The 280,058-nt window shown below is 39.8% G+C and overlaps 13 protein-coding genes, 2 long non-coding RNA genes and 1 pseudogene across 25 annotated transcripts; 13 read left to right on the forward strand and 3 right to left on the reverse strand.

The window, feature by feature from the left end:
- Positions 1 to 6,517: 6,517 nt before the first annotated feature.
- LOC131472193 (polycomb group RING finger protein 3) lies at positions 6,518 to 50,330 on the reverse strand. The gene is made up of 10 exons (XM_058649103.1): positions 50,182 to 50,330; positions 29,514 to 29,622; positions 28,667 to 28,784; positions 25,476 to 25,572; positions 22,731 to 22,786; positions 21,819 to 21,926; positions 15,654 to 15,742; positions 11,951 to 12,088; positions 8,577 to 8,657; positions 6,518 to 7,430 (listed from the first exon to the last, which is right to left on the reverse strand). Exons 2-10 carry the CDS (start codon positions 29,526 to 29,528, stop codon positions 7,383 to 7,385), a joined length of 750 nt encoding a protein of 249 aa, XP_058505086.1. The 5' UTR covers positions 29,529 to 29,622; positions 50,182 to 50,330; the 3' UTR covers positions 6,518 to 7,382.
- A 1,847-nt stretch (positions 50,331 to 52,177) lies between these two features.
- On the forward strand, positions 52,178 to 62,803 carry slc49a3 (solute carrier family 49 member 3). Its single transcript, XM_058649087.1, has 10 exons — positions 52,178 to 52,616; positions 55,744 to 55,902; positions 56,025 to 56,241; positions 56,867 to 56,943; positions 57,749 to 57,886; positions 59,011 to 59,127; positions 59,522 to 59,674; positions 59,855 to 60,012; positions 60,498 to 60,601; positions 60,879 to 62,803. Exons 1-10 carry the CDS (start codon positions 52,431 to 52,433, stop codon positions 61,052 to 61,054), a joined length of 1,485 nt encoding a protein of 494 aa, XP_058505070.1. The 5' UTR covers positions 52,178 to 52,430; the 3' UTR covers positions 61,055 to 62,803.
- A 1,168-nt stretch (positions 62,804 to 63,971) lies between these two features.
- On the reverse strand, positions 63,972 to 76,817 carry LOC131472166 (nuclear cap-binding protein subunit 1). Its single transcript, XM_058649066.1, has 23 exons — positions 76,638 to 76,817; positions 75,031 to 75,119; positions 74,540 to 74,640; positions 74,282 to 74,438; positions 73,791 to 73,898; positions 72,762 to 72,883; positions 72,563 to 72,632; positions 71,692 to 71,907; positions 71,197 to 71,294; positions 71,035 to 71,098; positions 70,825 to 70,935; positions 69,694 to 69,758; positions 69,554 to 69,616; positions 68,975 to 69,049; positions 68,764 to 68,867; positions 67,973 to 68,095; positions 67,750 to 67,852; positions 67,029 to 67,122; positions 66,824 to 66,927; positions 66,205 to 66,322; positions 65,961 to 66,101; positions 65,048 to 65,161; positions 63,972 to 64,532 (listed from the first exon to the last, which is right to left on the reverse strand). Exons 1-23 carry the CDS (start codon positions 76,669 to 76,671, stop codon positions 64,419 to 64,421), a joined length of 2,388 nt encoding a protein of 795 aa, XP_058505049.1. The 5' UTR covers positions 76,672 to 76,817; the 3' UTR covers positions 63,972 to 64,418.
- A 49-nt stretch (positions 76,818 to 76,866) lies between these two features.
- LOC131472182 (thiosulfate sulfurtransferase/rhodanese-like domain-containing protein 2) lies at positions 76,867 to 82,153 on the forward strand. The gene is made up of 9 exons (XM_058649089.1): positions 76,867 to 77,304; positions 78,415 to 78,704; positions 78,824 to 78,932; positions 79,272 to 79,391; positions 79,922 to 80,027; positions 80,332 to 80,447; positions 80,594 to 80,752; positions 80,844 to 80,982; positions 81,621 to 82,153. The coding sequence occupies exons 1-9, from the start codon at positions 77,167 to 77,169 to the stop codon at positions 81,836 to 81,838; spliced, it is 1,395 nt and encodes a 464-aa protein (XP_058505072.1). The 5' UTR covers positions 76,867 to 77,166; the 3' UTR covers positions 81,839 to 82,153.
- A 357-nt stretch (positions 82,154 to 82,510) lies between these two features.
- LOC131472181 (zinc finger protein OZF-like) lies at positions 82,511 to 87,285 on the forward strand. Its single transcript, XM_058649088.1, has 2 exons — positions 82,511 to 83,029; positions 85,549 to 87,285. Exons 1-2 carry the CDS (start codon positions 82,780 to 82,782, stop codon positions 86,721 to 86,723), a joined length of 1,425 nt encoding a protein of 474 aa, XP_058505071.1. The 5' UTR covers positions 82,511 to 82,779; the 3' UTR covers positions 86,724 to 87,285.
- A 2,685-nt stretch (positions 87,286 to 89,970) lies between these two features.
- On the forward strand, positions 89,971 to 97,847 carry LOC131472189 (glutamic acid-rich protein-like). Of its 3 annotated transcripts, none has more exons than XM_058649097.1 (6): positions 89,971 to 90,276; positions 90,777 to 90,803; positions 90,983 to 91,291; positions 92,152 to 92,186; positions 96,745 to 97,018; positions 97,603 to 97,847. In XM_058649097.1, exons 1-6 carry the CDS (start codon positions 90,105 to 90,107, stop codon positions 97,800 to 97,802), a joined length of 1,017 nt encoding a protein of 338 aa, XP_058505080.1. In that variant the 5' UTR covers positions 89,971 to 90,104; the 3' UTR covers positions 97,803 to 97,847. The 3 variants fall into 3 exon arrangements, with proteins under 3 accessions (XP_058505080.1, XP_058505081.1, XP_058505082.1); XM_058649098.1 differs by having other exon boundaries at positions 97,630 to 97,847; XM_058649099.1 differs by having other exon boundaries at positions 97,524 to 97,734.
- Positions 97,848 to 101,105: 3,258 nt separating this feature from the next.
- LOC131472192 (zinc finger protein ZFP2-like) lies at positions 101,106 to 102,919 on the forward strand. Its single transcript, XM_058649102.1, is given in 1 exon segment — positions 101,106 to 102,919. A coding segment is annotated over 1 exon segment (1,071 nt). The 5' UTR covers positions 101,106 to 101,407; the 3' UTR covers positions 102,479 to 102,919.
- A 2,594-nt stretch (positions 102,920 to 105,513) lies between these two features.
- Positions 105,514 to 138,263, forward strand: LOC131472173 (zinc finger protein 391-like). 3 transcript variants are annotated; one of them, XM_058649078.1, is made up of 6 exons: positions 105,514 to 105,774; positions 106,279 to 106,572; positions 111,084 to 111,118; positions 118,110 to 118,368; positions 130,371 to 130,664; positions 136,032 to 138,263. In XM_058649078.1, exons 1-6 carry the CDS (start codon positions 105,603 to 105,605, stop codon positions 137,072 to 137,074), a joined length of 2,097 nt encoding a protein of 698 aa, XP_058505061.1. In that variant the 5' UTR covers positions 105,514 to 105,602; the 3' UTR covers positions 137,075 to 138,263. The 3 variants fall into 3 exon arrangements, with proteins under 3 accessions (XP_058505061.1, XP_058505062.1, XP_058505063.1); XM_058649079.1 differs by lacking the exon at positions 130,371 to 130,664; XM_058649080.1 differs by lacking the exons at positions 105,514 to 105,774; positions 106,279 to 106,572; positions 111,084 to 111,118; positions 118,110 to 118,368 and adding an exon at positions 127,657 to 127,987.
- Positions 121,191 to 122,910, forward strand: LOC131472204 (uncharacterized). The gene is made up of 2 exons (XR_009242076.1): positions 121,191 to 121,518; positions 122,012 to 122,910. It is a non-coding gene; the product is annotated as an uncharacterized LOC131472204 (long non-coding RNA).
- Positions 138,264 to 147,863: 9,600 nt separating the features above from the next.
- On the forward strand, positions 147,864 to 188,243 carry LOC131472161 (zinc finger protein 420-like). 5 transcript variants are annotated; one of them, XR_009242070.1, is made up of 7 exons: positions 147,864 to 148,161; positions 148,720 to 149,013; positions 156,622 to 156,930; positions 163,483 to 163,791; positions 174,072 to 174,380; positions 175,121 to 175,240; positions 178,061 to 178,123. XR_009242070.1 is itself a non-coding variant. In XM_058649054.1 (7 exons), exons 1-7 carry the CDS (start codon positions 147,990 to 147,992, stop codon positions 186,893 to 186,895), a joined length of 3,756 nt encoding a protein of 1,251 aa, XP_058505037.1. In that variant the 5' UTR covers positions 147,864 to 147,989; the 3' UTR covers positions 186,896 to 188,243. The 5 variants fall into 5 exon arrangements, 4 of the variants coding, with proteins under 4 accessions (XP_058505037.1, XP_058505039.1, XP_058505038.1 ...); XM_058649054.1 differs by lacking the exons at positions 175,121 to 175,240; positions 178,061 to 178,123 and adding exons at positions 183,443 to 183,751; positions 184,842 to 188,243; XM_058649056.1 differs by lacking the exon at positions 175,121 to 175,240 and adding an exon at positions 179,688 to 181,775 and having other exon boundaries at positions 178,061 to 178,472.
- A 2,815-nt stretch (positions 188,244 to 191,058) lies between these two features.
- Positions 191,059 to 198,494, forward strand: LOC131472178 (zinc finger protein OZF-like). Of its 2 annotated transcripts, none has more exons than XM_058649084.1 (4): positions 191,059 to 191,335; positions 191,685 to 191,747; positions 192,053 to 192,361; positions 195,532 to 198,494. In XM_058649084.1, exons 2-4 carry the CDS (start codon positions 191,735 to 191,737, stop codon positions 196,863 to 196,865), a joined length of 1,656 nt encoding a protein of 551 aa, XP_058505067.1. In that variant the 5' UTR covers positions 191,059 to 191,335; positions 191,685 to 191,734; the 3' UTR covers positions 196,866 to 198,494. The 2 variants fall into 2 exon arrangements, with proteins under 2 accessions (XP_058505067.1, XP_058505068.1); XM_058649085.1 differs by lacking the exon at positions 195,532 to 198,494 and adding an exon at positions 193,667 to 195,234.
- Positions 198,495 to 199,775: 1,281 nt separating this feature from the next.
- Positions 199,776 to 204,966, forward strand: LOC131472175 (zinc finger protein ZFP2-like; annotated as a pseudogene).
- Positions 204,967 to 206,426: 1,460 nt separating this feature from the next.
- On the forward strand, positions 206,427 to 213,011 carry LOC131472177 (zinc finger protein ZFP2-like). Its single transcript, XM_058649082.1, has 3 exons — positions 206,427 to 206,742; positions 207,494 to 207,829; positions 211,050 to 213,011. The coding sequence occupies exons 1-3, from the start codon at positions 206,571 to 206,573 to the stop codon at positions 212,390 to 212,392; spliced, it is 1,851 nt and encodes a 616-aa protein (XP_058505065.1). The 5' UTR covers positions 206,427 to 206,570; the 3' UTR covers positions 212,393 to 213,011.
- A 2,299-nt stretch (positions 213,012 to 215,310) lies between these two features.
- sec24b (SEC24 homolog B, COPII coat complex component) lies at positions 215,311 to 241,071 on the forward strand. 2 transcript variants are annotated; one of them, XM_058649060.1, is made up of 24 exons: positions 215,311 to 215,758; positions 217,538 to 218,191; positions 218,899 to 219,060; positions 221,356 to 221,496; positions 225,101 to 225,184; positions 225,342 to 225,505; positions 225,926 to 226,110; positions 226,582 to 226,684; positions 228,416 to 228,542; positions 228,654 to 228,763; positions 229,008 to 229,120; positions 229,932 to 230,050; positions 230,234 to 230,289; positions 230,826 to 231,032; positions 232,083 to 232,206; positions 233,058 to 233,216; positions 234,197 to 234,370; positions 234,507 to 234,617; positions 234,904 to 235,079; positions 236,163 to 236,300; positions 237,734 to 237,838; positions 238,522 to 238,614; positions 239,037 to 239,140; positions 240,903 to 241,071. In XM_058649060.1, the coding sequence occupies exons 1-24, from the start codon at positions 215,674 to 215,676 to the stop codon at positions 241,015 to 241,017; spliced, it is 3,609 nt and encodes a 1,202-aa protein (XP_058505043.1). In that variant the 5' UTR covers positions 215,311 to 215,673; the 3' UTR covers positions 241,018 to 241,071. The 2 variants fall into 2 exon arrangements, with proteins under 2 accessions (XP_058505043.1, XP_058505041.1); XM_058649058.1 differs by lacking the exon at positions 221,356 to 221,496 and having other exon boundaries at positions 215,469 to 215,758.
- An 11,632-nt stretch (positions 241,072 to 252,703) lies between these two features.
- Positions 252,704 to 259,840, forward strand: hopx (HOP homeobox). Its single transcript, XM_058649110.1, has 2 exons — positions 252,704 to 253,086; positions 259,554 to 259,840. The coding sequence occupies exons 1-2, from the start codon at positions 252,940 to 252,942 to the stop codon at positions 259,629 to 259,631; spliced, it is 225 nt and encodes a 74-aa protein (XP_058505093.1). The 5' UTR covers positions 252,704 to 252,939; the 3' UTR covers positions 259,632 to 259,840.
- A 13,443-nt stretch (positions 259,841 to 273,283) lies between these two features.
- LOC131472203 (uncharacterized) lies at positions 273,284 to 275,718 on the reverse strand. Its single transcript, XR_009242075.1, has 3 exons — positions 275,630 to 275,718; positions 273,646 to 273,991; positions 273,284 to 273,549 (listed from the first exon to the last, which is right to left on the reverse strand). It is a non-coding gene; the product is annotated as an uncharacterized LOC131472203 (long non-coding RNA).
- Between the last annotated feature and the right edge of the window lie 4,340 nt (positions 275,719 to 280,058).

Below are 280,058 nucleotides of genomic sequence, written 5' to 3' on the forward strand. Positions count from 1 at the left end.
ATCATTAAACATTGGAGTTCTAAGTTGAAACCTGGAACCATCTGAGAAGCGTATATTGCACATTTTCCTTGCAAATACAATAACAAATACGTTGCCAAATTCACACAATTTAGTCATTTTTTTAACCCTCCTTTTTTCGCGATTGACGTAGAAAAAAAAAAAAAGCATCGAGTCGACGCGGACACGCTGAGATTACAAAATCGAAACAAAGAAATTGCAAAAAATTCATAATTTAAAGTCCAGCAAAAAACATCTGAGAGCAACAAGGAGAACACATCGCTTTGTCTGAAAATGAATCAACCAAGAAACGACGGCAGAAGTCACCGACTCAGCATAAATAAATAACAATAATACAAAAGTGGACAGATTTATTCATGACATCTGTTATGGCTCGCGGGGGGAAATGTCGTTTGGGAGTCGCTGAAGTCAAGTTGCGCGTCATACCGCGTCACCACGCATGGTGGCGCTACTCAGCGTTGGGTACTTTTCAGAGATGAGCGTGTTTGGAGTGTTTTTGTCCGTGTGTGTGTGTGTGTGTCTCACAGACTGAATATAAAAATGGACGTAGATTTCCAGTTACGATACTAACTCTCGTTTGACCAGCACCATGTCGGGTTTTTTCAAAACCGGAAATTCACAGACGTCACCATCGAGAAGGTCAGGTAACGTGACGGCAAATACCGAATTACTGCGACCACAAAAAACGGACTTTTTAAATACACGTCAACACGTTAGACCGACTGGAATTGTACTAAATTGAATTTTTTCCAAGTTGGACGATTGGTAGTCGAGCTACGACTGCAGGTGGACGTTCAGTCAGACCAGAGTCGGACTCAAGCTGGCCTGGAGTGTCTGCGCGTGCGCCACAGCTGGCTAATACCCAGAAATAATAGAAGAAACATAAGAAAACTGCGACAACAACATGGTGAGATTAAGGCCGACACATTTGTTGGACTGGAGAAAAGACATATTTTACGCTGCGTTAGTTTACAAAAGCGATTGTTGTTCAGTAAACGGAGAAACTCGGAGCGATGCTGGACATGCTAACAACTAGCCACCAGCTAAACAGGAAACTGCCTAGTACTGACAAGCTGAAGGGGGACCATGTCGCCACCTAGTGTTGTGGAGGCAGACGCACTGTATTCAATAAATCAATTCCATTGCATGGAAACAACGAGGCAACAGGTAACTGACAACTTCCGTGTTCCAAGTGGCTTCTGTTTGCGTGAAAGACACATAAAGTTGGTTTGGATACAGAATAATGCAGAACTTTTGTTGATCCTGGTGGGGGTTTTCAAAAGTGGACGTAGTCTTCTGGTTGCAAAAGGAACTCCTGTTTGGAAGTCTGGAAGATTTGACCGGCACCATGTCTGTGTTTGGGGACAGACAGACAGCTGTCAATCGACTCATGTTTGCCGAGCTTTATCATCGATTTCCCTTAAAATATGATCACAATTGACAAAAACTGGCATTGTGTTCTACTGAAGAAGACGTGAAACGAGAGTTTGAGACGCTTAACTCCTCAGGAAAATGTTTACTGACGTTCCAAATGAAGGGAGGAGTAGAAGTTAATTTTCCCATAGACCTTCCATTCCAATGGCCAACCAGTGAAGTCGCCCCCTGATGGCTATTCAACATGTTTTTATTTCCACATCAGGAGAACCAGAATACTATGTTCTTGCATCCTACGACCTCGCCTTCACTTTTCCACCCAGAAGTCTCCGTCCATTTCTTACACAGTCTATGATGAAACCGTGAAACTGTGTCTCTCACACACACACACACACTGTGAGATTACTGAGCTTTGTGAGGGAGAAACAATGAGCTGAGCAGCAAAGAAAGTCCTCACACTCTCAGAGTGGAAGCACAGCAGGGTCATTTTCAAGTTGCCAGGAGTGATTCTGCTCCGGCAACCTCCAAACAAACGCCTCAGATCAACAACACCATGTCTTCACACAGTGTGTGTGTGAACCACAATCTGCCACCTCCAGCAAACAAATCTGACGGACGTTCAAGGTCAAATCTTGAAAAGCTCTGACAGATCTGCGGCCCGGACAGCGACCCACGTCTGCACCGAGGCGGCGCCGAGCCTCCTGTGAAGCCTCTGAGCCCCGACGGCAATGATGTCTCAACTCTGGCTGCCAATTTAAGGAGAAGAAGAAGAAAAGGTGAATTTCAATCCATTCCGGAGCATGAGAGGCCAAAATCTCCAAAGAGCTCAAAGGATCTTGGGTAATATTGACAAATAAATCAGCCGTGTGTGGCTCGCAGGTCCAATTAGTCATGAGGAGATTGAAGGAATCTCGGCGGAGAAGTCTCTGATGGCTGTGAGTTCTATCTCGCGCGTCCACTTCTCTCACCTCTTCTTTCTCTTTACACTCCTCACAGCTTCACAGTCTGCGGCTTGTTTGAAAAGAGAAAAGAAGCCGTCGGCAGCAAGCTGAGGCAACGGAAGCTGCCGGAGAGGCAGCACTTTTTAAATCTGCACAGAGAGATGTGAGAAGACAACAAGAGGACAAAGTTCTTGCTCCGTCTCTGACCGAACGTCTCGTGGAAACAAGACGGAGACAAAGGCGTTGTGAGTTAGCACCGGAGAAAGCACCAGAGACGCTGCTGAAGTCGGGTTTTGACAGGTTTTGAAACTCTGCGTTTCAGTCGATGGTAAAGCTGATAAATTAATAAAAAAGTGTGTTAAAGATGAAACAGACAGCTCTCGACGTCACTCATGAGAATCTGAATCCTGAAAGTTCTGAAGCCTCCAGAGTCAGTGTCAGACGTTCGGAGGCTCTTATTGGACAAGGCCAGCTGTCAATCACACCAGTCTCCACTCCTGTGCCGAGCTTTGCTGTCTTTTTAACTCTAAACGAGGACATCATTTGTAAAAAATTGTCTAAAAGTAGACAGTACAATCTCCCATAGACCTCCTTTCAGCACTCATTTTGCAGCCAGTCCAGTCCAGTCGCCCCCTGGTGGCTATTCGATTCTACATTGTTATCTTCAGGGAGAGCTTTAAGACTATAAGTCCAATTTTAACGTAAGGTCTATGGGTTTTTTGTTGTTGTAATGAGACTAAAAGACACGATAGATAAGCGGTGATCATTTAACCTTTGTGTTCTAAATCAAGCCGTTTTGTTTCAGTTAAAAACTGTTTGTTTTTTTCCTCTTTACAAATAAAAGTAACGCCCAAAATTGAGAAAAAACGTCGCAGTGTGAACGTGACCAAGTGGTTTCTCGATTTCACTGAGAAATGTAAGCAGCGGCTTGTTTTCTGGTTTCACGAGCACCTTGTTGCGTGTTTTTACGACAGCCTTTAAAACATGAAGTGAAAATGACAGAAATCTGACTCCAGGGTCCGAGACTCACGTTTAACCTCACATCGTCTTTGAAAACAGGGAGAAAACATCGCTTTAAAACACAGTTCATGGTTGTTTTTCCACAAATGATGTGACCAAACATGTAAAAGCTCATTGTTTTTGGTTTTAGAATAATTTACGTAGCATTTTAAAACAGTTTTTTGTCTTTTTGCTTTAAAACCTTGTTTATGTGGTCTATATGTCTGTATTTTGTCCGCACCAGATTTTGTTCGACGTGAAATCAGGGTCAAGCACCTGGACAAACAGGTTTTTTTCATTAGTTTAAGAACAGACTGGTGTTAAAAACCAAAAACAATGAACACTTTACACACAAAACTGGATTAACTGGAAAATAAAGACCACGAATAAACAGGGGACAGGTGTTTTTGGACGTGCTGGTTTGGTGCAGACCTCTCGAGCTCTAAAAACGCTGAGTCATAGGTCCTGGTGAAGCAGGGTTCCTACACATTGTTTTACATTTCTTTCCAAATCCCAAAAATGTCCATCAATCACGACTGACTTCCATTATTTTAATACTCTTTAGACTCTTCTCACTCTTTCACCTCAAAATCAACATAAACACAGTTTAAAGAAATCATCGTTTTTCCGGCATGAGTTTAATCTCTGCATGAATAGGAACCCTGCACGTGAAAATATACAGACAGGAACAGTTTGTCGTGGGCAGATGTGAAGGATGTGAATCTCTGACCACAGCGGTCAGTCCGGTGAGGTAATAATACTTGAGGTCTGACATGGCGTTCGTTGCAAGGATCCAGTTTTGCTTTGAATGTTTGCGGTTTAAGACGTCTTCTGTTGTTGTTGTTGTTGTTGTTGTTGTTGTTGTTGTACACAGTAAAAGAACAGCGTGTTCCCTGAGGAACAATCCTCCTCAGGGTTAGAAACAGACATTTAAAAAAGCACCAAAAATGACCCAACAGTGGTCACTTTTATTCAGAATTTCAGTATTATTAAAAAATGTCCCAAAAGAAGTGTCCCCTCGTTTGTCCCCCTCCATCCGTCCCTGTGCGAAACCTGAAATCGAGTCCAAAAAGACTCAAAAGTAAATTTGTATTGAATTCTCAGCAAATCAAACATTTCATACTGACTTTGTTGAGAAGGGAAAAACAAAACAGAAATAATCGTGTGAATTCTGAATCTGGCAGTGACAAGAAACTGAAACCGTCTGTTACGCTCTTATTTTATAAACGTCACTTCATTTCCTGTGGGCGAGGATTCTAGAAGTTTCTACGTGTGTAAAAATCATCTTTAAGGTTCACATGTAATAATCTACCCATAAGTATGTCGGTATGAGTGTATAATGACCTTAAAATAAACATTATTTAGATTTCGTAGCCTTGGAATTTAACTTTTATCAGTACTTTGGGCAGAGGCGGCCATTTTGTGCCTGTGATGTTTCCACAGTTGCCTTAAATACCAGAGCGTGTGTTTCAGGTTTTTGTTAAGCGAAAAACAACGTTCTTTCTGGTACACGAAGGCCACCGTAGTTCTGGCGTCTGCAGTCTCACCACTAGATGTTACTAATTCTTACACACTGAACCCCTAAGGTGTTTTTTTTTCCCTTACTTTAAATTCCAACAAAAGTTGAATAAAGAAAAGCTTGGTGTGACATACGGGTACAAATTAATAATATCTATGCAAATTTTTTATGTGTAAAAGAAATGTTTTGATCGTAAAAACTCTTAATGTCGATTTGCATTAAAACGGTAGTTTCACACAGGACGTCAGTGACTCAACGGCACTTAAAAGGTCCAAACTTTTCACGTTCCGTGTCCGTAGAGAGTTGCGTTCTTGTTTCCACCTCACATATAAACATTCCCGTGTTTTTACTCAAGCTTAAATAAATGAATGAATGAATGTCCACATTAATCTGGAATGCCAGACGTTTTTTTTTTTAATTGTACGTAAAAAAAAAAAGTCAGACGGATGCTGAGACTACGAAACTTTTCAACAGGGCGATTGAAACATCGCAGAAACCGAAGTTGAACGATTTGATAGAATGTGCAAAAGTCTTAGGCCAACACAAGCTGTTCAATTATGTGATTTTTCATTGTAAGTGATAGAAATGTAGTCTTTAATAGTATATCAACAAGAGTTCAGTGAATATTGGCGCTTTTCCATTATACAGTTCCAGCATGACTCGAATCGACTCTTCTTGTTTTTTCTGCTTTTCCATCAGTGATAGTATCCGGTACCTGGTGGGTTTTTCCGATCATGAGTCGAATCGCAACCCAACCTGAACGATTCTGTGAACAGATCTTTTTTAAATCAACTGATTCTAATGATTCTAATGACTCAGTTACACCCAAAACAACGTTTGTGCGTTTGTGTCGCGTAAAAAACCATGTCACGGCAGTTTCGGGTCATGATGACTCCGCCCACATTGAGGAGGGACTATGACGTCACGGAAAACGACGTGACAGATACCAAACCGAGTTGTACCTGGACTGTATAATGGAAAAGCACGATTTGTAATGCTCAACCGCGTCTTGAAATAGTAGGAACATTAATTAGAGTTTTATTCCATTTAGGTTTCAAAAGAGAGCCAGAATCCGACCTGTGGAAGCTATTTAATGCTAAGAAGTTTTTTTTCATGCTAAATACACATTTACTGTATTTTCTGGGTGTTCCAATGAAAAGTGTGTTGGCCAAAGATTTTTGCACAGCTCTCACTGAATTTTGCTTTTCTGTAGGACGTAATCACCCTCGTAATCAGAAAACTGTGAAAACATTGACTGGAAACGCGGTTAATCTTAGTGTTCGCCTGCGCCGACGCTACAAAAAACAAAGTGGAAACATGAGGACGGATAATAACAAAAATAATAATAATAATAATAATAATAATTCAATTTTGTTTTGCACAAATATCGCAGACGTGGATGTTGTGGGTGAGATAGAATCTTGTAATGCTATGAACGCAATGTAACACACACACACATTTTTACACACACACTCACACACACAAATGGCAAAGGATGTGATATCTGTCTCGTGTCTTGGTCAAGACAACATAAAGATGCTTTTCATATACTTTGATACTGATATCGAGTCTGTCACGTATAGATTTGAGCACTTCTGTGATCCATCATCATCTGTTCTCTCTCTTTTTGTTTTTTTTTTTAATAACAGTCTAAAGTCTCTCTCTCTCTCTGTGTGTACTGACACTTTATGTACAATATTGGTATATAGAACATAAATTACTACACAATTTTTTTTTTGAAGCCTATTCACAATTGACAATCATCGTTAGGAGAAAGAAAACTGGACAAAGCAAAACAAAATGAAATGAAATGAGAAGAAAAACAAAAAAAGGGGGGAATTCAGAGACAATTTACTTGATAAACAGTGTAAAAAAAAAAATGGGTGTTTCATCTTCCTCAGACTTCCTTTGCTCCCAAGTGTTTCGTCACGAGAAGTAAAAAAAAAAAAAAAAAAAAGTATAAAAAACGTCCTCTTGTCTCAATGAAATCTGCAAATCTGGTGATTCCCGACATCGTGTTTGCGTGTAAACAGAGCACCAGTAGTGTCTTGGTTCCATGTGTCTCTTCTGTACAAAAGTATAAATATATGATTTCTCTCCATTTTTTTTTTTTTTTTCTTTTTGTTTTGTTCACATATCTAGGATGTAGCGGACACACAAATAAAAAAAGAAGGAAAAGAAAGAAAAAGAGATGGTTGTTTTTGTTCCTAAAAACACACCAGTGATGCAGTTTCTGTGCTGGAAGTTGCCAGTTTAGTTTACTTTAGTTTTGATTTTCTTTGTTTCCCCCGCGTTAAATCCCCGATTTGCTGGCTTTTGCTGATCTGTTGTGTTTTTTTGTTACCGACGGGCATTTGCTTGGTGTTGATCGTTGATCGTCTTTGCATAAATTAAGAAGAAGAAGAAGAAGAAGAAGAAGAAGAAAAAAAGGATTGGGCACAGTCTGCAGCCACCTCACAAGAACAAGAACAAAAAACAAAAACAAAAATTAAAAAAGGGGAGAAAAAAAACAACTGTTGTGTCCGTTTTAGCTACAGCAGATCCATCTTAGGTCTGTAATGAAGCAGGAGAGGGGATTTCTGAAAAGAGAAGAACAAAAACAACTTCAGAAACTTTACAATAATCCTTTTAAAAACAGAAATTAACTCCAAAACTGTACTAAAATACTTTTATAAACCAAAATGAACTCCAAAACTTTACTAAAACCCTTTTATAAGCAGAAATGTACTCCAAAACCTTACTAAAATCCTTTTATAAACAGAAATTTACTCCAAAACTTTACTTAAATTATTTTATAAACAGAAATTTACTGCAAAACTTTACTAAAGTCCTTTTATAAACAGAAATTTGCTGCAAAACTTTATTAAAATCCTTTTATAAACAGAAATGTACTCAAAACTTTTACTAAAATCCTTTTATAAACAGAAATGAAGCCCAAAACTTTACTAAAAATCCTTTTTATAAACAGAAATGAAGCCCAAAAATTTACTAAAATCCTTTTATAAACAGAGATTTACTGCAAAACTTTACTAAAATGCTTTTATAAACAGAAATTTACTCCAAACTTTACTAAAATCCTTTAATAAACAGAGATTTACTGCAAAACTTTACTAAAATCCTTTTATAAACAGAAATTTACTCCAAAACTTTACTAAAATTATTTTATAAACAGAAATTTACTGCAAAACTTTACTAAAATCCTTTTATAAACAGAAATTTACTGCAAAACTTTACTAAAATCCTTTTATAAACAGAAATTTACTCCAAACTTTTACTAAAATCCTTTTATAAACAGAGATTTACTGCAAAACTTTACTAAAATCCTTTTATAAACAGAAATTTACTCAAAACTTTTACTAAAATCCTTTTATAAACAGAAATTTACTGCAAAACTTTACTAAAATCCTTTTATAAACAGAAATTTACTGAAAACTTTTACTAAAATCCTTTTATAAACAGAAATTTACTCCAAAAGTTTACTAAAATCCTTTTAGAATGATGATGTCTGTCACTTCCTGTGTGCAGCGTGGGAGTGTCGCCCGGCAACATGACATCAAAACAATGCTACAAGTGGATCCAGGATTGTTGATCACTGTTTTTATTATTCGTTAAAGTTAAACTGTATATTTTGGTCCAGGATTAGTGACTGCAACCAAGGTTGGAGGAGCTCGGTGAAGGTCACCTCCCACTTAGAGCTAGCAACAACATTATTGCACATCATTTACCTTAAATCTCCATCTTGTCACAACAACGAATTTCAAAGTGTGGTCCTTGCCCAAGATTTCCTCATTGCATAAAATGTCCAGCTGAGAATAAATAAATCACAACAAAAAGAAAGAAAGAAGAGGATAATTAATGATTAACGATGAAGCCGGAGGTGTTTTTGGAACTTCTTCTCTCGCAGCAGCAGCAGCAGCAGCAGCACGTGGTCTCCCCTCAGACCACGTAAACAGACCGACAAACTCTACGGCTCGAGGCCACTTCAAGCCTGATTACTGCAGGCTGCGTGTGAGTGTAATGATGCAGATTTAAAAGCAGCTCTGCTCTCATCTTTGAGTATAAACTGCTCAGAGGAAGCTGGAGGACAGACACAGGATTTGTTTTGACGTGGAGAAGCTCCTGCAGCAGCAGCAGCAGCAGCAGCTCGGCATCTTGGGAGAAAAAGTGGAGTTCGATACTAAGCGCGAGGGCCGCCGCGCCAAATCTACCTCCCCTCCTGTGAAGTCAACATTGATATTCTGCTGAGCAGCGCCTCACATCTGCATCTGTCAATCAATACTGAGAGAGAGAGAGAGAGAGAGAGGAGATGGAGACAAACACGGCCACAGCGCCACCTGCTGTCTGTCTGTGATTGAAAAACCTGGAGCCGAGCTGTGATCGGCACAGACACCGCCTGGGTTTTTGTGATTAGAGAGATATCAAACACAATCCACAGGGGGAAATAACTGAAAAGCCGCTTGTGATTTTTAATCCTCACAGAAAATAAAGGATTTTTGTGTCGAAATAGAACAAACTTTGGTGGAAAAACAATAATAATCACATCTGAAAAACACCTATTTTTCAATTTGTACAATTTGGTTTTAAGGGGTTTCTTCACTGTTTCCTGACATTTTAAAGCTGTAATGTACACAGGTGTTTATATTTCTACTCGTATATATCCAGGTCCAAATTTTTCTGCTCACTCTTGTACAGTATTTGCTTTTTTCCTTGATTTAATCTGCAGTTTTTGTTACTGTGATAGTATTGCACCAAAAACACCATCACAAATCCTTTGTTTCTTTATATAAAACTGATTCTAATCACATTAGGGAAGACGTGAAAGGATTATCTTCAGGACAGAAATGATTGGAAAAGGTAAATCTGAGAGATTAGAGAGATTTACATGAAAAGAAGTCAAATTTTCTCACATTTTTGAGAAAAACTACAGCTCGACCTCCACTGGAATCTTTAATTAATCAGAATGAATCAAATGAAGAAGGGAATACCAGGCTTTTTTTAGTATATGACTGAGTTTTTGTGTAAAATAACTAAATTGTTTGTGTTAAATTTAGAGATTTGTGGTTTTCACATCACAAACTGCACTAAAATCTGAAGTTATGCACCAAATTCAAGCACCTTCAAGGCACATTTTCATGCTTTTCCAGCACCTTAAAGCTGTGGTTCAGTTTATATGAATACACAAACACTACCAATGATTATTTCACTCTTTTTAAATCACGATAAAAGAGCTGGTATTATGCTACAAAGGCAAGGTTAACCTCTCCGGCTTATTTTAATCAACTCTTTAATAACTAAAGTATTCAGTATAATAAATACTACTAATTACTTTAAGCATTTTATATAAAATCAAACCTTGAAAACACAACATTAAACCTGTACGAACCTTGAAAAGTCTCACTTTAGAGGTTTAACTCATTTAACTGTGTTTTCTTTGATCCACTCCTTCATTTATTCATGTGTTCACTTCCTGCCAGGACATTTCGACGAGTGAAGGGTTAGCGCTGATGCTCGTTGTGACGCGGAACCACGACGTCTGATCGTCAATAGATTGCGAAACGAGAGTTGTCGAGGAGGACAGACGCCTGACAGCGCTGTGCTGCGATATAATGAACCTAATGAAGGCTTCCCACTCATCTCTGTGACAGCCAGTTCAAAAAATAACAGCCAGAAAATAAGGGGAGGGGGGGAAATGCCAAGTAAGCGGCTGTGATGATTATTCATAGCATCTTGAAAAAATCCATCTGTCAAACGATCGCCCACCCTCCGTCCTGCCGCTGTGAACGAGGGCGGCGAGAGAAAATAAATCGAGGGGAAAAATGACAATATCTGTTATCTGCTAAATATGACAAACAACGGGGACTCGTGTGTGTGTGAGTCAGTGTGTGCACCGGGGTTTATGTAATTTCCTGTGAGGAACTCAAAAACTTTCTGATCAAGAACAAGGCCGTCCATCGTCCACAGCTGCTGCTGCTTCACACCAGCTCACAAACAAAACACCAGGAATTCAGAGATTTCTTCAGAAATGATAGAAATCTACGTTTTTTGTCTGTTTTCAATAAGCAAGTGTCAGGGCTGACGATTGACAGCAGGACAGCAGCAAAAGTGAAGGTCTCCAAGACCTTAGTGAGGCCTGGTGGAGACAGTGGACCGGGGAAGATGCTGGAGGTGACAGCTGTAGATGCTGAGATTGGGACTGACCAAGATTAGAAATTAGAATATTCCAGGGAGGGACAGCTCAGGTAATAGAGTCAAGCTTGGTTTGGTCACGTGCAGAGGAGGGACAGTGATTCTACTGGAGAAAAGGATGTTGAAGGTGATGAAGATGAAGAAGAAGAAGCTGGAAAAAGAAGATTGTACCTACATTTTTCGCCAAGCATTTTTTGAATGTTAATGAACTAAAAACAAATCTAGAGACTTTCTGGAAGAAAAGAAAAGTTCTGATGCATTTGACCGCTTTGAGCCAGTCTGTCTGGTTTTGTTTCCTCCTCTGCCTTATTTTCTTTTTTTTTAAGATTGAGTTTCACTATTAATCTAAACACTCTTTCTTCTGTGAGAAAGAAAAATAAGAACTTTCCAACACAGCTTATAGAATAATAATCAAAAGGCACCGTTATAATGAATCTAATGAAGTCTTCCCACTCATCTCTGTGACAGCCAGTTCAAAAAATAACAGACAGAAAATAAGGGGAGGGGGGAATGCCAAGTAAGCGGCTGCGATGATTATTCATAGCATCAAAAGGCAGCGTCTAACACGGGCAATGTTCAAAATGACCTTTCCCAAACCTCAAAATGATGATGTTCCTTTGTCCACAAATCAAAATGATTCAGTTTTTTACTAATTCATTTGTTATATGAGGCAAAGAAACTGTAAAAAAAAAAACAAAAAAAAAACCACTTAATTTCTTTGGCGCTCTAATTGAAAGAGGTCATTTTGTGCCGTTAATGTAGACTGAAACTTTTTTAAAGTTTATGTAAAATGCTAATGCAGCGGTGAGAAGTGGAGCGGGTGTTATACGAGCATGTGACAGACGCACTACTGCTGCTTCTGCTGCTGCTGCTGCTGCTTTTCCGGCCTGTTGGAGCGCGTTATTGTCTGTACCTCATTAAACGATGTCAGGTTAAGCTTTTTGGCGATGAACTTCTTGAGGTGGAGGACCGTGGCTTGTGCCGAACAGCGGATCCACTTGCGCTTGAGACCTCGGAGCTTGCTGCTGTTGCACTCCAAGCAGATGCTGACCTGTCGAGGGGACACAGTTAAATACAGTTAAATACAGCAAAAATAGAGTTTCAACAGAGTTAAATCAGCCTCGTTTTTGGGGAAATGTTCTTATTTTTTTGCCTGAAAAGAGCAAGTGTGTCTTAATGAGGTCTAACAGATTACTTTACACTGTAATTAATTACCTGTACCTATGTTTACAACCACTGTGAATTAAGTTAGTGTTAAATACAGACGTAAATTCACTGTCACTCATTTGTGTGTGTAAACATAAGAAACTCCATAGTATTTCTTCTTAAATTCAGCTTCAAGTAAAGGAAGACACTTAAATACAGAATTACTTTGTGATAAGTACAAGTTTCTTAAATTTTTGCCAGTGTTTGTCTCGTTTTTGACCTGTTTTTCACGGTTTTAAAGGACATTACAGTCAAGTTTTACGTATTTTTACCCATTACCTCAGATTTTATTAATTTAATTGTATTGAAGCAGTTCTTTCAAACTATATATGTATTGTGACCTGAGACAGGATAAGAGTACATTAAGATAAGTCTTAAGATTTTGGATATCATCACATCACAATAAATTGTGTATCTGTGATGACCTTTCCTGGTTTTAAAGGCTGCTGCATTGATAATAATAATATTTATTACATTGAATACATTTGTGAAATACATTAAATATTATATTCACATAACACATCTTTCATTTTAAGCGTAATTATTTGTGTTATAGCGGTCGATGTCATTGTTTCTAGCACACGTAAATATCATTTATTTAATGTTAAAAAGCCAAATAAATAACCCAGATATTATCTGAAATTAAAAGGTAACTGTATTTCATGATATATGTATATATGGATGAGTGTTTTATCGTTTTAATGATGTTTTAAGTGCAAAAGAAAAGAACATTTTGAAGCTGCGAGTGAACGGCTGTATTCAGAGAATCATAAACGCTGCTACGTTAAAGCTTTTATTCCCGTATTTGTGGTGAAAACAGAGCTCTGAATTTACAGAAAGACAGAATGATGATGTAACTCCGGCAAGCACAGCACATCCCACTGAACCACTATTGTCTGTTTGTCTTTGGCTTATTGGCCCGTGCCCTTGTTTTCCCCCCTGAGGCGACACGGTCGGTGGTTCTGGCTGTCGACGGTTACAGGAGTCAGAAAGCATTACTGCCACCGAGCCTCTGCAGCGAGGACGGCGCTCAGATTACTCCTGGTTCTCGGCTCAAACCTGGAAATGCTCTTTTGTTCTGGGATGAGAACTGGCAGTGCTTTAATGGATCTGCTTTTTCCAGTGGAGCTGGCAATCAGGGAGGCTCATAATGTGAAATAAAAGTCTCACGGGTGACGTGGACGCCGCCGCGGCTCTGCGGCAGCTCACTCGCTTACTTACTTACCGCGCGGTACAGTAACGGCTTCGTTTACGGGGCTGCAGCTGCACACACATTCACAGCAGTGACTGATGCAACAGGGAGCCATATTAAGAAAATCATCATATAGACTGTTTGTGCCACGCAGAGACTCGTTCAGATTGTCGATGTGTTTTCTGTTCATGCGTGAGATTGGACTGCAGATAATCTGGCCTTCAGCGTTCATAAAAAAGTGATTAATAATTAAAAGCAGAGCGGGTTTCTCCAATTTCTCCATTAAGCCCGAGAACTGCCGTAGTTTATTTAATCTACACACACAGATGTTATCTGAATTTGCGTGAACGCGTCATGAAAACTAATCTGAGAAACACTCCAGCAGCTTCAGGGTTCTGCTGACGAGGTAGATTTCTCGGATTAGCTGTGTGTTGTAATATTGTATAAACAAAATATTGAATACACAAAAGTGAGTTTCTGAGAGCAAAAGTCCTTGATTTGAAATAACTGGCGGATTATTAAATAATAAACGGCTAATGCTGCTCATTAATTGTCTCCCTCTACATTTAAGAACATGAAAATCTCTTGATCATTTAGCCGGTGCTATAAATATTTGATAAAAATTAGTTTTCTTCATCACTCCGATGTGAAAATCATAAAAAAAAAAGTCCAGAGCACAACAAACCACAAAATCCCTGTGACAATTAAAATAAATCTGTCTTTGCATGATCTTTAGGTTGTTTACAAACAGAAAAACCAGATTTTCCGCAGTAAAAGCGTTTGTATTCCTCACCTCACACACACACACACACACAGTTACATTAGCGATTCTGAACACATTCTGCAGCGCTGCTGAATTTCTAAAGGTCGGGACCTTTCGGCCTCGTCGGGGCGAACTGTGAACTTCACCGCGTGACAGTGAGTGAGGAGATGCTTCTTCTTCTTCTTACGTGTCTTTAAAAAGACGTTTGTCTCGCTCCTGATAGTCTGCACAACTATCGCTCCACTGTCTCTGCATTATTGATATCATTTCTGCACAGATGGAGAATGAGCCAGAATACAAATGATTTCCATTCTGCATGCATCCACCGCGGCGGCGCTGTGGCGTCTGAGTTTATCTATACAAATGAAACATACACACGCATACAAAAAAGAGACAAAAGGAGGCCGTAATTGTAAAAGAGACTGGTGAGTCACATGGAGGCCGCGTTTCTTAAGACAATAATTGTCCCGACAATTATCACATACGGGATTTTTATTCACTCGTGCTTTTGTTCCTCGAGAACCTTTGATTATTTTATCCCTGTTTCCTTTCTTCAGGTCTTCATAAAAGACAAACTTAATTCCAGGGCCAGTTCACCTATAAAACACGCTCTCACCTACTGTACCATTAGTGTTGTCTCAGTCACGCGTGGATAATTACGCTGTGATTTACCGTGATTCTTTAATATCTTTAGATACGCAGACGATGTGATTATCTCCACATGAGGGAGGTTCATGTCTTCACTGCTCTTTGTTTGTTTGTTTTTGTGTCTCTGTCTGTTTCTGTGAGAAAGATTACACAACAACGACTAAACCACGGGGTGTCAAACGTGCGGCCCGTGGGACAGAACCGGCCCACCAGAGCGTCCAATCCGGCCTGCGGGATGAATTTGTGGAAATGTCATATTTTGCATTTTTTCAGTTGCAGATACCTGTGGCTATGTGTCAATAGCAAATTTAGGCATAATATTGTTGACATTTCAGGTTATTTTGTAAAAAAGATACTTCATTAAATGGAAAACATTGGAGTTGTTGTTGTTTATAAGTTATGATGCTATTATTTTACTGGTCTGGCCCACCTGAGATCAAATTAGCCCCTTAGTTAAATGAATTTGACACCAATGGACTAAACCAACCTTCTTTTTTACAACTATCGCCTTGAATTCTGCTCATCCTGAAAAAGTCTGACATATATTAAAGTGCTAATATTTACGGAAAGGTCGAATTTGATGCAGCTTTAACTACATTAGCAATAACAAGATGACGCTACTCCAACAAAACCTAAAAAAGCAGATCATTTAATGTTAACACAATGACCTGTCGCCCTACGTTTTCTCTTAATTGTGATGTGTTCAAGTTCTGCTCCAGAAACTGGATTATTATAGATTGAAATCGAATTGTATCTTCATGAGAGTATAAAACGTAGTCCACTTTGTCATGAAAATGTGAGGCTTACCTGCTCGTCACTGCGGTGATAGTCGTTGTCCTCCTCTGGTTTCTCCTCTCCTGCCTCCTTATTGGCCGTCTCCTCTGATTTTGCATCGCCTGTTCAGAAAGAAAATGGGTTTTTCAGTTCTCATAACGAACAAATTATGAATATTTGCTACTCGGAGGCGAGCGACAGCTCAAACATGACATGACATTTACACGTAATGGGCTAAAATATGACCACAAACATCAGTGTCTCCAACTGCTTTCACACTTTCTGTTTTTCCCTGGCATCCTTCCAGTGAATGTCTGCACTCAAGCTATTTTAATTGACTTAATTAATGACAAGACTTTTCAAACATCTCAGATGATGGGGATGGCGTGCACGTCAACAAATAAAATGTGCTTGTTGTAGTTTTCTTGGAGCGATGGATATCTAGTCAGGACGGAAGATACTGCTCTTTGGTGGTGTTACCATGTGCCATGTTGGATGTATACAAAAGCTACAAGCTATCAATTCGCTCTCGTCATTGTGTTAAGCCCCGCCTCTAGCAGGCCAGAAGAAAAACACGCCTTTTCAGGAGACTCAGTAGATGGCAAAAACGATGTTGTTCTGTGGCGTTAGCCCAGGAGTTCCATTCCCTCTACGTAACTGTTAAAAACCCCATTAACAGCTACTTCTGAACTGTCCACAGCAGGTGTATTATTTCTTTATGGATTTCCAACGTCGGCTGCGATACTGTTATTATTGAACGCTTCGTTATAAAACATAGTTATCAGGCGCTGTGACAGAATCGCTGCACACACACAGAGAGGTATTGCTTTTCTGTAACCTTTAAAAACAAAGAAATCCAGTGTGTTCTTTGTGGTTTCAATGGGTGTAATAACCTGGTGCGTGTGTGTGTGTGTGTGTGTGTGTGTGGACAGGTTACTGCTCAGACTCTAAATGTGATTGCGCTCTGTGACCGTTTTCCATTCGGGCTAACTGTCACCAATTCCACAGGGTATTTACTGGAAGAGGTCTGAGCTTGCTCTGGTGTCTCTGCGGTGATTGTCTCCAGAGTCGGGGCTCTGTTGATTGCTTGTCAGGAGGGGCTTGCACTCATTGTTGTGCCTCTCCTTCAAACAACCCCTCCACACACACACACACACACACACACCACCAGCCCAGTATCTTAGCGACTCTGGAAACAGCCATGACAGCCTGGTCGGTGTTAGAGTCTAAATCTGGTGATCCTTCACACTAAAATTAGAAGCTATGATGGTTTTGTATCGGTTTTACTTCAGTCCCTCTTTAAAGGAATCGGTAATATTGATCTAAAACCCATGGTTCTCAAACTGTGGTACGCGAGCTTCCTGTGGTGGTACTTGGAGGAAAATCAGAAATACTGTTCTACTGTGTGTACCAGGGTGTGTGATTGGAGTGGAGCAGAGGGATTAATATAATTCTAATTAAAACACCATATCTCTCGCTCCATCTTCATCTAATCTCACGATACCAGAGTTTACATGAGGAAGAGGAGGAGGATGAGAGAATAAGTCTGCCTCCTGTGAAAAGCTGTAGCTTTCAAACTTTGCTCAGTCTATTTACACCACTGTATTTTAACATTGGTGATAATGAGGTGTTATTGAGAGAGTTCAGTATTTTCTCAGGTGACACTTGGTATTAAAAGTTTTGAGAACCACTGATGTAAAAGATGAAATTAAAACATTGCGGTGTGTTTTGTGTCAGATTGTGGGAGGTAGGGTTCACTACAATATACCAGAAAATCATGAGGTACACTTTGCTGATATGCGTATAGATTTCGATGGTACTGAACTGAAATGGCAGCAAATGCTGTGATGGTAGTCTTAACACATGAATATCCCATAAGAGGCAGTGTGGAATATAGCAGGATCAAATGACATGATGCAGCACCTATTATCTCAAAAATGATTTACATTATTTTGATGTATTAAAGCAGCCGTTGTGGTAAATTATGTGTAGAAAATAGTCATTAGTCAAAATATCGCAATATGTATTGTATCATGATATGTATCATATCGTGACCAAGCCCTACTACAAATATCCATGGATATTTACATTCTAACTGCCATAAGAGAAATGTGCTCGAAATAATGCAGAAGAGTTTGCAAAAAATTGCCAAAAATAAAGACGGTGAACAGGAAAAACCCAGGGTTTTTACCCGGTGTTACTTTTTCACTGATGCCACTTGTGGCTGAAGCCGATAAACGCCATAAAATATGGATGACAATTGACAGTACCATGTGTTCGACTGGTTTTAATGTTTATTTGACAGTAAAAGTATCATCGTGTTATACCAGAGACACCACAATACGATATTATCACGATATTTAAGTCACAATTTGATCATGATGTTGTAAAATACTGCAAGCTTTGTTCACGGCGCCCTCTGCTGGACTGTGCTGTAATTATTCCACATGGTCTGATGTGCTTCTATGACTTTCAGATACTAAGTAACAGCCCTTGTAAAGGTCGTGGTAAACTTTGCCTGGAAAAACATCTGTAGCAGCAGCAGCAGCAATATAATAGTAATATGTGCAATATACGACCATAAATGCTGCAGTTTCCAGAGGGATAGTTTGTTTTATTGTATTTTATGGCTTTTTATATTATTTAATTAGAGTGATTTTATAGTTTTCTTTGTTTCCGTATCATTTATTCTGTTTCTCGCCTTTTTATTTTTTACAGTGTTAACTGGAGAAGCCTGCACAAAAACTCGAGGGCACTCGTAACCTGGAGTCTTTCATGGCAGAGTCATTTGATGTGGGAGTGACTGACAATTAAACTGATTCCCACTGGTCAAAAATTTGACCAATGGGAATGTGGAACTGGTTTTATTCGGTTTTACAATGTGATATGGGTATAAAACATAAACCTGCAGACTGACAGGTTAATGATGGATGGGACTCCTCATATTTAATCAAATCACAAAGGATTCGACAGTAACATTTTCAGACAGAAGGCTGAAAATGTCTGAACTCCAGTGCATGAGACATAGTTAGAGTCATACAGGGTTCACAGCATGGTGAACTAACATGAGCAGTTAATGAGATGCATTTAAAGACCCTGGTAAATTTCTTCACTTCTGCAGGATCTACAACAGTAGTCTCAAACTCGTTGGCCCAATCAATCTCATGTGAACCACCACAAGTTATTTATTTCTTTTTTTAACTATATATTGTTCCATATCAAAAGGAACAGTTTTGATTTTCAGACAAATGTATAATGTGATTCATTTGTTTGTTTGTTTGTTTGTTTGTTTAAAATTTATGAGGATGGATTACTCGGGACAATTTATAAATAATATATGTTTATATATATGTTTATATGTATGTATATGTTTATTCCCTCTGCAATATCCACCCTGAACAAAATACAACAGCCATCACACTGCACACTTGTATCTGTCGTTGATGCTGCGTTGTTTTCTATTTTACTGTTTTTACCTACCTACTTACCTACACACCGATCTACTGATACATCTACCTTCCTACCTACCTACCTACCTACTGATACATCTATCTACCTACCTACCTACCAACCTACCTACACACCTATCTATCTTCCTACCTACCTACCTACACACACACACACACACACACACACACACACACACACACACACACACCTACCTACCTACTTACACACCTACCTACCTACTTACACACCTACCTACCTACCTACCTACCTTACTACCAACCTACCTACCTACCTTCCTACCAACCTACCCACCTACCTACCTTCCTACCAACCTACCTACACATCTATCAACCTTCCTACCAACCTACCTACCTACCTACCTACCAACCTACCTAGCTACACGTCTATCTACCTTCCTACCAACCTACATATCCATCTACCTTCCTACCAACCTACCTACTTACCTACCAACCTACTTTCCTACCTAACTACCTAGCTACACGTCTATCTACCTTCCTACCAACCTACATATCTAACTACCTACCTACCTACACACCTACCTACCTACCTACCTACCTACCTACCTACACATCTATCTAACTTCCTACCAATCTACCTACCTACCTACACACTTACCTACCTTTCTTCCAACCTACACATCTATCCAACTTCCTACCAATCACCTACCTACCTTCCTACCAACCTACCTACACACCTACCTACACGTCTATCTACCTTCCTACCAACCTACCTACCTACATATCTTTCAACCTTCCTACCAACCTACCTACCTACACACCGACCTACCTACACATCTCTCTACCTTCCTACCAACCTACCTACTTACACACCGACCAACATACACATCTATCTACCTTCCTACCAACCTACCTACTTACACACCGACCTACCTACACATCTATCTACCTTCCTACCAACCTACCTACTTACACACGGACCTACCGACAAATCTATCTACCTTCCTACCAACCTACCTACACATCTACCCACCTACCTACCTACCAACTTACTATGCTATGAATAGCTATGAATAGTAATTGCAACATCATTAAAAGTTTAAATAAGAGTATATAGAACTGACTGTGGCCGGAAAATACACAGAAAACAGGAAACTAACACAGTCTTACTTTTCCCTCAGATGTTATTTGCTTTTAACACAATTCAAGCAAATGAAGGTGAAATGCAGTTCACCACTACCAGGGTTTCTACCACTGCTGATATCTGTGCAAATTATCTTTAAAATGTGTTTGTGTATGAACACAGATGCATGTACACACGTGTGTGTGTGTGTGTGTATATGTGGCTAAAGCAGACTTCAAGCAACGAGGCAAAGGAAGCCGGAGAGCATTTCCATTTCCATTTCCATTTGAGCCTTAATTACCAAAATCAGAGAGGGGGGATTAAGCGAGCGATTAGGCCTGCCAGCACGACAGCCCTCTGGGCACAGATTCACACCAACCCTCGCAAGCAAAGTGCTCTGGAAAAGCTGTTGTGCACAGTAAACGGGGCAGCGACTCATTGTGACTCTGACTAAACTGCTTTCATCTCCACTGCGTAACGGCAGTCACTGCTACTGTGTGGTCACGCTTCTCTTGGTAGTGATGACTTTATGTCCTTTAACATTGCAGTGACAAGAACAAGGCGATGACAGGCCGTGGTGAATGTTAGGGCTGTTACTTTTTCCCAAAATCGAGTTCAAACCTATTCCTTCAAAAATATTCAACACTATTTATTACACTTACTAGGGCTGTGCAATAAATTCAAACTGGTGTTTATATTTATATTATAAGCCCCAAAACAAACCGATTTATTCTGAAAAATAACGCTTTTAATGTTTTAACGCTGTCTGACTTCTGGTCATGCTTGTCATCTGGCAAATATAAAATTATTTCATCCGTTTGAATTAATTGTGATTATTATTTTTCCCACAATCAAGCAGAACTAACACTTATTATTAAATGAACATTGTTGTTTACACGTTACACTGCCCGTCACTGACACTGCTAGCCGGTAAACTAACAGCTAAGCTAACAGGTGAGTCATCAGATTTGTTCTTTTCTCTCTCATCTACAGCAAAAAACTTCCATACCCCACTTTTCAGACACTTAAATGTCACAACTGTCTGCTCATGAGGAACGTTTACTTGTTTCCTTTTTCCACATCAAATCTTAAGGTTAAGAATTTTACCATTTTCCAGTTCAAAAGTTCAAAACATGAACGCAAACCCCCTTGGGCTAGCCACTGTTAGCTACTGTTAGCTATATCCTTTCGAAAACAGTCTACATGCTATCTTTCGCAAACAGGTAGCATAGCATCATGTCTGCTGATAAAAATGTAGCCACACTGTGTGAACGACCGATTTAAAATACAACAAATAAGGCAGAAGTGCAATAAACTGTAAAAGTAGTCAAGTGTTTTTACTACTGACGTGAGTGGCAGCCATCTTGGAATCCTATATCGGGTTTTGTGGTATTGCTCTGACGGTATTGCTCTGACTTGGAAAAATTAGATAATAGTTCCAACTACACCACCAAGTACCACCAGAGGAAGCTCGCGTACCACTGGTGGTACACGTACCACAGTTTGAGAATGTGTTTCTCGGACTTCCAGATAAAAAGCATAAACCGCCCTTGTGAAGGTGATGGTAAACCTGGTGTGTGAGGGGAAAAACAACTATAGCAGTAGCAGCAGCAGATGAAGAGTGAGGCGTGAACACTGTGGTCGTACCATTGCGTTGATCTAGATGAGTCTTCATGTTACACAGCTCTCCTTTAATGTCTCCAGGCACCTCCATCCCTAACTTCTGATAGAACTCCCTCTGCTTCTTTATCTCCGCTGCACAGGAGGAGAGAAAAAAAATAATAAGACGCTGCCGTGTCTTTTACTCAAGGTCACTGCTGTCACCACACTTTCAAAGCTCAATGGAGTGTGTGATTGTGTGTGTGTGTGTGTGTGTGTGTGTGTATTCTGGGTTCATCCATGAATAAAAGAATATTTCCTTGCATTTTTAAAGTGATGCCTACACACACAGTGATAACAGACACATTCAAATGTTAAGTATAAGGCTATAGGATGTGGCAGTTTTCCATTATACAGTTCTAGCACTACTCGACTCGCTTTGGTATCAGTTACGCCGTTTTCCATTTCTTCATAGTCCCTCCTCAGCGTGGGCGGGGTCACCATAGCAACAGCAACACGTGACTTGTGAAGCAGTTTTTTTTGGGTGCAACTGAATCATTAGAATCAGTTGATTCAAAAGATTTGCACACAGAGTCGGTCAGTACTTCCTGCATGATCGTCTGACAGTCACTGAGATAAAATACCACTGAACGTGGTTGTAACTGGGCTCATGATCGCCGGCTTTTCAGCACTACTCAAGTTAGACATTTCCTTTGCTAAATATTGGAGATTAACACGTTTTCAGGGATTTTTAAGTCTTTTTTACTGATCTGCAGTTCGTCTTTGTTCGCTTTGATTTGAATTTTACGATGCTTCTTGAATGCATCTTGAAGCTATTCGTCTGAGCTCAACACGCTGTCGATCAGGGGTCTTAAACTGATCGACTGATTACATTAGGAATAGAAAGACACACCAGTTTACTTCTATTTATGAAACAAACAAAAAACAAGTGACACTTACCCTCTTGAAGTCCCGGTACCAGTTTGTAGACAATGTCTTGCATTGTTCTGTCATGGCTTTAAAAAAAAGTTAAAGGAAAATAATTAGTTACCGTATTAGTTTAACAGAACAAATATTATGACTTCTTTGTAAATGATTATATGAGAAATGCAAAATGAATTGTTTGTCTCATGAAAATTGCAGAAATGAAGAAGTAATTAGAATGTGCTGCACATGTGACCCAGGGTCATGTGAATCATATTTTACTATTCAAAACCTTACATTAGCACACAGAGTAGTGATTTATCTTTTTTCAACATGAACCACGTGACAACTTTAGACATCTCAAAACGGTGAAAACCTTGTGTCTTTTATGCAGAAAATATGTCAAATGTGTCATAATCTAAGCGGCTGCAGGGGAGCAGCGTATGCTCCGACACTGCCGAGAGTTAAACAGTTCCCTTTCCCTGTTTGCCAGCGCAGGTGACGCAGGTGCGCCGGGTGGACTCCAGGTCTCCCTTCACCGTGACGCCGCGTTGAGGCGACCAGCTGTGGCAGCCGGACACGGCGTGTTGACTTTGCTCCAGTGATACAGAAACAGGAAAATCGAACAGAATGTGGAGGCCAGGACCGGCTGCAGCAGTGAACTACTGACCCCTGGTGGACACAGGTGATATTACGGGTTTAATGTAATGTTTAAAGGGACGCAGTTTGTGTTGTGTTTTGACGTTTAATCACCTGTGATTGGCAGGAAATTACGAGGGAGTATTTGTGCGTTTCATGATAGATTCCTGTTGTTTGGGCGAGACCAAGGAATTCCAAGGAGTGGGTCGGGACCCACAGATGAGCCACAGGGGGGCTTTTTTTGGGTCCCCACACAAATTTGAAGAGTTCTCTGACGTTATAGTCGTGTGTAATGTGTAAATGTTTTCAATAACGTGCATAAAATGTAGTTTTCATGTTCGTTTAACAAGTCAACGTCGAGGAAAATGACTTTTACTCCACTTCATTTACTCTAACTATCTTTGTTACTCGTTACTACCAAATAAAATCAGAAGAGGAGGAGTTGATATTATGGTCTGTATTTATGTAGAGTTTAGTTTTCACCTATTCGCTTCTACATTTGGGTTAAGTGTCTTTGCTCAAGGACACATGGAAACTTAGCAGAGCCAGGAATGGAACCCACAACCTTCCCGTTGAAAGACAACTCGCCGTACCACTGAGCCACCATGGCGCCACCCTAACACCTCACTTTTTTAATACTTTTACTTAAGTAATATCAGAAAAAAAGGTCATTTTCTGGTAACATACTACAACTTTAAGATTCCAGTAGCACAAGTTTGGGAAACACTTGCTTCAGGTTTCATCTATAAGTTTCTGGCGAGGCTGAAATGTGGACAAACGAGGGTTTTTCCATATCAATTACAACTTCTGGAGAGAGGAAACGAGAAACATATGTTGGTGGTGATGGAGCGGCACCAGATTTAAATGATGCTCCTTCTGTCTGAGCTGTGTCGAGTTTCCAGTTTAACACCTATCTGATTCGTGTAGCAGACTCAGACCTGCAGGCTGACAGGGAGAACTCCGTGGATATGGAGCAGATTAAGCATCGGCTGCAGCTAACGAGGTCTAAACTGCACACGTGTTCCGTCTGTACGAGCTCGCTGAAAAGTGAACTGCCTCCACGTGATGGAACGTGAACACTCGGCAACATGAACTCTGACAGATATCACTCACACTCACACACACACACACACACTAAACTGTGTCGGAAATTGTAGTCGTTCCCTCCTGAACTGTGTTGTCACTGCTTTTGCTGGAAACGCTCCATTTAAAGCACATTAGCTCTTCATATGTGTGGAAACCGGAGCTGATGGGAAACATCATTAGGGATTTTGAAGGTTTTTAAAAACAAAACAAATGCCTAAGACACGACAGACAACTCACATCTGCTCAAAAGAAACCCTCAATCTGACACTTAATCCTGCCAATCTTAAATGGCTTTAATCTGCTGTATTTTCACATATAGACATGTAGACCCTGCTTTAAAGCAGTAGTATGTAAGTGCTTCACTTTATGTAAAACCCGACAGAAAAAAACACTTTAAAATTAAAATGTATGCCACAACTGCCAGGAAAACATTTAAAAAGAGCAAACACAACTGTCTGATAATTAATGGATTCACTCGACCACTAACCATGAGTGAAAGAAATTCATAAATTCATCATAAATTCTGCCAGGGAACGTAAACTTATGAGCATTCTCAGACATGCGAACACTCGCGTTGTCGTCTTTATCTGCAGACCAACTGAATTGTAAATGAACTGGGGTTATAAATGATGTTGTCTTCAGTTGTTTATGCATTTATGCAGCAGCAGAGTGTCCATTTTTAAACACAGAGACAAAGACCACTCCAGAGCAGCTTCTCTGAGTCTCTGAGTCTTTGTCTCCAGCAGAAAATGAAACAGAACAAAGACCTGAAGCTTTTTTACTCTGCAGTAGTTTGTTGTTGTTGTTGTTGTTACTGGCAGCGAGAGATGAAACTCCCAGAGGTGTGTGTGTGTGTGTGTGTGTGCGCGTGTTCAAACCTATCTTTGTGAGGACATTTTGGATGCTCCACACAACTTTAACATGTTTTTTATGAGGATTAAGACCTGGATTTAGGGTTAGAATAGGTTTTAGGTTGTGTGTGTGTGTGTGTGTGTGTGTGTGTGTGTGTGTGTGTGTGCGTGTGTGCGTGTGTGTGTCAGTGTTTCTCTCACTTACCCGATATACTGCAGTGGATGACTCTGATGAATAACAATCCTACACGTGGGACACGTGTTGTTTTCCTCCAGATATTTCACTAGACAGCTTCTGCAGACTGGAGACACACACACACACACACACACACACATATGGTTATGTATAAATTCAGCCTGGTTTTTACTCTGTATTGTTTTTAGACAAAGTCCGATTCAGCAGAAAAATGGGCTAAAGTTGTAAAACTGCAGATGTTCCATGTTCCTGATAATTATAGACTTTTCTGAATATTATTATCATTATTATCATTATGAGGAAATCCAACTTCCCAAAAATAAAAAGTGAACCAAACGTTGCAAAAGCCACTGAAATATAAAAGTTCTTTAAAGCTCATCATAAAATATTCTTCCACACAAACATCAGGACTGAAGCGCACGTCTGAAAACAGTTTAGGAAGCATCATTAACCAAAGTAGACTGATTATTCAGGGTCAATATTTGGCATTTTCTATACAAAGCATTGACCAGATACTGTTTATTAATCAGGCACCTATTTACTAATGACAGATTTCTGCCACCAAACGTGTCACAGAGCTTCATCAGACCGTCCTACGCACTCATATACTTTCTAATTCTTACTCAATAACTTGATAAAAATCACAATATTTTTAAATCACGGCTGACGACTAATAGACTTAAAATAGAATTTTGTCTAAAAAAAATGGAAGATTTGACCGTATTTTTGAATTCTTTTTATTATTATTTTGAATAAAATATGCAAATCCTAAAAAGTAAGTAAGAGTAAATATGCTAGAGGAGATTTAACTACTTTAATGACATGGAAAGCGATCTCTACTCATTTATTTACCCTGTAATAAGTCAGAAGTTTGGTTTTTTTACCTTATTAAACAATTCACGCTTATAAAAATCTGTCAGCTGCATCAGATTTTCAAATCCAGCCTGAAAAACGTGTTGATGAAGGTGATGGTGATGAGATTTTGTCTTTAATTCTCCTCTTTTAAGTCATTTCTCATCTCCATTTCTTTGGAGACATAATTGGTGACATTGTTAAACATTAACGTCGTCAGTAAAACGTCTTCAAATTGTTTTCGTCCGAGTCCTTGAGTTATTTTGATGTGAAACAGAAGAAAGTTCATCTTTTGCTCACAGACGTCTTGTTGATTCTAATTCATTCCTTTTTTTTCCCTATGATCATGTGACGCAGAATCAAAGCTTGTAGAAGAGCTCCCTCCAGTGGACACATGCGTTATTACACTGCCTGACTTCACCTGACTTTTATAGTTGAGTGGCATCACAATTAACCTTTAACCTGATGCATGAAGAAACATTAGAATATTGAAAATTCTAATATTAGAATAGAAACAAAACAGAACAGATGAATAAATCATCTTTATTTCATTTGCTCTTCTTCTTCTCTTAAATTATGAAATTAAAAGTACATAAGTTAAGGTTAAATAAAGAAACAACAACTTAAATAAGAGCTGACAATACATGAGCTCTTATTTGGCCAACCATCTAATTTCCTCCGTCAATATTTATGTTTAAACAACATTATCATCTTCATTTCTGAGCACACTTTGGTTATTTACACGGATTAATGACAGGATTATCAGACTGAAGAGACAGTAACTGAAAGAATCTGCGTGCAATCTTTTGTTCCAAGTGAAATTAAATTGTTGACTTTGTTAATCTGAGTTTAATTGCCACTAATTGAGATTTCTTTTTAATCGGTTGTTTGTCTTTGTAATGTGTCTTGTTTAATCATGCAGAGTTTAACCTAACCTGACTTTAAGTAGCGTTCTCTGTCAGAGATATTGAGCCACGTTCCTGTAACTCTTTGTTTTGTTCTCCGACATCGACCGCATCAATTATCCTTTCCCTAAATCACAGCAGTCAAAGTTTAATATTATTGAAACGCACGTTTATTCACTTCCAGGAGGAAAAAATAAAAAACATGCACTGTGAATAAACGTGTCGAGTTTGATTAAGACAGCGGCGATAACAAACCCCCTCAGGCAAAACAAAAAGGAATTCAGCAGCAGCAGAAGAAGAAGAAGACAATTATTATTTCACGACAACAACTAAATATCAGCTGTGAAGCATGTGACAGCATCTGTCCTCTAACAGCTGATCTCACGTGAGCCGTTAAGGTCACTTAAGGTAACAGATGCGGTAATCTGCCTCAACTCAATAACCCCCCTCCTCCTGAATCTGAATCCTGAGTGAAGAAGGTCAGCTGACAGAATAACACCATCATCTGAGGCATGAAAAGGTCGACTCCACTTAAGAGGGACATGGTGGATCAGTGGTAAAGAGAGAGAGTCGATTCCTGGCTCTGCTCTGAAAGAGTTTTCATGTTCTCCATCGTGTGTGCGTGGGTTTCCTCCCACAGTCCAAAAACATGCAGATTTGGGGGGATCAGGTCAATTGAACACTCTGGATTTACTGCCGGTGTGTGAGTGTGAGAGTGAATGACCCTGTGATGGACTGGTGACCTGTCCAGGGTGTGACCCCTGCCTATCGCCCTATGTCAACAAATCTTGTTTTAATCGTGAAAAAAGCTCTAATTGCCTCCAAATCCATAATCGGATCCAGATTAAATGTAATCTGATTGTTAGAGAGTCTGATCCTTCATACACATACACATATTAATCTGCACTACTACTTCTCATATCCTCATGAAAATAATAATAATATATACAGGGATTATTAATCCTAGTCTGGGAAAAGTTTTCTTATTAAAGCTTTTTGAAGCTGCATCACAATAAGAGCTCTAAGAATCTTCACTGAGTGTATATTTTTAAAGGAGAGAGAACTCTCTTTTAACAGGATTATCATCATCACCTGTTAAAGAAAGAGTATTTTATGGCGTTATTTTCGGTGCTTTTACCTGAATACGTCCAGTAAAAATGAATAAAGCTAATTATTATTGTTCTACTGAAACACAGTGGAGAGACTCAGCTCAGACGTGAAAAAACATCCAGAAATGTCAACAATATTCACCTCTCTTCTACATTTATGTTCTTCTGTCAGTAACTAATGAGTATTTAACTTCATTTTTGATGGTTTTCTATGTTAATATTGTACTTTTCCTTGTCGTTACCGTTGTTTGTATCTTTTTCCATTTAAAAACTATTTTGCTCTATAAATATCACTGTATATAAGTTATTATAAATGATGATGAGTGAAACTCACAGGTGTGTAAGCACTCGGTGACGGTGGTGGCGTCGATCAGGTAGCCATCACACAGGCGACAGGTGATGTGAGCGTTGATGTGACACAACTTTATCTTCCTCGTCAGCATGTCGGGGTTCTGGAGGAGGAGGAAAAAAAAAATAGACACTATTTTCAAAATAAAGGTCATATATCTATGTTATACAAACTGATTTACTGTAATTTTAATGTGTATATGTATATATTCAAGATACATAAAGATTTAATGCACCGCTCTTCAAATCAGAAAATAATACAGTATTTAAGAAGGCACAATTTTAAATGATTTAAATGCCATAACTCATGTGTTTGTGTAATTGATCGGAAAAGAGGAAAAACAGCATAAAGTGCATTCTCAAAACTCATTTCACTATTTAAAATCACATTAAACGTTTGTGTTGAGCTAGAATAAGTGACCGAATGCTTTTAAATTCAATAAACGGGAGAAAAAAAACAGTTTCAGGTCTCAAGTCAGGTAACGTTTTTGTGAAAGAAATACAAGAACAATTTCAAGCACTTTATCCAAAGTTCAAGCATTTTAGAATTAAAACACATGTATTTTGCCTGCCGCTGGCTTTAAGGCTGCAACAATTAAGATTATTTATCTTAATCAATTAATCTGTTGCTTATTTTCGAGTTGTTTGGTCCCCAAAATGTCAATTAAGGCTCAGAACTCGTGCACTCCAGGTGAGAAAATGGGTTTTTCTTTGTTCACACTTCAAAACATGTCAATAATCTTATGATTTTTTGATAAAAATGAGTTAAAATGCGAGAATAATCCGTCGTACCACTTAAAGAATCATATCACAATCACAACATGTGTACTCACCCCTAAAACCGCCATGCATCGACTGGATGGTGCAGCGGCCACGTCTCTTCCTGCAGTTTGTCGGGCCGACAGTGTTAACTCCTCATCATGGAGAGACTCTCATTGGAGCCTGGAGACAAGAGACGGAGACACAGAGACGTTAATGACCAGTAAACGGGGAAAAGAGAGAAGTCTAAGAATCCGCCAAAGCAGCAGCTGCTGCGGCTGCAAAGCTCACAGGATTTCAGGTGAACTTAATGTGTCCAAAAAAATAAAAAATAAAAGGAGAAAACTTTCATATTGTTTCCAAGGCAACCACAGGAGATATTCCAGGTCCTGACAGAAAACAACCCTGATAAAGTTTGTGCAATTTCTATTTTTAAATTAAAGGCACAAGACGACATAGACCCAGATTAGCCATGAAAACATGACACTGCATCACTTCAATGATCTGTAAAACATTACAATTAAATGAATGGTGGTGGGTTCAAGGTCATTATTTGTAAAATAACAACATTTGCTGTGATTTTGATCCACAATCAGGCAACAAAGGCACATTTAAAGGGCTGGTCTGTGTATTTCAGAAACGGCTTCTTTTCTGGGAAGTTCACGCACAAAAATGTCTAGCGACGGGTCAGAGGTCAAGGGGTCAGACTGGTTTGAGAGGATCGAAAAGGCAGCAACCTCACACTTGGTGTTTAATCAAACCATTTCAGGGAGGAGACTCCAGGGATTTTGGGATCTCACAGAAACCCGTGGGATTTAACATGACTTCAGAATAAACACACACAAACGGTACATTAATCAAGTGACTGGGCATCACATCTGTTAATCCGTCAAACTACGGGATAATTTGGCCAGATAATCTGTTCAAATCATCTTTAGGACTAGGTGTAGCTAATAAAGTGGACAGCGAGAGCAGACATCACTTTTATTCAGGGCTGCTGACTAGTTTGAATGAATCAGTTTTTTTTCTTAAATCAATAAAACTATTTTAGTGCGAGTTGCAGCCCTGGTGTCACAGTTAAATCATGAGTCATGACAGGAGGACGCTTTAAATCTGCCTGGTTACAGTGACAGAGGAGAGTCGGCTCGCAACCGCCTCTGTTTGCTCATCAGACCGTGAAATTAGCCCCAGTTAGTCGACAGGGGGTGAAATGTGGGCACGCGGGGGAGACTGAGGACACGCGCTGTGCTGTGCTTACGTTATCTTGAGATGAAACATGAAAGAAGGTTCTCTGAAGAGAAAAGACATCTGTGACAGCGGTGGATTCGCGTCAGTAAGAACAAATGTGGGGATTAAAATGAGGTCAAATCATCAGTTGACACAAAAAAAAGACAGGAGTTTAGACTTAAAATTGTCCCGAGTTATAACTCACTCATTGTTGCCCGACAGATTATATCAGTGGACACAATATTTAAAGGGAACAACTCGTATTTATTGTCTTTAAACTTAAAACTCAAAGACAAAAAACAAAGTACTATATACAGACTTAATAATAAAATCGTATTATGAAACAAATGAAATGATAAACTACAAAAATCAAACAAAAAACAATATGCTAATCTGGAAAATTGCACACCAGATTATTTGATATACTGTAAAAAGAATACTATTACTATAAAGTGTGTAGACCTGTATAGAGTGTCAGTGTCAGTGTTTAAACTAATTAATAATGACCCGGCATTCGCACGTCTGCAGTGAAAACATGAAATAAAGATGTTTTAATGCTGTGAACTCGCGCTGGAAAAGGTGAGAACAAAGGTGGGGATTAAAATGAGGTGAAAACCTGTCAGAAATCATCACTCAACTAAAAAAAAAAAAAAGTTGAGAAAGAGTCTGATGTCGCCCCGTTTAAATCGATAAACTCTCCTGCAACAAATTCAACACTTGGCATAACGTAACATAATCTCGCCACGCTGTGGAATTATGAAGCGTTTTGGCAGCAGAACCTCATGAAAGTGAGTCTTGTTAATGGATTTCTGACCCGTGTTATCACTGCGGCGTCTCCTGCACAAAACTGTGGAAGGAGCCAGTTCTTTCAGGGGCTCCATTCATCAGTTAGTGCATGAAATATCTGTTAAATATGAATCAAATGGTTTTATTACAGTCATTTTTAGAAGCTGGACGCTGCAGGTTCATTGTTGGAGTCATTTTGACTCTAAAATAAACTAAATATAAAAACATGACATGCTGCAGATCATTTGGGGCTGCAATTAATGCTTATTTTCATAATCAATTTGTTGTTTGGTCCATAAAATGTCAGAAAATGTTGAAAGATGTTGAAAGATATTGATTAGCGTTTCTCAAACCTGATTTCTTTGAGACGTGGAGCAAAGAAACCAGAACATTTTCACATTTAAGTACGGTACTCGATTATCACGGCAGCCCTGAGATAATTCAATTAATTACACAGAAAAGAAAGGTTGGGACTCTTCCCTGCAGCAGCTTCTGCGGGATAAATAAACACAGACAGGATTGTTCGTGTGATACATTAAAGATGTCACACTGTGTCTGTGGTTCACTTCAGGTCAGCGCTGCTGCTGCTGCTGCTGCTGCTGCTGCTGCTCTTTTTCTTCCTCTGACGCGTCTGAAGTGATGTCTTCAAATGACTAAAATTACGATTTGTTATACGTGATATACGTATAGACTTAAAACCGTATAGAGCATGAGAACGTGATACCACCAGAAAAACTACCAACATTGATGTTTTTATAATAATGAAAAATTCTAAATAAAAACAAATTGCTTCAAACAGCAATTTTAGCCCTGTATAGAAATTATTATTATTATTGTTGTTATATATAGAAACTAGGGCTGCAACAATTAACGTGTTATTAGCGTTACTTTTTTTATAATTACAACAAGCTCTTAAAGTTTCCATCGAGTATTGCTCCAGATAACAAAACAAAAGTAAAAGTGAATTATTTTTGGTTTGTGGGCAAAACATGACATTTCAGAACATCATAATTTCAAGTTTTGGGGGGGGGGGGGGGGGGGGGAATCCAAAAATTCCCAAAGAAAATCTAAATGTTTAAAAAAAAACATTTTATTTTCAATATTTTACAAAATTGTTCAAATTTTTTTTTTTTTCTTCAAAAAATATTTAAATCAAACAAACAAATCAACATTTTTCAGACATTTAGCCGAGTCATGTTTGGGCTGTTCATTTCCTCTTTTTGGGGGAGAACAATATTTGTTACACAGTTGGAGAATTATCATGTCTTTGAATTATGACTCAGCACAAATGTGGTGTTAACCACAGTTACTTCATCTTCCTCCTCCTCCTCCCACTGAAACCTGCCCGAGCAGCAGCTACTGTTTCCCACAGACTCACTCACTCGTTCACACCACAAACACTTTCACAACAAAGTCACGTCTTTCAACCACAGACTAAAAAAGAAAGCAAAAGAACTCACGGCTCCGTCTCAGGATTTACAAACGAATAAAACGTCTTTACACGCAGCATAAATAAATAAAAAAACAATAATGATAATAATCAGATTGTGGGAAGAATAAAATTAGCATATTTATAACACCAGTTGGCTGGACAAAGTGCTTCCTCTGCAGCTCTTCAAAATAAGAAAATAAGAAAAACAAGCTAACAAAACTGCAGAACTGTGAGTTTGGGAATAGGAACAGATTTCTATCAACAGACCAGAGGCACAGTGGGTAATACTAAAACTGACGCACCACGTTTAATATTTTATCAGCTGTTGTGACAAAGGCACAAGGTCAGAGTCAGAGCGAGAGCGAGAGTGAGAGAGTGGTTTACCCGAAAACAGCCACAGATTTCACCGCATCAGCTTTTGGTTTCAGTAAACGCCGACTAAACTTTGAATATTGATTCACGACAAAGATATACTGACTCAGCTTTGTTTCGGTAAGTAATCGGATCACTACCGATTTATCAATGTGTCCGTTGTATATAACGGGAAAATAAAAACTGAAAATCAAATCAAAATTTTTTTTAAATATCGTGATAAGATGTTTTACTGTCTCAGCTAAAGCAGGATTCTGAAAAACAAACAGTTCCCCGAAGAAATGGAGCGACAAATCTCACGAGACAATCGCAGCCACGCACGATAGTCTCGCGTGACCACAGGCTATTAGCAGCTAAGCTAAAAATGGATCTGCTCAAGTGTTCGTCACTTTGCCATGTATAGCGTACAACCAGAAAGTCACTTTTCACCCTCTGCTGGACACATTGGTAATAACTTTAAAATGTCTCAAGTGTTTCTAGGCTGGATTTTTTTTTTACTTAACCAGATTCTTTAATGTCCGACGTTGAATTATCACATACGACTGCACTGTGTGGTCATATTTAATCAAAAAGTAAAGCATAGCAATTTTCTTGTGTAATCTATTAATATTTTTAATGATGCAACATGTTCGAGAGATCCAAATTTCTAATGCAGTCACCGTACGAGGCTTCAATTTTTCACACAGCACGTTTTTGCGCCATTCCCTCGAGTTGAAAGTTTTTAACTTTGAAAATTTGGCTTTATGCAATGCCTTGGAAACCAAGTACAATTGATGGAGAATGGAAGAAAAACTCTATGGAACTGGCAGTTACATTGCAACGTTGTGCGTTCAGTGTGAATGCAGCATGAGGTTTGTAAAAATCCTGTTAATAACAGAGCAAAATTGGTATGAATAAATCAAATCAAATCAAAAATCTGAACAAATTTAAGACCTTGTGTGTGAATCAGAATGGAGTAGATTCAGGACATGAGCAGAGATACCAGGTCCTTCATAACCAGACTTCACTGCTGCTGCCTCACAGTAGCATCTGAGCTCCACTAATAGAATCTGATTTCTGCCTTAAAAACACACACAGAAGTTCTCAGACTGCAGCCAAGGATGAAGATCAGCAACATTCGCAGTCGATCAACAGCTTAACAGCTGTCTCAGTGGCTGATGACTACACACAAACACACACGCACACACGCACACACACTATGACACTACAAAGAGGCCCCTGTTGACCTGCCTGTGAGGACTGGAGTGTTTGGCCTCAGTGTACGTCGACTGCCAGCTGGAGCCACGGACACTGAAGGACCGCACCAGTGGACGGAACCGGGAGGAAAAGCTTCTGCTTGTTCTGGAAACTTTGGCTTTACTTCAAAACACACACACACACACACACTCCTGGACCACACACACACACACAGAGAGAAGCAGACAAACACACACACACCACATTGTTTCCTCTTAATTCTCTTTGATGGCCTTCAATCTTCTGCCAGGATTGGGTGCCTGGGGAAATCAGTCAGACAATAGACGCTCGAAAGAGACGACACACACACACACTCTGCTGCCAAGAAGAAGAAGCAGCAGCACTTCAATAATCGAGCTGGGAGTTCAGGCGGTAGAGGCCAACAGTGCTTTTATGACGCTTTTTTTCTACTCCACAGTTCCAACACGACTCGGCTTTCTTTCTTTTCCATCAGTGAGACTAAAATGTGACGTCGACAGACCGCCGGCCACTGATTGGTCAGAGAGTGTCGTGACTGGAAGAGTCACGAGCGCGACGTCCGACACAGGAATCACAGACTAACTGCAGATCAGTTAAAAGGACTTCAAAATTGCAGAAAACATGCTCTAAAATGTCAATATTTAACACAGGAGTCTGGTGTATTTGGCAACATTCTTTTTTTAAACTGGCCAATTATTACAAAGTACGCTGAGGTCACCTGGTGTCCTGTTTCGTGTATTTAATATTGAGTTTTTACATTACTTTTATTGAAAATACTCCACGTTTCTGACATTAAGCATTTTGGTATTATTTCTATTTTATCAGATGGAAGCAAAAAAGAATACTGGCTAAATAAAGAAATCAATGCCCATATCAGTCGATATCTAACTAATGATTAACCAACCAAAAAATGTACATTAAGACACAAAAGACAAATATTGATCATCTATAATATTTGGTAGTGAACTGAATTGAAAACTACTTAAAACATCCAAGTGAGGAGTGCTAAAGACAGTCATGAATCAGTTGAGGTCAAGGATATGTGACAAAATGTTCTCCTGACATAATCACATGCTCAACAGTTAGAGGGATCAGGGAGGAGGAGGAGGAGGAGGAGGAGGACGAAGATAGGCAAAATGGTACATGGTGTTCTTCTTCTTCTTCTGTGTCAGCAAATCTCTCCCAGAGGCAGCGAGACTCAAACATCTGATCCCAACGTCAAGGCCGCAAGTTTGACCCGCCAGACAAAAAAAACAAAAACACGTCCACCTCCCTGTGTCACGTTTCCACAAATCTACTACCTCCGTCTTAAGAAAAGGAAAAAGGAAGTCGTCATTTTGAATTGAGGTTTGAATTCGGAACAGGAACTTTCACAATAAATTCCAACTCTTATATTTGACTTTCGGTTGTTTCGGTCAACAGAAAACTCGCACACCTTTCTGTGTCTCGTGAAAAGCCGTTGGACTTAGCTCTGGGTGAAGTTTAATTTGCAGCACGGTGAGTAAAGGACAGGAGTCAGTGGTTTGGCACGCGATGCTCTGCAGAAAAAGCAAAAACTACAGCGCACACCTTTCCTTCTTCTTCTTAACGAATGCAGAATCGATTCCTGAGCTCTGCAAAGCTTCCGCCTTGTTCTGCTTTTTTCTTTTTCGGTATGTGGTCATAAATTGTTGCTTTGTCACGTAACACGATAAGTTCAGGAGGATTGAAAGTGGTTACACATGAGATCTGGACCTGTGGTCATTATTTACAAACACTTGCAAAGTGAGGTTTTAGATCACCGAGTTAATGTTCGAAAGGGCGAAAACAACCGTGAATAACAAAGACAAATGGTCACCAACAGTGTTTTTCCCTAATGTGTTCCTTTTCCGGGCCAAAGATGAATGAAGATTAATCTTATTACAGTGCCTCTATTAGGACCTTACATGCTTCCAGAAAGAAAGAAAAAACAAACCAGTACAACCAGAGATTAGACGATCATAAGAGACGTCCTCTTCAAAAGCCCATTCAGAGCTTATCTCCATGTTTAAACATGTAATTACGCTTCATGAAGGAGGACAGAACACATTAGAGGAGGATTTACAGGGAGCTCTTTGTCCTTCTCATGTGTGGAGATAACGCAGAGCAGCTGAAGCCTCATTCACATGGAGACACAACTTTCCCTGTGCCGTCCTTTTTTTTTTTCCCAGACACGCATTGTTTCAACAAACGTCTTCATTTAGCAGGAAATCGATGGTGTGTCCACCTCCTCTATGCTAGATGACAATATTGATGACCCCATTACAGCCTATTACTGATTTTTCTGGTTTACCAAGAATGCCACAGATGACATCTAGATTTTGTGTCTTTCTACCTTTTTGTTATTCTTTCTTAACATGTTTCTGGGAAACACGCCATTGTTTCAAAAAAATTAATCATGGTGAATCTTAATAATCATGATAATCAAAAATGGAGAAACACCTTCATATTCTTTAAAAATGTCCTTCCATCAAGATCTATTATAATCTTATTAAAATAAGAAAAAATATCGCAATTATTTTGGTCAGGATAATCACGATGGCCGATTTTGTTTATCGTCTTTCTATCGTTTATGCTGAGTTGGCGTTTCCAGTGGTTCCCATTTTGCAAAAATAGGGCTCGTTTTAGGGCTTCCACAATACTATGGCGTCACATTGAAGTCAAAAGTCGTGGAAGGAGTGAAACATGCTCAAATCTTGCCTGTGATTGGACGGTCGTTCCGTGGGAGTCACTGAGGGCTACCGTAATGACAAGTATATGGGCGCAAAGCTCTATTTCTCTGCTTGCTGCTATCTATCCATCCATCCATCCATCTTCTACCTCCATATAAGGGTCGCGCGGGGGTGCTGTGCCAATCTCAGCTGACATAGGGCGAAAGGCGGAGGTCACACCCTGGACAGATCGCCATTTTACAGATATCACAAACGGTCTAAGGAGTTACGGTAATGAGAAGTACGAGTGTGTACGTTACATGTACGTTAACACGTCGATTGCCACACAGTACCCTACAAAACCTGTTCTCTTGTTGTACTAAATCAGCAGAATCAACACAAGAACCAGATGGCAGCATTTCAGTCACTGTTAAACACATTTACTGTCAACAGACTCTCTCTTAGGCTCACTCTCATGTGGTTTTATCACTCATATTTGTTGAAGTCATGTGCAGCACAAAAAAGGAATGAGCCAAATGGATCCTGGAGGGGAAACCTGGAAGAAAACAGCAGTATCTGTGTCAATGGTTCCCTCTGTTAACGACTCCGCACGAAGAAGACGGCGTTCCTGCTTTAAATGGTTTAAAGGAATTCCCACCAGAGCCACTCGTACAGGAGGTCATACAGTCATGACACTCTGAGGAGTTTCTGGGTAAACGCTTTGGATAAGTGGCGTAAGTTATCATGAGCGTGGCCAAGCAGGCTCGTTACGGAGCTCCGTCGAGTTATCAAACACGGAGGCGCTAAAATGGAGCGTGCCGTGTTCCTGCTGTGCAGACAGAGACACGAGCGGTGCCTTACATAAGGAGAAGACATCTAAGAGGCGGCAGACTCCGCCGTGGCCACCCCGACGGCACAGAGACAAAGGAGGCGCACGGAGGCTGGGGAGGAATCTGATTTAACAACTCCATCTGTCCTCGTCTGCTACATTATTAGGGACGAGTGTTTGATTAGTCACTCGATTGTAAAGTCAATCAGACTATTTGTAATATATATATATAAAAAGATACAATGTTTCCTTACAGGTAAAAATAAATTTGCTGTGTCGTTCTTTGGCACCCTTTCCTTGGTGTAAAATGATGCGGTATGGTAAGTAGGGGTGGGTGAAAATATCGATTTGGTGGATATAGCATCGTCCTTCCATGTGCAATACGATAATCAATACACCAGGGCAAATACCAGACGGATATCGGTATTGGCAGATACTGGAGTTTGTCCTATTTCAGTAGATCTGATCATTTAACTCCTCAAAAAAAGACATCTGTTAGAGTTAAACCTTCTGTTTAGAGTCATATTATAGCTCATTGTCTTCCTGTGCCGTTCAAAGACATCATTTAGTACCATTTCATTCAGTGGCACTGCGGCGCCTACGCTGCTCCTCTTCAAGTGTATCCCAAACAAAGACGAGTTGTTCGTGGAAACATAAAACGCATCATAACCTCAAGGCTGCTTTTTTTATTTCAATTTCAAACAACGCACTACACACAGCAGATCAAACAGCTCCCTGTTAACCTGCTACTGGCTTCAACAACGCCGTTTTACACAAAGTTGGGAAAGCGAGACGTAGAAGGAGCATTTCCCATGAATGTGAAGACTAGTGTCTTCCACATTTGACAAAGAAAGTCATTCTTTTCATAGAAAATCTGCACCTTAATTGTGAAATTATTGGATATAAAACGAGTACATCTACGAGGCACAAGGCAATAACAGGTTTTATGAAACCCCGAGAGCATAAACCGTCACTGATATTAAGGAAATAATTTGCCACTGTGCTTTTGATGTAATAATTATGATGCAGGGCAGGGAGAGAAGCTGCTGTTAATTCCCCGTGTGTTTTACAGCAGTGAGTAAAAAGTGGCTCGAATAGCAAATGAGCCCGAGTCACCTACATCATCGTCGATGACCTCCAGACAGCTGTTTGTGATGATGAGTGGATTAAAATAAAAGGCAAACCACAACAAGGCTGAGGTTGTTGTTTCCCTATTGTACTTTCAACCCAGACGTAAAGTCAAAATGCAAAGGAGCTCGTTTCCATCCCAGATTATCGTTGGGACCAGCAGCATCTGGTCAAACGGTGCTTTATTCCCGGCTACAGCTGTTGCGTTAGCAGTGAAACAAACTGGTTTGGAGAAAAAAAAGCCTCTTTGTTTACACATGCAGTGTGTACGTTAGATTCACTGGAGACGTGTGTCGCGGACAAATGAGCGAGATGCCGTTAGGACACGTGCTTGCGTCCCTGGGCGTGTCCACGTCACACCAAGATAAAGATCTCTCGACTTCTGTGCGTGCAGCCAGAGCTTTATTTTGATACTCTGGGTTAAAATGCTCTTTGTTCACTGTGAGTCCTCAAACACACACACACACACAATCAGCAGCGATCTAGCCTGTACTGATATACACTCCCTCCATCATCTCACTCTAATATCGAGTATTAAGGCCACACATGAAGAAAGAAATGATTTTTGCCAAGACAAGATTAAACTCGCCATGTCGACATTAACTCAAAAACTATGGACTGGTGATCTGACCCTATGTCATCTGTGATTATCTCTCCACAAGCTGAAACACTCGGGTGTGATCTCCCACCGACAGTCCGGTCCACACATGGAGCTTTTCCAGAATCCAGTTCTAGCACTACTCGACTCGACTCTACACGGTTTTGCAGCAGTCACGTTATTTTCCCATTATTTCATAGCACCTCCTCAACGTGGGCGGGGTTGCCGTAGCGACCATTGTTTCATATGCGACACAAACACACAACAAACTGGTGACCGCCAAAGCAGTTGTTTTGGGTGTAACTGAATCATTAGAATCAGTCGATTAAAGAGATTTGTTCACAGAATGGTTCGGTGCTTCCTGCGTGATAATCTGACACAGTCACTGAACTGAAATACCACTGAACAGGTTGTGATACACCAGACTCCTCCGTTAAATAATGAGATTTTAGACATTTCCTTTGCTAAATGTTGGAGATTAACGGACTAAAAAAAGAACACCAGGTACTATCACTGATGGAAAAGTCATACTAGAACTGTGGTGTGGAAAAGTGCCAATAGTGACAGACTGAGAAAATGATAAAAAGATAGATAGATAGATAGATACTTTATTCATCTCACAGAGAAATTCAAAAATGGACATGGATCAATAAATCTCCTGCTGCTGCACTGATTCAGAACTCCAGGCATCTCATCTCTTCATCAATGTCATCACAAAATCTAGATTGAACAGATTGAATGATGAAGCATACAGGCGTTCCGCTGCTTTACTCAGTCATCACCCCGGCTTAATATTCCGTCCTTAGAAAAGTATTAATAATTTCCTCTGAGGCCCCTTTTCTAAATTCAACATGCAGCAGAAAAATTCTGCTGGTGTACCTGGAGAACCTGGAGACAAGTGCAGACATGAAGGCCTGAAGAAAGTGATGCAGGGGAGGAGGCAGGCAGCGCGCCAGTCCCAGACATCTGCTGCTAGAATAAGCTTTATGTCAATAAACCTTGTCTGAGATCTTATTTGTGCACCACAGCAAAAAATATCAGCATCATGTGGGTTTTTGAGTAGAGAAAAAAATGCAAAAAAAAAGGAATTATAATTCACAAGATCAATCCAAGCTTTACTCTCTAGTGTCTCATCCCGACTGCTCTCCATGTTCAAAATAATCTCCATAAAAGCAGAAGTTTGGACATCAACATGCACGCGTCTGTTGGACAAGATCAACCTTTATCATTTTTACGGTTCCTAAAGAACACAACTTTATGGATTAATCCTGAATATTACAGCCATTATACTGCAGTGCCAAGTCTGGTGTTTTTACTTTCATGTCTGCTCAGAGTGGAATTATGCAAGAGCTGAAGTAGTTTCAAGTTTCAAGAGAGCACATCTAGGGCTGCATCTTGTGTATGTATATATATATATATATATATATATATATATATACACACACACACACATACAGCATTAAAGCCAGTCACATGGTGAGAAAGCTGAGGCTGATCAGTGAGAGTGAAACCTGACACTGACTCTCTTTTCATCACCTCGTTGATATAAACCACACCACCAAGACAGAAAGATCCTCAGGTCACCGAGGAGCTCTTCTGAAGCTCTTGACCTCCTGACCTCCTGACCTCCAGGATAACACCACCACAGACACTGAGGGGGAGGAGACCATAACAAATGGTTCAGTTTGGTAAAGCACGGTACATGTTTTTTTTTAGGAATACTGAACCGTACTGTACCAAACCGGACTGTACCGTGATGGAAACAAGGCTCTGGACGCACCAGTTTCAAATCAGCCATGTGGCGACATTTTGGATTCCCAGTGTACACAAATGAAACATACAAACAAGTCTAAAACAGCATGTAAATCCTGCAAGAGATAATACACAGTGAAATGGAAAGAGAACCAAGAATATCTCAGCGCTGTGAAGGACAAGTTACTACTCAACAACGGAGCACAATCATTCATCCAATGCCAGACTCCTTTAATTTGTATTTATACTGAAGACAGTGCCCTTAACGGCGCCATAAACCATTCAATTTGTGAAATTAATCTGCATATTTCATCTTCCATAAGAAGAAAAGTTGTCCTCATTGCTGGAACTAATAAATGTTTTGTATTTTTTATCCCCTGAGAGGATAAATTATCATCTGGTGTTCATATTCGAGGCTGCAGTTAATACAAGAAAGCATTATCTGTGTCTGAAAGGCATCATGAAGTCTGAGGCGGAGATGAGGCCAACTTCAACGAGGAAGTAGCAGCGAGGCGTTATGTGGCTTTGTTGGCTCGTTCCTCTCTTGCTTTCTCCAGTTTTAACCACAAACTGTGGGCTTCATGCTGCAGGCAGAGACGGCGTGAGACCCAGGGATGACAGTTATTACCCATTTACAGTAGAAGAATAGAGCAAGCAGGTAATTATTTCCTCATTTGGCCAACTGATGCTCATTTACAAAGGCTTTCAGGGCTTGTTAAAGTGACCGCGCCGCTAAATAGTGTTGTCACTTAGTGCCTCGCTGTGACGCAGACTTGCAGGAGACCTTCCCCCGACCCCTGACACATGTTTTATCAAACGGCTGACAGAGCACTAAATAAAAGCTGACCCGTCTTATTGTCCGCTTGGTTCTCCGGGGAGCGCAGCAGCTCAGCGTGAGAGCAGAAGAGACAAGAAAACTAGAGTTTCCACCGTGTACGGATGAAACTTTAATCTCCTCTGTCAGGTCTACAATGTCTCTTTCTCAAATCTAATTTTTCTGCAGCGAGGAGAAGCTGAGTGCAATTTAACTGCTTAGTAAAACAATCAGCTTCTATGGGGAAAGAGAGCAAATAAGGGATGCAAGACAAAGAGAAGCCAAGTTTTGCTTTCTTTTTTTAACTTTTCGAAAAAGTAAAAGTTTTAAGACAACTATTACAACGGGGAAAAAATCATTTGGTGTTTTATCCTGCTTAAATCCTCATAAACTCTATATTTTTCTGCTTTGAGATGCTGGTTACATTAAATCTTAGACTTTAAGAGAACTATGCTGTGTATTGTTTAATATTTTAAGACATTTTATCTGAAAAAAAATCATTAAATAAAACAATGTGCAGCAATTTAAAACATGCTTTAAATTGGAGAAACCATATTTTTAGGATAAACATGACATTAATGTTTAAAGTGATTGACGAAATTGAGTTTCTGTCATTTTGGTTTGGCAATCTCATCGTAAAAGAAAGAAAGAATGATTTGGTTGTGAAGGAAATAATGGCCCAAATATACTGTACGTATATATAATGCAAAGCAGTGGATCATGAAAGTAGGACAAAATGCTACCAGTGAAATGGGGTCAACTTTTTATCCGATACGTGTTTAACTGTTTGAGATTCAAACTGTGAAATCACACATTCAAACTCAAATGATACAGCCTAGAAGTGCATTACTAATTACCGCACAGCCTGGCCTTAAATCCATGTGGAACGTCCTCTTACTTAGAAAAATAAGAAAGTGTTTTCTTTTTGTCACAAGCTGAACGACACTAACAAGTCACTGCACTGCAAGTTTGTCTCCTAATATTTATTCAAATTAAAGCTGAAATGATCATTTTGAAAATTTTCTTATGAATCAAACAATGAATGAATTACTCAAGGAAATAATCAAAAGGTTGATCTCTTATGCAAATAATCCTTTTAATTGGATGTTTGGAAAATGGGATTGCCCTGGTCGTTGGACATGCATCTGGTTGTCGACTGCTCCACACGTGCTGCTCTGTTATCACTCAAAACCACAACGTTAAGTCACCATGTGTAACTTGGACTGTTGGGTACTCATTTTAAAAACCATTCAGCAGCTAAGTGAACACCTCTGACATGTCCAACAGCAGGAGGGTTGAAGAGGAACCACACCAGAGCTGCAGCTCCCAGCATCCGTGCACTTAATCTGCACCAGTGTCTCTTCCTGTCTTCATTAAAGTGCCCAGACTAACAGGAGAGTCTGGAAGCTGCACAGCCCCATTTGTTATCCTGCCGCTGCACCGTATTACAAATCACCAAGACAACTTGGGCTAATGTGCATGATAGTATCATCAAGGTTTAACGCGAACCCCACCGTTCCCGTCTCGTCTGAGCAAAGTGACGAGAGAAAAAAGCAGACGCGACGTCTAACATAAGACAAACGAGAAAGTCGGCAGCTGGGTTGCAAAAAGGCCGACTACCTCCACCTGAATCCTGCTCGGCTGCTGTCTGTCAGTGTGTTTTTGTCGAAGCATTTCATTTCACAAAAACCTGTTGACAACCAGTTTTCCCAAGACGTTGACAGAGAGCCGAAGCAGGAGGCGTGAATGTGATCAGGAGAGTGTCAGCAGCGCTACCTGTCAGACAGGTGTCACACATTTACTCTGACTTCATGTGTATGATTTTGTCTCATAAATGTTCAGGTGGGGCTGGGCAATAATTTCACTATCGATTAATTCACATTTGTAGTTTAAGGGGGGTTTGTTTTTAAAGAAAATAAATCAGTTTGCTCGACGCACCCTTTGGGCTCCCGTAGTTTGGATAAAATCCCTGGAAGTGGGAGATGGTTTGAAGCCCTTAGAAAGCTTTCTAAAAAAAGTTTTATATATTTTTATGTATATTTTCATCTTGTTTTTTGCTTGTATTTTGTTGTGCTTAAACCCTAAGGGAAGAGTTTGTTCAGATCCCACAAGGGAAAATAAAAATAAAAAATATGCAAAACTTGTTTTGAATAATTTCTTTGTTATTTGTAATGTAATGTAATGTATTTGAAGTTTGTTAATCAAGTTTGGAGTGAAAAAAAAATATCACCCGGGCCTACGTTTAGGTTATGCACTGCTGAACAACAGTCATACGCACTTCTAGGCTGTACATTTTGAACTCAAACTGTTTTTTAAGGCTCGAGTTACAATTAGAACCTATGACTGTACTGTAGAGATGCACTTAAACCTTAATGAATTTTGTCAATTTGTCATGTAAACCAAATTTTGTACAATTCTAAATTCTCTCATAATCAAGCTAAATTGGTATAAAAACTAAAATATGTGTAAGGGTTTCAAATCAGCATGTCAATCTTCAAGAAATTTAAGTACAGTACAATGATAAATTGTAAAAATTGGTGGCGTTGAAAGGAAATTGTATATATCGGTTGGTTCCAACCATGGAGAGCCTGTATCTCTGTCCAGAAGGTGAAGGAATAAATGAATCCAGAGGTCAATGATCACAACCGGACAGGAAAATTGTGTTAGATTAGATTTGTGCGAGTGAGAGCAGCTCTACGGTAGCGGTGGGTCAAAATATTGATTTGGTGATTATCGTGGTCCTTCCACAAATTAAAATGCTCTAAAGTAAACAGTCCCTGCCAGTTTCACTCGCCAGGCATCACTAATTCATGTCTCCTCACGGCGGCACAGCTCAGCTCAAATAAATGAGGGAAACTTGGGTGGAAGTTACCTGGCTGAAGAAGAGGGAGTTAGTGGTGGAGAAGGCCACGTTAAGAGAAGCTCCATCCACGTTTAATACATGCACTTTATGCTCTTTGTTCACCATGTTGTGAATAAATGATAAAATGAATACTTTGATTATCACACAATTGTATCGCGATATCATTGGTATCGCAGACCAAGTATTGTGTATCGTATTGTGAGGTACCCTGTGACTCCCACAGCTTACTCTACACCAATTACTTTGCTGCCTCCCATAGTCATTTTGAACAGACGGTTTTTGTTTGTAGAGCGAGGTTAAAAGAGATTGAACATAAGGTTCCAACTGACTCACTAGGAGATCTGGAAAATAAAACCATCAAGGAATTCAATCTGTGCAGAAAATTCAGTATGTGCAGTTCCTTTTTATAGATTTTTGATCAGCAACAGTCATGTTACTGCTTTCTTCAGTGCAGGATTTGTGTGGTGTCTACCTCCTGGTATGAATACGAGCTCAAAATAAAATGAAAAGTAAATGTTCCAGTCTCAGGCTTTTAAGTTGTGTGTATTGAGAACATCAATACTCTCTGTTCCGGCCTGACTCTCTTAAAACTGCTTTGATTAATTAGTTTAGTTGAATTTTCACTGATAAAAGAATTTTTCACAATTTTTCTGACATTTAATGACTCAAATAACCAAGAAAATTCAACTAATTAATTATGAAAATGATCATTAGATGCAGCCAATACTGTATTTTCCTCACTTCAAATTTTTTTTATACCAATAATGATTAATAACACATTGTATTTGTGTAGCGCTAACACTCAGAGACATTTTACGTCGATAAATTATTGAGTACTTATCAGTCGTTTTAAGAATGTGAGATGAGGAGGAGAAAGTGAGAACAGTGCCAAGAATGTGAACAGCTTCTCTGAGCTGTGAATTGATTTGTCGTCAGCTGCTCAGCAGCTTGTTTAACACGTAGCCCGAGACAATTTCCTGTCCAAGGAAACAACTAAATCTAGCACTTAAGTTCACACTAAGGATTCTTTTTTTTCATTTTGAGTCTTTGTCTTTAAAAGAGCATAACCTGCTCTCCTGGAACAACTGACACAGATAGAGACAGCATGTATTGAGGGTAACAGGTCAAAATAAATCGCCGCTGCACGGGAAATAACCGCGTAATGTTCTCATAGATGTGTTTTGTCTTGCAGGTCAGAGGTCGCTTGTGCAGGTAATTCTGGTTTGCCCTGCAAAGGCAGCAGAAACCTGACGTGAAAGCCGATGCTTGGAGAACATGTGCAGCGTTATGCAACGGCCATATCATGTGGGACCTTCCAAGTGCAGGAGAAGCAACATTCAGATGGCCCCCATCATTCACACCAGTCGCGTTTACTGAGCTGCAGTCTGTGATTTCCTGATAGTACTAGTGTCTCTTTGAGGCTTGACACATTTGTTTTTTCTGGTGTGAAGCTGAGAAAAACAAAAGCCTGAATCAGGGAAACCCAGATTGACGCAGCAAAGCATCAGAGGAGAAACACTGGAGGGAAAATGTGTCATTTTTACGCTTGACAAAAAGGACGAAAGTTGGCTCATCGGCACTAAAAGAAACGAGTGCAGCGGAAGCGGTTTCAGCGAATAAAGAGGGTTTTTGGAAATCACGTGACGGAATCGTGCCTCCTCCTGCTGCTTTCATATCTTTGCTGTAGTGGAAAAATAGCGGAGGCGGCAGATACAGCAGGCGAGAAGAGGAATGTGTGGACTGATGAGAAAACCACAATATCTATCTATAAACGCGAGGAACAACTGCCTGCCTGTCTGTCTGTCAGTCTGTCTGTTAATAACTGTCCAAGACTAAGAGGCACCAATGTGAGTGCAGTGTTGACTTTGACCGATCTTTTCATTTTACAGAAGTTCAGTAAATACACAAGAACAAAAAAAAGGACACCCCAAAGAAGGATTCCTTTCCGACTTTTAACTGGAACGCGGTGAACTTGGGAGTGACTTCCCTCCCAGAGTTCCGACGTAAATGGAACACAGCATTAATCCTTCTGTAGTGACATAGAGTTTTGCGCCACCTACTACTAAACGACTAAACTCCCAGCTAAAACCAGAACACATGATTTGAGGCGCCTGAAGCTCATAAATGCAGGGACAACACGTGCCAGGATGTGCGCGTGTGTTGCAGGAGGACACATTTCAGTCAACAACCCTGTTAGTCAGGTTATGAAGGTTCAAATTTCCCCAGTTAACTTTCATTATCACCTGCCAACATGCACATGATGGAGAATCCTAGGACAGCTTCAGAGTCAGAATACGGTACCTGCCGGAGCTTAAACTCTTTATCAAAATGACTCATAGTATTTGTTTTCCCTGCAACAAATGTCTGCTCAGCTCAGCATGAATTGTCTGCGGACGTAGAATCAATCCAAACACTGTGTTTTGTGATCAAAAAGTGCAGGCGGCATCCATTGTTTCTGTGTTTACATAGAGCGCAACATTCCAATACTAACAACACTAAGTTAATAGTATGAATAAGACACTGCTGTGTTAAGATCATTCCAAATAAGAACATACTCAATGAAGAATAATCAGATTAAGACTATGGACTACACTGACACTTAACAGAGGGCTCACCTAATAAAATCCATGCCTGCTTGCGTCTGCAATATTGCGATTGTTCTTGCCTTGAGAAAACCTTTTCTACACTGAACTTTGTGTAACCACTGCACCAAAGTCCACAGAGAAAATCAGTCCTTTTACATCACGGCACAGAGGAGCTGTCGATCCACTGCCGCCTCCATCTGTAAAGTCAAATTTTGTAACTTCGGCGTTTGAATGACCACAATTTTACCAAGACAAAGGCAGCAGTAGACCAGCAGCTCCTGGGTTTTCAGTAAGAAAACGCTGTCTTACAAAGAGACAAAGTGACAAACACATGCTGCGTCAAGTTAAAATCCTATCTTTCCCACTGGCAGCCATGTTGTCACAGAGAGCAAGCCTCAGTGCCGCTGACTTATCCATTTAAGTCACTTAAAAAACCTTTAGTGTTCATCAACACTGTTGAGAGGATGCTTTAAAAGGCAACATTAAGAAATCATAAATCAATCAAAAACATCAACAATTCAAGGATTTCGAAACCTTGATCAACCTTTTATCAACCAAACAACTTGTCGAATAATCGAGAAAATAATCGACAGATGAACAGGTAAATAAGATAATAGTTAGTTGTAACTAAACTCTAGTTTTATCCATTAATTTTGGCCAGTACTGGACATAGGAGTATTGGAATGGGTAATCACTAACTTTAACATATTTTGTCTTGTTTTGAAGGATTACTGTGCCTTGTTCGACCCTTTTGTAAAACGCCTGTTGTGTTTAAAGTGCCCCATCAGTTCATTCTGCTTGACTTTGATGTTATCTTCGTCATTGTCATCTTCCTCTTCTAGTGTTTGGAGATTGTTTAGTCTACTCACTTTATGATGCCTTTCATTTTCTTTCATTCACCCTTTCTCTACGCAGCTCCGCCTACAGTTTCATACATATTTTTACAACACCAATGTAAACATCCATCCATCGTCTACCGCTTTATCCACACTGATGTTGCCCCCCTGCCTTCCCCTCTCCTGGCCATGTGCATTTGTTTTCAGTGACCACAAGCCGTGGAGCACTGGAGACCTCCTGATTCTGAGGACTCCGGGTCGGTGGCCTGGTTCTTGCAAGGATGGTTTTCCGCTAACAGTCAGTAGGGAGCGTGGAGACGGCCCCCATTCTCCCATCAAACAATTAATTTGGGGAACTGAGTATGTGTTCTTTAACATTCAAGGTTATGGATTAAATTCCCGGCTCTACATGCCGAGTGGGGCAGTTTGGTTTAGTAACATAAACATAAACAGTAAAGTCACGACAGTCGGTTCTATCGGTGTAAATATCCCGTGGAAGTCGAGGCAGACAGTCGCAGTCTACTCTCATACGAAGCTTGACGTCTTGGTGAGACAAACGGAGCTGTCTTGCCTGTTGTGTCACTTTCAATGTAGTGTTGTCACACCTGTATGACCTCATAAACAGGGCATTATCCCCACATTGTACTGTATAGCTGCTTTGAGTGGTCATCAAGACTAGACAAGAGCTATATAAATAACAATCAACCATCACAATGACTCCAAAGCTGCTAAATTAAGGTAACACATCCCACATAGTTTCTGCTTTAATGAAAACTTTGAAGAAAACGACAAAGAAAAAGACTGTGTGGGGACATTTCCTTAACTTTTCCATGTGGACAAGGCCTTATTGATGATATTTCAGCTCAATATCTGTCTCTCTCTCTTTCTCCCCCCTTCTTAACAAACTGCAGACTTGTTGGCTGCTCTCTACATTCATGCCTCCCCCTCCTCACCTCCTCTACAATGTCACACAGTGCTGCTGCTGCTGCAGCAACAACAGTCAGGCAGTGGGTCCACATCCAGCCAGAAGAAAAGGGGGAGAAAAAAAACAAAACAATGCACCAACTTTGTGTCTTGATTTAACCCAAACCTCATGTAGATCACACACACACACACACGTAGTGAACTTTGCACTGCAGGAGGTGGGGGTTAGCTTAATCTAATGGTGGACCATGAGCACACACACACAAAAACCAAGAACATTCCAGCTCATTGGGAAAGAAGCAGTGGTTCTTCAGGAGGAACAACAGCATTTAAACATGACGAGACAGGCGCGCGCGCACGCACGCACACACACACACACACACAGGGAGAGAAGCTCCGGAGAGGCTAACCGGTTAGCTCCCTCACCCCAGAAACAACCCCCCATCCCCGGTGAGCTGTGCAGCAGCTGCGGGGCTCGAACCACCACCATTACACACAGACAACACGCTAGAAACAACACGAACAACAGCACGGAGACACGAGAGAACGAGAAATGAGAGGAGGAGGTGGTGAAGAGGAGGAGGAGGAGGAGAAACGAGGAGGAGGAGGGGGGCACCACCACCACCACCGGACACGAACCGGGACCGTAAACCAGCCACAGAGCCGCCGCGCGCGGACACATGCGGGGGGGAGTGGACTCGGGCGGGCTCACCTGTTCTGGGGCAGCACGGTCCGCTGGATATTCGGGTTCGAATCCGAGTTAAATCCACTATCAGTAAAACAAAGAGGCGAAAATGACCGAGCGGCCGCGGAACAGGCCGAAACAGCACTCCAGGAGCAGCGCGGCGCATGCGCAGTGGAGAGAGGGGGGAGGAGAGAGCGAGGGAGGGGAGGAGAGAAGGAGGGAGGAGGTGAATGAGTGCAACTAATTTTTAATATCGATCCACAACAGAGAGTGTTTTTCATTATTAATAAGGAGGAAATGAGGGGATCGATCGATGCGGGTCGTTTTCCGCTGTGTGTGTGTGTGTGTGTGTGTGTTATGATCATTTAGAAAACTTATAACTGTTGTTTTTAAGCATTTAATCCTCATCAGTACGGTTATTATCACGTTTTATTTGCTCCGCAGGTGTCAATTATGATAATACAAATAAATCCTAGTGCTTGTTTTGCTGTTCTGTATGATAGAATATATTAATAACTATAATAATAGCAAACAATTTTTTTTATTAGACTTCAATTTTACCAGGTATTGTATGTTGAAATTAAACGTTGTCAAAGCAAGAATGGAAAAATAAAGTTTCAGTGAACACGACTGATATTAATAAGTCATGATCAGGACAGTAATCGAATAATAATTGGCATTGAGATAAACAAAATAATAGTTGGGGAGAAAGCAGCAGCCTACTATCTTGTGTTCAATATCTGATAAAACTTTTTAAAGCCAATATCGTCCAATACCAATATTGTGCTGGTAATATCGCGCATCTGTATTTACAAAGAACTGCTTGCTCTGCAAGTGACAATAATGAAAGAAACGATGCTTTGTTGTGCAGTTCTGCATAATATAATATACTGGATACTGGACGTTTTGCCGATACCCGCTATATCAGGAGTGCTTTTTTATTATACAAAATGAAGATAAACAAAATAATAGGTTGATCTTGTTGTGTTTGATATGTGATAAAACATTTTAAACCCATTACCGTCTGATACTTGAGCTGATACTGCAGGTGTCGAAAATGTAAACTTTGTGTTGGTAGATATATTTAAAGCTTAAATTACAAAAAAGATAATTTAGATAAATTAGTTGTGTGTGTGTATAATACAGGTAAATTAATTATCAGTTTCTTGTCAATTGAGTTTTTCCCTGAAAAGCAAAACACAAGTAGACACACAAGGGTTTAAAGAGAGGGAGGAGTGAACTGTCAGAGATCCTGAATAATGAAGACCTCTCACTCTCAAGGGAAAAAAAGCCGTGTATACTGTATATAGTATACTGTATATTCAGTGAATCATCATTCAAGGACATTCGCATGTGCAAATGTAACTCAGCTGTGACTGATAACATAGGAATAAGAGTCAGCAACAAAGCAAAGCAACTAACTAAATAAATAACTTATAGAAACATGTATGTTTCACAGTAAATCAGTTGTACACATGATATTGTTTAATTTTTAACTCTACACATGTTTCTGCGCTGTTTTTGTGTGCAAATTACCACACAGAGCATTGTTATCGACTGGTGTTGCTAGCAATGGCTAGCATTTGTGTTTCAACTGGAACGTAGTAAACTCTGGGGTTGACGTGACTCCCAGTTCCGACTTCCAGGTTCCGATGTAAATGGAACGCAGCAAGTAACATAGTAAAAAAATATATAACATTGCTGCGGCTGCCATTTTGTAATCCCATGTCGGGGGGTTTGTGAGTGGAATACTGACTTCCGATTTGAAGACCATCAAACACCATCTTTTAATAAGTAATACATACTTTCAGCAATACAAACATGAGTAGAACAATTTCTTTTTAAAATTATTTTTTTTATTTTCCACTTCTGTCAGTAAATGTTTGTGGGGGGGGGGGGGGGGGGGGCGTCTTATTTTACGTACAAAGCTGGAGTCGTTAAGTCGTAAATTCTAGGGAGTGTACTTCCGGGGTGGCTCCTTTTTTTGCCAACCGAGTGGCTCATCTTCTCAGAGGAAGATCTTTTCTTTGACATACAGTACAACAATACTCGAACGTGAATCACGAGCCGATATCTTTCCGACTTTGTTCCAGACTTTACCGGCGTCACGTTATGACAGAACATGGTTTTAAAATCCCTGGAAGATAAGAATGGATTTACACTTTGATTTTTAAAGGACATTCCCGTGATTTTTCTAGCGTAATTCAACTCTGTGGACCCTCGGATGTTTGCACCGTAGCTCGGCAGTTTGTCAACATAAACCTCGGCAGGAACTGATGGATAATGGCGGCGGAGCCTCCTTCACCACCTCCTCCTCCTCCTCCTCTGACATTCAGACTATCAGTGCTGCCGTTTCCCCAAAACCAAACCCGGAACTGAAGAAACTACTGACTTTTAAGGTTTACAAGAGGAGGTGGTTTGTCCTGCTGGTTCTGTGTTTGTTAAACTGCTCCAACGCTACGGTGAGTCCGCAAAATAAAACGCCACCGGATATAACAACAGCGTTATACAGTGTGTATGCAGACTGCAGTTTAATATCAATAAACAAACAAACATGTAAACAAAATCCCCTCTGTAGAAAATAGTAGATGTTGGAGTGTCGGAAATATTTTATGTACGGAAGCCCGGGTGTGTCAAAAAAACAAACTAGCTTTCCATCGAGCATGTGTTTTTGAACAAAAAAAACAAAATATAAACCAGAATACAATGAAATATAAACAGAATAAAGTTAACAATATCTAAACATAAATAAATAAAATAAACATTTTATTATTTTCTATTGTATTATTATTTTATAATTTTCCATCTGACATTCAACTTCAGTTCACTTATTTTATACAACACAAAATTACACAATTATACATATTACACATATATACACATACATATATACATATATACACACACATACATACATACATATATGTATATATATACACACACACTTATATATACACATATATATACTTATACATATATGTGTGTGTGTGTATATATATATATATATAGACACACATATATATATACACTTATGTGTGTGTATATATATATATATATATATATACACACATATATACACACACACACACACACACACATACATACACATATATATATATGCCAATGGCATTCAGATGGGATTAGTTTTACATGAAGAGGTGGAGTAATGTGATTTTACTACAGGACATCTGTAATATTATAGGCCAATTTGCACAGGATAAGAAATCTAAGTAAAACTACCACAAATGGGTGCGTTCTGTCACTCTACCCAGTAACCCGGGGGAAATGAGGAGGGCCCCAAATCCGGATCCCCGACCTGGCCCTGGCTACACGCAAACAACTTCACCCAGACTTCCTGGACACCTTGTGGTGCTCGATTTATGCACCGCCATCACCTCCTGTTGTCTTGTCCGTACGCAATGCTTCTTGATATCACAAGTGAAGACAGACAGCAACATAGCGCGTCCATCCATGATCCATGCTTTAAAATCCAGGGAAAACTACTGATAAACAGGAGAGGACAGACAGGTTTACTGCTGACATTAAACATTCAGACACGACTAAAATCACTGAGAAGCTCTGGTAATAATTACTTTACCCCACCTCCTCATGTAAAACTGTATGTGCAGATAAACAGCAGATGTAGTTGTGAGAACGCAGCAGGGAGGTGACATGTGGTGCCCTCTACTGTCTGGTGAAACTTGATACGTATTCCCCGGGGCTTGTTGACATTGTTAAACAGTGTGTGTCTGGAGGCAAAGTGTGCCTCTCTCATTCATGCCAGCTGAGCCCCTCCCTCACCTATCTGCACCTCCCACGGGACTCGTCCTCTCAGTGGGAGCTGTTGTTTCCACGGTGCTGGTGTCCCCACTCACAAAAGACGCTCAGCTGTCAGGGGGTCATTCATGATGTGGTGAATTACAGCTGATGAGCCAGCGAAACGTCAATCTGTGCGGCATTAGCCGCTCCGCTGAGGGTCCAGGCTGTGACTGTGGAGGGTTGGAGATTAAATTAAATGGATTTTTTTTAGGTCCAAAGCTTCATGGTTACATTTGTAGTCGGAAATCGGAATTTACAAGGCCCTCTACACGGATTTCCAAGTGGGAAACTGGGAGCAACCTCGACCTGGGTTTCCATGATGCCATTACTGTTTGTTCTACACATTTGTATAGTTTCTACGCTGTTTGTGTGCCAAAATGACTTCCAACCTCTAAACTGGAACGCTGTGAATTCGGAGATATTGTTGCTCACATTTCCATCTTCCAAGTTCTGTTATCAATGGAATGCAGAATTAGGCCATATCCAATTGGAAACAAAACTTAAGCTATGTAATCTTTTTCTCTTTTTTTAATTCTTAAAACGATTTCCGCAAACACAGCATGATTTCAAGAAATTTCTCAACTCAAGGGTGGCTTTTTGCGATTTTTAAATCCGGGGTCCCCGTTTTCCTTAACTAGTGTTTAAGTCTCTCAAAATGCTGGTTTCTTGTGGATAAAAAGCCTAAACAATACAAAACATTTGCATTTTCATGTACGAGCCCCTATTATTATTCTCATACATTTTTACTCCCAGATTTTCAGTTTAAAAGTACATAAATCAACACATTTATAGTTTAATAATGCATTTATATTCAAATGTATAATGTAGCCTGCTCAGTAATACAGTAATGTGTAATTAATAGTGTGTATAAGCAAATTATTGTACATTTCTGCACTTATTTCACCTAGAAGCTACTTTTTTTTTTTTTCAGCTGAATACAGCTGAAAAAGTACATTTGAATCTCTCTGCTGCTCATGAGATCTTAGACATACACACATCACAACCTAAATGAAGCCGAGTTTGGAGGATTTTCTGATCTCAAAAAAGAATCTGAAACACTTGACACTTAAAATCAGTCATTTAAATGTGATCATTTCCTGTCTTTTACCCCATTAAAGGGTAACTAAACCCCCTCTTCTGAAGCAAACTCAGCCCAATGCCTGACCTGAAAAATGCCAAGAAGTGGGCTGAGAGCCATATATACCCTACATACCCATATACACTGTTAAAAAAGGTGGTTTAGTTGAGTTACACTTAAAATACCACATTCCTTCCACGCATTCATCTCACGATTGTTCGCCCAGTTTGTCCCATTAGCACAGAGACATGTCATGCATGATCTGTATGTGAACTGGTGACGTATGACATCACAGCAAGCTGCGATAATCAGCTGTTCTCTCACAAGAGCTTAAAAAAGAAAAGTTGGCACTTCCTCTTTATAAAAAAAAAAACACACACACGTTCAGATCATGTGACTTCACTCAAGACTCACTTCTTTAAATCCGAAGTTGCAGAGTTGCTTTAACATGTGCTTTCATACCAGGCTTAATGGTGGGATCGTTGCGGTGGCCATTTTGTCGTCTTCCTCTTGTCTGTTAACCCGTAGAAACATCAAAACGTTTAGCTCAATTTGGACATAAATGCTTATATTTTGCAATTTCAGACTCACGTATACAATGTTTCTTGTACATTACTTCCCTATTTGAATTATTTAGAAATGTCTGCAAAAACACAAATGTTTAAATAAAAACTCTTCATGTGCCGTCGCAGATATGGCTGACATTTGCGCCCGTGGCGGACCAGTCTGCCCATTACCTGAAGGTCACGCTGGAAGAAATCAACTGGCTGTCGCTGGTCTACATGGTGGTGGCCATACCGCTCAGCTTTGGGACCACGTGGATGCTGGACACTCTCGGGCTCAGGATCACGGTACGAACTGCAAAGTGACCTGAGAAGGGCCGCCTTCTGATTAGGCTGGGTTTATGGACGAGTGTCTACATCACATATAAAAGTCCATGCCTGACTGTGTCTCTATTATTCTGACCTTGCAGCTGATCGTAGGCTCCTGGCTGAACATGTTCGGAGCCATGCTGCGCTTCTTTGGCACGCTACCGCCTGACCGGTACGGTGTCGACTACAACATAGTGATGGCGGGTCAGACGTTTGGAGCTCTGGCTCAGCCCCTCATCATCTTCACCCCCACTAAACTGGCTGCTCTCTGGTTCCCCGACCATCAGCGGGCCACGGCGAACATGATCGCCTCCATGTGTGAGTGGTTTCTGCTTCATTTTATTCCTGAGAAGCTTTCGCAGCTTATATATGAACCCAAACCACTTTCTGATTTGATAATATTTGTGTTTTGTGAATTCTTTTACCCTCAGATTTTTTTAGCTTTAATTTGCTATGAAAGTAGTTCACAGTGCTCATGTTTCTGCACGAAAAAACTAAGCTTTTGAGAATAAATTCGTAATGTTACAACTTTTGGCAAAGACGTGTGGATACGGTTGGGAGGAGGTAACGTTATAAGAACTGAAAATGTACATGTTTTCATTGCTCAATTAAGATTAATTTTCATAGTATTACGTCTTTATTCTCGAAAGCTTTATTGTTTTTTTAAAACCACTAATAAAGGAGTGGAAAAAAAGTCGTAATATTACTTGGTTTTTCACTTTTTTAGTGGTGTTCTACTCCTCCCAGATTGTAATATTACAACTTTATTTTCGAAAGCTTGGATTATTTTCTTCAGTATGGCCCTAATACTTTGTTGTAATCAAAAAAAACATAAAATATTTTTAAATAAATGAAACTTTCCTTAAATCTGTGATAAATTACAGTAAGAAGGAGGTAAATTAAAGTGTTTTATATTGACCACTCTTCCTCTTCCTCTCCTCAGCTAATCCTCTGGGCATTCTCCTCGCTAACATCATCTCTCCTTTGATCGTTAAGACTCCTGAACAGATTCCAGCTCTGGTGAGTTAAAACTAAAACCTCTTTACCGCCGGTCAGAAACCCACCAACACCCACTGACATCTGGATTGTGTCAGAAATGGGAAGAGACACCATCGGCGTTCACTCCCAGGTCAAATGATTCTGCAGTAGACGCTGGTTTTTATTAGTTTCGCCTCAGATTGGCAGTCATGTGAACATGACACCAGGGTTAATGTGGGATTTCAAGAAGTCTGCACCGTTACCAGTGTGGTGAGCACCTGTTCAAGCAAATACAGATGCTGCTGAGTTTGAAAGAGGAACTAAAGTGAAAAATAAAGGTTTTATTTTATTTATGTAGCGCTTTCAAAATCACCATGTTTGCCAAAAGTGTTGTACAGAAACAGTTAAATCCATGAGATTATAAATTTGTTTATAACATAGTGGCTAATTCACAGCCAAATTAAAATATAATTTCATACATGTAATTTAAAAATATATACACAGAAATTTGTTTGGGACCTAAACATCTCCCCCATGACCCTCTGTGGGTCCTGACCCAGTCTTTGGAAACCACATATTTTAAAAATATAAATTTGTTGAGAGACCCAAAAAAAAATCTCCCACCACCTGTCTGTGGGTTGTGCCCCAGTCTTTGGGAACCCCTGATTTTAAATATAAACACAGAAATCTTGACCAAAAGGTTTAGAAATTTGTTTGGAAACCCCAACAAAAATCTCCCATGACACATCTGTGGGTCCCTGACCCAGTCCTTGGGAACCACAGATTTCTGCTTGGCAGAAACATTACTCACATTATCCTCCTCCTCCTCCTTCTCCTCCTCCTCCAGATGATGTCCTATGCAGTCCCGGCATGCCTCATCTGTTTCCTAGCAACAGTGGGGATACTGAGCGGCGCCCCGCCCACGCCTCCATCAGCCAGTGCAGAGTCGTCCGGATCTGAGCCGTTTGTACAGGGCATCAAACTGGTGAGGACACACACACACACACACACACACAGACTTCAAAATATACAGCCTAGAAGTGCACATAATTATTACGTGGTTGTATGCCACATGGCCATTTTAAACATGAAAGAACAAACATACTTAGTTTCTGTCACCTGCTGCACCTGCTGCACCTGCCGCTCTGCTGCAGCAGTGATGTGGTTCTCACCTGCAGCGTCTGACATTTGTAACTGGGGTCACGATGAGATGATGACATTTCAGCGAGGAGGTTCCGTGACCTTTCCGTGAAGTTTTATGTTCAAAGAAAAACTCTCCCGCTTCTGTGAGAGTGTCTAAATAATCTCTTCATTTCCTCAGCTCACTAACGACTTGTTTTCACACGTCTAAAGTGTTTCCTGGGTGAGTGTAATGTTGTCATTGTGGAGCGAAACGATGAAAACAAAACCTGAGATAGTTCAGGTTTTTTCAAGTGTGGTTGTACGAGGTAATGAAACACTATCAACACCAACCACACCTCTGTTTATATGAATTAGATCAGGGACACAAAAAACCTGTTAAAATCTTTTTTGACTTCACTTAATAAATCTACACCTGCTCAAGTCCACATTGACATTGACCGTATCTCTCCTGCACCAAAGCCCATAGAGAAAATCAGCGTTTTAGCCGGCAGGGACACAGGAGCTGCTGGTCCTCTGCTGCCTCTTGTGGTAAGTTTGTGCCACTTAGTACAATCGGATCAAAGTGTTTGAAACACTGAAGTCACCACATAACATTTTTTAACCTAGTAACAGAGACAGCAGTGGATCAACAACTCCTTAGTGCCATCATGTAAAATCACTGATTTTCTCTATGGACTTTGGTGCAGGGAGAAAATGGTTAAACCTAAGAGTTTTAAGTTGTGAAATGATGTCAAAAGGCCTTGGTTTGGTTTGCTTTTTAAGAATAATGCATTGTGGCCATCAAATAAACAGTACTACATAGTGTAGAGCATATGATGTAGTACTATTTTCATGCTTTAATCAGTAAATGTTAGTAGTTTTGGTCAAAATCGTCACCTCTCAGTGTTTTTTAGCACAAAACCTCTGACTGTATTTGATATTTTCACATTTGTCTCAACAAGCTCCGCCTCTTTGTTTCCACTGCAGTTACTAAAGAACAAACCCTACCTGGTCCTGCTGGTGTGCTTCGGCTCGGGCATCGCGGTGTTCACCTGCTTCTCCACGCTGCTGGAGCAGATCCTGTGCGTGCAGGGATACAACAACGTACGTGCGCCGCAGCCGTTTATGTCAGGAAACGTGACAAAGCAACACATGCAGGAATGATTTGATAGGAAATGTTGTTGCGGGAACATTTTGTGTTCCATTAGTAGTTGGAACTCGGAATTTCCGACGTCTTTTGACTCAGATTTACACATAGTACTGCGTTGTTATTTACTAGTATAGCTAACAATGGCTCAAAATGGTTTGCCCGAGAAAGATCAGCTTCTTTGGCGGGCAACCCTCCAGTTACTAGGCAAATTCTATTTCCACTAGGCCATGGCTAGCCCGATATCCATTTCACATTTAAAAATGGTTAAAAATGGGAAGAAAGACTAAGAAAACTGATTATTTTTGGAAAAATACTTACAGAAACACTATAACATGTCTCCCCCTGCAGGACTTCGCCGGCCTGTGCGGCGCCCTCTTCATCGTGTTCGGTATCATCGGCGCCGGCGCAGTGGGTCTCTACGTGGACAAGACCAAGAAGTTCATCGAAGCCCTGAAGATCAACATCAGCTTGTGTGCTGTAGCGTGCATCGCGTTTTCAGTGGTGAGAACAGGAAACGGCAATATTTTAAAACGTTTTTTAATTACACGGTGCATAGCTTTAAATTATTACCTGTGCTAATTTTAAAATGTGCAAAAATAAACATTTACTCCTTCCTTTGTCTCCATATTTAGCCTGTTTGTGATCGTTGAGCCTCTTCCCCTCTCTGGTTATGTCTCTCAGGTGTCTCTGATGCGTGAGCAGAAAGCCGCCGTTGCCGCCGTGTGCTCTCTCTTCGGCTTTTTCGGTTTCTCCATTTATCCCGTGGCTATGGAACTTTCTGTGGAGTGTTCGTATCCGGTGGGAGAAGCCACATCTGCCGGACTCATCTTCATATCAGGGTAACCCTCCACTCATGCCTCACTTTCCCAAGGTTAAAAAAGGTCTCCTGTCTCTGTGTGGTCTTCTTCAGTCTCCTCGCTCTCGTCTCCCTGCTCACCTGTCCCACATTAGTCTTGTCAGGCCTCCCTGCTCCTGTTTCGTCTCCTCAACCATTCAAGTTTCCTGTTATCTCCCCGCTTAATTACTCGCTTTAAAGAGCAATCAAAGTCCACTAGTTCTTGTCCCCGCCCACCCCTGTTGTAGAATAGTAACATCAACAGTTACGTACGGCATCTTTAACAATGTTCTGTTGCAGCCACTTCAGCTCATAACAAACCTCCCATGTGAGGACACGTTCCCAATGTCCCTGTAAGACGTGTTGACAAAAAAATATTCAGAAAAATGGTGAGAAGAATTTTAAAACAACAGTTGTTAACTGGACGTCACGAGTAAATAAGAGTAAATGTCACGTGACGACGGCTTTCTTTGTGATTTTTCCTTCCAGGCAGATTCAGTCTGTCCTCTACATCATCGTCCTTCAGGCTTTGACCAAAAGACTCGCCGACTCTCCTCTGTCCACCTGCGGTGACGCCGTCCTGGGCTGGAAAGGTTGGTCACATGACACATGACACATCACACAGAGACGTAACGGTCCAAGGAAGACGATTATCAGTGCGTTGCCAGAAAAAATGTCCTGAGGGACATTTGTTTTCTGCGAATTTGGTTCAATAATCAATTATTTCCACGCTTAACCTTCGTCCACCCTTTTACTTTGTTCCAAATGTGTCTGAATTTCCGATTCGTCCCGCCCAATAATTTAATAATCCCCAGTTTTTACGGCTTCACGTGAAAGTGCAATTGACGTGGTGACTGTGTTGCCCCCTAGTGTCCAACATGGTGATGGCGGGACTGTGCAGTGTGTTCGCCTGCGGCCTCGTCATCTTCTTCCACACGAGATACAGACGACTGGAGGCCGAGGAGGATGCGACCTACGGCACCAAACAACGCAAGAGCTCGGCGACGGCAGCGAGCGTTGACCGCGGCCTTAGCGTGAACTCGTGACTTGAGCACGGTCTCACGATGAGAGGGAGAGCGAGAGAGGGAATTATGGGTAAATGAAAAAATGGAGAAAGTTACATTCTTTCTTTGGTCAACTTCAGGTTTGATTGTACATGAAGGTACAATAATATGTTTTATTACCATGGGTACTAACAAATTATCTTGAAGTATATTTACGTAAAATAAACATAAATCTTTCCATTAATAAGTTGTAATTTGCTAAATAGTTGAAACAGTTAACATTCCTGGGATTTAATTTTTTTATCTAAAACTTATTTTTAATACTCAAAATAAAGCTGCTGTTGCTAAAATCTGCTATAGTACGTTCCAGGTGTCTCAGAATTGGGAATGGAACGTCCACAGAGGTTAGCTAATCCAAATTATTTGGTGGATTATGTTAGCATCAGCATCAGAGGCTAGGTTTGCTAACTAGCTAGCTACTCTAGTCCAACTGTTGAACACATGAAACCACTGTAGCAACATGTCCACAGACACCAAGAGGACACTTAAGTGTGTCTGACTTATTTGAACAAAACATGGACACAAACTTATCTTGTGTTACAGCCACCGTTAGCCACTGTTAGCAATGCTCTACGCTGTATTTTCAAAGTACAAACAGTGTAGAAAACAAATGTCCATTGATTAAGAAAAATTGTGTACGACTGATTTAATGTAAAACGAATAAGTAGCAGTAAAATTAGCAGTGTTTTACGAAACCTAACTCTGGGGTTTGTGAGGTTACTCCGACTATCTGAGTTGACCTTTTTGTTACATAAAATCCCAACTTTATAGCTAGGTTTGTTAACTAGCAAGCAATTCTAGTACAATTGTTGAACACATGACATTACTGTAACATGTCCAGACACCAGGAGGACACTTAAGTGTTTACAACTTATTTAAGTAGACACACAAAAAAGGGCCAAACAAAACAAAAAACTAGCTTTCTAGATGCTACGAGCAGCCATTTTGTGCGAGTGTACACACAGGCACCCATTAAATTTTCCGTGAGCACTGAGTGCCAAAAAATGTGCAAAATGTACTGACCTGTGAACTGTGACGTTTCTTTGCACCTGGAGAAGGACCTGGACCCAAAACATGAACTTGTCTAGCTGGTCCGTAGGACAATTTTGACTACTTACTAAAGAGGCGGTCCCCTGTCTGTGCTGTTAATAAATGCCCCGCCCCACATCAAGGATAAGTGAATGCTGTCAGGAAGTTAGCCAAAAGACAACATGGTTGACAACAGCTTAAACTTTGACCTAGCTAACAGGAGATTAAATTAAGTGTTAATTCAAACACATTTGACTCTTAATGCGTGGTTAAGAATTCCGTTAAAAACTAATAACTACATAATATTTTCTACTATGGCGTCTTTTTCAAATAACAAAACCACTTAAAAAAAAAACAGGACTATAAAACAGAAATAGCTGTTAAAGCAACTGTTCAGTAACACAACCTGTAAAATGCATAATTTTACAGGTTAATCAGGTTTTCCATTGTTTTTTCTTTGTTGTCAGTCACTTTTTTGGGGAATTAAACCAAATATTAAGGCATTACCACTAATTTTTAAACCCAGTTGTGGGTTTTGTGCAATAAAAGAAGTAAATTTGGTAAAGATTGTGTTCACTGCAGGTGATAATTCAGTAACAATATATACTGTATGTGTCTCAATATAATTGTTTTCTACTGCAAGAAAACTGGCTACGTCTGTAGGTATTACATGTACCTAATAAAGTGGCTGTTTAATGTTTATGCACTGTGGGAACACATTTTTATGAAACGTTAAGACACTAAGATGTCTATGATAATTAATGTTTTTTTTTTCTCTGGAGTAATATCTGACATTTTAATAAATAGAAATTAAAATGTTTTATTTTTTGGGCACATGATACTGAAGGTTTTCTATTCCTAATACGACCAAACCAGAATGTTCCCTTTATGCGGTTTTTACTTCATATTATGAATGTGATTTACCTTTTTTACATTTTCTTATTAAGACAAAAAAAAGAATGTACTTTTTTTATGAAGACGTTTTAACATTCAAACAAGAAACTGTTTAAGTGTCAAAGCAGTGAACTTTGTGTGTTTATTAAAAAAGAAAAAGAAAAAAAGGATTAACTACAATGCCAAAGCTGGAACACCAAGCCTTTTTTGTGTGTAATTCCTTAATTTCTCGAAGCTTAAAGCTAATAAAAGTTCTTATCTCACAGCCGTAAAATGTCAAAGTTTTGTTTGTCTGACAAATCTTTCATAAATGTGTTTTAAGATCCAGTGGTGAATACTTAAAATGTCTTAAATGTTTGAGTAAAATATCGGAGAGCTGGGAGGCTGAAAGTAGGGGATATTTTCATTTAAATAAATTATAGATTGGGATCAGGTAATATTAACCTTGTTAACCTTGTTCTCATCGGCAAATAAGATGCATCTACATTTCCAGTGGGAAAAAAGTGTACACACTGAATCTATAGCTAATTAAATAATAAATTCTATGACAAATAAAAATGTGTTCAATCTTTGTCTCTCGTGCAAAATCAAAGTCCTTTTACAGCTTTTCATCTTTGTCTTTTAGCTTTAATTTTAAAAATGGTTGCGGTTCATACGGATGGGACATTTTTGGCACTTAAGGTGCTGAGAGGGAGAAAAGACGCTACAGAAATAATTAAGCTGAAAAATCAGTGGTGTTGATAATCAATATTGCAGACTGTGTTATCCCTGACAGTATGTTAAGTTAATCATCATGTAATACGTGGAAAATACTGCATATTTAGTGTTTTATACATGTTAAAAATTGTGTATTTGTTTGAAAAAGTAGTATTTAAAGGGTTAAAATCAGGTTTTATATTTAATAGTAACTTTAAAGGAGCGTACACTTCCCAGTATTTTCAGAAACCATCAAAAAAAAGAAGAAAAAGAAACAGGCTAAAGACTCTACAGAGTTTAATTATTTCCCTCAATTGCACAAAAAACAAACAAAAGAAAAACTAAAACAAATATAAAAATTAGAGCTCTTTCGTTCTAGATTGGCGATCAACCACAAAATCAACCTGAAATCTCCCATGATCATTTTTCCAGCTCCATCTGGACGCAGACAGTCTGTTCATACACTTTTTAAAAAGACACGAGCAGGAGGTGAAATAAAGGAAAACATGTCTCTGACGACAACAAAAATAAACAAAAAGCAAACACAATAAAAAATATCACTACAGTAAATGTGTGTGTAACTCTTGATCACGACCGACACGTCGAATGACACCAAAATATGGTAAAAAAAAGAAGAAAAAAAACTACACTGAGGAGAATCTTGATGCAAGAGCTGGTTGATGCCGACATGTTTGTTTGTTTTGTTTTGTTTGTTTGTTTATGAGGTTCAGAGCTGCAGAGCACAGAACTGCTGGTAAACGGCCAGGATGTGATGATCGAGCTCAGCCGTGAACAGCAGGTTCTCCAGGGTTCCCATGTACTGCTGGATGGTCACATGGTGCTACAGAGAGAGGGACAGAGAGAAGTGATGAGTCATCATACAGTGTGAGACATCCACACATTTGATAGCATCAGAAATTCAAAGCTCCAATTTCAGTACTCTATCGCCCCCCCGAGGACATCCAGGTAGTGATGTGACAATATATAAAGTTATTGCTTGTCGTGATAAAAAAAACAACAACACTTTCTTTAAATAAGTTAATGGTGGTGAATTTTTATTATTGAGAATGAAGGAAAACACTAGTATTTCGATATTATCACGACATTTAAGTCACAAAATGATATTTGAATAAATGATACATAGAGAATACACCATGCTTAAATTTTTTTCAAAACAGCTATATTTCACTATCGATTCCTACCCTCTCCAGTATCTCACGTGAGTGACTTAAAAATCGTGTCTTACTCAACAACATGAAAATGAAAACTAGCAGTGCTGTGAATAAAGTTAACAATTAAAGTTGGGTAAAAGTGACAGAGAGTGTGTGTGTGTGTGTGTGTGTGTGTGTGTGTTACCATGAGGAAAACCTGCTGCAGTCTCTCCACACAGTTCTTGTACCACGGTGTACTGACGTCAACGCTGCCGCTCTCACAACGAACCAGATGCTCCGTCAACAACATGATGAAACGCTGAGGGAAGAACGAGAAAAACACCGGCGTTTATTAAAGGGACAGTCCAGATTTCTTTTTTCTATGTAAGGGTGCATGAAGTACTTGTGCATGGATAGCGTGTTTGAGTGATTTTTTTTTAAAGAATTAAAACAAGTTTCTCTGGGCATCTTAAATGTGAGTTTTTTGTTTTTTTTTCTTAATTAAAATGACATTTTACCAAAACAATACACTCTGATTTTAATATACTACTTCCCTTTTTCTATCCTATAATTTTTTATTCTCGAAACCTCATCTCTTTGTACTGTGCAATTACGTGTGTGGCAGAGACAAAAACAGATCTATTGTCGTCTTTCAAAGGGCTTCCTGTCGGTGCAGTAAATCACTGAAGATGTTCCAAATATAGTGTAGTTTGAGAGGAAAGAGTCGGGTATTTTTCAACACACTTTTTCCACCATCGTGTTCCGCTTCTTTGAATAAAATAAAATCAACCTCGGACTGAAAAAAAAAAAGAATGCCAAGACGAAACACATAATCGTCTGTCTAATGACCTTTAACATCATTAGAATCAGGAAGACATGAACTCTGTCTGGAATGATCTGCTCTCGGCTTCAACCTTAGACTCTGATTTGGCTTATATCTTAACGGCATGCAGCGAAAACAAGAGCTTTCTCTTGGAGCCGACCTTGAAACTAGCTCAGTCTGTACAAAAACATGTTCAAACTTAACCCTCTTATGACCATCATGATACTCAGGATTTATTTTGATTTTATGGCTGAGGAATTGTCACCTAAATACATAAATATATATATGTATATACCTGGAAGATGACAAGGAAGAGGTTCTTCTGTTCGCTCTGCGCCGACTCCACTTTCTCCTGTAGCCTCTCGATCTGCTCCTCCAGCTGATTGTCCTCGTCCTCGCTGTTCTTGTCCATTTCCTCGTCGTCACCGCTGTCCCTCTGTCAACACACAAACAATGAAATCCTGTCCTGCTTCAACGTGCCGAGTGCACCCGACTTACTGGCGAAACAACAACAAAAACAATGTTCTGGAGGAAGTCACCCTCTTATGCTGCTGTTTCTCCAGCTTGTCCTTGGCCTCCTCCAGCTCATTCTGGATCCTCTGGACGTGTTTGTTCATCTTTCGAATCGTCGAGTGCAAAATCTCCCAGATGTAAAGTCTACATCGGGTTCAAAGGTTATTATTATTATCATCATTATTATTTTAATTGACTTGCCATTTACTTTGCTTTATCTCATAGAAACTGAGGTTTTTAAGCTGCTCTCTCTCCCACACCAAAGTCCATGGAGAAAATCTGCAATTTTACATCACAGCTCACATGAGTTGTTGATCCACTGCTGCCTCCACCAAAAAGTACAAATGTTGACTTTGGTGTTTGAAATCCTTCATTCAGACTCACCTCAGTGACACAGAGTGACCACACGAGGCAGCAGTGGACCAACAGCTGTGTCGCCGTGAGCTAAAACCACTGATTTTCTCGATGGACTTTGGTGAGAGAGTAAAAAAGGTTTCCACTCAGAAAAGGCAGTCTAACAGTGAGACAACCATGGTGAGGCTTTTATTCAGCGGCTTTACATCCTTCGCACTACGTTCACACACTCAAGGATTTATTTATCAATTATTTGAATGAATGTTTACTTTTTATTTTACTGTAACTCACCTGGTGAACTCGTGAGCCATGTCCTGAGAGAAAAGCCAGTTGGCGACGGCGGCACAGTCGACAATCTGTGTCCGGATCAGTTTGTCCACCAACACCGCGATCATCTACAACAACAACAACAACAACAACACACGTCTTTGTGTAAACAAAAAAGTTTTTTCCGATGAAGCTCTAGAAAACAGAAGATAGGGGTCACTGTTGTCACCTGTGGGTGGTTCTTCCACGCGTCATAAATCACTTTGAGCGTGTGCAGCTTCCCCTCGTCGCTGTCGGCCAGAGTCTTCAGGATTTCATGAAACCTGGAGGAAGAAGAAGACGACGACAACGACGCAGGTGAGTCTGGATTCACGATTCCCACAAACACTGTGTACATTTCTAACAGTTTATTTATTCATTTTAATGCAGTTATGTCGATATAGGAATATATCAAGCTAAGATTCACTATTTACCATCGGTTAATACATAAACACTAGCTACTTGGGCTGCAACTAACGATTATTTTCATAATCGATTAAACTGACGATTATTTTCTCGATTAATCAAGTACTTGTTTGGTCTGTAAAATGTCAGACAATGTAAAAAAAAAATGTCTTAAACCTGGAAATGATGATGTTCTCAAATGTCAAAATGATTCAGTTTTAATCACTTATTTGTGAAATGAAGCAAAGAAACCAGAAAATATTCACATGTAACAAGCTGAAAAATCTTTTATTATTGAAAAAAACACTTGAATTATCAAAAGGATTTACAAAAGAGTTGATGATTAATAGAATAATTGTTGCGGGCTTACTAACTACCTTGATAACCTATTTCATTGATTCATTTTTATCTGCTACAGACCTTTTTTGTGCGTCTTTAATAAGGTTTAGTTTTAGTCTAAGACGTGAAAAGGTGGAGCGGAAGATGGAAGTAAAGGGTGAACGTACTTGGCGAGGGCGCTGAAGGAGTGGCTGAAGGATTTGGCAGCGAGGTGGAGAAGAGTCTGCAGGAAGACGTCGATCTTCAGAGGGATGAAGCTGTCGCCTTCATCTGGAAGAAGAGAAACAAAAAAAAATCGAATAAATATGAGAAAGAGGACAGAGTGGAGGTCATTTCTCCAGATTTCCAGCTGGCAGATAAAGTTTGAAAATAAGACAGAAATGAAATAACCATCGTCGTCCTCCTGGTTTGGGTTGGGCAGTTCTTTGAGGATGGTCAGGATCTCCTCGTTGGTCGCTCGGTTCTTGATGGCGTTTCCGAGAGTGATGGATAACGGGTAACCAGGTAGCGAGGCTGTGGAGCAGCAGAGACCTTTGTTAGGTTCAACTCTAAATAAATGAATAGTTCACAGTGACCAAGGCTGAACCTGCACAGCCAAATGGAAAGACTGCTTGGACTACAATAAACACAGATCGCTCCTCATGCTAGTTTTATTTTGCCAAGAACCATAAAAAGTAGATTGTTGCTTTTGTTATGATTCTATTTTATGAAAAAAAATAATAATTAAGGCTGCAAAACGATTTGAGACTTGTTTAAATAATTCAAATAAGCTCTCCAATTTTATTAGCCTCTTAAATATGAATATTTTCTGCTATTTTCTGAGCAAACAACTCAACTTATGAAAGAAAACATTAGTTGCAGCCCTAAAAAATATCCCTTAGCATACTGAAACACCCTCATCAAGGTTGCAATTTACAATTAATTTCATAATCGTGTTGATTGTTTTTTCGATTAAGTACTTAAAATATAAAAATAAAATTGTTTAAAAACGTCAATCAACGTTTCCAAAACCTCAGAAATGGCAATGTTCTAAAATGTCTTATGTGTGTCACTGGGCAGGACACTTAACCAGGCACAATAACACACCATTTACTATTTGCAAAACATGCTGCATTTTTCTGAACATGTAAAAAAAAAGAACACTTCTGATGTGTACGAATGTAAAATATGAAGTTTCTTACATGCAGCCTCGTCTAAGTACTTGTATATGAAGATGGGTTCAGCGGGGATGAGAGCTGAGAAGGTGGGAGGGACGATGTCCACGATCCGCTGATGGTACGAGAGTCTGTGAAGAAAAACAGGTGAAATTATTTGACCCACTAAAATAAATGCATGTTGAAAACGACGATAGGGAAAACATGACAGAGGTATTTGTGATAAACGATGTTATACCTCATAGACTTCTCCAGAACTTCTTTCACAAACTTGGGCTTGGGTTTGTCCAGATCCACCGCCAAACAGTCGGACCTTTACAAGACACACAAGCACATTCACCACATCTTTTCAAATCCATCTATAGTTATCTATACATTTGAAATATTCTTTGTCCATATAGCAGTGCCCAAACTCTCTATACGAAGAACCACTTTTTAAAAGATGGCAATTAAAGATGATTATTAATCAACAACTAAATTGAAAACTATTTTGAAAATCAATGAATCGGGTTGAGTTCTCTCAGCTTCTGTTTTCTGTTTTTTTTGCTACATTTAACATAGAAGTCATTAAAACTGAAATATTTTGTTTTGGGAAACCGAAATCTTGCCACAAATCACAATATCAATCATGGTAAGAGCAAATTAATGTATACTAATAATATGCATTAACATACAACTAATATATAGCTAATATTAATACTAATACTACTTTATACTAATTAACAGCCATATCTTTAACACCTAATATGATTTTGAATTGATATTCAATCCAACTCCAACAAATAGTACATAAAAGGTTATTTGGGGACCCACTCACCAGTCGTCCCAGCTCCATCGAAACTGGAAGTTGCTCAAATGATGAGAAAACCAGTTTATTAGTCTGGAAAGGAAAAGAGAAAAGGGTTAAAGTGAAGAGGCGAAAGGAGGAAATGTTAATGTGAGTTTGTTTTGACAAACCTGTCTATGCAGGTGGTGTTCATGGTGTCCAGTCTCATGTACATCATCTCTGTAGCTTGAGCCAACTAACAGCAGGTGTTAAGGTAAAGTCTGAGCATTTTGGATTCTGTGCATCACAACTGACAGGGTTCCTGGGAAATTCAAATTCCAAGATCTCGGTCTCACCAAAGACAAATTACAGAAGATTGACCACAATCTCAAAAATGACAATCACTTGTCCAGATGCAGAGCAAATCAAATAAAAGTGGACGCCATCATGGATGAAGACGCTCTTACAACCATTTACCACCACATGTTATTTATACATTGGAATGACAATTCAGTTTACTCTTTGTCCCTGCTGCACAACATTCTAATACCGAGATTTCAGAAAATGTGCGTTTAAAGCTGAAATGGACAGGTTTTAGCCATTTTTAATTAAGGTTGTGGTTCTCTGCTTTCTTGAATCAGGTTGATTCCAATCCACAAGGTCCTGATTTGATTCAATTCTCAATTAGACTTCTGTTCATTTAGAGATATTTCAGTTTAAAATACTTGGTTACGACAAAGAATTTGGATCCATCTGCCCTGCTGCATCTCTACAGTACAGTCCAAACTCTAACATAAACTGTTCTAGTTGAAGATAACACATCAAATCATTTTTAGTACTTAACTAGTTGTCCAGCAGAGGGCGCTTTGAGCTCAACTGTCCTGCTGAGCAACAATCCTGACATCAAAGACACAGTCACGTATTGTGTGATTGCATAGAAAAGCATATATTAGAAGATCAAGCTTTGGATTTTATGAAACACTATAAGATCTACAATACATTTTTTAAACTCTGTCCATGTCATTATAATGTTAAAACTAAATTGTGAGGTGTAATTGATAGAAAAGTATGTTAAAATTAATTCAGGACACCAAAGAAACTGTGATATTCAGGATTCAAAACACTGCAAAAAATAGTGTGAGCCCAACAATCTAACATTTACTACAGTATTCCCAAACATCTTCACATGTACTGAACTGTTATGAAATGAAAGCCGCTGTGTATTCTCATGTTCTTTTTTTCCCCCTTGACTTGAAAATTCCTTGATAATGAAATTTGATGCATGTCCAAAATGGCAATGAGACACAAACAATCAAGGATACGACTTGCGGCAGTGACCCTGGCTGCAGTTTGCACAGTTCGATGAGCAGCGTGGTGTACATGACGTCGAGGTGAGGCGGAGAAGGCAGCTGGAAAAGTTCCCCAAAGATCACCTGGAAAAAGAACGAGAAAAGAAGAGAGCTAAATATTTTAAATAAAGGTGTTTTGGGTTTTTTTTATGCTCAAATCCAGGTTTTGAAAATCACGTTTACCTCCACGATGTGATAGTTGAGTGGAATCTTGTTTTTCCCTGGATAACTGAGTAACTGGGCAGCACTGATTGATGTTGATGAAAGAAAAATAAGACGAGTTAAAAACACCTCTGTGCCTGTGTTTTAATGTTTTTAAACTAACTTCAAGCCTGTGTTGCTCACCATGTTTTTCTCTCTTTCCAGTGAGTCCTGATGATATTGTGCAGGTTTTCTTCAATGACAAATCTCTCCACAGAATGACTGCCGGGCATAACAGGACCCTGAGAGTGAAGAGCAGACAAACATACACTACAAACGGCTCAATCACACATTTTTATGCCCCACATCAATACCACAACCCATTATCTCTATATATTCACGTATATATACACATAACTGAGTGCATAATATATAAACGGAAAGAGACAAATAGGAAAAACAAGCACAACAAAACAGAATTACAAAAACTATCTAAAAAGATCGCAGATAAAACTGGAATTACTTCCAGAAACCAATTCTTCTTCACCACAGACTAGTAATCTGTGTTGGACGATTTAAGTACAGGTGGGTATCAAGAAGGAAACAATTAGTGCTGAACAAATTAAGGATTGATTTAGACTGTGTTCTGAACTCTAAATCATTTGTAATAACCAAAATAACGAGTATTCAGTGCATTACCTCTGGGGCATCAGTGTAGTCGAACATGCGGAAGACGACCTGAGGCATGGGGTACTGGGCGTCGGGCATGTGTCCCGGTGGAGTGAAGGGCGGCAGGTTGTGCTGCAGAGCTTCACACAGGACGCTGTCGAAGGCGATGTACGGACGAAGGATGTGACGCTCCTGCCAGCGATCTTTCTTTAGCTTCTGAATCTGAGCCCACAGACAGTCCAGATACTGGGGAGGAGGAGAAAAGAGAGAAGAGTCACCCTGGATCCTGTTTCCTATGACGATGATCAAAAACTGTGCTCATCCTAAACTTCAGTGAAGATAAACTGGAATGTGACAACGTCATTAACCAAACACACACCCATGGCTATTTACATGAAACACAGATGGAAATAACAGGAAATGGGAAAAGAGAAACAATACTGTGATTTTTCTTGCCATGTCACAGTACTTGCAGGCACAGCAGTGACAACATCTTGGACTCTCGGTGTAACATTAACACATTTTAGTTAAAAGCTGTTGGAAACTTCTGCTGTTGTAAGTGATTTCCTGCGTGTTATGAATACTATTATGAATAAAGGAACAATTATTAAAGATGTTAATAATGTAAAAAAAGTGTTGATAGTGGTGCATGTTTGCAAATTCTAGTTCCAAAAAGAACGTGTGAAAAACAAGGATGCCACTACCCATATTATCATTCTTTCAAGTCAAAATAGAAGCTTTTGGTGTTGGCTTATGCAAGTTTCATGTGTATGAAGACAATGAAACAATGCCGTGTTTATGTAAAACTTTTTTAACAAAAGAAGATGACAGTTTTGTTTCTGTGTAAATAAGCCTTAAATTAGTCAGCAGAGCTGTGAGAGGAGTGCTGTCTGTCTCTCACCTCTTCTTGAGGATGAGGCTTCTCTGCTGTCCACACCTGCAGCATTGGGACATGAGTCTTTACTCTCCTCCTGAAAATGAAGACAAAACTCAATTGACAACAGTGATTTCTTTATCAGGAAAATGTGACAAAAGAACTTAACGGAATAAAAAGCGTAAACGCAAGGAAGAAAGACAAAGCCAGAGAAGGACAGTCATACTTGAGGTAGCCTTCGACTTGGCTGAGGAGGCGGTCCATCTCAACATCCTTCTTCTCGTACAGTTCCTTACCGACCCAGGGCAAACAGGAGAGGACAACATACACGAACCAGTCTGAACGAACCTGAAGACACACACCCAAGTTTGTGTTTCTTATCTTTTAACACTAAACATTTATCTGTTAAAAAGTTATGGCTTGAATCATGACAAGACATTACAACTGTGGACACTAAAAACTTCTCAAGATGAAGATTTGAGGAAGAGAAGAAAGAAGAGCAGACTCCAGTTGTGAGGCTGCAGTACCACTGACAGAGAGGAAGAGGGAGACAGAGAGCAGGACTGTAGCTAAACCAGCTCTGTGTTTGTGTAGAATATGTCGGTGAAAATGTCGCTTCCCTACCTGTTTGTTAAACAAGTGGTTTGATACCAGAGTGTTTACATTTATATTCTATACAAACAGTGACGACCAGAGACGTTGACTGGCTTTTTTCCCCATCGACGTGAGTAGGTCAGGTTGTGTGTGACACTGCTTTTGGAGGAGAGGACAGAACGCCACCAGCTGACACTGACTCACAAAACACACTGTAGGTGCAAACGTTACTTATCTACATGTTTGTTGTACAGAAAGTTCAATAAAATGTGTTTACATTTATTTCAACAGTGACATTCGTGGACTTTGGTCCTCATTGAAGCGAGGAGACCAGGATCATTTTACATCATTTACATGACCTCAATTTTGGCACGGTGGTTAATAGTAACCCAATTTTCTGAGGAGTGACAAAGTCAGAAGAGATATTTTTGTCAAACTCAAATGACCTGGGGGTCAATAAGCATCTAGTCTGGTCAAGGGGCTGGTCTAAAGGAAAAAGGCAACTATAACATTTAATTACCAGCTCCTCCTCTTGTCTCCTTATATAAGAAACACAATGTCCAAAATAAAAACATTTTAGGATTAATGTATTCTCCCTTATTATGTTTATGTTCATTATTTAACGCATTTTACTTTTTAATTAACCTGATTTTGGACTCACCTGTGGTACGTCTTCCTCTTGGGTAACACTGACAAAGTTTTCAAACATGGCCACCATGGATGGAGCCGCAATCACGTGACAGTTGACCAAGTCAGACAAAAAACGCACCTACAAGAAGAAATGGTGTCGGGTGACAAATACAAATACACAGTGATAAACTGAGGCTTTTTAAAACTATACTGTGGTTCCTACAGTTCGATTGCTAAATTAATCGTCAACTATTTGGATGATCGATTAATCAGTTTGAAGCTTTCTTCGTGATTCAAACAAGATCTCTGATTGTTTTAGCTTCTTTCATTGAACCAAACGATGAGTCGATTAATAGAGAAAATTATATATACAGCATACAAAATACATACATGCAATCCAATTTTCCATGTGTTGTGACTGTGATCAATTTTAAAATACACCAATTAAGACCTTGTTTATATACAAAATTGAATTAAGACTATAAGGATCCAAAAGAAGCCTGTTACACAAAATTTAATTACCAGATAAACCGCTTCATTGTACAAGTTGTTTTTCAACGTCTCCTTCAGTTGTCTGATCATGGCCTCGACAAACTCGCCTCCGAAGTTGTAGTTTCTGGCGTTGAGGAGGCCGACCAGAGTCGTGTAGACAGTCAGCTTCTCAGGGAGGAGGCGGGCGCTGTCAGTGAAAGACAACTCACTCTGTCAACATGTAATGGGACTGTTTTTTCGTTTTGTTTTTAACAACAACAATGGGGGTGATAATTTGTATGTACTTACACACTACATAAAATGCGCAGGATTTTGCTTTTGTAGTTTGGAAGATCTGCCTCCAGGACGCCCGCGAGGCCTTCCAGGTTGCTCTCCAGAGACGCCGTGCTCTGTCAAGACAAATGTAGAAAGTCAGTTTCACCTAGTGTTTGTCATTATAAGAAAAGCGATGTCCCACTGATACAAAGTTTGTTGCAGAATGTTTGAATCTGTTCGTTTTGAAGCATTAAACGCAACTCCTACTTATTAGTTGGAAATGCTGAGTTATTCTGCTTTCTTCATTATTATAATATCATGATTTGCCTTTTTTTGGCTGCCATGACAACATTTTTGGCAGATTAACAGAGACACACCCACAAGTTTGTACAACTATTGGCATGTAATAAAAAAAAACAGAAAAGAAAAAAAATAATAAATCACTGAAAATGCTCAGCATTCTCAACTGCTTTTTTTTTGTTTTAAGACAACGAGAGCTTGTCGTCACTGGTCAAACTTCTTACCTTCTCCCCCACACGACATATCAGTGACTCCAGACGATCTTCAATCTCAATCGGCTCCGATGTTCTCCTTCTTTTATGAGCCTGGCCCCCTGAACATTAAAAAAGTTGTGACATAATCACAGAGTGAGTGGAAAGAAAAGTCGGTCCATTTATAATAAACGTTAGGTACATTTCCCAAAATCTCTTAAAAGACAATAAAAAAAGTTAAACTTCTTAACACATTTACACATTAGTCAAATATAAAAATATCATGCATGATTTTGGGCTGATCAATAAAATAGATATTCAATGTATATATCAACATATAGAGTTCAAGCATGATCCACGCACACTTAAACACACAAAAATAACTGAATGTTTTACCTCAGATTTGTGTTGCCTTCCAATGTTTCACTGTGTTTGAGCTTTCCTGGCCATTAGTGGTTTATCCAAGTTTCCCTCAACAGAATAATCTCTGTCTACTAGTTTTATCAGATAATTATCATTTGTTCATCTAATGTGCTGGTTGATGGGTTATTCCCCCTAATGTTTTTATAATTAATTTGGGGAGAAGTTACCTGGCTTAAGGAAAGGCAGTTAACTGCAGGATAGTGCCCGAGTACGCTACTCTAATGGCACTTTTCCACTGGTATCTGGTATTTTTTGCTCTGGTGAGGTTCCAAGCAAGCGGACCTGAAACTAAATGTGACATCAACAGACTGCCATCCACTGATTGGTCTGATTGGAGTGTGACAACCGACACAAGAATCAAACAGAAACAATGCTGAACTGCATATCAGTTAAAGAGACTTAAAAATCCTGGCGTCTGGTGTATTAAGCAACAGAACTGCCGAAAGCTGGCGATCGTGCGCCAAACAGCAACCCCATTCAACGTATTTCAGGCCAGGCCAGTGTCAGGCGCAGTCTGTGCTCATCACATCACTAGCATGGCAGTATAGTTATGGAAAACGACCCAAACCATGTAGAGTCGACCTGTATCTTTATATTCCTTTTTCTCTATGTTGTAAGTAAATAGCGACATCCTGCACTTCACAGATATATTGTTTTCTTCAGCTAGACAGTTATCGCGATGTATCGAGATATGATTGTCTTCCAATATACTGACTATCACAGAATCATTGTATTGTGATATTATTGTATCGTGAGGTACCCTGTGATCACCACCCCTAGTAAATACTGGTTATCTCATTATTGAAGTTATATTCATCAGCTTATACCTACGTGGATTACAGCAAAACTGCTAATGTCATACTCTGCATTAATGCGTCGTGAAAAACCTAACCTAATAAAAGAGATGCGTTTATTTAGTAAGGTTTTCAGGAGCTGCTGGTTACCGCCCCCATTACAACTTCACACCAGCTAACCGTAAGATACCGGGTCAATTAAATTCTTACAATTGGCGCTTTAGTCACATTTGAGGCCACATAAAGTCAACAAGAACAAGTTTGTGTCGATTATTTGGCGATTTTACGTGAGTAAGTGCGACAAAACACAAACTGCGCCTCGTAAAAACAACGCACGAATTAATGCAGCATGCTAAAGCTGAACACGCTAACATTAGCCGTTAGCGGCTAGTGTGTGGGCACACACATGTAGCTCACTCTTACCGTCATTCTCGTCGCTGTGTCGCCTCCGGGACATGTTTTCACTCCACTACGGCGTGGATACTAACACAAAAAAGACAATAATCGATGTGAAATATGAGCGTGAGCCGGATGAACGAGCTTCGGGACGCTTCAGTCTGGAAGCTAAGCTGCTACAGGAGCAGAAAAATAAAAGCGGTCCGATTCAACTGAGACACTTCCGGGGTCGACCGGAACCTGAAACAGCACTGTTTACCAAATGAAAAAAATGTTCCCCGCATAACAGAAGGTTCGATTCCCCAGGTGCTCCGCAGCAAGTGCCGAAGTGTTCTTGGGCAACGCATTGAACTTAAAATTGTTCGTCACGGCTCGTCAGAGACTAGAAATATATTTTTATACGGGGAGGGGAAGTTGGTCGAAATGAAAGCTAATCCGGCGAGTACTTGGGTTTGAACGAAACTAACTTCATATAGATTTTAATCAATGCTGTAGCTAAACCAAAGGCAGTTTAGTGGACCATTCATACATTGATACTATTATTTAAAACCAGAGAATGGAAGCAGCGGTGGATCTTCCCTCTGGCTCAGAGTTCTCGGGCTGGGAACTGGACTCGTTCACATGTGACACGTTAAAGCAGGGGAAGCAACTTCCTGCTCCACTGAGGAGATACTACAGCTTCTGCAGGAGGAAGGTGAGAGAAAACAACACTGTTAACCTTTGATTACATCACTTCATTAAACACAGATGAGCTGTCTCTTGTGTCTATGTTTTTGATATAAATAATAACAAATATAGTTAGAAGGGATTCCTCGGGTCATCTTAACACATACAAACCAAAATATCAAGAAGCATATCTTTATTAAACAAAGCCACATGGGTTCTGGATAGCAAATCATTACACATACTATACTGTTCCATAGTTTTTACCATATTTTAATTACTGTATAGACATATACATTTGTGTATATTAGTGACACTAATTTGACTGTCCCATTGGAAGAAGCTTTGATGAGGCCCATGAGAAGAAGAGCCATAGATGCCAGGACTACATCATGGAGTGCAGAGAGAAAGGGTGGCAGTCATGGCTGTTACCAGTTGAGGTGGGGTGTGGAGGGTTCCCAGCACAGTTTGTGTGGATGGTGCTCACTCGTACAGGCAACAAGCACAAGGCAGCTGTACACAGGATTGGAGAGGCAGCAGAAAGAGCCTCTTGCTGGCTATGGCACCAAAGGGACGAGGAGGCCTGGAACTGATGAGCAGGGATTTGGCCACCACTGCTGACCCACTAACTGGAGGGTGTCACGGTTAAGGGTCACTGTCTCAGGTTGAAGGCCACAGTCATTCTTAAGAGCGACTGCATGTGTGGCATCCTCGGATGTATTAAACAATGCAAATTATAGTGTTATACTCCAGGAATGTGAAAATGGGGACCAAAAATCAAACTCATCTTAGGGCCCCGTAAAGGAATGCACACGGGTAATTCATAATGTAGGTCATTTGGATTACTCTCACTCACTTTTCTTGCAGTCAAACCTATTCTATTTCACAGACATAGTAAATTCCAAACAGCACCAATCACGTTTAAAGCAAATAATAACCAATGATCACAAAATATCACATACATGTGAACAATATTCACAACATGTTTACGGATTGGGAGGTGAGGGTTATCAGTAAAGAGGGAAGAATCATTTCAAAATTAATAGAACATGTACAAACATTAAAACACTGTTTACTGTTAACCAAGTATTTAAGAATTTAATTTAAAAATAATGATTAATGAATTTTTTTTCCTTCACAGTCATTTGCTGCCTTTGTGGAATCCAAGAGGGACGGCAGTCAGGACGAAGGAAGCTCATCGTGGTGTTGTTGTGACCAAACCTTCAAGGAACACACAGCTTTTCACAAGCACGTGGCCAGAAATCACAACAGTGAAATAAAGCAGGTCACACAGGCCTCGTACGAGCGTCTGTTAAACCAGCTGCAGGAAGAACCCGAAGCTCTGCAGCCAAACCAGCTCAAAGACGAGACAGTGGACATTTCTGTGTGGATACCAGACACCAGTCACTTCTCTGAGGAGCAACTTCAGAAGTACTTTTCATTCTCACATATGGGTCAATATTATGCAGGTCTTTGTAGTGTTTTAAAGTGAATATCCAGCTTATATTTATGTGTTAATGATAAAAAATATTCATTTTTGTTTCCTGCAGAGGTCCAGGAAAGGTTATCCTTTATTATCACTATTGTAAAGTGGAGGATCCACATGTCGTCTGTGCTTGGCAGAAAGCTTTGTGTGAAAAGCTCCACTTAACCGGCAAGGTGAGCACATCCTTTTATCGTCCTTAGATAAAACCTAAGAGCCCCTTTTCATTCAACATTTCCAGGAACTTTTATTACCAGGAATTTATTTACCTGGGGAAAAGAATCCCCAGTAATCTGTGTGGGTCTTTTGTTACCACCTCCTCCTCAGTAAAAATACGCAATTTTATTTGTGTTGATGTTGGCTTTGTTTACAGGCAGAGTGAAACATTGACATGGTTGAAAAAAATGGCGCTATACATTATCCACTTGTTCTCTGTCACCTGCCAAGTTTGAGGACCGTTATTTAAAGAGATGAATTGTCATGTCATTAAACTGTGTCATGGTCGTCTTGTTCAGGTGAGGGTGGCGACCGAAGGCATCAACGGTACGGTGGGCGGCACCGACGTGGCCACCGGCATTTACATCGACGCCATGCGTTTGCATCCTCTCTTCAGGATGGACAACGAGGATTTTAAGGTACATGGAAAACATAGACGGTAAATGAAGAGACGATATTTTGCCTGTCGTCATATCTTTAACAACATGGCAGTGTCCCGGGATATGAATGAATGAAAAATGACAGGGTAACTGAAAATATAAAGTGACACACGGCCCAAAACAATAATAAGATTATTATATAAAAGTAAGCTGATCGATATGTTGTGAGAAAATCATATAGCAACACATAAAAATTAGGGATGAGCACAAATACTCTCTATCAATGATTCCAAATATTGAAAAGAATCTTTCTACTAGGCTTTTCACAGACAAGGAAACTTCTAAAATCTCTACTTTAACAAAGGGGGGTTTGGGGTATTTAACAACAGCTAAAGAATCTTTTTAGTGAACTGATCCCAAAGCTTTGGTTCACTGGTTGTTCCCATCTGATAACACATCAAAGCATGTGCCACCCACTGTGTGTGTTATGTTGCAAATATTGAAAAGTCCTTTATGTTAATTATGGTGACACAGAAATGAATATAAATGTCATTTTTTCCCCCCTGCAGACAAGTGAAGGTGGTGCGGAGTGTTTCACAGATTTAAGGGTCGGAGTCTTTAAAGAAATTGTTCCAATGGGAGTTGATCCAGACGTGGTCTCGTACCACTCAGCGGGTACAGTGGTATTATTGTATTTCTGTGAAATTGATTTGGAATTGAAATGTATTTATTTTCAATGTGTACAAAAACAAAAACGAACAAAGCAAGTGTTAAACACTTCATCTTTTAGTTTACTTGTTTGAAAAGGAGGTGTAAGAACTGCATTACTTTATTTATTTAACTGTATTCTACCTTTTACTTTTACCTTTTATCATTTAAAGCTGCAAATTCATAATAATTCTAATTGTATCAATGACAAATAAACATAGAAATGTGTGATTTTGTTGATGAGGAGTTAAAATCTCTCTCTCTCTCTCAGGAGTTCATCTGGAGCCCGAGGAGTTCCACAAAGAAGTGGAGGCTCTTTTGACTAAAAAGGATTTGTGCGACGACACCATCCTTCTGGACTGTCGCAACTTTTACGAGAGCAAGATTGTAAGTAATATGTGGCCGAGACTGACAATTATTGTCATTGTCTATCATCGCCGTAATTATTTGGAACAAGGTCCTTGCTCAGGAAAAACGGAAAGAAATGTCAGGAAAAACCTGAAAAATATTTATTTTTTTGTCTGCTACTCCAGGGTCAGTTCACTCAGTGTCTGGCTCCAAACATCCGTAAGTTCAGCTACTTTCCAGACTACATCGACCAGAACCTGGAACTGTTCAGGGACAAAAAGGTCCTCATGTACTGCACAGGAGGGATCCGCTGTGAACGTGGCTCTGCTTACCTTCGCTCAAAAGTAAGACTTGCTACTTCACTTTGTAATTAAAACTGTTCTGCATAAGGGAAAGGGAAATATTCATCCCTCCGTGTCACTCCTCTGTTTGCAGGATGTGTGTAAAGAGGTTTACCAGCTCAAAGGTGGAATCCACAAATATCTGGAGCGTTTCCCCAACGGTTTCTATCGCGGAAAACTTTTTGTCTTTGACGAGCGTTACACCATCTCCTCCAACACTGACATCATCTCAGGTTTGTGTTCAATAACATTTTTAAAAAAGGTGAAAATTGAAATTCCAGCACCAGAAAGAACATGCTAAGCTGCAAAGAAACCCTAGAGTGAAAAAAATGGAGTTTAATAATAAACACAAACAAAATGTGTTATAGCAGTGGCGTACAAAGATATTACAGGAGTCAGGGGCTCAAGTGAACTATTGACAATTATTAAATGGAAAAAAAACTTACTACTTACTGACATACATATTTATTTTATTAACCTTACACTTGTGCAAATGCTTCACAAGTTTTTGTACAAAATGACTGTACCGCTGTCAAAAATTTAAATTTGGAGGCATTATTACACACTTTCGTGGAGAATTGATGTTATGGCTCACATTAAAAAATAGAATACAAAATCAAAAAAAGAAATTAATAAAAATCTGACCTAGCTTATCTATGGTTGTTTTTGATGTTATTATTCTGCCTCTGTTTATTTTATTATTTATTTGCTGTGTCCATCTAAAAAATTAACTTCTAAAAACATTTAGTTGGTTTGGTTTTATTGCTTAGTTTAAGCTCAGCACAGAAATGTCACCGGGCGACACGACATCTAAAGAGCTGCTTTGACTTTGGGTTGAAAGAACCTTAAATAATCTTGTGTCTGTTTTCAGACTGCAGGTACTGTGGCCGTCCGTGGGACCGGTACAAGCTCTGTTCCACCCAGTTCTGCTTCCAGCTAGTTCTGTCTTGTCCCAGCTGCAGACAGGACGGACACACCGCCTGCTGCCCCGCCTGCCAGACCAAAGGACAGGCGCCCCCCGACGCTCCACATGTCAAAGAGGAGTGCGAGTGCACTGATGGACGCCCCAGAATCCCACAGGATGTGTAGAGAAACGATGGCTGTGATAGGACACTTGTCCCTGTTCTTACATTTATGAATTTCATGATCGTGTGAGTGTAGGGCACGCACAGAATTTGATATCAAATACTGACCTACACACAAAATGTTGTCCACTGGAAGAGTGTAGAAAACTGTAGGGCAGAGTTTTCTGCGCTTCACCGGTCACAGCAGACATAAAACACACACCTGTGTCAGTGGTTATGGCTCCTCAGAAGCTCTTTTTTAAATAATTAATCAGAATCAGAGCTACTACGTTATAACATATCATACATTCTTAAAAAAATAAAATCTAATAAAACATGATGACTAATTTTGTTCTTTGCATTTTCAGGATATCTGCAGTATAAACTGTATTTATAATGTGTATGTAATATTCATTATCCTTCCTAGTTCTAAAAGCTATATTTGGAATCCTCCTTTGAATTTTAGAAATAGGTAGATTATTTATATGTAGTATTATGATAATTATACATTGTCCTCTGTGTTTTTACTCGGTTAATGACTGAATTGATCCTTTGGGAAGAACAGTATCTTATCAATTTAGAGGGTTTTTTTTTTTTTAGAATTCTGGCTTTTAAATGTATTAATTTTAATTTTTCCAAACGAAATTAATTCTCTTCCGTAGTGTTGTAAGGCAAATGCAAATGTCGTCTTTGGTTATCCAAGCCGTTAGGTGGCGCTGCAGCTGGTTGAAATTTCGGTCTCCGGTACTGCAGACACGAACTATTGTCTTTTTATGATCTTTAGGGAGGTTTTACAAATTCTAAACTCATTGAATTATTGATGTAGAATATAAATACCTATACATACATATATCCTTTTCTCAAGGTGTCCTGTGAAGAGCTTTACAGACGCCTCTTTGACACGAAGCCAACCCAGCGGAAGTAAACCAACATAAATCGGAAGTAAACAAAGAGCTAGCAACATAGATGGCTAGCAACCGTAGCTTCGTACGGTGGTGTGTTTATGTGACGCAGGTAAATATTCCTGTTGTTAACGAAGGAGCGATGTCTTCGCTTCAGCATTTCAGAGATTTAATCGCCGAGCGACTAACTGTTGCTGCTGAAGAAATATTCAGACACGTCGAAAGAACCGTCGTAGAGTACGAGGAAGAGTTGGATCGTCAGCGCAAACTGTTGGAGATCGTTTGCAAACCTCGAGTAAAGTTACAGCGAATAGGTCTGTAAAACCACAATGGTTATAAACCTGTAAAGCCTGCCACATAAGAGTAGAAACATTTCGGTATAGTTCGACAGTAATTGGCAAATGTGTGGTTTGCGGTTCAATAAATCATACACACACATCATAGGCAGTTCTATCTAACCGTAGTAAAGATCGAACGCTTCCAAAATCACTCCCTATCAACATACTACACCTGCTAATTATGAAAAAGCTGAATCGGCTTATTTCTATGTATTTTTATTGGGAACCATATTCAATAGTTTCACCCTAGAGCTACTAAAAATGACTCTACAAATCTATGCACCTTACACTTCTCACAAAAGTCATGACATTTCAATGTACTTTCCTTTTCTCTTCTATTCTTTCTGACATCTAAAAATACATCAAAAATTGTTCAATATGACATAGCGATTATGATTTGTTGTTGTAGTTGGAATTGTTGTTGTGAAAATACCCAAAAATGTATTTTAAGATGTTATTTCAGTCAATAATTATTTTACCTTTGATGCTGTTGTTGAAGGCGTGATGTAAATTACCGTACAAAAATGTGACATGAATTTTCAGAGATAAAGCGCTTATATACCTGCAGTATCTCATTTGATATGATTTTACTGTTATATAATGAATATTTGTTATGTGATTATGCGTTGTTTGAACACAGACAATATTTATTTTGAAAAAGGAGTAACAATATACATGTTGTTCTTACCGTAACGTCTTGAAAATTAGCAAAGATTTTCCTGCCAAAAGTGTGTGAATGATTTAATGACGGTAGCCTTTTTGAAAAGGCCTAAAAAAACACACCTTCCACTGCCTGCAGTGAAGTCATAATCCACTAGGGGCCATAGTACAGGTATTAGATCAGGGGTGTCAAACTCGAATGACCTGGGGGCCAATGAGCGTCTATTCTGGTCAAGAGGGGGCCGGTCTTGAGAACAAAAAGTAGTAAAAAAACAACTGTTCAATAGCACAATCTTAAAATCAAAACCCAATATTGTATCATGATATCACACATATTTCGTAATACTATTTATGATGCCAAATTAATCTTTTAATATCAAAAACATACATTTTTAAAATTATGTCAATAATAATGTGGACAACTGTAATTAAAATACCAAACTAGGACTGCACACACTCATGATAGGGGCCCTCGTGTCCCCACACAAGTTGGAGATAGCAGCAGTTCCCTGACCTCATCTTTGAATCCACAAAACCCTTTGACAACTTTTCGACTTTGATATGTGCCTAACTCATTTAAGTAGGGTGCAAACCCCCAAAATCAGTCATGTCAGTCATCATCTACCGCTTTATCCTCAACCAGAGGGTCGCGGGGGGTGCTGTGCCAATCTCAGCTACATCGGGCGATAGGCGGGGTACACCCTGGACAGTTCGCCAGTCCATCGCAGGGCCACACACAAACCCCCAAAATGTACACCAAAATTCAAAAAGGCCGACTTCCTGTTGAGTTGAGGCCATGGTTAATGTCGAGTTATAGGGCACTTCCTGTTTTAAAGGACAATAAAGGAAATAATTGATGGTGTTGGTAAGATATAGGTCGCAGAAACTTGTACTAATGGTTTTGCTAACAAGTGAATGTGACTCATATTGGACTCTTTTCACTGTGTTTTCTCCATCCACAACAATAGATTCATCAATTTTACCAAAATGATGAACAATTAAGTTATTAAATGTAGACAAGGAGCTTGAGTGCCTGAGTAGAATGAAAGACGTAGAAGAACGATAGAAGCTAAAGTAGTCGGGATGCACCGGTCCAACTTTTTCGGTTATGATACTAATACCTTGGCTTTGCATATCGGCCAATACCATTGTTGAATTACAACCAAAACGTATTAGTAAACAGTCTTATATTACTCAGTGACCTGTGGTTACTGAAGCATCAATTGCACGGTTTTCTCATGAAAACGAGCATTTCCACACTGGTTCATAGTGTTGTATTTTGCGGTGTTACCACCACCTCTCTTAACATTTACCTTGCAGACATTGCAAGTACCCGTTGAACTTTTAAGTTATTTTACATTTAAATAATCGGAATTTGGGCATTTGTGAATGATTCAGAATCGTCCAAACTTCTGATTCGTGATGTATCTAACAATCAATGTCTTTTCCCACCTCAAACATTATGTTGACTCAGACAGGAAGTGTCGAAAAAACATAAAAGACTGTTTCATATGAAGTGGAGTCCTTATAGACTATACCAGTCTTGCCGTACATGAAAAATGAATAATGGTACCAAGCCCTAAATTCCTGAAATTACAACAGAAATCAAGAAATTGCATCTGATCTACTTCTCTTAGTTCAAATATTTTTTTCTCATGTAGATACAGGCCTGGATGGAAATACTCATTGAAGTTGTATTTTGTGTTTCTGCTTATAGAATTAAAATTCTGCGAGTCTGGTTCACTTTTTTTAAGACTTAATCGAGAAAGATTACTCCCTTTTTAAACTTTAAATCATTGTCAGCAAAGTTTTAACCTATTTCTTTGTGTCTGTAGAGCTTCCACAGCAGCATATCTGTAAAGAGGTGGAGGGTCTCACTGAGCAGCAGCTCTGTAACCAGGAGAGGAACTCCAGTCTGGACCAAGAGGAATCAGAGTCACTACAGATTAAAGAGGAGCAGGAGGAAACCTGCACCAGTCATGAGGAAGAACAGCTTGAAGTGAAGCAGGAGGCTGATACATTAATGTTGACTCCTGATAATGAGGAAAGTGACCACATGGAACCAGAAACAGACAGTGACCACCAGCTCCTCTCTCACAGCTCTCCTGTAGTTCCGAGTCGAGATCAGACGGGACGTCACCAAGTTGACTCTGTGTCTAATAGAAATGCAGAGTCAAAGCCACGCAAGAGACGTAACAGGAACAAAGTAGAAAACTGTCACACATCAAAGATTGAGTCTGAAACTCACACAGGTAAAAAGTCTTTTAAATGTGACACTTGTGGAAAAAGTTTTGCTTATAAGTCACAACTCGTTATACATATGAAAGTTCACACAGGAGAGAAACCATTTTCCTGTGAAACATGTGGAATGGGTTTTAAACACAGTTCGGATTTGATAAAACATGACAGAAGTCACACAGATGAGAAGCCACATTCTTGTAAAACATGTGGAAAGTGTTTTAGACACAGTTGGGATTTGATAAAACATGAAAGAACTCACACAGGAGAGAAACCCTTTTCTTGTAAAACATGTGGAAAGTGCTTTAGACACAGTTCGCATTTAGTTAATCATGAAAGTACTCACACAGGTGAGAAGCCATATTTCTGTGAAACATGTGGAAAGTGTTTTAGATTAAGTGTACAATTGGTGGTCCATAAAAGAATTCATACAGGTGAAAAACCATATTCCTGTAAAACGTGTGGAAAGTGTTTTAGTCAAAGTTCACATTTGGTAAATCATGAAAGTACTCACACAGGTGAGAAGCCATATTTCTGTGAAACATGTGGAAAGTGTTTCAGACTCAATGTACAATTGATGCTCCACAAAAGAATTCACACAGGTGAAAAGCCACATTCCTGTAAAACGTGTGGAAAGTGTTTTCGACTAAGTGCGCAATTGATGGTCCATAAAAGAACTCACACAGGTGAGAAGCCATATTCATGTAAAACATGTGGAACGTCTTATAGCCAAAGTTCGCATTTGATAAGGCACGAAAGGACTCACAGGTGAGTAGTCGTGTTCTTGTGAAAGATGTGAAAAACACCAAAACCCTTTCTTCCACCACATCGCCAACATTTTACAGGAGTTTCACCGGCTCCCAATAAAATTCTCTATCACTTTCGAAATCCTCCTATATACATTTAAGACAGTCCATCACCTCACCCCTCTGTATTTGGTCCACATTACCACCCCTTCCCATTCCCTCAGATCCTCATCTCACTGTCCGCCACCATGGGGATCACCAGCTGCTTAGCTCCGCAGCTCTCCTTACCATCTCCCACCTCTTTAAAGAAGCATACATCACCTCACCACCTGCACACTATGTAAATGTGTTTTCTTTGTACATTGGTTTAAACATGTATTTTATTGTAATGTACTGTGATCTTAATGTACTGTGTCCTTGGGTGTTTGGAAAAGTGCTTTTGAATAAAATGTATTATTGTCGTACTATATTTGGGAGAGAGGGAAAAAAAACATTGAGTCTAAACTTCACACTAAGACATAACAGTGTCTTATTTTGCATCAATGTTTGTGGGTTTTATTAAACAATTTTTTGTTATTATATGATGAATGATAGTGTTTCAAACATTTATTGTCTTCACGGTCCTAGACATACAACCTTTTATCTTTATGCCTTGCAAGTTTCTTCTGTTTTTATTAGTGCTGTCAATGTGAATTTTGGCGATTCATTTAAATAAACAACGCAGTTAATGTTTGTTTACTTCCGGTGGCGACTGACCCAGTAGAGGATGGAGGGCTGAAAGAATTCATTTGCATTGAGTCAGGAGATATATCTTATAATCTACCATTGAGAGGAACCATCGTGTCAAGAGCATGAGGATGAGAGAGCACGGCGGAGGAATATGCTCGAGCAAGCAAAGGATACCGCTCTCACAACAACCACAACTACATTTCATTGATAAAGACTGGACTCTAACTGTTTACATTATTTAAACAAACTGCTCTGCCTCAGTAACTGGCTGAAGCCAAATTGTCTCTATGGAGTGAAAAAGGTTCAATGTTTTTTATATTTGCACTGTGCATATGTGCACATTTTTGAAATGGAACTGGCACAAAGATGGAACATACTGATTTTTTGTTGTTATCATATATGTCACTAGTCCATATAAGAAATGACAACAGCAGATTTGTGTTTTTGCAGTTCTTTGATAAACTCAAAAATACTCTGCAAAGAGGACTTGACAAAGCGAAATTTCCATATGTATCCACAAGGGGGCGACAGAGGCCAGTTTACCATGAACGCTCTTTGGCCAATACAATGGATCCTTATAATAATAATAATAATGAAAACAGTACAGCTTCAGGTTCGAGATTCTATAAATGGATTTTGAACAACCTATGGTTCTTAGTTTTCTACATAAGAGCTAAATTCTAGATAAAGGTGACAGTGAAAAAAAATTGAGATGTTTACTGATGTAAAGAAACCTGGGAAAACTAAGAAATCATTTTAAATATTTACAGAAGCATATTGCATTAACAAAATAAAATAAAGGCTCTGTTTTTACAATATGTTTGCTCCCCTGTGTTTTTTTCTCGAGTGATTTTTATTTTTGGTTGAATAAACAACTATAACTTTCTCTAATATTTATTAGTATATGGGTGAAGTAAACCTTAAAAAATATAAGCAGTAAAGCAAAACGTTGTATTTGGGTGGAATAAAGCTTTAGAATGAAGTAATAAACGGTGGTAATTGTGTGGAATTACCCTTTACAACAGTGGCCGACAGCGGCAAACGCACAGCAACGAGGACACATACAGCAGCACAAACGAAAAAAAGAACAGATCTAGGAATTCAAGAAACTGCAGTAGTATTGTACGTAGGGACCTGATCATCTCAGTCGTTAGGTGGCGCTGTAGCTGTCTGCTAATACGCCGTAACACCCGAAACTGCGGTCTCTGGCACTGCGGACACATACTATTGTATTTTTATGACCTTTAAATACTTTTAAAAAAAGATTAAATTAAATTAAAAAAAATATATATATATATATATAAAGAGCTATACATACATATGTCCATGTATCGAAGTGTCCTATGAACCGTTTGACATGACTGACTATTAAGACACAGCGCTAACCCAGCGGAAGTAGACATCACAAAACGGAAGTAAACAAACAAAGAGCTAGCAGATACATCCAAGTATACACAGATGCATCAAAAAACCTATCCCAAAAAACAGGAATAGGAGTCTTCATACCAGAATTTCTAATTAAACAACAGAAACGATTAAGTGATAATGTATCAGTGTACACAGGAGAACTTACTGCTATTCTATTAGCAGAAATACAACCACTGAAAACAATCATCTGTTCAGACTCAAGTTCATCACTCATAAGTTTACAATCCAGCCATTCTGAAAGCAGACAAGACCTCATTATAGAAATACAATAAACATTATATAGAATTCAGATGATGGGACTCACAGTAATATGTTTATGGATACCAGCACACATTACAGGGGTTAAAGGGAACGAAATAGCAGACAAGGTGGTAAAAGCAGCAACAAGACATAATAATATAGATCTAGCAATAAAATTAAGCAAAACAGAAATACACAGCATCATTAAACAAAAACTAAAGGAGAGATGGCAAAAACAATGGGAGGAGGAGAGGAAAGGAGAGATGGTTTTACAGTATCCAAAGAAAAGTGGGAGTGGCTAGGCGCACAGAAAGAAGCAGTAAAAAGGGGAAAATATAATATCGAGGATCAGATTTGGCCATACGGGATTAAACAACACATTATTTCTCATCAATAAACACATTACAGACAGATGTGATCACTGTGGGCAGGAGGAATCCATTCATCATGTTATTACACAATGTCAGAAAGATCAAAGGGAGAGAGAAGTGATGATTAGAAAGCTGAGAGACATTGATGAAGAATGGGAGTTGGCAGAGGTTTTGAGCAAGAACCAGAGTGAGTGCTACAAAATATTACTGAATTTTCTTAAAACTACAAGGTTGATTGGGAGGATATAGGATGTGTGAGTGTGTATGAATAGGTGTATTTATTTATATGTATATAGGTTGTTGTTTTTTTGGGTTTTGTAGTGTGTATATCTGTATATATATAAATATACAGATAGATGGATATAATTATTAGTATTATATATTTTTGTTTATTTATTTATCTCTTGGGTTATAATAGTTCAGTTGGATTAACATTTCGATGCACACTCCATACCAGATGGTGGCGGTAATGCACCAAATCGTTGTTTGCCAACCGCCATTAAACCTCGGAAAAGAAGAAGAAAGAAGAAGAAAGAGCTAGCAGCGTTAGCGTACTCTGCATGTGGACATAACAATCGTGAAGATAGCGGTGTTTTCATGTGTCGCAGGTAAAATATTCCTGTTGATAACGAAGCAGCGATGTCTGCGCTTCAGTGTTTCAGAGATTTAATCACCGAGCGACTCACTGTTGCTGCTGAGGAAATATTACGACACGTCGAAACAACCGTCGTAGAGTACGAGGAAAAGTTGGATCGTCAGCGCAAACTGTTGGAGATCGTTTGCAAACCTCGAGTAACGTTACAGCGAATAGGTCTGTAAAACCACAATGGTCTTTTTAAATACTAACAAGTAAATGTGACTCATAATGCACTAATTACATCGCGTTTTCTACGTCCTGTAACGCTCACCCCAGTGCTGTAGGGATGGGAAGACTCTTTTTACTGACTCGGACCTTTTACTCTCGGACAGTAAATTGAACTAAGATTTTTTCAGTCATTTCGTTCATTTTTTACAGCGGGTGGCGCTGTAGCCCTCTTGTGGGCGTTGTAAATAAAGACCGCGGTTCTCAAACACTTAACACTGAAGGCAACTACGTTTGCTTCAGCTGACAAAGTATAATAAACAAAATGCCACAAGCTATTCAACCCATATGAAACCCTAGGAAAGCAAATACACACCACAATAAAAAAAAAAAAACTTGTTTAACAGCACGAGGGTGACTAGGTAGCTGTCACGTGACCTGAGGACGGACGCTCAGTTGAGTGAATCCTGAGCTAATCATTTGTTTCCTTTCCTGCTGAGCTTATGCAGCTGCCTGCCATCATGTGGCGAAGGAAGGTACTGCATTATTTATTTAATTCCATATGGATTTGAGTAAGGAGTTGACTGAATTAACCTTTTTTAATAGCTTCCATTTTGCAGTTGTTATGAATTTACCAATAACTATCCAATCTTAGGCTAACTTCCTTCTAAATTTACTTCAATGTCAATTGTAATCTATTCCTTTGTGTCTGTAGAGCTTCCACAGCAGCATGTCTGTCAAGAGGAGGAGGTTCTCACTGAGCAGCAGCTCTGTAACCAGGAGAGGAACTCCAGTCTAGACCAAGAGGAACCAGAGTCACTACAGATTAAAGAGGAGCAGGCGGTAATCTGCACCAGTCATGAGGGAGAGCAGCTTGAAGTGAAGCAGGAGGCTGATACATTAATGTTGACTCCTGAAAATGAGGAAAGTGACCACATGGAACCAGGAAGAAATGAGGAAGATGTGGATCTTCAGCCCAGACTCCATATGAAGTGGGGCCCTGTAATAAAGTTACAGAGGACAGGTATGTACAGCCAGGATGTGGCTTCTGTTTTACTTTGATCTGAAATAGAGGACAGAGGGGAAGGAGAAGCACAAACAGAAGAGAGAGAGACCAGGACCAGATATAGTCATAAATTTAGACCAAACAGTTCTGAATCGGTTATGACATGTTTTTTTTTCAAGCATTACTACAATGTCAAGCAGCAGCAGCAGTGATTGTTGATAAAAATGTATACTGATATCAACTTTAAATATTGCATTAAAGTAATGACAATAATAATCGGTGTGAGCACAAATGGGCAACAATTCTACTACTGGGGCGCGAACATGACTAAAATGATATTCTTGTCCAAGTCAACTTCTAGTGTTGGTGACTGTATTATTTGTCACCAAATGTGTTCCGTTTTCGGTGGAAAAGAGGTTTTATTAATGATTGTTAGTTTCTCCCCCTCAAGGTGTGGTGGTGCTTGTAGTTTGTTTTTCTTGTCAGTTATTTTCCTGTGGCTTGTTTCTCCCTAGAGAGGCGTCGCTTTAGTGGTTATCCATCATTATTCCATCAGTGGAATTTAGTTTTTGACCGGTGTTCTCAGTTTGGGTTAACAGTTTCCTTTTTCCCAGGAAATATTTTGTTTTGTTTTCCTCCCCTCATCCCCTGGTTAATATACAAATAGAAACAAACTACTGCTTGTGACAATAATAAAAACATAGGAACTGAGTCTGGATCCTGAAAGATGAAAGATGAAGATTTAGGTGAGAGAGAGAAAGAGAGAGAGGAAAGAAAGGAAAGACCTATTTGAAGCAATTTACTCCTTTTTTATGTTGTGATTGTTTTATCTTTGTGTTGTCAGCAATGTTGCAACATCACTGTGTCTTTGTCTGTAGAGCTTCCACAGCAGCATGTCCCTAAAGAGGAGGAGGTTCTCAGCGAGCAGCAGCAATGGAACCAGGAGAGGAACTCCAGTCTGGACCAAGAGGAACCAGAGTCACTACAGAGTACAGAGGAGCAGGAGGCTGATACATTAATGTTGACTCCTGTTAAAGAGGAAAGTGACTACATGGAACCAGAACCAGACAGTGACCACCAGCTCCTCTCTCACAGCTCTCCTGCAGCTCAGAGTCAAGATCAGACAGAAAGTCACCATGTTGACTCTTTGTCTAATAGTCAAGTAGAGTCAAAGCCATGCATTACCAAAGTAGAAAACTGTGACACATCAAAGATAGAGTCTGAAACTTACACAGGTAAAAAGTATTTTAAATGTGATACTTGTGGAAAAAGTTTTGTTGATAAGTCTCAACTGATTATACATATGAAAGTCCACACAGGGGAGAAACCATTTTCTTGCACAACATGTGGAAAGTGTTTTATTTCGCGTAAGGACTTGATAGTCCATGGAAGAATTCACTCGGGTGAGAGGCCATATTCCTGTAAAACATGTGGAAATGGTTTTCTGCGAAGGTCTAATTTGATAATCCATGAAAGAATTCACTCTGGTGAGAAGCCCTATTCCTGTGAAACATGTGGAAAGAGTTTTATTGATGGAAAAGAATTGAAAGTCCATCAAAGAATTCACTCTGCTGAGAATCCATATTCCTGTAAAACATGTGAAAGGAGTTTTTGTCGAAGTTCGGATTTGATAAGACATGAAAGAATCCACACGGATGAGAGGCCACATTGCTGTAAAATATGTGGAAAGTGTTTTGCTCAAAGGTCGCATATGATAGTCCATGAAAGAATTCACTCTGGTGAAAAGCCTTATTCCTGTAAGACATGTGGCAATCGTTTTACGCGAAGGCCTAATTTGACAGTCCATGAAAGAATTCACTCTGGTGAGAGGCCATTTTCCTGTAAAACATGTGGAAAGCGTTTTTCACGAAGGCCTAATTTGACAGTCCATGAAAGAATTCACTCTGGTGAGAGACCATATTCCTGTAAAACATGTGGAAAGCGTTTTCTGCGAAGGCCTGATTTGATAGTCCATGAGAGAATTCACTCTGGTGAGAAGCCCTATTCCTGTAAAATATGTGGAAAGGGTTTTATTCAAAGAGGGAGTTTGGCAGAACATGAAATAATTCACACTGGTGAGAAGCCATATTCCTGTAAAACATGTGGAAAGTGTTATAGTCGAAAGATGCGTTTGACAGTCCATGAAAGAACTCATTCAGGCAAGAAGCCATAAACCTGTACAACGCGTGGGAAGTGTTTCAGTCAAGGTTTGTCTTTGGTCGAACATAAAAAAAAACTCATTTAGGTGAGAAGCCATATTTCTGAAAAACGTGGAAAGTGCTTTATTTGAAAGGAGAATTTCAAATATTCTTTTGCTTTTTGGGCCGCATGAGTATTTTTTGTTGCAGTACCACGAGTGGCCACCATGACAAAATTATCTTCAATGCAGAGGGGGCGGTGCTCTATCCAGTGCTGATAATACATCCATGCTCATGCTGAGGAGGTGAGAACTAGCTGGGTTCATAGTTCACACACTGAGTTTTTCTGTAACGGTCAGTCACTTTTGGACATATGGAAGCTGGATGTTGTCAATACTGATTATAAAATATAACGTAATTATATCAACAAGCTTTGTTAAATATCTATGTGAAATAATTGAGAAAATTAGTTCAAACCCAATTAGGCATTCATTTTCACAGATAGAATTTTTTATGCCCGTTTTTATTTCCTGTTAGTTTGTCGATGTATATCTTATTTTATACTGAGTGTGTTTTTCTACTTTTCAAGTATCACTCATTGAAATGGGAAGTTTTTTATATCTTGTGTTTCATACCTTTTGTACCCTTCTGTCATTGTATTCATCGTTTTTATTGTTTGGTCAAAAAATATGAAAACAACCCAACGTTACTGGGTTGGCAAAGTTGATGAGTTTGTATAAATGAATTAAAATAAAAACATGTCATAACATGCTACTCAATTATCTCTATTTGTAGGTGCTTCCCCCCCCTTCCGCCTCCACGAACCACATCCTCCCCCCAACCTGAAAAGCTTGTTAAGCCCCTGGTTGACACAGACGAAAGCAATCATAGTCGTACACATAAATCACACAAGTGACTAAACGATCAACAACAGGAATGGCCAGCGTGGTAAATCCTAAAGCAGCCTTCTTTAACTGCAAGTATAGCCAATACTTTTCACTACTTAAAAGGAAATAATATATATGTCAAATGCACATTATGTTCTGGGCAAAAGTGCTTCTCCACGTCGCTGTCAAGCAAAACACAAGTTTAGGTTTGTGTACACTGTTGCTGTTAGTGATATATTGTATTAAGTGTCCATTCTATTATAATATTCAGATTTACCTAAATAATTGAACATTTTAAGCTCTGTTAAAGAGGGGGTGGAGGTGGGGTCCAATTCTTTGAGCACTTAAAATGTACTTGAAGGTAACGCAATAGTTACTTTCCCCATTAACTAGTTACTTTTATCATTTGTAACTCAGTAAGTTACTTTTTGGGAGAAGTCATTAGTAACTGTAACTAAGTAACGTTTCCAACACTGCCTGCCATTCCTCCAACTACGTCTCCTTGTCGTTGCTTGACACTAACAAATGTTTGCAACCAGAGCAGCACACACACACACACACACACACACACTCTGCTGCAGCAGAGAAAGCAGCTTGGAGCGAACATTGATGAAAAGTATGTTGTGCTCGTTTTATAGTTTTTTCTTGTTGCATAAAAAGAAGGGGTTTTGGGGAAACAAACACAACCCAGCGATCCACTCGGCAGATCAACAACACTTGTTGGTGTGAAAGGCCTTTACACTCAGAAAGATGAATAGGTAACAATGGCCACATTTAAGTGTGTGCAAGTGCAGTTTGTTAGTAATACCATCATTTGTATTTGTCATGAATAAAAAAACACGTTTAAACGTACATATCTGCCTTCTGTCATTTACCTTCCTGTTCCAACAACATGAATGCATTTTTCTGTCATATTTAGAAATGTTGATTAATCGTAATTAATCTACAGCTACTCCATGATTATCACATTCAAATTTTTAATCATTTGACAGCCCTCACTTATTGTCTTTACACAGTGCCGGCCCGAGCCTTTAGGGGGCCCTAAGCAGAATTTGGTTTGACACTTGTATCCTTTAAAAATAGTCGTAAAGCAAAACTTTTTATTTGGCTGGAATAAATATTTAAACTGAAGTAGTTAAATATGGTGATTGGGTGGAATAACCCTTCACTACATAATGAACTTCCAGAAATACAGAAATACACTACAGACCCGTTAGATTTGAAACACACAAAAACTCTTCCGTAATAGTATACGTTAATAAAAAAGTTAGATGTAAATTAATATCGTCGCAGGTCATCCAAGTCGTTAGGTGTCGCTGTAGGTGTCTGCCGATACGGCCACCCGAAACTGTAGTCTCCGGTACTGCAGACACATACTTGTCTTTTTTTTGGCCATGAGGGATATTTAACAACCATGAAATTAAATCGGGGAATTAAATAAATGATTTAAATCATATAAACATCAAATGTCCGTGTCTCCAACTGTCCTGTGAACAGTTTTACAGGTCCATCTCGGACACAGCGCGAACCCAGCGGAAGTAGACATCACAAAGCGGAAGTAAACAAACAAAGAGCTAGCAGCGTTAGCTCCGTACTCTGCATGCGGACATAAAAAGCGTGAAGAGGGTGTTGTGTTCATGTGTCGCAGGTAAAATATTCCTGTTGTTAGCGAAGCAGCGATGTCTTCACTTCAGCGTTTCAGAGATTTAATCACCGAGCGACTAAATGTTGCTGCTGAAGAAATATTCAGACACGTCGAAAGAACCGTCGTAGAGTACGAGGAAGAGTTGGATCGTCAGCGCAAACTGTTGGAGATCGTTTGCAAACCTCGAGTAAAGTTAAAGCGAATAGGTAAAACCACAATGGTCTTTTGAAATACTAACAAGTGAATGTGACTCATAATGCACTAATTACAACGTGTTTTCATACACATACCAATATAATCAGTCGTTTTACTTAAATAATAGAACACAGTGTTTCGTTTTGTAGAAAATAAGCTTTAACTTCTTTTGTATCCACGAGGTTTTGACTAAAGAGACAAAAATGTAAAGTTAACATTCAGAACAATAGACTGAAATACATGGAACAATAGAAGCTAAATGTAAAGTGTTGACTGCAGAGGAAGTAAGCAGATGCTTAAACACTGTCTTATAGGTGTTTACCAACAGGGACAGAGCCTTAACATGTTCCACCTGCTGAACTATAATGGTAATTTAAACGAAGGGTCTGGTAGGTTGACGAATTTAGTACAATTCCATCTGAATTTGAGTAAGGAGTTGACTGAATGAACCTTTTTTAATAGGTTCCATTTTGCAGTTGTTATGAATTTAACAATAACTTTCCAATCTTAAGGTAACTTCCTTCTAAATGTACTTCAATGTCAATTGTAATCTATTCCTTTGTGTCTGTAGAGCTTCCACAGCAGCATGTCTGTAAAGAGGAGGAGGTTCTCACTGAGCAGCAGCTCTGGAACCAGGAGAGGAACTCCAGTCTGGACCAAGAGGAACCAGAGTCACTACAGATTAAAGAGGAGCAGGAGGAAACCCGCACCAGTCATGAGGGAGAGCAGCTTGAAGTGAAGCAGGAGGCTGATATATTAATGTTGACTCCTGAAAATGAGGAAAGTGACCACATGGAACCAGGAAGAAATGAGGAAGATGTGGATCTTCAGCACAGACTCTTTATGAAGTGGGGCCCTGTAATAAAGTTACAGAGTACAGGTATGTACAGCCAGGCTGTGGCTTCTGTTTTACTTTTATCTTCCAAATTTGTTTGTTTTTCACCATGATTAGATATGATTAAGAAAGGAATAAAAGATCCACCAATTATCTCAGCTGACATAGGGCAGTAGTTTGCCAGTCCATCGCAGGGCCACACACAGAGATGAATTAAGTTTTAATGAAACTTAATTTAGAAGAAAGCGCAAACAGAAGAGAGAGAGAGAGAGAGACCAGGAGCAGATATGGTCATAAATTTAAACCGAACAGTTCTGAATCAGTTATGAATTTATTTTTTTTCAAGCAGTACTACAATGTCAAGCAGCAGCAGAGATTGTTGATAAAAATGTATACTGAGATCAACTTTAAATATTGCATTAAAATAATGACAATAATAATCGGTGTGAGCACAAAAAGATGGCGCGCGGGTGTACACAGCAGCTCGAGGCTCTCGGCTTTTTAGGTTTGTTTTCGTGTTTTTGTTCATGTTTACACTTTTTATTCGGAGACTTGAAGCCTTAACCCAATACAGTAGGGCTAAACTGTGGGATTTGGGGAAAAACTCCGGACTTTACCCACCTCCAAAGCCAGATTTTATCCCACCCGAACTTCAGCGGACCACAGAGGCTCTCACCACCCCCTCTATGGCCCAGGAGATGGAGGAGACAACGTAAGCGGAGCGGAGTGCATGCTAGGCTACTTGCTAACCCACACAGACCGGCACTGCCCAGTCTCCTCCTCGCGAACATCAGGTCACTCACCAACAAACTGGACGAGATTCGACTGAGGATCGTCTCACGGAAGACAAACAGCTGTGTGGCGATTTCCACCGAGACCTGGCTGGATTATCCCCGGTGGAGCTGGCGGGGCGCTCTCTGTTCCGAGCCGACAGGACTGCAGCTTCAGGCAAGACCAAAGGCGGAGGTTTGGCACTGTACATTCACAACTCTTGGTGTACAGCCACAAGCATAATTGGAACTCCCTGCTCCCCCGATTTGGAATATCTGGCAGTGAAGTGCAGACCGTTTAAACTGGTTAGAGAACTCACCTCTGTCATGATCATAGCAGCCTACATACCACCGCAAGCTAATGCTAAATTAGCGCTGGAGGAGCTGTACTGCCTGATTAGCAGCCAGATGAACGCTAATCCAGAGGCGGCTGTGATTGGGGCGGGGGACTTTAATCATGTGGAATTGAAAGCTGTTCTCTCCAAGTTCTACACATTCATAAACTTTCCAACCAGAGACTATAACATACTGGACCAGGTTTACTGCAACATCCGAGGGGCATACAAGGCTACAGCAGCTCCTCACCTCGGCATGTCGGATCACATCTCTGTGGAACTGATCCCTGCATACAGACCTCTGATCTGCAGGACCAAGCCCACCCCCAGAACCGTTCAGGTTTGGACTGAGGAGGCTTCCTCAGCCTTACAGGACTGTTTTGAGAACACAGACTGGAGAGTGTTCAAGGAAGGCGCTGATCTGGAGGAATACACGTCGTCTGTGTTGTCCTATGTTCACTTCTGCACTGATGCTGTCCTACCCACAACGACAATCACGGTTTTTCCTAACCAGAAACCTTGGTTTGACAGCACAGTGAGGAACCTGCTAAAAGCCCGGAATGCAGCGTATAGGTTGGGGGACAGGCTGGCGTATAGCAGGGCCCAGAAAGAACTGAGAAAGGGCATCCAGCTGGCAAAACACCGCTACGAGCAGCGCAGTGAGGAGCACTTCAATGACAACAACCCACGTTGTATGTGGAAAGGCATCAGGACCATCACAGACTATAAGCAAAGCGACCAGCAGGTCAGCCGAGACCCCACTCTGCCTGACACCTTAAACAGCTTCTTCGCACGCTTTGACTCTCCAAGCAGCAGAAGGACTGTACATCTTCCTCAGACAGAGGTACAGCATCAGCCGCTCGTCCTGCAGCTGCACAAGGTGACATCCGTCTTGAGGAAGATCAACATCAGAAAGGCTGCAGGCCCAGATGAGGTGTCAGGTCGGACCCTGATATTATGTGCTGACCAACTAGCAGGAGTTTTTCTGGACATATTTAACCTGTCTATGCAGCTTTCCACGGTCCCTGTGTGCCTGAAGTCCTCCATCATTGTGCCTGTGCCGAAAAAAACAACCATCACCTGCCTCAATGATTACCGCCCTGTCGCTCTGACCCCATTCATCATGAAGTGCTTCGAGAGGATCCTCCTGAAGTACATCAAGGACGCCATCCCTGCTGGGCTGGACAGTCAGCAGTTCGCCTACAGAACCGTTCTACGGAGGATGCTGTCTTGTTAGCACTTCACACGGCCCAGACTCACCTGCAGCATCCTGACACCAATGCTAGGATGCTATTTGTGGACTTCAGCTCAGCCTTCAACACCGTTCTCCCCGACATGCTGGCCCTGAAACTCCACAACCTGGGTCTGTCAATATCGCTCTGCTCCTGGATCAGTGACTTCCTCACCAAAAGGCCACAGGTAGTGAGGATAGGGGAGTCCACGTCTGCTTCACTAACCCTCAACACTGGCACACCGCAAGGCTGTGTGCTCAGCCCTGTCGTCTTCACCCTCTTCACACACGACTGCTCTGCCATCCACTCCACAAACATGGTTGTGAAGTTTGCAGATGACACCACCAGAGTGGGTCTCCTCTCCAACAACGACGAGACCCACTACAGAGGAGAGGTCCAGAACCTGACCCAGTGGTGCTCCGGGAACAACCTTGTTTTAAACACCAACAAGACCAAGGAGGTCATAGTGGGCTACAGGAGGTCCAGGAAGACTGTACACGCTCTGCTCAGCATACGTGGAGAGGAGGTGGAGCGTGTAGACAGCATAAAGTTCCAGCGCATCCACATTTCCTCCGACCTCTCCTGGTCTGTGAACACTTCACACCTGGTGAAGAAGGCCAAACAACGGCTCTTCTTTCTCAGGAAGTTGAAGAGGTCTAGGCTCTCTTCCCAACTGCTCATAAACTTCTATAGAGCCACTGTCGAGAGCATCCTGTGTCTCAGCGTGACAGTGTGGTATGGCAACTGCACAGCACAGGACAGGAAGAACTTAGCCCGGGTGGTGAGGACGGCACAGGGGATTGTGGGATGCCGTCTACCTGATCTGGACTCAGTTTACACTGCCCGAGTCAGGAGATGGGCCAGACGCATAGCAACAGATCCCACACACCCGGGCTATGCACTGTTTGTACCGCTTCAAAGCGGTACAGCCACAAGCAGCCACACACACTCACCCTCCCAAACACACCCCTGCTGACCCCCCCCCCCCCATAAACCCTCACACATGCAGCCACACACAAACCCACCTTCTCACACACACCCCTGCTCAACTCTCCATATAACCTGAACCAAGTTGCACTAAACTTCACTTTGTAGTTTTATATATTTTACTTTTTATATATTTTACTATATATTTTTATATATTTTACTTTTACTTTACTTTTATATTTTTTACTATATTTTAGTTTTATACTTTGTTGGGTTTTATATTTCGTTGTGTCTAAGTCTTTTGTTGTGTCTTATTTAAATGTCAAGTCTTTTGTTGCGTCTTATTTAAGGGTTAAGCCTTTCTTTATGTCTTATTTAAGTGTTGAGTCCTTCATTATATTTTGCTATTTTATTGTGTACCTCATGCCGGGAGTCTCTGCAAAAATGTCATTATGTCCTCATAATGACAATAAAAACTTCTTGAATCTTGAAATTAGCAATTCTACTACTGGGCTGCGAACATGACTAAAATGATATTCTTGTCCAAGTCAACTTATAGTGTTGATGGCTGTATTATTTGTCGCCAAATGTGCACGGTTTTCGTTGGAAAAGAGGTTTCATTAACGAGTGTTAGTTTCTCCCCCTCAAGGTGTGGTGGTGCTTGTAGTTTGTTTTTCTTGTCAGTTATTTTCCTGTGGCTTGTTTCTCCCTAGAGTTTATCCCCTGCTTAATATACAAATACAAACTACTGCTTGTGGTAATAATAAAAACATAGGAACTGGATCTGGATCCTGAAAGATTAAGGTGAGAGAGGGAAAGAGAGAGTGGACAGAAAGGAAAGACACACACTGATCTATTAAGACCTAATTTACTCCTTTTTATGTTGTGATTGTTTTATCTTTGTGTTGTTGTCAGCAATGTTGCAACATCCCTGTGTCTTTGTCTGTAGAGCTTCCACAGCAGCATGACCCTAAAGAGGAGGAGGTTCTCACTGAGCAGCAGCTCTGTAACCAGGAGAGGAACTCCAGTCTGGACCAAGAGGAACCAGAGTTACTACAGATTAAAGTGGAGCAGGAGGAAATCTGCACCAGTCATGAGAGAGAGCAGCTTGAAGTGAAGCAGGAGGCTGATACATTATTGTTGACTACTGTTAAAGAGGAAAGTGACCACATGGAATCAGAACCAGACAGTGACCACCGGCTCCTCTCTCACAGCTCTCCTGCAGCTCAGAGTCAGAAACCCTTTTCTTGCACAACATGTGGAGGGTGTTTTATTTCGCGTAAGGAATTGATAGTCCATGGAAGAATTCACTACGGTGAGAGGCCATATTCCTGTAAAACATGTGGAAAGCGTTTTATGCGAAGGCATAATTTAATAATCCATGAAACAATTCACTCTGCTGAGAATCCATATTCCTGTAGAACATGTGGAAGGAGTTTTTGTCGAAGTTCGGATTTGATAAGACATGAAAGAATCCACACAGATGAGAGGTCATATTCCTGTAAAATATGTGGAAAGTGTTTTGTTCATAGGTCAGCTGTGATAGTCCATGAAAGAATTCACTCTGGTGAAAAGCCTTATTCCTGTAAAACATGTGGAAAGCGTTTTTCACGAAGGCCTAACTTGACAGTCCATGAAAAAATTCACTCTGGTGAGAGGCCATATTCCTGTAAAACATGTGGAAAGCGTTTTCTGCGAAGGCCTCATTTGACAGTCCATGAAAGAATTCACTCTGGTGAGAGGCCATATTCCTGTAAAACTTGTGGAAAGCGTTTTGTGCGAAGGCCTTATTTAGTAACCCATGAAAGAATTCACTCTGGTGAGAAGCCCTATTCCTGTAAAACATGTGGAAAGGGTTTTAATCAAAAGCGGAGTTTCGTAGAACATGAAAGAACTCACACTGGAGTGAAGCCCTATTCCTGTAAAACATGTGGAAAGCGTTTTGTGCGAAGGCCTGATTTGATAGTCCATGAAAGAATTCACTCTGGTGAGAAGCCCTATTCCTGTAAAACATGTGGAAAGGGTTTTAATCAAAAGCGGAGTTTGGTAGAACATGAAATAACTCACACTGGTGAGAAGCCATATTTCTGTGAAATATGTGGTAAGTGTTATAGTCGAAAGATGCGTTTGACAGTCCATGAAAGAACTCACTCAGGCAAGAAGCCATAAACCTGTACAACGCGTGGAAAGTGTTTCAGTCAAGGTTTGTCTTTGGTAGAACATACAAAAAAACTCATGTAGGTGAGAAGCCATGTTTCTGTAAACCATGGAAAGTGCTTTATTTGAAAGGAGAATTTGACAATCCACATAACACCACACAGGAATGAAGCCTTTCTCCCGTGAAACATGTGGAAAGGATTCTTGATATAAGTTCAGTTTGATAGAACATGAAAGAATTCATGCAGTTCAACCATCTTAAGTTTTTTACATTCCAGCATTATTTCCTCCCCCTTGGCCTCTTTTCCGTGAAAATAATTTACACCTCCATGGTTACCCAGGTGGCACCCGGGTTTATTTTTCCAGTAAACCCTACTCAACCCTCCCACCCTGTTCCCTCTCCAATTTCCTGGTGCCCATATAATCAATAAAACCCCCTCTGTGAAATAAGATTTTTTTGGGGGCTTTTTATGGCCTTTAGGAAGGTTTTACAAATGTGAAACTCTGTGAATTTAAAATATAGAATTTAAAATATAGAATATAAAGATCTATACATGTCTCGAGGTGTCCCATGAACACTTTTATAGGCGTCTCTTATACTGTTGTGGTCAATGGGAAAATTGCTTTTTGGGCCGCATGAGTATTTTTTGTTGCAGTACCAGGAGTGGCCACCATGACAAAATTATCTTCAAGGCAGAGGGGGCGGTGCTCTATCCAGTGCTGATAATACATCCATGCTCATGCTGAGGAGGCGAGAACTAGCTTGGGTCATAGTTCACACACTAGAGTTTTTCCGTAACTGTCAGTCACTTTTGGACATATGGAAGCTGGATGTTGTCAATACTGATTATAAAATATAACGTAATTATATCAACAAGCTTTCTTCAATATCTATGTGAAATAATTGAGAAAATTGGTTCAAACCCAATTAGGCATTCATTTTCACAGATACAATTTTTATTAGTCATGTTTGTTCCAATTTTTTATGCCAGTTTTTATTTCCTGTTAGTTTGTCGATGTATATCTTATTTTATACTGAGTGTGTTTTTCTACTTTTCAAGTATCACTCATTGAAATGGGAAGTTTTTTATATCTTGTGTTTCATACCTTTTGTACCCTTCTGTCATTGTATTCATCGTTTATTGTATGAAAACAACCCAACGTTACTGGGTTGGCAAAGTTGATGAGGTTGTATAAATGAATTAAAATAAAAACATGTAATAACATGCTACTCAATTATCTCTATTTGTAGGTGCTCCCCCCCCCCCCCTTCCGCCTCCACGAACCACATCCACCCCCCACCCTGAAAAGCTTGTTAAGCCCCTGGTTGACACAAACGAAAGCAAGCATAGTCGTACACATAAATAACACAAGTGAGTAAACGATCAACAACAGTAATGGCCAGCGTGGTAAATCCTAAAGCAGCCTTCTTTAACTGCAAGTATAGCCAATACTTTTCACTACTTAAAAGGAAATAATATATACGTCAAATGCACATTATGTTCTGGGCAAAAGTGCTTCTCCATGTCGCTGTCAAGCAAAACACAAGTTTAGGTTTGTGTACACTGTTGCTGTTAGTAATATATTGTACTAAGTGTCTATTTCATTATAATATTCAGATTTACCTAAATAATTGAACATTTTAAGCTCTGTTAAAGAGGGGGTGGAGGTGGGGTCCAATTCTTTGAGCACTTAAAATGTACTTGAAGGTAACGCAATAGTTATTTACCTCAGTAACTAGTAACTTTTATCATTTGTAACTCAGTAAGTTACTTTTTGGGAGAAGTCACTCGTAACTGTAACTAAGTAACGTTTCCAACACTGCCTGCCATTCCTCCAACTACGTCTCCTCGTCATTGCTTGACACTAACAAATGTTTGCAACCAGAGCAGCACATACACACACACACACACACACACACACACACTGTGCTGCAGCAGAGAAAGCAGCTCGGAGCGAACATTGATGAAAAGTATGTTGTGCTTGTTTTTGTTGCATAAAAAGATGGGGGTTTGGGGAAGCAAACGCTCGGCAGATTGACAACACTCGTTGGTGTGAAAGGCCTTTACACCCAGAAAGATGAATAGGTAACAAAGGCCACATTTAAGTGTGTGCAAGTGCAGTTGTTTGTTCAAAAAGAAAGAAAGAAAGTTTCATGCATCCATCCTATATTTGCTACTAAAATAGCAATATCTGCCCAAACTGTTTCAAGTTAAGGTTATCTTTAACAGATTATCTTTTAGAGTGATTTAGAAATGTTCTGACTCTGAATAACACATCCTATATTTGCTAAGAGGCATAGGAGAAATGTGTGGTGTGATTGAGTTGATGTGATGAAGTTGTTTTCATATTTTAGTAATACCATCATTTGTATTTGTCATGAATAAAAAAACACATTCAAACATACATATCTGCCTTCTGTCATTTACCTTCCTGTTCTAACAACATGAATGCTTTTTTCTGTCATATTTAGAAATGTTGATTAATCGTAGTTAATCTACAGCTTCCCCATGATTATCACATTTACATTTTTAATCATTTGACAGCCCTCACTTATTGTCTTTACACAGTGTCGCCCTGAGCCTTTAGGGGGCCCTAAGCAGAATTTGATTTGACACTTGTATCCTTTAAAAATAGTTGGCTGGAATAAATATTTAAACGGAAGTAGTTAAATATGGTGATTGGGTGGAACAACTTTTACTACATATTGAACTTCCAGAAATACAGAAATACACTACAGACCCGTTAGATTTGAAACACACAAAAACTCTTCCGTAGTATTACGTTAATAAAAAAGTTAGATGTAAATTAATGTCGTCGCAGGTCATCCAAGACGTTATGTGTCGCTGTAGGTGTCTGCCAATATGGCCACCCGAAACTGTGGTCTCCGGTACTGCAGACACATACTTGTCTTTTTTTTGGCCATAAGAGATATTTAACAAATATGAAATTGAATCGGTGAATTAAATAAATGATTTAAATCATATAAACATCATATGTCCCTGTCTCCAATTGTCCTGTGAACAGTTTTACAAGTCCATCTTTGACACAGCGCTAACCCAGCGGAAGTAGACATCATAAAGCGGAAGTAAACAAACAAAGAGCTAGCAGCCTTAGCTCCGTACTCTGCGTGCGGACATAAAAAGCGTGAAGAGGGTGTTGTGTTCATGTGTCGCAGGTAAAATATTCTGTTGATAGCGAAGCAGCGATGTCTTCACTTCAGTGTTTCAGAGATTTAATCACCGAACGACTAACTGTTGCTGCTGAAGAAATATTCAGACACGTCGAAAGAACCGTCGTAGAGTACGAGGAAGAGTTGTATCGTCAGCGCAAACTGTTGGAGATCGTTTGCCAACCTCGAGTAAATTTACAGCGAATAGGTTTGTAAAACCACAATGGTCTTTTTAAATACTAACAAGTGAGTGTGACTCATAATGCACTCATTACAACGTGTTTTCATACACATACCAATATAATCAGTCATTTTACCTAAATAATAGAACACAGTGTTTAGTTTTGTAGAAAATAAGCTTTGACTTATTTTGTATCCACGGGGTTTTTACTAAAGAGACAAGTGTGTAAAGTTAACATTCAGAACAATAGACTGAAATACATGGAACAATAAAAGTTAAATATAAAGTGTTGTCTGCAGGGGAAGTAAGCAGATGCTTTAACACTGTCTTATAGATGTTTACCAACAGGGACAGAGCATTAACATGCTCCACCTGCTGGACTATAATGGTAATTTGAGTAAGGAATTAACCCTTTTTAATAGGTTCCATTTTGCAGTTGTTGTAAATATACCAATAACTATCCAATCTTAAGCTAACTTCCTTCTAAATGTACTTCAATGTCAATTGTAATCTATTCCTTTTTGTCTGTAGAGCTTCCACAGCAGCATGTCTCTCAAGAGGAGGAGGTTCTCACTGAGCAGCAGCTCTGGAACCAGGAGAGGAACTCCAGTCTGGACCAAGAGGAACCAGAGTCAGGACAGATTAAAGAGGAGCAGGAGACAATCTGCACCAGTCATGAGGGAGAACAGCTTGAAGTGAAGCAGGAGGCTGATGCATTAATGTTGACTCTTGAAAATGAGGAAAGTGACCACATGGAACCAGGAAGAAATCTTCAGCACAGACCCTTTATGAAGTGGGTTCCTGTAATAATGTTACAGAGGACAGGTATGTACAGCCAGGATGTGGCTTCTGTTTTACTTTGATTTTCCTCAAACCAAATTTGTTTGTTTTGAAGCTCTCGTGTTTGTCTTGTACGACTTCCAGGTCTCGAGCGGCAAGTTTTGTCACTTGAAACTCGAGTTTTGTCTCGCTGCTTGAAAAAAAAACTTGCCGTTTTTGTATCCAGTGACTTGTCCTGGAGAGCTAACCGAGAGCAATATGGGACAGAAAAAGGGCCTGACCCTAGCCACGTAGGAGATTGATGACATAAAAAAAGTCTCTTGACTTCCTCTCATTAGAAGTTTCAGCTGTGAGGACGCAGCAGAAAAACATCTTGGCGCTGGTTGAAGAGGTAAAGGTGCTCCGTATGCAAAAATGCAGAGAAGGACAGGTGGCGTGTCTACCTCGAAGGTCGGGTTGTGGACCTTGCGAACAATACACCAGGTTGAAGATTGCCACCCACACTACCAATTAGACCGCGGTCCTATGCGACTACAACCAGGTGGAAGCTTGCCACCCGATACCTAGGAGAAACGACAATGACAAGCCAGCAGTTCTACTAAGATTTGTTAACAGGAAGCACAAAGTTTCACTCCTAAAACAGGGAAGGATGCTCAAAGGCACAGATGTTTACATTAATGAACATCTAACGAAGACCAACACTGACATCGCAAACAAAGCAACATTATAGCAAGGATAAACTAAATCTACTTCAATAGCTGATGTTTATATACAAAATTTAACAGCATCAGGGATTATCTGCACACATTCCAACAGCCATTTAACATAATCGCTGTTTCTGAAACCTGGATTACCACTGAAAGTGGAATGGCTATGAATTTATATATAACAGGCAGAAGGTGGAGGTGGTTTTGCAATATATGTTGATCTGAATTTGAATTTCAAGTTGGTAGCGGTTACATTACATGACATTTAGCAGACACTTTTATCCAAAGAGACTTACAATGGAATCGAGTACAATCAGGTAGGGGTGGAGTCGAACTTGTGACCATGATGTCTTTCGCGTACAGGGTTTGGAGAAGATTTTATTATCGTTTGTGTATATCAAGCTCCGATTTCTAGTATTGGCAAAAAAAAATCTTTGTGGGGATTATAACATTGATAATCTAAACCCCAACAATCAGAAAAGTATTGAAGATTTTTTAAATTCAATGCATAGTTTGAGTCTCTTTCCTACAATCACTAGACCCAGTAGAATAACGTCTCATAGTGCCACTCTAATAGATAACATATTCACCAAAGGTAATAGAAAACAAGACAATAGGTGGATTATTAATTAGTGATATCACTGACCACCTTCCAGTATTCACAGTATATGACAATAATTGTAGAATTGAAATCTGGGAACATAAACAACATGGACGAATTAGGACAGAGGAGGCAATAGCTACTATAAAACATGAATTAATGACACAGGACTGGGATGCAAAATGTAGATAATGCATACAATACATTACTGACTACATTTACTTCATTATTTGATGAGAAGGAATATAATAAAACACTATTATATAAGAACAGTCCATGGTTAACTAAAGGTTTAAGAAATGCCTGTAAAAAGAACAATTCATTCTACATGAACTTCATAAAGCAGAGAACAGAAGACGCTGAAGATAAATATAAAAGATATAAGAATAAGTTAACTAATATAAGATTGTCCTTGTCCCTGGAGTGTGGGGTTGGGAACCTGGTCACCTCCTATTTTATTTCACATTTCACATGGCTAATGTTTCAAGCTCAAATGTAAGATTTATCAGTTGGAATATTAAAGGTTTAGGGGGTGCTGTTAAATGGTGTCATGTGTAGTCCCATTTAAAGCACTTGAAACGTGATATTGTGTTTTTGCTGAGACCCACATGAGGAACAAGGATCAAGCCAGACTGAAATGTCCCTGGGTTGCTGAGGTATTCCATTCTAGTTTCAACTCAAAGGCCAGGGGATAAGTCTAATACCTTTCATTGAGGATGGATTGGGAGCGTTTCAGGAGGACCCGAATGTGATTTCATCTTTTTATAAGTCCCTGTACAAGTCTGAACTCTCATCGAATCCAGCTGATATGCACACGTTTTTAGATGAACTTCAGTTTCAGAATTGGTTAATCAATTAGACTCTGCTCTGACCATTCAAGAATTAAACTCAGCTTTACAAAACATGCAAAATAATAAAGCCCCAGGACCCAATGGGTTTCCGGTCGAATTTTTTAAAGGGGACATATTATACCCTATTTCCCCCATTAAAATTCCCCCCCAAAAAAACATGTCAGTGTTATGCTTTGGTCAAAATACCATAAGGATGAAGAATCATAGTAGTTCAATAACCCTGCTAAACCCGCCCCTTTCAGAACGCTCGGTTTTCGTGCATGGTCCCTTTATATGCAAATGAGACACAGGCAAACACACACCCACTTCTTCCAGGGGGTTTCTGATTTGTCCTCTTTACAGCGCTTTACAGCTCTATTCGTCTCCCCCTCCCTCCACTAGTTCTCTGACAATATCAACATGGCAGCGTGAGCAGAAAACAGCAAGAGTGCCGTCACAGGAAGAGACGTCCTACATAAGGATCGAGCCGAACAGTGCCGAACTGTAAATCAGTTAAAAACACTTAGGAACACAACTGCTGATCGCCACCGCTGATCGCCAGCGGCGCGCTGAATAAACTGTATGTTGCTGTATCAGACCGGAGATTGTGCTCCGGAGACCTCACCACCGCTGACCAGCTCTGGTGCTCCGGCGAGCTGGCGATCAGCGGTGGCGATCACCGGTGCTGCACGAGCGGCGATCTGCCTAAACTGCCGCTGGCTATCAGCGGTGACACAGAGAGTGCAGCACATTAGCTTCATATATAAAATCCTCTGTAAAACACTGTGCTCCACTGTGCAGCCACCAACAGCACACTTGTCCCTCTGCGTTGACATAATACCGCTCTTCCTCCCTCGCCTGCACTCTCGCAGGGACAAGGTGGAGCTTGCGAAGTAAACGTACTGGTGGGGCGGTAACATTCGCGGCGAAATGCGCATGATGACGTCATAAGCGCAGGGAATTCAGCATTGCGCGTTTTATCGCCTATACTTACACTAAGCGGAACCACGAAAACATGACTGAGTATTGTTTTTCCACACTTTGGCGACTGGTAGGGTCCCCAGAGTCCCAAATATCAGTATTAAAATGGTTAAAAAGTTGATTTTGCATAATATGTCCCCTTTAAAGCTTTTCAGGCCAAACTTACTCCATTACTAGTAGCGATATCGATTGGTGCCGAAAAGGCGTTCGATTGAGTAGAATGGAATTATCTATTTTCAGTCTTAGCTAAATTTGGATTTGGTGAGTTTCATATCATGGTTACAGCTTCTTTATACACTTTTTTGAATAAAGGTTGTAGACAGGGCTGCCCCTGTCTCCCCTCTTGTTTGCTTTTGCAATAGAGCCCTTGTCTATGTACTTGAGGACTTCTCCCACATTTAATGGCATCACCAGGACTCATACTGAGTTTAAACTGTCCTTATATCCCGATGATCTGTTGCTATATGTCACAAATCCAGTAGAAGCCTGTCCCACCATTGTTTCACTCTTTCGTAGATTCGGCCGGTTCTCAGGGAGTGAATGTTGCAGCTCTCTCAGTCGGACATTCCTTTCAAATGAGCCTTTTGGGATTTGGGTATCTTGGGGTTAACATTACCAGATCTTTAAATCTCTTTACGCTGAACATTTCTCTCCCCTTTAAGCTGAGATTAAGACAGACTCTCAAAAATGGGGTTCCCTCCCTCTCTCTTTGATTGGAAGAATAAACACCATCAAGATGAATGTCCTACCAAAGTTTCTGTGTCAATGTCTGCCTATATTTTTACCAAAAAGTTTTTTTTTTTTTAAACGGTAGACTTGATTAATTGTCATTTTTTCTACTACTTGGGAACCTAACTAAAATTATATTCGGGTCCAAGTCGACCATAGTGGCCGATGGATATTAAATAATTTCTAAAAACAAGTCGGTGTAGGCTACTTCTGTTTGTTGGTGGCTGTATTATTTGTTGTACTGTTTTCAGTGAAAAAGGAGTTTAATAACGATTGCTGGTTTCTCCCCCTCAAGGTGTGGTGGCGCTTTTAGTTTGTTTTTCTTGTTGCTTATTTCTCCCTAGAGTGGCGTTGTTTTGGTGGTTATCCATCATTATTCCATCCATGGAATTTAGTTTTTGACCGCATTCTCAGTTTGGGTTAACATTAGTTTGTTTTTTCTTTAATAAAGAATCATTGTTTTGTACACATTGATCAATCTCCATGTTGCTTCCTTTTTCACAGGAAATATTTTGTTTCATTCCCTGGTTAATATACAAGTACAAACAAACTACTGCTTGTGACAATAATAAAAGCATAGAAACTGAGTAAGGACACATACTGATCTATTAAGACTTATTTGAAGCAATTTTCTCCTTTTTTATGTGATTTTTTTATCTTTGTGTTTTTGTCAGCACTGTTGCAACATCACTGTCTCTTTGTCTGTAGAGCTTCCACAGCAGCATGTCCCTAAAGAGGAGGAGGTTCTCACTGAGCAGCATCTCTATAACCAGGAGAGGAACTCCAGTCTGGACCAAGAAGAACCAGAGTCACTACAGATTAAAGAGGAGCAGGAGGAAATCTGCACCAGTCATGAGGGAGAACAGCTTGAAGTGAAGCAGGAGGCTGATACATTATTGTTCACTCCTGATAATGAGGAAAGTGACCACATGGAACCAGAACTGGACAGTGACCACCAGCTCCTCTCTCACAGCTCTCCTGCAGCTCAGAGTCAAGATCAGACAGGAAGTCACCATGTTGACTCTTTGTCTAATGGATATGAGAGACGTAACAGGAACAAAGTAGAGAAATGTGACACATCGAAGATTGAGTCTAAAACTCGTACAGGTAAAAAGTATGTTAGATGTAACATTTGTGGAAAGAGGTTTGTTTATAAGGCTCGGTTGATTATTCATATGAAAGTCCACAAAGGAAAGAAGCCATTTTCTTGCAAAACATGTGGAAAGCGTTTTATTTCGCGTAAGGACTTGACAGTCCATGGAAGAATTCACTATGGTGAGAGGCCATATTCCTGTAAAACGTGTGGAAAGCGTTTTATGCAAAGGCCTCATTTGACAGTCCATGAAAGAATTCACTCTGGTGAGAGGCCATATTCCTGTAAAACATGTGGAAAGCATTTTATGCGAAAGCCTAGTTTGACAGCCCATGAAAAAATTCACTCTGAGAAGCCCTATTCCTGTGAAACATGTGGAAAGTGTTTTATTGATGGAAAGGATTTGAAAATCCATGAAAGAATTCACTCTGGTGAGAAGCCCTATTCCTGTAAAACATGTGGAAGGAGTTTTCGTAAAAAGTGGGGTTTGATAGCACATGAAAGAATTCACACAGATGAGAGGCCATATTCCTGTAAAATATGCGGAAAGTGTTTTAATCAAAGGTGGCATTTGGTAATCCACGAAAGAATTCACTCTGGTGTAAAGCCATATTCCTGTAAAACATGTGGAAAGTATTTTAGTCAAAGGTCACATTTGACTGTCCATGAAAGAATTCACTCTGGTGAAAAGCCATATTCCTGTAAAATATGTGGAAAGCCTTTTGTGTGGAGGGGGGCTTTGGTAGCACATGAAAGAAATCACACTGGAGAGAAGCCACATTCCTGTAAAATATGTGGAAAGGGTTTTAGTCGAAGGTCAAATTTGATAAGACATGAAATAATTCACACAGGCAAGAAGCCATAAATGTGTACAACACGTGGAAAATGTTTCAGTCGAGGATTGTCTTTGGTAGAACATAAAAAACCCTAACCCTCAGAGGTGAGAAGCCATATTTTTGTAAAACGTGGAAAGGGTTTTATTTGAAAGGAGTAATTGACAATCCATGAGAGTCCACACAGGAATGAAGCCTTTCTCCCGTGAAACATGGGGAAAGGATTCTTGATATAAGTTCATGAAAGAATTCATTCAGTTCATCCATCTAAAGTCTTTTACCTTCCATTTCCCCCTTGGCCTTTTCTCCGTGAAAATAATTTACACTTCCATGGTTACTCAGGTGGCACCCAGCTTTATTTTTCCAGTAAACCCTACTCTACCCTCCAGTAAACCCCCTCTGTGAAATAAGATTTTTCTCGGCTTTTTATGGCCTTTAGGAAGGATTTACAAATGTGAAACGCCATGAATTAAAAATATAGAATTGTTACGGCCTCTGTCGTTTTTTTTGGGTTTGCAGTGTGTGTCGTCCCCAGGATGCAACTATGTGTGAGTGTCCGTCCCCGATTGGTCCCCTGCCGTGATGCCGTGACTTTCTTTATTTAACCGCCAGTCATCGGAGCGACGTGGCGGCTCATGTCGTGTGTGTCTGAGCTCGCCTCATGTGTAACAGGGAGAAGCGCTGGTGTTACGTTGTTTTTCAGTGCATGTGATTCATGGAGGTTCGTTTGGTTGTTGCGGGGACAGGGCAGACTTTAGCAGGGGAAAACAAAGAAAAACACTGTGTTAAACTCTGACTTTCTGTATCCCACATTAGGTTAGGGGTGCTGTTCCAATGTGTATTTCGGTTTTTAGGGAGCAGTATGATAGTGAGGTTTTCCTTTGTCGTTTTTCTTTTGTTAATCTGCTCCGTCTTTTGTTCTATTTATTGATTGATTTGAGCAGCATCCACTCGCCCTTTGTCCCCTTTAATACCTCACCTCCTTTTGTTAATTTGAACCAATTTGAAATTATAATTAATAAATATCTTTGTTTAACCGTAAAACATCTGGTTTTTATGTCACTTCCTTCTACCCCTTTTAACCTGGTCGTAACAAGAATATAAAGATCTATACGTGCCTATGTGCATGTCTCGAGGTGTCCTGTGGACACTTTTACAGGCGTCTCTTATACTGTTGTGGTCAATGGGAAAATTGCTTTTTGGGCCGCATGAGTATTTTTTGTTGCAGTACCATGAGTGGCCACCATGACAAAATTGTTTTCAACGCAGAGGGGGCGGTGCTCTATCCATCTCTTATAATAAATCTATGCTCGTGCTGAGGAGGCAGGATCTGGCTAGGTTCATAGTTAACACACTATAGAGTTTTTCCATTACTCTCAGTTTCTAGGTGCTCCCCCCCCACCCCCTGCCCTATAGAAAAGCTTGTTACGCCCCTGGTTGACACAAACGAAAGCAAGCGCAGTCGTACACATAAATCTGTTGATCAGTGAGTAAACGATCAACAACAGGGATTGCGAGCGCAGTAAATCCTAAAACAGCCTTCTTTAGCTGCAAGTATAGCCAATACTTTTCTCTACCTAAAGGAAATAATGTATACGTCAAAGTGCTTCTCCACGTCGGTGTCAAGTAAAACACAAGTTTAGATTTGTGTACACTGTTCCTGTTAGTAATATATTGTATTAAGTGTCCATTTCATTTTATAATGCAGATTTACCACAAATAATTGTTCATGCACATGAAGATATACAAGACAGTGGTGAGACCAGCGATGCTGTATGGTCTAGAGACAGTGGCACTGAGGAAAAGACAGGAAGCAGAGCTGGAGGTAGCAGCGATGAAGATGTTGAGGTTCTCTTTGGGAGTGACAAAGATGGATAGGATCAGGAATGAGTCAATCAGAGGAACAGCACATGTTAGATGTTTTGGAGGTATGGTCAGAGAGGCCAGAATGAGATGGTTTGGTCATGTACAGAGGAGGGATAGTGAGTATATTGGTAGAAGGATGCTGGGGTTGGAACTGCCACGCAGGAGGTCTAGAGGAAGACCAAAGAGAAGGTTTATGGATGTAGTGAAAGAGGACATGAAGTTAGTTGGTGTGAGAGAGGGGGATTAACTAGTTACTTTTATCATTTGTAACTCAGTAACTAATTCAGTTACTTTTTGGGTGAAGTCACTAGTAACTGTAACTGAGTAACGTTTCCAACACTGCCCGCAATTCATCCCACTACGTCTACTCGTCGTCGCTTGCCACTAACGTTATATGGCTGACTGCTGAGAGTGATGGAGAAAATTAAAAAAACAAATGTTTGTGACCAGAGCAGCACACACACACACACACACACACAGCAGCTCGGAGCGAACATTGATGAAAAGTATGTTGTGCTTGTTTTATAGTTTTTTCTTGTTGCATAAAAAGAAGGGGGCTTGGGGAAGCAAACACAACCCAGCGATCCACTCGGCAGATCGACAACACTCGTTGGTGTGAAAGGCCTTTACACTCAGAAAGATGAATAGGTAACAGTGGCCACATTTAAGTGTGTGCAAGTGCAGTTTGTTAGTAATACTGTCATTTGTATTTGTCATGAATAAAAAAACATGTTTAAACGTACATATCTGCCTTCTGTCATTTACCTTCCTGTTCCAACAACATGAATGCATTTTTCTGTCATATTTAGGAATGTTGATTAATCGTAATTAATCTACAGCTACTCCATGATTATCACATTCAAATTTTTAATTGTTTGACAGCCCTCACTTATTGCCTTTACACAGTGCTAGCCCGAGCCTTTAGGGGGCCCTAAGCAGAATTTGATTTGACACTTGTATCCTTTAAAAAAAGTCGTGAAGCAAAACGTTTTATTTGGCTGGAATAAGTATTTATTAGTTAAATATGGTGATTGGGTGGAATAACCCTTTACTAGATAATGAACTTCCAGAAATATAGAAATACACTACAAACCGTTAGATTTGAAACACACAAAAACTCTTCCGTAATAGTATATTTTAATGAAAAAGTTAGATGTAAATTAATATCGTCGCAGGTCATCCAAGTCGTTAGGTGTCGCTGTAGTTGTCTGCCAATATGGCCACCCGAAACTGTAGTCTCCGGAACTGCAGACACATACTTGTCTTTTTTGGTCATAAGGGATATTTAACAGCCATGAAATTGAATCGCTGAATTGATTAAATGATTTCAATCATATATACATCATATGTCCGTGTCTCCAATTGTCCTGTGAACAGTTTTACAGGTCCATTTTTGACACGGCGGTAACCCAGCGGAAGTAGACATCACAAAGCGGAAGTAAACAAACAAAGCGCTAGCAGCGTTAGCTCCGTACTCTGCATGCGGACATAAAGTGAAGAGGGTGTTGTGTTCATGTGTCGTAGGTAAAATATTGTCCTGATAGCGAAGCAGCGATGTCTTCACTTCAGTGTTTCAGGGATTTAATCACCGAACGACTAACTGTTGCTGCTGAAGAAATATTCAGATACATCGAAAGAACCGTCGTAGAGTATGAGGAAGAGTTGGATTGTCAGCGAAAACTGTTGGAGATCGTTTGCAAACCTCGAGTAAAGTTAAAGCGAATAGGTTTGTAAAACCACAATGGTCTTTTTAAATACTAACAAGTGAATGTGACTCATAATGCACTAATTACAACGTGTTTTCATACACATACAAATATAATCAGTCGTTTTACTAAAATAATAGAACACAGTGTTTAGGTTTGTAGAAAATAAGCTTTGACTGATTTTGTATCCACGAGGTTTTGACTAAAGAGACAAAATGTAAAGTTAACATTCAATTCAATTTTATTTGTATAGCGCCAAATCATAACATACCTTATCTCAAGGCACTGTACATAGACAACATCAAGGAGAGCAGAGAACCCCAACAGTTCACACAATGAGCAAGCACTAAGCATCAGTGGAGAGAAAAAAACTCCCTCTTAACAGGAAGAAATCTCTGACAGAACCAGGCTCAGAGATGTGCAGTCACCTGCCTCGACCGGTTGGGTGAAAGGAAAAAATGGGGGACAGCGGAGAGGTGGGGGACAGAAAGGACAAGAGGGAGATGAGAATACAGACAGAGAGAGAGAGAGAGAGAGAGGGAAGGAAGGAAAGACACTAACTCGGGAGAGAAAGAGACAAGGTTAATGACATATAAAAAGTCATAATCATATCCTGAGTGTGAGAGAGTGAATGTGCGTACACCACAGGAAAATGGTAACTGAAGGCTCTGCCTCCCATTCTACTCTTACAGACTCTGGGAACCACAAGTAAACCTGTATTTTGTGACCTAAGTGGTCTATTAGGGTGATAGGGTAAGACTAGGACCTTCGGGTATGAAGGGGCCTGACCATTAAGTGCTTTGTACGTGAGGAGGAGTTTTTTAAATTGAGTTCTAAACTGTACGGGGAGCCAGTATAGAGAAGCTAACACTGGAGTTATGTGGTCTCTCTTTCTAGTTCCTGTCAGAACTCGTGCTGCAGCATTTTGAATTAACTGAAGGGTTCTAACAGACTTGTTAGAACATCCTGATAATAAGGAGTTACAGTAATCTAATCTAGATGTAACAAAAGCATGAACTAGTTTTTCAGCATCCTGTAAAGACAGAATGTTTTTTAATTTTCATAATGTTCCGCAGGTGGAAGAAGGCTGTTCTGGAAATTGGTTTTTTATGAGAATCAAATGACATTTCCTGGTCAAAAGTAACTCCAAGATTGCTCACAGTGGAACTGGAAGCCAGGGTGATGTTATCTAAAGTGACAATGTGATCGGAAAGTTTTTCTCTGAGGTGTTTAGGGCCGAGTATAATGACCTCAGTTTTTTCTGAGTTTAAAAGTAGAAAGTCACACATCATCCAGGATTTAATGTCTCTGAGACATTCCTGGAGTTGAACAACCTGATTTTTTTCATCTGGCCTCATTGATAAATATAGCTGTGTGTCATCTGCATAACAATCAAAGTGTATGTTGTGCTTTCTAATAATGTTCCCTAGAGGAAGCATATATAAGGTAAAAAGTATAGGCCCAAGCACTGAGCCTTGTGGAACTCCACAATTGTGTTTGTAATGAGGCTTTATCATTGATATGAACAAACTGGAATCTATCAGATAAGTATGATTTAAACCAGCAGAGGGCAGCACCTGTGATACCAAGAGTCTGCTCCAATCTCTGCAGTAGAATATTATGATGAATGGTGTCAAATGCAGCACTAAGATCTAACAGGACAAGTAAAGAAACTAGACCATTATCTGAGGCCAAAAGAAGAACAGTAGACTGAAATACATGGAACAGTAGAAGTTAAATGTAAAGTGTTGACTGCAGAGGAAATAAGCAGATGCTTAAACACTGTCTTATAGATGTTTACCAACAGGGACAAAATATAAACTTTAGATGTTTAGCTTTGCACAGTGAACATTCACAGTGTAACCTTCAACCACCTTGGAGAACTTTGTCTTGAACAATGACACAATGTTTAATTATGTAGTATGGAATTTCATAATTTTCTCAACTTTGAAAAGTTAGGTCACACAAGTCCATGGAGCTCCTGCTGGACTATAACGGCAATTTAAACGAAGGGTTTGGTAGGTTGACCAAATTTAGTTCAACTCCATCTGAATTTGAGTAAGGAGTTGACTGAATTAACCTTTTTTAATAGGTTCCATTTTGCAGTTGTTATAAATTTACCAATAACTTTCCAATCTTAAGCTAACTTCCTTCTAAATGTACTTCAATGTCAATTGAAATCTATTCCTTTGTGTCTGTAGAGCTTCCACAGCAGCATGTCCGTAAAGAGGAGGAGGTTCTCACTGAGCAGCAGCTCTGGAACCAGGAGAGGAACTCCAGTCTGGACCAAGAGGAACCAGAGTCACTACAGATTAAAGAGGAGCAGGCGGAAATCTGCACCAGTCATGAGGGAGAACAGCTTGAAGTGAAGCAAGAGACTGATACGTTACTGTTGACTCCTGAAAATGAAGAAAGTGACCACATGGAACCAGGAAGAAATCTTCATCACAGACTCCATATGAAGTGGGGCCCTGTAATAAAGTTACAGAGGACAGGTATGTACAGCCAGGATGTGGCTTCTGTTTTACTTTGATCTTCCTCGAATCAAATGTGTTTGTTTTTCACCATGATTAGATATGATTAAGAAAGGAATGAAAGATCCACCCATTATCTCAGCTGACATAGGGCAATAGGCAGTAGTTTGCCAGTCCATCGCAGGGCCACACACGGAGACAAACAACCATTCACTCTCACATTCATACCTATTGTCAATTTAGAGTCACCAAATTAGCTCATCCCCGTATTGCATGCACAACATCCATGTGGACGTACATTAGTCCGATTGTTGATCTAATTCATCTTCAAAATATAAACTTGGCTTTTTTTTTTTTAAACTTAATTTAGACACAGAACTCCCTTTTTAACAGCAAGAAATCTTTGGCGGAGCCAGACAATACAAAATACAAGTATGTGTCTCGGCCGGTTGGTGTGTAAGGAAAAATGGTGGACACAAGAGGGGTGGAGGACAGAAAGGAAGGAGAAGCACAAACAGGAGAGAGAGAGAGAGAGAGAGAGAGAGAGAGAGAGAGAGAGACCAGGAGCTGATATAGTCATAAATTTAGAACGAACAGTTCTGTATTGGTTTTGACATGTTTTTTTTTTCAAGCAGCACTACAATGTCAAGCAACGGCAGCAGAGATTGTTGATAAAAATGTATACTGATATCAACTTTGAATATTGCATTAAAGTAATGACAATAATAATCGGTGTGAGCACAAATGGGCAACAATTCTACTACTGGGCCACGAACATGACTAAAATGATATTTTTGTCATCAATTTATAGTGTTGGTGGCTGTATTATTTGTCGCCAATTGTGTACGGTTTTCGGTGGAAAAGATGTTTATTATGTGATTGTTAGTTTCTCCCCCTCAAGGTGTGGTGGTGCTTGTAGTTTGTTTTTCTTGTCAGTTATTTTCCTGTGTATTATTTCTCCCTAGAGTGGCGTAGCTTTGGTGGTTATCCATCATTATTCCATCAGTGGAATTTAGTTTTTGACCGGTGTTCTCAGTTTGGGTTAACAGTTAACCTTTTCCCGGAAAATATTTTGCTTTGTTTTCCTCCCCTCATCCCCTGGTTAATATACAAATACAAACAAACTACTGCTTGTGACAATAATAAAAACATAGGAACTGAGTCTGGATCCTGAAAGATTAAGGTGAGAGAGAAAGAGAGAGCGGAAAGAAAGTAAAGACACACACGTATCTAAGACCTATTTGAAGCAATGTACTCCTTTTTATGTTGTGATTGTTTTATCTTTGTATTGTTGTCAGCATTGTTGCAACATCACTGTGTCTTTGTCTGTAGAGCTTCCACAGCAGCATGTCCCTGAAGAGGAGGAGGTTCTCACTGAGCAGCAGCTCTGGAACCAAGAGAGGAACTCCAGTCTGGACCAAGAGGAACCAGAGTCACTACAGAGTACAGAGGAGCAGGAGGCTGATACATTATTGTTGACTCCTGTTAAAGAGAAAAGTGACCACATGGAACCAGAACCAGACAGTGACCACCAGCTCCTCTCTCACAGCTCTCCTGCAGCTCAGAGTCAAGATCAGACAGGAAGTCAACATGTTGACTTTTTGTCTAATTGTCATGCAGAGTCAAGGCCATGCATTACCAAAGTAGAAAACTGTGACACTTCAAAGATAGAGTCTGAAACTCACACAGGTAAAAAGTCTTTTAAATGTGACACTTGTGGAAAAAGTTTTGTTGATAAGTCTCGACTGATTATACATATGAAAGTCCACACAGGAGAGAAACCCTTTTCTTGCACAACATGTGAACAGTGTTTTATTTCGCGTAAGGACTTGATAGTCCATGGAAGAATTCACTCCGGTGAAAGGCCATATTCCTGGAAAACATGTGGAAGGAGTTTTGCTCTCAGGCAGAGTTTGACAGGCCATGAAAGAATTCACTCTGGTGAGAAGCCCTATTCCTGTAAAACATGTGGTAGGGTTTTGCTCTAAGGCAGAGTTTGACAGGCCATGAAAGAATTCACTCAGGTGAGAGGCCATATTCCTGTAAAATATGTGGAAAGCGTTTTCTTAGAAGTTCGCATGTGATAATACATGAAAGAATTCACTCTGGTGAGAGGCCATATTCCTGTAAAATATGTGGAAAGCGTTTTATTCAAAGCCAGAGTTTGACAGTCCATGAAAGAATTCACTCTGGTGAGAAGCCATATTCCTGTAAAACATGTGGAAAGCGTTTTCTTAGAAGTTCGCATGTGATAATACATGAAAGAATTCACTCTGGTGAGAAGCCCTATTTCTGTAAAACATGTGGAAAGAGTTTTACGCAAAGGCAGGATTTGATAAGACATGAAATAACTCACACTGGTGTGAAGCCATATTCCTGTAAAACATGTGGAAAGGGTTATAGTCGAAAGTTGCGTTTGACAGTCCATGAAAGAACTCACTCAGGCAAGAAGCCATAAACCTGTACAACGCGTTCAGTCAAAGTTTGTCTTTGGTAGAACATAAAAAAAACCTCATTTAGGTCAGAAGCCATGTTTCTGTAAAACGTGGTAAGTGCTTTATTTGAAAGGAGAATTTGCCAATCCATATAAAACCACACAGAAGTGAAGCCTTTCTCCTGTGAAACGTGTGGAAAGGATTCTTGATATAAGTTCAGTTTGATAGAACATGAAAGAATTCATGCAGTTCATCCATCTTAAGTTTTTTACATTCCAGCATCATTTCCTCCCCCTTGGGCTCTGTAACGTGAAAATAGTTTACACTTCCATGGTTACCTAGGTGGCACCCAGGTTTATTTATCCAGTAAACCCTACTCAACCCTCCCACCCTGTTCCCTCTCCAATTTCCCAGTGCCCATATAATCAATAAAACCCCCTCTGTGAAATAAGATTTTTTTGGGCTTTTTATGGCCTTTAGGAAGGTTTTAAAAATGTGAAACTCCATGAATTTAAAATATAGAATATAAAGAATTATACATGTCTGGAGGTGTCCCGTGAACACTTTTACAGGATTCTCTTATACTATTGTGGTCAATCTGAAAATTGCTTTTTGGGCCGCATGAGTATTTTTTGTTGCAGTACCACGAGTGGCCACCATGACAAAATGATCTTCAAGGCAGAGGGGGCGGTGCTCTATCCAGTGCTGATAGTACATCCATGCTCATGCTGAGGAGGTGGGAACTAGCTGGGTTCATAGTTCACACACTGAGTTTTTCCTTAACTGTCAGTCACTTTTGGACATATGGAAGCTGGATGTTGTCAATACTGATTATAAAATATAACTTAATTATATCAACAAGCTTTGTTAAATATCTATGTGAAATAGTTGAGAAAATTGTTCAAACCCCATACAATTTTTATTAGTCATGTTTGTCCCAATTTTTTATGCCCGTTTTTATTTCCTGTTAGTTTGTCGATGTATATCTTATTTTATACTGAGTGTGTTTTTCTACTTTTCAAGTATCACTCATTGAAATGGGAAGTTTTTTATATCTTGTGTTTCATTCCTTTTGTACCCTTCTGTCATTGTATTCATCGTTTTTATTGTTTGGTCAAAAAATATGAAAACAACCCAACGTTACTGGGTTGGCAAAGTTGATGAGTTTGTATAAATGAATTCAAATAAAAACATGTCATAACATGCTTCTCAATTATCTCTATTTGTAGGTGCTTCCCTCCCCTTCCGCCTCCACGAACCACATCCCCCCCCCACCCTGAAAAGCTTGTTAAGCCCCTGGTTGACACAGACGAAAACAAGCGTAGTCGTGCACATAAATCACACAAGTGAGTAAACAATCAACAACAGGAATGGCCAGCGTGGTAAATCCTAAAGGAGCCTTCTTTAACTGCAAGTATAGCCAATACACTACTTAAAAGGAAATAATATATACATCAAATGCACATTATGTCCTGGGCAAAAGTGCTTATCCACGTCGCTGTCAAGCAAAACACAAGTTTTGGTTTGTGTTCCTGTTAGTAATATATTGTATTAACTGTCCATTTCATTATAATATTCGGATTTACCTAAATAATTGAACATTTTAAGCTCTGTTAAAGAGGGGGTGGAGGTGGGGTCCAATTCTTTGAGCACTTAAAATGTACTTGAAGGTAACGCCATAGTAATTTTCCTCAGTAACTTTACGTGTATCATTTGTAACTCAGTAAGTTACTTTTTGGGAGAAGTCACTAGTAACCGTAACTAAGTAATATTTCCAACACTGCCTGCAATTCCTCCCACTACGTCTCCTCATCGTTGCTTGACACTAACAAACGTTTGCAACCAGAGCAGCACACACACACACAGCAGCTCGGAGCAAACATTGATGAAAAGTATGTTGTGCTTGTTTTATAGTTTTTTCTTGTTGCATAAAAAGAAGGGGTTTTGGGGAAGCAAACACAACCCAGCGATCCACTCGGCAGATTGACAACACTCGTTGGTGTGAAAGGCCTTTACACTCAGAAAGATGAATAGGTAACAATGGCCACATTTAAGTGTGTGCAAGTGCAGTTTGTTAGTAATACTGTCATTTGTATTTGTCATGAATAAAAAAACATGTTTAAACGTACATATCTGCTTTCTGTCATTTACCTTCCTGTTCCAACAACATGAATGCATTTTTCTGTCATATTTAGAAATGTTGATTAATCGTAATTAATCTACAGCTACTTCATGATTATCACATTCAAATTTTTAATCGTTTGGCAGCCCTCACTTATTGTCTTTCCACAGTGTCGGCCCGAGCTTTTAGGGGGCCCTAAGCAGAATTTGATACAAGATGACACTTGTGTCATTTAAAAATAGTCGTAAAGCAAAACTTTTTATTTGCTGGAATAAATATTTAAACTGAAGTAGTTAAATATGGTGATTGGGTGGAACAACCTTTTACTACATAATGAACTTCCAGAGATACAGAAATACACTACAGACCCCAAAAACTCTTCCGTAATAGTATACGTTAATAAAAAAGTTAGATTAGTCCAAGTCGTTAGGTGTCGCTGTAGTTGTCTGCCAATATGGCCACCTGAAACTGTGGTCTCCGGTACTGCAGACACATACTTGTCTTCTTTTGGCCATAAGGGATATTTAACAACCATGAAATTGAATCGGTGAATTAAATAAATGATTTAAATCATATAAACATCATATGTCCGTGTCTCCAATTGTCCTGTGTCCTGTTTTACAGGCCCATCTTGGACACAGCGGTAACCCAGCGGAAGTAGACATCACAAAGCGGAAGTAAACAACAAAGAGCTAACAGCGTTAGCTCCGTACTCTGCATGCGGACATAAAAAGCGTGAAGAGGGTGTTGTGTTCATGTGTCGCAGGTAAAATATTCTGTTGTTAGCGAAGCAACGATGTCTTCACTTCAGTGTTTCAGGGATTTAATCACCGAGCGTCTAACTGTTGCTGCTGAAGAAATATTCAGACACGTCGAAAGAACCGTCGTAGAGTACGAGGAAGAGTTGGATCGTCAGCGCAAACTGTTGGAGATCGTTTGCCAACCTCGAGTAAAGTTACAGCGAATAGGTTTGTAAAACCACAATGGTCTTTTTAAATACTAACAACTTGTTAGTAATCATGGTGTTAGTAACAAGTGAATGTGACTCATAATGCACTAATTACAACGTGTTTTCATACACATACCAATATAATCAGTCGTTTTACTTAAATAATAGAACACAGTGTTTAGTTTTGTAGAAAATAAGCTTTGACTGATTTTGTATCCACGAGGTTTTGACTAAAGAGACAAAAATGTAAAGTTAACATTCAATTCAATTTTATTTGTATAGCGCCAAATCATAACATACATTATCTCAAGGCACTGTACATAGACAACATCAAGGAGAGCAGATAACTCCAACAGTTCACACAATGAGCAAGCACTAGGCATCAGTGAAGAGAAAAAAACTCCCTCTTAACAGGAAGAAATCTCTGACAGAACCAGGCTCAGAGATGTGCAGTCACCTGCCTCGACCGGTTGGGTGAAAGGAAAAAATGGGGGACAGCGGAGAGGTGGGGGACAGAAAGGGGGGAGAGAAAGGACAAGAGGGAGATGAGGTAGAGACAGAAGAGAGCGAGGGAGACCAGGAGCAGATACACAACAACTGTATCAGGTTACAAGTTTATACAGGTAATGATATCGATTTTTTAATTATGGCACAATAATAATGGTGATGATGTGGGTAGCCTCGAAAACTTGATCTTGATCCCGCAACCTGCATGATGAGAATACAGACAGAGAGAGAGAGAGGGAAGGAAGGAAAGACACTAACTAGGGAGAGAAAGAGACAAGGTTAATGACATATAAAAAGTCATAATCATATCCTGAGTGTGAGAGAGTGAATGTGCGTACACCACAGGAAAATGGTAACTGAAGGCTCTGCCTCCCATTCTACTCTTACAGACTCTGGGAACCACAAGTAAACCTGTATTTTGTGACCTAAGTGGTCTATTAGGGTGATAGGGTAAAGAGAGAGAGAGAGAGAGAGAGAGAGACCAGGAGCTGATATAGTCATAAATTTAGAACGAACAGTTCTGAATTGGTTTTGACATGTTTTTTTTTTCAAGCAGCACTACAATGTCATGCAACAGCAGCAGAGATTGTTGATAAAAATGTATACTGATATCAACTTTGAATATTGCATTAAAGTAATGACAATAATAATCGGTGTGAGCACAAATGGGCAACAATTCTACTACTACTACTACTAGAGAAGTGAAGCCTTTCTCCTGTGAAACGTGTGGAAAGGATTCTTGATATAAGTTCAGTTTGATAGAACATGAAAGAATTCATGCAGTTCATCCATCTTAAGTCTTTTACGTTCCAGCATCATTTCCTCCCCCTTGGCCTCTGTAATGTGAAAATAGTTTACACTTCCATGGTTACCTAGGTGGCACCCAGGTTTATTTATCCAGTAAACCCTACTCTACCCTCCCACCCTGTTCCCTCTCCAATTTCCCGGTGCCCATATAATCAATAAAACCCCCTCTGTGAAATAAGATTTTTTTGGGCTTTTTATGGCCTTTAGGAAGGTTTTAAAAATGTGAAACTCCATGAATTTAAAATATAGAATATAAAGAATTATACATGTCTCGAGGTGTCCCGTGAACACTTTTACAGGATTCTCTTATACTATTGTGGTCAATGTGAAAATTGCTTTTTGGGCCGCATGAGTATTTTTTGTTGCAGTATCACGAGTGGCCACCATGACAAAATTATCTTCAAGGCAAAGGGGGCGGTGCTCTATCCAGTGCTGATAGTACATCCATGCTCATGCTGAGGAGGTGGGAACTAGCTGGGTTCATAGTTCACACACTGAGTTTTTCCTTAACTGTCAGTCACTTTTGGACATATGGAAGCTGGATGTTGTCAATACTGATTATAAAATATAACTTAATTATATCAACAAGCTTTGTTAAATATCTATGTGAAATAGTTGAGAAAATTGTTCAAACCCCATACAATTTTTATTAGTCATGTTTGTCCCAATTTTTAATGCCCGTTTTTATTTCCTGTTAGTTTGTCGATGTATATCTTATTTTATACTGAGTGTGTTTTTCTACTTTTCAAGTATCACTCATTGAAATGGGAAGTTTTTTATATCTTGTGTTTCATTCCTTTTGTACCCTTCTGTCATTGTATTCATCATTTTTATTGTTTGGTCAAAAAATATGAAAACAACCCAACGTTACTGGGTTGGCAAAGTTGATGAGTTTGTATAAATGAATTCAAATAAAAACATGTCATAACATGCTTCTCAATTATCTCTATTTGTAGGTGCTTCCCTCCCCTTCCGCCTCCACGAACCACATCCTCCCCCCACCCTGAAAAGCTTGTTAAGCCCCTGGTTGACACAGACGAAAACAAGCGTAGTCGTGCACATAAATCACACAAGTGACTAAACGATCAAAAACAGGAATGGCCAGCGTGGTAAATCCTAAAGGAGCCTTCTTTAACTGCAAGTATAGCCAATACACTACTTAAAAGGAAATAATATATACATCAAATGCACATTATGTCCTTGGCAAAAGTGCTTATCCACGTCGCTGTCAAGCAAAACACAAGTTTTGGTTTGTGTTCCTTTTAGTAATATATTGTATTAACTGTCCATTTCATTATAATATTCAGATTTACCTAAATAATTGAACATTTTAAGCTCTGTTAAAGAGGGGGTGGAGGTGGGGTCCAATTCTTTGAGCACTTAAAATGTACTTGAAGGTAACGCCATAGTAATTTTCCTCAGTAACTTTACGTGTATCATTTGTAACTCAGTAAGTTACTTTTTGGGAGAAGTCACTAGTAACCGTAACTAAGTAATATTTCCAACACTGCCTGCAATTCCTCCCACTACGTCTCCTCATCGTTGCTTGACACTAACAAACGTTTGCAACCAGAGCAGCACACACACACACACACAGCAGCTCGGAGCAAACATTGATGAAAAGTATGTTGTGCTTGTTTTATAGTTTTTTCTTGTTGCATTAAAAGAAGGGGTTTTGGGGAAGCAAACACAACCCAGCGATCCACTCGGCAGATTGACAACACTCGTTGGTGTGAAAGGCCTTTACACTCAGAAAGATGAATAGGTAACAATGGCCACATTTAAGTGTGTGCAAGTGCAGTTTGTTAGTAATCACGTCATTTGTATTTGTCATGAATAAAAAAACATGTTTAAACGTACATATCTGCTTTCTGTCATTTACCTTCCTGTTCCAACAACATGAATGCATTTTTCTGTCATATTTAGAAATGTTGATTAATCGTAATTAATCTACAGCTACTTCATGATTATCACATTCAAATTTTTAATCGTTTGGCAGCCCTCACTTATTGTCTTTCCACAGTGTCGGCCCGAGCTTTTAGGGGGCCCTAAGCAGAATTTGATACAAGATGACACTTGTATCATTTAAAAATAGTCGTAAAGCAAAACTTTTTATTTGCTGGAATAAATATTTAAACTGAAGTAGTTAAATATGGTGATTGGGTGGAACAACCTTTTACTACATAATGAACTTCCAGAGATACAGAAATACACTACAGACCCCAAAAACTCTTCCGTAATAGTATACGTTAATAAAAAAGTTAGATTAGTCCAAGTCGTTAGGTGTCGCTGTAGTTGTCTGCCAATATGGCCACCTGAAACTGTGGTCTCCGGTACTGCAGACACATACTTGTCTTCTTTGGCCATAAGGGATATTTAACAACCATGAAATTGAATCGGTGAATTAAATAAATGATTTAAATCATATAAACATCATATGTCCGTGTCTCCAATTGTCCTGTGTCCTGTTTTACAGGCCCATCTTGGACACAGCGGTAACCCAGCGGAAGTAGACATCACAAAGCGGAAGTAAACAACAAAGAGCTAGCAGCGTTAGCTCCGCACTCTGCATGCGGACATAAAAAGCGTGAAGAGGGTGTTGTGTTCATGTGTCGCAGGTAAAATATTCTGTTGTTAGCGAAGCAACGATGTCTTCACTTCAGTGTTTCAGGGATTTAATCACCGAGCGTCTAACTGTTGCTGCTGAAGAAATATTCAGACACGTCGAAAGAACCGTCGTAGAGTATGAGGAAGAGTTGGATCGTCAGCGCAAACTGTTGGAGATCGTTTGCAAACCTCGAGTAAAGTTACAGCGAATAGGTTTGTAAAACCACAATGGTCTTTTTAAACACTAACAACTTGTTAGTAATCATGGTGTTAGTAACAAGTGAATGTGACTCATAATGCACTAATTACAACGTGTTTTCATACACATACCAATATAATCAGTCGTTTTACTTAAATAATAGAACACAGTGTTTAGTTTTGTAGAAAATAAGCTTTGACTGATTTTGTATCCACGAGGTTTTGACTAAAGAGACAAAATGTAAAGTTAACATTCAATTTAATTTTATTTGTACAGCGCCAAATCATAACATACATTATCTCAAGGCACTGTACATAGACAACATCAAGGAGAGCAGAGAACCCCAACAGTTCACACAATGAGCAAGCACTAGGCATCAGTGGAGAGAAAAAAACTCCCTCTTAACAGGAAGAAATCTCTGACAGAACCAGGCTCAGAGATGTGCAGTCACCTGCCTCGACCGGTTGGGTGAAAGGAAAAAATGGGGGACAGCGGAGAGGTGGGGGACAGAAAGGGGGGAGAGAAAGGACAAGAGGGAGATGAGGTAGAGACAGAAGAGAGAGAGAGACCAGGAGCAGATACACAACAACTGTATCAGGTTACAAGTTTATACAGGTAATGATATCGATTTTTTAATTATGGCACAATAATAATGGTGATGATGTGGGTAGCCTCGAAAACTTGATCTTGATCCCGCAACCTGCATGATGAGAATACAGACAGACAGAGAGAGAGAGAGGGAAGGAAGGAAAGACACTAACTCGGGAGAGAAAGAGACAAGGTTAATGACATATAAAAAGTCATAATCATATCCTGAGTGTGAGAGAGTGAATGTGCGTACACCACAGGAAAATGCTAACTGAAGGCTCTGCCTCCCATTCTACTCTTACACACTCTGGGAACCACAAGTAAACCTGTATTTTGTGACCTAAGTGGTCTATTAGGGTGATAGGGTAAGACTAGGACCTTCGGGTATGAAGGGGCCTGACCATTAAGTGCTTTGTACGTGAGGAGGAGGATTTTAAATTGAGTTCTAAACTGTACGGGGAGCCAGTATAGAGAAGCTAACACTGGAGTTATGTGGTCTCTCTTTCTAGTTCCTGTCAGAACTTTGAATTAACTGAAGGGTTCTAACACACTTGTTGGAACATCCTGATAATAAGGAGTTACAGTAATCTAATCTAGATGTAACAAAAGCATGAACTAGGTTTTCAGCATCCTGTAAAGACAGAATGTTTCTAATTTTCATAATGTTCCGCAGGTGGAAGAAGGCTGTTCTGGAAATTGGTTTTATATGAGAATCAAATGACATTTCCTGGTCAAAAGTAACTCCAAGATTGCTCACAGTGGAACTGGAAGCCAGGGTGATGTTATCTAAAGTGACAATGTGATCGGAAAGTTTTTCTCTGAGGTGTTTAGGGCCGAGTATAATGACCTCAGTTTTTTCTGAGTTTAAAAGTAGAAAGTCACACATCATCCAGGATTTAATGTCTCTGAGACATTCCTGGAGTTGAACAACCTGATTTTTTTCATCTGGCCTCATTGATAAATATAGCTGTGTGTCATCTGCATAACAATGAAAGTGTATGTTGTGCTTTCTAATAATGTTCCCTAGAGGAAGCATATATAAGGTAAAAAGTATAGGCCCAAGCACTGAGCCTTGTGGAACTCCACAATTGTGTTTGTAATGAGGCTTTATCATTGATATGAACAAACTGGAATCTATCAGATAAGTATGATTTAAACCAGCAGAGGGCAGCACCTGTGATACCAAGAGTCTGCTCCAATCTCTGCAGTAGAATATTATGATGAATGGTGTCAAATGCAGCACTAAGATCTAACAGGACAAGTAAAGAAACTAGACCATTATCTGAGGCCAAAAGAAGAACAGTAGACTGAAATACATGGAACAGTAGAAGTTAAATGTAAAGTGTTGACTGCAGAGGAAATAAGCAGATGCTTAAACACTGTCTTATAGATGTTTACCAACAGGGACAAAATATAAACTTTAGATGTTTAGCTTTGCACAGTGAACATTCACAGTGTAACCTTCAACCACCTTGGAGAACTTTGTCTTGAACAATGACACAATGGTTAAGTATGTAGTATGGAATTTCATAATTTTCTCAACTTTGAAAAGTTAGGTCACATGAGTCCATGGAGCTCACATGTCCCACCTGCTGGACTATAACGGCAATTTAAACGAAGGGTTTGGTAGGTTGACCAAATTTAGTTCAACTCCATCTGAATTTGAGTAAGGAGTTGACTGAATTAACCTTTTTTAATAGGTTCCATTTTGCAGTTGTTATAAATTTACCAATAACTTTCCAATCTTAAGCTAGCTTCCTTCTAAATGTACTTCAATGTCAATTGTAATCTATTCCTTTGTGTCTTTAGAGCTTCCACAGCAGCATGTCCGTAAAGAGGAGGAGGTTCTCACTGAGCAGCAGCTCTGGAACCAGGAGAGGAACTCCAGTCTGGACCAAGAGGAACCAGAGTCACTACAGATTAAAGAGGAGCAGGCGGAAATCTGCACCAGTCATGAGGGAGAACAGCTTGAAGTGAAGCAAGAGACTGATACGTTATTGTTGACTCCTGAAAATGAGGAAAGTGACCACATGGAACCAGGAAGAAATCTTCATCACAGAGTCTTTATGAAGTGGGGCCCTGTAGTCAGGTTACAGAGGACAGGTATGTACAGCCAGGATGTGGCTTCTGTTTTACTTTGATCTTCCTCAAATCAAATGTGTTTGTTTTTCACCATGATTAGATATGATTAAGAAAGGAATGAAAGATCCACCCATTATCTCAGCTGACATAGGGCAGTAGGCAGTAGTTTGCCAGTCCATCGCAGGGCCACACACGGAGACAAACAACCATTCACTCTCACATTCATACCTATTGTCAATTTAGAGTCACCAAATTAGCTCATCCCCGTATTGTATGCACAACATCCATGTGGACGTACATTAGTCCCATTGTTGATCTAATTCATCTTCAAAATATAAACTTGGCTCTTTTTTTTTTAAACTTAATTTAGACACAGAACTCCCCTTTTTTTTTTTTTTAAATTATCTTTTTATTCAGAAAGGCAAGTTTCCATCACATACAAAAAATCCAGCTATAGTCATTCAAGGTCAAAGGAAAGGATGGATTCAGAAAATCCTGATGATTTTGTCCATATTGCCCTTCTGGAATTTACTTTTACGGACCACTACTTATCTAATTGAGAACAATAAACTTACAAAACAAAACTGGGGAGCGCACCATCTCAAAGAAACAAAACATCACTTAAAAAAAGGTCAATTTCACACAAAGCACAAATACAGTCAAATGAAATCAGATCTGATTGGTTTCACATACTCAGTCCATTTGGACCACATCTTATAAAATTTGTCTTTTTCAACTTTGAGAGAAAAATCTTCTCCATAATATAAATCCCATAGACAATTTCAATCCAATCATCAATGGTGGGTGGTTCTACTTTTAACCATTTCCTCGTAACGGATTTCTTACTGGCTGCCAACAGTATAGCCAACAATTTTTTGTCTCTGTTGTTCCATGTTTCCAACAACAGATCACCCAAATACATAGTTTCACATTTAAACGGAATATTTACATTAAATACATTTTTAATATGTTTGTGGATCTCTATCCAGTGAGATCTTATTACCTGACAGTCCCAAAAAATATGAAAATGATTAGCTCCATTCGACCCTCAGTGTCTCCAACAAGCGCCCCCATTGCCCTGATGTCTTCTCTGAATAGGTGTAATAAAAAATCTTGTGGTGTTTTTCCAGCAGAACTCCCGCCACGTGTTTGACCCGGTCGAAACCCATTGTAGCTGGCATATATTCTCCCAGCTCTCCTGTGTGATCGTTACATTTACTTCTTTTTCCCATTTCTTTTTAATGTAATCTGTATTTTCTTGTTTAGCTAATTGTATGGCATTATATAACTTGGAGATAATTTTGTTGCCTGATCTGGGTTTAGTTAATGATAAAAATACCTCCATGAGCCCTGACTCACCTCTTCCCAACACCTCTTTAAGATTTTTGTTAAAATAATGTCTCACTTGTAGATATCTAAAGAAATCATCCCTTCCTAGTCCATGATCCTTCTGTAGGTCTTCAAAACTCCGAAATGTCCCTTTGTGGACAAATGAATAATAGGTAGTTAAACCTTTTGAGATCCATATCTTAAATCTGGCATCAATTCTATTTGGTGCAAAGTCTGAATCATAGGCACACCACCTCATCATTTTAGATGCTTCTCCCAATCTACACATTTTTACTATTTCCTGGCATGGTTTCAGAAAGCTGCCAGTTATAGAGTCTTCTGGAATTTCCTGTTCTACTTGTAGTCTGTTATCACATAGTAGGGCTGTTATTGGGATTCCCTTTATTACCGTGCCTTCTATTTCCTTCCATGCTGCAGAGTATGTTGGTGAACACAGACAAACTAAAGGTCTCATTTGGGCTGCAAGATAATATTCCTGTAGTTTCAGTGATTTTTCCACCCACCTCATGGTATTGTTGCTTTGTAAAGAGAAGCTTTTTTTGAATTTCCTGAGTAATTATCTCATCTATTTCCTTTTTTAGTTTTTTAATCTTACATTTGTCGTCAGTTTTGAGAGACTTTGCATGTTCTTTCTGTAATCTCTTCAAGTCCTCTTCTAAGTTTTTAAGTTTTTGTTCCTTAATTTTCTTCTCATATGAGCAGATGGCTATTATTTTACCCCTAATCACCGCTTTTAAAGCATCCCAGAGGGATAGGTGGAGTCACTTCATCATTATCGTTATTCTCCAAATACAACTGAATTTCACCTATCAACTTATCCTTAATAATTGGGTTATTCAGAATGTTTGAGTTCAGTCTCCAGAGAGTGGACTTCTTATTATTATTATTATTCAGATGGAGTGACATATAAACGGGACCATGGTCCGAAATGGTACTGGGTCCTATTTCACAATTATCCACCATAAAAATATCTCCTTTAAGCATGAAAAAGTAATCGATTCGTGAGTAGACGTTGTGAGTGTGTGAGTAATGGGAATAGTCTCGGCTTGTCGGGTTTAACTCTCTCCATACGTCCACAATCCCCACTTCATGCAACCAAGTGTTTAATCTTCTGCTATTGGCGTTTGCGTCAGATTTCCCGTGTGATGAGTCAACTTTCGGATTTAATCGGATGTTAAAATCTCCTCCACATATTAAAATCCCTTGACTTTTTGTTGTCATTAGATCAACTATATGATTGTAAAAAAAACAGCCACTACCCGGAGGAACATACACGTTAAGGAGACTTATCACTATTCCTTCTATTTTACCTATAACCATAACAAATCTGCCTTCATTATCTTTGAGTTCTGATATGTGTTCGTAGTTTACAGCACTAGATATCAGAGTCGCCACCCCTCTCCGCTTCCCCGACCCATGGGAAGAAAAGAAAACATGTTTAAATCCTGATTTATTCAATTTAGCATGTTCAGAGTCATTGAGGTGTGACTCCTGTAAGAAAGCCACTTGAATTTTATCTTTCTTTAATTTTGAAAAGATCTTCCCTCTCTTAACTGGATTGAGTACTCCATTTATATTAAATGATGCTATTTTTAAAGACCTGTTTTGCATCTATGCGATTCCCCCATCATCTCACTGAAAAACCTGGTGCGCTTCCCCCTCCCTGCAAGAACCGGCAGGGAATGAACAACTAACATATTGATAAACATCCCACTAAACACAATTTGTCCGTGTGACTCCCTATATAGGGGTCTATTAACCTGACCCTGTTGAGCCTTCCAAGGTAGCTCGAAGGGAAAAGTCTCCCTCCTCAGTTTGGAGGGAGAGGCCCTTACCTGCGACAGTCGCATACAGGAAAAAGGAAGAGAGAAAAAACGGAAAACAAAAAATCCAAGGACCCCGAAAGAGCCAGTCTATTCAATAGTGGATCTCCACCAATTTCATACTTGACTCCGCCGTCCTCGAACTGTGGGTTAAATCCTTTATGTCCCGGAGGGGGCCGGTGATGGTCTTCTGAAGGCTCGAAGCTTTTCCTTGTAGTTAGAATCCCGCCCGGTTGTGCCCTTCATCGCTCGCCTGTCCACTCTCCTCCAGGACAGTCGTTGCACCTGCTCAATAAGCGTCTCCGGAGGTCTGGTGGTTGTCACGGTGTAGCCTCTTCTTAGCAGGTCCTCTGATGCCTCCTCTATAGTATCGTAGGTTCTGGTTCCGTCGCCATGTCTCACACGCAGCCTGGCAGGGAAGAGAGTCTGGAACTGAACTTTGTTTTCCTTCAACACTTTGCGTATCTCTGTATATTCTCTATAAGTATTAGAGGTGGATAGTCGTGGTCCAGGTTTATGTGGTTTTCTTGCCAGGTGAACCCCTTCTTTTGCCATGCTTTGCGTAGTAATGTTTCCTTGGTTTTAAAACTTAAAAACTTAATTCTGATGGAGCGTGGCGGCGCATCCACCGGTGGCTGCGGTCCCACGGACCGATGAGCCCTTTCAATCTGCAGGTCGGCATGTCTTCAGTTAGTTCGAGACCCTCACGGAGTAAATTTTCCACAAATGAGACCATCGATGCTGATTCCTTCTCGGACCCCTCCGGCACCCCGTATATCCTTATGTTCTCGCGTCTGGAGCGACTTTCCAGATCCAGCAGCTTGTCCTCCAGCTTGGTGTGCAGCTTTAGCATAGCCGTGATAACTTCCTCTGTATTTTGTATCCTCTCTTCTGCTTTCTCAATTCGCCCTTCCGCTTCGTCCAGTCTGGTATTCACCTCCCCAATTTCTTCTTTTATTGTCTCCAATTGTACTTTATTCTCTTGGCGAAACCCTCTTAGTTCACTGAGAATCAGTTCCAAGTCGGCCATTTCTCCGTACCTCCCCGCGTTATTTACCAGTTTAAGCCTATTCGCTGCTAATGTTGCTACGTCCCGACTTTCTCACCCACCTGTCTTCGGACGTCGTTTATTTCTTAGTTAGTGGAGTTATGGATTATATCCCCTGTCTTATCGTTGTTTTCGTGGAATGATTTATATCGTTTGTATGGGGAATTTCTCTAATTACTCTGACTCAATCGGGAGCTCTCTCGCTATGCGGCCATCTTGATGATGTTCCCACCGGACGTCAGAACTCCCTTTTTAACAGCAAGAAATCTTTGGCGGAGCCAGACAATACAAAATACAAGTATGTGTCTCGGCCGGTTGGTGTGTAAGGAAAAATGGTGGACACAAGAGGGGTGGAGGACAGAGAGGAAGGAGAAGCACAAACAGAAGAGAGAGAGAGAGAGAGAGAGACCAGGAGCAGATATAGTCATAAATTTAGAACGAACAGTTCTGAATTGGTTATGATCAAGCAGTACTACAATGTCAAGCAGCAGCAGAGATTGTTGATAAAAATGTATACTGATATCAACTTTGAATATTGCATTAAAGTAATGACAATAATAATCGGTGTGAGCACAAATGGGCAACAATTCTACTACTGAGCCACGAACATGACTAAAATGATATTTTTGTCTAAGTCAATTTATAGTGTTGGTGGCTGTATTATTTGTCGCCAAATGTGTACGGTTTTCGGTGGAAAAGAGGTTTTATTAATGATTGTTAGTTTCTCCCCCTCAAGGTGTGGTGGTGCTTGTAGTTTGTTTTTCTTGTCAGTTATTTTCCTGTGGCCTGTTTCTCCCTAGAGTGGCGTCGCTTTGGTGGTTATCCATCATTATTCCATCAGTGGAATTTAGTTTTTGACCGGTGTTCTCAGTTTGGGTTAACAGTTTCCTTTTTCCTGGGAAATATTTTGTTTTGTTTTCCTCCCCTCATCCCCTGGTTAATATACAAATAGAAACAAACTACTGCTTGTGACAATAATAAAAACATAGGAACTGAGTCTGGATCCTGAAAGATGAAAGATTAAGATGAGAGAGAGGAAAGAAAGTAAAGACACACACTGATCTATTAAGACCTATTTGAAGCAATTTACTCCTTTTTATGTTGTGATTGTTTTATCTTTGTATTGTTGTCAGCAATGTTGCAACATCACTGTGTCTTTGTCTGTAGAGCTTCCACAGCAGCATGTCCCTAAAGAGGAGGAGGTTCTCACTGAGCAGCAGCAATGGAACCAGGAGAGGAACTCCAGTCTGGACCAAGAGGAACCAGAGTCACTACAGAGTACAGAGGAGCAGGAGGCTGATACATTATTGTTGACTCCTGTTAAAGAGGAAAGTGACCACATGGAACCAGAACCAGACAGTGACCACCAGCTCCTCTCTCACAGCTCTCCTGTAGCTCAGAGTCAAGATCAGACAGGAAGTCACCATGTTGACTCTTTGTCTAATAGTCATGCAGAGTCAAGGCCATGCATTACCAAAGTAGAAAACTGTGACACTTCAAAGATAGAGTCTGAAACTTACACAGGTAAAAAGTCTTTTAAATGTGACACTTGTGGAAAAAGGTTTGTTTATAAGTCTCGACTGATTATACACATGAAAGTCCACGCAGGAGAGAAACCATTTTCTTGCACAACATGTGGATCGCGTTTTATTTCGCGTAAGGACTTGATAGTCCATGAAAGAATTCACTCCGGTGAAAGGCCATATTCCTGTAAAACATGTGGAAGGAGTTTTGCTCTCAAGCAGAGTTTGGCAGGCCATGAAAGAATTCACTCTGGTGAGAAGCCCTATTCCTGTAAAACATGTGGAAAGGATTTTGCTCTAAGCCAGAATTTGGCAGTCCATGAAAGAATTCACTCTGGTGAGAGGCCATATTCCTGTAAAATATGTGGAAAGCGTTTTATTCAAAGCCAGAGTTTGACAGTCCATGAAAGAATTCACTCTGGTGAGAAGCCATATTCCTGTAAAATATGTGGAAAGCGTTTTCTTAGAAGTTCGCATGTGATAATACATGAAAGAATTCACTCTGGTGAGAAGCCCTATTTCTGTAAAACATGTGGAAAGAGTTTTACGCAAAGGCAGGATTTGATAAGACATGAAAGAATTCACTCTGGTGAGAAGCCATATTCCTGTAAAACATGTGGAAAGGGTTATAGTCGAAAATTGTGTTTGACAATCCATGAAAGAACTCACTCAGGCAAGAAGCCATAAACCTGTACAACGCGTTCAGTCAAGGTTTGTCTTTGGTAGAACATAAAAAAACCTAATTTAAGTCAGAAGCCATGTTTCTGTAAAACGTGGTAAGTGCTTTATTTGAAAGGAGAATTTGCCAATCCATATAAAACCACACAGAAGTGAAGCCTTTCTCCTGTGAAACATGTGGAAAGGATTCTTGATATAAGTTCAGTTTGATAGAACATGAAAGAATTCATGCAGTTCATCCATCTTAAGTCTTTTACATTCCAGCATCATTTCCTCCCCCTTGGCCTCTGTAACGTGAAAATAATTTACACTTCCATGGTTACCTAGGTGGCACCCAGGTTTAGTTTTCCAGTAAACCCTACTCTACCCTCCCACCCTGTTCCCTCTCCAATTTCCCAGTGCCCATATAATCAACAAAACCCCCTCTGTGAAATAAATTTTTTTTGGGCTTTTTATGGCCTTTAGGGAGGTTTTACAAATGTGAAACTCCATGAATTTAAAATATACAATATAAAGATCTATACATGTCTTGAGGTGTGCATGTCCCGTGCACACTTTTACAGGATTCTCTTATACTATTGTTGTCAATGTGAAAATTGCTTTTTGGGCCGCGTGAGTATTTTTTGTTGCAGTACCACGAGTGGCCACCATGACAAAATTATCTTCAAGGCAGAGGGGGCGGTGCTCTATCCAGTGCTGATAATACATCCATGCTCATGCTGAGGAGGTGGGAACTAGCTGGGTTCATAGTTCACACACCAGAGTTTTTCCATAACTGTCAGTCACTTTTGGACATATGGAAGCTGGATGTTGTCAATATTGATTATAAAATATAACATAATTATATCAACAAGCTTTGTTAAATATCTATGTGAAATAGTTGAGAAAATTGGTTCAAACCCAATACAATTTTTATTAGTCATGTTTGTCCCAATTTCTTATGCCTGTTTTTATTTGCTGTTAGTTTATCGATGTATATCTTATTTTATACTGAGTGTGTTTTTCTACTTTTCAAGTATCACTCATTGAAATGGGAAGCTTTTTATATCTTGTGTTTCATTCCTTTTGTACCCTTCTCTCATTGTATTCATCGTTTTTATTGTTTGGTAAAAAAATATGAAAACAACCCAACGTTACTGGGTTGGCAAAGTTGATGAGTATGTATAAATGAATTCAAATAAAAACATGTAATAACATGCTTCTCAATTATCTTTATTTGTAGGTGCTTCCCCCCTTCCGCCTCCACGAACCACATCCTCCCCCCACCCTGAAAAGCTTGTTCAGCCCCTGGTTGACACAGACGAAAACAAGCATAGTCGTGCACATAAATCACACAAGTGACTAAACGATCAACAACAGGAATGGCCAGCGTGGTAAATCCTAAAGCAGCCTTCTTTAACTGCAAGTATAGCCAATACCTTTCACTACTTAAAAGGAAATAATATATACGTCAAATGCACATTATGTTCTGGGCAAAAGTGCTTATCCACGTCGCTGTCAAGCAAAACACAAGTTTAGGTTTGTGTACACTGTTCCTGTTAATAATATATTGTATTAAGTGTCCATTTCATTATAATATTCAGATTTACCTAAATAATTGAACATTTTAAGCTCTGTTAAAGGGGGGGGAGGTGGGGTCCAATTCTTTGAGCACTTAAAATGTACTTGAAGGTAACGCAATAGTTATTTTCCTCAGTAACTTTACTTTTATCATTTGTAACTCAGTAAGTTACTTTTTGGGAGAAGTCACTAGTAACTGTAACTAAGTAATGTTTCCAACACTGCCTGCAATTCCTCCCACTACGTCTCCTCATCGTTGCTTGACACTAACAAATGTTTGCAACCAGAGCACCACACACACACACACACACACACTCTGCTTCAGCAGAGAAAGCAGCTCGGAGCAAACATTGATGAAAAGTATGTTGTGCTTGTTTTATAGTTTTTTCTTGTTGCATAAAAAGAAGGGGGTTCAAACACAACCCAGCGATCCACTCGGCAGATCGACAACACTTGTTGGTGTGAAAGGCCTTTACACTCAGAAAGATGAATAGGTAATAATGGCCACATTTAAGTGTGTGCAAGTGCAGTTTGTTAGTAATCACGTCATTTGTATTTGTCATTAATAAAAAAACATGTTTAAACGTACATATCTGCCTTCTGTCATTTACCTTCCTGTTCCAACAACATGAATGCATTTTTCCGTCATATTTAGAAATGTTTATTAATCGTAATTAATCTACAGCTACTTCATGATTATCACATTTTAATTTTTAATCGTTTGGCAGCCCTCACTTATTGTCTTTCCAAAGTGTCGGCCCGAGCCTTTAGGGGGCCCTAAGCAGAATTTGATACAAGATGACACTTGTATCATTTAAAAATAGTCGTAAAGCAAAACCTTTTATTTTCTGGAATAAATATTTAAACGGAAGTAGTTAAATATGGTGATTGGGTGGAACAAACTTTTACTACATAATGAACTTCCAGAGATACAGAAATACACTACAGACCCGTTAGATTTGAAACACACAAAAACTCTTCCGTAGTATTATACGTTAATAAAAAAGTTAGATGTAAATTAATATCGTCGCAGGTCATCCAAGTCGTTAGGTGTCGCTGTAGTTGTCTGCCAATATGGCCACCCGAAACTGTGGTCTCCGGTACTGCAGACACATACTTGTCTTTTTTTGGCCATAAGGGATATTTAACAACCATGACATTGAATCGGTGAATTAAATAAATGATTTAAATCATATAAACATCATATGTCCGTGTCTTCAATTGTCCTGTGTCCTGTTTTACAGGCCCATCTTGGACACAGCGGTAACCCAGCGGAAGTAGACATCACAAAGCGGAAGTAAACAAACAGTTAGCTAGCAGCGTTAGCTCTGTACTCCCGGTAAATACCGTGAAGAGGGTGTTGTGTTCATGTGTCGCAGGTAAAATATTCCTGTTGTTAGCGAAGCAGCGATGTCTTCACTTCAGTGTTTCAGAGATTTAATCACCGAGCGTCTAACTGTTGCTGCTGAAGAAATATTCAGACACGTAGAAAGAACCGTCGTAGAGTACGAGGAAGAGTTGGATCGTCAGCGCAAACTGTTGGAGATCGTTTGCAAACCTCGAGTAAAGTTAAAGCGAATAGGTAAAACCACAATGGTCCTTTTAAATACTAACAAGTTAATGTGACTCATAATGCACTAATTACAACGTGTTTTCATACACATACCAATATAATCAGTTGTTTTACCTAAATAATATAACACATAGTTTAGTTTAGTTGAAAATATGCTTTGACCTGTTTTGTAACCACAAGGTTTTGACTAAACATAAAAAATACAAAAATATAAAGTTAACATTCACAACAGTAGACTGAAGTACATGGAACAATAGAAGCTAAATGTAAAGTGTTGACTCTAGAGGAAGTAAGCAGATGCTTAAACACTGTCTTATAGATGTTTACCAAAAGGGACAAAATAATAACTTTAGATGTTTAGCTTTGCACAGTGATCATTTACAGTTTAACCTTCAACTACCTTGGAGAACTTTGTCTTAAACCATGACACAATTTTTAAACTGAGTATGAAGTATGTATTTTCTAAATTCTCTAAACTTTGTAAACTTAAAATGATTTTTGAAGGTCACACTGGTCCAAGGAGCTCACATTCTCCACCTGCTGGACTATAATGGTAATTTAAATGAAGGGTTTGGTAGGTTGACCAAATTTAGTTCAATTCCATCTGGATTTGAGTAAGGAGTGACTGAATTAACCTTTTTTAATAGGTTCCATTTTGCAGTTGTTATGAATTTACCAATAACTATCCAATCTTAAGCTAACTTCCTTCTAAATGTACTTCAATGTCAATTGTAATCTATTCCTTTGTGTGTGTAGAGCTTCCACAGCAGCATGTCTGTCAAGAGGAGGAGGTTCTCACTGAGCAGCAGCTCTGGAACCAGGAGAGGAACTCCAGTCTGGACCAAGAGGAACCAGAGTCACTACAGATTAAAGAGGAGCAGGAGGAAATCTGCACCAGTCATGAGGGAGAACAGCTTGAAGTGAAGCAGGAGGCTGACACATTAATGTTGACTCCTGAAAATGAGGAAAGTGACCACATGGAACCAGGAAGAAATGAGGAAGATGTGGATCTTCAGCACAGACTACATATGAAGTGGGGCCCTGTAGTAAAGTTACAGAGGACAGGTATGTACAGCCAGGATGTGGCTTCTGTTTTACTTTGATTTTCCTCAAACCAAATTTGTTTGTTTTTCACCATGATTAGATATGATTAAGAAAGGAATGAAAGACCCATCCATTATCTCAGCTGACATAGGGCAATAGGCAGAGTACACCCTTGACATACCTATTATCAATTTAGAGTCACCAATTTACCTAATCCCCGTATTGCATGTTTTTGCACAACATCCATGTGGACGTACATTAGTTCCATTGTTGATATAACTTATCTTTAAAATATAAACTTGGCTTTCTTTAAATTAAACTTAATTTAGACACAGAAGTCCCTTTTAACAGCAAGAAATCTTTGACAGAGCCAGACAAAAATACAAAAATGTATCTCGGCCAGTTGGTGTGTAAGGGAAAATGGGGGATAGAGGAGGGGTGGAGGAAGAAGTACAAACAGAAGAGAGAGAGAGAGAGAGAGACCAGGAGCAGATGTAGTCATAGGTTTAGACCGAACAGTTCTGAATTGGTTATGACATGTTTTTCGATGAACAGCTGATTCAGCTGATGCTGGTTCAGGTGGAGCAATATGGGACAGAAAAAGGGCCTGACCCGAGCCAGGTAGAAGATCAATGACATATAAATGTCTCTTGACTTCCTCTCATAAGAAGTTTCAGTTGGGAGGACACAGCAGAAAAACGTCTTGGCGCTGGTTGAAGAGGTGAAGGTGCTCCATATGCAGAAGAAAGATAGAAAGTGTATACGACTACAACCAGGTTGAAGCTTGCCACCCGCTACCTTGGAGAAACAACAATGACAAGCCAGCTTTTCTACTAAGATTTGTTAACAGGAAGCACAGGGCTGCACTCCTTAAACAGGGAAGGATGCTCAAAGGCACAGATGTTTGGGGCAGCGTTTAGCTCACTTGTTAGAGCTGCCGCCCCATGTTGAGGTCACAGTCCTCACCGCAGGCGGCCTCGGTTCAAATGCGGTTCAAATCCCGTTCAAATCATGGTACTGATGGTGAGGAGGATAGAGGAGCAGGAAAAGCTGGAATGAGTGTTCTCATTACAATAAACAGACTGGATTGGACTTGGAACTGAGTAGATGTAACAGAACAAACACAAACATAATGCTCAGTGATGGAGCTCAACCTACATTAAGTGATAATGGACACGTAACACAGTGGATACAGGAACATGAACAACAGGAACTGACAGTTAAAGCGGCACATTGGACATAGAACAGGATATCAATTTTGATTCTTCTCCACCATAAACGACACATGCTATTACTACAACAATAATCAATACAATGGTAACATTATAGCAAGGACAAACTACTTTTAATCTACTTCAATGGCTGAAGTTAAATACAAAATTTAACAGCATCAGGGATTATCTGCACACATTGCAACAGCCGTTTAATGTAATCACTGTTTCTGAAATCTGGATTACTACCGAAAGGGGAATGAATTTATACATAACAAAGGGCAGAGCAAAGGTGAAGATGGTGTTGCAATATATGTTGATCTGAATTTGAATTTCAAGGTGGTTGACAGCCTTCTTGAATGTCTCACAAAACAGATTTGTATAGAAAAGAAAAAAATATTTTATTATCAGTTGTGTATATCAAGCCCCGGGTTCTAGTATCTGCAAGTTCAGGGAATAGATGGAAAGCATGGTAATAAAAATGGAAAATAATAATATCTCAGGAGTACAAACAAAGTACTGCTTGTGCTTTGTTATGTTGTGATTGTTTTATCTTTTAATTGTTGTCAGCAATGTTGTAACATCACTGTGTCTTTGTCTGTAGAGCTTCCACAGCAGCATGTCCCTAAAGACGAGGAGGTTCTCACTGAGCAGCAGCTCTGTAACCAGGAGAGCGACTCCAGTCTGGACCAAGAGGAACCAGAGTCACAACAGAGTAAAGAGGAGCAGGTGACGATCTGCACCAGTCATGAGGGAGAACATCTTGAAGTGAAGCAGGAGGCTGATACATTATTGTTGACTCCTGTTAAAGAGGAAAGTGACCACCAGCTCTTCTCTCACAGCTCTCCTGTAGCTCAGAGTCAAGATCAGACAGGAAATCACCATGTTGACTCTTTGTCTCATGGAAGTGAGAGATGTAACAGGGACAAAGTAGAAAACTGTGACACATCAAAGATTGAGTCTGAAACTCACACAGGTAAAAAGTCTTTTAAATGTGAAACTTGTGGAAAAAGTTTTGTTTATAAGTCTCGACTGATTATACATATGAAAGTCCACACAGGAGAGAAACCTTTTTCTTGCACAACATGTGGGAAGTGTTTTGGTTCAAGTAAGGACTTGATAGTCCATGGAAGAATTCACTCTGGTGAGAGGCCATATTCCTGTAAAACATGTGGCAAGCGTTTTATCCAGAGGGGGGACTTGATAGTCCATGGAAGAATTCACTCTGGTGAGAGGCCATATTCCTGTAAAACATGTGGCAAGCGTTTTATCCAGAGGGGGAATTTAATAATCCATGAAAGAATTCACTCTGGTGAGAAGCCCTATTCCTGTAAATCATGTGGAAGGAGTTTTGGTCAAAGTTCTCATTTGATAAGACATGAAAAAATTCACACAGATGAGAGGCCACATTCCTGTAAAATGTGTGGAAAGTGTTTTATTCAAAGATCGCATTTGATAGTCCATGAAAGAATTCACTCTGGTGAAAAGCCATATTCCTGTAAAACATGTGGAAAGTGTTTTATTCAGAGGGGGAGTTTGGTAGAACATGAAAGAATTCACACTGGCATGAAGCTACATTCCTGTAGAATATGTGGAAAAATTTTCATTCAGAGGGGGGTTTTGATAGAACATGAAAGAACTCACACTGGTGAGAAGCCACATTCCTGTAAAACATGTGGAAAGTGTTATAGTCGAAAGGCGAATTTGACAGTCCATGAAAGAACTCACATAGGCAAGAAGCTATAAACCTGTACAACACATGGAAAGTGTTTCAGTCAAGGTTTGTCTTTGGTACAACACAAAAAAACTTTCAGTTTGATAGAACATGAAAGATTTCATTCAGTTCTTTGATGCTTTCACATTCCAGCATCATTTCCTCCCCCTTGGCCTCTTTTCCGTGAAAATAATTTACACTTCCATGGTTACCCAGGTGGCACCCAGCTTTATTTTTCCAGTAATCCCAACTCTACCCTCCCACCCTGTCTTCTCGATTAATCGCTTGGTCTATAAAATATCAGAAAACCTGAAAAAATGTTGATTGGTGTTCGTCAAACCTGGAAATGATGATGTTCTCAAATGTCTTGTTTTGTCCACAAACCAAAATGATTGTCTTTTAATGATTTCTTTGTTATCCGGAGCAAAGTGATGAAAAAATAAACAATCAGAAATCTTGTTTTAATCGTACAAAAAACCTTCAAACCGATTATCGATTATCAAAATAGTTGTTGATTAATTCAGTAATCGATTAATAATCGATTAATCGTTTCAGCTCTATATTTAACCCCACCCAGGTGACAAAGCTTCTCAACCTATCTTTATGAGGGAGAGCCCAGACACTCCGCAGAGGAAATCCTTTTGGCCGCTTGTATCTGCAATCTCGTTCTTTCCGTCACTATCCATAGCTCTTGACCATAGATGCGGGTAGGAATGTACTGTAGATTGACCGGTAGGTCGAGAGCTTCCCCTTTTGGCTCAGCTCCTTCTTCAACAGGACAGAGCAATGCAGAGCCCACGTTACTGCGGACGCCGCTCTGATCCGCCTGTCGATCTCCAACTCCATTCTTTCCTCACTTGTGAACAAGAACCTGAGATACTTCAACTCCTCTACTTGGAGCAGGATCTCATTCCTGACCCAAGGGTGGAGTGCCCTACTCCACCCTTTTCCCCACGTAGGACCATGGTGTCAGATTTGGAGTCGCTTTTCAAATTGCAATTCAAAACTCGCCAGTTTAAAGAAGCATGCAACTTATCACCACCTGTCTCTCTATAAAGTGTTTTCATTTTCTAATTACATGTTTTTTAAACATATCTTTTATTGTTTTGAAAGGTGATTTTAGAAGAAAATGAATGTATTATGTTTGGGAGACAGAAAAAAAAAACATTGAGTCTAAACCCGTTTTTTGTTCTTTTCTTATATATGATGATTGTCTTTAACTCTGCAACAGTGTTGCTTTCAATCATTTATTGTAGGGCTGTAAAATATAACTGTTAACGCAAGGTGATATAATTGGTGGAATTATCATGGTAACTTTTTAACGCATGTGCAGGATGACCCGCTCCGTTTTAACGGCGTTACTTTTTTCAGTAACGAGTAATCTAATTATTGTTTCAATCATGATAACACGTTACCGTTACTGCCAAAAATGCGGCGTCTTACTTTAATTATTAGCATCACTAGCAACAATTATTAGCACACCTTTGCACCGCATGAGTATTTTTTGTTGCAGTACCACAAGTGGCCACCATGACAAAATTGTCTCCAAGGCAGAGGGGCGGTGCTCTATCCAGTTCTTTTAGTACAACCATGGCGTTCTCCCCCTCCCACTCCTGTTGCCTCAAACATGACACCAGCTTTGAGTGTGACCGGCTGATGATTGGCTGTTCTGCCTTAAATCCCGCCTCTCCTGGTGTGTTAGATTTAATGTTCTGCTTGTGCTCATGGATGTATTAGAGCACCTCCCCTTTGGCTCGGTTAACTCCTATGGAGTTGCTCATTCAGCACATATGACAAAAAAGTTTTTGACTTCCTGGTTTATTTCCGGGTTTTGCGGCACATAGAGCATGTGCAGTAGTGTTACTCCCATAATTTATGACGTCACTCTGGGAAATAAGATTTATCTGGGCTTTTTATGGCCTTTATGAAGATTTTACAAATGTGAAACTCCATAAATTAAACATATAGAATATAAAGATCTTTACTATGTCCATGTCTTGAGATGTCCTTAGAGTCTCTGTGTGGTCAATAGGAAAATTGCTTCTTTTTTTTTATGTCTGTTTTTATTTCCTGTTTGTTTGTTGATGTGTTTATTATTTTATACTGAATGTGTTTTTATACTTTTCTAGTATCACTCATTTAAATGGGAAACACTTGTGTTTCATACCTTTTGGGTTTGGCAAAGTTGATGAGTTTGTATGAATGAATTCAAATTAAAACATGTAATAACATAATTCTCAATTATGATTCTCAATTTGTAGAAAAGCCCCTGGTTGACACAAACGAAAGCAAGCATAGTCGTACAAATAAATCACACAAGTGAGTAAACGATCAACAGGAATGGCGAGCGTGGTAAATCCTAAAGCAGCCTTCTTTAACTGCAAGTATAGCCAATACTTTTCACTACTTAAAGGAAATAATTTATATGTTAAATGCACATTATGTCCTGGACAAAAGTGCTTCTCCACGTCAGTGTCAAGCAAAACACAAGTACACTGTTCCTGTTAGTAATATATTGTATTAAGTGTCCATTTCATTATATTTATTCAGATTTACCATGAATAATTGAACATGCCTATATTTAGAAATGTTGATTAATCGTAATTAATCCACAGCTACCCCATGATAATCACATTCAAATTTTTAATCGTTTGACAGCCCTCACTTATTGTCTTTTTATTTGTATTTTATGCATGGATTATCATTGCCACCCTGTCATTTAAATGATTTTCATTTATCAAGAGGATGCCTTTTTGATGTTTTGTTTTTATTTACACAGATAAGAAGCCATATCCTTGTGAAATATGTAAATATTTTTCAACATTTATATCAGAAACAAAAAATGTCCATGAGGCAATGAGGATTTCTCTTTTAGGAGCTGAAATTAGCAAACATATCCCTGTGCATATCCAATGAGAACATTAGCTGGTGAAATGTGACCCTGTGGCTTTAAAGGAATGATTACAGCAGATTCTTGTTTTTGATCAATTCAAAAATACTTTGCAGGCCCTACAAAGTGGAGTTGACAACAAAGTTACGTCTCCATATGTAACCACAAGGGGGCGAGAGAGGTCAGTTTACCATGAAAGCCATTCTGCCAAAATATTAGATCCTTCTGTAAAGTGATGTTGAACAACCTGATTCTTAGTTTTTACATAAGAGCTAAAATTCTAGATAAAGACAGCGACAGATAAAAAATATAATGGGAGATGTTGACTGACATAAAGAAACCTGTGCAGGGAGACCATTTAAGATGAAATAATGATAATGAAATAATTATGCTGAATACAAAAACTGCCCCACATGAATCTCTCATATTTATTATTAGTATTTGGATGAAGTTCACTTTTAAAAATATGAGTCGTACACTACAGACCGTTAGATTTGAAACACACACAAAACTCTTCCGTAGTAGTGTACGTCAATAAAGAAGTTAGACGTAAATTAATGTCGTCGAAGGTCATCCAAGTCGTTAGATGTCGCTGTAGTTGAAACTGTGCTCTCCGGTACTGCAGACACATACTTGTCTTTTGTGGCCATAAGGGATATTTAACAACAATTAAATTGAATCGTTGAATTCAATAAATGATTTAAATCATATAAACATCATATGTCCACGTCTCAAATTGTCCTGTGAACAGTTTCACCGGTCCATCTTGGACACAGCGCTAACCCAGCGGAAGTAGACACCATAAAGCGGAAGTAAACAAACAAAGAGCTAGCAGCGTTAGCTCCGTACTCTGCATGCGGACATAAAAAGCGTGAAGAGGGTGTTGTGTTCATGTGTCGCAGGTAAAATATTCTGTTGTTAGCGAAGCAGCGATGTCTTCACTTCAGTGTTTCAGAGATTTAATCACCGAACGACTAACTGTTGCTGCTGAAGAAATATTCAGACACGTCGAAAGAACCGTCGTAGAGTACGAGGAAGAGTTGGATCGTCAGCGCAAACTGTTGGAGATCGTTTGCAAACCTCGAGTAAAGTTAAAGCGAATAGGTAAAACCACAATGGTCTTTTTAAATACTAACAAGTGAATGTGACTCATAATGCACTATTCACAACGTGTTTTCATACACATACCAATATAATCAGTCGTTTTACTTAAATAATAGAACACAGTTTTTAGTGTTTTAGAAAATAAGCTTTGACTTATTTTGTATCCACGAGGTTTTGACTAAAGGACAAAAATGTAAAGTTAACATTCAGAACAATAGACTGAAATACATGGAACAATAGAAGCTAAATGTAAAGTGTTGACTGCAGAGGAAGTAAGCAGACGCTTAAACACTGTCTTATAGATGTTTACCAACAGCGACAGAGCATTAACATTCTCCACCTGCTGGACTATAATGGTAATTTAAATGAAGGGTTTGGTAGGTTGACCAAATTTAGTTAATCTCCACCTGGATTTGATTAAGGAGTTGACTGAATTAACCTTTTTTAATAGGTTACATTTTGCAGTTGTTATAAATTTACCAATAACTATCCAATCTTAAACTAACTTCCTTCTAAATGTACTTCAATGTCAATTGTAATCTATTCCTTTGTCTGTAGAGCTTCCACAGCAGCATGTCCCTAAAGAGGAGGAGGTTCTCACTGAGCAGCAGCTCTGTAACCAGGAGAGGAACTCCAGTCTGGACCAAGAGGAACCAGAGTCACTACAGATTAAAGAGGAGCAGGAGGAAATCTGCACCAGTCATGAGGGAGAACAGCTTGAAGTGAAGCAGGAGGCTGATACATTAATGTTGACTCCTGAAAATGAGGAAAGTGACCACATGGAACCAGGAAGAAATCTTCAGCACAGACTCTTTATGAAGTGGGGCCCTGTAATAAAGTTACAGAGGACAGGTATGTACAGCCAGGATGCGGCTTCTGTTTTACTTTGATTTTCCTCAAACCAAATTTGTTTTTTTTTCACCATGATTAGATATGATTAAGAAAGGAATGAAAGACCCACCCATTATCTCAGCTGACATAGGGCAATAGGCAGGGTACACCCTGGACAGTTCTCCAGTCCATTGCAGGGCCACACACGAAGACAAACAACCATTTACTCTCACATTCATACCTATTATTAATTTAGAGACACCAATTTACCTAATCCCCGTATTGGATGTTTTTTCACAACATCCATGTGGACGTACATTAGTTCCATTGTTGATTTAACTTATCTTTAAAATATAAACTTGTTTTTTTTAAATTATACTAAATTTGGACACAGAACTTCCCTTTAACAGCAAAAAATCTTTGACAGAGCCAGACAAAAATACAAAAATGTACCTCGGCCAGTTGGTGTGTAAGGAAAAATGGGGGACAGAGGAGGGGTGGAGGACAGAGAGGAAGGAGAAGTACAAACAGAAGAGAGAGAGAGAGACCAGGAGCAGATGTAGTCATAGGTTTAGACCGAACAGTTCTGAATTGGTTATGACATGTTTTTCGATGAACAGCTGATTCAGCTGATGCTGGTTCAGGTGGAGCAATATGGGACAGAAAAAGGGCCTGACCCGAGCCAGGTAGAAGATCAATGACATATAAATGTCTCTTGACTTCCTCTCATAAGAAGTTTCAGTTGGGAGGACACAGCAGGAAAACGTCTTGGCGCTGGTTGAAGAGGTGAAGGTGTTCCATATGCAGAAGAAAGATAGAAAGTGTATACGACTACAACCAGGTTGAAGCTTGCCACCCGCTACCTTGGAGAAACAACAATGACAAGCCAGCTGTTCTACTAAGATTTGTTAACAGGAAGCACAAGGCTGCACTCCTTAAACAGGGAAGGATGCTCAAAGGCACAGATGTTTGGGGCAGCGTTTAGCTCACTTGTTAGAGCTGCCGCCCCATGTTGAGGTCACAGTCCTCACCGCAGGGGGCCTCGGTTCAAATGCGGTTCAAATCCCGTTCAAATCATGGTACTGATGGTGAGGAGGATAGAGGAGCAGGAAAAGCTGGAATGAGTGTTCTCATTACAATAAACAGACTGGATTGGACTTGGAACTGAGTAGATGTAACAGAACAAACACAAACATAATGCTCAGTGATGGAGCTCAACCTACATTAAGTGATAATGGACACGTAACACAGTGGATACAGGAACATGAACAACAGGAACTGACAGTTAAAGCGGCACATTGGACATAGAACAGGATATCAATTTTGATTCTTCTCCACCATAAACGACACATGCTATTACTACAACAATAATCAATACAATGGTAACATTATAGCAAGGACAAACTACTTTTAATCTACTTCAATAGCTGAAGTTAAATACAAAATTTAACAGCATCAGGGATTATCTGCACACATTGCAACAACGTAATCACTGTTTCTGAAATCTGGATTACTACCGAAAGGGGAATGAATTTATACATAACAAAGGGCAGAGCAAAGGTGAAGGTGGTGTTGCAATATATGTTGATCTGAATTTGAATTTCAAGGTGGTTGACAGCCTTCTTGAATGTCTCACAAAACAGATTTGTATAGAAAAGAAAAAAATATTTTATTATCAGTTGTGTATATCAAGCCCCGGGTTCTAGTATCTGCAAGTTCAGGGAATAGATGGAAAGCATGGTAATAAAAATGGAAAATAATAATATCTCAGGAGTACAAACAAAGTACTGCTTGTGCTTTGTTATGTTGTGATTGTTTTATCTTTTAATTGTTGTCAGCAATGTTGTAACATCACTGTGTCTTTGTCTGTAGAGCTTCCACAGCAGCATGTCCCTAAAGACGAGGAGGTTCTCACTGAGCAGCAGCTCTGTAACCAGGAGAGCGACTCCAGTCTGGACCAAGAGGAACCAGAGTCACTACAGATTAAAGAGGAGCAGGTGACGATCTGCACCAGTCATGAGGGAGAACATCTTGAAGTGAAGCAGGAGACTGATACATTATTGTTGACTCCTGTTAAAGAGGAAAGTGACCACCAGCTCTTCTCTCACAGCTCTCCTGTAGCTCAGAGTCAAGATCAGACAGGAAGTCACCATGTTGACTCTTTGTCTCATGGAAGTGAGAGATGTAACAGGGACAAAGTAGAAAACTGTGACACATCAAAGATTGAGTCTGAAACTCACACAGGTAAAAAGTCTTTTAAATGTGAAACTTGTGGAAAAAGTTTTGTTTATAAGTCTCGACTTATTATACATATGAAAGTCCACACAGGAGAGAAACCTTTTTCTTGCACAGCATGTGGGAAGTGTTTTGGTTCAAGTAAGGACTTGATAGTCCATGGAAGAATTCACTCTGGTGAGAGGCCATATTCCTGTAAAACATGTGGCAAGCGTTTTATCCAGAGGGGGGACTTGATAGTCCATGGAAGAATTCACTCTGGTGAGAGGCCATATTCCTGTAAAACATGTGGCAAGCGTTTTATCCAGAGGGGGTATTTAATAATCCATGAAAGAATTCACTCTGGTGAGAAGCCCTATTCCTGTAAATCATGTGGAAGGAGTTTTGGTCAAAGTTCTCATTTGATAAGACATGAAAAAATTCACACAGATCAGAGGCCACATTCCTGTAAAATGTGTGGAAAGTGTTTTATTCAAAGATCGCATTTGATAGTCCATGAAAGAATTCACTCTGGTGAAAAGCCATATTCCTGTAAAACATGTGGAAAGTGTTTTATTCAGAGGGGGAGTTTGGTAGAACATGAAAGAATTCACACTGGCATGAAGCTACATTCCTGTAGAATATGCGGAAAAATTTTCATTCAGAGGGGGGTTTTGATAGAACATGAAAGAACTCACACTGGTGAGAAGCCACATTCCTGTAAAACATGTGGAAAGTGTTATAGTCGAAAGGCGAATTTGACAGTCCATGAAAGAACTCACATAGGCAAGAAGCTATAAACCTGTACAACACATGGAAAGTGTTTCAGTCAAGGTTTGTCTTTGGTACAACACAAAAAAACTTTCAGTTTGATAGAACATGAAAGATTTCATTCAGTTCTTTGATGCTTTCACATTCCAGCATCATTTCCTCCCCCTTGGCCTCTTTTCCGTGAAAATAATTTACACTTCCATGGTTACCCAGGTGGCACCCAGCTTTATTTTTCCAGTAATCCCAACTCTACCCTCCCACCCTGTCTTCTCGATTAATCGCTTGGTCTATAAAATATCAGAAAACCTGAAAAAATGTTGATTGGTGTTCGTCAAACCTGGAAATGATGATGATCTCAAATGTCTTGTTTTGTCCACAAACCAAAATGATTGTCTTTTAATGATTTCTTTGTTATCCGGAGCAAAGTGATGAAAAAATATGCACATTTAAGAAGCTTAAACAATCAGAAATCTTGTTTTAATCGTACAAAAAACCTTCAAACCGATTATCGATTATCAAAATAGTTGTTGATTAATTTAGTAACCGATTAATAAACGATTAATCGTTTCAGCTCTATATTGAACCCCTCCCAGGTGACGAAGCTTCTCAACCTATCTTTATGAGAGAGAGCCCAGACACTCTTCAGAAGAAACCCATTTTGGCCGCTTGTATCCGCAATCTCGTTCTTTCCGTCACTATCCATAGCTCTTGACCATAGATGCGGGTAGGAATGTACTGTAGATTGACGGGTAAGTCGAGAGCTTCCCCTTTTGGCTCAGCTTCTTCTTCAGCAGGACAGAGCAATGCAGAGCCCACGTTACTGCGGACGCCGCTCTGATCCGCCTGTCGATCTCCAACTCCATTCTTTCCTCACTTGTGAACAAGAACCTGAGATACTTCAACTCCTCTACTTGGAGCAGGATCTCATTCCTGACCCAAGGGTGGAGTGCCCTACTCCACCCTTTTGCCCCACGTAGGACCATGGTGTCAGATTTGGAGTCGCTTTTCAAATTGCAATTCAAAACTCGCCAGTTTAAAGAAGCATGCAACTTATCACCACCTGTCTCTCTATAAAGTGTTTTCATTTTCTAATTACATGTTTTTTAAACATATCTTTTATTGTTTTGAAAGGTGATTTTAGAAGAAAATGAATGTATTATGTTTGGGAGACAGAAAAAAAAAACATTGAGTCTAAACCCGTTTTTTGTTCTTTTCTTATATATGATGATTGTCTTTAACTCTGCAACAGTGTTGCTTTCAATCATTTATTGTAGGGCTGTAAAATATAACTGTTAACGCAAGGTGATATAATTGGTGGAATTATCATGGTAACTTTTTAACGCATGTGCAGGATGACCCGCTCCGTTTTAACGGCGTTACTTTTTTCAGTAACGAGTAATCTAATTATTGTTTCAATCATGATAACACGTTACCGTTACTGCCAAAAATGCGGCGTCTTACTTTAATTATTAGCATCACTAGCAACAATTATTAGCACACCTTTGCACCGCATGAGTATTTTTTGTTGCAGTACCACAAGTGGCCACCATGACAAAATTGTCTCCAAGGCAGAGGGGCGGTGCTCTATCCAGTTCTTTTAGTACAACCATGGCGTTCTCCCCCTCCCACTCCTGTTGCCTCAAACATGACACCAGCTTTGAGTGTGACCGGCTGATGATTGGCTGTTCTGCCTTAAATCCCGCCTCTCCTGGTGTGTTAGATTTAATGTTCTGCTTGTGCTCATGGATGTATTAGAGCACCTCCCCTTTGGCTCGGTTAACTCCTATGGAGTTGCTCATTCAGCACATATGACAAAAAAGTTTTTGACTTCCTGGTTTATTTCCGGGTTTTGCGGCACATAGAGCATGTGCAGTAGTGTTACTCCCATAATTTATGACGTCACTCTGGGAAATAAGATTTATCTGGGCTTTTTATGGCCTTTATGAAGATTTTACAAATGTGAAACTCCATAAATTAAACATATAGAATATAAAGATCTTTACTATGTCCATGTCTTGAGATGTCCTTAGAGTCTCTGTGTGGTCAATAGGAAAATTGCTTCTTTTTTTTTATGTCTGTTTTTATTTCCTGTTTGTTTGTTGATGTGTTTATTATTTTATACTGAATGTGTTTTTATACTTTTCTAGTATCACTCATTTAAATGGGAAACACTTGTGTTTCATACCTTTTGGGTTTGGCAAAGTTGATGAGTTTGTATGAATGAATTCAAATAAAAACATGTAATAACATAATTCTCAATTATGATTCTCAATTTGTAGAAAAGCCCCTGGTTGACACAAACGAAAGCAAGCATAGTCGTACAAATAAATCACACGAGTGAGTAAACGATCAACAGGAATGGCCAGCGTGGTAAATCCTAAAGCAGCCTAATTTAACTGCAAGTATAGCCAATACTTTTCACTACTTAAAGGAAATAATATATACGTCAAATGCACATTATGTCCTGGACAAAAGTGCTTCTCCACGTCAGTGTCAAGCAAAACACAAGTACACTGTTCCTGTTAGTAATATATTGTATTAAGTGTCCATTTCATTATATTTATTCAGATTTACCATGAATAATTGAACATGCCTATATTTAGAAATGTTGATTAATCGTAATTAATCCACAGCTACCCCATGATAATCACATTCAAATTTTTAATCGTTTGACAGCCCTCACTTATTGTCTTTTTATTTGTATTTTATGCATGGATTATCATTGCCACCCTGTCATTTAAATGATTTTCATTTATCAAGAGGATGCCTTTTTGATGTTTTGTTTTTATTTACACAGATAAGAAGCCATATCCTTGTGAAATATGTAAATATTTTTCAACATTTATATCAGAAACAAAAAATGTCCATGAGGCAATGAGGATTTCTCTTTTAGGAGCTGAAATTAGCAAACATATCCCTGTGCATATCCAATGAGAACATTAGCTGGTGAAATGTGACCCTGTGGCTTTAAAGGAATGATTACAGCAGATTCTTGTTTTTGATCAATTCAAAAATACTTTGCAGGCCCAACAAAGTTAAGTTTCCATATGTAACCACAAGGGGGCGAGAGAGGTCAGTTTACCATGAAAGCCATTCTGCCAAAACATTAGATCCTTCTGTAAAAGGATGTTGAACAACCTGATTCTTAGTTTTTACATAAGAGCTAAAATTCTAGATAAAGACAGCGACAGATAAAAAATATAATGGGAGATGTTGACTGACATAAAGAAACCTGTGCAGGGAGACCATTTAAGATGAAATAATGATAATGAAATAATTATGCTGAATACAAAAACTGCCCCACATGAATCTCTCATATTTATTATTAGTATTTGGATGAAGTTCACTTTTAAAAATATGAGTCGTAAAGCAAAACGTTTTATTTGGCTGGAATAAATATTTAAACTGTAGTTAAATATGTAGTTAAATATGGTGATTGGGTGGGATAACCCTTTACTAGATAATGAACTTCCAGAAATACTGGAATACAATACAGACCGTTAGATTTGAAACACACACAAAACTCTTCCGTAGTAGTGTACGTCAATAAAGAAGTTAGACGTAAATTAATGTCGTCGAAGGTCATCCAAGTCGTTAGATGTCGCTGTAGTTGAAACTGTGGTCTCCGGTACTGCAGACACATACTTGTCTTTTGTGGCCATAAGGGATATTTAACAACAATTAAATTGAATCGTTGAATTCAATAAATGATTTAAATCATATATACATCATATGTCCACGTCTCAAATTGTCCTGTGAACAGTTTCACCGGTCCATCTTTGACACAGCACTAACCCAGCGGAAGTAGACATCACAAAGCGGAAGTAAACAAACAAAGAGCTAGCAGCGTTAGCTCCGTACTCTGCATGCGGACATAAAAAGCGTGAAGAGGGTGTTGTGTTCATGTGTCGCAGGTAAAATATTCTGTTGTTAGCGAAGCAGCGATGTCTTCACTTCAGTGTTTCAGGGATTTAATCACCGAACGACTAACTGTTGCTGCTGAAGAAATATTCAGACACGTCGAAAGAACCGTCGTAGAGTACGAGGAAGAGTTGGATCGTCAGCGCAAACTGTTGGAGATCGTTTGCAAACCTCGAGTAAAGTTAAAGCGAATAGGTAAAACCACAATGGTCTTTTTAAATACTAACAAGTGAATGTGACTAATAATGCACTAATTACAACGTGTTTTCATACACATACCAATATAATCAGTCGTTTTACTTAAATAATAGAACACAGTGTTTAGTTTTAGAAGATAAGCTTTGACTTATTTTGTATCCACGAGGTTTTGACTAAAGAGACAAAAATGTAAAGTTAACATTCAGAACAATAGACTGAAATACATGGAACAATAGAAGCTAAATGTAAAGTGTTGTCTGCAGAGGAAGTAAGCAGATGCTTTAACACTGTCTTATAGATGTTTATCAACAGGGACAGCATGAACATTCTCCAACTGCTGGACTATAATGGTAATTTAAATGAAGGGTTTGGTAGGTTGACGAAAATTGGTTGACTGAATTAACCTTTTTTAATAGGTTACATTTTGCAGTTGTTATAAATTTACCAATAACTATCCAATCTTAAACTAACTTCCTTCTAAATGTACTTCAATGTCAATTGTAATCTATTCCTTTGTGTCTGTAGAGCTTCCACAGCAGCATGTCTGTAAAGAGGAGGAGGTTCTCACTGAGCAGCAGCTCTGTAACCAGGAGAGGAACTCCAGTCTGGACCAAGAGGAACCAGAGTCAATACAGATTAAAGAGGAGCAGGCGGTAATCTGCACCAGTCATGAGGGAGAGCAGCTTGAAGTGAAGCAGGAGGCTGATACATTAATGTTGACTCCTGAAAATGAGGAAAGTGACCACATGGAACCAGGAAGAAATGAGGAAGATGTGGATCTTCAGCACAGACTCCATATGAAGTGGGGCCCTGTAATAAAGTTACAGAGGACAGGTATGTACAGCCAGGATGTGGCTTCTGTTTTACTTTTATCTTCCAAATTTGTTTGTTTTTCACCATGATTAGATATGATTAAGAAAGGAATGAAAGATCCACCCATTATCTCAGCTGACATAGGGCAGTAGGCAGTAGTTCGCCAGTCCATCGCAGGGAGACAAACAACCATTCAATCTCACATTCACACCTATTGTCAATTTAGAGTCACCAAATTAGCTAATCCCCGTATTGCATGCACAACATCCATGTGGACGTACATTAGTCCCATTGTTGATCTAATTGTTGATTTAAAATAAATGTGGCTTTTTTTAATGAAACCTAATTAAGACACAGAACTCCCTTTTAACAGCAAGAAATCTTTGGCAGAGCCAGACAAAAATACAAAATACAAATATGTGTCTCGGATAGTTGGTGTGTAAGGATAATTGGTGGACACAGGAGGGGTGGAGGACAGAGAGGAAGGAGAAGCACAAACAGGAGAGAGAGAGAGACCAGGAGCAGATATAGTCATAAATTTAGAACGAACAGTTCTGAATCGGTTATGACTACTGCTTTTTTTTTCAAGCAGTACTACAATGTCAAGCAGCAGCAGCAGCAGAGATTGTTGATAAAAATGTATACTGATATCAACTTTAAATATTGCATTAAAGTAATGACAATAATAATCGGTGTGAGCACAAATGGGCAACAATTCTACTACTGGGGCGCGAACATGACTAAAATGATATTCTTGTCCAAGTCAACTTATAGTGTTGGTGGCTGTATTATTTGTCACCAAATGTGTACGGTTTTCGTTGGAAAAGAGGTTTTATTAATGATTGTTCGTTTCTCCCCCTCAAGGTGTGGTGGTGCTTGTAGTTTGTTTTTCTTGTCAGTTATTTTCCCTTTGGCTTGTTTCTCCCTAGAGTGGCGTCGCTTTGGTGGTTATCCATCATTATTCCATCAGTGGAATTTAGTTTTTGACCGGTGTTCTCAGTTTGGGTTAACAGTTTCCTTTTTCCTGGGAAATATTTTGTTTTGTTTTCCTCCCCTAATCCCCTGGTTAATATACAAATAGAAACAAACTACTGCTTGTGACAATAATAAAAACATAGGAACTGAATCTGGATCCTGAAAGAAGAAAGATTAAGATGAGAGAGAGGGGAAAGAAAGGAAAGACACACACTGATCTATTAAGACCTATTTGAAGCAATTTACTCCTTTTATGTTGTGATTGTTTTATCTTTGTGTTGTCAGCAATGTTGCAACATCACTGTGTCTTTGTCTGTAGAGCTTCCACAGCAGCATGTCCCTAAAGAGGACGAGGTTCTCACTGAGCAGCAGCTCTGGAACCAGGAGAGGAACTCCAGTCTGGACCAAGAGGAACCAGAGTCACTACAGAGTAAAGAGGAGCAGGAGGCTGATACATTAATGTTGACTCCTGTTAAAGAGGAAAGTGACCACATGGAACCAGAACCAGACAGTGACCACCAGCTCCTCTCTAACAGCTCTCCTGCAGCTCAGAATCAAGATCAGACAGGAAGTCACCATGTTGACTCTTTGTCTAATAGTCACGCAGAGTCAAAGCCATGCATTACCAAAGCAGAAAACTGTGACACATCAAATATAGAGTCTGAAACTTACACAGGTAAAAAGTCTTTTGAATGTGATACTTGTGGAAAAAGATTTGTTGATAAGTCTCGACTGATTATACATATGAAAGTCCACACAGGAGAGAAACCCTTTTCTTGCACTACATGTGGAAAGTGTTTTATTTCGCGTAAGGGCTTGATAGTCCATGGAAGAATTCACTCCATGGAGAGGCGATATACCTGTAAAACATGTGGAAGGAGTTTTCTTAAAAGTTCGGATTTGATAAGACATGAAAGAATTCACTCTGGTGAGAAGCCCTATTCCTGTGAAACATGTGGAAAGTGTTTTCTGCGAAGGCCTGATTTGATAATCCATGAAAGAATTCACTCTGGTGAGAAGCCCTATTCCTGTAAAACATGTGGAAGGAGTTTTCGTAAAAGTTCGGATTTGATAAGACATGAAAGGATTCACTCTGGTGAGAAGCCCTATTCCTGTGAAACATGTGGAAGGAGTTTTCGTAAAAGTTCGGATTTGATAAGACATGAAAGAATTCACTCTGGTGAGAAGCCCTATTCCTGTGAAACATGTGGAAAGAGGTTTATTGATGGAAAGGAATTGAAAGTCCATCAACGAATTCACTCTGCTGAGAATCCATATTCCTGTAAAACATGTGGAAGGCGTTGCAGGCGAAATTCGGATTTGATAAGACATGAAAGAATTCACTCCGGTGAGAGGCCATATTCCTGTAAAACATGTGGAAAGAGTTTTCTTAAAAGTTCAGATTTGATAAGACATGAAAGAATTCACTCTAGTGAGAAGCCCTATTCCTGTGAAACATGTGGAAAGAGGTTCATTGATGGAAAAGAATTGAAAGTCCATCAAGGAATTCACTCTAGTGAGAGGCCATATTCCTGTAAAACATGTGGAAGGGGTTTTCTGCGAAGGCATGATTCGATAATCCATGAAAGAATTCACTCTGGTGAGAGACCATATTCCTGTAAAACATGTGGAAAGTCTTTTATGCGAAGGCCTGATTTGATAATCCATGAAAGAATTCACTCTGGTGAGAAGCCATTTTCCTGTAAAACATGTGGAAAGGGTTTTATTCGAAGGCGGACTTTGACAGTCCATGAAAGAACTCATTCAGGCAAGAAGCTATAAACCTGTACAACGCGTGGAAAGTGTTTCAGTCAAGGTTTGTCTTTGGTAGAACATTAAGAAAACCTCATTTAGGTGAGATGCCATGTTTCTGTAAAACGTGGAAAGTGCTTTATTTGAAAGGAGAATTTGACAATCCATATAAAACCACATAGGAGTGAAGCCTTTCTCCTGTGAAACATGGAAAGGATTCTTGATATAGGTTTAGTTTGATAGAACATGAAAGAATTCATGCAGTTCATCCATCTTAAGTTTTTTACATTCCAGCATCATTTCCTCCCCCTTGGCCTCTTTTCCGTGAAAATAATTCACACTTCCATGGTTACCCAGGTGGCACCCAGCTTTATTTTTCCACTAAACCCTACTCAACCCTCCCACCCTGTTCCCTCTCCAATTTCCCGGTGCCCATATAATCAACAAAACCCCCTCTGTGAAATAAGATTTTTTGGGGCTTTTTATGGCCTTTAGGAAGGTTTTACAAATGTGAAACTCTGTGAATTTAAAATGTAGAATATAAAGATCTTTACATGTCTCGAGGTGTCCCATGAACACTTTTACAGGATTCTCTTATACTGTTGTGGTCAATGGGAAAATTGCTTTTTGGGCCGCATGAGTATTTTTTGTTGCAGTACCAGGAGTGGCCACCATGACAAAATTATTTTCAAGGCAGAGGGGGGGGGGGGGGGGGGGGGGTGCTCTATCCAGGGCTGATAATACATCCATGCTCATGCTGAGGAGGCGAGAACTAGCTTGGGTCATAGTTCACACACTAGAGTTTTTCCGTAACTGTCAGTCACTTTTGGACATATGGAAGCTGGATGTTGTCAATACTGATTATAAAATATAACGTAATTATATCAACAAGCTTTGTTAAATATCTATGTGAAATAATTGAGAAAATTGGTTCAAACCCAATTAGGCATTCATTTTCACAGATACAATTTTTATTAGTCATGTTTGTTCAAATTTTTTATGCCAGTTTTTATTTCCTGTTAGTTTGTCGATGTATTTCTTATTTTATACTGAGTGTGTTTTTCTACTTTTCAAGTATCACTCATTGAAATGGGAAGTTTTTTATATCTTGTGTTTCATACCTTTTGTACCCTTCTGTCATTGTATTCATCGTTTTTATTGTTTGGTCAAAAAATATGAAAACAACCCAACGTTACTGGGTTGGCAAAGTTGATGAGTTTGTATAAATGAATTAAAATAAAAACATGTAATAACATGCTTCTCAATTATCTCTATTTGTAGGTGCTCCCCCCCCCCCCCCCCCCCCTTCCGCCTCCACGAACCACATCCACCCCCCAACCTGAAAAGCTTGTTAAGCCCCTGGTTGACACAGACGAAAGCAATCACAGTCGTACACATAAATCACACAAGTGACTAAACGATCAACAACAGGAATGGCCAGCGTGGTAAATCCTAAAGCAGCCTTCTTTAACTGCAAGTATAGCCAATACTTTTCACTACTTAAAAGGAAATAATATATACGTCAAATGCACATTATGTGCTGGGCAAAAGTGCTTCTCAATGTCGCTGTCAAGCAAAACACAAGTTTAGGTTTGTGTACACTGTTGCTGTTAGTAATATATTGTACTAAGTGTCCATTTCATTATAATATTCAGATTTACCTAAATAATTGAACATTTTAAGCTCTGTTAAAGAGGGGGTGGAGGTGGGGTCCAATTCTTTGAGCACTTAAAATGAACTTGAAGGTAACGCAATAGTTACTTTCCCCATTAACTAGTTACTTTTATCATTTGTAACTCAGTAAGTTACTTTTTGGGAGAAGTCACTAGTAACTGTCACTAAGTAACGTTTCCAACACTGCCTGCCATTCCTCCAACTACGTCTACTCGTCGTTGCTTGACACTAACAAATGTTTGCAACCAGAGCAGCACACACACACACACACACACACACACACAGCAGCTCGGAGCGAACATTGATGAAAAGTATGTTGTGCTTGTTTTATAGTTTTTTCTTGTTGCATAAAAAGAAGGGGGCTGGGGGAAGCAAACACAACCCAGCGATCCACTCGGCAGATCAACAACACTCGTTGGTGTGAAAGGCCTTTACACTCAGAAAGATGAATAGGTAACAATGGCCACATTTAAGTGTGTGCAAGTGCAGTTTGTTAGTAATACCATCATTTGTTTAAACGTACATATCTGCCTTCTGTCATTTACCTTCCTGTTCCAACAACATGAATGCATTTTTCTGTCATATTTAGAAATGTTGATTAATCGTAATTAATCTACAGCTTCCCCATGATTATCACATTCAAATTTTTAATCATTTGACAGCCCTCACTTATTGTCTTTACACAGTGTCGCCCTGAGCCATTAGGGGGCCCTAAGCAGAATTTGATTTGACACTTGTATCCTTTAAAAATAGTCGTAAAGCAAAACTTTTCATTTGGCTGGAATAAATATTTAAACTGAAGGAGTTAAATATGGTGATTGGTTGGAATAACCCTTTACTAGATAATGAACTTCGAGAAATACAGAAATACACTACAGACCCGTTAGATTTGAAACACACAAAAACTCTTCCGTAGTATTACGTTAATAAAAAAGTTAGATGTAAATTAATATTGTCTCAGGTCATCCAAGTCGTTAGGTGTCGCTGTAGTTGTCTGCCGATACGGCCACCCGAAACTGTGGTCTCCGGTACTGCAGACACATACTTGTCTTTTTTTGTCCATAAGGGATATTTAACAAGCATGAAATTGAATCTGTTAATTAAATAAATGATTTAAATTATATATACATCATATGTCCGTGTCTCCAACTGTCCTGTGAACAGTTTTACAGGTCCATCTCGGACACGGCGCTAACCCAGCGGAAGTAGACATCACAAAGCGGAAGTAAACAAACAAAGAGCTAGCAGCGTTAGCTCCGTACTCTGCATGCGGACATAAACAGCGTGAAGAGGGTGTTGTGTTCATGTGTCGCAGGTAAAATATTCTGTTGTTAGCGAAGCAGCGATGTCTTCACTTCAGTGTTTCAGGGATTTAATCACCGAACGACTAACTGTTGCTGCTGAAGAAATATTCAGACACGTCGAAAGAACCGTCGTAGAGTACGAGGAAGAGTTGGATCGTCAGCGCAAACTGTTGGAGATCGTTTGCAAACCTCGAGTAAAGTTAAAGCGAATAGGTAAAACCATAATGGTCTTTTTAAATACTAACAAGTGAATGTGACTCATAATGCACTAATTACAACGTGTTTTCATACACATACCAATATAATCAGTCGTTTTACTTAAATAATAGAACACAGTGTTTAGTTTTGTAGAAAATAAGCTTTGACTGATTTTGTATCCACGAGGTTTTGACTAAAGAGACACAAATGTAAAGTTAACATTCAGAACAATAGACTGAAATACATGGAACAATAGAAGCTAAATGTAAAGCGTTGTCTTAAGAGGAAGTAAGCAGATGCTTAAACACTGTCTTATAGATGTTTACCCACAGGGACAAAATATTAACTTTAGATGTTTAGCGTTGCACAGTGAACATTCACAGCGTAACCTTCAACCACCTTGGAGAACTTTTAAATGATTTTTGAAGGTCACACTGGTCCAAGGAGCTCACATGCTCCACTTGCTGGACTATAATGGTAATTTAAACGAAGGGTTTGGTAGGTTGACCAAATTTAGTTCAATTCCATCTGGATTTTATTAAGGTGTTGGCTGAATTAACCTTCTTTAATTTTGCAGTTGTTATAAATTTACCAATAACTATCCAATCTTAAGCCAACTGAAGTAAATTTACTTCAATGTCAATTGTAATCTATTCCTTTGTGTCTGTAGAGCTTCCACAGCAGCATGTCTGTAAAGAGGAGGAGGTTCTCACTGAGCAGCAGCTCTGGAACCAGGAGAGGAACTCCAGTCTGGACCAAGAGGAACCAGAGTCACTACAGATTAAAGAGGAGCAGGAGGAAACCTGCACCAGTCATGAGGGAGAACAGCTTGAAGTGAAGCAGGAGGCTGATACATTAATGTTGACTCCTGATAATGAGGAAAGTGACCACATGGAACCAGGAAGAAATGAGGAAGATGTGGATCTTCAGCACAGACTCCATATGAAGTGGGGCCCTGTAATAAAGTTACAGAGTACAGGTATGTACAGCCAGGATGTGGCTTCTGTTTTACTTTGATCTTCCTCAAATCAGATTTGTTTGTTTTTCACCATGATTAGATATGATTAAGAAAGGAATGAAAGATCCACCCATTATCTCAGCTGACAGGTCAGTAGGCAGTCCATCGCAGGGCCACACAGGGAGACAAACAACCATTCACTCTCACATTCATACCTATTGTCAATTTAGAGTCACCAATTTACCTAATCCCCGTATTGCATGCACAGCATCCATGTGGACGTACATTAGTCCCATTGTTGATCTAATTCATCTTTAAAATATAAACTTGGCTTTTTTTTTAAATGAAACTTACTTTAGGAGAAGCAGGAGAGAGTAGTCATAAATTTAGACCGAACAGTTCTGAATCGGTTATGATATTTATTTTTTTCAAGCAGTACTACAATGTCAAGCACGATGAAAAAATGTATACTGATATCAACTTTAAATATTGCATAAAAATAATGACAATAATAATCGGTGTGAGCACAAATGGGCAACAATTCTACTACTGGGCCGTGAACATGACTAAAATGATATTCTTGTCCAAGTCAACTTTTAGTGTTGGGGGCTGTATTATTTGTCACCAAATGTGTACGGTTTTTGGTGGAAAAGAGGTTTTATTGATGATTGTTAGTCTCTCCCCCTCAAGGTGTGGTGGTGCTTGTAGTTTGTTTTTCTTGTCAGTTATTTTCCTGTGGCTTGTTTCTCCCTAGAGTGGCGTCGCTTTGGTGGTTATCCATCATTATTCCATCAGTGGAATTTAGTTTTTGACCGGTGTTCTCAGTTTGGGTTAACAGTTAACTTTTTCCCGGGAAATATTTTGTTTTGTTTTCCTCCCCTCATCCCCTGGGGGGTATTCCATCAAGCAGGCTAAAGGCAAAGCCAAGCTTAAATGGCCAAGTCTGGCTAATATGAGTGAGAGTTCGGTTCCATCAAAGAGGCTGAGATTAGCCCCAACTCAGTAACCATGGAAACTATGACTCTGGCTAAGCCTCAACCATGGCTAAGCCATAACTGTGGCTCAGATTTCCGTTCCATCAATCTGAGCCTCAACCCTGTTCCACCAAGGTGGCTAATGTGAATGCCAGCCAAGTAACCATGGTAACTTATGCTGCCGGGCAAACCTGGTCTGTAGCAGGCTAAAAGTGAAGCTTAGCACCATCTATGATCAAAGAATGTCCAATAGACAGAAACAGAGACACACAACTGTCATGGAATGTTAAAATAATATGTAAAACATAAAATATATAATAAAATGTATTAAAGAAATGATTTAAACTAATAATTATATATTATCTATAAGTACATTAAAGAACACTATCACCAAAATAACATATAATAAAAAATAACACACAAATAAATACAAAATTAAACTAATTAGCAAAGAAATATAATAAAAGGAAATCGTCATTCTTTTGATGTAACAAGGGTTAGGGCCTCCGATTGATAGGAGATAGATGATTGATTTGCTGTCACCTGCATTCACTTACTGTAATAGGGGTCCTCGTCTCCATTGAATTGCTTGATTTGCTGAATGATTCTAGATAAATAATAACTTTTTTACAATCAATAGATCTGTCATATGATTATTTCCTATAGAATGATAACCAACATTGCATTTCTTCATGTAATAATCTACCATCAATTGTATGATAAATGTGATGAGTCATGTAAAATACTTTGATTAAATGTAGCCTATTATTATCAAAAATGTAGGCAAGGCTACTTAATATAGCACATTTTAGCACAAGGTGATTCAAAGTGCTTTACATAAAATAAAATGAAAATACAACAATTCAACATATAGCATCTGGGACAAAATACAGAAGTAGCACAAATACAGCATGTAACAATGACAGGCTTAAATGAAAAGGATATCAATTCTATACAATTGGCCATGCAGGAAATAAATGAAAGCTATCCCATCGATTTGCATAACATTCAGTTGATTGCCGCGGTATTGCCCTTCTTTGGGATTATGTGGCTGTAATCCTCATATATCTCCATGAGGGGGGGTTGCTCCGCTGCAGAGAACATCTCTGCACGTTCTTTTCCTCTTGCTTTTCGGCATTTTTCACAGTTTCCGCGCTCGACTAGAATGGGCTTTTTATTTTCCCTGTGGGCGTGCACAAGTTGAGGCTTAACAGGTGAGGCTTGACTAAGCGTCAAGTGGAGCCAGCTGATTTCACTTGATGGAACGGCTTGGAGCTAGATTGGGAGATGGAGCTTAGTCAAGCTTTAAGCTTACACCTAAGTCTGGCAATTCTTAGCTACGTTGATGGAATACCCCCCTGGTTAATGTACAAATAGAAACAAACTACTGCTTGTGACAATAATAAAAACATAGGAACTGGATCTGGATCCTGAAAGAAGAAAGATTAAGATGAGAGAAAGAGAGAGAGAGAGGAAAGAAAGGAAAGACACACTGATCTATTGAGACCTATTTGAAGCAATTTACTCCTTTTTTATGTTGTGATTGTTTTATCTTTGTGTTGTCAGCATTGTTGCAACATCACTGTGTCTTTGTCTGTAGAGCTTCCACAGCAGCATGTCCCTAAAGAGGAGGAGGTTCTCACTGAGCAGCAGCTCTGGAACCAGGAGAGGAACTCCAGTCTGGACCAAGAGGAACCAGAGTCACTACAGAGTACAGAGGAGCAGGAGGCAGATACATTAATGTTGACTCCTGTTAAAGAGGAAAGTAACCACATGGAACCGGAACCAGACAGTGACCACCAGCTCCTCTCTCACAGCTCCCCTGCAGCTCAGAGTCAAGATCAGACAGGAAGTCACCATGTTGACTCTTTGTCTAATAGTCATGCAGAGTCAAAGCCATGCATTACCAAAGTAGAAAACGGTGACACATCAAAGATAGAGTCTGAAACTTACACAGGTAAAAAGTCTTTTAAATGTGATACTTGTGGAAAAAGTTTTGTTTATAAGTGTCGACTGATTATACACATGAAAGTCCACACAGGAGAGAAACCATTTTCTTGCACAACATGTGGAAAGTGTTTTATTTCGCGGAAGGACTTGATAGTCCATGGAAGAATTCACTCCGGTGAGAGTCCATATTCGTGTAAAACATGTGGAAAGGGTTTTACTCAAAAGCAGAGTTTGACAGTCCATGAAAGAATTCACTCTGGTGAGAGGCCGTATTCCTGTAAAACATGTGGAAGGGGTTTTACTCAAAAGCAGAGTTTGACAGTCCATGAAAGAATTCACTCTGGTGAGAGGCCGTATTCCTGTAAAACATGTGGAAAGCGTTTTAAGCGAAGGTCTAATTTGACAGTCCATGAAAGAATTCACTCTGGTGAGAGGCCATATTCCTGTAAAACATGTGGAAAGCATTTTATGCGAAAGCCTAATTTGATAGTCCATGAGAGAATTCACTCTGTTGAGAGACCGTATTCCTGTAAAACATGTGGAAAGAGTTTTCTGCGAAGGCCTGATTTGATAATCCATGAAAGAATTCACTCTGGTGAGAAGCCCTATTCCTGTAAAACATGTGGAAGGGGTTTTACTCAAAGAGGGGGTTTGGTAGACCATGAAAGAATTCACTCTGGTGAGAGGCCGTATTCCTGTAAAACATGTGGAAAGCGTTTTATGCGAAGGTCTTATTTGAGAGTCCATGAAATACTTCACTCTGGTGAGAAGCCCTATTCCTGTAAAACATGTGGAAAGGGTTTTATTAAAAGGCAGAGTTTGACAGTCCATGAAAGAATTCACTCTGGTGAGAGGCCGTATTCCTGTAAAACATGTGGAAAGGGTTTTATGCGCAAGCCTAATTTGATAGTCCATGAAAGAATTCACTCTGAGAAGCCCTATTCCTGTGAAACATGTGGAAAATGTTTTGTTGATGGAAATGAATTGAAAGTCCATGGAAAAATTCACTCTGGTGAGAATCCATATTCCTGTAAAACATGTGGAAGGAGTTTTCGTAAAAGTTCGGGTTTGATAGCACATGAAAGAATTCACACAGATGAGAGGCCACATTCTTGTAAAATATGTGGAAAGTGTTTTAATCAAAGGTGGCATTTGACAGTCCATGAAAGAATTCACTCTGGTGAAAAGCCATATTCCTGTAAAATATGTGGAAAGTGTTTTATTCAGAAGGGGAATTTGGTAGAACATGAAAGAACTCATACTGGTGAGAAGCCACATTTCTGTAAAACATGTGGAAGGACTTTTCGTCAAAGTTCGGATTTGAAAAGACATGAAAGAATTCACACAGATAAGAGGCCACATTCCTGTAAAGTATGTGGAAAGGGTTTTATTAAGAGGTGGGGTTTGGTAGAACATGAAAGAGTGCACACCGGTGAGAAGCCATATTCCTGTAAAACATGTGGAAAGTGTTATAATCGAAAGGGGAGTTTGACAGTCCATGAAAGAAACCACACAGGGAAGAAGAAATAAACCTGTACAACACATGGAAAGTGTTTCAGTCAAGGTTTGTCTTTTGTACAACATAATAAAATATCATGGAGGTGAGAAGTCATATTTCTGTAAACTGTGGAAAGTTTTATTTGAAAGGAGTATTTGATAATCCATGAAAGAAGAAGGAGTGGAGCCTTTCTCCTGTGAAACTTGTGGAAAGGATTCTAAATATAAATTCAGTTTGATAGAGCATGAAAGATTTCATTCAGTTCATCTTAAGTCTTTCACATTCCAGCATCATTTCCTCCCCCTTGGCCTGAAAACAATTTACACTTCCATGGTTACCCAGGTGGCACCCAGCTTTATTTTTCCAGGAATCCCAACTCTACCCTCCCACCCGGTTCCCTCTCCAATTTCCAGGTGCCCATATAATCAACAAAACCCCCCCTTCCTCTACATCACCTCTATTTTATAGCAGTTTCACTAGCTCCCAAAAAAATTCTGTATCACTTCCAAAATCCTATCTACATTTAAGACCATCCATCACCTCGGCCCTCCTTAGTTGTGCAGGAGACGAAGCGTCTCACCCTATCTTTAAGAGAGAGAACCCAGACACTCTGCAGAGGAATACAATGCGAGAGTGAGGGCGAGGGAGGAAGAGCGGTATTATGTTAACGTGGAGGGACAAGTGTGCTGTTCGTGGCTGCACAGTGGAGCACAGTGTTTTACACAAACTTCCAGCCTCAGAGGGTTTGAGTGTCCAGTGGATACATTTTGTACATGAAGCTAATGTGCCGGATAAAGTAAGCAAACGTGTGTTCGCACCACTTCGCATCAGGCTGCGGCCAGCGGTCGCCGTATTTAGTCAGCCACCGTATTTCACCGACGTACAAACACACATTTTTAAGAAAAGGTCAAATAGAGCTTGTAACTGACCATTCTGACACGTCCTAATTAAAAATATTTGTACAGTACGTCCTCCATGACCGGAGCACAGACTCAGTCACATACAACGGCAGTTTTTGCAGCTCGCCGCTGGCGATCAGCATAGCTGTCCCGAAGTCTTTTCAACTGATTTACTGTTCGGCTTGATCCTTGTGTCGGACGTCTCTTCCTGCGACGACACTCTCGCTGTTTTCCGCGCACGCTGCTATGTTGATATTGTCAGAGAACTAGTGGAGGGAGGGGGAGAGGAATGGAGCGGAGGGAACAGGAGCTGAGTGAGCGCAGTAAAAAGGACAAATCAGAAACCCCTGGAAGAAGTGGGTGTGTGTGTGTTTGCCTGTGTCTCATTTGCATGTAATGGGACCATGCACAAAACCGAGCGTTCTGAAAAGGGCGGTTTTGGCAGGGTTATTGAACTGCTAAGGGCTTCATCCTTGGTATTTTCACCAAAGCATGTCACAGACATGTTCATTAGGACACCAGGGAACTATTTTAACTTGTAGAAATAGGGTAATTTATGTCCCCTTTAATAATTAGCAACACTAGCAACAATTATTAGCATGCTTTTGGGCCGCATGAGTATTTTTTGTTGCAGTACCAAAGGTGGCCACCATGAAAAAATTGTCTTCAAGGCAGAGGGGCGGTGCTCTATCCAGTTCTTTTAGTACAACCATGGTCTTTTCCCCCCCACTCCTGTTGCCTCACACATGACACCAGCTTTGAGTGTGACCGGCTGATGATTGGCTGTTCTGCCTTAAATCCCGCCTCTCTTGGTCAGTTAGATTTAACGTTCAGCTCGTGCTCCCCTTTGGCTCGGTTAATTCCTATGGAGTTTCTCACCCAGCGCATATGCTAAAAAGTTTTGGACTTCCTGGTTTATTTCCAGGTTTTGCTGCACATAGAACATGTGCAGTAGTGTTACTCCCATAATTTATGACGTCACTCTGGGAAATAAGATTTTTCTGGGCTTTTTATGGTCCTTATGAAGGTTTTACAAATGTCCTTAGAACAGTTTTACAGGCGTCTCTTTGTTGTCAATGGGAAAATTGCATTTTGGGCCACATGAGTAATGAGCAATTTTTATTTTATTAGTCATGTTTGTTCCAATTTTTTTATGTCCGTTTTTATTTCCTGTTTGTCGATGTGTTTATAATTTTTTACACTGAGTGTGTTTTTATACTTTTCTAGTATCACTCTTTTAAATGGGAAGCTTTTTATGATTTGTGTTTCATACCTTTTGTACCCTTCTGTCATTGTATTCATCGTTTTTATTGTTTGGTCAAACAATATGAAAACAACCCAACGTTAATGGGTTGGCAAAGTTGATGAGTTTGTATAAATGAATTCAAATAAAAAAATTTAATAACATTACACACAGCCATTAAGATTCTCAATTTATAGGTGCACCCCTGGCTCACAGCTAGTGAGCTAAACAGAGAATCGATGAAGCAGCAGAGATGGCGAGTCAGGACTCCGATGTAAAGTTGGCATTTTCATTGTTTGTGGCTATAAAATCACTTCTTCAAGTACATTGTGATCAAAGGCAAGAACGTTCATGTAATGTGTACATTATGTCCCGGAGCAAAAACTTTGTCGACATCCGTTGTAAGCAATTCTAATTTAATGAAATTTAATGATCTACAGAGTTATTTGCCAAAAACACCGATTATTTAATTAAGAATAAGACTACAGAGCTAAACACACTTTTGTTGTTTAAAAGTTTACTTTTATTGTCTCAGGTTCAGAGAGTTTGATTTAATTTGCTAGAGTTAAATGCACTTTATATGGTATAACTGTTTACTTTTGTTACAAAGATAATACCTGAAGTGTAGGATAAACATCTTGCTGTCTGTCCACGTGCAATAAATATGGAAAGTTATGTACAAACATCTGTCTGTTCTACTCATTTCAACTGACTTGTGAAAACTACACAAAAAAATCCAAATTCTTCATTCTTCGTCATATTTAGAAATGTTGATTAATCGTAATTAATCTACAGCTACTCCATGATTATCACATTCAAATTTTTAATCGTTTGACAGCCCTCACTTATTGTCTTTACACAGTGCCGGCCGGAGCCTTTAGGGGGCCCTAAGCAGAATTTGATTTGACACTTGTATCCTTCAAAAAAGTCGTGAAGCAAAACGTTTTATTTGGCTGGAATAAATATTTATTAGTTAAATATGGTGATTGGGTGGAATAACCCTTTACTAGATAATGAACTTCTAGAAATACACTACAAACCGTTAGATTTGGCACACACAAAAACTCTTCCGTAATAGTATATTTTAATAAAAAAGTTAGATGTAAATTAATATCGTCGCAGGTCATCCAAGCCGTTAGGTGTCGCTGTAGTTAACTGCCACTACGGCCACCCGAAACTGTAGTCTCCGGTACTGCAGACACATACTTGTCTTTTTTGGTCATAAGGGATATTTAAAAGCCATGAAATTGAATCGCTGAATTGAATAAATGATTTAAATCATATAAACATCATATGTCCGTGTCTCTAATTGTCCTGTGAACAGTTTTACAGGTCCATCTCGGACACAGCGCCAACCCAGCGGAAGTAGACATCACAAAGCGGAAGTAAACAAACAAAGAGCTAGCAGCGTTAGCTCCGTACTCTGCATGCGGACATAAAAAGCGTGAAGAGGGTGTTGTGTTCATGTGTCGCAGGTAAAATATTCCTGTTGTTAGCGAAGCAGCGATGTCTTCGCTTCAGTGTTTTAGAGATTTAATCACCGAGCGACTAACTGTTGCTGCTGAAGAAATATTCAGACACGTCGAAAGAACCGTCGTAGAGTACGAGGAAGAGTTGGATCGTCAGCGCAAACTGTTGGAGATCGTTTGCAAACCTCGAGTAAAGTTAACGCGAATAGGTAAAACCACAATGGTCTTTTTAAATACTAACAAGTGAATGTGACTCGTAATGCACTAATTACAACGTGTTTTCATACACATACCAATATAATCAGTCGTTTTACTTAAATAATAGAACACAGTGTTTAGTTTTGTAGAAAATAAGCTTTGACTGATTTTGTATCCACGAGGTTTTGACTAAAGAGACAAAAATGTAAAGTTAACATTCAGAACTGACTGAAATACATGGAACAATAGAAGCTAAATGTAAAGTGTTGGCTTCAGAGGAAATAAGCAGATGCTTAAACACTGTCTTATAGATGTTTACCAACAGGGACAAAATATTAACTTTAGATGTTTAGCTTTGCACAGTGAACATTTACAGCTTAACCTTCAACTACCTTGGAGAACTTTGTCTCAAACCATGACACAATGTTTAAACGGAGTATGTAGTATGGAATTTCATAATTTTCTCAACTTTGAAAAGTTAGGTCATACGAGTCCAAGGAGCTCACATGTTCCACCTGCTGGACTATAACAGCAATTTAAACGAAGGGTTTGGTAGGTTGACCAAATTTAGTTCAATTCCATCTGAATTTGAGCAAGGAGTTGACTGAATTAACCTATTTTAATAGCTTCCATTTTGCAGTTATGAATTTACCAATAACTATTAGGCTAACTTCCTTCTAAATGTACTTCAATGTCAATTGTAATCTATTCCTTTGTGTCTGTAGAGCTTCCAAAGCAGCATGTCTGTAAAGAGGAGGAGGTTCTCACTGAGCAGCAGCTCTGTAACCAGGAGAGGAACTCCAGTCTGGACCAAGAGGAACCAGAGTCACTACAGATTAAAGAGGAGCAGGCGGTAATCTGCACCAGTCATGAGGGTGAGCAGCTTGAAGTGAAGCAGGGTACTGATGCATTATTATTGACTCCTGATAATGAGGAAAGTGACCACATGGAACCAGAACCAGACAGTGACCACCAGCTCCTCTCTCACAGCTCTCCTGTAGCTCAGAGTCAAGATCAGACAGGAAATCACCATGTTGACTCTTTGTCAAATAGAAGTGAGAGACGTAACAGGAACAAAGTAGAAAACTGTGACACATCAAAGATTGAGTCTGAAACTCACACAGGTAAAAGTCTTTTAAATGTGACACTTGTCGCAAAAGTTTTGTTTCTAAGTCTCAACTGATTATACATATGAAAGTCCACACAGGAGGACATTCATATGTTCATATGAATGTTACTTATTAGGGCTGTCTTTTTGTTCTTTGGGGATTTTCCTTTTAATTTTAGGGATTTGATTGCATTAATAGGTCCCCATAATTGATTAGTTTAAAACAAAAACCATCAAGAAATCAATTGGTAGATTATTGTCTACATATATGTTGTCCCTTTGATGGAGGATTTATATAATATGATGATGCTGAAATACTTCATTTTCTTTGTCACTTACGCATTCAGCCTGTCGGCAATATTCTGCCATGCCACATCCCTCGCTTTATTGATTGCCGCGGTATTGCCCTTTCTTTGGATTATGTGGCTGTAATCCTCATATACCTCCATGAGGAGGGTTTGCTCCGCTGCGGAGAACATCTCTGCACGCTTTTTTCCCTTGTTTTTCGGCATTCTTCGCGCTCGACTAGAATGGGCTTTTTATTTTCACTGGGGGTGTGCACAAGTTGAGGCTTAACAGGTGAGGCTTGACTAAGCGTCAGGTGGAGCCAGCTGATTTCACTTGATGGAACGACTTGGAGCTAGATTGGGAAGTGGAGCTTAGTCAAGCTTCAAGCTTACACCCAAGTCTGGCTATTCTTAGCTACGTTGATGGAATAGCCCCCTGGTTAATATTCAAATACAAACAAAGTACTGCTTGTGACAATAATAAAAACATAGGAACTGAGTCTGGATCCTGAAAGATTAAGGCGAGGGAGAGAAAGAGAGAGAGGACAGAAAGGAAAGACACACACTGATCTATTAAGACCTATTTGAAGCAATTTACTCCTTTTTATGTTGTGGTTGTTTTATCTTTGTGTTGTTGTCAGCAATGTTGCAACATCACTGTGTCTTTGTCTGTAGAGCTTCCACAGCAGCATGTCTGTAAAGAGGAGGAGGTTCTCACTGAGCAGCAGCTCTGGAACCAGGAGAGGAACTCCAGTCTGGACCAAGAGGAACCAGAGTCACTACAGATTAAAGAGGAGGAGGAGGAAATCTGCACCAGTCATGAGGGAGAACAGCTTGAAGTGAAGCAGGAGGCTGATACATTAATGTTGACTCCTGATAATGAGGAAAGTGACCACATGGAACCAGGAAGAAATGAGGAAGATGTGGATCTTCAGCACAGACTCCATATGAAGTGGGGCCCTGTAATAAAGTTACAGAGGACAGGTATGTACAGCCAGGATGTGGCTTCTGTTTTACTTTGATCTTCCTCAAATCAGATTTGTTTGTTTTTCACCATGATTAGATATGATTAAGAAAGGAATGAAAGATCCACCCATTATCTTCCGCTTTACTCTCCACTGGAGGGTCGCGGGAGGGTGCTGTGCCAATCTCAGCTGACATAGGACAATAGGCAGGGTAATCCCTGGATAGTTCGCTAGTCCATCACAGGGCCACACACGGAGACAAACAACCATTCACTCTAACATTCATACCTATGGTCAATTTAGAGTCACAAATTTAACAAATCCCTGTATTGCATGTTTTTGCACAACATCCATGTACATTAGTCCCATTGTTGATCTTATTTATCTTTTAAAATGGGTTAGACATAAACATGGCTTTTTTTTTTTTTAATTAAACTTAATTTAGACACAGAACTTTTAACACCTTTTAACAGCAAGAAATCTCTGACAGAGCCTCAAAAAGTGTCTCGGCCAGTTGGTGTGAGGAAAAATGTTGGACAGAGGAGAGGTGGAAGACAGAGAGGAAGGAGAAGCACAAACAAAAGAGACCAGGAGCAGATATTGTCATAGGTTTAGACCGAACAGTTCTGAATCGGCTTCTTTATCAACTTTAAATATTGCATTAAAAATAATGACAATAATAATAATAATAAGCAACACACTGAGCGGCGACAGCGTGGTCGAGCTGAAGCTTTCGTGTTTGTCTTGAACGGCTTCCAGGTCTCGAGCGGCAAGTTTTGTGAGGACGCAGCAGAAAAACATCTTGGCACTGGTTGAAGAGGTGAAGGTGCTCCATATGCAAAAATGCAGAGAAGGACAGGCGACGTGCCTACCTCGAAGGTCGGTTGTGGACCTTTCGAACAATACACCAGAGTGAATGATGTTGTCAATCTCTGAACTACCAATTAGATTGCGGTCCTTTGTGACTACAAACAGGTTGAAGATTGCCACCCACTACCTAGGAGAAACCACAATGACAAGCCAGCTGTTCTAATAAGATTTGTTAACAGGAAGCACAAGGTTTCACTCCTAAAATAGGGAAGGAGGCTCAAAGGCACAGATGTTTACATTAATGAACATCTAACGAAGACCAACACTGACATCGCAAACAAAGCAACATTATAGCAAGGATAAACTACTTATAATCTACTTCAATAGCTGAAGTTTATATACAAAATTTAACAGCATCAGGGATTATCTGCACACATTCCAACAGCCATTTAACATAATTGCTGTTTCTGAAACCTGGATTACCACTGAAAGGGGAATGAATTTTGAAATTGAGGGCTATGAATTTATATATAACAACAGGCAGAGCAAAGGTGGAGGTGGTTTTGCAATATATGTTGATCTGAATTTGAATTTCAAGTTGGTAGCGGTTACATTACATGTCATTTAGCAGACACTTTTATCCAAAGCGACTTACAATGGAATCGAGTACAATCAGGTAGGGGTGGAGTCGAACTTGCGACCATTGCGACCATGATGTCTTTCGCACGCAGGGTACCGGTCTTAACCACTGAACCACTCCACCCCGTGGTCATGACACAAGTGGTTGACAGCCTTCTTGAATGTCTCACAATACAGATTTGTTTGGAAAAGAAAAAAGATTTTATTATCGTTTGTGTATATCGAGCTCCGGGTTCTAGTATTGGCAAACAAAAATATCTTCATTAGTGGAGATTATAATATTGATACTCTAAACCCCATTTTTATATTCAACGCATAGTTTGAGTCTCTTTCCTACAATCACTAGACCCAGTAGAATAATGTCTCATAGTGCCACTCTAATAGATAACATATTCACCAAAGGTAATAGAAAACAAGACAATAAGTGGATTATTAATTAGTGATATCACTGACCACCTTCCATTGTTCACAGTATATGACAATAATTGTAGAATTGAAATTGGGGAACATAAACAACATGGACGAATTAGGACAGAGTAGGTAATGGCTACTCTAAAACATGAATTAATGACACAGGACTGGGATGCAAAATGTAAATAATGCATACAACACATTATTGACTACATTTACTTCATTATATGATAAGCACTGTCCCATTAAGGAATATAATAAAACACTAGTATATAAGAACAGTCCATGGTTAACTAAAGGTTTAAGAAATGCCTGTGAAAAGAAACATTCATTCTACATTGTCCCTGTACAAGTCTGAACTCTCATCGAATCCAGCTGATATGCACACGTTTTTAGATGAACTTCAGTTTCTTTTCATGAATCCAGAATTGGTTAATCAATTAGACTCTGCTCTGACCATTCAGGAATTAAACTCCGCTTTACAAAACATGCAAAATAATAAAGCCCCGGGACCCAATGGGTTTCTGGTCGAATTTTTTAAAGCTTTTCAGGCCAAACTTACTCCATTACTAGTAGCGATATCGATTGGTGCCGAAAAGGCGTTCGATCGAGTAGAATGGAATTATCTATTGTCAGTCTTAGCTAAATTTGGATTTGGTGAGTTTCATATCATGGTTACAGCTTCTTTATACACTTTTTTGAATAAAGGTTGTAGACAGGGCTGCCCCTGTCTCCCCTCTTGTTTGCTTTTGCAATAGAGCCCTTGTCTATGTACTTGAGGACCTCTCCCACATTTAATGGCATCACCAGGACTCATACTGAGTTTAAACTGTTGTTATATGTCGATGACCTGTTGCTATATGTCACAAATCAAGTAGAAGCCTGCCCCACCATTGTTTCACTCTTTCGTAGATTCGGCCGGTTCTCAGGGAGTGAATGTTGCAGCTCTCTCTGTCGGACATTCCTTTCAAATTGAGCCTTTTGGGATTTGGGTATCTTGGGGTTAACATTACCAGATCTTTAAATCTCTTCATGCTGAAAATTTCTCACCCCTTTTAGCTGAGATTAAGGCAGACTCTCAAAAATGGAGTTCCCTCCCTCTTTCTTTGATTGGAAGAATAAATACCATCAAGATGAATGTCCTACCAAAGTTTCTGTTTCAATGTCTGCCTATATTTTTACCAAAAAGTTTTTTTTTTTTTTAAACAGTAGACTTGATTATTTGTAATTTTTTCTACTACTTGGCTGCGAACCTAACTAAAATTATATTCTGGTCCAAGTCAACCATAGTGGCCGATGGATATTAAATCATTTCTAAAAACAAGTCGCTGTAGGCTACTTCTGTTTGTTGGTGGCTGTATTATTTGTTGTACTGTTTTCGGTGGAAAAGGAGTTTAATAACGATTGTTGGTTTCTCCCCCTCAAGGTGTGGTGGCGCCCTTAGTTTGTTATTCTTGTTGCTTATTTCTCCCTAGAGTGGCGTTGTTTTGGTGGTTATCCATCATTATTCCATCCATGGAATTTAGTTTTTGACCGCATTCTCAGTTTAAGTTAACATTAGTTTGTCTTTTCTTTAATAAAGAATCATTGTTTTGTACACATTGATCAATCTCCATGTTGCTTCCTTTTTCACAGGAAATATTTTGTTTCATCCCCTGGTTAATATACAAGTACAAACAAACTACTGCTTGTGACAATAATAAAAGCATAGAAACTGAGTAAGGACACACAGATCTATTAAAACTTATTTTAAGCAATTTTCTCCTTTTTATGTTGTGATTGTTTTATCTTTTATTTGTTGTCAGCAATGTTGCAACATCACTGTCTCTTTGTCTGTAGAGCTTCCACAGCAGCATGTCCCTAAAGAGGAGGAGGTTCTCACTGAGCAGCATCTCTGTAACCAGGAGAGGAACTCCAGTCTGGACCAAGAGGAACCAGAGTCACTACAGAGTACAGAGGAGCAGGAGGCTGACACATTGATGTTGACTCATGATAATGAGGAAAGTGACCACATGGAACCAGAAACGGACAGTGACCACCAGCTCCTCTCTCACAGCTCTCCTGCAGCTCAGAGTCAAGATCAGACAGGAAGTCACCATGTTGACTCTTTGTCTAATAGAATCAAAGCAATAGAGTCAAAGCCATGCAAGAGACGTAACTGGAACAAAGTAGAAAACTGTGACACATCAAAGATTGAGTCTAAAACTCCCACAAGTAAAAAGTCTTTTAGATGTAACATTTGTGGAAAAAGGTATGTTTATAAGTCTCGGCTGATTATTCATATGAAAGTCCACAAAGGAAAGAAGCCATTTTCTTGCACAACATGTGGAAAGTGTTTTATTTCGCGTAAGGACTTGATGGTCCATGGAAGAATTCACTACGGTGAGAGGCCATATTCCTGTAAAACATGTGGAAAGCGTTTTATGCGAAGGTCTTATTTGAGAGTCCATGAAAGAATTCACTCTGGTGAGAGGCCATATTCCTGTAAAACATGTGGAAAGCATTTTAGGCGAAAGCCTAATTTGATAGTCCATGAAAGAATTCACTCTGAGAAGCCCTATTCCTGTGAAACATGTGGAAAATGTTTTGTTGGTGGAAATGAATTGAAAGTCCATGGAAGAATTCACTCTGGTGAGAATCCATATTCCTGTAAAACGTGTGGAAGGAGTTTTCGTAATAGTTGGGGATTGATAGCACATGAAAGAATTCACACAGATGAGAGGCCACATTCCTGTAAAATATGTGGAAAGTGTTTTAATCAAAGGTGGCATTTGATAGTCCATGAAAGAATTCACTCTGGTGAAAAGCCACATTCCTGTAAAACATGTGGAAAGTGTTTTATTCAAAGCTCAGGTTTGATAGTCCATAAAAGAAATCACACTGGAGAGAAACCACATTCCTGTAAAATATGTGGAAAGTGTTTTGGTCAAAGGTCTCATTTGATAAGACATGAGAGAATTCACACAGGCAAGCCATAAACATGTACAACATGTGGGAAATGTTTCAGTCGAGGTTTGTCTTTGGTAGAACATAAAAAACCTCAGGTGAGAAGCCATATTTCTGTAAAATGTGGAAAGTGTTTTATTTGAAAGGAGTAATTGACAATTCATAAGAGTCCACACAGGAAAGAAGCCTTTCTCCTGTGAAACATGTGGAAAGGATTCTTGATATAAGTTCAGTTTGATCGAACATGAAAGAATTCACTCAGTTCAACCATCTTAAGGCTTTTACATTCTATTTCCCCCTTGGCCTCTTCTCCGTGAAAATAATTTACCCTTCCATGGTTACCCAGGTGGCAATTTCGCAGTGCCCATATAATCAACAAAATCCCCTATGTGAAATAGGATTTTTCTGGGCTTTTTATGGCCTTGAGGAAGGATTTACAAATGTGAATCGCCATGAATTAAAATATAGAATTGTTACGTCCTCTGCCGTTTTTTGGGTTTGCAGTGTGTGTTGTCCCTAGGATGCAACTATGTGCGAGTGCCCGTCCCCGATTGGTTCCCTGCCTAGAAGCCCGGAGATCCCGGATTGGTGCGGCGTCTTCTCCCGACTGCCAACCAGAGGAGCCCAATTGCCTTGATGCCATGACTTTCTTTATTTAACCGGCAGTCATCGGAGCGAAGTGGCCGCTCATGTTGTGTGTGTTTGAGCTCGCCTTGTGTGTAACGGAGAAGAGCTGGTGTTACGTTGTTTTTCAGTGCATGTGGTTCATGGAGGTTCGTTTGGTTGTTGTGGGGACAGGGCAGACTTTAGCAGGGGAAAACAAAGAAAAGCACTGTGTTAATCTCTGATTTTCTGTATCCCACATTAGGTTAGGGGTGCTGTTCCAATGTGTATTTCGGTTTTTAGGGAGCAGTATGATAGTGAGGTTTTCCTTTGTCGTTTTTCTTTTGTTAATCTTTATTTATTGATTTGAGCAGCATCCACTCGCCCTTTGTTCCCGTTAATACCTCACCTCCTTTTGTTAATTAGAACCAATTTGAAATTATGATTAATAAATATCTTTGTTTAACCGTAAAACATCTGGTTTTTATGTTACTTCCTTCTACCCCTTTTAAACTGGTCGTAACAAGAATATAAAGATCTATACGTGCTATGTCCATGTCTCGAGGTGTCCCATGGACACTTTTACAGGCGTCTCTTATACTGTTGTGGTCAATGGGAAAATTGCTTTTTGGGCCGCATGAGTATTTTTTGTTGCAGTACCATGAGTGGCCACCATGACAAAATTGTCTTCAAGGCAGAGGGGGCGGTGCTCTATCCAGTTCTTATAATAAATCCATGCTCGTGCTGAGGAGGCGGAACTGGCTAGGTTCATAGTTCACACACTATAGAGTTTTTCCGTTACTCTCAGTTTCTAGGTGGTCCCCCCCACAAACCACATCCACCCCCCGCCCTTTTGAAAAGCTTGTTACGCCCCTGGTTGACACAAACGAAAGCAAGCGTAGTCGTACACATAAATCTGTTGATCAGTGAGTTTGACGATCAACAACAGGGATTGCGAGCGTGGTAAATCCTAAAACAGCCTTCTTTAACTGCAAGTATAGCCGATACTTTTCACTACCTAAAGGAAATAATTTATACGTCAAAGTGCTTCTCCACGTCGGTGTCAAGTAAAACACAAGTTTAGATTTGTGTACATTGTTCCTGTTAGTAATATATTGTATTAAGTGTCCATTTCATTTTATTATTCAGATTTACCAGAAATAATTGTACATGCACATGAAGATATACAAGACAGTGGTGAGACCAGCGATGCTGTATGGTCTAGAGACAGTGGCACTGAGGAAAAGACAGGAAGCAGAGCTGGAGGTAGCAGCGATGAAGATGTTGAGGTTCTCTTTGGGAGTGACAAAGATGGATAGGATCAGGAATGAGTCAATCAGAGGAACAGCACATGTTAGATGTTTTGGAGATATGGTCAGAGAGGCCAGAATGAGATGGTTTGGTCATGTACAGAGGAGGGATAGTGAGTATATTGGTAAAAAGATGCTGGGGTTGGAACTGCCAGGCAGGAGGTCTGGAGGAAGACCAAAGAGAAGGTTTATGGATGTAGTGAAAGAGGACATGAAGTTAGTTGGTGTGAGAGAGGGGGATACAGAGAACAGGGTGAGATGGAGGAGGTTGATTCGCTGTGGTGACCCCTGAAGGGAGCAGCCGAAAGGAAAAGAAGAAGAAGAAGAATTGTACATGCACATGAATTTTAAGTTCTGTCAAAGAGAGGGTTGAGGTGGGGTCCAATTCTTTGAGCACTTAAAATGTACTGCTGCTGCAGAGAAAGCAGCTCAGAGAGAACATCGGTGAAAAGTAATTTGAAGCTTGATTTACACACACATCCCACATCCTATATTTGCTACTAAAATAGCAACTGTTTCGAGTTAAGGTGATCTTTAACAGATTATCTTTTAGAGTGATTTAGAAATGTTCTGACTCTGAATAACACACCCTATATGTGCTGAGAGGCATATGAGAAATGTGTGGTGTGATTGAGTTGATGTGATGAAGTTGTTTTCATATTTTAGTAATACCATCATTTGTATTTGTCATGAATAAAAAAACACGTTTAAACGTACATATCTGCCTTCTGTCATTTACCTTCCTGTTCCAACAACATGAATGCATTTTTCTGTCATATTTAGAAATGTTGATTAATCGTAATTAATCTACAGCTACTACATGATTATCACATTCAAATTTTTTTATCGTTTGACAGCCCTCACTTATTGTCTTTACACAGTGCTGGCCCGAGCCTTTAGGGGGCCCGAAGCAGAATTTGATTTGACACTTGTATCCTTTAAAAATAGTTGTGAAGCAAAACTTTTTATTTGGCTGGAATAAATATTTAAACTGAAGAAGTTAAGTATGGTGATTGGGTGGAATAACTCTTTACTAGATAATGAACTTCCAGAAATACACTACAGAGCCGTTAGATTTGAAACACACAACAACTCTTTCGTAGTATTACGTTAATAAAAAAGTTAAATGTAAATTAATATTGTCGCAGGTCATCCAAGTCGTTAGGTGTCGCTGTAGTTGTCTGCCGATACGGCCACCCGAAACTGTAGTCTCCGGTATTGCAGACACATACTTGTCTTTTTTTGTCCATAAGGGATATTTAACAACCATGAAATTAAATCGGTGAATTGATTAAATGGTTTAAATCTTATAAACATCATATGTCCGTGTCTCCAACTGTCCTGTGAACAGTTTTACAGGTCCATCTTTGACACAGCGCTAACCCAGCGGAAGTAGACATCACAAAGCGGAAGTAAACAAACAAAGAGCTAGCAGCGTTAGCTCCGTACTCTGCATGCGGACATAAAAAGCGTGAAGAGGGTGTTGTGTTCATGTGTCGCAGGTAAAATATTCCTGTTGTTAGCGAAGCAGCGATGTCTTCACTTCAGTGTTTCAGGGATTTAATCACCGAACGACTAACTGTTGCTGCTGAAGAAATATTCAGACACGTCGAAAGAACCGTCGTAGAGTACGAGGAAGAGTTGGATCGTCAGCGCAAACTGTTGGAGATCGTTTGCAAACCTCGAGTAAAGTTAAAGCGAATAGGTAAAACCACAATGGTCTTTTTAAATACTAACAAGTGAATGTGACTCATAATGCACTAATTACAACGTGTTTTCATACACATACCAATATAATCAGTCGTTTTACTTAAATAATAGAACACAGTGTTTAGTTTTGTAGAAAATAAGCTTTGACTGATTTCGTATCCACGAGGTTTTTACTAAAGAGACAAATATGTAAAGTTAACATTCAGAACAATAGACTGAAATACATGGAACAATAGAAGCTAAATGTAAAGTGTTGTCTTCAGAGGAAGTAAGCAGATGCTTAAACACTATCTTATAGATGTTTACCCACAGGGACAAAATATTAACTTTAGATGTTTAGCTTTGCACAGTGAACATTTGCAGCTTAACCTTCAACTACCTTGGAGAACTTTTAAATGATTTTTGAAGGTCACACTGGTCCAAGGAGCTCACATGCTCCACTTGCTGGACTTTAATGGTAATTTAAACGAAGGGTTTGGTAGGTTGACCAAATTTAGTTCAATTCCATCTGGATTTTACTAAGGTAATGGCTGAATTAACCTTCTTTAATTTTGCAGTTGTTATAAATTTACCAATAACTATCCAATCTTAAGCGAACTTCCTTTTAAATTTACTTCAATGTCAATTGTAATCTATTCCTTTGTGTCTGTAGAGCTTCCACAGCAGCATGTCTGTAAAGAGGAGGAGGTTCTCACTGAGCAGCAGCTCTGTAACCAGGAGAGGAACTCCAGTCTGGACCAAGAGGAACCAGAGTCACTACAGATTAAAGAGGAGCAGGCGGTAATCTGCACCAGTCATGAGGGAGAACAGCTTGACGTGAAGCAGGAGGCTGATACATTAATGTTGAATCCTGAAAATGAGGAAAGTGACCACATGGAACCAGGAAGAAATGAGGAAGATGTGGATCTTCAGCACAGACTCCATATGAAGTGGGGCCCTGTAATAAAGTTACAGAGGATAGGTATGTACAGCCAGGCTGTGGCTTCTGTTTTACTTTGATCTTCCTCAAATCAGATTTGTTTGTTTTTCACCATGATTAGATATGATTAAGAAAGGAATGAAAGATCCACCCATTATCTCAGCTGACATAGGTCAGTAGGCAGTCCATCGCAGGGCCACACACGGAGACAAACAACCATTCACGTTCACATTCATACCTATTGTCAATTTAGAGTCACCAATTTACCTAATCCCCGTATTGCATGCACAGCATCCATGTGCACATACATTAGGCCCATTGTTGATCTATCTCATCTTTAAAATATAAACTTGGCGCTTTTTTTTAATGAAACTTAATTTAGGAGAAGCAGGAGAGAGTAGTCATAAATTTAGACCGAACTGTTCTGAATCGGTTATGACATTTTTTTTTTCAAGCAGTACTACAATGTCAAGCACGATGAAAAAAATTTATACTGATATCAACTTTAAATATTGCATGAAAATAATGACAATAATAATCGGTGTGAGCACAAATGGGCAACAATTCTACTACTGGGCCGTGAACATGACTAAAATTATGTTCTTGTCCAAGTCAACTTATAGTGTTGGTGGCTGTATTATTTGGCACCAAATGTGTGGAAAAGAGGTTTTATTGATGATTGTTAGTCTCTCCCCCTCAAGGTGTGGTGGTGCTTGTAGTTTGTTTTTCTTGTCAGTTATTTTCCTGTGGCTTGTTTCTCCCTAGAGTGGCGTCGCTTTGGTGGTTATCCATCATTATTCCATCAGTGGAATTTAGTTTTTGACCGGTGTTCTCAGTTTGGGTTAACAGTTAACTTTTTCCCGGGAAATATTTTGTTTTGTTTTCCTCCCCTCATTCCCTGGTTAATATACAAATAGAAACAAACTACTGCTTGTGACAATAATCAAAACATAGGAACTGGGTCTGGATCCTGAAAGAAGAAAGATTAAGATGAGAGTGAGGAAAGAAAGGAAAGACACACACACTGATCTATTAAGACCTATTTGAAGCAATTTACTCCTTTTTTATGTTGTGATTGTTTTATCTTTGTGTTGTCAGCATTGTTGCAACATCACTGTGTCTTTGTCTGTAGAGCTTCCACAGCAGCATGTCCCTAAAGAGGAGGAGGTTCTCACTGAGCAGCAGCTCTGGAACCAGGAGAGGAACTCCACTCTGGACCAAGAGGAACCAGAGTCACTACAGAGTACAGAGGAGCAGGAGGCTGATACATTAATGTTGACTCCTGTTGAAGAGGAAAGTAACCACATGGAACCAGAACCAGACAGTGACCACCAGCTCCTCTCTCACAGCTCTCCTGCAGCTCAGAGTCAAGATCAGACAGGAAGTCACCATGTTGACTCTTTGTCTAATAGTCATGCAGAGTCAAAGCCATGCATTACCAAAGTAGAAAACGGTGACACATCAAAGATAGAGTCTGAAACTTACACAGGTAAAAAGTCTTTTAAATGTGATACTTGTGGAAAAAGTTTTGTTGATAAGTCTCAACTGATCATACATATGAAAGTCCACACAGGGGAGAAACCATTTTCTTGCACAACATGTGGAAAGTGTTTTATTTCGCGTAAGGACTTGATAGTCCATGGAAGAATTCACTCTGGTGAGAGGCCGTATTCCTGTAAAACATGTGGAAAGGGTTTTCAACGAAGGCCTAATTTGAGAGACCATGAAAGAATTCACTCTGGTGAGAGGCCGCATTCCTGTAAAACATGTGGAAAGCATTTTATGCGAAGGTCTAATTTGACAGTCCATGAAAGAATTCACTCTGGTGAGAGGCCATATTCCTGTAAAACGTGTGGAAGGGGTTTTACTCAAAGAGGGAGTTTGGTAGAACATGAAAGAATTCACTCTGAGAAGCCCTATTCCTGTGAAACATGTGGAAAATGTTTTGTTGATGGAAATGAATTGAAAGTCCATGGAAGAATTTGCTCTGGTGATAGGCCGTATTCCTGTAAAACATGTGGAAAGAGTTTTATTCAAAGGCGGAGTTTGACAGTCCATGAAAGAATTCACACTGGTGAGAAGCCCTTTTCCTGTAAAACATGTGGAAGGGGTTTTACTCAAAGAGGGAGTTTGGTAGAACATGAAAGAATTCACTCTGGTGAGAGACCGTATTCCTGTAAAACATGTGGAAAGCGTTTTATGCGAAGGTCTTATTTAAGAGTCCATGAAAGAATTCACTCTGGTGGGAAAACATATTCCTGTAAAACATGTGGAAGGAGTTTTCGTAAAAGTAAGGGTTTGATAGCACATGAAAGAATTCACACAGATGAGAGCCCACATTCCTGTAAAATATGTGGAAAGTGTTTTAATCAAAGGTGGCATTTGACAGTCCATGAAAGAATTCACTCTGGTGAGAGGCCGTATTCCTGTAAAACATGTGGAAAGAGTTTTCTGCGAAGGTCTGATTTGATAACCCATGAAAGAATTCACTCTGGTGAGAAGCCCTATTCCTGTAAAACATGTGGAAAGGGTTTTATTAAAAGGCAGAGTTTGACAGTCCATGAAAGAATTCACTCTGGTGAGAGGCCGTATTCCTGTAAAACATGTGGAAAGAGTTTTCTGCGAAGGTCTGATTTGATAACCCATGAAAGAATTCACTCGGGTGAGAAGCCCTATTCCTGTAAAACATGTGGAAGGGGTTTTACTCAAAGAGGGAGTTTGGTAGAACATGAAAGAATTCACTCTGGTGAGAGGCCATATTCCTGTAAAACATGTGGAAAGCGTTTTATGCGAAGGTCTTATTTGAGATTCCATGAAAGAATTCACTCCGGTGAAAGGCCATATTCCTGTAAAACATGTGGAAAGCATTTTATGCGAAAGCCTAATTTGATAGTCCATGAAAGAATTCACTCTGAGAAGCCCTATTCCTGTGAAACATGTGGAAAATGTTTTGTTGATGGAAATGAATTGAAAGTCCATGGAAGAATTCACTCTGGTGAGAGGCCGTATTCCTGTAAAATATGTGGAAAGTGTTTTAATCAAAGGTGGCATTTGACAGTCCATGAAAGAATTCACTCTGGTGAAAAGCCACATTCCTGTAAAACATGTGGAAAGTGTTTTAGTCAAAGCTCAGGTTTGATAGTCCATAAAAGAATTCACTGTGGTGAAAAGCCATATTCCTGTTAAATATGTGGAAAGCCTTATATGTGGAGGGGGGGGTTGGTAGCACATGAAAGAAATCACACTGGAGAGAAACCACATTCCTGTAAAATATGTGGAAATTTATGGTCAAAGGTCACATTTGATAAGACATGAGAGAATTCACACAGGCAAGCCATAAACATGTACAACACGTGGAAAATGTTTCAGTCGAGGTTTGTCTTTGGTAGAACATAAAAAACCTCAGAGGTGAGAAGTCATATTTCTGTAAAATGTGGAAAGTGTTTTATTTGAAAGGAGTAATTGACAATCCATGAGAGTCCACACAGGAATGAAGCCTTTCTCCTGTTAAACATGGGCAAAGGATTCTTGATATAAGTTCAGTTTGATCGAACATGAAAGAATTCACTCAGTTCAACCATCTTAAGTCTTTTAGTACAAGACAGTGGTGAGACCAGCGATGCTGTATGGTCTAGAGACAGTGGTACTGAGGAAAAGACAGGAAGCAGAGCTGTAGGTAGCAGCGATGAAGATGTAGCTGCTCGCATCCGCTTCAAGTGCTTGCGTTCCATGCTACAAACGGATCCGGTCCAGCCTACATCCAGGACATGATCAAAACCTACACCCCAGCCCCAACCCAGATGTTGAGGTTCTCTTGAAACAAAGACGGATAGGATCATGAATGAGTCATTTAGAGGAACAGCACATGTTAGATGTTTTGGAGATATGGTCAGAGAGGCCTGAATGAGATGGTTTGGTCATTCACAGAGGAGGGATAGTGAGTATATTGGTAGAAAGATGCTGGGGTTGGAACTGCCAGGCAGGAGGTCTAGAGGAAGACCAAAGAGACGGTTTATGGATGTAGTGACAGAGGACATGAAGTTAGTTGGTGTGAGAGAGGGGGATACAGAGAACAGGGTGAGATGGAGGAGGTTTATTCGCTGTGGCGACCCCTGAAGGGAGCAGCCGAAAGGAAAAGAAGAAGAAGAAGAATTGTACATGCACATGAATTTTAAGTTCTGTCAAAGAGAGGGTTGAGGTGGGGTCCAATTCTTTGAGCACTTAAAATGCACTGCTGCTGCAGAGAAAGCAGCTCAGAGAGAACATCGGTAAAAAGTAATTTGAAGCTTGATTTACACACACATCCCACATCCTATATTTGCTACTAAAATAGCAACTGTTTTGAGTTAAGGTGATCTTTAACAGATTATCTTTTAGAGTGAATTAGAAATGTTCTGACTCTGAATAACACACCCTATATGTGCTGAGAGGCATATGAGAAATGTGTGGTGTGATTGAGTTGATGTGATGAAGTTGTGTTTATATTTTAGTAATACCATCATTTGTATTTGTCATGAATAAAAAAACACATTTAAACATACATATCTGCCTTCTGTCATTTACCTTCCTGTTCCAACAACATGAATGCATTTTTCTGTCATATTTAGAAATGTTGATGGTAATTAATCCACAGCCACCCCATGATTATCACATTCAAACGATCTGTATTAATACAGATGGATTATCAGAATCAGAATCAGCTTTATTGGCCAAGTATGTGAACACATACAAGGAATTTGACTCCGGTTTTATCAAACACACGCTGTACATTAAACGTAAACATCAACATAACTTAACATACATTCAACAAAAGTGAATAAATAAGGTGTCCAGAGGTCCGGTCTATTTTTAAATATATATATTTAAGTATATAAACGATAAGGTGCAAAATAGTGAATAAATAAATAGTGTGTTCAGTAGTGTGACAGCCTGGGGGAAAAAACTGTTCTTGTGTCTAGCAGTTTTGGTGTACAGTGTTCTGTAACGCCTGCCAGAGGGAAGAAGATCAAACAGGTTATTTCCGGGATGTGGTGGATCTGCAGAGATACTACCTGCGCGTTTCTTGACTCTGGATGTGTTCAAGTCCTGGATGGTGGGCAGTTTAACACCAATGATATTCTCTGCAGTCCTGATGGTGCGATTCAGTCTGTTTCTGTCCTGTTTGGTGGCTGATCCAAACCAAACGATGATAGAGGTGCAGAGAACAGACTGGACTATTGCTGTGTAGAACTGGATCAGCAGCTCCTGGGGCAGGCTGTACTTCCTGAGCTGTCGAAGGAAGTACAGCCTTTCTCCTGTGAAACATGTGGAAAGGATTCTTGATATAAGTTCAGTTTGATAGAACATGAAAGAATTCATGCAGTTCATCCATCTTAAGTTTTTTGCATTCCAGCATCATTTCCTCCCCCTTGGCCTCTTTTCCGTGAAAATAATTTACACTTCCATGGTTACCCAGGTGGCACCCAGGTTTATTTTTCAAGTAAACCCTACTCAACCCTCCCACCCTGTTCCCTCTCCAGTTTCCTGGTGCCCATATAATCAACAAAACCCCCTCTGTGAAATAAGATTTTTTTGGGGCTTTTTATGGCCTTTAGGAAGGTTTTACAAATGTGAAACTCTGTGAATTTAAAATATAGGATATAAAGATCTTAACATGTCTCGAGGTGTCCCATGAACACTTTTGCAGGATTCTCTTATACTGTTGTGGTCAATGGGAAAATTGCTTTTTGGGCTGCATGAGTATTTTTTGTTGCAGTACCACGAGTGGCCACCATGACAAAATTATCTTCAAGGCAGAGGGGGCGGTGCTCTATCCAGTGCTGATAATACATCCATGCTCATGCTGAGGAGGCGAGAACTAGCTTGGGTCATAGTTCACACACTAGAGTTTTTCCGTAACTGTCAGTCACTTTTGGACATATGGAAGCTGGATGTTGTCAATATTGATTATAAAATATAACATTGTTATATCAACAAGCTTTGTTAAATATCTATGTGAAATAATTGAGAAAATTGGTTCAAACCCAATTAGGCATTCATTTTCACAGATACAATTTTTATTAGTCATGTTTGTTCCAATTTTTTATGCCCCTTTTTATTTCCTGTTAGTTTGTCGATGTATTTCTTATTTTATACTGAGTGTGTTTTTCTACTTTTCAAGTATCACTCATTGAAATGGGAAGTTTTTTATATCTTGTGTTTCATACCTTTTGTACCCTTCTGTCATTGTATTCATCGTTTTTATTGTTTTTATTGTATGAAAACAACCCAACGTTACTGGGTTGGCAAAGTTGACGAGTTTGTATAAATGAATTAAAATAAAAACATGTAATAACATGCTTCTCAATTATCTCTATTTGTAGGTGCTCCCCCCCCCCCCCTTCCGCCCCCACGAACCACATCTACCCCCCACCCTGAAAAGCTTGTTAAGCCCCTGGTTGACACAAACGAAAGCAAGCATAGTCGTACACATAAATCACACAAGTGAGTAAACGATCAACAACAGGAATGGCCAGCGTGGTAAATCCTAAAGCAGCCTTCTTTAACTGCAACTGCAATATATATATATCTGCCAAACTGTTTCAAGTTAAGGTTATCTTTAACAGATTATCTTTTAGAGTAATTTAGAAATGTTATGACTGAATAACACATCCTATATTTGCTGAGAGGCATCGGAGAAATGTGTGGTGTGATTGAGTTGATGTAATGAAGTTGTTTTCATATTTTAGTAATACCATCATTTGTATTTGTCATGAATAAAAAAACACGTTTAAGTGTACATATCTGCCTTCTGTCATTAACCTTCCTGTTCCAACAACATCAATGCATTTTTCTGCCCCACATGAATCACTCATATTTATTATTAGTATTTGGATGAACTTGACCTTTAAAAATATGAGTCATGAAGCAAAACGTTTTATTTGGCTGGAATAAATATTTAAACTGAAGTAGTTAAATATGGTGATTGGGTGGAACAACCTTTTACTACATAATGAACTTCCAGAGATACAGAAATACACTACAGACCCCAAAAACTCTTCCGTAATAGTATACGTTAATAAAAAAGTTAGATTAGTCCAAGTCGTTAGGTGTCGCTGTAGTTGCAGCCAATATGGCCACCCGAAACTGTGGTCTCCGGTACTGCAGACACTTACTTGTCTTTTTTTGACCATAAGAGATATTTAACAAATATGAAATTGAATCGGTGAATTAAATAAATGATTTAAATCATATATACATCATATGTCCGTGTCTCCAATTGTCCAGTGAACAGTTTTACAGGTCCATCTTTGACACAGCGCTAACCCAGCGGAAGCAGACATCACAAAGCGAAAGTAAACAAACAAAGAGCTAGCAGCGTTAGCTCCGTACTCTGCATGCGGACATAAAAAGCGTGAAGAGGGTGTTGTGTTCATGTGTCGCAGGTAAAATATTCTGTTGTTAGCGAAGCAGCGATGTCTTAGCTTTAGTGTTTCAGAGATTTAATCACCGAACGACTAACTGTTGCTGCTGAAGAAATATTCAGACACGTCGAAAGAACCGTCGTAGAGTACGAGGAAGAGTTGGATCGTCAGCGCAAACTGTTGGAGATCGTTTGCAAACCTCGAGTAAAGTTAAAGCGAATAGGTAAAACCACAATGGTCTTTTTAAATACTAACAAGTGAATGTGACTCAAAATGCACTAATTACAACGTGTTTTCATACACATACCAATATAATCAGTCGTTTTACGTAAACAATAGAACACAGTGTTTAGTTTAGTTGAAAATAAGCTTTGCCTTATTTTGTATCCACAAGGCAAAAATGTAAAGTTAATATTCAGAACAGTAGACTAAAATACATGGAACAGCAGAAGCTAAATATAAAGTGTTGTCTGCAGAGGAAGTAAGCAGACGCTTAAACAATGTCTTATAGATTTTTACCAACAGGAACAAAAGATTCACTTTTAATCTTGTGTTAATCTTTTTTTGCACAGGGAACATTTAAAGCTTAACCTTGGAGAACTTTGTCTCGAACCACGACACAATGTTTAAACTGAGTATGGATTTTGGATTCTCTCAACTTTGTAAAGTTCAAATGATTTTTGAAGGTCACACTAGTCCAAGGAGCTCACATGCTCACATGCATGGACTATAATGGTAATTTAAACGAAGGGTTTGCTCGGTTGACCTAATTCAATTCAATTCCATCTGGATTTGATTAAGGAGTTGGTTGAATTAACCTTTTTTAATAGGTTCCCTTTTGCAGTTGTTATAAATTTACCAATAACTATCCATTCTTAAGCGAACTTCCTTCTAAATTTACTTCAATGTCAATTGTAATCTATTCCTTTTTTGTCTGTAGAGCTTCCACAACTGCATGTCTGTAAAGAGGAGGAGGTTCTCACTGAGCAGCAGCTCTGTAACCAGGAGAGGAACTCAAGTCTGGACCAAGAGGAACCAGAGTCACTACATATGAAAGAGGAAGAGGTGGAAATCTGCACCAGTCATGAGGGAGAACAGCTTGAAGTGAAGCAGGAGGCTGATACATTAATGTTGACTCCTGAAAATGAGGAAAGTGACCACATGGAACCAGGAAGAAATGAGGAAGATATGGATCTTCAGCACAGACTCCATATGAAGTGGGGCCCTGTAATAAAGTTACAGAGTACAGGTATGTACAGCCATTTTTTAGCATCAGCATCATTTAACAGCACCAGGGATTATCTGTACACATTGCAACAGTCGTTTAACATAATCGCTGTTTCTGTATCCTGGATTACTACTGAAAGGGGAATGCATTTTGGAGGGCTACGAATTTATATATAACAACAGGCAGCGCAAATGTGGAGGTGGTGTTGCAATATGGTAAGATTCAAGATGGTAGAGGTTATGACACATATGGTCAGCCTTATTGGATGTCTCACAATACAGATTTGTATAGAAAAGAAAAAAGATTTAATGATCAGTTGTGTATATCAAGCTTGGGGTTCTAGTATTGGCAAGTTCAGGGAATGGATGGAAAGGATGGTAATAAAAATGGGTAACAAAAATTATATTAAAGTATTAAAGATTTTTTAAATTCAACATGTAGTTTGAGTCTCTTTCCTACAATCACTAGACCCAGTAGAATAACGTCTCATAGTGCCACTCTAATAGATAACATATTCACCAAAGGTAATAGAAAACAAGACAATAAGTGGATTATTAATTAGTGATATCACTGACCACCTTCCAGTATTCACAGTATATGACAATAATTATAGAATTGAAATCTGGGAACATAAACAACATGGATGAATTAGGACAGAGGAGGCAATAGCTACTCTAAAACATGACTTAATGACACAGGACTGGGATGCAATATGTAAATGTAAACAATGCATACAATACATTATTGACTACATTTACTTCATTATATGATAAGCACTGTCCCATTAAGGAATATAATAAAACACTAGTATATAAGAACAGTCTATGGTTAACTAAAGGTTTAAGAAATGCCTGTAAAAAGAAAAATTCATTCTACTTCGTAAAGCAGAGAACAGAAGATGCAGAAGATAAATATACAAAGACGGCAGATATCTGATTGTTTTATTTCGTGTACCTATCCTATTAGCTAATGTTTACGCACCAAATTTTGATAATTCTGGTTTTATGAACAAGTTGTATGACACGCTACCCTCTCTGAGTGACTATTTTTTGATTTTCGGAGGAGACGAACTGTGCTATTGATCCTCAACGAGATGGTTCTAACCCTGGCTCAACCTAATCACTAATGGCTAGGGCCCTTTGCAATTTCATGTCTAGTAATGGCTGTGTTGACCCATGGAGATTTCATAATCCGAGCTGTAGGCAATAGTCTTTTTACAGTCTTTTGCACGTGCACTAGACCTTTTGTCGTATAGATTATTTCTTTGTAGACGCTAAACTTATGCAAATAGTGACAAATGTTTCGTATCACCCAATATTGTTTCAGATCACTCATTGGTGTCCATAGATGTTCAGATTTCCTCCGGACCTCGCTATCCCACCAATTGGTGATTCAACACCTCACTTTTATTGGATGACAAGTATCATAAATTTATTGCCGGTGCAGTGGAGGATTTATTGCTCTTAAACAAATCGGGAGTGTTTCAGGAGGACCCGAATGTTATCAACTCTGTTTTTTCATCTTTTTATAAGTCCCTGTACAAGTCTGAACTCTCATCGAATCCAGCTGATATGCACACATTTTTAGATGAACTTCAGTTTCTTTTCATAAATCCAGAATTGGTTCAATCAATTAGACTCTGCTCTGACCATTCAGGAATTAAACTCAGCTTTACAAAACATGCAAAATAATAAAGCCCCAGGATGTGATGGGTTTCGATGGGAAATTTTTAAAGGCCAAACTTACTCCATTACTAGTAGCGATATCGATCGAGTAGAATGGATTGACCTATTTGTAGTCTTAGCTAAATTTGGATTTGGTGAGCGTTTTATATCATTGTTGCAGCTTCTTTATACACTCCCCTGTGCCAGTATTACTACTATAACATTCAATCTGGGTTTTTTTTTTATTTCAAATATAGCTTGTAGACGGGGCTGCTGCTGTCTTCCCGTCTTGTTTTCACTTGCAATAGAGCCCTTGTCTATGTACTTGAGGACCTCTCCCACATTTAATGACATCACTAGGATTCATACGGAGTGGAAAGTAACTATAGTGGGGAAGTAACTATTGCATTACCTTCAAATACATTTTAAGTGCTCAAAGAATTGGACCCCACCTCCACCCTCTCTGTCGTTATATGCCGATGACCTGTTGCTATATGTTGCAAATCCAGTAGAGGCCTGTCCCGCCATCGTTTATATCTTTCGTAGATTCGGCCGGTTCTCAGGGTGTAAAGTTAATGTCGCCAGGAGTGAACGTTATCCTGTCAATAAACTAGAGATGCAGCTCCCACAATCGGACATTCCTTTCAAATTCAGCCTTTCGGGATTTTGGTATCTTGGGGTTAACCATGACAGATCTTTTAAATCTCTTTACGCTGAAAATTTCTCACCCCTTTTTAGCTGAGATTAAGGCAGGCTTTCAAAAATGGGGTTCCCTCCCTCTCTCTTTGATTGGAAGAATAAATACCGTCAAGATGAATGTCCTTTCAATGTCTGCCTATATTATTACCAAAAAGTTTTTGGGTTTTTTTTAAATAGTAGACTTTTTTGTGGAATGACAGAACACCGACTACTGGGCTGCGAACATAACTAAAATTCTGGTCCAAGTCAACCATAGTGGCCGATGGATATTAAATCATTTCTAAAAACAAGTCACTGTAAGCTAGTTCTGTTTGTTGGTGGCTGTATAATTTGTTGTACTGTTTCAGTGGAAAATATGTTTTATTAACGATTGTTGGTTTCCTGTGGCTTATTTCTCCCTAGAGTGGTGTTGTTTTGGTGGTTATCCATCATTATTCCATCCATGGAATTTAGTTTTTGACCGGCATTCTCAGTTTGGGTTAACATTAGTTTGTCGTTTCTTTAATAAAGAATCATTGTTTTGTACACATTAATCAATCTTAGTTTTTCTTCCTTTTTCCCGGGAAATATTTTGTTTTATCCCCTGGTTAATATACAAGTACAAACAAACTACTGCTTGTGACAATAATAAAAACATAGAAACTGAGTCTGGATCCTGAAAGATGAAAGTTTAGGACGAGAGATAGAGGACAGAAAGGAAAGTAAGGATGGACACACACTGATCTATTAAGACTTATTTGAAGCAATTTACTCCTTTTTATGTTGTGATTGTTTTATCTTTTAATTGTTGTCAGCAATGTTGCAACATCACTGTCTCTTTGTCTGTAGAGCTTCCACAGCAGCATGTGTGTAAAGAGGAGGAGGTTCTCACTGAGCAGCAGCTCTGTAACCAGGAGAGGAACTCCAGTCTGGACCAAGAGGAACCAGAGATACTACAGATTAAAGTGGAGCAGGAGGAAATCTGCACCAGTCATGAGGGAGAACAGCTTGAAGTGAAGCAGGAGGCTGATACATTATTGTTGGCTCCTGATAATGAGGAAAGTGACCACATGGAACCAGAACTGGACAGTGACCACCAGCTCTCTCACAGCTCTCCTGTAGCTCAGAGTCAAGATCAGACAGGAAGTCACCATGTTGACTCTTTGTCGAATAGAAATGAGAGATGTAACAGGAACAAAGTAGAAAACTATGACACATCAAAGATTGAGTCTGAAACTCACACAGGTAAAAAGTCTTTTAAATGTGACACTTGTGGCAAAGGTTTTGTTTATAAGTCTCAACTGATTATACACATGAAAGTCCACACAGGAGAGAAACCATTTTCTTGCTCAACGTGTGGAACGTGTTTCATTTCGCGTAATAGCTTGATAGTCCATGAAAGAATTCACTCTGGTGAAAGGCCATATTCCTGTAAAACATGCGGAAAGCGTTTTAAGCGAAGGCCTCATTTGACAGTCCACGGAAGAATTCACTCTGGTGATAGGCTGTATTCCTGTAAAACATGTGGAAAGAGTTTTGTTGAGGGAAAGGATTTGAAAGTCCATGAAAGAGTTCACTCTGGTGAAAATCCATATTCCTGTAACACATGTGGAAAGAGTTTTGGTCAAAGTTCTCATTTGATAAGACATGAAAGAATTCACACACATGACAGGCCGCATTCCTGTAAAATATGTGGGAAGTGTTTTATTCAAAGGTCACATTTGATAAGACATGAAAGAATTCACACAGGTGAGAGGCTGTATTCCTGTAAAATATGTGGAAAGTGTTTTATTCAGAAGGGGAGTTTGGTAGAACATGAAAGAACGCACACTGGTGAGAAGCCACATTCCTGTAAAACATGTGGGAAGTGTTTTACTCAGAGGGGGGGTTTGGTAGAACATGAAAGAACTCACACTGGTGAGAAGCCACATTCCTGTAAAATATGTGGGAAGTGTTTTACTCAGAGGGGGGGTTTGGTAGAACATGAAAGAACTCACACTGGTGAGAAGCCACATTCCTGTAAAATATGTGGAAAGGGTTTTATTAAGAGGGGGAATTTGGTAGAACATGAAAGAACTCACACTGGTGAGAAGCCATTTTCCTGTAAAACATGTGGAAAGTGTTATAATCGGAAGGCGAGTTTGGCAGTCCATGAAAGAACCCACACCGATAAGAAGCCATAAACCTGGAATGTGGAAAGTGTTTCAGTCAAGGTTTGGCTTTGGTAGAACATAACAAAACTTCAGAGGTGAGAAGCCATATTTTGTTAAAACGTGGAAAGTGTTTTATTTGAAAGAAGTATTTGATAATCCATGAAAAGAGTGAAGCCTTTCTCCTGTGAAACATGTGGAAAGGATTACAGATATGAATTCAGTTTGATAGAACATGAAAGGAAATAATAAAGAAGAAATAAAAAAAGGAAATAATTTACACTTTCATGTTTCCGCAGGTGGCACCCAGCTTTATTTTTCAAGTAATCCCAACTCTACCCTCCCACCCTGTTCCCTCTCCAATTTCCCGGTGCCCATATAATCAACAAAACCCCCTCCTTCCTCTATATCACCCTTATTTTAAAGCAGTTTGACTAGCTTCCAATAAAATTCTGTATCACTTTCAAAATCCTATGTACATTTAAGACCATCCATCACCTCGGCCCTCCATATGGCGCATTTCCACCGGCTCTACTTGCCTTGCCTCGCCTTGCCACGGCACGATTAGGTTGCATCTCCACTACATAAAAGTACCTACCTAACATGGGTGGTGTCATCACTGCATGGCTGAAACTGCGGTGACTTGTTTTATACACGACACACACACACGAGTGACTATGACTAGTGACTTTACACTACACTTCTGGAGGTTAACCCACGTTTTTAGGATTAAGTAGTTTTAATTTATCTACAAATCGGAAACGCTACTTAAACCGTGCCGAGGCGAGTAGAGCTGGTGGAAATGCATTTTAAGTTCTGCTAAAGAGGGTGGAGGTGGGGTCCAATTCTTTGAGCACTTAAAATGTATTTGAAGGTAACGCAATAGTTACTTCCCCACAAACTATTTACTTTTATCATTTGTAACTCAGTAACTAATTCAGTTAATTTTTGGGTGAAATCACTAGTAACTGTAACTAAGTAACTTTTCCATCCAATTCATCCCACTATATCTAATCATCGTTGCTTGACACTAACGTTATATGGCTGACTGCTGAGAGTGACGGAGAAAACTAAAGAAACAAATGTTTGTGACCAGAGCAGCACACATAAACACTGGCCGCACACTGCTGCTGCAGCGTGGAGTGAAAATTGGTGAAAAGTAATTTGAAGCTTGATTTGCACACACATCCCACTGAAGCTCCATTGCAACCTCCGTCCACACTTCTTGTGCTTGTTTTATAGTTTTTCTTGTTGCATAAAAAGAAGGGGGTTTGGGGAAGCAAACACAACCCAGCGACAACACTCGTTGGTGTGAAAGGCCTTTACACTCAGAAAGATGAATAGGTAACAATGGCCACATTTAAGTGTGTGCAAGTGCAGTTTGTTCAAAAACAAAGAAAGAACGTTTCATGCATCCATCCTATATTTGCTACTAAAATAGCAATATTTGCCCAAACTGTTTCAAGTTAAGGTTATCTTTAACAGATTATCTTTTAGAGTGATTTAGAAATGTTCTGACTCTGAATAACACATCCTATATTTGCTAAGAGGCATAGGAGAAATGTGTGGAGTGAATGAGTTGATGTGATGAAGTTGTGTTTATATTTTAATAATACGATCATTTGTATTTGTCATGAATAAAAAAACACGTTTAAACATACATATCTGCCTTCTGTCATTTACCTTCCTGTTCCAACAACATGAATGCATTTTTCTGTCATATTTAGAAATGTTGATTAATCCTAATTAATCCACAGCTACCCCATGATTATCCCATTCAAATTTTTAATCGTTTGACAGCCCTCACTTATTATCTTTACACAGTGCTGGCTCAAGCCTTTAGGGGGCCCTAAGCAGAATTTGATTTGACACCACTGAGAGTGACCTGTGCTTGAGGATTATTGACACAAATGTCACACTATAATGTTACATCATCAATTGTATTAATACAGATGGATTATGAACTACTGTTGCCCTGGGCACAGATGCATAAGGACCTCCATATTTGTTCAAGAGTGGGTGTGGGCTCCCCTCTAGACTTCTGGCCCTTGGTAGACCTCTGTATTAATATAGTCGTACACCAAACCAGACACATTTTAACCTTAGAGGGCACTTAGATCACAGATTCATGCCCCAGATGAATCTCTCATATTTATTATTATTTGGATGAAGTTAACCTTTAAAAATATGAGTCGTGAAGCAAAGTGTTTTTGGCTGGAATAAACCTTTAAACTGTGATATTGTCATATCAGTTACCAGTGTGGGCCTTCACCTTAAGCTGTCTTTATTAGAGATGACATATTCTATGTTACAGACTTGACCGCTGTGGTTATACAGTCTCCCTCTGTCTGGTTGCAACATACAGCTTCTTGCTGTCTGAACACGTGACAGCATTAACCTCAGATTAAGCTTCACTCGAGCCCTCCGGTGGTTCCAGAGTGCAACTGCATTAAACATACACTTCACAACGTAAACTGAAGTAGTTAAAGGTGGTAATTAGGTGGAATAACCCTTTACCTCATAGTGAACTTCCAGAAATACAGAAATACACTACATACTGTTAAATTTGAAAGTGAAGAAAAAAACACACGTGGCCATAATCTTCTTCCGTTGTATTGTTTTGTATTATTAATAAAAAAGTTAGACGTAAGTTAATGTCGTCGCTGGTCATCCAAGTCGTCTGGTGGCGCTGTAACTGCCTGCCAATACGTCCACCCGAAACTGTGGTCTCCGGTACCGCGGACGCATAATATTGTCTTTTAATTGCCATAAGGAATATTTAACAGATATGCAACTCTCTGAATTAAATACATGTTTTAAATCATATATGCATCATATGCCCATGTCTCCAAGTGTCCTGTGATCAGTTTTACATGCGCCTCTTTGACACAGCGCTAACCCAGCGGAAGTAGACATCACTAAGCGGAAGTAAACAAACAAAGAGCTAGCAGCGTTAGCTCCGTACTGTGCATGCGGACATAAAAAGCGTCAAGACGGTTGTGTGTTCATGTGTCGCAGGTAAAATATTCCTGTTGTTAACGAAGCAGCGATGTCTTCGCTTCAGTGTTTCAGGGATTTAATCACCGAGCGACTAACTGTTGCTGCTGAAGAAATATTCAGACACGTCGAAAGAACCGTCGTAGAGTACGAGGAAGAGTTGGATCGTCAGCGCAAACTGTTGGAGATCGTTTGCAAACCTCGAGTAAAGTTACAGCGAATAGGTTTGTAAAACCACAATGGTCTTTTTAAATACTAACAAGTGAATGTGACTCGTATCATAGACACAGGGACAGAGAGGGACACACACAGACCCAGGGACAGAGAGAGAGAGAGAGACTGTAGCAGATAACATAATAACGGCCAAAAATGGAACTTGGCATCTCAAATGAAAAATGATCCGGGACTCCTTTACAAATGTAAAAAAGGAGAAAAAAGTTGGAGGAGCGTAAATTTGAATAGTGCGAAGTTATCAAAATGGAGCTTAGGCCGGAGGTCTCAAATGAAAAGTAGGTCTCACTCATTTACTAATGTAAATAAAACAAAACATTAAAATGAAATTTACTTCTAGAGGCAGGTTCATCTTGACACAAAGAGGTAGGTTTGGCGTCAGACAGAGGGACAGATTGAGACACTATATGCATCTCTGCCTCCTGAATGGCTTGAATGTAAGGGAGGGTAGGTCCGTCTAAACACATAATGTTCCCCCTGTCCTTCAGCAAAATGTCCAAGAACCTAAAGAGGCAAGCCTTCACAGTAGTTTCCAGATGGTGATAGGACAGAGGTGGCATCCAAACCAAGAGTTGACACAATAAGGAACTGAACATTGAAAATTTGTGATGCTCTCTGGAGAGTTAGGTGGTCTTCGTATGTACTATGCTGTGCCATCCTCTGTATATAATCCTCCCATGGTTTCTCAACATACTTTGAAAAGGGTGTCCCATCCATTCCATGTCGGAGAGCCTCTCTGTAGCCCGACGTGTGCCTCCAAGAAATATCATCCGTTGAGGCAACTGAGACCAATGGAGACCGCGGTGCTGTCATTGGTACTGTAACGGAACCTTAAGAGTGACGTATAAATCCAAACTGATTCTTAATAGCTCCTTTAGGCCTCCTGTATTTATAAGGTCGCATATGTTGCAAGATGCAATACTAAGCTTGTGTGACACTTTCTCTCCAGAAATTGAAAATAAAATAAAGTGATACCTCAGTTATTACATTATTGGCTCAGTTATTACATTATCGAAGGATTTTTTAATGCAAGGCCAATAATGTAATAACCAGTTATTAGTTATTGGCTCAACAACTTCATTACATTATTGGCAATTTATTACGTTATTGGTTTTATTACATTTACATTATTACTTTATTGGCAGTTATTACGTTATCAGTTGCTACAGGCCGCCACAGGCTGTCAACTTATTTTGTATCCACAAGGTTTTGACGAAAGAGAAAATAAAAAATTAAAAGTTCACATTCAGAACAGAAGAATAAAATACTTGTAAAAAGAATAAAATACATGTGTTAGTGACGTTTAAACACTGTCATCCTTATAGAGTAAGATATGTTTTCCCAACAGGGACAAAAGATGTTTAGCTTTGCACAGTGAACATTGAGCTGTGTTGCGTTTGCTATGGTGATGGAACACTTGGTTTTATTTACAGCCTGTAAATTTACAGCTTAACCCTCGACTGCTTTGGAGAACCTTGTCTTAAACCAGGACACAATGTTTAAACAATCCCATATGGACTTGAGTAAGGAGTTGACTGAATTAACTTTTAATAGGTTCAATTTTGCGGTTGTACTAAAGTAACAAAGAACTATCAAATCTTAAGATGACTTCCTTTGTGTCCTTGTATCTGTAGAGCTTCCACAGCAGCATGTCTGTAAAGAGGAACCAGAGCCACTACAGATTAAAGAGGAGCAGAAGAAAACCTGCACCAGTCATGAGGGAGAACAGCTTGACGTGAAGCAGGAGGCTGACACATTAATGTTGACTCCTGATAATGAGGAAAGTGACCACATGGAACCAGAACCAGACAGTGACCACCAGCTCCTCTCTCACAGCTCTCCTGTAGCTCAGAGTCACGAACAGACAGGAAGTCACCATGTGGAAAAAAACATAATGGAACATGAGGAAGATGTAGATCTTCAGCACAGACTCCATATGAAGTGGGGACCTGTAATAAAGTTACACAGGACAGGTATGTACAGCCAGGATGTGGCTTCTGTTTTACTTTGATCTTCCTCAAACCATTGTTTTTCACCATGATTAGATATGATTAAGAAATGAATGAAAGATATCTTTTCATAATTATAATGCGTCAGTCACCGTTAATGTAGAACATAAGCGCTACAGCTAGAGCCCGTACCTAGTCAGCTCTTCTAATTGTGAGTCCAGTATTCATTCATTTATTTATTTATTTTTTTTTAAAACAGTTTTGCTTAGTATTTTCAGAGACTCATTTGAGTTCATACTTAGTGAGCTGTGTGAACAGTGCTTATTCTCCTGTGTTGTAACCTATTCCTTTGTGTCTGTAAAGAGAAGGAGGTTCTCACTGAGCAAGAGGAACCAGAGTCACTACAGAGTAAAGAGGAACAGAAGACGATCTGCACCAGTCATGAGGGAGAGCAGCTTGACGTCAAGCAGGAGGCTGATACATTAATGTTGACTCCTGATAATGAAGAAAGTGACCACATGGAACCAGAAACAGACCACCAGCTACTCTCTCACAGCTCTCCTGTAGCTCAGAGCCGAGATCAGACAGGAAGTCATCATGTTGACTCTGTGTCTAATAGAAAAACAGAGTCAAAGCCACGCAAGAGACGTAACAGAACCAAAGTAGAAAACTGTCACACAACAAAGATTGTGTCTGAAACTCACACAAGTAAAAAGTGTTTTAAATGTAACACTTGTGGAAAAGGTTTCGCTCATAGGTCTAAATTCATTATACATATGAGGATCCACACAGGAGAGAAAATGTTTTCTTCCACAATTTGTGCTAAAAGTTTGAGAAAAAAAAATGTGGTTCACATGAGAAGTCACACATGTGAGAAGCCATATTCTTGTAAAACATGTGGAAAGTGTTTTTATCGAAGGTTGCACATGATCGAACATGAAAGAATTCATACAGGTGAGAAGCCACTTTCCTGTAAAACATGTGATAAACGTTTTAGTCGGAATGGGGATTTGAAAGTCCATGAAAGAATTCACACAGGTGAGAAGCCACATTCCTGTAAAACATGTGCAAAGTGTTTTATTCGAAGGTCCCATTTAATAGTCCATGAAAGAACTCACTCACTCTGGCGAGAAGCCCTATTCCTGTGAAACATGTGGAAAGTGTTTTAGTCAAAGTTCGTATTTGATAGTCCATGAACGAATTCATTCTGGTGAGAAGCCCTATTCCTGTAAAACATGTGGAAAGTGTTTTAAGCATGGTTCAGCTTTGACCGAACATGAAAGAATTCAATTCTGGTGAGAAGCCATATTCCTGTGTAACATGTGGAAAGATTTTTAGTCGAAAGGCATATTTGATGATCCATGAAAGAATTCATTCTGGTGAGAAGCCATATTCATGTGTACCTTGTGGAAAGAGTTTTAGTCGAAAGGCACATTTGATGAGCCATGAAAGAATTCACTCTGGTGAGAAGCCATATTCCTGTAAAACATGTGGGAAGTGTTTTAGTCGGAGGGATGGATTGACAATTCATATAAGAGTTCACACAGGAGAGAAGCCATATTCCTGTGAAACATGTGGAAAGTGTTTTATGCGAAGGTCAAATTTGACAGTCCATGAAAAAACACACAGGTGAGAAGCCATATACCTGTAAAACATGTGGAAAATATTTTCTTTGAAGGCCATGGTTGAAAGTCCATGAAAGGACTCGCACAGGTGAAAAGCCATATACCTGTGAAACATGTGGAAAGTGTTTTATTCCAAGGTTGTGTTTGATAGTCCATGAAAGAATTCACTCTGGTGAGAAGCCATATTCCTGTAAAACGTGTAAGAAGAGTTTTAATAGGAGAGATTCATTGACCGTCCATGAAATAACTCACACAGGCAAAAAGCCACATTCCTGTAAATTAAAAAAATGATTCTAAATCATATACACATTTGTCCATTTCTGTCCTGTGAACACTTTGCATGCACCTCTTTGACACAGCGCTTACCCAGCTGAAGTAGACATCACAGTGAGGAAACAAACAGAGCTAGCAGTGTTAGTGCCGGTGGTGTCCCCTTCCCCACGGACTGTGTGGTAGGAAAGAACAAACACACCCTGATACACCGACACTGATCAGACAAAATAATAAAGGGCCCCAAAACTTTGGGACAGAAGGCTTTATTATTTTAGTTTGTTATTTTTCATTGATTGTTTTGTATAAGAAACTGTTGTATGTTCTTTGTGTTAATTATACCTAATAACAAGTGACCACACAAAAACCCTTAGCGTACAGTCTTCTGTTATTCGTCCATTTAGCATTGATCATCATGTACCTGTGCTCTAATATTACATAATAACAAAGGGATTACACAATCTCTACGCATTTTGCGTAGCAGATACGTATTTTGACATTAAACTATGCTACTACGGTGTGTCACTTCAAACTACGCGAGAAGGGAATAACAGCTTTCAGTTAATCTGTTTACGTGCATCTGTGCAGCAACCCAGCGGCTACAGTCTATGGGTCTAACTTTAGCAACTTTAGCCTGCTGGAAAAGGACGACCTCGACCAATTATCCCAGGATCAAACACAAGTGTAGAGCCAGAGAGATGAAATCAATTTTTATCCCTCTTGGTCCATCTTGATAGTTGGTTTTCCAAGGGACGGCAGTGCTGAACCCGTTCCAACGCTGAATGAATGAATTTGTGAAGGGTGTTCATTTTAATTACAGACCTGTCAACTTCTGGATAAAGGTTAATGGTGTGACTGTTTGAACGCCACAGCTCAAGAAATGTAATGCTAAGAAGACCGTCCTTTGTTGGTCCTGGACCCGCAGCGAGGACATTTTCAGTTCAAGCTAGAACGACCATGGTACCTTTCAACCGTTTGTTTTTCTGGTACAATTGATAAAGGCAGAAACACAAATTCAGCTGGATTTTCGAGTTTCACTGGTCTTACTGACAAACAAATCAACCACCCAATGTTTCCCTTTCATTGGTGGGTGGGTCTTCTGTGCCCCCTTGCTTCTGATTGGCTTTGTTTGCGCTGTACTCATCAAAATAAAAGTACTACCTCTTTGCCTTCAAACAGTGCAACGTCAACACTAATAGATGTTATGTTTGTTACCCATTTCTTGTTGTTTGGATGTATTGTAATTTGTTGGGTGGGGGTGACAGTGTCCTCACAGAACAAATTGTAGGAGGCCAACACATCTGTCAACATGTTAAAATCTACATCTCATCCTATCTTCGAAATTGAACATACAGAGTAACCTGGAGAGGATCTGTGTCGGAACCTTGTCCTCTTACTACTGGGGTCCCTCAGGGTTCTGTCTTGGGCCCTCTCCTCTTCTCTCTGTACACCAACTCTCTTATTTCTGTTATTCACTTTCATGTTTTTGCTATCACAGCTACGCTGACGACACCCAACTCATTAGCTTAAATTAGCAAAAATGCATATCCAGTGGAGATATTAGCAGGTGAAATGTGACCATGTGGCTTTAAAGGAATGATTACAGATCACAGATTTGTATTTTTGCAGAGGTCTTTTGATAAATTCAAAAATACTTTGCAGGCCCTGCAAAGTGGAGTTGGCAACAAAGTTAACTTTCCATATGTAACCACAAGGGGGCGAGAGAGGTCAATTTACCATGAAAGTCATTCTGCCCAAACATGATCGCTAATAATAACAATAATAGCAATGTATGGAAACAGTTTAGTGGACTGCTTCAGGTTCAGGATTCTGTAAATTGATGTTGAACGACGTATGATTCATAGTTTTCTACATAAAAGATACAATTCTAGATAAAGACGGTGACAGAGAAAAAAACTGGGAGATGTTGACTGACACAAGGAAGACAATTTAAGATGAAATAATGATAATGAGCTAATTATGCTGAATACACAAACTGCCCCACATGAATCTCTCATATTTATCATTAGCATTTGGATGAAGTTAACCTTTTAAAATATGAGTCGTAAAGCAACACGTTTTATTTGGCTGGAATAAACATTTAAACAAGTAGTTAAAGGTGGTAAATGGGTGGAATAAACCTTTACTTGATAGTGAACTTCCAGAAATACGGTATATACCCGTTAGAGTTGAAAAACAAATGTGAAGAAAAAAACCCTAACCCTCATAATCCTCCGTAGTATTGTACGTTAATAAAAAAAAGTTAGACGTAAGATGTTAGATGTTGTCGCTGGTCATCCAAGTCGTTAGTTGGCGCTGTAGCTGTCTGCCAATACGGCCACCCGAAACTGTGGTCTCCGCTACTGCAGGCATATACTATTGTCTTTTTATGGGTATCTCTAGGGATATTTAACAAATATGAAACGGTGAATTAAATAAATGATTAAAAATCATATACAGATCCATGTCCAATTGTCCTGTGAACAGTTTTACAGGCGTCTCTTTGACAGCGCTAACCCAGCGGAAGTAGACATCATAAAGCGGAAGTAAACGAACACAGAGCTAGCAGCGTGAGCTCAGTTCTCCCGTACTCCGCATGCAGACAGTGTGTTTGCGGTGTGTTCTTGTGTCGCAGGTAAAATATTCTCGATGTTAACGAAGCAGCGATGTCCTCGCTTCAGTGTTTCAGAGATTTAATCACCGAACGACTAACTGTTGCTGCTGAGGAAATATTCAGACACGTCGAAACAACCGTCGTAGAGTACGAGGAAGAGTTGGATCGTCAGCGCAAACTGTTCGAGATCGTTTGCAAACCTCGAGTAAAGTTACAGCGAATAGGTTTGTAAAACCACAATGGTCTTTTTAAATACTAAGTTAATATGACTCATAATGCACCGATTACATCGTCTTTTCATACACATAACTGAATCATACCGAAGCAGTCATTTTACTGAAATATTTGAACAGTGTTTATTTTAGTAGAACATAAGCTTTGACTGATTTTGTATCCAAGAAGTTTTGACTAAAAAGACAAAAATGTAAAGTTAACATTCAGAACAGTAGAGTGACATACATGGAACAATAGGAGCTAAATGTAAAGTGATGTCTGCAGAGAAAGTAAGCAGACACTTAAACACTGTCATCCTTTATAGATTAAGATATTATTTACCAACAGGGACGAAGGATTAACTTTAGATGTTTAGCTTTGCACGGTGAACTTAAACAATGAGCTATGTTGCTGTGGTGATGAAACAGTTGGGTTTATGTACAGCCTGTACATTTATAGCTTAACCCTCAACTACTTTGGATAATGTTGTGTCAAACCAGGACACGATGTTTAAAATGAGTATGGATTTGTGAACTCTGTAAGCTTTGTAAAGCACTGTCCCCAAGGAACTCGCATGGTCCAACTGCTGGACTGTAATGGTAATTTAACAATCAAATTCAGTTCAGTCCCACCTGGCCTCGAGTACGGAGTTGACTGAATTAACCTTTTTTAATAGGTAACATTTTGCAGTTGTATGAAATTAACCAAGAACCAGCCAATGTCTGTTGTAATCTATTCCTTTGTGTTTCTCTGTGTGTGTAGAGCTTCCACAGCAGCATGTCTGTAAAGAGGAGGAGGTTCTCACTGAGCAGCAGCTCTGTAACCATGAGAGGAACTCCAGTCTGGACCAAGAGGAACCAGAGTCAGGACAGATTAAAGTGGAGCAGGAGGAAACCCGCACCAGTCATGAGGGAGAACAGCTTGACGCGAAGCAGGAGGCTGACAGGCTCCTCTCTCACAGCTCTCTTGTAGCTCAGAGTCAAGATCAGACAGGAAGTCACCATGTGGAAAAAAACATTATGGAACATGAGGAAGATGTGGATCTTCAACACAGACTCCATATGAAGTGGGGCCCTGTAATAAAGTTACACAGGACAGGTATGCACAGCCAGGATGTGGCTTCTGTTTCACTTTGATCTTCCTCAAACCAAACCATGTTTTTCACCATGATTAGATCTGATTAAGAAATGAATGAAAGATATTTTATTTTTAATTATATTGCATCAGTCACAAAGAAGAAATCCGACATACTGTACATTTATGTACGAATGGGTTCCATTTAGAGTAGTACTGGAGTAAATGTTGCTCTTTTAAATGCATTTGCACAACGTCAATGTGGACGTACATTAGTCCTTTTGTTGATCTAATTTATCTTTAAAATATAAAGTTGGCTTTTTTAATTAAGCTTAATTTAGACACAGAACCAACAGTTCAGAATTTTTTATGCCATGTTTATCGTACTACAATGTCATTTACTTACTTACTGATATCAACTTTAAATATTGCATAATAGTAATGACAATAATAATAATACTTGGTCTTGTACGGCTTCCTTGACTTCCTCTCCGAAGAAGTTTCAGCTGTCAGGACGCAGCATAAAAAACATCTTGGTACTGTTTCAAGAGGTGGAGTTGACCTACAACAATGATCAGTACCCCTACAATCAAAAGTATTGAAGATTTTTAAATTCAACGCATAGTTTGAGTCTCTTTCCTACAATCACTAGACCCAGTAGAATGGCGTCTCTTAGTGCCACTCTGATAGATAACAAGACAATAAGTAGATTATTAATTTGTGATATCACTGACCACCTTCAGTATTCACAGTATATGACAATAATTGTAGAATTGAAATCTGGGAACATAAACAACATGGACAAATTAGGACAGAGGAGGCAATAGCTACTCTAAAACATGAATTAATGACACAGGACTGGGATGCAATATGTGATGAAGCAGGTGTAAATAATGCATACAATAAATTATTGACCATGTTTACTTCATACGATAAGCACTGTCCTATTAAGGAATATAATACAATACTAGTGTATAAGAACAGTCCATAGTTAACTAAAGGTTTGAGAAATCCTTTTATAATAAACCTCAGATTTATTAGTTGGAATTGGTATCCAAGGTTTTTACACACGTGAAACATTTAAACTCTGTAGTATTTTTTACAGGAGACTCACCTTCATATTAAAGATCACCATAGGTCACATTGTCCTTGGGGAACTCAAATCTTCCACTCAAACTTTAATTCAAAAGCCAGAGGAGTTGCCATTTTAATTAACAAAAAAATGTCACCCACTGATGTTATTGCTGATAACAATGGCAGATACCTTAATTACTTGTTACTCTGCTCTTTCTAACAAAAAGATTGATGCCAGGCACTGAACCCGTCACTGGAACTACTTAAGCAGCGTTTTGATTTGCAAGCAGAATTCAATCTTATTTCATCTAAGGAGGCAGAGCGCTTGTTACTACGCAGTCAAGGCTCATATTATGAACATGGCGACAAGGCAAGTCGTTAACTGGAACATCAATTACAGGGACAGGCCACTTCCTGTTGGCTACATAACACATGTGGCACTTTTACTACAGAATGTTTCAAAAATATTTATTCGTGAAGTACTACTTTTATCTGTATTCAGTGAATCCTTAGAAAGTGTGTCATTACCACCAACTTTGACACAAGCAACTATTGCTCTCTGTCTCAAAAAGGACAAAGATCCAATATTCAAAGATAGGGTAACCTCCCCCTTTCATTAATTGGCAAGATTAATGTTAATATGAATATTTTACCAACATTTCTATTTTTATTCCAGTCAATTCCTCTTTTTCTGCCAAAATATTTTTTTGACTCACTTGATGGGTTTATTTGTTCTTTTATTTGGGATGGGAAATCACCTAGGGTTCGTAAAACTTTACAGCAGAGATGCAGACTTAGTAGAGGACTTGCATTACCTCATTTTCTAACTTACTATTGGGCTGCTCACATCCATAAACCTTGCTACTAGTTAAAGTGTCCTGAATCCTCTTGGTATTAACTTGGTTCTATCCTGTAGGGGATCTTTTATACCGGCTCTACTTTATTCCTCTTTACCAACTAAACCCTCTATATACTGATAATCAGGTGGTTCTTAACACACTTGAGATCTGGTATCAATTAAGACGGCATTTTAAATTTGTAGCTGCGTCTTCCATTGGGTCCTTTAAAATGACAACCATTTATTTCCTCCATCACTTTCAGACTGGACATTTTCAGTGTGGTATAACAAGGGTATTACACATTTCAAACATTTGTATGTAGACGGTGTCTTTGATAGTTTTTGTCATCTCGCTATGGCCTCCCTGTTACTCATCTGTTTCGCTATTTTGTAACTGTTTCCCTAATTTTCCCTCGTTACCTCCAGAACTGCGATGGGAAACCATGCTATCATTTGTCCCTCATGACGGAGGAATCATGTCATAGATATTATCTTGGCTTTTAGCAACCACTTAAATGCTAAACGTAAGTCAATGGGAAGAGGAACTGGGAATGCAAATGCGGGAGTAGTCCTGGGAACAGGCCACCACCTCTTGTGCTCGTCTTGGACTTATCCAAGTTAAGGTCTAATACAAGGTGCATTTCCCTAACACTTGGCCGAAAACCGAAAGAAATTATTATGCCAATTCAATCTAATTTTGTTGTTATGGCTGGGACTAAGTGTACTTACCTTGCTGTGTTGACAGGCTCTGAAGACCGCACTTTTCATTGTTTTTACTCCGTGGTCCGTCTCACCCTCTGTGTAGAAGACGCTTTAGTGCTGCAATTAAGGGAATTACAGTTGCATCAGATGAGCGGATCCCTTTAGTTAACTGCTCAAAGAGGGAAAATGTTCTCTGGTGTGAATTGAATGTTGCGGGGCGTTCATAATCATATGTGTGTATATATTATTTTTTATTTTAGACAAAGGGGTGGGAGCTAAGAAGCTAGGTTTCTCACTGCTTGTATGTCATTTACATTTTTTCTGTATTTTATTATTTTGCTTCCTCAATTTCATTTCTATAGCATGTTGCGCAAAGGCTTTGTTTTGTTATAATCTGGAAGCCTTGTACTAGTTGCATATTCAAAATAAACCATACAAATAAAAACAAACTACTGCTGTTGATAATAATAATACTAGCATAGAAACTGAGTCTGGATCCTGCAAGATGAGGACCGCGAGAGAGGTTAGGGAGGAAAGACACAAACTGGTCTTTTAGGACTTATTTGAAGGGATTTACTCCTTATTTTCAGCAATGTTGCAACCATCATTTGTGTTTCTTTGTGTCTGTAGAGCTTCCACAGCAGCATGTCTGTAAAGAGGTGGAGGTTCTCACTGAGCAGCAGCTCTGTAACCAGGAGAGGAGCTCCAGTGTGGACCAAGAGGAACCAGAATCACCACAGACTACACAGGAGCCGGAGGAAATCTGCACCAGTCATGAGGGAGAACAGCTTGAAGTGGAGCAGCAGGTTGATACATTAATGTTGACTCCTGATAATGAGGAAAGTGACCACCAGCTCCTCTCTCACAGCTCTCCTGTAGCTCAGAGTCGAGATCAGACAGGAAGTCACCATGTTGACTCTGTCTCTAATAGAAAAACAGAGTCAAAGCCACGCAAGAGACGTAACAGGAACAAAATAGAAAACTTTCACACATCAAAGATCGAGTCTGAAACGTGTACAGGTAAAAATTCTTTGAAATGTGACACTTGTGGAAAAGGTTTTGCTTATAAGTCTAAACTCATTACACATATGAGAATCCACACAGGAGAGAAACCATTTTCTTGCACAACATGTCCTAAAAGTTTCAGAAGCAACCATACATTGTTGTTTCACATGAGAATTCACACAGGTGAGAAGCCATATTCGCCATATTCCTGTAAAACGTGTGGAAAGTGTTTTAGTCTAGCGGCAAATTTGACAGTCCATGAAAGAACTCACACCGGTGAGAGGCCCTATTCCTGTAAAACATGTGGAAAGAGTTTTAGTCGAGAGGCAAATTTGACAGCCCATGAAAGAATCCACACAGGTGAGAAGCCCTTTTCCTGTAAAACATGTGGAAAGTGTTTACCTTTTAGGTCACATTTGATAGCCCATGAAAGAACTCACACAGGTGAGAGGCCATATTCCTGTGAAACATGTGGAAAGGGTTTTAGTCAAAGTTCATATTTGATAGTCCATGAACGAATTCACTCTGGTGAGAAGCCATATCCCTGTAAAACTTGTGGAAAGTGTTTTAACCAGAAGGGGACTTTGATAATCCATGAAAGAATTCACACGGGCGAGAAGCCCTATTCCTGTGAAACATGTGGAAAGTGTTTTAGTCAAAGTTCGTATTTGATAATCCATGAACGAATTCATTCTGGTGAGAAGCCCTATTCCTGTAAAACATGTGGAAAGTGTTTTAAGCATGGTTCGGCTTTGACCGAACATGAAAGAATTCATTCTGGTGAGAAGCCATATTCCTGTGTAACTTGTAGAAAGAGTTTTATTCGAAAGTCACATTTGATGATCCATGAAAGAATTCACTCTGGTGAGAAGCCACATTCCTGTAAAACATGTAGAAAGTCTTTTAGTCAAAAGGCGCATTTGATGAGCCATGAAAGATCTCACTCTAAGAAGCCATATTCCTGTTAAACATGTGGAAAGTGTTTTAAACATAGGTCAGAAAAAAACCATTGAGTCTATACTTCACACTGAGAAGACATCACAGTGTCTTGTTCATCAACAATGTCTTTGGGTTTTGTTAAACTAGCCCATATTTTATTATATGATGATTGTCCTTAACTCTGAAATAGTGTTTCTTTCAAACATTTATTGTAAGCCTGTAAAAAAACAACAGTTGACGCAAGGTGACCATCGTAACTTTTTAACTCATGCCCAGAATGACCCACTCCGCACATCCCATAATTCATCCCACTACGTCTGCTTGTCGTCTCTTGGCGCTCTAACGTTATATGGCTGACTGCTGAGAGTGACAGCGAAAAATCAGGGAACACTGTTTAAACTGTGTATGAAGTATAGATTTTTAAACTGTAAAACTGTTTGAAACTTGTAGGTGCATTTGTTCCTAATGTACATGTGGTATAATCTTCTGTTTTTCTGAAGAAACAGTGAGAACAGCACATGGGGGAGGAGCATCATTAGCAAGTCTGACACTAATTTAGTGATTATATCCTAATATCAAGAGGGACATGTGCAATGTTTTATAGATCTATGTTTAACTTGAGAATGAGAATAAAACTAAACTGTTTTGTCAGTGTTCTCTTTCTATCTATTTGATTCTTTTATGAGCAATAAGAGGTGAAGGCCATAACAAATAGTTGCCAGAATTTAGACAGTTTGGGACATGACCAAAACATATGGGTAAGATTGCATGGAGTCTGTGAGCATCTATTGCATCTCTCATCAATTTTATCTGGATAGAGCCTGGAGAGTTTCTCTTTACTGTAGTGTAACCTGTGGAGGACCTTAAATTGTAAAAGGGAGGGTCTGGCACAATTTACAGCCCCTAGAGCCCCCTCCCAGAAGGTCTCAGATTGGAGTTCTGATTAGCAGCTCATCTTGATCTTATTAACAACAGGTGTGTTGGTAGGAGAATGAAATTGTAGAAAAGGGAGATATGGCACTTCGTTAGGGTTTTAGCCTTGAGAGCTAGGCCAATTGCATGTGGACGTGGGAATGCCGTAGTATGCATTTCTATACAGGTCTTTGCTAAGAGGCGTAGGAGGAATGTGTGGTGTGATTGAGTTGATGGGATGAAGTTGTTTTTATATTATAGTCATAGCATCATTTGTATTGGTCTGCCTTCTGTCTTTTACTGTTCCAACAACATGAAAAAAAATGTCTGTCATATTTAGAAATTGATTAATTAATTGATTAATTGTAGTTAATCCACAGCTACCCCATGATAATCGCATTCACATTTTTAATGGTTTGACAGCCCTCACTTATTGTCTTCACAGTCCTAGACATAAAACTGTTTATGTTTATATTTCTTGCAAATAAAAGTTTTCGACACGTTTCTAGTGATTTTATTATTCACCCTATAATTTGTTGATGCCAAAGAGTTGAATTTTTATACATGGATTATTATTGTCATCCTGTCATTTTAATTATTTCCATTTATCAAGAGCATGCCTTTTTATGTTTTATTTTCTAATTTAAAAAAATGATGTGTGAGGCAGTGAGGATTTCACTTTTATTAGCTTAATTTAGCAAAAATGTCCCTCTGCATAGCCAATGTCTCATTAAATTAAAACACAAGCAGGATACGTAAAGGTTTCGTAAGTGACCACAAGGGGGCGACAGAGGTCCGTTTACAATGAAAGCTCTTCTGCCAATACGTTGGATCCCTTATAATAATAATGGAAACAGTACAGCTTCCGGTTCGGGATTCTGTAAATTGATTTTAAACAACCTATAGTTCTTAATTTTCTACATAAGCGCTAAATTCTGAATAGAGGTGACAGTGACGTAAAGAAACCTGGGAAAAATAAGAAACCATGTTAAATAATTACGGGGATATGTTTTATTCACTTAAAATAAAGTAAAGGCTTTTTTTTTTTTACTATTTTTGGTTGAATAAACAACTATTTTGACTGAACCATCCAGACCTTTTAGGTTGTTTTTAGGTTTAACGCGAGATCTAGTAATTGCAAATTTCATAGATGGTGATTTCGTCTTTATTTTACCTCATAATGAACTAATTATGCTTGTTACACAAATTGCAATTTCATCTCTAATATCTATTATTAGAATTTGGGTGAAGTAAATATTAAAAAAATATAAATTGTATTTGGCTGGAATAACTACAGAATAGGATTAGGGTCACAAATCTGCTGTAATTATTATTTTTACAAATTATGGGATGAATAACAAAAGCACAAGAACATTTTTATTTACAAGAAATATAAAGATAAAGAATATTGTCTGTGAAGACAATAAATGTTTGAAAGAAACACTATTTCAGAGATAAGGACACTCATCATATAATAAGAACAAAACAAAAAATGGACTAGTTTATTAAAACCCAAAGACATTGTTGATGAAAAACAAGACACTATAACGTCTTCTCAGAGTGAAGTTTAGATATACTGTTTTTTTTTTTCTGTCTCCCAATATAATATCTATATCTATATAATAATTGAATCGATAAGTCAATCGATTATAAAAAAATTATCGAATTAATTGCACAATTTTCTGTAATTAATCTCAATTAAGCTCAAAAATAAACCGGAAGCTTATATAGCTATTTTTAAAATGAGTTCATTTTTATTTGTTTTTAGCGTGGGGTTTGCTCGTTTTTATTTTTTATTTTTTGTTTATTTTTTTTTAAAAATAAGTTTTTTGTAATATGGTGTATGCAAGATGCAAAAATCCTTGAATCAAATATAACAATCATTTTTTATCAGTAATTTGCATTTGCCCAATTTGCATGTCTTGTAAGACTATCTGTAAGTCAGAGTTTTTTTATATATATTATGTTTTTTCCCCTCTTAATATGACTTAAAATAATGCGACCTTTTTCCTCATTACATGAATTTTTAACGTAGTATTGTAATTTTGTTACTTCAAAAATCACATTTTGTTCCACACGTCTGCAATGTACAGTGTATGATCTGAATCTGATACATGTGGGAAAGTACATTAACTCAACTGTTGCAGTCGCTGTGGAACTCCACAAGGTGGCGCTGCAGCACCACAGCCTGGTCTGGGTAAAGCTCCTCAGCAGAGTCCGCACTGGAAGCTTCTGCTCTCAGGCGAGCGAAGCTGGCCAGGCTGCCCGGGTCCTCACTGACCTGCTCCGGCCTTCATACAGCACTACTCTGCGGTGGAACAGGTTTCGAGACCGCGGCGCTCATGTGTATTTACCCACCGGTGTGTCTGCGGGAATAAGGTCGGAGGAGGACCGAGCGATGTCCGCGCCGGGTCCCGCGAACCCGGGCAGCTACAACCAGAACTCAACGCCGAACGGTGGAGCTGCGCCCGCCTACCAGAATGGTAACACAGGCCGGCTGATGCGATTAGCCTGCACGCTAGTGTTAGCATGCTAACGCTCGGTGACGGTCAATAGTTTGTCAGCCGCTGCGGCGTTTTTGTCCACGCGGTTATTATCTTGTGTCGGTTATTAATTACGAAATGAAGTGTTAATAACGCCGGTATTATCACGTTGTTTTCAAAAAAAGTGATTCGGCTAAAGCTCGCCAGATGCTACCGAGAGCTAACTGAGGGACAGCGGCGGCTAACGTTAGCTACCAAGCTAATGCGAAATATTAGCTAAGTGTTAGCGGGATAATAGCCTGCGTATCATTATTTATGAATGTTCTTTTAATATTTAAGCTAAAATAAACACCGCCTCTTAGTTAACTTCACTTTAAAAATACTCATTATGCACGAATGTCACTGCAGTGATGGTTAAATTATCCGAATGGGCTTTCAGAATATGTTATTTATTGCCAATAAGTTATTTTTCTTCCGACAAATGTGAAATAAAAGCATTGGGGAAATGTAGAGTTGAGGCAAGAATAAAACATCACGAATGTTAAACATGTACCGTTTTCACAGAAAGATAAACAGCTAAAACTGTATAAAATAGCCACTATGTTATTCTGTATTTCATAGGAATATGAGAGCTTTTCATATTAGTTACCATATTCATATATGTTCACACAAATTAGGAAATAATTGTAAGAATAAAGAAAGAAAGTGTACTTAGAGTCAAACTGTGCCATCATATAGCCATGCAGTATTTTGTTTTTGAACATTTATTAAATTATGAACTTGAACTTGAAAAACTTGACTACCACGACTGTAACAAAGTATTATGTCAGTAATTATATGAAAATTACATTTATTAAAAACATACCAGCCACAATCTAGATTAAAGCACATTAAATGAAGATAAACAATTACTCGACAAGAAGATACAAAAAGAGAAGATACAAAGCTAATGTACAAGAACTTTACAAATGTGCAAAAACATCAAGCACCTGAGCAGGATATGAATATACTATAGGTGTAGATGCAGAAAAGTGTGAGAATTGTTGTCATGCAGTGGTTTCTATACATTTATTAAGCATCCTGCTTCTAGATATTTGAGCACTGCTGCTAAAATTGTATTGTAATTAATATCAATGTAAAATTTTCTCTCATAAATTGCACAAGTGAGTGACAAAAACTACAAATTAAGATGAAAAAAAATCACCTTTAAAGACAAAAAATTAATGAAGCCATTTGCGCTGTTATGGCATCCTCGTGGACACTGCCGTAACAGCCTCACCGGTGGGAGAAATTCCCAGGAAAACGATGTAATAGGGCTGCAACTAATGACAATTATCATATTCAACGTATTATTTGGTTGATAAAATGTCAGAAAATGTTGAAAAATGTTTCCCAGACCTCCCAATCATCACATTCTCAAATGTCTTGCTTTCTCTGGTACACAGAGCAAATAATCTACAAAGTATTAATAAATTAATAAATGATAATAAACCTGACAGTTCATTTAGTGATAGTTTAATTTTTCTACACTGTAATGTATGATGTTATATTCTTGAAGGGGTTCAGAGTCAGAAACTGTTATTTAGGCATGATGTTTTGTTCCAGATGGACCGCAGCCTTTAGCTCTGCCAGATTTTTTTTATCTCAGCAGCTGCTGTTGAAGCTTGTAGCTAATCATAGTTCTGTTTATTTGTTGTCCTACTTGTTTTATTAACATGGAAAAACAAAGCAATATTTGACACAAGTCTAATTGCACCTGTGCTTCCCCATCTTTCCCAGGTCCAGCGCAGACAAACCCATCCGTGTATCCACCTACAGGCTACTACGGAGCTCCACCTCTACAACAGAGCTACCCCACAATCCCTGCACACTCCAATCCTGTTCCCAGCAAAGCGCCTCTTACAAACAGTGGCCACAGTGCAAACTACTACCAGAACAACCATCAGCAGCAGCAGCAGCAGCGTCATCATCTCCCTCAGCATCATGTAGCAGCCTCATCATACAGTGCTTCTCCTTCTCAGCCACCTCCACCATCAAATACCCAGTACAATCAACAGCCATTCCAGCAGCAGCAGCAGCAGCATCCACCCTATACCACTCCAGGATCCTACTATGGACAGCAACAGTCCTACCAAGCCCCTCCTCCTCCTCAACAGCAGCATCCCAGTTTGGTTCCAGCACCAGCTAGCGGCGCAGGAGCTCCTATATACCCCATCGTTTCGTACCCATCGCCACAAGGAAGTAGCCAATATGGCACGCTGAGTTCCATGCAAAGCACCACCTCCACTCCTGGAATCATGCCCGTTCAGATGGGTGCACCCCTTCATCAGTACAACACCTCACAGCCAGCACCTACACCACCAGTGCAGCCAGGGTACGGTGTGGTTCTACCCAGTCAGACGGCACCCACAGTCAACGGTCAAGGAAGCACAGGTTTGTCTCACTGTTGACTGGGATAAATGTGCTAACTTCTTCTCCCTTTTCCTTATTTTTGACAGTGAGGCAATATTTGTCCTATGGCTGCAACATTTAATCAATTACTAAATTAATTGTCAGCTATTTTGATAGTTGATTAATTGGCTTGATTTTGTTTTCTGATTATTATTTTTTTTTAGCTTCTTAAATGTGAATATTTTCTGGTTCCTTTGCTCGTTGTGGTAAAGAAATCATTCAAATCTGAGTGATTTGGGTTTGTGGACAAAACAAGACATTTAATAAGATCATTATTTCAAGGTGTGGGAAACAACAATCAACAATTTATGACATTTTCTGGGGCAAACAACCTAACGATTCATTTTGAAAATAATCAACAACTGTTTACAACTTGGGAAAGCACTCGGTATAGTTCTTTATCATCCAAAATGGTGGCATTGTTGCTGAAAGAAGAGATCCACTGTGTTATATTTTTCTATTTCTGACATGTTTTCAATGCTTTGCGACAGTTCAATTCACACACACAAGTGAAAACCACTGGAAATGGTGTTGATCATAGTTTTTCAGTGAGGTCACAAGTCCTGTGGTGAGAAACAGGCTTTAATTGTTGCACTGAAGCTGAAAGACATTTTTCAGAAGATTCACTCTGTTATAACTCTTTACGGTTAATTATCAGCTTCAGTAAAATTTTTTTTTTTTTGTTGCAGCTCAGACAACAGTTCAACAACACTATGACCAAAGCCACCAGGCGCTGCAGAGCTACGACTCTTACGGCAGAGTCATTCACAGAAGCAGTGGTGCAGACACAGAGCGAACACCGTCAAGAACCCCCTCCACGTCAGTTCATTCCTCACCAGGCCACCACAAAGGTAATACTGAGATTTACATGTGTTTTTAATGCTCTTCGTGTGGCCAAATGTCGAGTCGCAGCTGACGTGAACCGATCAGGAAGTGAATGTAGGGGTAACTGTGTCACTCTGTTTTTGCAGAGAATGCAGCGCTGGAGTTTTAAAAAGGAAAATGCAGCCACTGTAAAATGTTTGAGTTTTGTGGACATCTGACATGTCTGCAGTAGAATTTATGTGCTTGTACACAAAAAAAACATTGTTGTATGTATGTGTCGGGCCCTTTATTTATGTTTTTGTCTGTCCTGAGATGGAAACTGACTAGGTACTTATGTACGTTCCCTCATTTATCAGATCATACACTGTACATTGCAGACGTTTTAAAATATTAAACTGAACTTAAACAAACTTGCAAATACACTTTTATAGCACTTAAAAAGATAACAATAATACTCACTGATGAGCCACAGTTTTAATTGTGGAGGAGAACAGTTTATCTCTGTGTCATGTTTTGAAAGGAGTTCCTTCTTAACTATCTTAAATTCATCAAAAACCTTTTATTATTCTCTAAAACAAAGTTATAAGCTCACTGATCAGCCACAACATTTAAATATTAAAAACGGTTTTAATGTTGTGGCTGTCAGTTGTCATTCTATCTTCACAACTTGATTTACATTGAAAATGTTTGTTAGTTTGTGCACCCATTCTTCTGAGGACACTGCATTGAATTCCATTCATTTGAACAAAGCTTATACCATAACCACTATTCAAATTTGTAGCCTAAATTTAACCAGTCCATCAGAAATAAGGTTCTGCCTCATTAGGACCAGGTTTTGGTCTCCAGGACGACTACTGGTCCTGGCAAGGTCAGTATTTAGGAAGAGAAAGAGGTGATAAAATACACACACATTCCTGCACAGAATCCGTTAGGACATTCATAGACACAATGCACTCCCTGGCACTTTACCCTCACCTTGACTATCTAAGTAACTAAATGCCTTACCTTAATCCTAACCAAAGAAACAGGTCTTTGCCCTTAAAACTCTTTAAAAGTGTGTACACACACACACACACACACACACACACTTTCAGAAATGCAGGTGTGAGCTTTGACACAAATGTGGTATGGTTTCATCATGGTTCTCTCCACATACTGTTCTTGCTGTGACTGTTCCTGCAGGTGAAGACTGAAGACTCCTGCACCAGTTGCATCTATATTTAAACTTAATTTTAGTAGCAAATGGCAAATATCTTCAGAGCTTTGCATTGTCTTCACATTAGACAGAAACCTTGTTTTTACAAAGTGTATTTAAACCAACCACAGCAGCAATAAAAAAAAAAAAGGAAATTGTATTGTTTGGCAACGTAATGTGTTCTCAGATCCTCTTTAGCCTCAGACAACAAAGATTTGAAAACAATAGCAAAAATAAAAGCAGGATAAATAAACAAAGGACACACCTTGACATGTATTTAAAGTCTTAGTTGGCTGAACAGCAGCTTTTGTAATTGGCAGACTGCAGTTAAATCTTTATTTTGATTGTTCTATGCCATAGAATATTTTACTTATTTTTTTAGTTCTTATCTTTGTACAATTTGTGAAGTAGTCCTCGATGAAGTGCCGTGGGGTAGTAAATAAAATAAAAAACACTGGCTCTTCATTACGTTGCCATTGTCATTTGGCACTGAGTAAAGAGAGATCTTGTCCCCGCATTTAATAAAACAATTGGTTATTTTTTCTCTCTCTCATCCTTCTCCCTCCTCACATACTTCAGACACTGGTAAAGTGAAAGTAGATAAAGATGGAGTGAGAGATAATGTATCATGTAATTCTCGTGTTCATTTTCTACGCACTCTGGTCCAAATTCCTCAGTTCCACTCTGATCACACACCCTGGTATATACAGTAGAACAGTATTTCTGAGTTTCCTCCAAGTACCACCAGAGGAAGCCCGCGTACCACTGGTAGTACGCGTGCCACAGTTTGAGGACCATGGCACTAGATGAAGGGAAGGTACTGAAAAAGCATATGTCCCAATGGGACCTTTCATTAACAGTTGTGTATCAACTCTTGGTCAAATGCGCTGCAGTGTTCATAGCTTGGTTTGAAAGTTGTTAATAATTTAGCACAACTTTCCTCTGTGTGGTTATTTTGTCTGAGACTCACCGCCTAGCGCCTGTGCTGATGAGTGAATGAGAGAAGTTCACACTCCAATTCCTCAGGATGACGTTTACAGCATGATCACCACCGTCCTGCCCGCCGTCTTCGTTCCAGTCTTGTTTGTGACATTTTTTTTTCTTTCACCCCTCCCTCTTCCAACAGGTATGCAGTATGGATATGTTGCTAATAGCGGAGCTAGCTCTGCCTCTGCCGCCACCTCAGGCCCTGCAGCAGCGGTGGCCCCCTCATCATCCAGCTCTGATGAAGATGATGATGATGATGATGAGGAGGATGAGGAAGCAGGTCTGCTTGAGCTTTTACCTCCCTCACAACCCGCTCCTGTATCTGCAATCATCCCCACAATATCCTCTTGTCATGTGTTAAATCTGCAGTGCGTAACTCTTTGTTGTAGGTGTGCTTCGGTTTGGTCCTCATGATCAGAAATGATCAGGCTAATCAGACCTGAGTGAGGGAGCGTTTGTCTGTATACAACAGTTTTTTGGTACCTGCTCTGGTGAGGTTCCAAGTGACCTGAGCCGATATTAAAATGTGACATCGTCATACTCCCAATTTTTAGCAAGGACATTTCTAAAATGTCAATATTTAACAGGAGTCTGGTGTATTTAGCGACAGCACTGCCGAAAGCTGGTGATCTTGAGCCGAATCACGACCTGTTCACTGGTGTTTCAGTCCCACGAACCTGGGAATTCCGTTCCTCCTTAACAACTGGAATTCTTTGTGAGAACTTGTTTGACAGGTTTTTTTTAAGGAATCTGACATTTGTTTACGCTTAAAAGTTACGCACTCCAGCTTTAAACTTCACCATGCCCCCCAAAGCCGCTCGTTTTCATTTGTGATTCCCACTCGTGCATCATGTGACTCCCTCATCTCTGTCTTAATGATTTTCTCTCCTCCGCTAATAAGATTCTTCCTCCTCCTCTGCATCAGCCCTCCACTCCACATTTTTTTCAAGTGATCTTTTTAACCATACTCTGTTGTTCAACAATTTAAAACTGTAAATGTGTATCTTGTAGGTAAGCATTTCAGTTTATCTCCTGAGTCTTCAGTCATTTTCTTCTTTTGTAATTGTTTTTGCAAAGGAAACTTCTTGCTTACCCTCTCACTTGTTCTGACTGAGTCATCTCTTTAATATGGTCACGTAACTGAAGTGCACTTGAAATAAGCAGCCGTCCTCCAACTGTGGTTTCTGAAGAAGAAGAAAATCAATATTGTCTTATTTTACAAGTGTAAGAGCTCATACTCAGACATCTCACCCGTCAAAGAGATTATCTTAGAACATTCCTTTAGGTCTTGGGTGCATACAATTCATAATTAACAGTCAAGTCATTTGTGACATCTCAAGCAAAGTATCAGGGGAAAAAAATCCAAGACCGTGTACTAAGTGCCTGCTAAGATTGAAGATCATAGCAGAATCTACTAATATTCTTCAGACTTCTTTCTCTTCTGCTTGAAATTCACCATTAAAATCTTCCTTCAGTTTTAGGAAAAAAACACAAATTATTCACTAAAATGCACAGTTTGACCGTGAACTGTGGCTTTTGTATTAAGATTTCTTTGAACCAAACAAGTACTTCATAATTCAATAAAATAATTGTCAGATTAATAGATTACGAAAGAAATTGTTAATTGCAGCCCACGAATCATACTCATATCATATCTGTATTTACTGGAGGAGACCAGAATACTGTACTGTGCTTTTACAGCCTCACACACACACACACACACACATACACATAGTGCAGACACACATGTTATTGTAGTTACTGAGGTGTTCTACAGATAGCAGTCCCCTGGGCACTGTGTCATCAGCTAGAGGTTAACTGGATTTTTAAATATAGCTGCTCCCCTGTCACCTGGTCCTGACTGTGTGTGTGTGTGTGTGTGTTTGCTGACTCACTTGCTCCTCAAGAGAGAGAACCTGAGTGAAAAGCTTTGTCTTTACTGTGAGCGCCAAGTCCTAAGTGAGGAAAACCCCACTCACCCAGGAACAAAAGAACAACTTTTTTATCATATAAAATTGTTTTGTTTTTTTGTTTTATTATTGTTTTACGGGATTATACCAAATGGTACACACAAAGATAATTAATGTCAGGTAAAATGAGAGATTAGAGGATTCAGAATGAACATTCACATTGTTTAATTGTACGTACAAGTGTTACTAGCAATGGTTTGCATCATGTGGAGCATACATTTATTCATGCATATCACTGCAGGAACTTGAATGAAATATGAATGAAGATTAGTTGTTTTAGTAATAAGTATTTTTGTGGCAGCGTTACAGCGCCACCTACAGGCCTGGCTGTTTGTAGAGTTGTTTTTTTGTGTATGAAGGCATTTCGGCTACTTAAATGAATAGAAATACTGAATCCTAATCCTATTACTAAATCCGACACACAGTAGATCAAACAATGAGTGGATTTATTACATCACTCACCACAGTGGATTTTAATGTGACAGTAATGAAGCGTGGGAACAGCTAAGGGGCAGGTAAAGTGTTTTTTTTGTTAGTTTTTTTGACCAAATAATGAGGCCGTGAAGAAAAAAGACGGCTAAATAAGTCTGCGACAAAGAAACTCAAACACTAAACACTTAATAGATAGTCATTGTATTTATTCTCTTATGTTAATCTGTGAACTGAGAGGACAAATGCCAAAAAGGAAGAGGTGTTGATATCAGAAGAGTCTTGGAGAAGAATAGGGAGGAGGAAGGCTCAGCTGATCTGGGCTCTTTCTCCTCTTCCTCGTCCTCCTCCTGAGCAGATAATCCAGTCGTACTCTGGTCTGATTTAGCGTGAGATAATTGGATCCTGTCCTGTCCAATGAGATCACTGCTGTGTCTCTGTTCTCTGTTGTGGATCCTTCATTTGGGCTTTCAAGGATTAATCAGTTCATTGAAATATTCGACCCTTGTAATCCTTTAAAAGCAAAGGCATCATCTCATGACTCCTCGGATTTACTAGTGCATTAAACCACCCAGTTGAAAACAAAGTCATTATTCTACTGTGCACCACCGCATACATAAAATCCTGCTTTTAATCCAAGCTGTAGTCAGCAGGATTGCTAGAAAATTGTTTAACCTGCGCTGCTATTTAGTTTCACTATAAATGCATTCTGCTGATGATTGTTCTTTTGCCTCAGTCGCATTCTTAATTCAGGATTTTACTTGTTGCTACTTAAAGCAGTCATTCTGTGTGTTGTCCTCTTCCACTGTGCATTTTAAAACAAACATTTTTATGGTTGAGTTATGATTAGCTCCGAGATTTTGTCAATTGCCAGAATTGTTGTATATTTCTCCGTTTTAAAATATTAGTAAAACAAATGTGCAGGAGAGAATAAAGACGAGAAAGTTGGTGTGAATTAATTACTAAACCTAAGCTTTTCTCCTGTAGATGTCCTCCATTTTGTGTCCTCAGATTCCTGCGCTCCTTGTGTTTACTTCCCTGTATTCGCTCGTCCTTTTCTCTGAGCTCAAATAACTACAATACAAACAAACAAAACAGAAACTTTTAATTTGTTTGTCTGTTTCGCCACCTTTCCTACTGTTTTGCCACCTTTCCTACAATTTTAGAAATTGAAATTGAAGAACAGTTAGGTTTTCATCACATTTGAAATAACCTTAACCCTCAGTAACGTTGCAGTTTGCAGCAGCACGATACACAGCTCTATCTTGTTTAGGAATCTTGGCTTGCAATTGACACTGACGGCCAAAATTCATTTACAAAACAAAACCTCACATTTAAGTTTTTCAGGTGATATTTTTGAAATATTATAACCAGCACTTTATCTACCTGGATGCGTGGCGACATCTTCTCCTGGTTATTTAGGTTGATTTCATTTATTTGACCTATATTAGATAATTTTTTCATTCTTCTCTCTGTGTGTCTCAGGTGGTGATACGTCCTCTTCCACCACTGGCAGTGCCTCTCCGGTGCCCAACAACTATGATTCCCTTGAAGGAGGCAACTATCCAGGTATATCCTCATCATGAAAGTTGCTTTATATCTACATCAGTTACATTGAAACAGCTTAACATGGTCTGCTGACTAGTTTGTGAGTTGATAACTTTATAAGTCTTTGCATTAATATGCTGTCATTGAAAGTATCTGAACTGAACTCTGTGTTCTTCAGATTCAATGCCGCCTGTTAATGATATGACCGATCAGGCTCAGCCCTATGGTAACTATGGTTACCCCAGCATGCAGCCAGCCTATCTGCAGGGACCGGCCCCCCACACGGACTCTTCTCCCGCTCACGACCTTTACGGACAGACAAGCTACCAGCAGTTATCTCAGGTGAGGCCGCGGCTTCTGATAAGTTTCAAATAAACTTTTCTTATATCCCATTTCCACCGATCAGACACCAGTTTAACCCTTGGTTTAAATGGTTTTTCACCACTGGGAATGTGGTAAATTGGGTTAAATGAGCACAATTGTTTATTGGCTTTAGCTCCATCTGTACACACACTAATTTCCTCATCTGCTCTATTTTTTATTTCACTGATGGCATACTGTAGCTGTTGGCATTAATATTTTAATGTTATCGCTGAGAAATAAGGAGGTTTATTTTTTATTTATTTATGATGTGTCTGTGATGTAATGGTTCACGCAACGATGATGCAGCAGTCAATTAAAAACAGATAATGGAAATGCATTGTTTGTCCTGTTTTGCCTCACCAGCTCGGTGTTGATACAAACACTTTCTCTCTCTTTCAGCCTTTCCCGAACATGTCCCAGCTGTCTGCAGCGCTCGGCGGGCTGAGCGGGGTGCCGGAGTTGGAGGTGGAGGCTCTGAGGCCGGTGAACCTGCTGCAGGAGAGGAACCTGCTGCCCCCCAGACCACTGGAGGCTCCTGAACCCAACCTCAGCGCTGACCTCAAGAAGGTTAACTGCAGTCCACAGTAAGTGAAGAGTAGTGGATTTTTGATGTAAACACTTTGACGATGTAGTGAGTATAAGTGAGTGAAGTCATTAAACTGACTTACCAGGTTTGAAAGCACTACCAGGTGCTTTCAAACCTGGTATTAACATCCGTCAACAGTGGTGTGATCACGTGTGGACAGAGATAAGTACAAATGTTCACACCTGGTATTTAAATGCGACCTGGTAACCACATGACATCAGGTCTGGCTTCCCCTCGCCTTTTATTCAAATACTCACTGACATCATGCATGTGACAGACAAGAAAAACAGACAATTATGTGAATTTACAGTTAATTAATGGAACCTTTTTAGCATGAAGCATTTGTCCTTTTCATATTTCCCTAACTTTTTTGATTTTTTTCTTACACACAAATCTCCTTTATCTACTGTGTGGATGTGTTTTCTAACCTGTTCTTTCTGTGTCGTTTTTGTGTTTCTTTGCTGCTCAGTACGTTCAGGTGTACGCTGACCAGTATCCCTCAGACGCAGGCTCTACTAAACAAGGCCAGGCTTCCTCTGGGTCTTCTCCTCCATCCTTTCAGAGACTTAGAGGTAAATTAACTAACCAGTGATTTTTACATTAATATAATTACATTAAAATATATGAGAAAATGGACACTTATACCTGTATTTGAGATTTGGTATATTCAGCTGCAAATTTGACGTGAGCACATTCCTTATGTACCGTTTTTTTTTTTATCTAGAGATTCCATCTTTCTGTAACCTGTCATCAAAGTGCCAAAAAGTAGTAGAAAACTTAATAAAAACACCTCGACACCATGGTGCTGTTGTTGCATCCTAAAAATGCCAGCAAACACAGTAATCGCTTAGAAAACCACCAAACAGATGTCAACAAAGATAACTGGAGCTCCAGACAGCACATGACCCAGTTTGTTAACTACACCATGTTGGCAGGAAGATCTTCAACTGAAATGAGCAAAACCAGTGACAGACAGAATATATCTGGCCCTTATAATGCCCCCTGGTGCTTATCACGAGTATGGAAATGCACAGCACAGACATTATGCCTGACCTGCGGTATTCCATCCCATTTATTTCTTTGTAGCATGCTCAGAACCTGTTATAAAAGCATATTGTGAAGTTCATTAGCAAACCTGAAGTGATCACGACACGGGGGGAATCTCTACCCTGTGGATTTCCATCGCTCCGTCTTCTATTCTCACTTTGAGCCTGCTGTCTCTTGGGATCTTGGTGATCTGGTAAAATGTTCCCCAAACAAATATCCACTACCTTTACTTTTTTATCTCGATAGATTTGAATATAGTGTGGCCTCCTGCCAAAATGCTATTGGTATTGTTATTGTTATTCCGACTGTTGCTTGGTGGTATTGCGTGACGTCAGCTGCTCAAGCGTTATAGGATTATTCATCCACCAAAAATCCTACAAAAACCCTTAAAATTAGATTTATATTAGTATCAGTGTACAACTTTATAGGACAAGAAAACCAAAAAAAAATAATCCACTGGGTCGCCTGGACAAAAAGTCAGTGAAGTGATCTATTAGACCAGCCCTTTTCAGTTGCAGTCTTTAGTGTATAGTTATCAGCTGCAGTGAAAGCAGGAGAGCGATGATAAGGGAGTGTATTTATAGACTTTTAGGTGACACGGTGTCAAAGAGTGAACAGACAGAGAACAGTGATGCACTAAAGAGAGAGTGTTAATTTCAGATAAACAGCTGTCATAGTATAAACTTTATTTTCCCAAGTAGGTACAACAGCAGCTCCAAATACAGGGTTGTCTTTTCCTTCGTCTTCTCACTGTGTTTTGAGGTATTTAAGGGATTTGCTGAACATTTTCAAAAAGCACTTTTATTTGCATTAATGTTCTAAAATGACTGCACAACATTAGAACCATGTTCAGGTTATGCAGCATAAACGGACACTATTGCTTTACATCTAACACCACATGTCCATTTTAAAGAAACAACAACATGGATTTTATTTTTATTTCATTTTGTAAAATAAATTAGTATGTTTTTTTTCTCTTTATTTGATCAGCTGTAATTTTTATGAATGATTTCATCTGAGTTTCTGCACTTAGTGGCCACTTAATCGTCTGAAACACCTAGTAAATGAATCATTTCAGCTCTAGTTGCAGGGAAGAATAAATAATAATATGTTATGAAGAAAGAGACTAAAGTAAAGTAACAGAAACAAATGATACCCTGAGGTTTTTTTTCTGAGACAGGAATCTTTAGGAAAAAAAAAAAAAATTCTCAGCTCACAAGACACAGTCTATGAACTACCTTTGTTTTCCTCTGCAGCAGTTACCAGTGATCACGTCAAACACAATAGTGCGCTGTCGCTCGTGTCGCACCTACATCAATCCCTTTGTCACCTTCCTGGACCAGCGCAGGTGGAAGTGCAACCTCTGTTACCGCGTCAACGATGGTAAGAATCCAGCTTGGCCTTCTTCTCAGTGGCACGTTTGTGTTTGTATTTATAAACCATCGCTGTTATGTCATTTTGCAAATGTTTGACTTGATTATTTCCTTCCTGAAGTTCCAGATGAGTTTATGTACAACCCGGTCACCAGGTCATACGGCGAGCCTCACAAAAGACCCGAGGTTCAAAATGCCACTGTGGAGTTCATCGCCTCCTCAGACTACATGGTAAACCGTCTCCTCTAGTAGAAATGTGAAGCATTACTGTATGCAGTTAGGATTTTGGTGTAGTGTGAATGTTTGTCCACTAGAGAGCAGCCTTGTCTTTGTGCTGGATCATCAGCAGGCTAGTAAACAGTGGTGATGCTTTATTCATAAGAAAATAACCTTTTAAAGTCAAATTAACCTCACCCATTTTTAGACAGTTAAAAGTTCTCTGCATCCTCACCTCTGTGCTTGTTTTTGCTTTCAGTTGAGACCACCTCAGCCGGCAGCTTACCTGTTTGTCCTCGACGTGTCTCACAATGCAGTGGAAGCAGGCTACCTGAAGTACTTCTGTGAATCCCTTCTCAAGAATCTGGACAAGTGAGTGCCGATGAGATGAGACAAGCAAGTGACAATTATGAAGTGGAAAAGCTTGGGTTGTTGTGGGATTCTCGTCACGACCACCTGGGTTTTCATCACCATCCATTTTGTATTTATTCTCCTTTGCACACACTTTCTCCTCTGATCGTTGTCATTTAGAAATGAGATCACATGTAGTTGTGAATCGAAATCGTGATTATTTTTTTAACGTTCTATTGCGCAGCCCTAACCCAGTCTTTAAAATTTTACAGATATTATAACTGAAAACACTTAAGGACGGGTCAGACCTACTGCGTCCACATAGGGCTGCTTCACATGTCTGTATGTTCAAACATATCAGTCAGTTCATACGTAAAATGAGGGTCTGTCAGACTAGCATCCCGCACATTCCAGTAGTGGCTATTTCTCAGCAGGAAATTGTCCTTATTTTGTATTTCCTTGTGTTATTTGAGCTCTGAGGTTTGCAAGTGTGGCGACTTCCTTCCATCACCTCAAGCAAGTTTCCGTGGTTTCTGTCTTCTTTGTTATAACGAAAGAAGGACCACACAACCAACCGCAGTGTCAAGTGTTGTTTCACATATCAGTTTGTTAGCTCCACAGCCGTCCGGACTGAAATATAAAGTGTGCATGCGTTCTACACAGGTTATGATGAAATGAGCGTTACACTGTCCCTTGTGGAGCTCAGTGTACGCGGAAAGTGTGACCCAGCCTTTAAAGTTTTCTAGTGTAGATTCCTGCATTAATTGGATCAAGTAATCGGATATTGTGTCTCAGCAGTTTCTCTGTCATGTTTTTCTTTTTTGTGCATCAGGTTGCCCGGGGATACACGCACCAGAGTGGGCTTCCTCACCTTTGACAGCACCATCCACTTCTACAACCTGCAGGAGGGTCTGTCACAGCCTCAGATGCTGGTGGTGTCTGACATCGATGGTACGTCATGATGAAACTTCTGACACCTGCCCATAAAAGGATATGATAATAATGACACTGGAATGAAATTAAACTGTTTTTCTGAAAGAGAACATTTTTATTAGTTTTATGGGTTGTGAATATTTTGATTAAATATGCAGTAAAGGATTTTCTGCTTTGTTTTGTCACTTTTCCTTCTTGCAGATGTCTTCATACCGTCTCATGACAGTCTGATAGTGAACCTAAAAGAGAGCAAAGAGGTATATAAAGATTTAGTCATGAACTTGTTTTGTTTTCATTTAGTTGTTTAACCATTTAATTTTCTCTACTACATTCTTCTTTATTTTTCTTTGGTCGCCTCTTTTCTCCCAGAGAGAACATGAGTGCACAAACATACAAGTTGATACACAGTACTGGATAAAGGCGATGGAAACTCGTGCTCACACACCAAATTATGCCCCTCTTGTCATTACGAGATAACTGACTAGTTCCACGCGAAAGCGCGGCTACTTCCTGTTACAGCCTGTGTTTTATGACAGTTGTGGTTGCCACCTGCTGTAAAGCGAAAGGAGGAAACCCACCCCCAATCTCTAAATATAACATTATTTTACTTTTTAATAATGTTTAATAGTTTTGACAGGAAGTAGCCACACTTCACACACTTCCTGTCCTCCACCTCTTTCCCTTTTGTCCTTCATCCATCCGTTCTTTCCTTTTAAATTCATTACATTCAAATTTGTACAGTAAACTAAGACTAAAAGTTGCAATTCCTCCTCTCTGCACCTATCTCATCCAGCTGGTGAAGGACCTGCTGACCTCGCTGCCGGCCATGTTCAGTCAGACCAGGGAAACCCACAGCGCCCTCGGCCCGGCGTTACAGGCCGCGTTCAAGCTCATGTCATCCACCGGGGGGCGTGTCTCAGTTTTCCAGACCCAGCTGCCCACACTGGGCGCTGGTCTGCTGCAGTCAAGAGAAGACCCCAACCAGCGCTCGAGCAGCAAGGTATGAAGAGACTGAGAGAACTGTCTCTACCTTTTTATTCTGGTTTTTAATATAGTTTTTCTTTTATAGTGGTTGCACTGCTTTTGTTCAGCGAGCCAATATTGATTAATAAAACCCTTAAATTGATCTTTGTTAGCTTTAGTGGAGTCTGTTACAAGTGTGTTACTTTGCCATCTATGTTTCAGAACCAGAAACACTTGGTCAGGAAAACAGTTTAGTTTGTTTTTTGCCTCCATTTTCTCCATGAAACAACACATCACTGTTGTCTTCCTATAATCCGTAATCCATAACTCACAAAATTAGTATGGGAACTTCTCTCTATCTCTAAATGAATCTACATTGAATCTAATCAAAATGGAAATTTAATAAAATCAGGACTGTGTGAATCAGAATCCCAGCACGAAAACTAATTTGTAACCACAATGTTTTTGCTTTTATTATTTTCCTGAGCCAGTAGAGACACTCAAGTAACCTCTTTGTCCCCCTCCCTTTGATTAATGACTCCACAAACTAAAACCATATGACTGATGAAATAGCACGAGGATTTCTCTTCCACTCTGTGTGGATTCATATTTATTGTCCTGGTATTTTCAGTACTTCCATATTTACCTTCCTGCCACAACTGACTCTTATGATCAGTGTCACGGTCACAAGTTGGTCTCGCGTTTGAGTTTAGAGACAGAAAGTACGCACTGCTTTCTATTTTGTCACTGTGGAAAATCTGCCAAGGAGTTACTGTGCTTGTGTCCAAAAACCATTAATTAAAAGAAGTAGGAACAGATGTGCTTTCATTCTCGGGGAAAGCCATTATTTTTCTTCCTTAGATTTTGTTTTTTTCTGGAGCATTTTAAAGCCAAACACAAAGAAATATAGTTGAAAATACACATTCGGTTACATTCACGGGATATCCTCCATCTGCTGAATACAATGTCTGCATTATTTTACCAATTTTATAATATATTACTCATATTTAATGAATGAACGTGTCAATGTTGATGTCATCTTCTTCTGAGACCACACAATAAGTTATAAAATCTTGTGTCTTTGCAGGGAGTTCAGCATCTCGGCCCTGCTACAGACTTCTATAAAAAACTGGCACTGGACTGCTCAGGACAGCAGATAGGAGTGGATCTTTTCTTGCTCAGCTCCCAGTACACTGACCTTGCCTCGCTAGGTAATCATTTGTTTTTTCCTGTGCTGACTTATTTACAGATTTAAACAATCACTGTGGACTTATAAGGCGCTCTCTGGCAAGTGGGAAATATCTCTGTCCAGATGAGCGTTTTAGCTCCATATCAGGAATAATCTGTGTCCACACAAGCGCAGCTGAAAATGTGTGTCACATGACCTGATTGAAACGGGAAGCAGATTGTTTTTATGAATGAACTACAGTATATCCTCATTTCTGTCGGTCCGTATTAAAAAGGCTCACCCAGACATTTTAACTGAATTACATACGGCTGCATTTCCATGTTTCTGTTTCAGCCATAACAGCAGCAGCCATAACTGTAGAAGATGCAGTAATATAACATGAAATCAATAGAGTGTGGATTGGAGATGTGTTTTTTTTCTGTGGCTGATGTAGATTTTGATGAATTTTATAAATATGATGCCCATTTCCTTTGTTAAATATTTGATCAATCCTTTCAGTTTTCTTTATTTCCTCCGTCTTGTATAACAATAACACCTGATAGACCACATTGCTTGACAAGAATGTATTGAACAACATCTACGGTCTGTCTCTCCAATCTTGCAGTGCACCTTTTATATTTTAAATAAAAATGAATGTATGAACTCAATATTAAATACATGAAACAAACTACATTTTTGTATGGAAAAAACAGAGCTAGTGCCCTCTTTAGAGGAACTTTTAGTCACCTGGTTGATTTGTGTTTCCCTGGAGTTTCAAGTGTGTGTGTTATTCACTGCAGCATGTGACGCAAAATAGTTGAGAACCCTTGCAAAGTTTGTACTCTTTTCTTAACACAAACTTCTTCTCCTGCTCCTGTTCTCCATCTTCTCCAGCTTGTATCTCCAAGTATTCAGCGGGCAGCATCTTCTACTACCCCTCCTTTCATTACATCCACAACCCTGCACAACTGGAGAAGTTCCAAAACGATCTGGAGCGCTACCTCACCAGGAAGATCGGCTTTGAGGCCGTTATGAGAATACGATGCACTAAAGGTAACTGGATTAGACGTCACTCGCTCTGACCCTCGGGATGTTTTGTCCCATATCACGAATCACGATGTTATTTCCTGTGTCACGACAAAGAAATGGCTTGCCTCAGGGGTCTATCCATGGTCCACGTTTGTTTTAAATTACACGTCAGAAACCTGACTCTTCCAAATCAGCAAAGTAATGTCTGTTATTTTGCAGATGACATAGTTTTATTCACCTCAGGCTCAGACTTGTTTCCAGCTGTCACTGATAAAAACACAAGCTGGTTTTAAATGCCGAAAAAGCCCAGTACATGGTTTTGACCTTGAACATTCAGCTATTACAATACAAAATCTTACCCACAATACACTTGTACACAAACACAGATACTTGGGTATCTGGCCTGACAATCTCCTACATACATGTAAACCCACCATACAGTCAATTTTTATGTCCGTAATCAACTATGGAGACATTTATACTGACACCAACTGTTATGTGCACTGTATTTTATCACAAATTATAAATACCAAACTCAAAACCTCTGAATTGCCAGGTGGGGTGAAACTCTTTACAGCTAAGACGGAATATGCATCTCATTCTATGCATTTATAAAACCATAACTCTGAAACTTCCACACCACCTCACAGCACTTAATCTCATTCTGTGAGACTTCTGCAGCACAACATCGAGTCATTTCTTAACCTCAGACATGCTGCATGTGCGTGTCAGAGTTGGTAGAACTGGTTTTGGGTTCTATGCTCCATTTAAATGGAATGAGCTCCAAATGTTCTCAGAGTGGAGTATGATTTCAAAGTTATTAAGTATTTTTTCATTCTTGGAACTGTTTTTCTTGTTTTTTTAAAAAAAAGTCTGTTCTTTGTATCATGTCTCTGTTCATTATTTGCACTTTACAATCAATCTTTGTTCTCAAGTCTCTCCTGGAAAAGAGTAAAACACAAGAAAAATAAATTGTCCCTGTCCTCTCCTGTGCTCACTCTCAGGTTTATCCATCCACACATTCCACGGTAACTTCTTTGTGCGCTCCACTGACCTGCTGTCCCTGGCCAATGTGAACCCAGACTCTGCCTTCGCCGTCCAGATGTCCATCGAAGACTCTCTGGCAGACTCGTCTCTGGCCTGTTTCCAGGCCGCGCTGCTCTACACCTCCAGTAAAGGTAGATTTAGCACAGCATATGTTCTCTCCTACAGTAAGGAGTCTTTTTTTTTAAATTTCCTTTTGTCTGTCATAAATCTCTTAAATTGTCTTTTTCAGATTAAAACGTTTGAAATGTGTGTGATTTTTCCCTGTAGGAAAGAGACGTATCCGAGTTCACACTCTGTGTCTGCCGGTGGTCAACCAGTTGAGTGATGTGTACGCTGGAGCTGATGTCCAAGCTGTCACTTGTCTACTCGCCAACATGGGTGAGTCTATGGCTGTGTCCACATTATCAGTTTTTTGTGGTTGATGTGACTCTGATCCAAGACTTTGTCATTTCTGTGGACACCAAAACCCAACCGCCAATTACAATTTTCAAATCAGATCCGTGCCACTTCAGAATGTGGTCCTACATCATATATCCATCAAATACATTATTTAAAAATGTAATTTAAATCTCCAAACTTCTGGATGGTTTAAAAATGGTTTAATAACCACTTAAAAATGGACAACTCTCACTCATCCCGTCTCTTCTCTCCGTTCTTACTCCAGCAATCGACCGGTCGATATCGTCCAGCCTCTCTGACGCTCGAGACGCTCTGGTGAACGCCGTGGTCGATTTGGCGACTTCCTACAAGAGCAGCGTGTCCAACCTGCAGCAGTCTGGCCTCGTCGTCCCCTCGTCCATGCGCCTCTTCCCTCTCTACATCCTCGCTCTGCTCAAACAGGTGAGACCACGTATTCACTGCTAAGTTTGGGCTTGTAACTGAAGGGTTTCCAGTTCACATTCTGGGACAGGTCAAAGCGTGAGGTATTCCTATCACTATCACTTATTGGTGTGTGTACAAAAATAACTAATTCTATTTCTAGTAGTGTGTTCCAGTTAAAGTGGGAAGGTGAATTTTTGAGTTCCTAGTTGGATTTCCAACTCAAAAATCAGCTTCACAAAATCAGCTTCACAAACTTCCAACTTCCAAAGATATAAATGGACCTTTATCCATTAATGCACTCTAACTCACACAGCTTTTAGACTCGCATACTTACAACATTTACAGACATACACACATAAAAAAGGGTTATAAACACACAGGAATAGGCCTGTATAACTGTGTTACACATCATGAAATGCTATGACATCATCAGCAAACACACACACGGTAATAAAGGCTCAGTTTATAGTCACACAGTCAATGAGTGTATTCATCCGCACTGGACTTGTCCATTCATATGTACAGGGTGTGTTCACATTCACACCCTGTACATCATCTGAGACAAATACACCCCAATACGCCAAACCGTAACAGAGCAAATGCAAAGGAATTAAAGAGAAATACAAACAAGATAATTACACTTTGTTTATGATTGAAATTTATGATTTCACGTTCATTATGTTTTAATGCAGCCTCATCTGTTATAAATGTTGATCAGTGTTTCCCAAACTTGTCTAAAAGCCAATGTTATTCTGTTTTATTGATTTATTTGTCATTAGGAGCAAAGATACCAGAAAATATTAACCATTAGGAAGCTCAGAAATCTGTGAATTTCTTTTCATTAAATTAAAAACAACAGCAAAAAAAACACTGATAAATTGAAAAACAAAATAGTTGATGATTAATAATCCATAAATTGTTATAGCTCCAGTTTGAGGAACAAAATCAGAGAGAAGCCTCAAATGGCTTCTTCGCAGTTTGTAAAACAAAGCATTTCATGATTTGAATGAAATCAAACAAATTAATGTGTAAAAGAAATAACAATAATAATGATGATAAAAAAATAAATTGATATTGAACACATTCCCCCCCCCCCCCCAGAAAGCGCTGCGAACAGGAACCAGCACACGTCTGGACGAGCGCGTCTTTGCCATGTGTGAGTTCAAGACGCAGCCGCTGCAGCAGCTGATGCGGATGGTTCATCCTGATCTGTACAGACTGGACAACATGTCTGACCAGGTAAGCCGAGCTGAAGGACGGATGTTTGAGTGGTATAAAAAGTAGGGCATCGGCAGATATTGGCTTTTAAATGTATTATCGGATCCCGGCAAACACGCAAACATCCGCCGATACGACTAATTACTAAAACAGTGGGCCGAAAACACAGCTACCTCCTTGACTTCTATGCTAGCGCCCACAACTGCTACTGACACTGGGTGTTTTTAGGGAAATGCTGAACGACTTGAAGGTGGACACATCTGCCTGTACATGTTCTTGCTCATTTATGGGGTTTTTATGATTAAGATTGTGATCCTGAAAATTGCATATTTGATGACGTTCATTTCTCTACAGAAGAGACTAAATGACCTCTGCAGGAGATGATGTATGTTAATATAAGAGCAGATAAATTATTATTAATACACCGGTCACATTAACAAAGTCCTTGGAGAATGTTTAATAAAAAAGACTCTCATTGAATCATATTTAAAGAGGCCATAGCTTATATGTGAGATATGGAGCCTCCTAGTTGCTGCAAACGAGCTGATGTAAATGTCTCATCACTGACGCTTTCGTCAGCCGCACTGTTTCAGACCAAAACCACACCCGCAGAACACGGACTGTCTTGAAGTGACGTAATTGGCACGTCAGCTCTCAGACCCGCAGCTCCCCCTCTGGAAAGGCGGATGCACCGCTAGCAATTATCAAAACATTGAGTAATGCCCTCGTCACAACCCCTCGCCGTAATCCCTCACGCATTTGATCCGGAGTCTGACCCAGAGTCAGAAGACACTGACAAGTGAACCACCTCCATCGCAACGCTGGTAGCTTAGCCTGTAGCCGGCTATTGCTAATGCTAAACGACAAAACAAGCACACAAGACAGTTTTATGGTTTGTAAAAATTGTAATATACATATTGTTGGCACTGCTCCTTCCTTTAGGTGTAGTTTGGTGCTGTGTCCTGCTTTCTTTTGCTGCTTTCAACCGTAGAAGAAGAAGAACTAATCTTGTTGTAGCTGCTGAGCGGCTCTGTATAACCGTTACGCTCAGCAGCTACAACGAGAGTAGTTCTTCTTCTACGATTGAAAGTACCGGATGTGCCGGGACTCTAGTGCCCGGACTGGGAGGCGCTGCTGTTTAGAGGAGTGGTGAAATTCACCAGCGACGTTATTAGTCAACGGAAGTGCATTTCCACTTCTTAGAGCTCAGCTAAACAATCAAACCCTGCACTCTCAGCAGTGGCTGAACTGATTGTTATGGACTTTTAGGGCTTCATAGACGAGGTAATGACGCAGATACACACAAAAATGCAGCATTAATTGGCACTTCCGGGCTATGGCCTCTTTAATTTATTTTTTGTAAACATTTAGAAGAATTTTTCTTTACTAAACAAGTGATTTTTCTCCTGATGTCTCCTGCTAATCCGTTGCACCGATCTATCTGTGGTCCACAGGGGGCGCTACATTTGAACGACACAGTGGTTCCGCAGCCTCATCTGCTCCACCTGGCGTCAGAGAGGCTGAGCAGAGACGGCGCTTTTCTCATGGACTGTGGCAATGTAAGCTTTTATTCTTATTATTCTTCATAAAAAATTAACCTTTAATTTAAATGTTGGGTTTTTTGTTTTGTTTAAATAAACTTATGTGAGTAAATCCATGTCATTTGTTTGTGTAAGAGCTTGTGTTTCCATCTGTTGCCTCAGCCTGAGTCTCAGTGTAGCAACATCACCAGCCCAGTTTCAGCTGAACTTTACTGTCATTTAATTCAATTTAGGGGATTTTTTCCACCCCAGTCAAAAAAAAAAATACAGAGGAAAATGAATCATTTGAGTTTCTGACGGGCAAGAATTTAGTTGGTTTAACCACTAAATATATTGATTTAGTATCATGGAGCCATGTTTTCTCAATCATCTTAACAAAAACAATACATCCTGTTCATCGTTCAGAGATTTTGATTATTTAACTATCAACAGATGTCAACAATGTTTTATTACCCAAAGATTGTTTTATCTTAAATGTCATTTAATCAATTTACAAATCAGCTGATTTAAATGATTAAATTTGACTTTCGTTCAGGCAGAATAAGACATTTTATTTCTTAAACACTTTTTTGCTTGTTTTATTGATTCACAATAAAGTTGTAGCCTTAGTTTCTCACTCAGTTGTGAATAAGTTGAATATTACTTGAGATTTGCAGGGATTTTAGTGTGTGACACCACTAACGCCGTGTTTCTGTCTGCAGGTGTTTTACCTGTGGATCGGCAAATGCTGCAACGACATGTTCATACGAGACGTTCTGGGCTGCAACAACTACGCTTCAATACCACCCAACATGGTCAGTGACACAAACGCAATTTTACTATTACGTTCATGTCAATCTCTTTAAAAGTGCACTTAAATTATGATTTTATATATTAAAGTGTCACTCACTCACTGACTCAGTGAAACATCAGAAACGCCTGCGCCCAGTTTGTGCATGATGACGTAATACAGCGTTGTTCCCGTTACAGTGAGTCACAGTCAGCACAACAGATCTGCTGGTGTGGCTTTTATTTTGAAACAATCCCTGCATCTACCTAGAAAACTGCCATGACCTCATTGTGGACACGATGACAACAACCAGAACAAGCACCGTCAGCACTTGTTTCAACGCTTTTAATTTGATTTTTCTATATAAGGTCACTACATCCAACAAAACCCCCACATTTCAGACCACAGGCGCAAATGTTCTGCCTCTTTTTTCTCTGTGAATCCCAGAGTCACATTCCCGAGCTGGAGACTCCGCTGTCGGAGAGAGTGCGAGCTTTCCTCGACTGGCTGCAGGACAACAGAGCGTTCACCTCCACAATCCACATCGTCAAGTAAGAACTTCACTCGCTCATTTCCTACCACGGGGGTACAACATACAGAGACGAACCATTCACACTCACACCTACAGTCAATTTAGAGTGTTCAATTAACCTCTGCTATAGTCCCGTCTCTCTTGTGTTCTTCTGTGCCACATCTTCTGTGTTTTTGGTGTATTTCTGTGGCAGCGTTACAGCACCACATACAGGCCTGGCATATGTACTATGACTTCCTTTTGGCGGTTTAGCGTTTATGAAGACATTTCTTGTTTATGGAAAGCTTATCAAGAAGAGAAAGGCCCAGAGGGAGCGCTTGGGTGTATGAAGCAGCAGAGCAGGGGCGGGGCAGGGCGGGCCAAGGACATTTATCTCATCGTACGGCTGAACAACCGGGTTTTTCACTTCTGAAGCTTTGCGTGGATGCTTGACTGCAGTCATCTCACTGTTATTAAACTATTCATGAGCATGTTGTCAGCTGTTTTATTGGGGATTGGGGACAGGAAATGAAATAGAGGAAAAGTCCTGGGTAGACTTGACCCAGTGAGGTTACAGTTGTATGTGGAATACATTTAAACCACCAGGTCGTCCAGAAAAAGACGTTAAATGCTGTTATTAAATCGTGATTTCTGGAGTGCCGGTGATTTGCCTGCTGGTGACCTGTGACCTGTGACCCCATCTGTTTGATCAGCTCTGTGATGAAGCTCATCCACGTTTCCAGTGAAATTCTCTCGCTCCGACTCTCAACAACAATAACAGGGTGTGACTGGTTTCTTGTGTGCGATGGCGATGGACCTGAGCTCGACCGGAAACCTTTTCCAGTGTGAAAACATAGTAAACTGAGGTCACTGTTTCGACAGTGGTGGTAAAAGCTTCCACAGGGGGATGTATTGTTTCTGTTTCCTCTCTTTCTCTGCTTCTCATTGTGACACAGCATTGTTGCTCAACCACATGTTTACACCACAGTGTTGTTGTGGAGGAGAGCAAATGAACTAAGTGGCTTTAAAGCGGAACTATGCAGGATTTTGACCCTAATTTAACAGCAGTAATTGCAGTATTTTAGACGTTCGTCATGGCAGAGCCGGCGAAAAAGAAGCAGAGAAAACCGCTGTAGGAGGAAGAGGGAACGTCCGAGCGACGGGCCACACACCAGTAAACATTAGACCGGCTTTTTTCAAATGGCGAGAATTGTTAGAACGCAGAAGCTAGCATGGCTCACGGCTTGTGTTCACAGGCTCCGTTGAAAACTTTCTTCTGTCAATAATTTAACGTTTGTCCACCACAGACCCGCTTTTTTTCTTCTCCTCAGGGTTGAGACGTTTTTGAGAAACGGTACTGAGGTTTTTTGGCATTTTCGACACACGGCTGTAGCTCACTGCTGGTAACCTGCGTTTAGAAATGTGACCACCTGCATTATTGGATGGAAAGTGGACGATGGAACACCACTGTTGTAGTTGAGGCCAGTACTGGAATTTAACAATCATTGGTCATTGTACTTTCTTACCCAAAGTACTTTCGCCCACCATTCGGAATCCATTTTAAGTTGTTAATAGTTGTCTTGGTAGACCGGGTTTCAGTTGCACATACGGCAGGATTCATCACTTTCTGTTTTAAATCTGTTTTGAAAACGCATCTATTAATTTTGGCCTTTAACACAGTGCAAGTTTTGCCGTGTGTGTGTGTCTATGTCCGGCACTTTGATTAAAATGTGCTTTTTATAAATAAAGTGGATTGGAACTTAATTCTGTATCTTTGTGTGTGTGTGTGTCTGTGTTTTTAGGGACGACACGTCGGCCAAAGCTATTTTCTTCCAGCAGCTGGTGGAGGATCGCTCAGAGTCGGCTTCATCCTACCAAGAATTCCTGCAGCACGTCCAGAGTCAAATCTCCAAGTAGGCTCCAGTTGTATACGAGCGAACCGCCAACCACTAAAAAAAACAAAAAAAAACAGTCGTGAGGACGGACTTCAGCCTCGTAGATTGAAAACTAGCGTTAGCCAGTGAAGGACAACCAGCGCAGAGCAGTTTTAGTGAGGTGGGTCCCCTCCCGTCTTTAACTGTCCTCTTAAGCAACTGGTCAGCAATAGTTTGGCCGTCTAAACGTGAGGAAAATGTGGGAAATAATTACAGGAATGACTTAAAGATTTAATGAAGGAACAGGGATTTAATCCTCATCTAACCATGACTCGTGAGAAAAGAAGGCAGGAGAAAGTCGAGCCAAGAAGATGCCACTTATTCTGTTTTCTTTTTTTAGTTTAACTTGTTTTTGTGATACTCTCATGTAGCCAGTCTTGTCTTTTTTTTTGGTCATATTTTTATAATTTATTCCTCTCCTCCTCACTCCCGTTGTTTAGTTTCAAATACACTGGAGAACAAAAACAAAAAAAAACACGAGCATTCCTCCTGTTATTTTAACGGCACGTGATCTGAAACTCGCATGTCATTGATTATGTTTTTTGCTGCTAGTCTGAGGATAGAATTCATCATTCAACAGACATTTTTACAAAAACCCTCCCTCCTCTCTGTGAACGCATTATGTCAACCATCTTATTCTCCTTTTTTGTTTGTTTTTTGTTGTTTTTTTCCCAGGCGCTTACTCGAGTTGCTTTCCACTTTGTAACTATTGAAAAAGAATCTTTTATGTGCGATAATTTATGAACCAGCTTATTAAATAAAAAACAAAAACAGAACTGTGCTTGGTTTCGTCCGACGGTGTCAGTGATGACAAGATATTTATGGTCCTTGTTTGCGCACACTTGAAATCCACCAACTGTCAGTGGTGTCGATTTTCGCTTTTTTTTTATGTGTTATAGAACACAAATTTATTGTAGCATGAGACAAAACTAAAAACATTTTTGACCGGACACGGTGCCAATTTGACACTCGCCGCGAGTCGACATAGAAAGTAAATGCACAGGCGTGAGTAGACGCATTGATCATTTGCTCGAGTTGAAAAAGACTCTGACTAATGTCACATCCGTGACGCGGCATCATGTCCAGTGTGTCCATCTTGGCTAAAACACTCTTCATATACTGTGGCTGACGAGCAAACTATTTACACTCTGCTTCTTTCAGCTCACACCAGCGAGTGAAAGCCGGACCAGTAGTCCAGCCTCTTATTCTGTCACTTTTCCTAACCCCGTTTGGTCTTTGGCCCTGTTACGTATGCCCGAAAACCATTAGTTCCATGGTGCCACTGCAGGTCGATGCAGACCTGCTCACCCTGTCGTCACTTGATTTAGCAGCAAAAACATGTTTCCCTAAACTTTTCCAAACTTAAACATCGTTAGTTAGCATCACAGACCTGCAGAGAAGCTTGGTGTGAAATTAACAGGGTCAGGCTGTTAAATACTGTGGAGCTAATTGCCTGTAATGAACGAACACACACACACACACAGAGAGAGAGAGAGCCTCTGAACTGCTCTCTGCACCGCTGGCAAACAGATCTGGCTCCCACATGGTCAAACTGCTGCTCTCCTCATGGAAAACTGCGCACTGGACCTCAACTATGTTCAAGCGCTCGGTGCCAGCCAGACACGAGGCATCTTACATCTCTCCGTTTTCATATTTGAAAAACATGGTTCGGTATAAAATATGACGCTGGCAGAGAGACGAGCGCCCACATCCAGCTGGAAGAGGGTGTTGGAAGTTTGAAAGTTCTTCAAAGCAGCAGCAGCAGCAGCAGCGTTTTAGATCTCGTGGAGTAATTTGATAATTTGTGACGCCAGATGTTCGTCTCTGTTTCTCTCACACTGGAGTGCACGGGCCGTGAAAAATAAATCCCAGACTTCTCTTTTTTTTTTGCATTTTGAAATCTGTTGAACCAGCACACGTCTGAGTTTCAATCTCTCTCTCTCTCTGTTTTTCCACATACAACAGAGTGAGTGTTGTGCTGCTCTGCCAGCTATATTTAAACTGCTGCTCTAACTGGTCCGGCCCTTCATACCCCCGCCAACACCAGTCCAACTCCCCCCACCATCACCATCACCACCGTTAGACCTGTGCTCCAACTTCCCTTCTTACTACAGAGCCTCTTTGACTTATTTACGACCGTGAAGTCACAGTTTCCTCACACAGTTGGGTGTTTTACCTCAGGAGAGTCGACGCTGGGGCCAGATATGCAGCACTGATGAGACTAAAGCTGTAGTACGTAACATTTAAATATAAACAAATGTGTGAAATGAGTTCACACAATGCTGATTAAGGCTTTGTTCTCACGTAATGAATATCTCGGAATGCCTTTTTTGCGAAAGCTCCATACTTCCTCATCTTCACAACCCGCTATATGACACGCCCACTGATGAAAGAACGTTTTTCATGCTCCAAACCAATTTTCTTCAGTTCAAAATAAGGTTCAGGATCCAGCGCAGATCCCTGCCAGTGTGAAAGGGCGACGTTTTTGTGCAAAATTCCAGAAATTATTGTCGGGTTCAGTCACATCAATTGACTGAATTAAAAATTGGGTGGTTTTTTTGTGATTAATTGAACATTTGCCGTAAACATTTCATAAATATACATACATATATCATTTGGTCAAAAAATACAGGACACTTCAATCCTCCTAAACCTTAAATGACCATAAATGCATCAGTGTATGTATATGCTACTTTAAAAAAGTAAAGCGAGGGTAAAAAGTGGCTAAAACCTCAGCCTGTAAATCAGCAGTAACAGGGCGGCGGGACGTGTGTGTTCAGTTTTGATTTAAACCATCCTTTTCAAAGATAACCTCCGTCTTCACCTTTGCTTCCACGTCTTCCTTTTCCCCTCTTCTCTGAAACGAGGACGGAGCGCTCGACACGCACTCTGCTCCGTTGTTCTCTCGCTGATTATCTGCCCGTCCGTGGGAGTTTCTTTGGGGAATGCGGTCTTGGCTTCACTAGAATAAGAAAAAAAGGAGTATCTTTGTTTTCGGTGTAAACAAACAGTGGGTTATTGTTGCAGCAGATAGACTGCAGATAGTCTCCCAGGTCAGAATAGAAAAAATAGAACCTCTTTTTGAAGTTGGTGAGGGAAAATATTTGTCTCTGAGGTCAGATAAGGGGAGTGTGTGTCTGTGGCTGCATGTTTTGTCCATATTGAGGAGGTTTATTCATCATCAGTTCATTACTAACTACTATTTAGAGCCCGGATGTGGACGTTTCCTTGAATCCAAACAGAACCCGGCTCCACGGCGCGTGTCTGTGAATGTTTTCAGCTCTCATCGCGTCTCTTTATCACCGCGTGATGAACAAACGCTGCTGTTTGTTCAGCTTTCCCGCAGCGCCGACGCGACGACACGCCACATCACAACCTGCCTCCTCCTGACCAGACGCTTCAGAATAAAAAAGAAAACCCGGCTGGGTTTATTTTGACGAGAGTTTCTCCTCACATGAGCCCCGAGTCCTCAACTTGAACCACATGTAGAACGACTTCAGAGAGAGCAAATGCCGCGGCGCCGTTGGTGGAGGCCTGAAAACACACTCTTACTCCACAAGTGCTCAAAGTGGTTGGGTTTTGTTACAAAAACATGTTTTTCTTTCGTCCAGTCGAATGATGAGGAACCTAAAAAACCCTGAAATGAAATTTATACATTTTAAAAAACCATCCAATTCCTTTCCAATTCCCGTCTGGATTAACGTCAACTTGTTTTTATTGTATATTGATGTCTGGACAGATCCTGTCACAATTTTCCCTTTATTGGCTAATCAACTAAAAGTCCTCAAATCTATCTGTAATAATAGACATTATTAGATGCATCCTTGCCATGTGGACACTATATTAAACCCTGGCTTAAGAAGTACTGTAAATAAGTCTCTTTTAGTTTAAATTTTTTTGTCTTTTTGCATCGTTGGCTCAAGTTGAAAGATCTTAAATTTGGCAAAAACTCGAGTTTCTCCGACTAACGGCATCAGACCTCGTTGGTTCACGATGGAGGGGAAACGGATCATCTCGGTGTGTTCACGCCCTGAGAAAAAGCATGAATATTCACGTTCAGAAGAGCAGGAGAACGTCCAGGACATCCAGACGAGGCTTCAACATGCACAAGGTAAGACATTCTCTCACTGACTTCATGTGTTTTCTTCTCCCTCGGACATAATCCAGAGATTTAACGAGGGAACAGACTGACTGGCTGGTTGAAGGTCCAAAATCCAAACTGACTTTTAACGCCACGTGTGTATTTTTAGGACGATTATCATTCACTTGTCAGTGCAACGTTTGAGCCTGTGAAGGCACATAGACGATGACAGAGAGTTTTTCCATTCGCTCTTTCGTAGAGGAAGTGCCGAGACGTTTGGAACGGCCAGGAGGGGAAGCCAAGACTTGACAGCAGGAAGTAACTTCCTGAGTGGGTTTTGAGGATCCAGTCAATACAGAGGAAGCAGTGAGTTTTAAGGAGCTGCACTGTGAGCCGCGTAAGGGCAGGATCTCTTACGTAACTGGGTGGATTCATACATTCCACGTTAAAAACACTGGGGGCCCTCAGTAGGTAACGGCTCCTGGAGCAGGGTTGTGTGCTGCAGGCCAAAGGGAAGGACTGAAGAACTGCCGTCTTCTCTGTGGAGAGGTGTTAAATGAGCTGCTCTCGGTTTTGCTAAAGTCTTAAAACAAAGCAATGAAAACCAGCAATTTGTCCACAGTTGCCGTTTAAGAGCCTATAAAATCCTCAACGGGGGCGTTTTCCACACCTCCGTTTTTACCAATTCTGTGGAAATGTTTGAAATCACAGTGGTTGAGATAAACGTTAAAAGATGGTCGGATGATGTGACGTACAGTTTAAAGCTGCGTTTCACATCTCTATAACATTAGTCTGTTAAATAAACTGTAAATAAATATCAACATGCAACAGAACAACTATATAAAGACACACTGACAAAGAGAACAATAACACAATAAAACTGCAAAAAACGTAAAGGTCTTATAAATGACAGAAATCCTCTAAGAAAAAGAATATGGTTGACAAACCTCCAAAAATTACTCAAATTCAGCTAAAAATCGAGTCTGAACTGAATTTGTTTAAATTATTATTTTAAATGAACCGTTTTCTTTTTACAGTACACTGACTGTCAGTCACATTGGTGTCCACTCATATTTGACCCGGATAGATCATAATGGTAAAATATTTTCCTTTAAATACTAACATCATTTACAAAAACGACATTGTGTTATACTGATGAACAGTGGTTCTCAAACACTGGGGCGTGAACCACCAAGATATGACTAAATGTAATGAGTTTTTAGCTAAATACAAATGTTGTCACATGTTTATTTATTTTATTTATTTGCTATACATTATGAACAAATTTGCTCGACACGATTTACGATTTTCACGATAATAGCACTTTGGGTTACGGTAGTTTGGTATGGAATTAGCAACAACACTTCACGGAGCAAATAATATATCGATTTTATCGTTCAAAAATATTGTATTTTATTGTTTGAACATACAGTTCTTTGCGCTGTGGTTTTTTGTTTGTGGGCGGGCCTTAGGAAGCTGCCTTCTGATTGGCTACTGAGTTTTGGTCAAGTGAGGGAGTGCAAAGAAGTGTATTTTCAAACATAAAATACAACATTTTCGAACACTTAAATTGATATTTTATTTGCGTCTTAAAAAAAGGGCCACAAATCCAATTCCATCCATTCAAAACGTACTTATCACCAGAGTCGCCCCCTGGTGGTAAACTCCTACTTCCTAGGCTTCACCTCTCATAGAGTCTGTTGTCCGCAACACTGTGGCTCTAAGTGCGATAATGGCAGCCAGATGGAAAATGTGTGCAAAGTTTGTGAACAATGCTGTATATTTGAATTCAGCCGGCGAAGAACATTTATCAGCCCGAGACGCTTTCATGTCTGTCATTAGCAGTCGAGTGGAATCACTCTGTGGAGCAGCAGCCATGTTTCCACTTCTCTCGGGCCAGTGTCAATTAGATCCTTCGTTCAGATGAGGCGTGTGTGTGTGTGTGAGTGTGTGTGTGAGTGCGTGGGTCGAGGAGACTTACGTAAGAACCATGTGCTGACCGGTAATGAAGTCTCTCTCTCGCTCTCTTCCAGGCATCGGGTCTGACTCGCAGCCGCTCTTTAATGAAACCAGGGCTCTGTGAATTATAAGGGTTAAATGATGAGGACGACCACAGATCTGTTTTCTCTTTATTTGTCCCACGGGAGGCAGAGGTTTATTAATAGTGAACCACTGTTTCGTGTCTGATTCTCTGTGGATTTCCTGTCTCGTGAGGAGGATGAACACAAAACTCTGTGTTTGTCTTGGATTTATTCCCTTTTTTTTTTCCCTTTTCCCTCTGGATGCTTATTCCCAGATACAGTAGACCAGCACTCCTTAAAGCTGCAGTACGTAACCTTGTTGTTGTTGTTATTATGCTGTCTGACAGAAACAGTATTTGTTTGCTGCGTCCCTTATTTGAAAACAGGCTCTGTCGAGACACGCCCGAGGGTGCGTTTATGTGTATACAGCTGTAGAGCAGGGACGGGCGGAAGACAAGAAGCAATTATCCTGTCAAACTGCTGAATGGCCGGATTTTATGAACAATACAATTCACCTTTTCTTGTGTTTTAGTCATACTCCCAACGTGTTTGCAGAGAATGAATCACTTCCTGTGCGGAGTACGGGCATTTCGCCTGGCAACGCGAGATCTAAACACGGCGATAGTGAGGAACACGGAGAGTCGCGTGGAGGGGATATTTTTTAACAGTGTTGCGTGAACTCAGCGGATGTTTGTTTAACCCTTTATCGGGCAGTCCTTGAAATATATGGAAATTCAAAATGAACCCTTCAAACCTCGAGTGTCATTGCAGGTGAATGCAAGACCTTTTTAACTTTAACTTTAAAAATATAAAATGTTCCCAATGCATTTACCATTTATGGTTAATCAACCGTCGAGGGTAAAACATTTTCTAAAATAGTATAAGAAAGTATAAGAAAAACACATAGGATTTTTTAAATCTGTATTTTAATTTCTGCCTCTGTTCACATCCTTGGGGAGAACAGATGGAAACTAGCCTTTGGCTAAAATCTGCTGTGTTTACACTCTTGAAATGTTCATTAACATGCACTGCCCCTTCCAAAAAACGAGAAATAATAATAATACTACAAATCAAATCAGTTTAATGTTGTAATATCTGCCAAAAAAGACAAAGTAATGACTTTTTAAATGGAAAACTTTTATATCATTAACTAGCTAGTTTGTTAGTTATTTAGCTAGCTACGTTAGCTACCTTACAACATGTTTTACCAAAAAATAAACCATCCCCTGTCAATTTTTTTTTTAAAACAGTAAACTAACTAACAGAACATCAAGCCCATTTAATTTAAGTGTATTTTAAGTGACATTTAAAGTACTACTATTCTCATTTAAAGTAAAATAAACTTGTAAAAGAACTGCTCCTTCTTAATTCGCTAACAAATGAGGTCAACAGGAAGTTTCTCTCTCGTTTGTCGTCACGGAAACCCCGACAGGTAAATTGACTTTGACTTTGTTCCACATGTGAACGTGTTTGAATCATTACAATGACGTCAGCCTCCGACTCTGACCGTAAACAGCTGGACGAGCATCTGCGAGCGAGTCGCACGGACGGTGACAAATCACAAAGAAACGCTCCCGGGACAAGGCGAGCGCTCGTGCGTGGACACTGTTGACGACGACGACGACGGCGACGCTGCTGTCTGTAGTTTTGTATGTGTGAAAACAACAATTTACAACAATTTACAACATGCCTGCACAAGACAGTCTCACCTTCACACTGTGAGGAGATGGTTGTCCCACGTCTCTCTGCAGAGAGTGATTCAGAGCTTTTTACGGGCAGCGTTACATCACATCTGGGGGGAACATGAAGGCTGCTGCTTCACAGATAAACCTAAAATATTATTGAGATTACAAGCTTATGCTAAGCTAACACCCAAATTTGAACATGGATCTGACTAAAAATGTCACTTTACTTGTTACATGTTCTTTGCAGGTACCTAAATGAGTCTACATATGTGTTCGATACTGATTTATTGGTTATTTTAAGCTGCAGTACGTAACCTTTGTTGTCGATTTTACTTTCAACAAAGTCATTCTGTTTCAGTTAAGTTCTTTGAAACAGGTTGGTGTTATTATTCTGGACTGACCTTCCAAGAAGTTATGTAACGTTATTTGTTTGCTGTGTCCTGAAAACAGGCTCTGTCATGTAATACTATCAGACCTGACGGAGGGAGCATTTGTGTGCATACGGCAGCAGAGCAGGGATGGGCGGGGTCAAACATTTCCTGGACACTTTTTTGTGTTTCCAGAATTTTGCCCTCATTTGTATTATTTTGAGCACTTCAGCGCTGATAGCAAGTTTCCATGGTTATCATCTTCTTTGCTGTCGCCTTTTGACCAAAACAGTGCCACCAACTGGACTAGAAAATATTTCACGATAGGGGGCGTGTTTTCGGTCCGCGTAACGAGGAATTGGGCAGGATCTGGCTAATTTACAGCGGTTTGAACTTAATTTAAACCTTCACACTCATTGTTTGCTCCATTTTTAACGCAGAGACTTGAGATTCGACCTGGAAAACATTACTTCAATATTTTTCAAGTTAATTCGACAATTTTAATTTGTTGTAACTGCTCCAACTGTGTAGTTTGTATAATAGTCTGTCTTATTGAGCCTGTTTACGTTGTGTGTAGTCCATTTTACACTGATTTCCCAACCTTTTACATTATTAAATGAGGAAAGTGGAAAAGAACTAATAATCTGTCACTATATTTAATGAACAGGTCACCATGAGGTTTCTGACCCACAGGACACATGAATAATGGCTCACATGTGACCGTATTATCTGCCTGGAAATAAAGAGTCACGACCTGGGATATTTTTACTCCGACTGTTGTCATCGTGTCGACTGTGGATCCACAGACACTCGCTGTTATCACTGTGTTTCTCCTTATAAGTCCAGTCCTCCCTCACACAGCTTCTGTCAGATTATCCGTGTTTGTTAATCCGGAGATTTCAGCGTTGGCAGAAACAACAGTGTCCACGGTAACCGGAGACAGTTGTGTTTGTTGCCAAAATAAACAAGAGAAATATGCTTTTCTGTCATTTTTAGTTGGGAAAACGTGTTGTTATGTGATGCACAATAAGAGCAGAGGCTTGTGTGAGCGTCTCAATCCTTAGAAATGAAATTATTTTAACAGTTTATATGTTAACATTTTTACTCTTCTCTGTTACTACAATTAAATGTGTAATTTGTACTGGTATAGTGTCTTTAAATTAAGGATTTCATCTTAAAACATTTAATAATAAGAGATTAAATATGATCATTTGAATCAGTAAAATAAGTGTAAATAATGCGGCACACTTGTTTCTTTTTTATGAGATTAGAGAAAGTAGCAGAAGTCCGTTATTGTTGCCCAGCATTGAATTATTCCTCAGTAATGTTACCCCGAGCTTTAATGGGGCATACGTTGTTATGTTTTTGTAAGAGTTTGTGGAGGCGAGCCACCATTTGGCAGACGAGAGGAAATCAGCCGCCGAGCTCCGCTGGTGCCCAAGTCCAGCTTTCAGTGGGAGAACCACATAATTACGGGTCTAATCGAAAATCCAAAGTTATCATCAAAAGGCGCTCTGTGTTGTGTGTTTGTGTGTGTGAGTGTGTGTGTGTGTGTATGGGGGCTTTATCGGGCCTGTATTTACCATTTCTACCATGTGAACAGTCGGCATGCACAAACACGGTTGCTTCGCTGCAAAAATCGCCATAACAGCCGGACTTTATCTGATTTGGATTACATAATAACATTCGCTAGGGAGAAGAATAGTATGAGTGTGATTGTGTGCTTGTAGTTTAGGACCTTGTCTGGACCAGTAGTCCTTATGGAGGCCAAAACCTGCTCCTAATGAGGCAGAACTACACTTCTGAGGAACTGGTTGAGTTTAGGACTAAGATTTGAATTGTGGTTAGGTTAAGGTTCGGGTTAGACATTAACTGGTTATGGTTAAGGCTTTGTTTAGTCTGGAGGCCAATGCAGAGTCCTAAGAAAAATGTATCCTCTCTTGTATGTCTATCTTCGTGAGGACCAAAATTGATTATATTTTTGTCTGTTTTTGATATTTATAGTTTCATTTTGCGTCATAAATATGTTTCGATTGTGCACTTTATGTCATTCCATAGCAAAACAAAGGCTTTTATTTTGAAATTCAGTCAAATTTCGTCACAAATTACATTATTTTTATATCATAATGGAGTATCGTGATCTTAATAATCTTAGTTTATATTGTCCACTCTGACTGAACAGTTAGAAGTTTGACCTTTTTTTTTCACTTGACTTGTTTAAACGGCAGAGATTGAGGGCATTTAATCTTTTTGTGGGTTAAGACCTGGTTTTAGGGTTGGATTTAGGTTAAGGGTTAGAGTTAGGCAGTTAGTTGTGATGGTTAAGGTTAGGGTAAGGGACTAAGGAATGCCTTATGTCTATGAGTGTCCTCATTAAGACTGCTGTGCGAGAATGTGTGTGTGTGTGTAGAGGGATTTATGATTGTGCTTGAACAGGTGACTCACAAATCCTCCTCAAGTCAGTCGACGTGTTCTGTAATGAGACTCATGGACATAATAAACATAGACGGATTCATCTGAAAGGGAAGTTGAAAGAGTTGGAAATATTCCTTTATCCTCAGCGGGAGGGAAAAAAACCATCCAGTAATATTCCAGTGTGGGACATAAACAATGTGCTGAAGTTGATTTGTTAGTATGTAACCTTCAGAGTGTGTTTATTTGGTCTTTTACTGTTTATTTAAGTTTTTGTTCCAAATTAAAAACACACAGTTTATGGCTGTGATGCTACAGCCAGTTAATAGTAAACCAGTGGGATTTTTTATGCTCTGCTGTTACAGAATATCCCTGTTTACGTTGGTTATTATGTGTCAAGTGACTTTCATCTGAAGTTTCTTCAGTTTGATACATTTATTTCGCACCAGAGATCCGTAATCTGAACATAGTCTTGCCTTCACAAATCGCATCTGAAATGAATCTGATTTGAATCTGATTTGAATCTGATTTCTGTGTCCACTTGATGCTCAACCCAGACAAAAACAAAAATCATCAGATTTGAGTCACTTTAGCCTGATAATCTGAATGCAGTCATGAGGAAGAACCATCAAATCTGACCTGAGATTAATCCGATTTGAATCAGATCTGACCAATGTGGCTGGTAATCTGGATTTAGCCTCTGATTTGGTCTCTTGAGTTTATTAACCTGAATGTAGCCTTGTTATAAATGTGAACCATCAATCTAATCTGTAATTATTCAACTCTGAACAATGTGGCTGGTAATCTGGATTTAGCCTCTGATTTCTGTGTCTACACGGTGCTGATACATATCAGATTTGGGTCTCTTTAGTCTGGTAATCTGAACGTAGCCTTGCAGTCATGAACAAGAACCATCAATTCTGACCTAAATTGAATCCGATTCGAATCGGATTTCATTTTAATAACAACAACATGAACACAGTCAGTCACAGAGGATGTTCTGTGATCCTCCTCCTCCTCTCTTGTGTTTGGGGGAGGGTCCAGCTGGTGGGATTGGCCTCGTGACGTGTTTCTGTTGACAGTAGTGAAACCTCCACACACTCACACACCCACACCCACAGTCACACTCTCCCGCCGCGCTGTCAGTGCGTCACAAACCGCCTGTGTTTCCACTCCACTCCACTCCACGCTTCTTCCATCTGCGCGTCCTGTGCGCGTCCACCGGCGGCGCCTGTTCCTGCTCCGCGCGCCTACAGCTGCAGCAGTGCGCAAACCTGTCTCACCCTCGCGCCGCAGCAGCTGAAGTGAGGAAAAATCCACAGCAGGAGAACAACAGTGATGGCTTCAGAATCCACGGACTTCGAGAAACTGTCGGAGGAGCAGATTAAAGTGCTGGAGGGCGGCTTTAAAGACTGCAAGTATCCGGACGGGACGACGCTCATGCTGGTGGCTGCAGAGTGCGGACTGTCAGAGGAAGACACACGGGTGAGTCTGTATATTACCCTCTAATTAAGGTTTTCTAACATAAACTCTTGGTTTTCTTGGTTTATTGGCTAAAATATTGAGTTTTTAAAATAATTAAATCTCCTCTGAAATCAGTACAATAACATGAATCAAGTTTTATTGCTCTTAGTGGTATTTCATAGGCTACAATATCAGTTATTTGTATTGGGGGCAGTTGGTATGTTCACTTTACTGCTGTGTTGCTATAAACTCAAATACTACTGCATAAAATACTCATACTGCAATGCAATATTACTCCAGAACAAGTATACATGTCACTTTTACTTAGTTAGAACCATGTTATGTTTCATATTGTGGTTGATAAAAAGAGAGATAAACCCCTATAAATACAGTAAATGTGTAAAAAAAAAAAAAAAAAATACTTACTACTTTGACTTTACCTCTGTATTTTTTAAGTAAAAATAAATATAATAAATAAATAAAATGAGTAAATCATGAAAAAAAACAACAACCATGGACTGTACTCAGGAAACGTCCTTTCATGTTTATCACGCGTTTAGCGTTCATGAGGATTATCACAGCCAGGTGACCTCTGTGTGTGTGTGTGTGTGTGTGTGTGTGTGTGGCTTCTCTAAAAACAAAGCAAGCCTTTAGACCTGGAGCTGCTCCGTTGACAGTGAATGGGGCGACTCTGTGGACTGTGACCCACAGAGTGACTGTGGTCGACACTTTCTGTTGGAACGTGTGATGAAGTCATCCTCATTTTTGTGTGCAAACAAACGCTGGTGACAAAGGCAGCGCCCCCCCCCCCAACTGCCCCCCCCCCCCCCCCCCCATTGATCGTCAATGGAGCGGCTCCGGGTTTGGTTTTCATCATGAAGTCATATGTCAGAGAGTTGTGGTTCTGGCTGAGTTTTCTTTGGTTTTCTTCATCTCTGGGAACGACTGCTGTTCTTTCTCACCAACAGTGATTCATCTGTTTTTAAAGAGTCGATACGTTTGCGCGGTGGGAAACTCGACTTTAGCTTGGGTTTCATTTACAAGGAGGAAAAACCACAACATGTTAGATATCTCTTTGGCTCTTTGAGTGCCTCGTTTAGCTTGAAACATTAGGAATTGGACAGCAAATGAATTTCCACACAATGTTTAAACAAAACAAAACAAATTGGCCTGCAATAGTAAAACAAATACACTTTTTTTTTGTTTATTGTCTTGTATAGCATAGGCTAATGATATAGCATCCACAATGTAAGCCCAAATAAAACAAATCAACCAAAAACAGAATAAACGTTAATTAACTACGGAAATAAGCAACAGACTAACAAACAATGAAGTCATGGAAACTATGTGCCATGGGAACGGAATTTAAAATCACTCTTAACTCTTGCGTTGGGTTCGGTAAGTTAATTTTACTATCAACATTGTTGTTTCTATTTATTTATACAACAAATCAAACCCGCGGAACAACAGAACAATCAAGTCTGGGACATGTTTTCACAACTGGAAAATATTTCAAAGACATTTACAATCATAACTATTAAAAAAAAGAGGAAAGACACACTTGTACAAGACAATAGCTGTGGTATGCAGTTCATGATGTAAATGAACCACAAAAAAACATATTAAAGTTATAAACTGTAAGTTATATATATATACTGTTTGTGTCCGTAAAAGAAATGACGTCATCTGCCCATTTCCGCGGTGGTCTGTGTGCAGACACAAGCGCGCCAAGGGTTTGATTCCGCGTAGACAAGCTACCGCTAACGCAACACTTTCCAGTCCAGTTGTGCTCTTGTTTTTGGTCAAAATAGACAAACAAAAGAATAGGGTAACCATGGAAACTTGTTTGAGATTATGTGAGAAAGTCCACTGAATGAGAAGCAGAATACGTAACGCGGAAAGTCTGTACACGAAGGATGTTTGTTGTTGTAGGAAGCTATCAGCGGTTAGCAGAGCACTGTCTGTTGTTGCTAACGACATAGCGAGAGTTGCTAAGGTTGCTAAAGTGATGTTGGGTGCATTTTGCAAGGAAAAACCTTGTCCGAGGGCCAGGTAATGTTTGAGCTTGACACGTAAATGTGATTCGATTGACTAGCGTATATTTGAATAGCGCTTTTTGATCGATTGGCTAAGGCCGCTCTATTCAAAGTGAAACATGAAGCGTTTCAGCTGCGTACACGCTATAGTCAGTGATTAAAACAGGAAACACTGTCATTTAATTGGATAAAACATCACATTATTACATCGGTATTTGATCCCTCCCACACACACACACCCTCCCACCATGCCTCTATCTGAGGAATGCCTTTGCCTTGTGCTGTAACTGTCACATCAGGAGCCAGATGTGAAGCTTCAGCGCCGCGATAACAACAACTGAAGTTATGCAGGCACCTCCAGTAGCATTCCTCTCATAGATAAGTCATTGTAAAAACACTCACGGACATCTTATTTCATTATTTGAATTAAAACGTAGCGTTGTTGTGTGTGTTTGGGATTTTTTGGACAAACATTAGCTGGGAATAATGTGTAAATTGGTTGTGTTTGTCTTGCATTAGGTTCATTTCATAGTCAAATGTATCTTGACTTTCAGGCCCGGATGAGGTTAGTCTGCGGAGGGAGTCGTCACGTGCTACGAAACACGTGTCTTTGTCATAATTAGATCTCCCAGTACTAACACGTCACAAATTAATCATTTGTTTATGTCAGGCAGACAAATGCCGGTGCTTTGTCTCCACTAACTGGTTTGCCCGGGTTTCTCAGGGGGTTGCATAGTAACAGAGAAACACACACACAAAAATGCAACACATTTTATCGGCTACACCTGTTGGTGTAAATAGAAGAAGGGAAAGGAAAATAGTGTTTCTATACATGAGTCATATACACATGCCTACTTATTTAAAAAGCAAAGTTATAGTTTCTATTATTGGAGCAGTTATAGCACCTCTGGCAAAGTCAAACACCATTGTTTAAAGATACAACACATGATTAACTTATCAAGGATTTATTTTTTTACAACCATTTTGTTCAGTTTTTAAAACCAAAAATATCAAATATAAAAGAAATACCACATTGCATTGAAATTGCAGACTCAAGAAAATAATACGCAGGTATATCAGTATGTCAATCCTATATGTATTTGTAGAAAATGGTAAAAAAAAAAAGAACCCTAAATTCCCAGAAATCTGCTTTGAATTGCTTACATGTCAACAACAGATATATTTACGTGTGCAGGGACTTTTATGCAATAAAAAAGTAAATGTAACATGTAACAACATTCATTTCCATATTCGATATTCAATGTACAACAATATATTACATTTGTGTCATATTATGGTTTTAAAAAAGAGGGAAATTTAAGACAAACAAAGAATATAAACACATAAAAAGTACAGGTCTTTAGTTCACATCCTTTTAATATCTTCAACCAGGAAGTCGTGCGCACATTTTTGGCCTGTGTTTATATCCTGCTATGACATCACGGAGGCTTATATTTAGATTTTCTTTATATTTGGGTGTTTTTTTTAACTAAAACTGTTCTGTACTGCTCCCAATTTAATGATCTGTGTAGAGAAGACTTGTTCAACCCCCTAAACTAACACAATACCATTAGCCTGCTTTGGTTCGGTGTAGGCCCCCCGGGATTCTTCTGCTGGGGGCCCCCCCAAAGTCTCTTAAAGCACCCCTGTCCTCTGGTGTCAGTGATGGTTTATATGAATCAAAGGTGGGAGAAGGGAAGTGCAGAACAGGCGGGGTGAAGTAAAGGTCTGGCTCCTCATAAAAAGACTTCTCTGAATTCCCAGCTGTTTGTTTTTTCTCTCTGTTCCTCCTGTTTGACTGTTTTTTTTGTGTGATTGTTAACAAAGCTCTCATTGGCAAAGCTTTGGCTGAGGAAACACACCCCAGCTACCACTCCCTGTTCCGCATTAACGACATTTACAATGTGCCTCAGCCTCCGTGCAGCACATCTGAGCGCCTGTCACGCCGTTTATTTGTTTTCACCGCTGCGGAGACAGTGCTTTAAGGGTAGAGTCAAGTTTGAAAGACCTTGTTATGTAAGCCACTTGAAGTCAATGGGGGAGAAAATGACATAAGCGCCATTGTATGGCTCAGCAGGATTATAAATCCAGGCATTATTGTTCAGAAACAGCATGTGCAAGTTCAAAGCTCTTTTGTACCAGAAACAAAAAAGGTACAAATCAACTGGGAGAGAAAAAGGCATTTTTTTAAAAGAAACCTTTAAAGTGAAAGTTTGGGGGGGGGGGTTTGCACTGAAAACAAAGGTTGTCACACAACAAATATACAATATTGTTTTTTTGGCTACTTTTCCCCCAACAAAAAACCTTTGAGTTTGTGTAGCTTTGAAAAACCACACCAAACTTCATACATGAGTTGTGGATCCCCTGCTGCCTCCATCACTAAGTCCAAATGTGTTATTATGTGTTATTATGACCTCAGCGACACACATTTACCACATGAGGCAGCAGTAGAACACCAACGCCAGTGTCCCTGTGAGCTAAAAACACTGGTTTTCTCTATGGACTTTGGTGGGAGAGAGTAAGTGGTTTTCAAAGCAATATAAACTTCACATTCTCATATGGTTTCCAGGTGGCAAAGGCGTCCAAACAGCGCGATAAAGAGGTCAACATATTCTTAAGACAGTGTACTTTAGTTAAAGATAAATAAGCTGTAACAACACAGGCGGCGGCGTGAGCAGCCAGGTTCAGATACTACTTTGTAAAGATATTGTCTCAAGAATTTTAAGTGCAAACCCAGACAACCCCAAAACGGGAACCTCATATGTTTTCAGTCAAACCGTTCACTTATTCACTCCTCCCTGTTCCCCTCAGCCTTATCAAGATGATGTCAGCATTGTTGTGGATCCCTTGACAACATGGAGCAGCAAAATAGTGACGCCGCAGGTCACTGTCGGGTGTGTTTGTGTGCGATGGCCACCGTACTTGGCGTAGTCGCCATCTGGTCAACGTTCAAGTGTTGCACTCGGTGGCTGTGTGGTCGGCGTGCAGACTTGCAGGCAACTGGAACCAGAGAAAAGTGCACGCTCACTCAGTGCCAGCATTTTCTGTTAAAATTAGATGGAGGCATTTTTTAAAAAAAAAATTTTCTGCTGTGTTTGCATGACTCCGCAACCACATTTAGCCTACATAAAAATATAATTGTGACTCAGGATAAATGACAGTAATCCATCTCACATGTATTTTTTTGGATGTCTGTATTAATCCCGCCTAAACCCTTAAATTTGCGCCAGGTGGCTTTTCAGATTATGAATTACTAACATTAGCATTTTGATGCTTAATCATCATACGGTTAAACCTATAACATGCTAAAAATGTAAGTCACATGCTGAATGTGAGCTGTTTGCACGTTAGCATGTTTACAGGGATGACAGAATACTAAAGCTAAATGTTAAATGTCAGAGCAATGAACGTGCCATTAAGAAAAACAGCTAAATATGCTTTTTTTTGTAGCTGTTAACATTGATGTTAACATGCTAATTATCAAAAACAGCTAGATGCTACATGTAAAACCAATAGTTGCTAACGTGGTCGTTTCCAAGTTAACGATACTAAAAATACTATTAAAAAATTTAAATGTTATGTGCTAAATGGAACTAACGGAGCTAACATGGAAGCTTAAATGCTAAAGATGTCATGCTGAGAAGCTAACCGTCATAGTCAATTCATTTTAAAATCCAATATCATGACGCAGTATTTCAACATTAATGTGTACATGTTAATGATAGCATGACACAAAGCTAATGGCAGCTAATTGCTAACTTCACATCAACTTGCTAACGGTGAATCGGCTCCAGATTACGTATGTTGTTTTGAATTTAGAAGCAAAAATAAAACTGTTAGATTTTCCGATTAGATGCGACATGTTTTTTCCCCTAGCTAATGCTAACACTTCCTAACTATACGGTAGCTTATTATGTCAACAAGATTTATTTAGATGTCATCTAAATCTGAGATACATTTCATTTTAAAAGCTGATGGTAGTGTACCAATGTTACATAAGACGAAATTGACCTGTTTCGTACCAAAACAGCTCTATTAACAGACATCTGTCAAAATATTTTGGATTTACTGTGTTTTATTTCAGCTTATGTGCTTGCAGTAACCACAGGACATGTGAAAAAGGAGATATTAGGTTGCACATTTAAGACTCATAGGGAGCAACCTTTGTAATTCATTGTTTCCATGTAAATGTAGCCCGTGGCCTGAGGACAAGAAAAGTGGAACAACGTAATTTTGAAAACTCAAATCATTTTTGACAATACCAAAACTCCGCCTGCTAACTTCTCAGGAATATTCATGTCATCATGACGATACTTTATGAGCCAGAGCAGTTACTTCATCACTCTCACGTTACGGACTCTGCATCAGTTTGTGTGCAAAAATACACAAAACACCCAAGAACCTGATTTTAACCACTTCTTCTTTTTCCCTTTGTTTGTCCGTGTCCTCCAGAAATGGTTCAAGCAACGTAACGCGAAGTGGCGGCAGTCGGAGGGTCTTCCAGCTCAACTGGGCTCGGTGTTGGACTGAGACTCCACCTTCATGGACGCCTGAAGCTCTGTGCTGACTCCGTTTCGCTTTGACAAGACAACGTCCCCACCTCTTCCTCCTTATGTGTCCATTTGTCTTTTTTTGTACCTACGAAGCTATTTTAACTTACAGAATGTGAAGTTGTGTTTGTGTTGATGCTAAGTATAACCGCCATGTTTACAGAAATAAACATATTGTTATAAGTTAAAGTGACTGAAGAATTTCGGTTTGTGGACCAAACAAGACATTCTAGGACATAGTGATTCCAGGTTTGGTAAACACTGATTGACATTTTTCAACATTTTAGGGACCAAACAAGTATAAAATGTTCTATTTTAAGTGCAAATTTAAAATAAAATGTACATACAAACAGGCTCATGGAAACCCACCTAGCGTGATCAGAGAGTGTCTGAACATGTGCGGTCCAGATTTGAGGAGGAAGCTGAGATAGACAATGGTTGGATGGAGTTTAAAAAAAGAGGGCAGGCTTTTGTTTTCAGGCTTTGTTTACATGTGTGTCCGTCAGCAGGGAGCAGGGCTGGATGCCGAGCTGTTCACAGGGCTAAAAGCGATGTAAGGAAGTGCCGGGGATCACAATAGATGCAGCTGGAATCTGCTGTGGCTGTCCAGGAACTTCCAGAATCAAAGCTGGAGCGTGTCCAGCAGTTGAGAACTGAATGGCATCATGGGCTAAACAAATGGCAGGTGATGTCATTACATTGTCCCCCTTTTCCATGTGACTAAGCTTCGTAAAATGGACGTTGTCGCCCTTTGAAAAGAGTCCACGGGGTGTCAAAAGGCAACTGCAAAACAACGTGGTGGTAAGAAAATTAATTAAATATAATACATATAAAATAATTAGAATTAATAGCTGTGCAATTGCTGTAAAAGCATGGGTCTTTGGTTTACGGAGGCCGGCAGAGCATTACTATGTAAACACAAAATAATGACATCCTTTCTGGATTTTTGAAGGCCACTGAAGAGAGTGAGTGAAGGAGTAGATGTCATCCGTACATGTCACTAATTCTCATAATTAATGTTGTTAAAACACTTAAAGGGTAATTAGACTAGTGGATTATTGGCTGTAATAAAGTGAAGATGTTTGTTGCTGCATATGCTGTGTTGTAGATAAGGGCCTCAGGTGCGTTTTTTTATTGCAACATGGCTTAGAAAGTGTGATTTTGCCATTTAATTACTTAAATAACCAGAATCATCAAATAAAAATGTATTATTCCTAAAACTACCGTATCTTTAAATCACACTGTTCATGGTTTCCCTCTTTGGTGCTAAAGCAATATTTTTTCCTCCTCCACTCACAGAGCCTCCCCCTGTTACAGTTTAAAACCACAATGCAGAGTCACACCTCCCACCGCTGAGGAGGGAAGAACATTTTTCCTGAAATCAGAAAGGAGTGAGACGGGAAACTGTTCCTTGTTCTGTGGAACAAAAAGCCTGAGCTCTCCTCTGTGTGTGTGTGTGTGTGTGTGAGGAGACTTGAAGCAGGTGAGAAAGAAAGAGGGTGAGGTTTCTTGTCAGGAGTGAAAACGCCGTGAATGTGGGAACGGTCCTCACAACAAGCTCAACAGTAACCAACACCAGCCCAACAGGTAGTGCAACTGTTCATTAAACGCACCACTATGAGGCCGCAGGCTGCTGTCACACTGTGTACACACACATGGAGTCATAAAGTATGAATGCATGAATGCATGAATGCATGAATTTTAATAGTCAAAACTCTTGTTTTATTTGTGTATGTGGAGATGTGGAACACACAGTGCAAAAACACTGTGGTAGTGTCTGTTTCCTGAGCCTGTGGGGTGTTTTCCTCTGTGCAACAGAGTGTGAAAATAAAGACACCAAAGAAACACACACACACGCCACTGGCTTCCATCAATTTGGACATTCTGTTTCCATGAAAGAGGTAAATTTAAAAACGACATTCTTGGTTAGTTTGTGGGGAAAAGACAAACATTTTAGGTTGAATCAGAGGATCAATTTGTCCAAACTCCAGTTTCTTGATTATCAATATTACAGACAATTAAAGCTGCAGTATGTAACCTTTACGGACTTTTTGTTGCTGTAATTATTCTACCTCTGTTTGGTCCCGAACATGAACATTTGTTTGCTGCCTCCTTCATCTGAAAACAGGCTGTCAAAAAGAAGTATCAGACCCGACAGAGGGAGCGTTTGCGTGTATACAGCAGCAGAGCAGGGCCGGGTGGGAACAACAAGTGTTCCCAAGAGTAGAATTCACTTTTTTAGTCGTACCCCATCTTGTTTGCAGCTTAATGTGGCTGTTGCCTCTGTCTGTCTTGACATAAAACAAACTACTTCCTGTGTGCGGCGCAGGAATGTCACCAGGCGACACGACATTCAAACGCCGCTATACTGAGAAGATATCTTGAACCGACTTAATCAGCATTGTGTAAACTCATGAACTGGATATTTAAAAGTTATTCACTGCAGATGAGGAGGTGAAAAAAGTAAAAGGTCAGAGGTCATAGTTCACATGTTCCTCCTCTTGTTTGCTGGATTGACAGAAAATGTGCGACCAGCTCTTCTCTGGAGTCCTCGAGTCGCTCCAGTGAAATTAACGATGCGAGCGTCTGACGGTTGGACACCAGAGTCGCAGGGTGTGTGTGCAGAATGTCAATGCAGTGTGGTTTTTGTGTGTTGCTAAGAAAACTCGGCAGATCTGTGAGGAATCTGTCGCTCAGGAGCTGCCAGAGCTGCGTCACTTTCTGCTCCCTGACTCTCTCTGTTCCACTTAGTGTTCCACTGGTCTGCTCGTTTCATACAAGTCTCCATGTTACAAGTCAATTTAGCAGCAAAATTACTTTAAGGCCTTTTTTTTTTCCCCCTTTCAAGGTTAAAGTGATTTTTTTGAAAGTGAATTTTGCTTTAAGATTTAAGTTCAGGTTTTTTGAGGTGAGTCTTAGAGCTAAGATCAACTGTTCCTCTATCATAACTGGATTCATTTTCTTATCTGCAGCAAGTTTCACTTGATTTTCCTTTAATAAAACGTGGCCCTTAATCGCAGCACTGTTACATATCACTAATGTTCCATAGGTGAAGGGCGGAAACGTCATAAAACGCCGCTTTACCTTGAAGTGAACACCATAAACAAAGGCCAAAGTGTTTTAGACGGAGCAGCATCAAAAGGCGTGGAATGATCACATGATAACGTCTTCATCTAACCATTTCCTGTGTTTAGCAGAAGGTGCAGGCTGAGTGCACAAAGAAAACATCCTGTGTGAGGCTGAGAAAAGAAAGACCCAGTGAACCGTGAGCAGGAAATACGAGCTGAGTCAGCCATATTTAACATGGGTGTGGACACAATATAACAACATCTGCATAACAGGCTGAGCCTTCACGATCAATTATTATATATAATATTAATATTGACCCAAGTCACAATATTTTTACTTATTTTACTATTTTTATTGCCATTTCTGACATAATTTTAAGCGTATCAACAACCATTATTTGCATGTGTTTTCTGCAGGACTGGTGACCTTTTGCATTTGAAGAATGTTCATGTTTTTAGATCAATTTTTAAGTATTGCTTAATATTTCACCATCGGTTTATAACCTTATATTCATCCATGTATGTTTATATGCAACATCTGATGCACTGCACCATTCCTGGTGAAGGGATACCTCACTTGTTTCTCTCTCTCTCTTTTTTGGAAGTTGTACGATAATTGCTATACAAATTATATTTGATTGATTTAGTGGATTACATAACTAAAAGGCAACCAAACTGAAACAGTATTTTTCCATGAATAAAAATATAAGTTTCTATGTGTTAGAAGATGTTTTAATATTGTTATGTACACTCGAAAATATATAACATTAGTCCCGTTTTTTTACACATACGCAACATATCTTTAAGTCACTTATAAAAATGAAATAAGATATAAGATAAGAAAAAAACATTTGGACCATTGAGTGGTCAAAAAACCCCTTAACCCTCAGGCATCATTATGGACATTTCTGTCCTTAATGACTTAAGAGGGTAGAAAAATAAACTGAACCCTGAGTGTTAAAACACAAGATTAAATATTTTTCTATTTTTTAAACCACTGGTTAAACGAACCTCGGCCACAAACCTGAGGTGGTTCTTCAAACATAAAGACAGCACAGAGTCTGAATCTCTGAATATCACACTTCAACTGTGACCGCCTTTTATGGAAAAGCCGTGTAAGTGGGATTACAGTGGATTTCCAAGACAAAACCACAGAGGCCTTTGTGAACTAAACTGTGGTCAGATTGTGGTGTTTTCAAAAAGTCTTGTCCTCTACAAAGAAAAAAAGTGGAGCTTCTGAACAGCTGCGGTCACACATACGGTGACTTTTATTTTAAATAAAGTGGATAAATGTTCCCTTAGTCTCAGTACATACATCTGTCCCAGAATCATGAGCAGATGCTTTTAGACTGTAATGACTGGTTAGTCTAAAATACATACTGAATAAAAATCAAAAGAGATTCTCACACATGTGGTGGTGACAGGAACAGTAAATCCAGCTCAACTGCAAAAGAAATATGAATCACTAAATGACGCAGAGGCTCAAACACAAAAGCTGAAGATCTGAGAGCGAGAGAGTGGGAGATCATTTTTTATTCTGATCTCACTTTCACTGCTCCAATCCTGCCAGAACATCAGTGCTTCCAAACTGCAGTCTTTAATAAATCATAATGTCGCAAATCCAAAAAAAACCTCAAAGCTCAAGGTTTCATAGAAGAGAAGATACACAGACTTTACCAGATTGGATTGTTGGACACATTTTTCTGTCTGATCTGTTTAAATCCCAACTGCTCAGGTTTGATTTTGTTATTTTCATTCATTCACAAAGAAGTCGTAGTATAGTATGTCGTCCAAATTCGCCCAAAAAAACGTGATTGTATAGTATATTGTCCAAAATGACACCAAAATGCTATGGTTTAGTATGTTGTCGAAAATCACCCAAAAACATCAGAGTATTGTTTGTCGTCCAAAGTGACACCAAAAAGTCATAGTATAGTATGTCGTCCAAAATGACACCAAAACGTCATAGTATAGTATGTCGTCCAAAATGACACCAAAACGTCATAGTATAGTGTGTCGTCCAAAATTGGTCAAAAACGTCATAGTATAGTATGTTGTCCAAAATTGGTCCAAAATGTCATAGTATAGTATGTCGTCCAAAATTGGTCCAAAACGTCATAGTATAGTATGGTGTCCAAAATCGGTCCAAAACGTCATAGTATAGTATGTCGTCCAAAATCGGTCAAAAACTCATAGTATAGTATGTCATCCAAAATCAGTCAAAAACGTCATAGTATAGTATGTCATCCAAAATTGTTCAAAAACGTCATAGTATATATAGTATGTCGTCCAAAATTGGTCCAAAACGTCATAGTATAGTATGTCGTCCAAAATGACACCAAAATGTCATAGTATAGTATGTCGTCCAAAAACAGTGAAAAATGTCATAGTATAGTATGTCGTCCAAAACATCATAGTATAGTGTGTTGTCCAGAATTAAAATCCCAGGACTCAGGATTGCAGAGTTTCCTTGTTCCAACCAGGTCTTGAACCCAAATCTTTTGCATCAAAGGCATGAGTGACAACCACTACACCAATCTTGAAGTTCTACTTGGTATTACATCATCTACCTATCGTATGTCGTCCCAAATCAGTCAAAAACATCATAGTACAGTATGTCGTCCAAAATTGGTCCAAAACGTCATAGTATAGTATGGTGTCCAAAATCGGTCCAAAACGTCATAGTATAGTATGTCGTCCAAAATTGGTCAAAAAAGTCATAGTATAGTATGTCGTCCAAAAAACGGTCCAAAATGTCATAGTATAGTATGTCGTCCAAAATCGGTCAAAAACTCATAGTATAGTATGTCATCCAAAATCAGTCAAAAACGTCATAGTATAGTATGTCATCCAAAATTGTTCAAAAACGTCATAGTATAGTATGTCGTCCAAAAACGGTCCAAAATGTCATAGTATAGTATGTTGTCCAAAATTGGTCCAAAATGTCATAGTATAGTATGTCGTCCAAAATTGGTCCAAAATGTCATAGTATAGTATGTCGTCCAAAAACAGTGAAAAATGTCATCGTATAGTATGTCGTCCAAAACATCATAGTATAGTGTGTTGTCCAGAATTAAAATCCCAGGACTCAGGATTGCAGAGTTCCCTTGTTCCAACCAGGTCTTGAACCCGGATCTTTTGCATCAAAGGCATGAGTGACAACCACTACACCAATCTTGAAGTTCTACTTGGTATTACATCATCTTCCTATCGTATGTAGTCCAAAATCGGTCAAAAACGTCATAGTATAGTATGTCGTCCAAAATTGTTCAAAAACGTCATAGTACAGTATGTCGTCCAAAATTGGTCCAAAACGTCATAGTATAGTATGGTGTCCAAAATCGGTCCAAAACGTCATAGTATAGTATGTCGTCCAAAATTGGTCAAAAAAGTCATAGTATAGTATGTCGTCCAAAAAACGGTCCAAAATGTCATAGTATAGTATGTCGTCCAAAATTGTTCAAAAACGTCATAGTACAGTATGTCGTCCAAAATTGGTCCAAAACGTCATAGTATAGTATGGTGTCCAAAATCGGTCCAAAACGTCATAGTATAGTATGTCGTCCAAAATCGGTCAAAAACTCATAGTATAGTATGTCATCCAAAATCAGTCAAAAACGTCATAGTATAGTATGTCATCCAAAATTGTTCAAAAACGTCATAGTATAGTATGTCGTCCAAAAACGGTCCAAAATGTCATAGTATAGTATGTTGTCCAAAATTGGTCCAAAATGTCATAGTATAGTATGTCGTCCAAAATTGGTCCAAAATGTCATAGTATAGTATGTCGTCCAAAAACAGTGAAAAATGTCATCGTATAGTATGTCGTCCAAAACATCATAGTATAGTGTGTTGTCCAGAATTAAAATCCCAGGACTCAGGATTGCAGAGTTCCCTTGTTCCAACCAGGTCTTGAACCCAGATCTTTTGCATCAAAGGCATGAGTGACAACCACTACACCAATCTTGAAGTTCTACTTGGTATTACATCATCTTCCTATCGTATGTCGTCCAAAATTGTTCAAAAACGTCATAGTACAGTATGTCGTCCAAAATTGGTCCAAAACGTCATAGTATAGTATGGTGTCCAAAATCGGTCCAAAACGTCATAGTATAGTATGTCGTCCAAAATTGGTCAAAAAAGTCATAGTATAGTATGTCGTCCAAAAAACGGTCCAAAATGTCATAGTATAGTATGTCGTCCAAAATCGGTCAAAAACTCATAGTATAGTATGTCATCCAAAATCAGTCAAAAACGTCATAGTATAGTATGTCATCCAAAATTGTTCAAAAACGTCATAGTATATATAGTATGTCGTCCAAAAACGGTCCAAAATGTCATAGTATAGTATGTTGTCCAAAATTGGTCCAAAATGTCATAGTATAGTATGTCGTCCAAAAACAGTGAAAAATGTCATCGTATAGTATGTCGTCCAAAACATCATAGTATAGTGTGTTGTCCAGAATTAAAATCCCAGGACTCAGGATTGCAGAGTTCCCTTGTTCCAACCAGGTCTTGAACCCAGATCTTTTGCATCAAAGGCATGAGTGACAACCACAACACCAATCTTGAAGTTCTACTTGGTATTACATCATCTTCCTATCGTATGTCGTCCAAAATCGTTCAAAAACGTCATATTATAGTATGTCGTCCCAAATCAGTCAAAAACATCATAGTACAGTATGTCGTCCAAAATTGGTCCAAAACGTCATAGTATAGTATGTCGTCCAAAATCGGTCAAAAACGTCATAGTATAGTATGTCGTCCAAAATTGTTCAAAAACGTCATAGTACAGTATGTCGTCCAAAATTGGTCCAAAACGTCATAGTATAGTATGGTGTCCAAAATCGGTCCAAAACGTCATAGTATAGTATGTCGTCCAAAATTGGTCAAAAAAGTCATAGTATAGTATGTCGTCCAAAAAACGGTCCAAAATGTCATAGTATAGTATGTCGTCCAAAATTGTTCAAAAACGTCATAGTACAGTATGTCGTCCAAAATTGGTCCAAAACGTCATAGTATAGTATGGTGTCCAAAATCGGTCCAAAACGTCATAGTATAGTATGTCGTCCAAAATCGGTCAAAAACTCATAGTATAGTATGTCATCCAAAATCAGTCAAAAACGTCATAGTATAGTATGTCATCCAAAATTGTTCAAAAACGTCATAGTATAGTCATCATCATCATCATCATCCTCCGCTTATCCGGGGCCGGGTCGCGGGGGCAGCAGTTTCAGTAAGGGACCCCAAACTTCCTTTTCCTGAGCCGCATTGACCAGCTCCGACTGAGGGATCCCGAGGCGTTCCCAGGCCAGAGTGGAGATGTAATCTCTCCACCTTGTCCTAGGTCTACCCCGAGGCCTCCTCCCAGCTGGACGTGCCTGATATACCTCCCTTGGGAGGCGCCCAGGAGGCATCCTCACCAGATGCCCGAACCACCTCAACTGGCTCCTTTCAACGTGAAGGAGCAGCGGTTCTACTCCGAGCTCCCCCCGGATGACCGAGCTTCTCACCCTATCTCTAAGGGAAAAGCCAGCCACTCTCCTGAGGAATCCCATTTCGGCCGCTTGTACCCGCGATCTCGTTCTTTCGGTCATGACCCAACCTTCATGACCATAGGTGAGGATAGGAACGAAGACTGACCGGTAGATCGAGAGCTTTGCCTTCCGGCTCAGCTCCCTTTTCGTCACAACTGTGCGGTAAAGCGAATGCAGTACCGCACCAGCCGCTCCGATTCTCCGGCCCATCTCCGGCTCCCTCGTCCCCTCACTCGTGAACAAGACCCCGAGATACTTGAACTCCTTCACCTGGGGCAAGGAGTCATTCCCTACCCGGAGAAGGCAATCCACCGGTTTCCTGCTAAGAGCCATGGCCTCAGACTTAGAGGTGCTGATCCTCATCCCGACCGCTTCACACTCGGCCACGAACCGATCCAGTGAGCGCTGAAGGTCGCAGGCCGACGAAGCCATGAGGACCACATCATCTGCAAAAAGCAGCGACGTGATCTCAAGCCCGCCAAACCACAACCCCTCTCCCCCACGACTACGCCTCGATATCCTGTCCATGAAAATCACAAACAGGATTGGTGATAAAGCGCAGCCCTGGCGAAGGCCAACACCCACAGGAAACAGGCCTGATTTTGTGCCGAGAACCCTGACACAGCTCATACTTTGGGCGTATAGGGATTGGATGGCCCTAAGTAGTGCCCCCCTCACCCCATACTCCCGCAGCACCTCCCACAGTATCTCCCTGGGAACCCGATCATACGCCTTCTCCAGGTCCACAAAACACATGTAGACTGGATGGGCGTACTCCCAGGCCCCCTCCAGGATCCCTGCAAGAGTAAAGAGCTGGTCCGTTGTTCCACGACCAGGACGGAATCCGCATTGTTCCTCTTGAATCTGAGGTTCGACAACCGGTCGAACCCTCCTTTCCAGTACCTTGGAGTAAACCTTACCAGGGAGGCTGAGAAGTGTGATGCCCCGGTAATTGGCACACACTCTCAGGTCCCCCTTTTTGAAAAGGGGGGCCACCACCCCAGTTTGCCACTCCTTTGGCACTGACCCCGACCTCCACGCAATGTTGAAGAGACGTGTCATCCAAGACAGCCCCTCCACACCCAGAGCCTTCAGCATTTCTGGGCGGATCTCATCAACCCCTGGGGCCTTGCCACTGCGGAGTTGTTTAACCACCTCAGTGACCTCCCTCAGGGAGATTGACGATGATCCCCCATCAGCCTCCCTCTCTGCCTCCACCACAGAGGGTGCAGATGTCGGATTCAGGAGTTCCTCAAAGTGTTCCTTCCACCGTCCGGTTACCTCCTCAGTCGAGGTCAACAGTGTCCCATCCTTACTGTACACAGCTTGGATGGTCCCCCGCTTTCCCCTCCTGAGGCCCCGAATGGTTTTCCAGAAACGCCTTGGTGCCGACCGATAGTCCTTCTCCATGTCCTCTCCGAACTTCTCCCATACCCGCTGCTTTGCGTCTGCCACAGCAGAGGCTGCCGCCCTTCGGGCCCGTCGATACCTTGCAACTGCCTCAGGAGTCCTCCGGGATAACATATCCCGGAAACACTCCTTCTTCAGTCGGACAGCTTCCCTGACCACCGGTGTCCACCACGATGTTCGAGGGTTACCGCCCCTTGAGGCACCTAAAGCCCTGGAGCCACAGCTCTCCACTACAGCTTTCACAATAGAGTCTTTGAACACTGCCCATTCAGGTTCAATGTCCCCAGCCTCCACAGGGATACAGGAAAAGCTCCGCCGGAGGTGAGAGTTGAAGGCCTCTCGGACAGGGGCATCCTCCAGACGTTCCCAGTTCATCCGCACTACACGTTTGGGTTTACCAGGTCTATCCAGAGTCCTCCCCCATCCTCTGACCCAACTCACCACCAGATGGTGATCAGTTGACAGCTCTGCCCCTCTCTTCACCCGAGTGTCCAGAACATGCGGCCTTAGATCAGATGAAACGATCACAAAATCGATCATCGACCTTCGGCCAAGGACACTCTGGTACCAAGTACACTTATGAGCGTCCTTATGCTCGAACATGGTGTTTGTTATGGATAGTCCATGACTTGCACAGAAATCCAATAACAAACGACCACTCTGATTTAGATCAGGTAGGCCGTTCTTCCCAATCACGCCTCTCCAGGTTTCCCCATCGCTGCCCACGTGCGCGTTGAAATCTCCCAGCAGAACTATGGAGTCCCCCGACGGAGCCCCTTGCAGGACTCCATCTAGGGCCTCCAAGAAGGCCGGGTACTCCGAGCTGCTGTTCGGTGCATAAGCACAAACAGCAGTCAGGGCTTTCCCCCCCGCAACCCTAAGGCGCAGGGAGGCGACCCTCTCGTCCACCGGGGTAAACTCCAACACAGCGGCGCTCAGCCGGGGGCTTGTGAGTATCCCCACACCCGCCCGGCGCCTTACACCCTGGGCAACTCCAGAGAAGAATAACTTCCAACCCCTATCCAGGAGTGTGGTTCCAGAGCCAAGGCTGTGCGTGGAGGTAAGCCCCACCAGATCTAATTGGTAGCGCTCCATCTCCCGCACAAGCTCCGGCTCTTTCCCCCACAGCGAGGTGACGTTCCATGTCCCCAGAACCAGCTTCTGCCGCCCAGGTCCAGTACGTCGAGATCCCCGACCTTCACCGCCACCCATGTGGCAGCGCACCCGACCCCAGTCGATCTCCCTGCAGGTGGTGGGTCCACAGGAGGACGATGAAGAGGCCACGGGACTTGTTCGGGCTGTGCCCGGCCGGGCCCCGTGGTAGACCCGGCCACCAGGCGTTCGCTCACGGGCCCTCCGTCTGGGCCTGGCTCCAGGCGGGGGCCCCGGGCTTCCTCCGGGCAGGGTCACTCTCTTCCTCTGTTGTTTTTTCATGAGGTCTTTGAACCATTCTTCGTCAGGCCCCTCCGCTGAGACCAATTTGCCTTGGGAGACCCTACCAGGAGCACTAGGCTCCAGACAACACAGCTCTCAGAATCACAGGGGCACTCAAACCTCTCCACCACGGTAAGGTGATGGTTCCCGGAGAGTAGTATAGTATGTCGTCCAAAAACGGTCCAAAATGTCATAGTATAGTATGTTGTCCAAAATTGGTCCAAAATGTCATAGTATAGTATGTCGTCCAAAATTGGTCCAAAATGTCATAGTATAGTATGTCGTCCAAAAACAGTGAAAAATGTCATCGTATAGTATGTCGTCCAAAACATCATAGTATAGTATGTCGTCCAAAATCGGTCAAAAACTCATAGTATAGTATGTCATCCAAAATCAGTCAAAAACGTCATAGTATAGTATGTCATCCAAAATTGTTCAAAAACGTCATAGTATATATAGTATGTCGTCCAAAAACGGTCCAAAATGTCATAGTATAGTATGTTGTCCAAAATTGGTCCAAAATGTCATAGTATAGTATGTCGTCCAAAATTGGTCCAAAATGTCATAGTATAGTATGTCGTCCAAAAACAGTGAAAAATGTCATCGTATAGTATGTCGTCCAAAACATCATAGTATAGTGTGTTGTCCAGAATTAAAATCCCAGGACTCAGGATTGCAGAGTTCCCTTGTTCCAACCAGGTCTTGAACCCAGATCTTTTGCATCAAAGGCATGAGTGACAACCACTACACCAATCTTGAAGTTCTACTTGGTATTACATCATCTTCCTATCGTATGTCGTCCAAAATCGTTCAAAAACGTCATATTATAGTATGTCGTCCCAAATCAGTCAAAAACATCATAGTACAGTATGTCGTCCAAAATTGGTCCAAAACGTCATAGTATAGTATGGTGTCCAAAATCGGTCCAAAACGTCATAGTATAGTATGTCGTCCAAAAAACGGTCCAAAATGTCATAGTATAGTATGTCGTCCAAAATCGGTCAAAAACTCATAGTATAGTATGTCATCCAAAATCAGTCAAAAACGTCATAGTATAGTATGTCATCCAAAATTGTTCAAAAACGTCATAGTATAGTATGTCGTCCAAAAACGGTCCAAAATGTCATAGTATAGTATGTTGTCCAAAATTGGTCCAAAATGTCATAGTATAGTATGTCGTCCAAAATTGGTCCAAAATGTCATAGTATAGTATGTCGTCCAAAAACAGTGAAAAATGTCATCGTATAGTATGTCGTCCAAAACATCATAGTATAGTGTGTTGTCCAGAATTAAAATCCCAGGACTCAGGATTGCAGAGTTCCCTTGTTCCAACCAGGTCTTGAACCCAGATCTTTTGCATCAAAGGCATGAGTGACAACCACTACACCAATCTTGAAGTTCTACTTGGTATTACATCATCTTCCTATCGTATGTCGTCCAAAATCGTTCAAAAACGTCATATTATAGTATGTCGTCCCAAATCAGTCAAAAACATCATAGTATAGTATGTCGTCCAAAATTGGTCCAAAACGTCATAGTATAGTATGGTGTCCAAAATCGGTCCAAAACGTCATAGTATAGTATGTCCTCCAAAATCGGTCAAAAACGTCATAGTATATAGTATGTCGTCCAAAATCGTTCAAAAACGTCATAGTATAGTATGTCCTCCAAAATTGGTCCAAAACGTCATAGTATAGTATGGTGTCCAAAATCGGTCCAAAACGTCATAGTATAGTATGTCGTCCAAAATTGGTCAAAAAAGTCATAGTATATATAGTATGTCGTCCAAAAACGGTCCAAAATGTCATAGTATAGTATGTCGTCCAAAAACAGTCAAAAACGTCATAGTATAGTAAGTCGTCCAAAATCGGTCAAAAAAGTCATAGTATAGTATGTCATCCAAAATCGGTCCAAAACGTCATAGTATAATATGTCATCCAAAAACAGTGAAAAACGTCATAGTATAGTATGTCGTCCAAAATTGGTCAAAAACGTCATGGTAAAGTATGTCATCCAAAACATGTTCAAAAACGTCATAGTATAGTATGTCGTCCAAAAATGGTCCAAAATGTCATAGTATAGTATGTCGTCCAAAATCGTTTCAAAACGTCATAGTATAGTATGTTGTCCAAAAACAGTGAAAAACGTCATAGTATAGTACGACGTCCAAAATCACCCAAAAACATATGGCAAATGATCTAAGAAACTCATTATTTTAGACATTTTTGCCAGCAAAAGAGGCTTTTTTTAATGATTACTATTACTACCTCACTGCATTTTCATTCATAAAAGCTATGTTTGTGAAGCTGAGAAAAGTTCAGGTGGAGCGGTCGTTGTTTTGACTCCAGTCTGGTTCTGGTGGCGGGACGTAATCTTCACAAAGCTGTTTCGGTGTCGCGAGCGTCTCAACACGAGCGCTCGCTGAGGCTCCTCTCGCTGCCTTTGAAACCTGTTTTCAGAGATGATGAAACATGTCACATATTTAGTTATTTGTGTGTTTTTATTCCTTCATTTAAATTTGACCTGGAGGGCATTCCATACTTACAGACCAGATAGAGTCCTCTGGACGACCGAGCTCGCTGCAGATGTTGCTCTGCCTCAGTCTGGGCAGTGACAGCTGGACCAGTCGCTCAGAGGCGTGGCTTCTCCTGGACGCCAAGGACACGGTGGAGGTGACGCTCTGTGGCAGCAAACAGACGGCAGATCAGATTTAATGTTGATGCAGCTCGAGTAACAAGGCAGATGTTACCTCGCTGTTGCTCTGGAAGTCTGGACGGGTCAGTTTGGGATGTGAGAGCTGCAGCAGTCGAGGTGAGATCCTGGTAGTCTTCACTCGGGGATGGATGTGCCAGATGGGACAGTTGCTCTCACACTGAGCCGAGTGAGGAGGCCTGAGGGAGCAACACAAACACCCCGGAAACGTGTTTATGGGCTGTATTTTACACTTTTTCATCCATTATTTTCGACAACATCATACAGGTTTAGATTTATGTTTGAGTAATGTATGATTAAAGTAATAAAGTTAAAAGAATAGATCTGCTTTTTGAAGACACACAGTGGTACGCTGCTAGCAAAGAAACAAAGGGAAAATTGATTTTAGCGACATAATAAAATGTTTTAAAAAAAAACTTGATTTTCTCTATGGACTTTGGTGTGGGATAGTAAGTGGTTTACAAACTTAGGTTTGGAAAAGATTTTATTTGGTGAGTCTTTCGTTAAGTGGCTAAAACCTGTGTGGGAAGGTTAACACGCTAATTTCATGTATTCATTTTCCAGCTTTTAGTATAGCTGTTAGCGTAGCCATTAGCTGTTTGCGTAAAGAAGCTGCGCCGGTCCCACGTACTTGAACGTTGCCTCTGCAAAAATAATAAAACAACTTTAAAAGAACAAAATTTCAGTCAAATATTAGCAAAAATATTTGCAAATATTGCTCAATTCCGTGATTCCATCTGCAATTTCCGTATCGCGGAATATGTCGGGCTCTACGTGTAAAGGAAAGGTTTGTGTTTTTTTAATCTGCTACATGTTATTTTAAGTTTTATTTGTATATTCAGAGCAAATTTTCTGTCCCACTGTCTCTGTTTTATGTCTTTTGTGTGATGTTCTTTCCAGACGAGTGGGTTTTTCAACTGCTATTGTTTTGAGGGTTTTTTTTGACTGTGTTTTGTTTTTTTGAAATTACATTAGCAGACATATTTTGTGCATTCACCATAAACCCATTTTTTACATTCCAAGCCAAACAAAAACATATTTCAGTATCTGCTGTGTTGAGGATTTATAAAAAGACTTCCGCGGCTGTCTGCGAGCGTCCCAGGAGTCCTGAACTTTGGACAATAAGCTCTATTGTCTCCGCTCCCCTCTCTGCCACAGTCTGACACTGAAATAACAGATGTCCAAACGCCGGCTTCCTCACACCGAGTCGAGGAGACGTTAGTGTTGGACGTGAGTCTCGGCTCTGCTGTCTCACGTTTCACTTCATGATTTATTTCTTTTTATTCTGCAGCCGTTAAATTCTCCCGACTGCGGTTTGAGAGCGGGACTGTTCATGTGTTTGTGATAAGGACGTCGACTGAGGAGTGGGACGGGGAGTTTGTTATGAAGCTGCTGCTCACACTCTTGACATTGGAAGCAGAAAATGTGTTCAGGAAAATGTTGGAACAGCACATTCTATAATGCATTATAACACATATTTATAAAGCTTATATTTATTTGTGTACATACATATATTTGTATCTATCTATCTATCTATCTATCTATCTATCTATCTATCTATCTGTTGACTTGTGTTCCTAATATTGTGACCACAATCTGACTGCAGAGCTGTTGTGTTCCTAATAAACTGACAACTCTTAGTGCCCTCTAGTGGACAAACTGGATAAAATATGTGTTTATGTGTATATATAATTAAGTTTAATAGTTTTATTTAAGTATTACTTTAGTAAAAATTCCTATAAATAGCTTTTGATGATATCAGCAACATGTTCTTCTGCTTTGAAGTCTAATGAGTGTTTTTTTTTGTTTTGTTTTACCCTGTTTCCTGAAAACTGCCGCTCCTGCTTTTGGGTGTTGACAAGCGGACAATGCTCTCATAGTGGAACGTCTTGGAGGAAGGACGTCGGCTTTTCCTGCCAAAGAAGAAGCTCGCCTCGTCGTCCCCCCTGCGGGAAAAATGGAATCGTTTTATCATCGCGTTCATTACAGTGTGGTGTGACGACAACACAATAGTCGTGGTGTTAGAAGGAAGTGGCGGAACAATGGAGTTGTGACTGAAAAAGATCAACAAATATTTAAAAATGGCTGAATTAAATGTTGATATTGTGCAGTGTATATCATTATTAATACAGTTCATCTCATTTCTTTGCAGAAATGGAGCTCATTTCCTGGAGACTTACTCTATATAATAATTTACGTTACGCGTACTTGACCTTTGTCCCCATAATGTGACTGTGGACCCATTTAGGTCCCCACAACATGAGTAATACCTGGAACATACATACACACAAACTTGTTTTTATACCTTAATGAGGACACCCATAAATGCATTCTGTGGGGCCCAAAAGGTCAAAATGTCCTCACAGAGACAGGTTTGTAAGCATTTTGGACCTCACAAACACGTGTTTGGGAATCACCGCTGTCATTGACGTCGTCATCAATGACTGTTTTCCAAGAAAATTGTATTATTTTCCGTTTTATTATCCTTTAACTGGCAGCTGCACTTCCTGTGTGTGCGCGTGATTGAATTATGCTGCACGTTTCTGGGCTTTTAATGTGACGGCTGAGTCAGGAAAGAACGAGCATTATCAAAATAAAAGCCTCGGGTGGAGGGGGATGGAGTGTAAGGACCGGCTCAGTTGGCGTCAGTCCTGAACATCACTTTACTGTTTTGTTTCCTCAATCAAGTCTGTGCCAAAGAGCATCACGGCATTTATCACCGTCCAGTTTCTGCAAACAGTTTCACAAATGTAGGTGTGTGTGTGTGTGTGTGTTTGCTCTAACAGCTTTCACTCTCATGCTTTTTTGATTAGAGTCATCAATAATGTTGGCGGTGGCTGCACTCACCTCCCGTGGCCCTCCCTTGCTGAGAAGTCTCTTTTGTGCTTGGACAGGTATTGGATTCTTGCACTTGGAACGGCTCCGAGTGCTGAAGTGGGGATGGGCCACTCCGGATCACTGATCGATGGGGAAAATGTAGAAAGTTTCCAGTGAAGGAAAAGCAAAAAATAGTGGACAAAACAAGGAATAATACGTCAAATCAAAAGTTTCCATGTGTTGTGAACTTGCCAAATGTCTGTCTTTGGTTATTTCCTTTAAAAAAGTCAATGTTTTATTTAAGTTTCCACAAGTCTGCCACAACAACAACAAAAACTAAACAATGACTATAACAAGTGGATCAAATGGAACATAAATGAGACAAAAATAAACAAACCACATGAGCATTCAAACTCATGTTCATTTAAACTATCACATTATTAAAAGCATTACGTTCAACATTAAATTATATATACGCTTGTTTTGTGTTTTAAGTACAATTGTCTACATTTAACCTTTGATTCTATTTCATTTCTGTCAGTTTTTATTATTCATAGATTCATTTCACATCATAAATGTGTATTTTTTTGTGAACTAGATATCGACGCTTTTATTTTGAAATGGTGTGCAATAACAACCAAGAATACTCTTATTGCTACATAAACTGTTGATTTTACCCAAACTGTTTTGGGGTCAAATCTTTTTTCACCCACCTGACCAAAATAGAACCCCTCAAATTTGAATATTTAAATTCAAAACACATATTTAGAACGAACTTTGACTAAAACCTTACAATGAAAACATAGTGTGTCAGTGAGGACACAAGTAAACCAATTTTACCCAATTATATCTTGTGTTTTCCAGTTTATTTTGCTGTTACACAATGTTTTCTAACAGGAAAATAAACTTTTATGTGTCACTTTGTCACCGGCTACGCTCCCTAAACCAAAGTCCATTAAAAAAAAGTAAATTTCACATCACAGCGGGTTCACAGGGGTTGCTTATCCACTGCTGCCTCCTTCACAGAGTTCAAATGTGTCATTTTGGGACTTATGTGTTTGAAATTGTTCATTTGGATTTACTTGAGTGACACAAACTCAACAAACGAGGCAGCAGTGGACCAACGGCTCCTGCGTCCTTGTGAGCTAAAAACACTGATTTACTCAATGGACTTTGGTGTGGGAGACTGAGCAGATTGCAATCTTACATTTCCAGTCAGAAAAGGCATTTTTCCTGCAAGATGAAGTTATGAACATAGTCTTAAGATGTCATAGACTTAGTCAGGCATAGATCTGATTAAATCAGCCTTTTTGTTAGGTTGCAAAAATCTGTTTTTGTGTTTAAAATGAGTCCGTACCGCATACAGACACACTTTAAAATACACTTAGTATGAATAATCACACATATACATCATATATACATTTTATATATATATGTATATATATATATATGTATAAATATAAAGGATTTCTCATTTTTGAGGTCTTTTCTTCTTCTTTGGGGTTTAACAGCAGCTTGCGTCCGTGACATTGCATTACTGCCACCTCCTGGCGTTAGAAAACTCCTACACATCAGTCCTGTCACCCCAAGACAGTTGAACAGCCACTCTCTATCTTTTCTGTCCTTTAAATAATTTGTCATTCTAAGGCTGTGACCTCATCAAAGCAGCCATCTTTAATTATGTTGGTTTATAGAAAACTGCACAACAGGAAGAAACAGGAAGAAACAGCGAAACCACAGAGAAAACTGGCTCCCACTCCATCAGTGACCAAACTAAACTCTAATGTAATATGATGTAACAGCTGGAGGACAACTTGCCCGAAAACCTCAAACACGTAACGGGCCGAGGCCTTTGTGATCCTTCCCGCGGTGTCACAAAAGTGCGCTTGTTTTGTTTCATGCGTAGGAAGGAATGTTCACATGACTCGAGCGTCTCACCGAGGAGCCGTGGCCCAGATGGTTTTTGAGGTTTTGTGCTGTGCCAGCTCCAAGATCCTACGAAATGAAAAGAAAACCACCACACAATATTTACTCAAATCAGCATTACACACACACACACAAGTGTATTCCAGGCCCTCTGGGTCCACAGGGAATGAATGTGCAATCACTGTGTGGGTTTTACGTTTGTGTGTGTGTGTGCGTTGAGGGTTTTTTAACATCTGAAAAACCTGATCCTGCTCATGACTTCACCGTGGCCACTAATCAAATGCAAAGACACAACTGTTGAGAGATTTGTCTGCGTCAAACACCATTCTCCCAAAATATACTGTATTCCCTCGGTTGGTGTATGCTGGATGTTGACTGGTTAAAGCGACAAACACATGAAATAAAACTGATTTAATCCACTTCACAAAATCCTCACCTTTAACAATATTTTAAGAATGTATTCACCACTTTATCTCACCAGGGGGCGGCATTGTCTGACTGGAAACTGAAGTTTGTGTCACTTTCCAAACCCGCCAACGTCCCTGCACCAAAGTCCATAGAGAAAACCAGCGATTTTACATCACAGCACACAGGAGTTGCCGATCCACTGTTGCCTCCATTATTAAGTACAAAAGTGTCATTTTGTGACTTCAGTGTTAGAAATATTTAATTTGGTTTTACCTAAGTGACACAAACCTGAAAAACAAGGCGTCAATAGACCTGAGGCTCCTGTGTCCCTGTGAGCGAAAATCGCTGATTTTCTCTATGGACTTTGGTGCAGGAGAGTGAGTAGCTCATGATCACCAGGTTTTCTGTCAAAAATCTCTTAAACGGTGAGATCAAGTGACAGAAATATGACATAAGACATCGTAGACTTTAAGTAGGCATATTTTTTATGCTTTACTTAAGTGGCTAAAATCAGTTTTTCTTTGTATTTTCCCTGTCAGTGATGTTTTGCTGATGTGATGCTTGAATTAATTATTTTTTATTTTGACTAATCCGAATAAAGAGCAGATAAAAGACGCAAATATAATCAATAATATACTTAAATCTGAACTATTTGCAATATTACTGAAAAATAAATAGATAAACTAAAACAGAAAAAACTAGCACTCCTAAAGCAGTTGTACAGATGTGAAATACCTCTTCTCCTTTGTTACATTGATTTTTCCTTGAATTTGTTCACAAAAAAATCTTATTTTTACACCAACTCACTAAGTGTCTGTATCTGAAAATATAAGAAGCTTGATTGACTTCACCTGTGTGACGGACCGAAACTGGACTGGACACCTGCTGAAATTTAAAAAAAAACAACACATGAAGAGAATGTAAATATTAAGACCATATTATGACGCGAGAAGTGTGAAATTTACCTCGTCTGTCAGACTCCATCCTGACCTGCTGCGATGCTTCTGGGCAGGCAAGTGTCACACTAATCTCCTGCTGTTGCTATGGAGCCAGGAGTCCCTAGTAACCAACGCTGCACCCGAGGACTCCTTGAAA

The sequence above is a fragment of the Solea solea genome, chromosome 14 (genome assembly GCF_958295425.1).
Source record: "Solea solea chromosome 14, fSolSol10.1, whole genome shotgun sequence".
Lineage (NCBI taxonomy): Eukaryota > Metazoa > Chordata > Actinopteri > Pleuronectiformes > Soleidae > Solea > Solea solea.

Excerpts from the sequence above, each read along its gene's own strand:
- LOC131472193 (XM_058649103.1), bottom strand. Across the intron at positions 25,573-28,666 it reads CACCGAGTGCTTACACACCT|TCTGCAGAAGCTGTCTAGTG; the intron begins GTGAGTTTCACT and ends GTGTGTCTCCAG. Across the intron at positions 15,743-21,818 it reads TCATCTAGATCAACGCAATG|GCGATGCAAAATCAGAGGAG; the intron begins GTACGACCACAG and ends CTTTCTGAACAG.
- slc49a3 (XM_058649087.1), top strand. The coding sequence starts at position 52,431 with ATGGATAATGGCGGCGGAGCCTCCTTCACCACCTCCTCCTCCTCCTCC. Across the intron at positions 55,903-56,024 it reads CTCTCGGGCTCAGGATCACG|CTGATCGTAGGCTCCTGGCT; the intron begins GTACGAACTGCA and ends CTGACCTTGCAG. Across the intron at positions 60,602-60,878 it reads CGCCGTCCTGGGCTGGAAAG|TGTCCAACATGGTGATGGCG; the intron begins GTTGGTCACATG and ends GTTGCCCCCTAG.
- LOC131472166 (XM_058649066.1), bottom strand. The coding sequence starts at position 76,671 with ATGTCCCGGAGGCGACACAGCGACGAGAATGACG. Across the intron at positions 69,050-69,553 it reads CGATGGAGCTGGGACGACTG|GTCCGACTGTTTGGCGGTGG; the intron begins GTGAGTGGGTCC and ends TGTCTTGTAAAG. Across the intron at positions 68,096-68,763 it reads GTACTTAGACGAGGCTGCAT|CCTCGCTACCTGGTTACCCG; the intron begins GTAAGAAACTTC and ends GCTGCTCCACAG.
- LOC131472182 (XM_058649089.1), top strand. The coding sequence starts at position 77,167 with ATGGAAGCAGCGGTGGATCTTCCCTCTGGCTCAGAGTTCTCGGGCTGG. Across the intron at positions 78,705-78,823 it reads TCTGAGGAGCAACTTCAGAA|AGGTCCAGGAAAGGTTATCC; the intron begins GTACTTTTCATT and ends TGTTTCCTGCAG. Across the intron at positions 80,753-80,843 it reads CTGCTTACCTTCGCTCAAAA|GATGTGTGTAAAGAGGTTTA; the intron begins GTAAGACTTGCT and ends CTCTGTTTGCAG.
- LOC131472181 (XM_058649088.1), top strand. The coding sequence starts at position 82,780 with ATGGCTAGCAACCGTAGCTTCGTACGGTGGTGTGTTTATGTGACGCAG. Across the intron at positions 83,030-85,548 it reads AGTAAAGTTACAGCGAATAG|AGCTTCCACAGCAGCATATC; the intron begins GTCTGTAAAACC and ends TTGTGTCTGTAG.
- LOC131472189 (XM_058649097.1), top strand. The coding sequence starts at position 90,105 with ATGTCTGCGCTTCAGTGTTTCAGAGATTTAATCACCGAGCGACTCACT. Across the intron at positions 90,804-90,982 it reads CCATCATGTGGCGAAGGAAG|AGCTTCCACAGCAGCATGTC; the intron begins GTACTGCATTAT and ends TTGTGTCTGTAG. Across the intron at positions 91,292-92,151 it reads AATAAAGTTACAGAGGACAG|AGCTTCCACAGCAGCATGTC; the intron begins GTATGTACAGCC and ends CTTTGTCTGTAG.
- LOC131472173 (XM_058649078.1), top strand. The coding sequence starts at position 105,603 with ATGTCTTCACTTCAGTGTTTCAGAGATTTAATCACCGAACGACTAACT. Across the intron at positions 118,369-130,370 it reads AATAAAGTTACAGAGGACAG|AGCTTCCACAGCAGCATGTC; the intron begins GTATGTACAGCC and ends TTGTGTCTTTAG. Across the intron at positions 130,665-136,031 it reads AGTCAGGTTACAGAGGACAG|AGCTTCCACAGCAGCATGTC; the intron begins GTATGTACAGCC and ends CTTTGTCTGTAG.
- LOC131472161 (XM_058649054.1), top strand. The coding sequence starts at position 147,990 with ATGTCTTCACTTCAGTGTTTCAGAGATTTAATCACCGAACGACTAACT. Across the intron at positions 149,014-156,621 it reads AATAAAGTTACAGAGGACAG|AGCTTCCACAGCAGCATGTC; the intron begins GTATGTACAGCC and ends TTGTGTCTGTAG. Across the intron at positions 156,931-163,482 it reads AATAAAGTTACAGAGGACAG|AGCTTCCACAGCAGCATGTC; the intron begins GTATGTACAGCC and ends TTGTGTCTGTAG.
- LOC131472178 (XM_058649084.1), top strand. Across the intron at positions 192,362-195,531 it reads AATAAAGTTACAGAGTACAG|AGCTTCCACAGCAGCATGTG; the intron begins GTATGTACAGCC and ends CTTTGTCTGTAG.
- LOC131472177 (XM_058649082.1), top strand. The coding sequence starts at position 206,571 with ATGTCCTCGCTTCAGTGTTTCAGAGATTTAATCACCGAACGACTAACT. Across the intron at positions 206,743-207,493 it reads AGTAAAGTTACAGCGAATAG|AGCTTCCACAGCAGCATGTC; the intron begins GTTTGTAAAACC and ends CTGTGTGTGTAG. Across the intron at positions 207,830-211,049 it reads AATAAAGTTACACAGGACAG|AGCTTCCACAGCAGCATGTC; the intron begins GTATGCACAGCC and ends TTGTGTCTGTAG.
- sec24b (XM_058649060.1), top strand. The coding sequence starts at position 215,674 with ATGTCCGCGCCGGGTCCCGCGAACCCGGGCAGCTACAACCAGAACTCA. Across the intron at positions 235,080-236,162 it reads TCCTCGCTCTGCTCAAACAG|AAAGCGCTGCGAACAGGAAC; the intron begins GTGAGACCACGT and ends CCCCCCCCCCAG. Across the intron at positions 239,141-240,902 it reads TCCACAATCCACATCGTCAA|GGACGACACGTCGGCCAAAG; the intron begins GTAAGAACTTCA and ends CTGTGTTTTTAG.
- hopx (XM_058649110.1), top strand. The coding sequence starts at position 252,940 with ATGGCTTCAGAATCCACGGACTTCGAGAAACTGTCGGAGGAGCAGATT. Across the intron at positions 253,087-259,553 it reads TGTCAGAGGAAGACACACGG|AAATGGTTCAAGCAACGTAA; the intron begins GTGAGTCTGTAT and ends CGTGTCCTCCAG.